This window comes from Aotus nancymaae, unplaced genomic scaffold, assembly GCF_030222135.1.
Source record: "Aotus nancymaae isolate 86718 unplaced genomic scaffold, 86718_ANA_hifiasm-v0.15.2.pri h1tg000008l, whole genome shotgun sequence".
In the NCBI taxonomy this organism is placed as follows: Eukaryota; Metazoa; Chordata; class Mammalia; order Primates; family Aotidae; genus Aotus; species Aotus nancymaae.
Window position 1 is genome coordinate 53280418 of NW_026988419.1, and position 288358 is coordinate 53568775.

General features: G+C 37.3%; 2 protein-coding genes and 1 non-coding gene across 8 annotated transcripts in view; all 3 read left to right on the plus strand.

The window, feature by feature from the left end:
- Positions 1-10333: 10333 nt before the first annotated feature.
- On the plus strand, positions 10334-161321 carry SESTD1 (SEC14 and spectrin domain containing 1). The gene is made up of 18 exons (XM_021668950.2): positions 10334-10349; positions 69170-69249; positions 74817-74925; positions 81518-81608; positions 85954-86067; positions 93140-93253; positions 94828-94922; positions 97180-97235; positions 99778-99989; positions 110767-110889; positions 125241-125435; positions 125972-126086; positions 127857-128016; positions 134023-134104; positions 134815-134937; positions 136353-136544; positions 145498-145619; positions 153999-161321. The coding sequence occupies exons 2-18, from the start codon at positions 69195-69197 to the stop codon at positions 154126-154128; spliced, it is 2088 nt and encodes a 695-aa protein (XP_021524625.2). The 5' UTR covers positions 10334-10349; positions 69170-69194; the 3' UTR covers positions 154129-161321.
- Positions 124086-124187, plus strand: LOC135273766 (small nucleolar RNA U13). The gene has a single exon (XR_010341573.1). It is a non-coding gene; the product is annotated as a small nucleolar RNA U13 (small nucleolar RNA).
- Positions 161322-191866: 30545 nt separating the features above from the next.
- CCDC141 (coiled-coil domain containing 141) overlaps positions 191867-288358 on the plus strand; it is a 216661-nt gene continuing 120169 nt past the window's right edge. For all 6 annotated transcript variants that reach the window (XR_010341447.1, XM_064373291.1, XM_064373289.1 and 3 more), the window contains exons 1-7: positions 191867-192210; positions 193925-194157; positions 196521-196643; positions 255967-256158; positions 259481-259589; positions 266594-266847; positions 281397-281513. Coding sequence is in view for 5 of the 6 variants with exons in the window: in XM_064373291.1 (XP_064229361.1) it covers positions 194056-194157; positions 196521-196643; positions 255967-256158; positions 259481-259589; positions 266594-266847; positions 281397-281513 (897 nt within the window). In the remaining variant the exon portion in view is untranslated. The remainder of the gene's footprint in view (positions 192211-193924; positions 194158-196520; positions 196644-255966; positions 256159-259480; positions 259590-266593; positions 266848-281396; positions 281514-288358) is intronic.

The following is a 288358-nucleotide window of genomic DNA, read 5'->3' on the forward strand; positions in this document are numbered from 1 at the left end:
ATTTTGTAACTAAAGCTGCATATCTTATATCATCAACATTACCTGCCTGGCCTTTGCAGCCTGTTGAGTATTCTACTCCTGGCCCACAGGTACTTCCCATTTTGATCCTTCCCTTAAATGATCCTCATGCAGCCACAGCAGGAATACTCAAATTTCTCCTCCAAACATCATGTTTTTTGGTGCTTCTCAGCCACTGTACACTTTTTCTTCTTCTTTTTCCCCCTTTTCTCTGCCTAGATAAAAATGACTTTCTTCTAGACTCAGTTCAAATGTCAAAGCCTCAGTGTACCCTTCACCAAACACCCTGGCAGAGACACTCCTTTGGGTCCTGGTAATATTTTGTGTAGAATTTAATTACAACTGTGTTATATATCATGTTACATTGACTGTTTGCTTGGGTTCCTGTCTCCCAATTATAATGAGAGCAAACACATGATTCCCTGTCTTTGTCTCCAGGTCTCTAACACAGTGCTAGCCTGACATTTTTGGTTACATGAACAATCATTGAATGTCTTTTCCTATGCTTCTTCATGCTTATCTTTTTTCCAAGTAAAATGTTTAACAGTTGGCCATGAAACATTAGAATGGTACATCTTCCCAGATACAACCAAGCTGATGCCGGCACACAGAATCTCTAAACACTTCCAGAGTTGGGTACTCTTGCTTGAAAGCATCAAGGCACAGTTTCTGTACAGAGGATTGCTAGTCACCCAAAGATACCCAGGATTGGCAGTCAGGAGAGGAAGCTGAGCAGCAACAATAGCTCCTGCCCCAAATTTGCTGCTGTACTTTAAGTGGAGAAATCTAGATGATCACTTTTTCCATCATTAGAAATGATGATAGAATATATTTATTGTGTTGTCTATCTTTTTTATACAAAAAAATTACAATTTCATTATAAAATGGTTAACTAGGTAAAATGGGTAACTTGGTGGCTCCCCTTCTTCAAGCCCCCAAAGAGAAACCTACTCTTTATTCCTTTCTTCCCCTTAAATCTAAGACAATATTAAGGAGGCATAAAGCTAGCTGATGTCAGTTGTTTTGAGCACACTGATCCACAGTGCCGGAATCAAGTAACTCCACACCCTAAGAAGTGGATTTAACCCAGGATGACACAATCTGTATTTGTCAAATCGCCAACTTAAGAAATAAAGAAATTGTTTAAAAGCCCTTTGTTACACAATAATGTTTTATTCAGAAGGAGAGGAAAAGTTAGGCTAATACAAAAGGCAATTCTTTCCATTTTCCACTTTATCCCACAGCCAAATCTACTCTTTGCTTCTGTGTTGCTAGTGCCTCCTCTGACTTTATGCAACAGGACTTCTCACGAACTGCCATTCAGCTGCTCATTACAGAAGAGTTGTACACACCTCTCCAGTGCAGCTGGAGAGAGTGACAGAGTGGAAGGAGCCTGGGGATGGGTGGAGATTATTTTTAAATGTGGTTTGTCCCTATTTTGTCCAAAAACACAGGATTTTAAAAAACACTGTAGATAAACAAAAGAACCATTTCTGATCACCAGAGAATTGAAGCAAGGAGGAAGACACTTCAGTTCCTGGCCCAGAGTTTTAAGAGTCCAGGGCAAAACACATTGCTTGATGGCTAAGATAAATATTGACCTTTATATTCAGTCTGATAACTGGCACACATTGAAAAAACAAAGGAGAACCTTATGACTTGGACCAAGCTTGTTTTTAACATTCTTTTCTGTCTTACTAATATCTAGGACCTAGCCCCATATTGAAATATCATGTAACAGAAACCAAAGAGCTTTCTCTATAACTTAATTAATACTTTTTTAATGAGATCTGAATATTTCTCTATGCAGATTGAATTTGACAATCAAGTATTTTTACCTCTTTAGCTCTGAATAACATATTTTTAGATTTAAATTTTCTAATGCAAGTAAAAGTAAAAATGTTCTGATCAAGCAAAATTGTGTTTTTCTGCCATCATCATGAATAAATTGAAGGATTTTTTTTTCTAGGCTAGGATTTTAAAGGAACATTCATAAACCAGAAAAAAGTCCTTGAGTATAGATTTTTGATATAAACTGATGAGGCTAGAAGTAATTTATATTATAATTTTAACATTTGAGTAGGTAATAAAATATTTCACAAAAATCACCTTTCCCATGTGAGGCTTTGAGAAGCACACATCTTGCAATGAATATCTTTTATTTTTATCTGCCTGGTATCCCTTTCTCTCCTTCTTCAATAGTGCCCCATCTTCTTTGGGGTAAACTTTCTCCCAAGATTAGAGCTGCCAGCTAGGATACCTAGCTCCCCATACGCCAGGCCAATCTTGTTTTACTGGCAATAGTGTTTGAAATTTCATGTGACATAAAATATCAGCCACTCCTGATGTTTTTCTACATGAGCTATTCAAGCTGGAGGATGGATATACAGCCAGTGCTATTTGGGGGCTCTGCTTCTTGAAGTCTAAAACAGACTGATTTCCTGTTGGACAGATTGAAGACACATCTGCGAGGAACAGATTTGCTAGAAGGGGCAAAAAGAAAGATGCTGACTTCGGTAGGGCCTCTGATGCTGGTCTCTGAGGTCCCCAGAAATGCAGTTCTTCCTTCAATGCTCTGAGTTACCTCAGTATTAATCCAGAAAAGCCATCATCCCTCCACCTCAATCTAGTTCAAATTGGCTTTGGCATTTGCAACCAAAGAGTTCTCACTCAGGAACGCTCATTTGAGCATATATTGTAGCATTTAATGGTTCTTACTGAAAAAATTGATTGAAGAGAACCATAAAAATTAGCATAGCCTATTTACTGTATTCTATTATGTAATATAGTGTATATTGCCAGCAGCATTTAAGACAATTGGCCTGAACAATTTGCTTTTCACTTGGCCTCCTTTGTTGACCTCTCTTGCAAAGTTTATATTAATTAAGAGTGACAGTAAATTGATCACTGAAATTTGGAGCTTTCCCCTTGTCTGAAATGCATTTTATTTTCTACAATTCACAATCCTTTTAAAGCATGTTTAATGCTTGAGACATAAACTTGTATTTTGCCTAAATTATGCACCACATCTATGTACCACAGACATGCAGATAATACTGCAAATATTCTAATACTTTCCATGGCTTTTATCAATAAGTAGTCAAGAGGCCTGAATTGTAGTGTTTGATATTTTGTTAACTAATTCTAGAGCTGGGTATGTTGCTTAACTTCCCTGAGTCTCAGGGAAAAGAGGATGAGATAGATGGGTGTCTTCCAGTTTTAAGATCCTAATTTTACAACTAGAAGAGAAAATCTGTTTTGTTAGAAAACAGTTTTGCTGATTTTAGAAAAAAATCAAACACTGCTCTTTATTTTTTCCTTTGGACAGTTTACCAAAAACATTTCATGAAAGTGTGATTAGGGGGAAGAAAACTACCTGACACAACTGAAAGCAAACTCTTAGTCTTAGAAAAGGTAGTATTGCCTAAAGCAAGTGTCCCCAACTCCTGGGCTGTGGAAGGGTACTGGTCTGTGGCCTGTTAGGAACCGTGCACACAGCAGGGGGTGAGTAGCTGGCCAGCAGGCATTACCACCTGAGTTCTAGGTGGTAATGTGAACCGCACATGCGAGGGATCTAGGTTGCACAATCCCAATGAGAATCTAATACCTGATGATTTGAGGTGGAATAGTTTCATCTAAAAACCATCCCCTTGGCCAGGCATGGTGGCTCATGCCTGTAATCCCAGCACTTTGGGAGGCTAAGGTGGGTGGATCACCAGGTCAGGGGTTCAAGACCAGACTGGCCAACATAGTGAAAACCCATCTCTCCTAAAAATACAAAAATTAGCCTGGTAGTCACAGCTACTTGGCAGGCTGAGGAAGGAGAATCACTTGAGCCTGGGAGGCAGAGGTTGTGGTGAGCCCATATCATGCCACTGCACTCCAGCCTGGGCAACAGAGCAAGACTCCGCCTCAAAACAATAACAACAACAAAATCCCCTGTCTCCTCATCCCTTGGAAAAAAAGTTGTCTTCCATGAATCTGGTCCCTGGAGTCAATAAGGTTGAGGACTGCTGACCTAAAGGACTCCAAATACATTGAACTAATAGGAGACTAAAACCAAAAAAAAAATAGGAGACTAAACTAAACAAACTAAAACTAAAACTAAAACACTTAAAAATGGCATTTGTAAAACTTCAGAATCTGAAAGTATTTTTTTAAAACACCAGATCTGGGCCGGGCATGGTGGCTTACACCTGTAATCCCAGCACTTTGGGAGGCCGAGGCAGGTGGATCACAAGGTCAAGAGATCAAGACCATCCTGGTCAACATGGTGAAATCCCGTCTCTACTAAAAATACAAAAAATTAGCTGGGCATGGTGGCGCGTGCCTGTAATTCCAGCTACTCAGGAGGCTGAGGCAGGAGAATTGCCTGAACCCAGGAGGCAGAGGTTGCGGTGAGCCAAGATTGCGCTATTGCACTCCAGCCTGGGTAACAAGAGCAAAACTCCGTCTCAAAAACAAAAACAAAAACAAAAAAACACCAGATCTTTTTAACTGTCTCAGTGAAAGAGAATTTTTGAGCTGGGAATTAAAATGTCAAATCAGTCAAAACTGATAAATTGGGTACTCAGATTAATTTGTTTATAATATTATTCAATATTTTTCTTAAAATTCAATAATGTACTACATGTACATTATTAAAATAAATGTTATATATCTTTATATAATATGTCAACAACTTTCAAAAATTGATTTTGAAATGTTAAAGAGATAAGCCCCAAATTTCCATTTTTTTTTTTTTGTCCCTAAAGATTCATTATGGGATGAACACCAACCCAGTGCTACAGTTTTGACATCACCATCTCACGGCTTTGTGACTTTGGTATGTTAGGTGATTGTGGTTGTGAGATATAGAAACTCAACCATGTTACTTTGGGAATTAGGGTGTTGAGGTTTGGTTTCTTTTCGTTTGGTTTATAGAGAATACCTATGAAATTTCAGCCACGAAATCAAGTGTTCCATGAACAACAGAAAAGTTGAACAATCAAGGACCCTGATATGGCTTGGCTCTGTGTCCCCACCCAAATCTCACCTTGAATTGTAATCCCCATGTGTTGAGGGAGGGAAGCGATTGGACTATAAGGTGGTTTCCCCTATGCTCTTCTGTGATAGTGAGTGAATGCACAAGATTTGATGGTTTTATAAATGTAGGCTTTCCTGTGCTCACACACGCTCACTCTTCTCTTGCCTGCTACCATGTAAGATGTGTCTGCTTCCCCTTGAGTATAAGTTTCCTGAGGCCTCCACAGCCATGTGAAACTGTGAATGAATTAAACCTCCTTTGTTTATAAATTACCCAGTCCTAGGTATTGTTGTATAGCAGTGTGAAAATGGACTAATATAGACCCTAAGAAGAGAGGAATGCAATTAATTTGTGCATTCTGGAAGATAGAATTTAAAGGGTGTTTAGAATCCAAGGCATCAGAGGAAGTTTATAGTCTTAAGAACAGGGGTTCTCATTCTGGTGGAATGTCCCAATCATCTCAGGAGTGCTTAAAAATGCAGACTTTTGAGGTCCAATCTACAAAGGTTCTGGTCTAGCTGACCTGGGGGAAAAGCTCTCAGCTTGATTGTGAATGTTCTGCTCTGTGTAGTTTGATGTGTGGTTCCATATTTTGGTGCCTGCTGCGTGATGACCCAGCTACTAGCTGACTCTCTCAGCTTCTCCCCTACCTTCTTTTCCACAACCTCATTGCCTTGGATCCTTCAAGCCTTACCTGCAACTTCACCTTCTTAGTGAGACCTTCCCTGATAGTAAAAATTGTACCCCACCCCCCCAGCACTTTCTATTCCCCTTTCCTGCATTATTTTTATTCAGCACTTATCACCTTCTAATATATGATTTGATTTACTTATTTGTGTTGTCAGTTCCATCCACCAGAATGTAAGATTCAAAGCAGAATTTTTATGTATTTTGTACAAACTGTCTCCCCAGTACCTAAAACACGGGAGATGCTTAATCAATACTTGCTGAATGAATAGGTAAGTGGATATCTGCTGTTTAGCCATTATTTGGTAGACATTAGCTTCTGCTCACTGGTGACCTGTCAGGGCCCTTCGTGCCCATGGACACCCTCTGTGACTCCTGGATTTTAGCTTCCCCAATTGATTGCCTGATTGGATCAGGGTATTTTTGGACTGATGTTTTCCCCCCAGGTCATTTTTTGAACGGGTATGACTTGTCTGTGTCTAGGTCAGTGTGCACTCGGGGGCAATCAACAGTGATTCAGGGATTACACACACAGCACAAAAGAGTACTGCCTAGGGCCACCATTCAGCAAGGGCTGGAGGAGGGGAAGTTTCTCCAAGCCAACTTTGGTGCAGGATGACATTTCAGCAAATTACCTAACCGAGCTGAGCTTCAGGAAATTTGCAGTAACAATACCAGTTTGTCTGAGACAGACTGGGAATTCTTCAGTGGTTCAAGTGAACAATATATGGAACATGCTCATAGAAGGCATTTTCACTATTAATTTATAATATGACTAAAACAAGATGAGTATGGGAAGTTACATAATTTTGGATACTTAAATGTGGCTTAAAAAAAAAAGCTTGCTGGTATGGTAGCTCACTCCTGTAGTCCCAGCTACTCGGGAGGGAGTGAGGATCGCTCGAGGCCACGACATTAAGAACTTGAGACCAGCCTTGTCAATACAGGAAGACCTCATCTCTTAAAAATAAATAAATTAAGCCAGGAGCGGTGGCTCATGCCTATAATCCCAGCACTTTGGGAGGCTGAGGCAGGTGGATCACAAGGTCAAGAGTTTGAGCCCAGCCTGGCCAACATGGTAAAACCCCATCTCTACTAAAAATACAAAAATTAGCTGGGCATGGTGGCATGTGCTTGTAGTACCAGCTACTTGGGAGGCTGAGGCAGGAGGATGGTTTGAATTTGGGAGGAGGAGGTTGCAGTGAGCTGAGATCATGCCACTGCACTTCAGCCTGGGTGACTCCATCTCAAAAAAAAAAAGAAATTAATTAATTAATTAATTAATCTAAGAGAAATAGTAGAGGAGAAATTAAAATTTAGAAACGTGTTGCTTGATGTGCCTTTGGATTTTTTTTTATTTTATTTTATTTTTTCTCCAAAATGAGCCTTTGGATTCTTTTTCCCCACCCTTTAATGTTTTTAAAACGTTACTCTCATTTCACATTGATTTCTAGTTGGCAGGGGCTTCTGTACATAACTTCCAAAGTGATATTTAAGAGGAATAAATGCAAAGATCTGCACTGTTTCCAAACTTAAATTGCAAAATACAGGTTGAAGAAGATATGGTTTTATAGCTGTCTATATGTTAAAGACTTAAAAAAGATTTGGGAGTAATTTTTGCTTGTTTTTAGTTGGCAATGACATGCTATTTATGAACACTATGGGATGGTAGAAAAACAATGTGATATCAAACTGAATTTTGAAATATCATCATTAGAATGCATAAAATTGTACTCCTCCACTCCTCTTTTTATAATTGGAATATTGGATTCAGTTCTAGGTGCCACATTTTCAGAGGCACCGGAGGATGTTTAGATAAGAGCATATGGAGATGAATTGGACATGAATAAAGAGTGGGTGGAGAAGGCACACACTGGGACTACTGACTTCAAATGTTTACAAGGCTGCAAAAGGGGAGAGAATCAGGCTGTTTTGTATTAAACAAATGTTAGTACCAGGTTCAGATTCACTGGACACATTAATACACGTTGCATTCATATTTCTAATAATGATTTAAGGCACTATTATTATCATTTTCCCCTTTTAGAATGGAGCAAACTCATACTTGGAGCAGAATCGTGCTTTTTCAAGGTCACACAGTTAGGAAGTCATAAACCCAGGATCTGACCACACTTCTTTGGAGTTTAAGCCCAGTGGTGTTTCTACCAATACTGGTAGCTACCCACCAAATGTATACAGACACACATTTCAGTTGAACATAGGAACTAGCAAGACTGTTTAAAAATGAACACTGTTATGAGGTCATGAATGGTTTCCTATCATTTGGAGTTTAAACATATGCTGGATAGCTACTTTGCAAGGATCTAGTCCCTTTATAGCAAAATATTAAAAACAAATGCTAATCATAGAGCCAAAGAAACTCCACAAGTGAAGCCTCATGACTATAAGTGATAGAGATAAGTTCATTCAGTAGTTATTGGAAAATGTAGCATCCAAATTTCTTTCTCTGAATTTACAGTCTAATGTTTTTTTCCATTGTAGCAGTTATCTCTCATCTAACATCTAGGTAAATACAATGTGGAACCAGAAGGTATGGAAAGAGGAAGGGCAGGGATATTTTGTGAATTCCTATAATGGATTGCTTGGCATGCTCTTGTTTTATTAGGTAAGCAAAGAATGTCAGTGGTAGTTGGAGAGAGTTTAAAATGATAAGCAGAGAATGCCACATAGTCGAGAAAGAAAAAACAGAATACCATGGAAGGCTAAAAAAGGCAGGGACTGTGGATTTCCCTGTATTTTCTTCTTGTTGAGTAGATGCTCAACATCTATTTGTTGGAATGGAAAATGATTTCAACACTTTAGCAAACAGTAAAAGAGAACCTTCTTTGTGCTAAGCACTGTGCTATGTTCTGGGGAGCAAAAAATGAACCAGACAAGATCCCTATCCTTTTAAGGACACACAGTCTAGGAAGAAAAGGCCACTAAGCAAAGCAAAGGGAAAAAAGCAAGTACTAAAGATTATCATAGGGAATACTGTAGACAAACGATTTTATGAAAGCAGAGAGAAAAAGAGTATTTAGTTCATTGTAAGTGTGTGGGGTAAGGATGCAGATGTGGTGAAAGGTGATGTCAGGGAAGATTCCAAGGAGGGAGTGATGCACTATCTTCATTATCTTGAAGGATAATAGGAGTTCAGCTGGTTAGATGAGGGATGGATTTCAGATGGGGAAAACTACAAGGGCACAGAGACAAACCCTGTTGAATTTGTGTGATATGTAGATATATTAGGAGTTGAAGCTGGAGCCAAGGAGGTCAAGAGATTAGATTTTAAATGGCTTTGTATACCATGGTAATGAGTTTGAACCTGATTTAACCAGGTGGAGCGACTGAATGATTTTTAAAGAGGGACGTTTCATGCTCAGCTCTGTCTTTTTGGAGCAATCTCTCTCTGGCAGTTATAAGTAACTGAAACAGAAGTGAAATTAAAGGCTTGACCTAAAGAGTGGCAAAGAAGCAAAGAGGTTGAAGTCATGGAGACAGACTGTTATTCACAGAATTAAGAGTAAGAATTTATCTATGGGATTTTAAGTCAGAAAACTTTAGTGGAGAGAAATTTGGTTGCTTAGTTGTTGGAATGGCAAGATTTTATCAACAGAATTAGGTGATACTGAAGTGAGTGAATACCATGGAAGTCTTGAGATTGGGACCACACAGCTGCTCTGATCTGGTGTGAATTTGCTGATGACTGTTTTGAACTGAATTCAGGAAATGACACAAAAATGATTTGCGCAATAAAATGAGAACGAGGACTCTGAATTCAGTATATTTAGAGAAAAATAACTAGGTTGGTAAAAATGGAGACGTAGCTATTATCAGGGAGTCCCATTTGTGGATTAATTTTGGACTGCCCAATGGAAAGATCCTCAAAGCAAAACAAATGCCCTGAATCCAGCCCTTTCTCACTGCAACCCTTTCCCCTTCATCTGCCTTCATCCTTCAGTCACAGCACCGCTTGGCAGTGGGTACTTGGGAGCAGCTCTCGGGGACCTTGTAATCGAACCTTCGAACTACAGGATGAGGTCAGAGGAAATAAATGACTTGCCAAGATTCCTCCCTTAAGCCCAGACTTCTGACTTCAGGTCTGGAGACCTTCCACTCCTGCAGACTGCCTCCCACCTGGGGAACCTGGGCCTCGGCGAGAGGTGGGGAAGGCAGGGTCCAGCTGGGAGCTCTAGAGTCCCCCTCGCGCCCAGCCCTCAACCCCGGGCCTGGTGGGACGCCCCGCCCCAACCCGCCCCCTTCTCCCTTCCCGCTTCCCCCTTCTGCCTTCCCGAGCCGGACTGGGTCGCTGTACCGCCGTCACCCGGGCGCGCGCGGAATCGCGCGGACGCGGCTCTGGCCGCGGGTGCCGAGAAGTCGCCAGGCCACCCGCACCGCCGCACCCCGCCTGACGCACAGAGGGGCCGGGACGCGATTTGCCACGAGTGACTGGAGTCTCCGCCGCCGCCGCCGCCGCCGCCGCCGCCGCCCGGACCCGCTCCGCCCCCAGCCCGCCTTCCTCCCGCCGCGCCCTCCGCCTCCGCCCGCACCTCGCTAGCGTTCCCCTGTCCTCCCCAACGCCCCGGAGTCGCCGGCCGCTAGCGCGAGCGCCAGCCAGGTGAGTGTGGCCGCCGCTCGGCCCCGACGACCCTGGCGGGAGGAGCGCGCAGGCCCCGCGGCTGGGTGGCCGGCGTGGGCCGGTGCTGGCGGCGGCGGTAGCGGGCCCGGCTTTCTTCCCCCGCGCGGGCCGCTGAGCCGCGGGGCTGCGCAGTGAAAGAGGGTCCCCCGCCCCGCCGCCCCCGCCTCTCCCAGCGCCCTGGCCGCCCCCGCCGCCTCAGACAAAGCGCCGGAGGTGGGAGCCCCGCGGGCCCCCTTTGCCTCCGCGCCGCCTGCCGGGTGCGGCCGCGGCCCGCACAGACCGGGCCGCGCGCTTTTCCGCTCCTGAGCGCCCTTGTTCATTTCTGGGTGAAAGGGACCCGAATTGTGCAACAGGTTTGGGCGTTAATCCTTATTTTCCGTCGGGTCTCTCCTGCCAGCTTGCAGGGACCAGATGTGGCGCCCGGCTGTGGGGCGAATCCCGCGTCCAGCACCCGCGGCTGGCTCCTTTGTGTGACCGGTGACCGGCCCTGTCGAGTAGGTGGGGGACACGGGCTCGAGGCCCCAGGGCTGTGCCGAGGCTCCTGGACGCCTACTCAGGGCGCGGGGCTTGGCTTCCACGGGCCTGCCGGGGGTTAACATCCCTCCAGCCTTTAGGAGAGTCACAAAGGAGAAGAGAGAGCGGGTTGGCCAAGGTCCGTGGTTGTGTGTTTATTTTTTTATTTTAGGTAGACTCATATTAGAAAAGAGCCGCAGTCTGACCAGCTCTTGAAGGTACGGGTGGGATTTCACCCTGGGATGCAGGGTTTGGACTTGTCTGTTGCTGTGACAGCCCCCGTGGTTTTCCTGGTGCTTTGACATCTTTCTCTCATACACAGACATCGCGGGAGAAGTTGGGAGTGTTGCCGAGGGAGTAACTAGATAGCAGCTGTTTGACAGGTCGTCTCTTGCTTCACGTTTTGCCTGTGTCAAGCATGCCCACCATGTATCCCCGCATAGGTTGGCAAGCCATCAAATTTAAACTGCTCCTCAAAATGCCCCCATGTTGGAAAATCCTAATCCTTATACATACATACATAGACACACACACATATTTTTGTTTTCTCTTTTTTGGCTAAATCTTATTTTCTTAGTGCGAGAATTTTCTCCCCACGAAAGAATGCATAATAAGGTACAGTTTATCTTTGTTTACATACTTTGGGTCATGCCAATACCTAGCTAGTTTCATTGGTATGCTATTTTAGTGTAACAATACTAAATAGAAGGAAGGTATCTTCCTTTAGCTTTGAGCAATAAAATACGTCTTTGTTCTAGAACCAGGAAGCTTTTATACATAATAACTTTTTCTGGGTAAAAGTTGGTCACTGTCGTTGCCCCATGAATAAATACGTGAAAAAATTCCCAAAGGACCCAGAAAGCATTTCGTAATTCTATAGGCTGTTTTTTTGTTCCAAATTCCAGGAAATCATTTTGTTGAATATTTATTCGAACATTCTTGACTAAATTTAACCTTAAAAATTGGGCCTACTCTAATTAAAGTTACCCAGCATTAGAAAAATGGATTGCATTTACCAAAAAGTTTTGTCCCTGTGAGTAAGAATCGAAGGGAATAATTTATGTAAGAGATTGGAGCTAATGATGGACTAGGAATCTGACAACAGAATGCAGAAAATAGGGAGTTGTAAGTAGAGGTCACGAAGTTGCACCTACTTGGGTTTTAGTTGATTGCTAGGCATTTAATGACATTTTAAACAGATAATCTTGCTAATGATGTATCTGAAAATGAAATGTCCACTAATTAAAAAAGCAAAATATAGCATTTTGACCTTTTTAAAAAACGTGCTTTATAAGGACTCCTTGAAGCTTTTCCACTCTTTAAAATTGAACTTGGCGTTAATGACATTTCTTTTAAAAAAATGAAGTTGTACCAAACTAATCTGATTTGTAGAAAGTTCTCTGTTAGAGTAGCTTTACTTTACTAAAAATACCATTCATCTGTATAGTAGCTAACATCAAAGATCTTTTAAAGCTATTACAAGCAACAGGACCAACCTCTTGAGGAAAGTAGAATATTTACTAATAAGTAGCAAGCAGAAAAGTGAGCTGTGATTGGGCCACTGCATTTCTGTCCTGGGTGACAGAGCAAGACCTTGTCTCAAAAAAAAAAAAAGAGAAAGAAAAGAAAAATAGAGATGCTTAAATTTTTATAATAGCTTTCTTTGAGATATAATTCATATGCCATGAAATTCACTTTTCTAAAGTATAATTCAGTGGTTTTAGTATATTCACAAAATTGTGCAAATGTCAACACTAATTCAGGAACTAAAAAGAAACTTGTACCTTTATTGCTATTCTCCCCATATTTGACAACCACTACTTTATGTGTCTATGTATTTGCCTATTCTGGACGTTTCATGTGAATAGAATCATGTGGCCTTTTGTATCTTTCACTTAGTATAATGCTTTCAGGGTTCATTCATATACCATATATCAATATTTCACTGCTTTTATGGCAGAATAATATTTCTTTATATGGCTATGCCATATTTGTTTATCCATTCTTCAATTTGTGGGCATTTAGGTTGTTTCTACTTTTTGGCTATAATAATGTTATGAATAATGAATAATGTTGTGGATACTCATTTACAAGTTTTACAATTTTTTTGTGTGTTATATATGCTTTCAGTTTTCTTGGGTATATACCTAGGTGTGGAATTGCTAGGTCATATGGTAATTCTATTTAAGTTATTGAGGAACTGCCAGACTGTTTTCCAGAGCTGCTGCACTGTTTTACATTTCTTCTAGCAATGTATGAGGGTTCAGTTTTCTCCACATCCTTGCCAACACTTGTTAATGTTTGTCTTTTTGGTGATAGCTATCCTAGTGACTGTGAAGTGATAACACATTGTGATTTTCATTTGTATTTCATCTTTTCATGTTTTTATTGGCCATTTGTATATCATCTTTGGAGAAATGTCTAATTCATAGTAGTTTCTGTGTTTTTTACATGTATTTTCTAATTTAATCTTTTAAATAATACTGTAAGGTAGGTTTAGTCCTATTTTACTGCCAGGAAACTAAAGTGCAAAGAAGTTTAATCATCTGCTTGTTTTTTTAACCTTACAGTTAAGAGACAAGGTCTGAATGTAAACTCGGGTTTTCTGACTCTACTTCCTGCACTTAATGAGGCATACAGAAATTAAATTGTGTTTGTGAATGTCTGGCTGATCATTGACAAAGTGAGAGAAAAATAAAAAATCAAACAATAACAGAGAATAAGGTATTGTGGCCATACTGCCACATATTCATCAGATTTTATTATGCTTTTTCAAATAAATTCCATTTCTTATAATACGGTAGGTCTGCTTTCCGCATTTCCAACAGGGAAACAGAGTCAGAGTGATTCAACCTTCTTAATGGCATAGCTGATCCTAGAAGCCACTATTTGAATAGTATATATGTATGTATATAGCGAGAGTAGAAGCTGAAAATCTCCCTTCACTTTTTGTCTTTTTCCTCTTCTTCACTCCTGAGACCACTTCCATCTTAGAGAAACCACTGTTAACAGTTTGAGGTTTATATTTCCAACCTGTATCTTTGCATTTATTGTGTGTATTTATGTATAAATTTTTATATTCCACCATACATATATACATGTTTCTATTCACAATGTTTTTTCTTTTACAGATGGGATTATACTACACATATTCCTTTGTTGTTCACAGAAATATGTTAAATTTTTCATCTGTAATTACAAAGGATAAATCTAATATTTACGTTTTCGTTTAAGTTTGCTATCCATGCGTGGCTTCGGTGTCAAAATGAAGCCAGGATTAAGAATGATTGGGAAACTTGCCACTTTTTTCTGTTCTCTGGAACAGTTTAAAATGTCTGCCCTTTAAACATTTACTAGAAATCATCTGACAACTGTGGGGGCAGAAAGAGATCTGAGATGACCTTTCTAATTTTTTTTTTTTTTGAGACAGGATCTCACTCTGGTGCCCAGGCTAGAGTGCAGTGGGGTGACCACTCCTCACTGCAGCCTCACCCTCCTGGGCTCAAGTGATCCGCCCACCTCAGCCTCCCAGGTAGCTGAGATTACAGACATGTGCCACCATGCCCAGCTAATTTTTGCATTTTTTGTAGAGATGAAGTTTCTCTGTGTTGCCCAGGCTGGTCTCGAACTCCTGAGCTCAAGTAATCCGCCCACCTTGGCCTCTTCAAATATTGGGATTACAGGCGTGAGACGCTGCACCTGGCTGGTTTTCTTAGTTGTAAAATGGCAATAATTCCTACCTCATAAAAGTCTTGAAAATATTAAATGAGATGTGAGCTGATATATGAAAAGTCTCAGTAGTTGCATCTAATATAAAGAAAAAAATATAAACTGTAACATGCTATAGAAATGTAAATTTGTTACTATAGTTATTGTAATTATGTTTTAACCTAATAGGAACAAATTTAAGTAGATAGGATGGGGAGCTAAGTACAGTTTCCACTAATAAATCAGAAGGATCTATAAAAATTCACAGGCCATTTGGGATTTGATTCTGGTAGACAATATCATCTAAATTCTCACACTCTTTAAGAAGGATAGTAGGGAAAATCATTGAGTAAACAGATCTAGATTAATCTTGTGTTATTACTTGTTAGCTTTGTGACTTTGTACAAAGTAATTTCTCAGTTAAATGAGATAACACCTACTTTATAGATCAGTTATGAAGGAAGAGATTAGTTTCTAGCATGTAATAGATGTTCGAAATAGTCATTTTTTTTTTCTTTGCATGTGGTGAATACACAGCAGTGACAAACCTGAGATGTTGAGGTCTGTTATTTTAAGGCTGCTTGATGTGGTGGAAAGAATATTAAGCCCTAAGGTAGACTTTTGGTCTGTCCTATGTTTATTAGCTATTGGCTATGGATGAATCACCTCAGTACTCAGATCCTTGTGTTTTCCTTGCCTATAAAAAAGCTAGAGAACTAACACTAGGCACTTTACAAACCTTATCTCATTTAATCTTTCCAATAATCGTATCAGATAGAGATGATTTTAATTTATCTTTCTAATAGATAAAGAAACAAAGGTGCAATAATTGGATTTTCCAAGGTCTACTTGGTGGACTACCCCAGTCCTGGCTGTATTCTTTGGCTCATTACAACTATTCACTCCTGGGATGATAGGGCATGCCCTTCTATACAGGGAATACCAAGGGGGGAACCTACTATAAACTGAAATACTAAGTGTATGAATAAACTAAGCCGGTGTTGGATGAGACTACTTATTTATTAATGATTTCCACTAATAAAATACAAATAGAGGATTGTTAATGTGTCCCAATGGCAATGCTTAAGAGTAGTAAATTTAAGATAATACTTCATCTTCTCATAATCACTTTATCTAAATAATTTATTACCTAGTCCTAATTGCATTTCCAGTTTGACCAGGTAAAGCAGAGAAGTGAATTAGTAAGTTAGTGGTCAGAGCTGGTTTGATAGCGGGGGGCGGGGTGTGTGTGTGTGTGTTAATGTATATATATGTGTGTAAGAGCTGAGAAGTACAGTTCTTCAGCAGCTTGGCATATGCAGAAATTGCAGATTCTTGGAAAGAAGTAATCTGGATTATAATTCATTGTCTTCCACAAGATTTGCCGAGTCATTTAGAAAATGAACCTGCCTTTGTCAGCTGGTTTGTAAAGACCTATTGATTATATTCTTGAAGGATAGTAGTATTGTCTTTCCTTTACTAGGTATGGCCAAAGCTTTTGCTTATGAGTTTCATTTTATTTGATCAGGTTCAGTGATATTGATTTGGTGTCCTTGCACGCTTTGTGCTAGGGATATATCAAACAAAACGATGCTATTGAGAGATCACAAATTGAATTGTGATTCAGTGATAGTTTAGAAAGTTTAGGAATTCTATCTGTTGGGGCTTCAGTTATCATATTTTTGAAGTAGAAATGGGAATTACTGTGTTTAGGTTAGATAATTTTTATCAGAAAAGGCTTGAATTGCACTGTGTAAATTCTCACTGATATTGCTGCTTTTCTGCAGAATACAAAGTACTTTGGAGCTTTATATAAGAATTAGAAAACATGGTTCTTGTTTTCAAAGAGTTTATAATCTAACTAGGAAGGCCATGAAGGAAGAAACTGAGTGAAAGGATAGAGGGCTCTTACAGCTTGTGCCTTGCCTTTGTAAAATCAATTTTGCCACATTGGGCTTTGGTAAGGTATCATAGGTCTCTCCTGAGGGACAATATGAGAAACATCTAATCCTTTGAAGACTGGTGATTATATGTCTTGTATGTTTTGATCATTCTAAGGGGGGTCTCTTTGCTTTATGAAATTACTGTTTGGTTTAACTACCAAGGGTATCTCCCCTTCTGAGTACTTCTTTGTGTATCTCTTAGATTGCCTGGGTTTTCCTGTTTCTTATGGCTACTAGAAAGCCAGAACTAGATTTGTGGCCCATTCCTGAACAGATAAATAGGTTTTCTATATATGTATTTTTAAGACAGAGTCTTGCTGTCACTAGGCTGTAGTATAATGGTGCGATCTTGGCACAATGCAGCCTCTGCCTCCTGGGATCAAGCGATGCTTCTGCCTCAGCCTCCCGAGTAGCTGGGACTATAGACTTGCACCACCACGCCCAGCTAATTTTTGTATTTTTAGTAGAGACAGGGTTTCACCATGTTGGCCAGGATGGTCTTGATTTCCCAACCTTGTGATCCGCCCACCTTGGCCTCCCAAGGTGCTGGGATTACAGAGCCACTGTGCCCTGCATATATTATACAATTTTTAACCTTTTTCTTGGCAGCATTTTTTTCTCTATTCTTTGCTTTTATCCTTAATTTGTTAAATTGTTATAGTTCATTTGTTGTGTCTTTAATCCTTTTCATAACAAAATGGAGTATATACAAATATAGGCATACCTCTAAGATATTGCCAGTTCAGTTTCAGACCGCCACAATAAAGCATATATCTCAATTAAGCAAGTCACACCATTTTTTTGGTTTCTCAGTGCATGTAAAAGTTATGTTCTCACTGTAGTTTACAAAGTTTGTAATAGAATTATGTCTAAGAAACTATGTATGTATATCTTCATTTAAAAATACTTTATTGCTAAACAATGCTACGTACGGATCCTCTAAGCCTAAGTAAGTTGTAATCTTTTTGCTGGTGGAAGGTCTTACCTCAGTATTTACAGCTACTGACTGATCAGGATGGTAATTGCTGAAGTTTGGGGTAGCTGAGGTAATTACTTTCTTGCCTTTTTTTTTTTTTTTTAATAAGGGCAGCCCCCTGAACCAGAATAGGTTCAAGATAGACTCCCTCATTCTATGACATAGAATGAGATGTGTCCTGATTTTAAATAAAATTGAAAAAAAAACAAAAATGAAGTATGCCACATTGATGGACTCTTTTTCTCATGAAAGATCTGTAGCATGAGATGCTGTTTGGTAGCATTTGAGCCACAGTAGAACTTTCACAATTTGAATTAGTCCTCTCAAACCCTGCCACTGCTTTATCAACTAAGTTTTTGTAACATTCTAAATCCTTTGTTGTCATTTGAACAATGTTTATCGCATGTTCACCAGGAGTAGATTCCATCTGAAGCCACTACTTTGCTTCTCCATAAGAAGCGACTCCTCATCTGTTCAAGTTTTATCATGAGATTGCAGCAATTGAGTCACATCTTCAGGCTCCTCTTCTAATTCTAGTTCTCTTGTTATTTCCACCACATCTGCAGTTACTACTTCTACTGAAATTTTGAGCCCCTTAATGTTATTCATGGAAGTTGGGATCAATTTCTTCCAAACTCCTGTTCATGTCAGTATTTTTACCTCTTTCCATGAATCACAAATGTTCTTAATGGAGTCTAGATTGGTGAATCTTTTCTAGAATGTTCTCAGTTTACTTTGCCCAAATCCGTTGGAGAAATCACTATCTATGGCAGCTATAGCTTTTGAAATGTATTTCTAAAATATTAAGACTTGAAAGTCAAAATTACTCCTGATTCATGGGCCACAGAATGACTTTTGGGTTAGTAGGCATGGAAACATTAATCTCCTTGTACATCTCCTTCAGAGTTCTTGGATGACCAGGTGCATTGTCAATGAGCAGCAATATTTTGAAAGGAATCTTTTTTTTTTTTTTCCTGAGCAGCAGGTCTTAATAGTAGGCTTAAAAGATTCAGTAGACCATGCTGTAAGCACATATGCTGTTATCCAGGCTTTGTTACTCCATTTATAAAGAACAGACTGAGTAGATTTCAGTCTGTTCATAATGGTTAATGAGAATCAGCTTTCACTTAAGGTCACTAGCTGCATTAGCTCCTAACAAGAGTCAGCCTTGCCTTTGAAATTTTGAAGCCATTTACTTCTCTTTCTCTGTGAAAGTCCTAGATGGCATCTTTGTCCAATAGAAGGCTGTTTTATTTACATTGAAAATCTGTTGTTTATTGTATCCACCTTCTTCAATTATCTTAGCTAGAGCTTTTTGATAACATCCTGCAGCTTCTGTATCAGCACTTGCTGCTTCAACTTTCACATTTATGTTATGGAGATGGCTTGTTTCCTTAAACCTCATGAACCAACCTCTGCTAGCTTCAAACTTTCCTTCTGGAGTGGCCTTACCTCTCAGCCTTCATATAATTGACAAGAACTAGTGCCTTGCCCTGGATTAGGTTTTGGCTTAAGGGAATGTTGTGGCTGGTTTGATCTTCTATCCAGACCACTGGACCTTTCTGCATATCAGCAATGTGGCTGTTTCACTTTCTTACCATTTGTTTGTTTTCTGGACTAGCACTTTCAATTTCCTTCAAGAACTTTTCCTTTGCATTTACAGCTTGACTGTCACAAGAGACCTAGCTCTTGATCTCTGTTGTCTTTTGACATACCCTCCTCAGTAAGCTTAATCATTTCTAGCTTTTGATGTAAAGTGAGAAATGTGACTCTTCCTTTCACTTTAACATTTAGAGGCCATTGAAGGATTATTGATTGGCCTAATTGAATATTATTGTGTCTCCTGGAATAGAGAGGCCTGAGGAGAAGGAGAAAGACAGGAGAACCCCCAGTCAGTGGACCAGTCAGAATGCACACAGTATGTATTGATTAAGTTCACCATCTTATATGGGTGTGGTTCGTGGTGCTCCCAAACAATTACAGTAGTAACATCAAAGATCACTGGTCACAGATCACCATAACAGATACAATAATAATGAAAAGTTTGAAATATTGTGAGAAAAAACAAAATGTGACACAGAAACACAAAATGAACACATGCTGTTGGAAAAATGAGCTGATAGACTTGTTCCACATAATGATTGCCCATGAAAAATACAGTATCAGCAAAGCACAGTAAAGCAAAGTGTTTTAAAGCGAGATGTGTATGTAAATATACATAAAATCCATGGCAAGTATATTGAGGCAAACAGATTAATATAGTAGGGACTAGATATGGCAAGTAGGCTTTATTTCATCGGCCAGCTTTGATCGATAGTGAAGATTGCATTGAGAAGTTAGTTGGACGCAGCTTCTGGATTTAGTGGGAAAAGATACTGTTATCATTGAGCAGTGTTTATTGTTATGAGTAGGAGTAGTGATGGCATGAGTGCCTGTATTTGCTGTCCTTGGTATAGATAGAATATTCAGAATGCTAAATAGCATGTAGGTGGGTGGCTTTTAAGTTTGGAGTTAGGTTTTGCAGGGAGAGATGTGGATTTGAGGAAAAATGCTGGTGACTCTTTTGAATTAGCAGTCAGATTGGTTCAGCTAGAATAAAAAGTCTGTAGTCCATTAAGGAGAAATGAGGTTAGTGGAAAAAGTGAGGAAGGGGATGTGGGAAGCCTTAATGGGTAGATGGAGTAGATTAGATTTTGTTGTTTAGCTCCTAAATTTGTTTTTCTCATTAATCTTCTACATGATTTTCCTTGTCTTTGTCTTGGTTCAGCTCCTGGTCATCCTTTTTATTTTAAAAGTTAATTATTGTTGGGCATGGTGGCACGTGCCTGTAGTCTCAGCTACTCGAGAGGCTGATGTAGGAGGATCACTTGAGCCCAGGAGTTCTGGGCTGTAGTGCCTTACGCCGATTGGGTGTCTGCACTAAGTTTGGCATCAATATGGTGACCTTCCGGGAGTGGGGGACCACCAGGTTGCCTAAGGAGGGGTGAACCAGCCGAGGTGGGAAACGGAGCAGGTCAGAACTCCCATGCTGATCAGTAGTGGGATTGCACCTGTGAATAGCCACTGCATTCCAGCCTGAGCAACATAGCAAGACCCTGTCTCTTAAAAAAAAAAAAAGTTAATTACTTTTTGAATAAGTAATACATTCATATGTTTCAAATTTTATTTATTATTATTATTTTTTGAGACAAGATATCACTCTGCCACCCGGGCTGAAGTGCAGTAGTACAATCAGGGTTCCCTGTAGCCTCAAACTTCTGGGTTCAGGTGATTCTCCTGCCTCAGCTTCCTGAGTAACTGGAACTACAGGTGCATGCCACCACATCTGGCTAATCTTTGTAAGTAGAGTCGGAGTTTTGCCGTGTTGCCCAGGCTGGTCTCAAACTCCTGTTCTCTAGCAGATCTGCTTGCCTCAGCCTCCCAAAGTGCTGGGATTATAGGTGTGAGCCACTGTGCCTGGCCTCAGAAATTTAAAAGGTATGAGAGGACACATTAAAAATTCTTCTTTTCATTCCTACTCAACTTCTGAGTTCTCTCCTCCACATAGTGAGTATCATCAGATGCTTATGTGGTCTTCCAGAAATATTTTATGTATACACATATGGTTTCTCATTCTTTTTATACAAATGACACTTCAGTACCTATTCACATATTGCTTCTATACCACATAGTGTTCTGTACCTTTTTTTACTTCTTGGAGAATTTTTTTTTCATATCAATAAATAAAATGCTTTCATCTCTTCTATTTTTTAAATACACTTTTTGTTTTAGAATAATTTTGGATTTGCAGAACAGTTGCAAAAATAGTACAACGTCCCCATATGCACCTCACCCAGTTTCAATTTCCACTAACAGTATCCTACTGTGGTTCATTTGTCAAAACTAAGAAACCAGCATTAGTTTCTTACTGTTAACTGGAGACTTTCTTTGGATATCACTAGTTTTTCCATTGAAGTCCTTTTTCTGTTTCAGGAACTCACCCAGAAAACAAGATTGCATTTAGTTGTCATTTCTCCTTAATCTCCTCTGACAGTTTCTCAGATTTTTTTTATGATACTCAGAGTTCTAAGAAGTACTGGTAATTTATTTTAAGACACACACTCTAAAAAACAAAAGCATTGAATCTTACTTTTTGTCAGCTGGATGGAGCTAGTAGTGGTGATGGTCCGTTGCTCTTTTCCTGTGTTTGAGTTTTATGTTCGGAAGTCTGTGAGGTCAGCCTAGCCACCTGTGTATTTTATGCCTCTCTTCTCCCCAGACTTTTATAGTTCATTTACTTCTTACAGGATGGAGTCTGTAAGAACTTTGGGATGTGAGAACAGATTCCTGGGGGTTGGAAGGGAGGAAGATATACAAAAATGGTCACCACACTGAAAGAAGGAAAGGGTATCAAACCAGTAGAGGGAAGTAGACAGTATGAAAATAAGATCTGAATCTTTGCAACTTGAGTCTTAGGTTCTGATAATTAAGTTTAAAAGAGTGACAGGGACCAAAGAGAGGTCAAGTCACCTATTAACTTTTGGACCAAATTCTCCCAGGTGGGGTATCTGTACTAAAACAATTTTTCTAGTGGACCCAGCAAAATAAAAAAAATAAAGTCCCTACTTCTTAATTTAACCAAGTCAACCCAAAAGGTAAAAATATCTCTTAGCTTCTTTGAAATGCAAGATAAGCTTTTAAAAAGACAGTTCAGTCCTTGTTTATATCTTTTTCAGATTTGATAGGGAAAGGTGAATGAAAGGCAGTGGACTCCTGGGGCAGGAGATATGAAGGATGCTCTAGAGAACTTAAAAGATAGGAGAAAGGGGATCTTAAAGGCAGCTCAGAAGACAGATTTTTACAGTTTTCTCTAGATCTTCGATTATCTTTACTCACAGCAGATGAAAGCTATATACCAGAGAGTTCTCCCAGTAGGAAAGGCAGCTAACCAGATACACATCTTGAGTTGTGGTGAGATGGAAGCAACTACTACTTTATAATTTAGGATTTGTATCCCATTTACTTTCACAATACCTAAGAACTCCAAGATTAGAAATAGAGCTAGCAGATGCGATAGGGCCCCTGAATTAAGCAGTTGACAGCACTTGGACTACAGTTTAATTCTGTTCTGAACATACAGTTTCTGTTAAAATGTCGTTTGAGCTAAACTGCTTTTGAGCCTGGAGAGAATATTTAAGCCTGTCAGTTACTCATACCTTAGTGTGAATCATTTAAGCCAATTATTGCTATTCTCCTTAATACTTTGCTGATCAGATACTGTGGAAATAAGAATATTGATACGTGAGAGAATTTTATAATTTACAGCTGGTCTTAGTCCATTCAGGCTGCTATAACAGAATACCATATTCTGGGTGGCTTATGAGCAACAAAAATATATTTCTTACGGTTTTGAAGGCTGAGAAATCCAGGATTCAAGCATGGCAGATTTTGTATCTAGTGAGGGCCAGCTTCTTGGTTTGTAGTTGGCCATCTTCTTGCTGTGTCTTCACATGGCAAAAGGGTCAAGGGAGCTCTCCAGATCTCTTTCATAAGGATGCTAATCTCATTCATTAGGTCTGTGTCCACATGAACTAATCACTTACCAAAGGCTTCAACTCCTAATACCCTCACATTAGGTGTTAGGATTTTAACATATGAATTTGTGGGGGAGGACACAAACATTCAGTCTGTAGCACATCTCTTGTGCAGAATCATGCTGGACACTGCAGTTGTTGCTTTGGCTAACATTTAAACATTGAGCATAGACTGGTGATTGGAAGCACTGGTGTTGGAGCCAGAATAGGATCTGGTTTAGCACAGAACCTGGCCCTCCTTAATCATTCCATATATGGCAACTAGTATATCTTCATCCACCCCTATATGACCATTGTTATTCTTGTGCTTTATTTTAGAACACATCATTCAAACGTTAGAAAGTACAAAACAGTTTTCAGTTAAGCTTCCCACTCATGTGTAGTAAGATATAAAGAGTTTATTTCTGTGGCCACACCCGTTTCCTTCTCACCTTCTCCTTCCTCCTTAATATCTGGCAGCCATTAATCTATTCTCCATTTCTACAGTTTTGTCATTTCAAAAGTGCTTTATAAATGGGATCTTATTGTATATATCCTTTTGGGATTGGTTTTTTTAAAATTCAGCATAATTCAGTGGAGATTCATACACAGGTTAATCCGTTTCCATAGTTCCTTTTTTATTGCTGAGTAGTATTCTGTGGTTTGGATGTGCCACAGTTTATTCACCCATTGAAGGATGTCTAGGCTGTTTCTAGCTGTACACTCTTATGAGTAAAGCTGCTGTAAATGTTCATGTATAGATTTTTGTGTGAACATGAGTCTTCATTTCCCCGGGGGTGAATGCCTAAGTGTGCAATTGCCAAGTTGTATGGTAGTTGCATGTTTAGGTTTTTAAAGTGATTATCAAACTGTCTTCCACAGTGTCTGTACTATTAATATTTTAAATTCCCACTAACTATATATGAATGTTAAAAATAGAATTATATCCTCACAAATTGTATATGTTGAAGCCCTAACCCCTAGTACCTTAGAATGTGATTGTATTTGGAAACAGGTCTTTCCAAAAAGTGATTTTAGTTGAAATTGGGTCTTTAGAGTGGACCCTAATCCATCTGACTAATGTCCTTAAAAGAAGAAATTTGGGCACACAAAGAGATGCCAGGGATATGTGCGCAGAAAGGAAAGACTATGAAAGGGCAAAGAGAAAAGGCAGTACCTGCAAGCCAAAGAAAGAGGCCTCTGAAGAAACCAAACCTGCTGACACCTTGATCGTGGACTTCTAACCTCCAGAACTCTAAGAAAAGACATTTTGCTGTTAAAGCTACCCAGTCTGTAGTATTTTGTTATGGTTGCCCTAGGAGAATAATACAATGAGTGATCCAGTTTGTTTTGCAGTTTGGTTCTTGACTTTTTATTTTAGCCATTGTGATAGGTTTGTAGTCATATCTCACTGTGGTTTTAATTTGCATTTTCCTGGTGGCTAATGATGTTGAACATCTCTTCATGTGTTTGTCGTCTGTATATCCTCCTTGATGAAATGTCTGTTCATGTCTTCTGCCCATTTTCTATTTGGATTTTTTTCTTTAACTGTTGGGTTTTAAGCATTCTCTATATATTCTAGAAACTAGTTCTATGTTGAATATGTGGTTTGTTTTTTCTCCCACTCTAGCTTGTCTTTTCATTCATAACATGGTTGTTCACAGAGCATACGATTTTAATTTTGATGAAATTTCAGCTGTAGATACTGAAAATTTACTCCTGAAGTTTTAGAAAACTTTTCTTCTAAAAGTTTTAGTTTTTCACTTCTCATTGAAGTCCGTGATTGATTTTGTATAAGATATGAGACTTAGGTCAAGGTTCTTTTTTTTTTTCCTGTGGATATCCAGTTGCTCCAGCACCATTTGTAGGAAAAGTGATCTTTCAATTGAGTTGTTTTTGTGCCTTTGTCAAAAAGCACTTGGGTGTATTCGTGTGTTTCTATTTCTGGGTTCTCTGTTTTGTTTTATTGATTTATTGGGTTAACTGATTCCTTCTACTTCATTCTTTTCCAAAATTGTTTTAGGTATTCTTTCTTTGCCTCTGTACATAAATTTTAGGATAATTATTTTTTCTGTATTTACAAAGAATTTTGATAGAATTATGCTAGGAATTGCATTTAACTCATATAAATTCAGAGAGAATTGACGTCTTTACTATAGTGATCCTGCAAATCCATGAACATGTTGTGCCTCTCACTGTTTTATAGATCTTCTTTGATTTCTCTCATCATTCAGTAGTTTGTAGTTTCCAGCATATAAGTATTATACATATTTTGATAGATTTATAACTAATTTTTTAGAGTGACTATAAATGATATTGTCTTTTTAATTTCATTGTTTATATGTTCATTGCTAGTATGTAGAAATACAGTACAGTTTTATATGTTTGTCTTATATCCTGCAGTCATACAGAACTCACTAGTTCTAGGAATTTTTGCTGGATTTTTTGAGATTTCCTACATAGGCAATTATATCATTTGCAAATAGGGGTAGTCTTACTTCTTTTCTTTTATCTGTATGCCTTTTATTTTCTTTCTTTGTTATTGCACTAACTAGAACTTCCAGCACAGTATTATTGAAAAAGATTGGTCAAAGTAGACATACCTGCCATGTTGTTTTTGAAAAAAAAAAAAAAAAGAAGAAGAAGGGATCTCATTCTACTCTATCACCCAGGCTAGAGTGCAGTGATGTGATCACAGCTCACTGCATCCTCGACCTCCTGGGCTCCAGTGATACTCCTGTCTCGGTCTCCTGAGTAGCTGGGACCGCAGGTGGACATCACCACACTCAGCTAATTTTTTTGCTTTTTTTTTTTTGTTGTTGTTTTTGAACAGGCAGGGTTTCCCTATGTTGACCAGGCTGGTCTTGAACTCTTGGGCTCAAGCAGTTTTCCCACCTTGGCCTCCCAAAGTGCTGAGATTACAAGTGTGAGCCACTGTGCCTGGATGCCGTATTCTTATCTTAGGAAAAAGTATTCAGTCTTTCACAATTGAGTATAATGTTAGCTTTAAGTTTTTAATGCAAAGTCTTTATCAAGTTGATGAAGTTTCCCTTTATTCATATTTTTCTAAGAGTTTTCTTTTTTAATTATGAATAGGTACTGAATTTTGCTTATTGCTTTTTTTTGCAAGAGTTCATGATTATGTGGTTGTTATCTCCTTTAACTTGTAAATACGGTAGATTACATTGATTGATTATCTATATTCAGTCAACTTGCCATCACTAGAATAAACCCAACTTGATTACTTTGTATAATCTTGCTGTATATTGTTGAATATTATTTGCTAGTATTTAATTTAGGATTCTTATATTTATATTCATGTCTTTGCCTAGTTTTGGCATCAAGGTAATACTAACTTAATAAAATGAAATGTAAAGTGTTTCCTCCTCTTCTGTTCCTGGAAGAGATTGTATAGAATTGATGTTAATTCCTTTTAAAGTATTTTGTAGACATCTCCACCTGGACTTCTTTTATTTTTGAGTTTTATAAGTTATGAATTTATTTTCCTTGATAACTAAAGAACTATTCAAATTATCTATTTTATATTAGATGGATTGTGATAGTTTGACGAAGTGACTCATTTAATCTAAAAGTTTGTAGAGGTGTTCATAGTACTCTCTTCTTTTGCTGTCTGCAGAGTCTGCCATGGTATCTCTGTTGCATTCCAGATATTGGTAATGTGTGTCATCTCTATTTTTCTTTTCTTTGCTGTTTTTATTTCCTTCTGCTTGCTTTGGGTTTATTTTGCTCTTGAGATGGGAGCTTAAATTATTGGTTTGGGATTTTGTCCCCTTTTCTAATGTATGCATTTAGTGCTATAAATTTCCTTCATCTTTGCTTTAGCTATGTTCCATATATTTGGATATATTGTAGTTTCATTTTTCATTCAGTTCAATATATTTTTTGATTTCCCTTGAGACTTCCTATTTGACTTTTAGGTAGTGTAAATTTCTCTGTTTATTCCTATATCTACTGTACATTTAAGTCACTGCTAATTATTTACCATCCTGAATAACACTGTCAGAAATAACATCTTTGAACCAGGCATGGTGGTTCATACCTGTAAACCCAGCACTTTGGGAGGCCAAGGCAGGAGGATCTCTTGAGCCCAGGAGTTCAAGACCTACCTGGGCAACATAACGAGATCTTGTCTCTACAAAAAATAAATAAATAAATAAAAAACAAATTAGGTAGGTGTGGTGGTACCTGCCTATAGTCCTAGTTACTTACGAGGATTGTGTGAGCCTAGGAGTTCTGGCTGCAGTGAGCTGAGAAGGTGACACTGCACTCCTGCCTGGGTAACAAAGCAAGAAAGACCCTGACTCTTAAAAACAAACAAACAAACAAACAAACAAAATCTTTGGGCAGCTTCCATCTTCTAAAGCTGAGTTTTCTAGACTTTTGTAAATGTTGTAAGAATTTATGCTTTATTTATTTATTTTAAATATGCCTCATGCCTCATGCAGCATCTAAACTTAGGCTTTTATTAGATGAAATGGTCTTATATAATGTAAACAAAGTTGGAATTAAATTTTTTGAAAATAATTACGCTGATCTGATCAGCATGCACTATATATCAAAACATTACTGTATACCCTATGAATATGTACAATTATTATTTATCAATTAGAAAAATAAGTAAAATAAATAATTAAAAAATATGTGCCCAGCCTTGACCACTATTATAGTTACAGATATTACCTAGGTAGATAAAACGAATACATGCCCAAGTAGAATCTGATAGTGGGAGACTATCCTCAACATGGACAAAGCAGAGAAAAAAATAAAAAATATATATAATGGGAGACTAATTCCTATTTCATATACTCTTCAAAGTTGGATTTCAGCAGACTGCTGAGTAAATCTTTCTGATGAGTTTTACCATTAACCTGCTTTCAGTCTGCCACCTTCTTATGGGATTTTTTAGAAATGTTACTTGGTTACTAAGTGGTTGAAGATTTTTCTTTTATCTTTCAGTTACTCATTTCTAGTTTGAGTCCGTTTTGGTCAGAGAGGAGATTCTGTATGATTTTGTTATTTTAAATTTGTTGAGGTTTGCTTTATTGCTGAGATCTGTGTTGGTATGAGCTATCTTAGTCTATGATCCATGAGCATTTGGGAAGAAATTTATATTCTGCTGTTTTGTGGTAGACCATTTTATAAATGTTGATTAGATCCAATTGGTTGATATAATGTTGAGTTCTGTATCCTTGTTGATTTTCTGTGTAGTTGTTCTATCACTTGTTGAGAGAGAGAGAAAGAGAGTGAGAGATACTGAAGAGATACCTGCAATTATACCTGCACATTTGTCTCTCTTTTCAATTCTTTAGTTTTTGCTTCATGTATTTTTCAACTTTGTTATTTGGTGCATACACATTTAGGATTGCTATGTCTTTTTGATGAATTGGCCCTTTTATCATTATAAAATGTACATCTCTGTCTCTGGTATGACCATTCTCGTTTTTCTTTGATTAATGTTTACATGATTTATTTTTTCCATCCTTTTAGTTTCAGCTTGCCTTTTGAGTATATTTGAAGTGAGTTTCTTATAGGGAGCAATTAGTTGGGTCATGTTTTTTAATCTACGCCGTTAACGTGTTTTTTAATAAATGTATTTAGACTATTATATTTACTGTAGTTGTTGCTATATTAGGGCTTAAGTCTGCCATTTTGTTTTCTATTCATCTCTGTTTCTCTTTTGTCTGTTTTCTTTTTCCTCCCTTTTTATGGGTTATTTGAGCATATTTTATTTTTTTGAGACAGGGTCTCACTCTGTTGCTCATATTGGAGTGCACTGATGCCATCACAGCTCACTGGAGCTGCTGGGCTTGAGTGATCCTCTCACTTCAGCCCCTAAGTAGCTAGGACTATAGGTGGTGTGTGCCACTGCATCTGGTTAATTTTTTTTTGAGACAGAATCTCTCTGTGTCATCCAGGTTGGAGTGTAGTGGCGCGATCTTGGCTCACTGCAACTCCACCTACCGGGTTCAAGGGATTCTTCTGTCTCAGCCTCCCAAGTAGCTAGGACTACAGGTGTGCTCCACCACACCCAGCTAATTTTTGTATTTTTAGTAGAAACAGGGTTTCACCATATTGGCCAGGCTGGTCTCAAACTCCTGAATTCGTGATCTGCCTGCCTTGGCCTCCCAAAGTGCTGGAATTATAGGTGTGAGCCACTGCGTCCAGCCCATCTGGCTAATTTTTAGAAATATTTTGTAGAGACAGGGTCTTGTCATGCTGCCAACATGCCATGTTGCCCAAGCTGGTCTCCAACTCCTGGGCTCAAGCAGGCCTCCTGCCTTAACCTCCCAAAATGCTGGATTGCAGGCATGAGCCACCACACCTAGCAAGCATATTTTAGAATTCTGTTTTGATTTATGTGTTTTGTTTTTAAGTGTATCTCTTTGTGTATCTTTTTTGTTGGTTGCTCTAGGTGTTAATTGTATATACATAAGCTATTACAGTCTACTGTTGTCATCATTTAACCAGTTTGAGTTAAGTATAGAAACCTTACCTCCTTTATGGCTCTTTACCCCATTTGTAATATAATTGTCTTACAGTATTTCCTGTATACACATTTATAATCATATCAGACAGCTATATCTTTGCTTCAGCTGTCAAACATAATCTAGACAACTTAAGACAAGGGAAGCCTATTGTATTTTCCCATATTTTTTGCTTACCACCTTTTTTTGTTCGTTTGTTCCCACTGTTCAGTGGTTTCCTTTTTTACCATTATCTTTCTATTTAGAGAAGTTCTTTTAGCCATTCTTTTATGGTAGGTACGTAGATAAAAATTTTGCTTAGTTTTTCTTCATTTGAGAATGTTTTAATTTCTCCCTTTAGCCTAAAAGATAGTTTTACTGAGTATAAGATTTTAGGTTGATAGTGTTCTTTCATCCCTTGAAAAATATTGTGCCACTCCCTTCTGGCCTCCATTTGTTGTTGTTGTTGTTGTTGTTGTTGTTGTTATTATTATTTATTTATTTCTTGAAATGGAGTCTTATTCTGTCTCCCAGGCTATAGTGCAGTGGTGCGATCTCGGCTTACTGCAACCTCTGCCTCCTGGGTTCAAGTGATTCTTCTGCCTCAGCCTTCCCAGTAGCTAGGACTACAGGCATGCACCACCACATCTCGCTATTTCTTTGTATTTTTAGTAGAGACAGGGTTTCACCATGTTGGCCAGGCTGGTCTTGAACTCCTGACCTCAAGCAATCCACCCATCTTGGCCTCAAAAAGTGCTGGGATTGCAAGCATGAGTCACCACACCCGGTTGGTTTTGTTTTCTTAAAAAATTCATTCATTACTTTTTTTTAAGAGTTGGGGTCTCACATTGTCTCCCAGGCTGGAGTGTAGTGGCAAGATCATAGCTCACTGTAGCCCCAAGGTCCTGGGCTTAGTGAGCATCCTGCTGGAGCCTCCTAACTAGCTAGGATACAAGTGTATACCACCTCACCTAATTTTTTTTTTTTTTAATAATTTCAGCTTTTATTTTAGATTCATGGGGTACATATGTAGGTTTGTTACATGAGTGTATTACATGATGCTGAAGTTTGGGGTATGAATGATCCTGTTACCCAGGTAATGAGTATAGTACCCAACAGGTAGTTTTTCAGCCCTTAGTCCCCACCCGCCCTCTACCCTCTAGTAGCCCTCAGGTCTCTTGTTACTATCTTTATGTCCATATGTACCTATAGTTTAGCTCCCATTTATAAGTGAGAACATGTGGTGTTTGATTTTCTGTTTCTGTGTTAATTGACTTAGGATGATTCTTCTGACTACATCTATATTGCTGCAAAGGACTTGATTTCCTTCTTTTTTTAAAAAATCATTTTTTCTCTCTTGTAGATAAAATTTCATTTATTTTCTGAATGCTTTCTTTGTCCTTAGTTTTCAAAGGTTTAATTAGGAAGTAACCTGGCACAGATTTGTGTATGTGTGTGTGTCTCTCCTCTTTCAGGTTCACTCACTTTCTGTAGCTTTGGGTTCTTTGCCAAATTGGGGAATTTTTTAGCCCTTATTTCTTCAAGTATTTTTTCAGTCCTCCCCTTCCTTTTTCCTTTGCTTTTGGGACTTTAATGGAACAGATGTTTGAGTTTTCTCATAGTCTTACTGGTCCTTGAGGATCTGTTCATTTGTCGTCCTTCTGTGTTCTTGTTAATTAATTATCATGCAATTTCTACTGTCTTCTATGTTATTGATTCCTTCTTTTGTGCCTTCATTCTGCTTTTGATCCCAATAACTGAACTTTTGTTTGGTTATTGTAATTTTTGTTCTAAAATTTCCATTTGGTTCTCTTTACATTTTCTGTTTGTTTGCCAAGATTGACTGTTTTCTTATTGAGGCTTTCTGGTTTTTAATTTGTTTTAAACATGTTCATAATTCCTTGTTGAAGCTTTTATCATGGCTGCTTTAAAATCATTGTCAGATCATTCTAACAGTGCCATGTGGGCTCCACTCACACCACAGGGATGGGGGATGTTTGAGGTGGGGAGATCATTATTACATGAACGTGTTGGATCCCTACTTGGCTTTCTCTGACTTCACACTCCTAGTGGGTGTTACATGCCTCCTTACAGACTCTTGAGGACGGAAGTCTAGGCCTTCCACTTAGCCATCTGGCATGGGTGAGGGTGAGCCCAGTGTTTTGTGTAGTGTTTGGGTAGTGTAGCACTATTTTTGTCTAAAAGTTTGCTTTCTTGCTGGAATGCTCTTTCCTGGTCTTTCGACTGAAGGCTTTTGTTGGGGCTTTACTTTTGTCTTCCCCTATTGATATTTCCAGGTTGTCAGCTCTACAGCTGCAAGTCTGAGATGTAATGAGGCAAAAAAAAAAAAAAGAAAAAAAAAACACCCTCAAGGGAAGCTTACCACTGAGTTGTTCTTGGGTCCTGAGGCCCCTAGTCAGTCTGTGTTCCTTTCTCTACCATTCACAGACTTCTTATTCTTGTTTTATATATAATGTGTAGCACTTTTAGTTGTACTTAGTGAGAGGAGTAGGAAAAATTATATTTACTCCATCTTCCAGGAAGTAGAACACCGAGTCACTCCTTTTCAGAAAACCTTCAGTGACTTTCTATTGCCTGTAGACCATCATCTGAGTTTCTTAGTCTGTTATTCAGAGAGCTTTTTAATCTATGCACAAACTTAGCTTTTCTCTCCTCTTCCAACTACCGCTGTGTGTCTTCATTATACCACATTTGATGTTCTATAGAATTCTGTTCTATAGGATTCTGCATTTCTACTGTCTGTATACCATGACCTTGATCAATTTGTTCTTCTGTTTGAAATGCCTCAGTCCTTCATCTCAAGGCTTTGTATCCCATCACCTTGTAATTTCAAGCTGTTAGATATTTGACTACATCATCAATTGTTTCAGAGGATGTGAAACTGGAACTATTGAAAAATGTCAAAATGATATGTTCTGCACTAGAATAGTTTGATTGTCTTTCTAAAGTAAGGTAATGATTGTAAATTTGGTTGTTAGTGTATCAGTATCACCAGCTACTGATTGTGGAGCATCTACTCTTTTTTGAGTATTGGACTTAAACATTGGAATACTAGATAATTTAAGGTTTATATTTAGTTAAGTGACATTTCTTTAAGAATAAAGTGTTAGGCCGAGCGTGTTGGCTCACACCTATAATCTCAGCACTTTGGAAGGCCAAGGCGGGCGGATCACAAGGAGTTCAAGACCAGATTGGCCAACATGGTGAAATCCCGTCTCTACTAAAAAAATACAAAAATTAGCTGGTCATGGTGGCTCGTGCCTGTAATCCCAGCTACTTGAGTGGCTGAGGTAGGAGAATTGCTTGAACTGGGAACTGGGAGGTAGAGGTTGCAGTGAGCCGAGATCATGCCACTTCACTCCAGCCTGGGTTACAAAGCGAGACTCCATCTAAAAAAAAAAGCAAGAATAAAGTGTTAGTGCTAAATGATGTCTTATTATTTTAGTCTATCTTAATAATTATAAAGACTTGGCCAGTGTTTTTGAATCCTAGCTGCATACAATGTTTAGCTGGGGAGCTCTGAAGTGATTCCTGTGCCTAGGTCTAAACCCAGAGATTGTCATTCAGTTGGTTTGAAGTGGGGCTCTCACATTGATAATTTTTTAAAAGATCCCCAAATGATTCTAATATGTAGCTGGGTTAAAATATAATTGAACACCAGTAGTTCCAGTCACTTGTACAGTGTTTTCCCAGAATGCTTCCAGCTATGCAGCTTTTAACTTTAATACTTCAAAGTTTTTAACTTAGCAGATTTAAAAAAACCCTCCTGTACTTCCTGCAGATGACTCATTCAGGTGAGTCATTATATGAACTATGAGCTGGTTTGCAAAGGGAAGAAAACATTTTGTGACAATAATTAAATTTCTATAGGCAATATGAAATAATAAAATCCAGGATTCTCTCAAAGATTAAAAAAAAGTCTCTATTGCTTTTTTAAAAAGGTGGTTGCAGGAACAGTGCAGAGGGTATAGCATCCTATATAGTCCATTGGCACTGTAGAACCTTTTGTTGAATCAATAGTTTTAATCTGACTTTGAGTGTTTTTTTGTCAAATACTAAGATATGAAGTTGGTACAAATATAGGTAACAAACGAATTTACTGCTACAGCATAGAAATCAAACATTAGTTATGATTAGTAAATGAGACACTCTTGAATGTCTTATGATAAAACTGGTGTAAACATTTGATATCTTAGTAGTTAATGTATTTAAGCGACTGACAGACTTAGTTTCTAATAATAAAAGCAGTTAGGAATAAGGAAACAAGGGAAAGGCAGAGGAAGAAAAGAAGGAGAAAAGAGGTCAGTTAATAAAGAACATAGAGAAAAAAATAGACTCAAGGATAAGAATTCAATTAACTTTGTGACAACAAAGCCTTTCCTCTGAGGAAGAAGAAATTAGGTGCTCTAGTTCATTATTTATTTTAGGGCCATATACTCAATTTGGTTCGTTATATATGACTCCAAAGCACAGAAAGAATTATAAAATGACACTGACCTTTTTCCCTACACATAGTAATTTATTAAGCGTAAGTTTCTAGTTTTTTATAGAAACTGGCATGACTGAGGGGACTACTTTATAGGGGCTGATGCTTCATGTTAGGCTAATCTCTAGGAATGATACTAAGAAAGTTATTAGATAATTATCAAAGTATTTGTCAAATTTTGTTTTTCTAAATGTATATGCTGTGAGTAAGTTTTATTTAATATATATTCATATGGAATCTAAGAATTCTGAATAAATTTGATTGATCATAACAGGATTTCTAAGGTCATGAGAAGGTGTCAATTTTTATTGTGCCAACAGTTTTCTGTGGATTTATTAGTATGATTATACGGTTGATCCTTGAACAACAGGTTTGAATTACATGGGTTCACATTATGTGGATTTTCTTCTACCTCTGTCACCCCTGAGAAAGCAAGGGCAACCCCTCCTCTTCCTCCACTTTCTCAACTGACTCACTGTAAAGACAAGGATGATGACATTTATGATGATCCACTTCCACTTAATGAATAGTAAATATATATTCTCTTTTTTTATGATTTTCTTAATAACATTTTCTTTTCTCTAACTTTATTATGAGAACATTGTATATAATACATATATGCAAAATATATGTTAATCAGTTTTATTTATTGGTAAGGCTCTAGTCAGCAGTAGGCTCTTAGTTGAGTTTTTGGGGAGTCAAAAGTTATGTGGATTTTTACTATGTGGAGGGTAGATGCCCATAACCCCTGCGTTTCTCAAAGGTCATCTTTTAAGTAATACTTATAGTTTCATTTCAAAATTTGTATGCCATGATTGCATCTCTGTCATTCTGGCAGGAGATAAAGATACCAACTCCCATGGACTCTTGTCTCTGATGAGCAGGAGTGGGGCAAGTCTCTGCACTCAAGCATTGAAGGCAGATTTTGAAGTTACCCTTTTTGCTTCTATATTTGGCATATGTGTCAAATTACAAGTTTGGAAAATGAGCTCACTGACAGAAGGGACCATGGAAAATAATCACTTTCCTTATTTCAAAAGAAAATAAATCCTTATGAAAATTAGCCCTTAAAAAATATCTCCAAACGTAGTCATTTGTCTTATATTCACTGACACTATGCTTGGACTGTAGGAAAGGGATACACACACAATGGTAAATAAAAACTGGCTCAGTGACTGACCTTGTGAAGCATATGTTTTTAATAGATGCTAAATTGTATGCTTGGAAATGCAGGCTATGATGGAAACGTGGGAAGGGCCAGGCATGCAAGGATCATATCATGCCAAGCTCCCAAAAATGTCTAAGACAAAGTGAACATCAGAAGGTCATCAGAAAAGCCAGGAGAATGAGGTATTAAAACACAAGAAGACAGCAAAAACAGTGCTAATTTCTGTAGGTATGATTGTGTGTATTTGTGTGTCATGGTATTTTTTTTTTTCCACAGAAGCTTTCATATGGATTAACATGTCATTAGTGATTTAAGGATCTCTGTTTTAGGATTAGAAAATAATTTCATTTGTTCCTGTAATATATTAAAAGGGAGGGCAAGTGTAACATTTGCAATGTTTTCTTTTAAACTTTTTTCTAATAGAAGATTATATAATCCGGTTGGTTTTAGATCAAGAAAGTAAGATTAAGACCTAGTTATATTTTTTATAGACTTGATTTTAAATCAGGAATTACTGCTTTTAAAACACTTTGACCAAAAAGATGATTCTTGTACTTAAATATTATCAATTAAAACTACTTTGGTTTTATATTATTCTATTTACATACATTTATTTTGGTCCCAACTCATGATTTTAAAGCCTGTGAACCAACAAAGTGTTCTGAATCATCAAACTATAGCAAATAAAAATGAAAAAAACTATATCAGATTATTTTTCAAAGATGAGTGTAAAATTATTAAGTCTAGGACTTGTTCTAACATATTAAATTACAAGTAAGAGCACCAGTCATATCCCCTATGTATGTATTTATCAGACTGAAAATTATTTTTTCATTTTCTTAGGTTTTACTTGTCAACATACAGATTGAGGCTTTCTTTAACATTTGCCCTTTATTATATGCTCAGGTAGTGTGTGCGTATATGTACATATAATTTTTAAAAATACAAGGTCTCTCTGTGTTGCCCAGGCTGGAGTGCGGTGGCATGATTGTATCTCACTGTAACCTCAAATTCCTGGTCTCAAGTGGTCCTCCCACCTCAGCCTCCCAAGTAGCTGGGACTATAGACATGCACTACCCTGCCCAGCATTTTTTTTTTTCAAAGATTTGGAGTCTCACTATGTTACCCAGGCTGGTCTTGAACTCCTGGCCTCAAGCAGTCCTCCTGCTGCAGCTTCCCAATGTGTTGGGATTACAGGTGTGAGCCACAACACCTGGCTACATATTATTACTCATTGTAACAAACACTGAGGATCTATTGTATTTTAAGTAATTCAACAAGTAAAAATGACATGGTCCCTTCTGTCAGTGAGCTCGTGTTAGAAGGGGAGATAGATGATGATGAATAATAATTGTAATAGAATAGAAGGTAAATAGTAGCACTGAGGACGGAGAGAATGGGTACTCATCCTCAACTTGAGTGTTGTGTTGTGTCAGGGAAGGTTTCACAGAGAAGGTGAATCTAGGATAGGGTTAAAGCATGAGTAGGAATTTCATGGACAAAGGATTGTAGTAGTGATATTTCAGCAAAGATGACAGCATAGGCCAGTGCTCAAACCTTGAAACAGTATTGCAAGTTAGAGAGCTGCACTTGGTTCCTTGCTAATGAGAAAAACATGAAGTGGAGAGAGAGGCAGGAGGAGGATCTGGAAAAGACTTAAGTCTTGTAAAAGAATTGGCTGTGGAGGACCATTCAGGATTTTCAAATAGAGTGAGAGAATTAATTTTGCAAGTGGGCAAAAGTGGGTGAGTCTGGAGTCAAGAAATGTTTCTGAGGTAATAATGATAATTTAGGCAGTAGTGCTGTTGAGAAGAGGGTGGAGTCAGTAGGTTACATGCCATTTGTATGTAGAGGGTACAGGGAGAGAGTAACTTGAGGGTTTTCTTAGGTTTTTGCCTTTGGTTTTTATAATATGTATATGAGTTTGAACATATGTTGAGGAATAATGTAGAAAAGCTTATCACATACAGCTGTAATTTTACCTAATTTTGTTTTATTTTGAAATAATTTCAGACTTGCAGAAAAGTTGCAAAGATAATTTGAAGAATTACCATATGGATTTCAGTCCACATTCTCCTAATGTTAACTTTTTACCGTATTTGGTTTCATATTTTCATGAAGTGGTATTTGTTTCTGAACCATTTGAGAGTAATTTGTAAACATTATGTCCCATAGCCCCTAAATACTTATGTCCCTTTATTCCTAAGTATGTCCCCCTAAACAAGGATTTATTTAAAATATATATCTACAGTATAATCAATATCAGGAAGTTAACATTGATGCAGTACTCTATAGACTATTTAAATTGTGCAATATTTCCTAATCTCCTTTTAAGCAAAAAAGAAACTGTTTCCCCGGTAAGGTTCCAGTTCGGGATTATATGTGTTACTTTTGGTTGTTATTCCTCTTTAGGTTCCTTAATATAAACCACTTCCCCACCAGTCTAACTTTGTGTTTCATTATATAACTTTTTTTTTTTTTTTTTTTTTAAAAAAAGAGATGAGATACCACTATGTTGCCCAGGCTGGCGTTGAACTCCTGGTCTCAAGTGATCTTCCCACCTCAGTCTTCCAAAGTGCTGGGATTACAGGCACACTGTGCCCAGCGGATAAGATATTTTTAAAGCATACCAGTCAGTTATTTTTTAGAAATGTTTTGCCATTTGAGTTTGTCTGCTATTTTCTCATGATTAGATTTAGGTTATGCATTTCTGGCTGGAATACTAAAGAACTTGTCCTCAGAATCTCATATCAGGAGACGCATACTATTGTTTTGTTCTTTACTGGTGGTGTACACTGTTATCACTTGGTTAAGGTGGTATCTGCCAGATGTCCTCATTGTAAAATTACTTTTTTTCTTTGTAACCAATATGACTTGTGAAGAGATACTTTGAGACAATAAATATCTTGTTTTTCCTAAAATTCTTGCCACTTAGTTTTAACATACAATAATAATTCTTACCTGAAAAATGGTCTGTCCTTTTGACATGTGCCCATAATCTTTGAGCATTTTCTTTTTTCTTTTTTTTGAGATGGAGTCTCACTCCGTCTCCCAGGCTGGAGTGCAATGGTGCCATCTCAGCTCACTGAAACCTTTTGCTTCCCAAGTTCAAGCCGTTCTCCTGTCAGCCTCCCCAGTAGCTGGGATTACAGGCCCCTGCCACCATGCCCAGCTAATTTTTGTATTTTTAGTAGAGACAGGGTTTCACCATATTGGCCAGGTTGGTTTCAAACTCCTGACCTCGGGTGATCTACCCACCTTGGCCTCCCAAAGTTCTGGGTTTACAGGTGTGAGCCACTGCATCCGGCCTGAGCATTTTCTTATATTCTGGCAACAAGTGTTTCAGAGTCTTCTTGTACTTTCCTTATCCAGCTTTGAAATCTGTCATGTTTTCAAGAAGCACTAATTCTTCTTAGTGGGAATATTATTTAGAAATCAATATCTGGTCATTCATTGCTACTGAGAGATAGATTCATTCATTCATTCATTCATTCATACAAGATCTGGTCACTCATTGCTATTGAGAGATTGATTGATTGAGTGATTGAGTGAGTGAGTGATTGATTTAAAGGGATTTCCTTACCTGATCATGGAGACTGTTGAGTCTAATCTTCAGAGTCAGCCAGCAGGCCAGAGACCCAGAGAGAGCAGATATTCTAGTTTGAAGGCCATCAGGCAGAAAGAACTGATGTTGTAAATGACGTCTGAAGGAATATGTCTCTTACTGAGAGTCGTTCTTTTTGTTCTACTCATGCTTTCAACTGATTTGATGAGGCCCATCTACATTATGGAGGACAGTCTGATTTACTCTACCAGTTTAAATGTAAATCTTATCCAAAACACCCTTACAGAAAACAAGAAAATATTTAACCAAGTATCTGGACACTCGGTGGCCCAGTCAAGTCAGCACTTGAAATTACTGAAATTAACCAACAGAGCCCTCCAAGTGGACAGAGCCAGGGGATACATACACACACGCATACACACCAGGGCATGAATACACATACACACATGCCAGGCCATGTGTATGCACGTGTGCGCTTGTGCACACACACACACACACACACACACACATGCATGTACCCCTGTATCTAACTCTGTATAAAAACTATGAATACACTGGATGTAGCAGCTCACACCTGTACTGCGAGCACTTTTGGATGCTGAGGCAGGTGGATTAACCTTGTTCATTTACTTAAAAAAATTCCAGAATTATGATTTATGAATTAGATATGATTTTTAAAATTCTCTACCCAGCTGATTTCTTTTGTCTTTATTATTTCTAGTCTCTGTTTTCTCTTGGTTTACTTTGTTCTTTTTGAATTATGAATTTATTTTTACTATTGATGTAAATATTCAAGGCTACAGATTTTCCTCTGTTTAGGGGAACATATATATATTAAATATATGTAATATGAAACGTATATGTAAATATATATATTTAATTTCTATAATATAATTTAACATAAATATAAATTAAATATAATTTAATATAAATATAAATTAAAATTTAATTTCATATATTAAATGCATAATTTTATATATTTTTTGGAAAATGTATAATTTGAGGTAGAACATCTTTTTTTTGATTTTTTAATATCTAGTTTTATTAGAATATGATCAGGGTTACTACTTCATGAAATATACTGTTGCTTTTTAAATTACCTAATATATAGGCACTTTTTTGGTCAATATTTACATCCATTTGAGAAAGAGGTACAGTTTTTATTATCAGGGTATATAGTTTTCAGTTAAGTTTGTGTTTTTCAGTCTTATGTGTTATCAAAGTTATATTCCTACATCTGTACATCCCTGTAGTTTCTGCTTTTTAAAGGTAGTTTATGTGTGATGATAGGCATACACAATTATTGTATCTTCATTGTGAATTGCAGCTTCTAATGTTAACAGTGTTTCTCTGTGTCATTTAATGCTTTTTTGTTTTTGTTTTTGTTTTTGAGATGGAGTTTTGCTCTTGTTGCCCAGGCTAGAGTGTAATGGCGTGATCTTGGCTCAATGTAACCTCTGCCTCCTGGGTTCAAGCGATTCTCCTTCCTCAGCCTCCTGAAAAGCTGGGATTACAGGCATGTGTCACCATGCCCGGCTAATTTTTGTATTTTTAGTAGAGATGAGGTTTCTCCATGTTGGTCAGGCTGGTCTCAAACTCCTGACCTCAGGTGATCCACCTGCCTCTGCCTCCCAAAGTGCTGGGATTACGGGTATGAGCTACCATGCCCGGCCTCAATATCCATCCTGAGTATTTAATGCTTTTTGACTTGAGCCTTCTTTAGTATCAGGATCACTACTCTTATTTCTTTATTGTTTCTGTTTGCTTGGTATGCCTTTGCTTATCCTTTTTTTTTTTTTTTGGCTTTTTGGTCTGTACTGTTTTAGGTTATCTCTTGAATAAGCATTTATTAGGTATTTTTAAAATAGCCAAATGAAAAAATTTTAATGACTTACATTTGATTTCAACTATTATGTTACAAATACTATGTACATTGTTATATTTTTCTTTATGTGTTATGTGCTTTCTTTGCCCTTTCATCTTTAAATTTTTTTTTTTGGAAATTTAGGCTTTGCTTTGCTGTTAGTTGTTATTGTTGTAGCTGCTACTTGTGTGTTTATGCCTTTTTTAAATGCCCTAATTTCCTTGTTTTCTTATTTGTTAATACTATCATGTTAGTTTTTAATGGTGTCCTACAATTCTTATTTATTATTGTTTCAACTGTCGAGTTTATTTTACATTTTTCTTTTTCTCTCTCTTTTCCATTTTTTTTCCAATAGCATTATATCTATTTCATCCTTAATTCTTAATTGCCACTTTGTTTTGCTATTAGATCTACAATTAAATATATTAAATCGTCACCACTAGTTTTTATGCTGAAGTTTACCTATATATAGCTCAGTTTTTAGTGGATTTCTTAAGAAAAACTCATGGTGGCCACAATTTTCCCTAAGTTCCTGCATATTAAAAATTGTTCTCTTATAGCTTTAATGTTGGTAGTACAGGTTGGGTGGAAGTAAGTCTTGGTTCACACTTTCCCCTTTTATAATGTGGCCTTGCTTTCTATATATTTTGTTGTTGTTTTGAGAAGTCTGATGCCAGTCTTAATTTTCTTGCCCATATAAGTTGCTTGAACCTTTTGTTTGGAATTCTTGGGTCTTTTCCTTCTCATATTTTTAAAGTCCAGTAGTTTTACTGTGATATATCTTAGAGTTGATTTTAACAGGTCAGTTTTCCTTGCTACATTAGTGGGTTCTCTTAATATGTAGAATCAGATCTTTTTTTGTTTCTGCAAAATTTTTTAGATTATAGTTTTAAATATTCTAATATTTTCTTTTTCTTCTTCAGGGACTTCAGTTACTCATATAATTATACCTTCTTTGTTTAGCTTCCATTTTACCAACTGTTCCTGTGATAATTTTTTTACTTCATTATCTCATTTTTATTCTCTTGGTTCTTTTCCTGTTTTCTTCAGTGCCTTTTATTAAGGTTTTAGTTGAGTCTATTTTTGAGCAGGAATGTAGTCCTCACCTTTTCTCTCATTTTTTTTTCTTTTGCCTGTTCTATTTTTAGGGTAATATGTCTGATTTACGATGGTTTTCATACTCTTAAATGCTTGTTTAAAGAGATACATTTCAGGCCAGGCACAGTGGTTTATGCCTGTAATCCTAGAACTTTGGGAGGCTGAGGTGGACAGATCACTTGAGCCCAGGAGTTTGAGACCAGCCTGGGCAACATGACAAAACTTATTCTCTATAAAAAGATGCAAAAATTAGCCAGATATGATGGCACATGCCTGTAGTCCCAGCTACTTGGGAGGCTGAAATGGGAGGATCACTTGAGCCTAGGAGGTGAAGGTTGTGGTGAGCTGAGATTGCACCACTGCACTCCAGCTCAGGTGACAGAGTGAGATCCTGCCCCCACCCCCCCGCCAAAAAAAAAGATACAATTCAGTTTGGAATGTTTATTAAAATCTTCTACTTTGTTGTTGGTGTTTTTGGAGGTGTTTTTCATTGACTCTATGTGTCTATGAGCAGGACTGTTGTTTTAGGTGGTTTTATGAGATTACTAATTCAAGAATGTCCTACTCTGTCAGTGTAACAAAGTGTGGTTTGTTTTTTGGATGGCTTTTTTTCCACCTTTTGGGAGAGAGGATTTTGTATCTCTCAAATAGGGGTGTGTGTGTGTGTGTGTGTGTGTATGTATTTAAGTATATGTAAGTTCTTACAAAATCTTAATTTTCTTTATGTATGTAAGAATCATACAGAATCTGAAATTTTCTTTTTAGTTTCTTTTATCATCATCTAATTTCCAAAAACACACATTCTTTTCCTTTTACCACCTTCTTTGTTGTATTAGTTAGGGCTCTCCAGAGAAATAGAAACAAAAGGATGGAGAGTTACATAGATATATATCTAAATGCATATGTATATCTATATCTAGAATGAGATTTTTTTGTAAGAAACTGGCTCATGTAATTATGGAGGCTGAGAAGTCCCACCATCTGCCATCTGCAAACTGGAGACCTGAGAAGTTCCAGTCAGTCTCAAGGCCTGAGGACTAGGAGCAACAATGGTGTAAGTTCCTGTCCAAGGATAGGAGAAAACTGATGTATTAGCTCTAGCCATAAGGCAGATAGAGAGAATTCAGCCTTTCTCCTTCCTTTTGTTCAGTTTGAGCCCTTAGGGTCCTTACCAAGCTGAGTGATGCTCATCTACATTGGGGAAAGTAATTGCTTTACCTGTTCCACAAATTGAGATGCTCATCTTTTTCAGAAACACTCTAATAGACATAACCATACATAATGTTTAACCAGATATTTGGGCATCTCATGGCTCAGTCAAGTTAACACATGAAATTTACCATCACGCCTTTGACTTATTACCTTATCAAGACTACCTCCTTGAATCCTCCCTGCACTTTTAAATACCTTCCCTATAATTTTCTCTCATCTACGAGTGTTGTTCTTCAAGATTTTTTCACTTAGGCTGGGCTTTCTTTTTCTGTGAATGATTTTAGTTTAATTTTAGGCTTTCTATTTGCTGCTGCCCTGCAGCCCCTTTTTTAAATTAATTATTTATTTTAAAAATTATTCTTCCCCTAGATCTATTTGTCCTCTCTGTAATGGGTTAGGGGAAGAGCTTGAGTAATATCTCTACTGGAATGGAGTTTATGTTTTCTACTTTACATATTTCGAAGTTAGTTTGTCTTATAGTTGTATTAAATTTGTGAAATTTGTATGGTTTTATTTGTTCTTGTTAGTCTTTTTAGCTTTTGAAGGTTATATTGGAGGATTTGGATTTACATGGCCACTAATACCTTGATTAACCCATGAGTTATGAAACTTCATTTCAGTTGATAATTTTTTCCCTACTGAAACCAGAGTAGGTTACTTCTTAGCCTGTTCGTATAATGCCAACAGACTCAGTTAGCATTCAAGATGAAACCTGTGTGCTTTCCTGATACAGGATGAGTCCCTGGGATTGCAGTATTTTCCTTCATTAACGACAGACCCTATTCCCACCACAGGCTTGCATCTTAAGGCAAAGTAATTGCAACATCTTTTCGGCCACTGTATTTGCAAACCCTAAGATGGAACTCCTCCTACCCTCCATTACACACATGTATATATTTGTTAAAAAGGAGATGTATAAACCCCCAAAATATAAAATGTGTAATCGTGGTAAGAGGTATAATATTCAGGCCAGGAGTAATGTGGATGAATGTCCTCATCTGTAGCACACACACATGCACGCATGTGTGCACAGACGCATGCGCACACTCACACCGGTGACATATTTGATATCTGTTATGTTATACAGGCTGCTTGGTAACACACTAAATTACCCTATACTTCCACAGTGTGAGGGTCTGGGGACTATACATAGATTATTGTCTCAGTGATTGATAGATGATAGATTCCTAGCGGGGAGGGATCATAAGGAGGCTGTTCAGAAAGGATGATTGTCTCACTTCCAGTTCTTTAAGCATTGAGGCCAATGTGAGTGAGCTTAAGCTAAAAGGGGGATTTAATGGAAGATTTTTGATATCACCCCACACCAAATGGCAGCCAGGTCCCCTTAAGGTACTGAAGCCAGGGTGAGTGGTTAAGTAACTTGCTTAAGGTCACACAGCTAATAAGCAGTAGAGTTCAGATTTGATCCCAGTTCAGCCTGGTGCTAGTCTTAATCATGACACCCTGTTGCCTCTGTTCATTTTCCCTAGAAAATTTCTAATACTGTCAAGAGCTCCACAGACAGCATAGAAGTCATTGGAAACCAGGAAGCGCTACTTTGGTACCTCCTACCTAAGCTTTTTACTAGAAGGAGTGACACTTTAAGAAAGCTCTTTTAACCTTAAATCATTTTTTGTAAAGGAAACAATTACCATAGTTTCTCATTTTTAAATATTAGATTTTGTGCCATGCTTTTTCTTACAAAAAATAGTATTCGAATAGCTGTTTTCAAGTATAGTAATAGTGGATGGCAAGAATGATTATTATTACCTCAATTCTTAGAAATACTTGCTAGCAAAAACTCTTATTTCTAACTGTCCAGAGGAGTCCCACAATTTTCCCTGTGGTTCTTTTGTGGATAGTATCAGATAATCTGCCAAGTGAGAGGTTATTGGCAGTCAGGAGCCATCTAAATATTTTGAGAATCTACTAGGAATTGAAAAGTTTCATAGATGTTCAAGTGAGAAAGTGAGGTGGGGGTGATAGTGAATATTGTAATAAAAGTTAAGATGTAATTTTATAAAATGGAAACATCTGCATGTTAAATAATGACTTTTTTCAAGTGTTGAAATATAGATAATGAAAACTCACTTAGGCTGCAAAAGTGGTAAAGTCAAATAAGCCATTTCTGAAGCCAAAAGTTGGAGTCGACTCAGCATAAAGAAGGCTTTATAAAAGTGCCTCTCTTCATGATCCTAATGGGCCAGATCTCAAAATGTTTCAGTAAATGTCCCTAAACTATGTAGTTTAATATTCTGCTCAAAGTAAATAATTCTCTATTCATAGTTCTTTGGCAAGTTTAAAATTATCTAAGCTTGTTTTTTCCTTACTTTTTCTCCTGCTTCCTAACTATTCTGCTAAGTGGCACCTAAGTGAGAAAGCTGGCAGGATTATAAGAAGGGAGTTTATTCAACAAATATTTACTGTGCATTGGCCATCTGCCAGGCATTGTCCTAGGCAAACAAATAGACCCCTTCAAGCAACATAGCCAACATCTATTTTAGATTTCAGAAATAACTATTTTGGTTTTATTGACTATATGGTAAAATAGATTGTTATTAAATTGAGTATGCTTTTATCTGTTAATATGCATCATGCTCAAAATCTTTGGAATGTGTTTCTTTTCTGGATCAAACAGTATGACATTTATTGATGGTTAACCTGGAGATCTGCCTGCGTTTTTGACCAACCACTTGTGTGCACAGATCACTGTGAGTGCATGTTGTGGACATAAATAGTTGTTTTTCATAATAGTTTAATCACTTAACAAAAAGTATAATAATGGTGATAGTGATAGTGAGGAGACTGCTGGGAAAATGACTGCGGTCACAAAAGTGAGAAAGGCCTAACAAGACAAGGAATAAGTGTCCCCATTGCCAACAGAGTGGCAGAAGTTGGGGTTCTGCCTGCATGCCTGCCTGCCTCTATCTTACAGATGTTGCAGTGATCAGAATTGGTCTCCTGTCTTCTTAGCAGTCTTGAATGGGGTCCAGATATCTCATATTTTTCTCCATACCAGGCTTTAGAATATGTTGGTGAATATGAGAATATTTTAAAAGCATGTGTAGCCTATTTTCTGCCTTCTCTTGAGATTTTGAAATGAAAATATTGTTAAAATGAAAAATTATTTTAAGAATTACATCTTCCTCTTATACATTATTGATATGTTTAAGGATTTAGTTTTCCTAAATTTTTATGAACCTTTTCAAAAATACAGAAATATAGCGAATAATAAATGGAACCACTGCTTACCCATCATTCATTTTTAACAGTTATTAATAAGTGGTCAATCCCGTTTTATGCATATTCTTCCTTCTCCATGATTGAAGCAAATCTTAATGGTATGATCTGAATGTCCCCTAAAGTTCACATTTGAAGCTTAGTTCCCACTGTGGTTGCATTAAGAGATGTAGCCTTTGGGAGGTGATTAAATCAGGAGGGCTATGCCCTCATGAATGGGACTAGCACCCTTATAAAGGGACTCAAGGATTGAAGGGAGTACTCTCTTGCTCTCACTTTTCTGTCACATGAAGACACAGCATTTGTACCCTTTTCCCCCTCCCATTTTTCTGCCATGTCAGGACACCTAGACAATACCATCTATGAGGAATAGGCTTTCACTAGGCATTGAACCTGCCGGTGCCTTGATCATGGACTTCTCAACCTCCAGAATTGTGAGAAGTAAATTTCTGTTATTTATAAATTACCCAGTCTCAGGGTTTTTTTGTTACAGTAGCATGAACAGATTAAAATACCCAGATATCTTTCATTAAAGTGTATGTCATTTAAAAGATAAAGGATTCTTTTTAAAAAATATAACCTTAACATCATCATATCTTTAAAAGAATGACTCTGTTTGAGGGATGTCAAGAATTTTATTATTTATATTACAATAAAGGTTACTACATTAATTACCACGAGCGTGAGAATTAATATAACTTAGAGCTTAAGAGTAGGGCTTTTGTAGGAGATACAGGAAAAAAACCCTAAGGTTGTTTTTTTTTTTTCTTCATCTCTTACAATAGTTAATATAGAACACTTCACTTTGTTCACCAAAATGTGTGGAAATTTTCCCCCACTAGCAACCAATAAATTTGCCAGCTGACACCAACTGGATATCCTATAATTTTCCTTAATTCTAACACTGTCTGCCTGGAGACAGCATCATATCCTGCAGGTTGACCGTGAGTCTCACAAGACTGCCCTCCTACTTCGGATACCGATTGCAAGCCCCAGGTTGTGACCTGTGTTACTGACTGGCTATAAATTGGGGTTCCTGTGATCCCCTCCTCAGGTTTCATTTGCTAGGAGGGCTCACAGAACTCAAGGAAACATGGACATTTACCCATTTATTACAGAGGATATTACAAAGCATACAAATAAATAGACACATGGAGGAGATACACGGGGCAAGGTGTCTGGGAAAGGGGCATAGAGCTTCCATGACCTCTAGTGGACATTTCACCCTCCAGAAACCTCCATGTGTTCAACAATCTGGAAGATCCCTGACTCCAGTCCTTTAGGGTTTTTGTGGAGGTTCCCATTATATAAGCATGATTGATTACATAATTGGCCATTGGTGATCAACACAACCTTTAGCTCCTCTTCCCTTCTCTGAGCTAGTTGGGGTAGGGGAAGGTAGGACTGAAAGTTCCAACTCTATTCACAGGGTTGATTTCCCTGGAAGCCAGCCCACATCCTCAGACTATATAAGAGACTCCAGCCATCAGTCATTTCATTCGCATACAAAAGATACTTATCACTTTAGAGATTTCAAGAGTTGTTCCAGCTTTGTGCCAAGAACCAGGAGCAGAGACAAAATACAGATTATATGTCTTATGTCACAATAGCATATCCTTGGACTTAGTCTTAGGTTTAAATGCAAGTTTTGCTGCATAACCTTGGGAAGGTTAAACTCTCTTCATCTCACTAAGCGCTGTTTCCTTAGCTGTTAAATAAAAGTAACTTAGCTTAGTGACAGTAACTAAATAGGATAGTTGTGAGTTATAAATGAAACAATGCAGAGAAAGTGATTAGGATAGTGTTTATATGTAAAACATACTCAGTGTTAGCATTATTGTTATTTTTATTTGGAGATGTGATGAAATACACATAATTAATTTGAGATCCCATTTTTTAGATTAGGTCATGTTTCAAAGTGATTTGTGTTTAATCATGCTTTTCACAGTTTATTTTTAGGGAATATAGAATAATACTGTTTTAATAGGCATATTTATCCTTTTCTCAAAAGCACATTTGATTTGTTTTAAAAGGTATAATATCGTTGAAAGGAATAAATTTAACCTTTAATCAAATCTTGGATGTCCAAAAGACATTGATGTATTGATGTGGAAACTCTGAGATGCCCTAAGAGATAGGACCTTTATAATTTTCCCTTGAGATTAAAAATAAAATGTAAATCTAAGTTTCCTTTGTAGTTCCAATATAAAGTAACAGAGAGGACAATCTATGAACATAAATGTTATCAATAATACTGCTTATACTCTCCTTTCTTCTCTTCATTTAATTCATTTAGTTTTTTATTCTCATTGTCTTATGCCATCCAGAATGTACAATGTTAGAAGAAATTTGTCTTTGCAAAACTGAAGTTTTTCAGAGCAGTATATTCTAATTATAGTACAACTTGGGGATAAATTGCTTAGCGTATGCAATTCATTTTACAGACTTTCTGGAGAATATTGCTTTTTTTTTTTTAGTTTTTATTTCTTAATACTTAAGTGCACATCATTTTAATCCATATTTTCCTGATTTACAAAATGGGTAATTGAGTTGTTTATTTTTTAAATTACTTTTGATGACTCTACTGAGGTGAAATTTACATATCATGAAATTCACCCATTTAAATTATACAAGTTGATCCAATTTTAGTAGATTTCAGAATTGTGCAGCCATTACTGCAATTTAATTTTACAGTATTTACATCATCCCAAAAAGAAATTTAATGTCTATTATCAATCACTCTCGATATCCACCTCAGCTCTAGGCAACCACTGACCTACTATGTTCTTTCTTTTTGGATTTGCCTGTTCTGAATATTTTTTTTATATAAAATGAATCATACAGCATATGTTTGTGTCTGGGTTTTTTTCACTTACCATGTTTTCTAAGTTTATCCTCATTATACCATATATCAGCATTTCATTTATTTGTATTGCCTAATGGTATTCTGCTATATGGATGTATCATGTTTTGCTTGGCTGTTATGAACAAGGCTGCTGTGAACATTCATGTAAAAATTTTTGTGTGGATATAGTTTTTGTTTAAAAAAATTAGCATATAAAATAATAGTTATCTGCTTTTTATGTATTTTTAATTTTGATTTTATTATGTGATAATGTAACATAGTAGAGAGAAGCACTGGACAGAGTTGCAGAAGCCTAGGTTTCATAGGTTACTTTCTTGTTATGTGGCCTTAGGATGAGAAATCTATGTCTCCAGATCTTAGTTTCCTTATCTGTGAAATGGAAAGGATAGACTAAATGATCTCTTATGATTTATAAATCTGTTAATTTCTATATTAACTTGAACAAATTACTTCTTTGTGTCTCAGTTTTTCAATCTGAAAACATTGGGTTATTAATAGAATCATATATAAATATTAATATGAGGATGAAATAATATTCTTGGAATATAAAAAAGTATCAGGATAAGGCTGGGACTGTTATTTTTCTGGATCAAGAATGCCTTAGTGGGAATGCTTTTACTGTGGCCTCAGTGAAGTTAATGGTAGTAAATGGGTAAACCAGTAATTAGTGGAGGAAGGAAGATTTAGCTGCTGGTAATAAATGCCATTTATTGAGTACTTATCATCCTGAGCATACTAAACTATATATACAAATTTGCCCACTTAAGCTGCAGTCCTGTGAGTTAGGTTCAGTGATTTGCTCATAAAAGAAATTAAAGGAATTGCCAAAACCACCTAGCTAGTAAGTGGCTGGCTGGGAGTCACACCCTGGCTTCACAGCCATGATTTTTACCACTGTACTAAACTGCATTTCAGGGAGAACAACTCTTCGGAACAGAATCCCATGGTAGAGAGATCTTTAGTGGGGGAAGTCTTTGTTTGGGAACGATAGCTAATACTGCTAACAGTCCTTATGAGAGAGAAAAGAGGTGGGCATTATAAATACTTGATTTTCCATGTGTCCTATGTTTGTTCCAAAATGACATTTTAATATTGAACAAGTTTAATAGTTGACCAAATTGAACATTTGCAGAATATTCTATGTTTTGGTAGTTTTACCACAGAAAATACAATATACATTGTTTTTATTTTTTTTTGAGACAGGGTCTCGCTTCATCACCCAGACTGGAGCATGCAATAGCACAATCATGGCTCACTGCAGCCTTGGCCTCCTGGGCTCAAGGGATTCTCTCATCTCAGCCTCCTGAGTAGCTGGGACCACAGGTGCACACCACTATGCATGGCTAATTTTTGTATTTTTTTTTATAGAGATGGGGTCACACTATTTTGGCCAGCTGGTCTCAAACTTCTAGGCTCAAACAGTCCTCTTACTTTGGTCTTCCAAAGTGCTGAGATTATAGGCATGAGCCACCATGCCTGGGCCATTGTGTTTTTTTATTTATTATTTTTTTTGCAACAGAGTCTCACTCTGTTGCCAAGGCTAGAGTGCAGTGGCACAATCTCCTCTCACGGCAACCTCTGCCTCTGCCTCTTAGAGTCAAGTAATTCTCCTGCCTCAACCTCCTGAGTAGCTGGAGTTACAGGCATGCACTGCCTGGCTAATTTTTGTATTTTTAGTAGAGATGGGGTTTCACTATGTTGACCAGGCTGGTCTTGAACTCCTGCTCTCAGGTGATTCACCTGCCTTGGCCTCCCAGGGTGCTAGGATTACAGGCATAAGCCCCACATCTGGCCCCATTGTTTTGTTTTGTTTTGTTTTTAAATGGGACTTTCACTTTGATGAAAGTAACTAACACATCTCACTGGCTTTTTTCTGCCTTGGTAACACTATACTAATTTCCATTTTAAGGCAATATTCCATTTTTCAAGTCAACTTAAAATTTATTAACCTTTTTAAAAACTATTTTTACATTTCCTCCCCTCCCCAACATAGTGTTTGGTACTTACCAAATGTTTACATTATACAAACAAAAAAATTTAGTGCCAAAATTTCAATGCATGATATAGGTACATTATTTCATTTGAACAAAAGTATTATTTTATGTATTTGTGGTATTGAACATATAAACATTTGGGCACTAAAAATTAATTTAGTATGCCAATTATGTGGAATTAGGGGCCCTGTAATACATCTGAACCTCTGTTCCAAATGTATTTAAATCTTGTGTATCTGGAGTATTGCATTTAGTCTTAACTCAATGGAATGCATGTGTGTTTTTACCAAGGATAGAGGAAGAACATGTCTTTGTAGGAGGAAGATTGGGAAAGAATGGGGTTTGGTGATGACCCAGAGAAATTCTGAGTTGAAGAGGAGAGGAAACACCTACAGCAAGTGAAGGGTGGTTGCAATCTGGAAATTAGATGCTGGAATTTGTAAAGTTATTGTGGCTGTATCCACTTCCTCCTCTGGTGGTGGAAGGAGACCTCACTCAGCTAGGTGAACTTAGTAGACACATGCATGCCTTGGAAAAGGAAAAGGAAATGGTTCATGTTTCTGGAGCTCAACACAAGCTTAGATGCAGAAAATGTATAGATAGAGAGCTCATCTAAAGGAACTCTGGCAGTGGATAATGAGGTCCTAGCCATAGGGGATACTCTATAGCTGGGGGGTTCCAGGAATATCTTTACCCTCCTGGAATTCCACAAGTGTGATTTGCTTCTCTAATGCAATATTCCTTTTTTCCTTTTGCTGCTGCTATTTTGGTGAAGAAGCAGTCAAGCTAAGGATTCATCTGTAAATTAAGAAGAACCAAAGGTTTTTGAAAATTTATTCATGTATTAAGATGAAAATTAGTTAAAGGATGTTAAATCTGGACATTCAAAAATGGAGGTTTGCAGTTGCTAAGGGTTTGGGAGAATTGCTAGAGGAATGGAGAAGGGACAGAGTGAGGAGGATGCTCTAGAGGTAGTGGCTTATATTGTAATTTTTGAAAAGGATTTTTAAGTGGTGGGCTGTCATTACCATTGCAGTAGACGTTTGAATTTTTGAAGTTTATATATAGTATAGGACTTTTAATGTTCCACTGGACTTCTTAATGTAGATTATTTTGTTTTTCAAGGTAGATTAGCAATATTTTTCTAGAAAACTTAAAATCTCAGAGTCTCTTTTCTTCTTTTCTCCATTTCTTACTCAATAAACTAGTTCTTGATTCATATGATAAAACTGTTATTATACAGTGATACTTTAGTTTTCAAATTTATTTAGAGGAGTTACACTTTTGGATAAATCTGTATTTTGATGAAAGCCCTTTTTAAAAATAATTTTCATTTTAAGTCTACTCAAAGGATTGTTGTTCTTTCCTCTAGAACTGTCAATATTGTTGTAAAACCAGATTAATAATCAGACACTGGCACCTGCAATAACACAAAAATTACATAAAATTTTCGTCGTTGATTTGCTTCACCAATTTATTATCCTAAAGTTGAATAATGTTTGTTTCTGTATAATTTTATATATGGATATGTGGAGTGATACAGCACGGAGTACCTATATGTTTTAATCTCTAAAATTGCTCTTACTTTGTAACAGCAGTTGAAAATATTTCTAATCTCAAGGATAGTTATAACTGTAGTATTTCTTCTGGAAATACAAGGCCAGGGAGCCTGCGTTCTGATTTTGTTCATTGCCATTATGTGTCTACATGATGTAGACTTATTAGAGACAATTTAATTACCCTTAGGCTATTCTAATGGGTTTTCACTGATTGTTAAGAAATGCTTCTTGGAGAATTTAACTGAATTTTCCAAATAAACTGGTTGGTTTATATTTATTGAGAGGGGAGTTCCAGTGTACCCACTCACATCATCAATTTCAGTCTCTCATGAAGTGCAATTTGCCCAGTCTTGATTAAAAGGCCTGTAATTCTGTTTTCTGCTGCTGAATACATCCTCTGCTGCCCTCTAATGGCAGCATTGATGGCACCCATCAACGTCCATCTTAACCACCAAGAATGCTTGGCATCCAGCAACTTATGTGGCTGCGGGGTCTTGGGTGGCTTTCCCAGTTGAAAGACAGCTGGTGGGAGCTCCTTTGAAGGAAAAGCATGCACATGTGAATCCTGTGATTGCTGCGCAAGGTGTTGGCATTCAGGTAGTTGTGACAATTTTAGGATTCTTAGGGTAAGTGTTTTGCTTTCTCGTTTGTCCGTTTTGTTCATTTATTCATTAATTCATCAGATGTTTTTGAATGCCAGAAATGTCCACCACGTAGACTTCTCTCAATCTATTAGGTTCTTAATATAGATTTGTTGAGTGAGTGAATAAATACAAAAATAAGTAAGATTTGGTCTCTGCTCTTGGGGAGACAAAATATAAACTTAAATACTCCTTGGTTGCCTTTGTTTTCCTCTTTTAAATCTTCACAGTCATAGGAAAGATAAACTAGGAAATGGCTGCAAATATGCATGGAAACCTAGTCTTCCTGTATTTCTAGTTCTCAGAATTCATCATCCCTAACTGTAGAAGGACTTTGTTTTAAGTAGTGCTTATTTTGCATCTAGAAATGATTACACTTTATTTTGGTGCTTCTTGTTTTTGGTTGAAGGTAATACACAATCATGGTTGCAGTTTCCTTTATATTTACCAGTCTCTAAGATACTTAATCTGTCATAAACTCTGGTTTTCTACCTCTTTTGTATTTAATGAATTATGACTTAAAACAGGTGCTGCTTTAAATGACTGTATATGAAATATGATAAGTGCAGTGGTGTGTATTTTTTTTCCTTGTTAAGAATGTTGTGAACTCCTTAATTCTTTTATTTCTTGGCCTGCTTTACAAGTTTTTTTTTTAATGTATTTTCTTTTCCATTCTTCATTATTTCATATTAGGTAAATGTCTGTTATTGGTGTCATTCCTTGAGAGTGTAATCCACAGATATATTGAGGTCAGATATCCCATTGGAGAAGAATGTGAACTAGTATGTTTATGTTATTTTTTAAATTTTTAATTATTTCAATAGTTTTTGGAGAACAAGAGGTGTTTGGTTGCATGGATAAGTTTTTTAGTGCTGATTTCTGAGATTTTGGTACATCTATAACTTAAGCAATGTACACTGAACCCAGTGTGTAGTCTTTTATCCCTCACCCCACTCCCACCCTTCCCCCTGAGTCCCCAGAGTCCATTATATCATTCTTATGCCTTCAAGTCTTCATATCTCAGTTCCCACTTCTAAGTGAGAACATACAATGTTTGGTTTTCCATTCCTGAGTTACATCACTAGGAATAATGGTGTCCAGCTCCATCCAGGTTGTTGTGAATGCCATTATTTGATTCCTTTTTATGCTGAGTAGTTGTATTCCATAATGGGTATGTGTGTGTGTGTGTATGTATGTATGTATGTATGTATATATATATCACATTTCTTTATCCCAATTATTCCAGCACCATTTGTTTAGTAGGGTAGTAGGGTGTCCTTTCTCCATTTTATGTTTTTATTGTGCTTTGTCAAAGTTGGTTGTATGTATTTGGCTTATTTCTGGGTTCTCTATTCTGTTCTGTTGATCTGTGTGCCTGTTTTTATACTACTACTCTGCTGTTTCGATGACTATAGCCTTGTAGTATAGTTTGTAGTTGGGTAAAGTGATGACTCTGGATTTGTTCTTTTTGCTTAGTCTTACTCTGGGTATTCAGGCTTTGTTGTTGTTCCATATGAATTTTAGAATTGTTTTTTCTAGTTTTGTGAAGAATGATGATGGTATTTTGATGGGAATTGCACTGAAATTTATAGATTGCTTTTGGCAGTATGATCATTTTCACAATATTCTATCCATCCATGAGCACGGGATGCATTTCCATTTTTTTTGTTGTTGTCCATGACGTTTTTAGCAGCGTTTTGTAGTTTTCCTTGTAGAGATCTTTCACCTCATTGGTTAGGTATATTCTTGTTTTGTTTTTTTTTTTCCAGCTGTTGTAAAAGTGGTTGAGTTCCTGATTTGATTCTCAGCTTGGTCACTATTGGTGTATAGCAGTGCTACTGATTTTTATACATTGATTTTGTATCCTGAAACTTTACTGAACTCATTTATCAGATCTAGGAGCTTTTTGGGGAGGAGTCTTTAGTGTTTTCTTGGTATACAATCATATCATCAGCAAACAGTGACGATTTGACTTCCTCTTTACCGATTTATACCTGTTATTTCTTTCTCTTGTCTGATTGCTCTGGCTAGGACTTTCAGTATTATGTTGAGTAGAAATGGTGAAACTAGGCATCTATATCTTGTTCCAGTTCTCGGGGAGAATGCTTTCAACTTTTCCCTGTTCAGTATAATGTTGGCTGTGGGTTTATCATAGAAGGATTTTATTACCTTAAGGTATGTCCCTTCTATGCCAATTTTACTGAGGATTTTAATCATTAAGTGATGCTGGATTTTGTCAAATGTTTTTTCTGTGTCTGTTGAGATGATTATATGATTTTTTTAAATTGTTTATGTGATTATCACATTTATTGACTAGGGTATGTTAAACCAACCCTGCATCCCAGGGAGAAACCCACTTGATCATGGTGTGTTATCTTTTTGATAAGGTATTGAATTCAGTTAGCTAGTATTTTGCTGAGGATGTTTGCATCTGTGTTCATCAGGGATATTGGTCTGTAGTTTTCTTTTTTTGTTATTTCATTTCCTGGTTTTGGTATTAGGGGAATACTGGCTTCATAGAATGATTTAGGGAAGATTCCCTGTTTCTCTATCTTGAAATAGTTTCAATAGTATTATACCAGTTCCTCTTTGAGTGTCTGACAGAGTTCAGCTGTGAATCCATCTGGTCCTGAACTTCTGTTGTTGGCAATTTTTTTATTACTGTTTTAATCTCACTTCTTGTTATTGGTCTTTTCAGAGTTTTTCTTTCTTTCTGGTTTAAACTAGGAAGGTTGTACATTTCCAGGAATTTTTACATCTCTGGGTTTTCTAGTTTGGGCACATAAAAGTATTCATAGTAGCCTTGAATGGTCTTTTGTATTTCTGTGGTGTCAGTTGTAATATCTCCCATTTCATTTCTAATTGAGCTTATTTGGATCTTCTCTCTACTTTTCTTGGTTAATTTCATTAATGGTCTGTTGATTTTGCTTATCTTTTCAAAGAACCAGCTTTTTGTTTTATTTATCTTTTGTTTTTTGTTTGTTTCAATTTCATTTAGTTCTGCTCTTTGTTATTTTTTTCTTCCGCTGGGTTTGAATTTGGTTTGTTCTTCTTTCTCTAGTTCTTTGATGTGTGAGCTTACATTGTCAATTTGTGTACTTTCAGACTTTTTTTTTGTAATAGGCATTTAATGCTCTGAATTTTCCTCTTAGCACCACTTTTGCTGTATCCCAGAGGTTTTGGTAGGTTGTGTTACTATTATCGTTAAGTTCAAAGAAGTTTTTAATTTCCATCTTGATTTCGTTATTGACCAAAAGATCATTCAGGAGCAGATTATTTAATTTTCATGTATTTGTATAGTTTTGAGCATTCCTTTTGGAATTAATTTCCAGTTTTATTCCACTGTAGTGTAAGAGAGTACTTGATATAATTTCAATTTGCTTAAATTTATTGGGACTTGTTTTGTGGCTTATCATATGATCTGTCTTGGAGAATGTTCCATATACTGATGAAAAGAATGTATATTTTGCAATTGTTGGGTAGAATGTTCTGTAAATAACTGTTAAGTCCATTTGTTCTAGGGTGTAGTTTAAGTCCATTGTTTCTTTGTTGCCTTTTATCTTGATCACCTGTCTGGTGCTGTCAGGAGAGTATTGAAATTCCCCAACATTATTGTGTTGCCATCTATCTCACTTCTTAGGTCTAGTAGTAATTGTTTTATAAATTTGGGAGCTCCAGTGTTAGGTTCATATATATTTAGGATTGTTATATTTTCCTGTTGAACTAGTCCTTTTATCATTATATAATGTCCTTCTTTGTCTTTTTAGAGTGCTGTTGCTTTGAAGTTTGTTTTGTCTAATATAAGAATAGCTATTCCTGCTCACTTTTGGCGTCCATTTGCATGGACTGTTTTTTTCCACCTCTTTACCTTAAGTTTATGTGAGTCCTTATGTGTCAGTGAGTCTCTTGAAGGCAGCAGATACTTGGTTGGTGAATTCTTATTCATTCTGCCATTCTGTGTCTTTTAAGTGGAGCATTTAGGCCATTTACATTCAAGGTAAGTATTTTTTTTTTTTTTTTTTTTTTTTATAATCACACTGGAACTACTCTTTTATTTTTTTATTTTTTTTTTTTATTTTTTTTTTTTATTGCATTTTAGGTTTTGGGGTACATGTGAAAAACATGCAAGGTTGTTGCTTAGGTGCATACGTGGCAGTGTGATTTGCTGCCTTCCTCCCCTTCACCCATATCTGGCATTTCTCCCCATGCTATCCCTCCCCAATTCCCCACCCCCCCGCTGTCCCCCCCACTCCCCCACAACAGACCCCCATGTATAGTGCTCCCCTCCCTGTGTCCATGTGTTCTCCTTGTTCAACACCCGCCTATGAGTGAGAACATGTGGTGTTTGATTTTGTGTTCTTGTGTCAGTTTGCTGAGAATGATGGTTTCCAGGTTCATCCATGTCCCTACAAAGGACGCGAACTCCTCGTTTTTAATGGCTGCATAATATTCCATGGTGTATATGTGCCACATTTTTCCTGTCCAGTCTATCATCGATGGGCATTTGGGTTGGTTCCAGGTCTTTGCTATTGTAAACTGTGCTGCTATGAACATTCGTGTGCATGTGTCCTTATAGTAGAACGATTTATAATCCTTTGGATATATGCCCAGTAATGGGATTGCTGGGTCAAATGGAATTTCTATTTCTAGGTCCTTGAGGAATCGCCACACTGTTTTCCACAATGGTTGAACTAATTTACACTCCCACCAACAGTGTAAAAGTGTTCCTATTTCTCCACATCCTCTCCAGCATCTGTTGTCTCCAGATTTTTTAATGATTGCCATTCTAACTGGTGTGAGGTGGTATCTCAATGTAGTTTTGATTTGCATTTCTCTAATGGCCAGTGATGATGAGCATTTTTTCATATGCTTGTTGGCCTCATGTATGTCTTCTTTTGTAAAGTATCTGTTCATGTCCTTCGCCCACTTTTGAATGGGCTTGTTTGTTTTTTTCTTGTAAATCTTTTTTAGCTCAAGGTAAGTATTAAGATGTGAGGTACTGTTCTATTCATCACGCTATTTGTTGCCTGAATACCTTGGGTTTGTTTTCATTATGTTATTGCTTTATAGGTCCTGTGAGATGTGTGCTTTAAGGAGATTCTATTTTGGTGTATTTTGAGGATTTGTTTCAAGATTTAGATCTCCTTTTAGCAGTTCTTGTAGTGCTTGCTTGGTAGTGGAAAATTCTTTCAGCATTTGTTTGTCTAAAAAATACTTATCTCTCCATTTTCGAAGCTTAATTTTTCTGGATACAGAATTATTGGCTGATAATTATTTTGATTAAGGAGCCTAAAGATAGGATCCTAGTCCCTTCTGGCTTGCAGGGTTTCTGCTGAGAGATCTGCTGCTAATCTGATAGGTTGTCCTTTATAGGTTACCTTATGCTTTTGCCTCACAGCTTTAATATTCTTTCCTTCATTCTTGACTTTAGATAATCTGATAACTGTGTGTCTAGGTGATGATCTTTTTGCAATGAATTTCCTGGGTATTCTTTGAGCTTCTTGTAGGTGGATGTCTAGGTCTCTAGACCTAGACAAGCAAGACCAGGGAAGTTTTCCTTGATTGTTCCTTCAAACAAGTTTTTCAAGCTTGTAGATATATCTTCTTCCTCAGGAACACCAATTATTTTTATGTTTGCTTATTTTAACATAATCCCAGATTCATTGATGGCTTGTTCATTTTTTAAAATTCTTTTTTTGTCTTTTTTGGATTGCATTAATTTGGAAGGGTTGTCTTTGAACTCTGAAGTTCTTTTGTCTATTCGAGTCGATGATGGAACTTTCCAGTGTATTTTGGATTTCTCTAAATGTGTCTTTTATTTCTAGTTGTTGCAATTGCCTTTTTTTTTATGATACCTATTTCTCTGGAGACTTTTTCATCAATATCCTGTATTTTTTTTTTTATTAGTTGGTTTTTACCTTTCTCTGGTGCCTCCTTGAATAGCTTAATGATCAACCTTCTGAATTCTTTATCTGGCAATTCAGAGATTTGTTGGTTTGGATCTGCTGCTAGAGAGGAGCTAGTGTGATCTTTTGGGGGTGTTATAGAACCTCATTTTGTCATATTACCAGAATTACTTTTCTGGTTCCTTCTCATTTTAGTAGACTGTTTCAGTGGAAAGTTCTGGAACTCAAGGGCTGCTCTTCAGATTATTTTGTCCCACAGGGTGATCCCCTGGTGTGGTGGTAGGAATGGGGCTTCCTGAGAGCCAAACTGCAGTGATTCTTACTGGCCTTCTAAGTCTAGCCACCCAGTGGTGGGGTGACCAGTTTCCAGGCTGGTGCTGGGGAATATCTGCAAAGAGTCTTGTGATGTGATCTGTCTCCAGGTCTCCCTGCTCTGGTTACCAACATCTGCTCTGATGGAGGTGGCAAGGGAGTGAAGTGGACCCTGGGAGTCCTTGATTTTAGTTTTGTTTGGTGCTTGTTTTCTCGAATATTGATTATGCTGGCAGTGAAGTCATCATGTCGACAGAATCAGGACTTCTATTTAGCCAGGTACAGCAGGTGGTAAAATTAGCTGTTTTCTTCTTCTTTGGAGCAGGGTTATTCTGTTGAGTTACTGTATTGGCTTGAATTGGTTGGCCTCCAGTCAGGAGGTGGCACTTTCAAGAGAGTGCCAGCTGCAGTAGTAGAAGGTAGATATAATCTTGCCCCACATTGACCAGATGAGTGCTATGGCTTCTCCGGTGTTGATTGCAGCCTTAGAGCTCCCAAGAGCTTTGTGTTTTGTCTTTGGCTACCACGGCAGATTGAGAAAAACCATCAGATCAGGCAGGGTTAGATGAGTCTGAGCTCTGACTCTCTTTGTGCAGGGGTTGCTGTGGTGGCTTTGGAGGATGGTGGGTGCTTCTCAGACCAATGGAGTTATGTTCCAGGGGGATTATGGCTGCCTCTGCTATGTCATATAGATCACCAGGGAAGTGGGGAAAAGCCAGCAGTGACAGGCCTCACCCAGCTCCCATAGAGCCAGCAAGGCCAGTCTCACTCCCAGCCTGCCCCTACCAACCATACTTTGTATCCAGACAGCCAAGAGCAGGGCTGAGATTTTGCCCCCAGGTACAAGCCTTCACGTTGTGAAAACAAGCAGGGCTCTCTGGTCTCTTGCCGCATGCCTGCCTGCTTGCCTACCTGCCTACCTGCATGGTCGGCTGTGGCTTTTGTGCTTGTATCTGCACTTCTTATTTGCCCCTGCTCCCTGGATTCTGCTCAGGAAAGTTCGTACTTAGTCAAAATTACTACTGAGTTCAGCTAGTAGTGTCCTTCACCCTGTGGCCCCTCCTCAATTTCATCAGCTGCCTTACCTTCCCTAAGGGACCTCTGTGAGATGAGGTCAGTAATGGCTTCCCTAGGCTTGTGCTGGGGACTAGGAGTACCTACAGGGCTCTTCCAGCTGCTTCTTTTTTTATATTTCACTCAGCTTCCTAAATCCATTTCAGCTCTAGGTAAGATTAAATTCTCCTCCCATGATCTCAATTTTTGGGTTCCCCAGTGGGGATGTGTGTTCAGAGGCTGACTTTCTTTCCCTTTCTCATACTTTGGTGAATGACAGTTTTTCAGCTGTCTTGAGGTGTTTGCAGCAGCAAGCCACTTCTTTCAAAGGGTCTGCAAATTCTTTGGTTTTCCTTGTACCTTCTTTTGGTGGTTCTTGGAACAAAGGTTCACAGTGTGAGTCTTCAGATGCTGTTCTATGTGTCCAAGCAGGAGCTGCACATTAGTCCTGTCTCCTGTCTGACATTTTTCACCTTTATGTTATTTAACATTTTACTGGGGAGATGGTGGTGGTGGTGGTTGTATTTTGCAAGATTTTTTCTTTATTTTGTATATTTTGTACATTATTTAAATTTTTTCCTTAGATATTAAAATAACCAGAAAGAAGAAAATTTTTGTTTTTTTTAATGACTGTGCTAAACACTTGAAAAACTGGAGCAAATAACTTTTGAAAAATTAAATTTAATTTGACCTAGTGGTATAGTAATAATTATTTTCATGACCCATCTCTTTTGTGACAACAGTGAAAGAAATTGATGGAAAGGAGACTCTAAGAGGGAGGAAGATACAGAGTAAATACAATTGTTTTTATCTCTTGACTGCTTTACTTTTTACCTATCAGTTCATTTGATCTCTTGGCTCATATACCCACAAAACTATATTTCTCTTTAGTATTACTTTAAACTACATTTTCATCACTTTCAAGATATTCTTAAAATAAAACGATATTAAAAAGCTGTTTAATTTTTTAAAACCCAGTATTTTACCATGCAGAAGTGGTTGTGTAAAATAAAGGAAAGTTTGGATAAAGCACTTATCTCTCAGGAGATAGTGATGAATGGAAGACTGTTTCTGGATATAATAGTTTGCCAAAGTAAATCTAGACCAAGAGACTAAAACCATTTTCCTTTTCCCTTTTAGGGATATGGCGAATGCGGTTGTGAAAAGCTAAATTTTAGCATTTGTTGGCATAAAATCAGTAATTTGATTGGGAAAGCTTCGATAATATTAATAGATTTCACTCCATGGGTCACCTGCATCATTTCTTATGCCTTGTGGGATCTTAGGTATTCTAGATATTCCTATTTCTTGGATGCTGTTTAATTAGATTTGACTATGGCAAGGGTTAAAATTGATGGACAGTTTTATTTAAAATAAATGGCAACAGAGTTAAAAAAAAAAGCTTTAAGTGATTGGAGACAGTTTATTAAACTCTGAATTTTAGTTTTGCTTCTCGTACCAACTTTCTCCACTAATTAAAAGAAGAGCCTATTTTAGCCAACTTAAGCAGAAAAGGGATTTATTTTGCAATTTACAGAATTGATAAGAAGAATGGAGAAATAAGTTCAAAAAATAAGGAGGAATTAAAGGCAGCTGAGAATTTCTCTGCTCATAAACCATAAGGAAAATCTGGTTAGGAAGCCAGTTCTGTCTGTGACTGTTGTCTCTGTATCTGCATTTCTCCCTCAAGTTTGGCATTTTTTTCTGTGGTAACATCGCATGGACAGCCCAGATCAGTAGTTCTCTTGTTTCTAGCTTTCAGGAGTCCCTGAGGTCAAAACTGCTTTTTATAATTCTTAGGTTTTATTTTTTCTGCTCTGTTTACTGTGTTGACATTTGTGCTGATGGTGTAAAAGCACTGATAAGAAAAAGTGCTGGTGCCTTAGCATGAATCAAGGCAGTGGCATGTCTGTATGTATGTTAACCTAAAAGGAACAAGCTGAGGCAAAATTAATATGAGAGTTTTTTTTTTTTTTTTTTTGGGCTATGCTCGAGGACTGCAACCTGGCAGCACAGATTCAAATTGTCCTGAACATGCACTTTAATTAGTAGCAGTTACAAGTGGATTTTTAAAGGCAAAAAAAAGTTGTTTGTCAAGAATTCTCTTCAGTTCACAGAAATAACATGGATTAGTGATTGGCTATACATTGTTAGGCTATAGGGTGTGGGTTATAATGTCCAGTTGGGCATTATTAGGTTTATTTATAGCTACTTTTGGCAATAGCAAGCAGTTTCAGGAGATGAATACACAGCTCAAAATGGGGAGTAGGGTTGATTGTGGTCTCATTTTAGTGTCTCTGTTGGTCTGGTAATTAAAGGACTTGCATTCCTCAGATAAAAGTTCTTTCTTTTTTCATCTACACACACACACACACACACACACACACACACACACACACACACACACACACACTTTTTACTGACAGTATTTCTCCTATCAAATATGTGGGTTTTTTCTTCGCACCAATCAATCCTCCAGCTCTCCAGACACCAACTGGGTGTCATACAATCCAATTCAATTATAGCAGTATGTATCTGGAGTTATCAAATCCAGAGTCTAAGGGATCAATCCCACAAGACTGTCCTCACTTTACTCATTTGTTTCTTTTAATTTTTTATAGACAAGGATCTTGCTATGTTGCCCAGCCTGGACTCAAACTCTGTGGCCCAAGTGATCCTCCCACCATAGCCTCCTGAGTAGCTGGGACTACAGGCTTAGGCTGTCTTCACTTTAGGTGCCATTTCTGGGCTGTCCTCATTTTAGATGCCAGGCACAAGTATTGGGTCCCCAGGTTACCCACACTTCTGTCTGACTTGGCTACAAATCAAGGTTCTCATCATACCCAATCCCTTCAGGTTTGATAATTCACTAAAACAGCTCTTCAGTAAGACAGTTTACTTATGATTACTGGATTGTTATAAAGGATACAACTCAGGAACAGCCAATATAAGAGATGTATAGAGCAAGGTATTGGGGGAGGAGGCGTGTGGACCTTTTGTGCCCTCTCTGGGTGTGCCACCCTTCCAGCATTTTGATGTGTTCACCCACCTGGAAGCTCTCTGAACTGTTCCCCTCCCCTGCCTTTTTAAAAAATAGAGTGGGGTCTTGCCATGTTGCCCAGGTTGGTCTTGAACTCCTGGGTGTTGTGGGTTCTACTGCCTGGGGCGTCTTTGCAGGTTTTAAAGGGATTTACCAAGGAACTTGTAGGTAAAGAAAGGCAAATTTATTACAGAAAGCATGAAAATATGCTGCAAGGTTGCAGTGGCAGCACAGCAGAGAAAGTGTTGTCTGCCAAGAGGGAGGGACTAGAAGGAAGTTGTATAGTCATGCTGCAAGGGGTCTATCTGCAGAACACGGTCATTGTGCCTGCAGGTTGTTTGTGATTAGCCATCTGTCAGAACAGTTGTTCATTATTCCCCATCTGGGATCACCCCTTCCTCATTGTTGCTGACTTATCAGGACTTTGCATCTCCCCCACCCCCTGTGACAGAACAGCAGTGACAAATCTTTGGCAGTGGGGTGGAGGTCTCATCTTCCAGCTACTTCCTGGCATGCCTAGGGCCCTGCCTATGGTCGTTGGTTTGTCAGGAGACCCTATGGGTTTCAGATTGTGGGACTTAGGATATTGGATCTTTCTGGAGGAAGGGACTCATCAGAGAGAGGGTAGTATATGAAAGTGAAACTGGTGTCCGACTGAATCCAGGGGAGATTTGTAAAGGTAGCAGGCATCATTGGGAAGAGACTGATCCAATTCACAGCATCATTTGAAAGTGAAACTTGAATTCTAGAAGATAGTATTTTGTTTTTTTAAGTCAACATTGGCCAAAAAGAGAGACACAAACCTTTTGCTTTTTGACTGTTTTTTTTTTTTTTTTTAAATTGGAAACCCATTTAGATAACCTGAAAGTTAAACTTGGTGAAAAAGTGTTTGAATTTAATTAGAAACAGAAAATGTGTGTTCAGCAGGGGAGTACATGACACAGGAACAGCATAAGTTGTTTCTTTGATTACATTGAGACTTTAGACATATCAAGAGAAGCCAGGGGTCCAGAATAAAGTTATGTTGGAGGAAAATATTGCTTAATATTTTTGACCTTAAAGTTGAAACAGTTTAGCATTAGGCCCTAGTAACAGTTAGAATTGGAGGAAAATGTGACAGGAGCTGACAAAAACTGGAGAGTGTTATCATATTAGGCCTTCTTTAGGGGAGAAAAAGCAGAAAGCAGCGAGACACAGCAAAAGTTAAACTGAGATGATTCTGAGAAGCTTTTAAAATAAACGTTATAAAATTAAAAGTAAAACTTCTTGCAGTTTTATTAAGAACAGATTAATACCTTAAGAAAACCTTGTTTTAACATGGGGGGAGCAATGTTACAAAAACTATCCTAAATAATTCCCTTTCAGTTATAACCAACTTAATCACATACAAAATTCCTTTCATAAATTCCCCTTCACAAACCTTCTTATGACCTATACGGACTTATTTTTGACATGCTTGGAATTTGTGACTTAAACATTCTTCTTTCTTAAACAACCAGTCATTTTACTTTAGGACAAGACTTTACCATACAAGACTTTTTTCTCATATAAAATCTTTTTTTAAATATAACCTTCCTTTCCCAAAATACCTTTTTACCTTTATAACTTTCTTTCATGTCTCTCTTATTCCCTGGTACCTTTTACCTTGTTTTTATATATAACCTTTAAGTAACCTTTGAATTAGACAAAAATTATTTTCCTTTTGTTAGAAAGTTAAGGTTTGTACTGCATGTTGGTGTGTGAGTTCTGTGGAGGGGGAGTACATGAGGAGGTAATCTACATACTGTAGAAGTTATCCCCACTTAAGAGATTGTTCAGTTAGGTTTCTTGCTAGGGCTTGTTTGAATGAGTGAGGGCTATATTTTAAAGCCCTGAAATAGGACTATCTAGGTTGAAGTTTCTATGTAGTCCATTTTCACACTGCTATAAAGAAATACCCAAGACTGGGTAATTTCTAAACAAAGGAGGTTTAATTGACTTGCAGTTCTGCATGGCTGGGGAGGCCTCAGGAAACTTACCATCATGGTGGAAGAGGAAGCAGTCACCTTCTGCACAGGGTGGCAGGAGAGAGAAATAAGGAGGGCAGGAGAAACTGCCGTTTATAAAACCATTAGATCTCGTGAGAACTCACTATCACAAGAACAGCATGGGGGAAACTGCCCCCTTGATCTAATAACTTTCGTCACTCTACGTGTGCAGATTACAATTCTCTTCCTGAAAACATGGAGGTTACAACTGGAGATGAGATTTGGGTGGGGACACAGAGCCAAACCATATCCAGTGGCCTGTTCTTCTGCACCGAGGACACTTACCTGGAGAGGTGACCTTAGGACAATCTCCAGTGGGCTGGAGGCTTCTAAAGCAGCCAACAGTTAAGCCTGTCTCTTGTCCTTGCACTTTTCTTTCTCTGTAGCTCTGTCCCCCTTATTCTGTTCCCAATTATTAAAGAACTTGAAGGCTGTGTTCAGCAATGTTGGGAAAGAAGTTTGTGGTCTCTAATCTAGCTTTTAGAGTTCATGTCTAATGTCTGGGAATGCCTGGCTGATAAACAGCAAAGATGATGAGGCCTTCTGGGCTCTTGGGGTTCATATTAGTATATTTTCTCATAGCCTCAGCCAGCCTGGAAGAAAATAGGTCTGAGTTTTCATTTGACCCCTGTCTTATTTCTCTTAGTATGGCATAATTTACAGGTTTTATATGGCCGTTTTTATGCCCTCAATCAGCCAAGTGATCATGTGATTATAATGTTCCCTGCTGTGGGCTCCCTCTTGATAACCCCACCTAGGATCAGTGGCAGGCGCTGCAGCTTTCCCTGGGCCAGACTCCTAGGGGCTTGGGGTATGCACCTCATCTGCCCACCTTTGAGCCAGAGACCAAATGTGGGATTTTTCCTCATGGGCGCAACAAGTGGTGAAAATAATATACGTGTCCTGCCAAGTGAGGTAGAAGGAAGCAGTAGTCCTTTACATTCCTTCATGAAGTGAGAAAGGCCCCAACTGAAAGAGCCAAGCTTAGTTTTTATTTAGGAAAGATCAAACACTGGAAAAGGGACATGGACTCTAATGGTTCCTGGATCCCCATTTGCCATGTCCTGGAGCAGCAAAACTTTTTCTGGGGCTGAAATGGGATCATAAGCGGCCTCTGACCTAGTATGAGAAGGGGAGAAGGGTCCTTGATAAAGAGGAGGCACTGGAAAACAACATTGAAGTTTGGCATGTTGAGGGGAAGGTGAAGGAGAGGGAGCAAATGGAGTAGGTGTGATTGAATGTGAAGGTAGTTTGTTAGGGGAAGAAGGTCTGGTCTCAACCCATCCAGCTAGCTGGAGAGAATGGAAGAGAGAAAAAGAAAGACCATCCATAATGTCAGAAGAGTCAGTGGGGCCAGATAATAAAGCCGTGCACATTCAAGAGGTTTGGTGGAGATCAGGATCCCGAGAGAGAGAGAGTCATGAAAGCCTGGACATAGGAACTTCAGACCATTTAGAAGAGTTGCAACAGAAAATGGCAAGCTGTAAAATAGTACTGGGAGCAAGGGTCCCACCTGGAGGCCCGGGGGATTCCTGATCTGAAAGTTTATAAGGTGGCCATGTTGTATTACACAAGAAAATTAAACTTTCTTTTTGAGAGTCTGAGGGTCAAATTTATCCCAGTATTTTAGGATGCAACCCAGAGATGAGTCTGAAGGAATAGATGGGGTTTGTCCCATGGTGGGACTGGAAAACAACAAGCTGCTTGGGGCTGATAAATAATAGTACCCACCTTGTAGAACTGTCGTGAAGACTAAATAAGATAATAAAAAGAGATTGTTTAGAACAGTGCATAGTTTGTAATAAATACCTAGTCAATTATAATAATTGCTATCATCCCTTATCAAACTTTCAAATCAGATCGTCAACAAGCTGGTCACAAGACAGAAGATCTAAGACGTGAATCCAGGCTGTCTGGGTTCTTGTATAACTGGGTAACAACTCATCAGAAAAAGCTATTGATCTGAAAACATGAAGTGCTACTAGTTTTAGATTAAAGATGTAAAATGTGAGCTTTTTTCCTCCTACTTCCTACTAGTCTGTTTTCTGGAGTAATACAGAACAAACTTAATAAATAAATTGCAGATATTCAAGGGAACTTGAATGTATCATCTAGATGGACAGTTTGTTTTCTTTGAAGACAGATAAAAATGGTCATGGTGTTTTTTTAAATTGTATACACAAAAGCTATAAAATTATGTACCGGTTTAATTAGTCTCACTTAATTAGCCATTATCTGATCAATGTTAAAACTCCATCTTTTTTTCTTTAACATCTATTTTTTTGTTTGTTTGTTTTTTAAAGACGGTTTTTTGTTGTTGTTGTTGTTTTTGCAGGGCAGGATTTTTTATTGAGTTTTTAGCTATAGCTGGTAGCACAGCCTGAAGAGCTTGAAGTGGGATAGGTTCATAGCAGGTGTTTGCCAAATAAGTAATATACTCATGCAAAGAGTCATATTTTCTGCTCTGCTAGAAACTGTCTTCAAGAGAATATGCTTTTACTAAATACGATAAAATTTCACAGTGCACTCCAAGGAACTGCTCTGTGTTGTGATGGCAGGTGGGTGTGAGATGGGACAGGGGAGGAAGGGATACAATGTGATGGAGAATACTCTCTCAGATACGAAACTAAGTATATGAGGATAATAGAATTGAATCCAGTTTTGTTAATTTTTGTTGTTGTTTTGTTTGAAAGGTCCTATTCTCCTCAAAATAAAAATTTGTTAGTATACTAGACTGGCCAAGTCTGAATGCCTGCCATGGCAAAACCTCCATTTAAGGGAAACTGTCTTGCCTTTAGCCTTTGCTATAAGGGTAGTTCCTTTTTGTATTTAGTTATAACCCCTGGCTATGGCTGAGTAGACCCTGGAAAACTGAACCAAAGAATAGAGAATTGTGGCCTGGTATAAAAAGATTAACTGGCCTAATCAAGTTTTCCCTGGAAAATTAAAAACTGTAAAATGTAGAGAGATAGAGGCAGTTAACAATGAGGGCAAAAAACTGGAACAATGCATTAGAAAATATAATGAGATAACAGGATAAGATATGTTATCATATGTTATAGGGGAGCAAAAATATGAGAAAGAAAGCCATTTAATAGTGAAATGGAAAGAATCAGATGTTTGATATTAAGCTGTGTAATTAATAAGGAAAGCAATGGAAGATTGACTGCGTGTTTGATTGATTCATTTGTTCAACAGATTATTTTTTTAGTTGCTACAATGTACCAGGCAGTGTTTTAGCCCAAGAGTATTGCTCTGAGAAAGAGTTAAGCCAGTGATCCTCAACCACTTGTAATTTTGCCTACCAGAGGATATTTGGCCATGTCTAGAGACATTTTGGTTGTCACAGCTGGGAAAGGGAGGTGTAGTATTGGCTTTTAGTGAGTAGAGGCCAGGGATGTTGCAAACTATTCTACAATGCACAGGATACCTCCCTACAAAAATAGAATTATCTTGCTCGGAATGTCAGTAGTTCTCAGGTTTAGAAACTCTGGGATAAACCATCATTAGGATGTAGTTCATGGAATAATTGTTACCTTGTAGTTGACATTTAACTTTCTGTGTTTTCAGAATTAAGGAAGTTCACTGGAGTAAAATGGAGGCCTCTGTAATATTACCCATTCTGAAGAAAAAACTAGCCTTCCTTTCAGGTATGTTTTCTTCTTAAAATTTGAAGTGTTTGATATGCAAACTTTTTAATAGTTTTTTCTTTGATAAGTATGACAAATGCATTTTATTTTTTTATGACAGTTTTGTTTAAAAGGTATTTTTAAGACATCTTTAAATCAGAGTGGAGAACTAGGAGAGCTAACTCTGTACTGTTTCTTGGCAGTCCAATTTATTTTTCTAATTTCAGTTTTTTTAGATTCGGGGGTACATGTGTCTGTCTGTTGCATGGGTCTATTACATGATACTAAGGTTTGTGGTACAATAGAGTCCCATCACCATCACCCAGGTGGTGACCATAGTACCCAGTAGGTAGTTTTTCAGCCCTTTTCCCCTTCTCTCCCTTTCCTGGAGTAGTCTTCAGTGTCTGTTGCTCCCATCTTTATGTCCATGTGTGCCCAATATTTCACTCCCACTTATAAATGAGAATGTGCAGTATTTGGTTTTCTGTTTCTGTGTCAATATTCAGTTAGGATGATGGCCTCTAGCTGCATCCACGTTGTGGCGAAGGACATGATTTCCTTGTTTTTTATGGCTGTGTAGTACTCTATGATGTACATGTACCGTGTTTTCTTTATCCATTCCACTGTTGATGGGCACCTAGGTTGATTCCATATCTTTGCAATTGTAAGTAGTGCTGTAGGGAATATTTGAATGCATGTGTGTTTTTGATAGAGCAATTTATTTTCCGTTGGATACATACCCAGTAATGGGATTGCTGGATTGAATGGTAGCAATCCCATTACTAGACCTACAGGAAAATACATTGTTTTATAAATTTCTCTGTTATAAGTTCTCTGAGATATCTCCAAACAGCTTTCTCCAGTCACTGAACCCTAATTTACATGACCACCAACAATGCATAAGCATTTCCTTTTCTCTGAAGCCTCACCAGCATCTGTTATTTTTTGACTTTTTAATAATAGACATTCTGACTGATATGAGATGATACTTTATTATCAATTTGATTTGGATTCCTGTAATTATTTGTGATATACATGCTTGTTGGCCACTTGTATGTCTTCTTTTGAGAAATGTCTGTTCATGTCCTTTGCCCACTTTTTAATGAGGTTATTTGTTTTTTCCTTGTTGAATTGATTAAGTTCCTTAGGGATTCTGGATATTAGGCCTTTGTTGGAAGCATAGTTTGTGACTATTTTCTCCTAATTTGTAGATTGTCTGTTTACTTTGTTGATAGTTTCTTTTGCTGTGCAGAAGCTCTTTAGTTTAATTATGTCCTACTTTTCAATTTCTGTTTCTGTTGCAGTTACTTTTGAGGATTTAGTCATACATTTTTTGCTAAGGCCGGTATCCAGACTTGTATTTCCTAGGTTTTCTTCTAGGATTTTTATAGTTTTAGGTTTTATGTTTAAGTCTTTAATTAATCTTGAGTTAATTTTTGTGTATGGTGAAAGGTATGGTCCAGTTTTATTCTTTTGCACATAGTTAGCAAGTTATCCCAGCTCCATTTATTGAATAGGGAGTTATTTCCCCGTTGCATGTTTTTTTGAAGATCAGATGGCTATAGGTGTGTGACTTTATTTCTGGATTCTCTCTATTCTGTTCCATTGGTCCATGTGTCTGTTTCTGTACCAGTGTCATGCTGTTTTGTTTACTGTAGCCTTATAGTTTAGTTTGAAGTCAGGCAATGTAATACCTCTGGGTTTGTTCTTTTTGCTTAGAATTGCTTTGGCTATTTAGGCTCTTTTTTGGCTCCATATGAACTTTTGAATAGTTTTTTCTATTCTGTGAAAATTGACATTGGTAGTTTGATAGGAAAAGCATTAAAATTGTAGATTGCTTTGAGTAGTGTGGCCATTTTAACAATGTTGACTCTTTTAATCCATGACAATGGAATGTTTTTTCATTACTTTATGTCTTCTATTATTTCTATCAGCAGTGTATTATAGCTTTCCTTGTAGATATACTTCATCTCCTTGCTTAGGTGTATTTTTTAGGTATTTTTTATGGCTGTTATAAATGGGGATATGTTTTTTATTTGGCTCTCAGCTTGAGTGTCATTGGTGTTTAGAAATGCAACTTATTTTTGCATATTGATTTTTTTTACCCTGAAATTTTACTACCGCCATTTATCAGTTCTAGAAGCCTTTTGGTGGAGGCTTTAGGGTTTTCTAGTTATGGAAACATAAAGTCAGCAAAGAGAGATAATTTGACTCCTTTGTTTTCTATTTTTTTGCCTTTTATTTCTTTTTCTTGCCTGATAGCTCTTGCTAGGACTTCTAGTACTATATTGAATACAAGTAGTGAGAGTAGGTATCCTTGTTTTGTTCCAGTTCTTAAGGGGAATACTTCTAGCATTTGCCTGTTCAGCATGATGTTGTCTGTGGGTTTGTCTATAGATAACTGTTATTATTTTGAGCTGTGTTTTTTCAGTGCATAGGTTCTTAAGGGTTTTTATCATGAAAGGATGTTGGATTTTATGGAAGGCTTTTTCTGCATCTATTGAGATGATCATATGGTTTTTGTTTTTAATTCTCTTTATGTGGTGAATCACTTATATTGATTTGTGCATGTTGAACCAGTCTTGCATCCCAGGAATAAATCTTACTTAAATGTGGTGAATTCACTTTTTGATGTGCTGCCAGATTCCATTTGCTAGTATTTCCTTGAGGATTTTTACATCTCTGTTCATCAGGGATATTAGCCTTTAGTTTTCTTTTTTGTTGTTGTGACTTCACCAGGTTTTGGTGTCAGGATGATGCTGGCTTCACACAAGAAGGGATCCCTCCTCTTTAATTTTTTGGAATAATTTCAATAGGGTTGGTACCATCTCTTCTCTGTGTGTCTGCTAGTATTTGGCTGTGAATCCATCTGGGTCAGGGCTTTTTTTGGTTGGTAGATTTTTTAAATGACCAGTTCAGTTTTATAACTCAATATTGGGCTGTTGAGGGCTTTAATTTCTTTATGATTCAATCTTGGGAGGGTCTGTGTTTCTAGGAATTTGTCCATTTCTCTAGGGTTTCTAGTTTCTGTGCACAGAAGTCTTTCGTATTTCTGTGGGATCACTTGTAATGTCACCTTGGTCATTTCTAATTGTCCTTATTTGGATCTCCTCTGTTTTTTTCCTTTGTTAATCTAGCTAGTAGTCTATTGAGTCTGTTGATCTTGTTTATCATTTTAAACTCTTGGTTTCGTTAGTCTGAGTGGGAGCAGTGGTATGGTACATTGGGTGTAGTGATCTTCTGGAGTTTGGATCTTTGAGTAAATTTCTACATACTTTAGCATAGATACCATAGCATTGCCAATTCATAGTCATTCGGACTGTATTATCTTGCTTTCTCTGTGTTATTCTCTTTTATGTCTCTTCCTAATTGCCTTGATAATACTAATGTCCTTTTTTCAAAGTATATCGTGTCTCTGTGTAAATTGACATGTTTTCCTAATATATATTATAAATGACAAAATAATTGAATTCCACTAATATTATTGTTTTCTTAGTTAATGTTTTCTTCTTTCTTAATACTTCTTCCCTCATTGTTTGATATATATGTGTTCTCCATTCTTTTCTGATATGAATGATGATGTTGTAAATATTCTTTTTTTATTTGTAGCTTTGTGCATTTTTTCTTTTTTTTTTATTTTATACCTAGAAAGCTTTGTGTATTTTGTACTAGTTTAGCAGTATACCTTTTTATAAGTAGAAGTGGTATAAAAAGAATACGCATTTAAATTTGTGTTAGATTTTGTAGATTGAAACTCCAAGAAGATTGTTTCAATTTCTGTTTTTCCCAATGGTGTATGAAAATGCCTGTGTTCTCACACTCTTTTAATAGTGAACATTATTATTCTCTTATAATCTTTACCATGACATTTTTGCATCTTGTGACACTTGTCTCCATGTAGCATTTCACTCTTTTGACCATAACTGTCTTGAAAGTCTTTTTCCTGTTGGCTTTCACCCTCTTGTACTTTTACACTGGTGATTGTTTTATTGTCCCTGAATGAAAGCTGAGGGAATAGAGTTAAATTTATCTCTAAAAACAATTCTTCAGTGAGTCATGGTGCCATGGTCCAGGTGTGAGCCTCTTTTTGGGCTTGGGTTAATGCGTGGATAAAGCTTAGCAATTTTGAGGAATAAATGAAAGACTTCTTAGCCTATTCCTATTAACTTCCTCTCGTGACCATCGATTATTTAAGCCAGTGATTTTCAAGCGTTTTTAGTAGTAGAGAAAATCTTTCCAAACCAACAGTCATTCAGGGGATGCAGTTTGAAAACCACTTGTGTTAATCCATTTCTTTTTTTTTTTAAAAAATGAAACATATTCTGAACAAAAAATATGCAATTGAAGTCATTGATTGATTAGTAAGTTGAATCATCTCCAATGAATATTTGTTGACATTAAACAAAATGGTTGGATAGCAGTAATGGTTGACCTAATGGAGGACAGAAGTTCATAGGTTATGAATTGCATTTGTGTCACTAATATGAGTCTTTTTCTTCACACCTTTCAGTTTTTAGTGATAGATGTCTATTGATCATATGGAATTGTTTCTTTCAGTATTTGCTGCTTTTTAAGATTCTAAAATGACCTCAAATGTCAGTTTGGTCAGAAGATGGGCTTCAACATGAAAATAAAACATGTAGGAAACTTTCAAAGACACAATGGGGGAATAAAAGTATTTAAAAGTTACATTATTAACACGGCACACTGAAGGGGACTTGAATGTACATGAAGTGTAACTGTACTCTACTGTCTTGATTTGAGGCTTCAATATCCAGGTCCCATGCATTCTTCTCAGCTGGGCAAGGATTTATCTTTATTGTCTTATGAACAGTATATGCCTGTCTGACCTTTGTGAGTTAACTCAGATCATTCCCCATCACAGAATACTCCTTTTACTTGGCTTACAAATTCTGCCCATTTTTCTTTCTTTCTTTTCTTTTTCTTTTCTTTCTTTTCTTTTTCTTCCTTCCCTTTTCCCTTTTCCCTTTCCTTCTTCCCTCCCCCTAACCCCTCCCCTCCCCTCCCCTCCCCCTGAGTCTTGGGCCTATAGGCACGCCAGTATGCCCAACTCCATTTTTATGAAGTCTTAACTTTTTAATGAAAATTTTCACATTTACTGCAGCTCTTAATCATTTTCTAAATCCCTTTTTATAATATTTTATAATATATCTTATACAACATAACAAACTGTCACATTTCTTATGACTTAAATCTTTTCTTCCTAGGTTGATTGGAAATTTATTTTATTTTACTTGCAAATACTTATTGTGCTGGGCACACAAGAGGTGTTTAATGAATTGATTACATTAAGAAGCACACTAAATGGAAGAAATTTAAATAAAGTGATATTTACTGTGTTTGGGTGAAGATTTCATGGGTGAATTTTTTTCCTTTTATTTTTTTCTAAATTTTCTATAATTCTCCTATATTATCATAAACATTTACAGTCTATAAGTAGCCATTAGATATTTTCCAAATTATGTATTAAACTTATCATTGTTTTAGTAAGATTGGATTCAAATATATATTATTCAGATTATGCCTTAATATGTATTACATGTTAAATTGAAATCTTTTTTTAATAGGAGGAAAGGACAGACGGAGTGGCCTCATTTTGACAATTCCATTATGCCTTGAGCAGACAAATATGGATGAGCTGAGTGTCACCTTAGACTACCTACTCAGCATTCCAAGGTGACTCTAAAGGTGTCTTTTCTTAAACCTCAGTATGTTTTCACTTAGTTGCTCATGATTCCTTCTATTGTTGAAGTATACTTTGCTATCTTATCTGCTTTTATTCATAGTGAAATTATAATTATAGATTCTAAACTCAATGACTTATAACATCATTGCAGATAAAATGCTTATTTATGCTCTCGATAAATTTAATGATATACAGATTTCCAAAATGTATGTATTGTCAACTTTTTAGGAACACAGTAACTAAGCATCTATATCATGTAACTTTAGAAAAATTAGAGAATTTAATCAGTAGAAGGCATCTTTATTCAGGTAAGTTATTTCATTATATTGATATAAATATGTCTGCAGGTTTTAATGTATTGAGGGAATAAAGACTATTAGGAGTTAATTTTTGTTTTAAAAATGTAAAAAATGTTTGTTTATATTTTAATCCAAGACTATTAGGAGTTAATTTTTGTTTTAAAAAATGTAAAAAATGTTTGTTTATATTTTAATCCAAGGTCCTTGAATTTTAATTTTCACATTTCTTCAGAGGAGACAAAACTTAAACCTCTTTATTTTCCTGAGCCTACCCATCATTTCGACAACAGAAATAAAACTTCCTCCCCATCTGCTTCTCTCATAATTGGTACTGGGTACAACTGTGACTGCATGTTAGTCATCTGAAAATTATTTTCAAAATTCTAATGTCGGGGGATTCACTTCCAGAGACTCTGATCCATTTGTTCTTGGGAAGCCTGCTTATAAGAATTTGTAAGAAGTCTTTTAAGCTTCCTGTGTATTTCTAATGTACAAGCAGATTTGTAAACCGCAGCAATTAAGCATGTGAATGAGGGCAGGTATCTGTGTGTGTGTGTTTGTACAGTGTAGAGGTAGAAAAAGGAAGAAGACTATCTCATATACTGCTCTTAAGTTCTTGCTAGTGAATTTTAAACATTTTAGAGTAAACAGTTCTTCATAGGTTTTTTTTATATTTGCATTTTATTGACATACTAGCTTTTTTCCATTTAAACCACCTCTCAGAGTATGGGGTTAAAACAACTGATTTTAATCACACCTGCATCCAATAGTGTTCTATAATTTAATGTTTCTGTTGCTGTTTATTTTTTTAATATTGTGGAAATAGAGGTCTTCATGTGAACATTTTCAATTTTTTCATTTTCTGGGGGTGAAAATTATCAGAACCTGTAGTCAGTGCATTAGTATTGAATAATCTTGCTAATCCCCTGAGCTGTGGATTGCTAACCTGTTCACCATTAAGATACCAAACTGCTTTTTAGGTAACCATGACTAGCCAGACTTATAGCTTACAAATTATGAAAAGATTATTCATAGATGGATTCATAGAAGGTTAAATATGTAAAGTACCAACTGAACCAACTGCCTTATTTTGTAGTTGAGGAAATTGAAACTCAGAGGTAATGGTTACTTGCCCAAGATCACACAACCAGTGAGTCACAGAGCTGGAATGAGCATCTACAATTCCTGACACCAATTCAGAGCCTTTTTGTACTTCAAATGAATAGAGTTCAGTGTAGTTGCATCTCATGTGAAGTCCAGATCTGAGGTTCAGATGAAAAGCAAAAATTACTAATTGTCAGAGTTACTCTTGAAAAATGCCTGAGGGTGGATCAGAGACTGTGTTATCTTTCCATGAACATGTTAGGTTTTCCTTCAACATTGGAGCGTGTTATTCATACTGAATTCCATAAGTCATAGTTGGCTTGTGATTAGGTTTGTTTTAAGAAAATGCATGTTTGTGTATACTGGGATCACATTCAATTCAACAGGGCGCTCTCCCTGTCAGAGGCACTGGGTAACTGAGGCAGGCTAAAGGACCAGCAGATTCATTCACAACTCCAGGCTCATGTTCACCCTGGCATAGACGAGCAGGAAGTACAGTGGCAGGCAAAATAGTCTATATTATTTAAATTTTCTCTCTCTTTGTCATACAAATATATGTATGATGTTCCTTCAGTATAAATGATGAATCAGTTTCTGCATATCTGCACGTACCTGCCAACTAGCAGAGAAGGTATAAGTTGAAGCAAGATGAAAGAACTTATTCTAGCAAAGCAAAATAGATACCTGGATACTTCGTTTTCTTGATTGTTTTGCCAAAGTTTGGGCTTCTCAAATATTCATGAAAACTCTATCCTTCTGCTTTCTTGGATCAGCCTCCCATAATTTTGGCATTAACAAACGTGGCTGTCAGCTTTTTATCAGTACTTGCCATTTTCTTAGAGAGCTAAGGTGTTTTTGATCTTTCCATTGTGGTGCTAGAGAGCAGCTAACTAGATGTGTGATCTTAAAACCAATGTTTTTCATTCAGAATTTCCATCACTCAGAAGTGTTTTTAAAATGTAACCCTCCCAACATTTTATTAAAATGCTCATATATACAAAATAGATTAAGGAATTATACAGTTAACACCCATATGTCCACCACTTAGAAAATCTAAAACTAACATTATTTTTTATCACGTTATCTCCCATGTTTCACCTCTCTTTTTGTCCTAGGAATGTTTTTAAATTACCCTGCCAGATCAGGCCCAGCATGTGTCTAGAAAGGTTTTTTTCATTTCTAGTATGTCTACATTCTTGTGTGTCCTGCTTTTGTCTCCCAGTATCCAGCTGTTAATATTTAACTCCTTCCAGCTGTGAACTGCAGACATCTCCAGCAGTATAGCTAGCTAATGTAGCCTCTTCCTAATAGGAGATGTCCGAAATTGATTTTTTTGTGTAATGACTATCTTAACGTTTTAAATATAACTTTTAAAAATGTATGCAAAAATAAAAAGAAATAGCTCCATTTCTTAGACTTTGTGCTTATTTTTAATGGTCACAGGGTCAAGGTGTGATATATAGCTGTTTTAAATGGGTAACCTAGCTCAGTTGAGAATGGAGGCATTTCTTGACTCTTCTACACAGGTTGGCCCTAAGTTTGTTCTGTGTTTCAGACACTGAGTATACAGTATTTTGGATATTCATGAGTGCTATGAAAACAAAGCGTGAAAAGAGTCAGCAGAGTGATAGAGTGGTGATACTTTACAAAATAAGATGATATCTTACCAGAGATGATTAAAAGCAGGGACAGACCCTGCAGAATCTAATCAAAGATCATTGAAGACAGTGAGCATTAAGTGCAAAGGCCCTGAGGCAGGAGCAGGCTTAACGTGTTTTGAGAACATCAAGGAGGCTAGTGTGGCTGGAGCAGTTTGAGAGAGGAACACAGTGCTGGGAGGGCAGTCAGAGTCAGCAGTCAGGTCATGGAAGACCACGTAGGCCGTTGTAAGGGCTTCAGTTCTGAATGAGATGGAAAGCCATTGTCATGTCTGACTGAGGAGTGATGTGATGTGATGTGAGTTATCTAACATTATTAAAGGCCCTCCATATTTACAGTATAGTGCTAGAAGCTGCCAAGACATTTGTAAGATAACATTCTTGCTTTTTGGAAGCATATTGTCTAATGAAGATGAATTATAAACAAGTAATTATAAAAAAAGCATAAATAAAATTAGTGCCATTATGTGAGTATCAGCAGAGCTCTATGAGTGGAAGAGAAGAAGCCTTTAGTTGTAATCGAAGAAATGAGTCAAGAGCTGCAGGATGTTGGTCCCAGGAAATTCACTAACATTCTCTTCTATGTCAAAAGTTAGTGGACTGTTTAGACAGCCTCATCTCTGTATAGCTATTTTAACTCAGTTACATCACCGTTGAAAGGCTTAGCCGGACGAGGAACTAGGAGACTAGGTCTTAGATTTTTTTTTTATTACTGTTCTTAAAATATAGTTATAAACCTGCTAACAGTGGGTATAGGAATTTATTATTAATGGCACTTCAGGTCCTACAACAGGCCCTATATAAAGTGTATAACATGCTTCTAAATTAACTATGTTGTTAAAAGCAGTTTAAGCCATCATTCCACTTACAGGGATGAAGTAAAAAACAAAACTATTTCCTTTCAAGTACTTGAAAAGCCACTTGGTCTGGCAACTTTGAAATAGTTATCTTTGGATTCTGTGTATTTTCATTATCTATCTTAGTAAAATGTGAGAAAATGACAGGGTTAAGCGTGTTTCTAAGTACTCTGAAAGATAAATTTAGAGTATTTTATTCCTTTAAGATCACTACAGATGGTATTTGCAAGCTTCATTACTTTCTTAGTATTAATGTACAGCTTAATTTATAGTATACTTTGAAATATAAATATACTGCTTGTATAAAATATATTTAATAAAATGGCTGTGTAACCTTTAACTCAGGGATACAGGTGCCAATGTTGAGAAAGTACCACGTTATGAGAATGGCACACTTCTCTTGATGGGCCCTCTCCTGGATAGCTGTGTCTTAGCTCTCCTTCCTGCAAACTTGCAAAAGGCGTTGGTAGAATCTCTGCATTGTTGCCGCTTCTCCAGACCACTCAACAGCCAGCTACCCTGCCTAGCTGATCTCTTTTGGGCTTATATCCTCTCCTAAGTCATTGCAGTCTTCTTAGATGTCTTGTTGGTGGAGAATTCCAGGAATCTCCTCGTTACTTGACCCCACAGATAGTAATTAGATGAAAGGTTTGCTTTTTTTCCACAAGTCTTTTATTTTTAAAAAGATGGAGATGGAGTCAGCCAGATGTGGTGGCTCATGCCTGTAATCCCAACACTTTGGGAGGCCGAGGCAGGCAGATCATGAGGTCAAGAGATTGAGACCATCCTGGCCAACATGGTGAAACCCCGTGTCTACTAAAAATACAAAAATTAGCTGGACGTGGTGGCATGCGCTTGTAGTCACAGCTACTTGGGAGGCTGAGGCAGGAGAATTGCTTGAACCCAGGAGGCGGAGGTTGCAGTGAGCCGAGATTGCGCCACTGCACTCCAGCCTGGCACCTGGCAACAGAGAGAGACTCTGTCTCAAAAAAAAAAAAAAATAGAGTACTTAAAATGTTTTATTGAGCTATAATCTACATATCATAAAAATCATCCTTTTAAAGTATACAATCTGGTGATTTTTAGTATTCACAGGTTGTGCATCCATTATGCTATCTAATACCAGAGCATTTTTATCAGCCCAAAATAAACCTTGTTCCCGTTGGCAGTCACTCTCCATTCTCCCCTCCTAACGCTTGTCAACCACGAATCTGCTTTCTGTCTCTGGATTTGCCTATTCTGGACGTTTCAGGTAAATGGAATAATACAAAGTATGTCCTTTTGTGTCTGGCTTCCTTTACTTACCGTAATGTTTTCAAGGTTTAGCCATGTTGTAGCATCTGTCAGTACTTCATTCTTTTTTTATGGCTGAATAATGTCTCATGGTTTGGTTATACTATGTTATGTTTTTCTGTTCTTCAGTTCATGGACATTTGGATTGTTTTTACTCTTTAGCTATTATGAATTATTCTGCTATGAATATTTACATGCAGGTTTTTGTGTGAACATATGTGTCACTTTGCCTTACCTTTTGAATACTTGTTTGTTTACTTTGGAAGCTCAGCTTCTGTCCTTGCCTGTTCCCATTCTAAACTTTTAGCAATATCATCATTGGAACAGGACATGACTTCTCCAGGAACCTTCTTGGAACTAGTGTGCATGCTTGGAGGGAGAAGAGAAGGACTAGTAAAGTCCCCTGAACTACTGGTAGATTTAAATCCCAGGAAAAGGTCTACTGTTTATTTTTCCTATAAAGTATATAATTGGGAAAAGTTTGGATGGGGACAGGTTTCACTACCAAAATCTTGCTCTGATAAGCAAAGTTGTAGTTCCATTTTCTGTATTGGAAGGAGGGCATTTGAGATCCTTACATTAAGTTGGTAAATAAAACACAGTCATAATAACAATAACAATGCGTACGTAGTTTTGGCCTTGAGAATGGAATTTTTTCCTCCAGAAGCAGTTGTGTTTTATTAGGTTAGTCTTCTGGGAAGTGTTTTGTTAATGCTTGAATCACTCAATATAATATAGGAGCAACACATTTTCCTACACTGAAGATAATATTCTGCTGGTCAAGTGACTGAGAATGCAAAAGTGAGAGCAGAAGTGGGTTAGACATGGTCTGTTCAGGCTTTTTAATCAGCAAGTTCTACCTCATCTCGTTAAGTTTCTCCAGAAGAGTACTAAGAAGCCCATTATTGTGGTTTATTAATAACTTTATTTTTTATCTATTTTGAACTATCTCTTCACAAATCTTAAACTTCTGGCAGGAAGGCGAGACAAGAAATATATAACACCCTTGGCAATTAATGACTTACTTTACTGTGATCCCATTTTACCGATGAAGAAATTGAGAGGCTAGTAGTATTGTTTGAATGTTGCTTTGATTTCCTCACTTTTAAGACGTTGGCTTTTATGCTTTTAGAATAGTTTTCTTGCCACCGTAGTTTGTAAATTGTGAACACTTCCTAAAATGAGAAAAATAAATTGCTTGAGAAAAGGAAAGGATACTCTGAAGAATTTTATTTATTGACAATTTAAACTAAACCAAATGAGATTAATTCTACTCCATATGCAATTAACTTTTAAACTTTCTTTATTTAGAATTATGAAGAACAAAATCTGGAGCTTGTTTTAATGCTTTGTAATTTTGTTTTGTTTCAGTGAGAAGTGTAAGGCTAGAGGATTTACCGTCATTGTGGATGGCAGAAAATCACAGTGGAATGTGGTGAAAACAGTAGTTGTAATGCTACAGGTAATTTTGGTTTTGTCTATCAGGAAGTGGTTTTTATTTTACAGCAACAGATCCTGGTTAAAATGGCAAATGTATTTAATTTACTGAAGTATGCCTGGCTTCCTAGCAGTGACTGAGTTCTGAAAATGCACTTGCCACTATTGGATTGTTCAAATTCAACTCCTTAGGTTTGAATTTAAGCAGTTAAATAAATCTCAACTCTATTCTAATAGGCTTGTAAATGAAAATAATATGTCATGTTTAAGTAATTTAAAAAAGGAGGCCAGTGATTTTAAAAGTGTGAGCACTGAAATTATGAGACTTACCTGGGAGCTTTTACATGCTCCAGTGTCTGTTACATTCTCCCTCCTGCACCCCAATCTGAAACTATAGGTAAGTGGTAGGATTGGGTAGGTCTAGTTCGAAGAAACTTCTCAGGTGATTCTGGCATGTTTTTCTCTTCTAGTCCCTTATTTCCTACATAAAGCATCAGGATTCATGATGATCTTATTATTTATTTATAGCCCAGAAGAAACTTACTTAACAGCTGTGTCCTCAGGGACTTCATCCCCTCACAAATGAACATTTAATAGACATCTATGATTACAAACTTATTGAGATCCGATGCCAGTCTTGTGTTTTATATTTCCTCATGTTTCTCACAGAATGTTTCTGTTATCCCTGGCATGTAGTAGGCACCCAGTAGACATTTGTTGATTTATTTTAAGGGTGTTGAAGATATGATTTGAAAAGGAAAAATAAAACATTTGAGTGATGTAGGGGGCAGGTTGCTCTCATGTACCTGGCCTTCCATGGCAACAGACATTGTGGCCTGCAAAGCTTAAAATACTTATTATCTGGACCTTTCGGAAAGAATGTATTGACCCCAGGTTCAGAGTATATGAAACAGTGTAGTAGAACTTTAGAGTCAGACAGAGGTGGTTTCTCTTCAGCTCAATGACTTTTGAGAGCTTCTAGCGAGGTAAAATTTGAATTATCCAATTTAAATTAAAGAAAGTAAAGAGGGCCTTCCTCACAGAGACTCTTGACTTACATATAGCTCAAAAATGAAGTGAGTACAATGAGAGTAGTTGATGGCAGGCCAGTTTAGGGAAACCGTAAGTTGGCACTAACATGGGATCATTCACTTAAGTGGGTATTAGTGATAGTGAAAGAAAGATCAAGAATTTTAAATGAATTTGACAAATAATTTGTAGCTGCTTTAGGGTTCTGTGGAAAGGAATATAATTTTAAAATTTAAGTTATAGCGAAGGAGAATGGTTCTTAATGTTTTATCGTTTATTTAGGTTAATTGGGAAAAAGGGATTCAAGGGATAGGAACAAAGTGATAATTTTAGGTTGTAGTTCTAGTTTTAGTGCTTATTATGGTTCTGGTACTGTGCTAAGCTTGGTATATAAATGATCTCATTTAATTTTGGCCTTACAACCTTACAGAGAAGGTCAGGAGGCTCAAGGATTTTAAATAACTTAAAATTGGAGCTTAGCATAGACGTTAAGTAAGCCCCAGGCCTTGACTTTATCCATTTTAAAGTGTATATTTACCAGTGGCATGCATCTGAGGTGGTCTCTGAATTTTCTACCCAATTGCCTCATTCTTCTTAAATGTTTAGCTTAAACTTTTCATCATTAGAACCCCTACCCAACCCCCTTTTTTTTAGTTGGGAACTGACTTTGTCACTCAGCCTGGAGTGCAGTAGCATGGCTCGCTGCAGCCTCCAATTCCTTGGCTCAGGCAGTCCTCCTCCCTCAGCCTCCTGAGTAGTTGAGACTGGAGGTGAGCACCACCACACCTGGCTAAGTTTTTTTTATTTTGTAGAGACTGTATTGCTCCAGCTGGTCTCAAACTCCTGATCTCAGGTGATCCTTCTCCTTCAGCCTTCCAAATCACTGAGATTACAGGCTAGAATCACTCTTTGTGTTAGAAAGGACATATCCTCTGGAGAATTAGTTTTTAAGGGAACACAAATTGGTGTCCTAAAATAACTTTTTCTTTGAAAACAAAAATAGTGTTTCCAGCACTTTTATATTTCAAACCTTGAGAATTAACTCTTCTCTGTGAAAGTTGTTAAAATAACTATTAGGTAAGAAATCCATTAATTATGACCTTGTGTTCTTCCTTTCATCCTGTCATTCAACTGTGTCACAGATGAGCTGTTTGGGACTTGCTGTTTGAACTGGACTTTGATCAATGGCAGTTTTGAAGAACAATCAATGGATGATTTAATCCCCTCTTGCGATTTCTTTTCTGATAGGTATTTTAACAACTTTTGGATTTATTAATAGTTAACATTTTCAGAAGTTGCAATGGCCTCTTTACTTCTAGTCAGACAGTTTCTACATATGAAGTCATTCATTGCTTTCATCTCGGAAGATACTGGGATCAGTTGTTTGGGACCCCACAGTAACTAGTATTCTCTAAAATAAGGGGCTTGGTTTCTCTTGTTTCTCATAGCTTTCATATTCAATGATTTTGAAATAATTATCTTCTACAAGGTAATATATGAATAAAGCTCAATTCTGTCTTATATTTCCCAGCCCCTCTGATAAAAGTTTTGATACCATTGAATTATTTTACTTACCTTAGTCATAATTCAGTTGTTTCAGTAGATGCTAGATTTATGATGTGTGCATGTTTACCTCTAAAGGTTTTCTATTTTTCTCTGAATAGTAGTAATAGTAATTATCATAATTATTCAGTGCTGCCATTTATGGTTAGAACAGAGGTTGGGCTCTTGAGTTTATAAAGTTTTATTGGAACTCAGCTATGCCTATTCATTTGTATATTGTGTGTGGCTGCTTTCCTGCTATCCTGATAGAACTGAGTAGTGGCAACAGAGACATTATGGCCTGCAAAGCTTAAAATACTTAATAATCTGGACCTTTCGGAAAGAACGTGTTGACCCAGGTTCAGAGCATATGAAATAGTGTAGTAGAACTTTAGAGTTAGATAGAGGTAGTTTCTGTTCAGCTCAGTGACTTTTCAACTCTTGTTATCTTAGACAAGTGACTTTATTTCTTTGAAGCTCAAATTAGTCTTCTGTAAAATTAAGAGAATGAGATCCACTTGTTAATGAGGATTCACTTATTCAACAAATATTTATAGCATGTATTCTATTATATATTTCAGATATTTTGTCATAAACACTGGAAATAGAGGGATGACAGTATAGATAAGGTACCTGCCTTTGGGAAGCTTATAATCTACTTGAAGAGTTAAAACAATAAGCAGTTAAGCAAATTAAAGTAAGTAATGTAACAGCCCATGCTGGTAAATGCTATGAAGAAAAATACAGCAGTAAAAGAGACTGAATCAGATGATGCCACTATAGATAGGGTGGACAGGGAAGGCCTCTCTGAAGAGAGAGTATTTGAACAGAATCTTAAATAAACTGAGGGAGCACTCCTAGGTATAGGGCAATGGACATTCCCGTTAGAGAAAGTAGCATTGACAAAGACCTGAAGTGGAACAGACTTTTCATATTGCAGGAACAGTGAGGTTAGCATGGCTGTTGTGGAGGAGTGAGCTAGGAGGGGAAGGTGTTAAAATGAGATCTGAAAGGCCAACAGGGGCCTGAGCTTGGAGGGCCTTGTAGGTCTTAGTAAGAGGTTTGAATTTCATTCAGAGTGCAAGAAAAAGTCCAGCAAGGAGGCCTGTTACAATGATATTTCAGAAAGCTGGATAGTTCGGGATGTTAACAATGCAGGCAGTAGAACTTGTTGGATTTAAGATACATTTTAAAGTTAGACTCTGTGGGACTTGATAAAATATATGTGAAATATATTAATTCAATAAGTGTTCATTTCAATTCATTAGGTAGTATAAATAACCATATCTAGTAAATGTGAAATTGTATTTGTCAAAGATTAGCTCTTTGTCCTCCTCTTCAAGTTAATAATCATGTAAAATATTGGCCTCATTGTATAATGACTGATAAAAAACTTACTTTGGTGAGAAATTTGATTTTACATCTTTTGAAGAAATTCTCCAAGATGATTGTGTTAGAAAAAATTTTTTATATCGTAGAAAAAACAAATTTAATAATTTCTCAACTAAAAGTTAACACTTACAGTTTAGTATAAACTGTAAGAGATACAATAAAACAAAAAGTGATTCACGTGTACAGTTATGCTGCATTGTTCATTTGAAGTGTTTTCTAAATCAGCTTGTCTTTCAAATACTTCTTTATTGACATGTATGTTTTGAAGTTTAGAGAATTTCTTTTCTATTATTTTAATTCTTTTCCAAAAGTCTCTTGTGTAGCTTAATCTTGACTGGTAATTTATAAGTTTAGTAAATTATTCATTTTACATGTGTAATTTATAATTATTTTTCTGTATTTTATAGAATGTTGTTCCAGCTGAGGTGTCCCTTGTTTGTGTGGTAAAGCCAGATGAATTCTGGGATAAGAAAGTAACACATTTTTGTTTTTGGAAAGAAAAGGATAGACTTGGCTTTGAGGTAAATGTAATCTCTTTTTCTAAAGTGTGTTATGTCTTTAAAAATAGTATTTTTCTTGAGTGAGAAAAATATTCAACAAACAGATACAAGCAGACATACATATCAAAATAGCATGTGTATGAACATATAGACACATGCAAACCTTCACTAAGTGCAGAAATACATACAAAGGCAGATTTTCATTCTGGATCTTGCACACACATTCTTAGCAAAAGTGAAATAACAATAAAACATCTCAGTCAGTGCCTACAAAGTGAAAGTTTCAGTGGTAAGTTCTTGGGGAATGTTTTATTAGGAAAGGATAAGTATTATAGTCACAGAAGGAAGAATGAGAGTAAAGGAGAAACAAATTTTTAGTCTTTTTATGAGTTAAATTTGAGACTAAAGAAAACCTGCACAAATGTTTTATTAAAGACCATATGGTAAATACCTTTCTCTTCAAACTTGTTGAACCGTGGTATGTGCTAGTTAATACAGTATTGTGGTTTAGTTATTTAATTTGTCTTGTCTTGACTTCTCTAACATATATAAAATGAATGGGGGAAGTAATATTTATGTAAGGCTTTATTATTTTAAAGAATTCTTGTTTTTTATTGCCTTTCAACAGACTTGGCAAAAGTTTGAAATGCTTGTGCAGGGTAATAATCCTTTTTTTTTCCTTCTTTTTTGTATTTCTTTTTAATTCTTGTTCCCTTTATGCTGATTATTAGATTTCAGATTTCTTTGATAGTGTGAGGATACATTTGAAATTTAGATTTCTACTTAGTAAAATGTCAGCTACTTTGAACGCAACCAGTAACCTTTTTCTTCATAAATTTAATGGTATGCATACATATTAGAATGTTTATGGAGATGGCTATTTGAAAATAATTAATGAAAGTCAGAATTCGATCCACTTCATATTCTTAAATTGATTAAGCATTTGTTAAAGTGTCATTTTCCTTGAGGTGAAATCATGACTCTCATGCAAATATAAAATGAGCATAAGTCAAATACATTATTCAATTAATTGATAATAAGGTTACCAATAATTTGTAAGCTGTAGTTCAAAGAGCATTTGAGAAATTCATGGTTTTTATAGGAAGATAAGATTGCCAGCCAGATTAGATACAAAACTAATTATTGTTCTATAGATCCATAAGTTGTAAACTTTGAGGTTATCTCTTATTCCACTGGACAGAAATGTACCAATCTCGTTAGACAATTACTTACCTTTCTTCTAGACAGAATCTGCAAGTTAACTTCTACTCCTACAGAGGTTAATACCTATTGATCAGTCTATAGAGAGTCAGCTGAAGATACAATCCCACCACTGCATGAAAGAACACCCAGTAATAATTTTTGCCTGTTTCCGAGATTTAGGTAGTTTTTCTGATAAATGAATTGTATTTTCTATAGAAGGATATTTTGTGAAACTTGATTTTGGACATCAGTGACATATTGCATTGATCACTGTAAGATAATATAAGCTACTTCTTGAAGTTTGATATTTTAGTATCAAACTAACTATCAATCTCTCTTTAAACTTTGTATTCCCAGCAAGAACAACATTATTTAGCATTTTCCTACATCATTTTCTAAATTGTTCTAGAGGATTTATATCCTTAATGGAGGAATCATATTTTCAATACCGTCTTTTTAAAAATACAAGTATTTTTTACTTAAAATGTATTAATTTGAAAACTTTCATATATTTATTAGTTGACTGGTTTGAGAGATTTGTCGTTGCTCAGATTTATCACTCAGCTGGAAATCATAATCAATTTGGTGGTTTCCTCTATTAAACAATTTCAAATAAACCAATGGTGAATAACGAACTGTAAGAGTCACTGCTAATTGATATACAACAACTTAAGAAGAATAAGGATGATAATCCTATAAATTTGCCTCAAGACAATTATTACCAAATGTATAAATTGTACCAATTTCATCAAATTTGTTATGTAGCATATCAAGATGTCATTAGTACGGTACAATAGATAGTATACAATATGATGAAATCAAATTTGGTTCTTCATTTTTGGAGAATAAAAGACTTTACACATTCAAAGAGTTAGGTCCAGGACTGCAAACCTTTTCTCACATATAGTTGTTTAAAAAGAAATGAAGGGGCCGGGCGCGGTGGCTCATGGCTGTAATCCCAGCACTTTGGGAGGCTGAGGCGGATGGATCATGAGGTCAAGAGATCGAGACCATCCTGGTCAACATGGTGAAACCCCGTCTCTACTAAAAATACAAAAAATTAGCTGGGCATGGTGGCGCATGCCTGTAATCCCAGCTACTCAGGAGGCTGAGGCAGGAGAATTGCCTGAACCCAGGAGGCGGAGGTTGCAGTGAGCCGAGATCACGCCTTTGCACTCCAGCCTGGGTAACAAGAGTGAAACTCTGTCTCAAAAAAAAAAAAAAAAATGAAAACTACAGAAACAAGCCAGCTAGTTTTTTTAAAAGTATAAAAGTTAAAATTTCAAATATCAGGTCATGAAAATAGCTTTTCCTCTCTATTTTTGAAAGCATAATACCATTTTGATTGTGATATATATGTAATCTTAAAATTCAACATGAAAGGTAACTTTATAAATGATTTATGATAATTCATTGTATTTTACATAACTATTTCTAAATTAACTGAAGATCCTTAATGTCATTTGTTAGGTGGGAAAAATTAAAATTGGTCTTACATTTTTATCTTGGTATAATATGTTATTTAAGGCCAGGCGCAATGGCTCACACCTGTAACCCCAACTCTTTGGGAGGCTGAGATGGCAGTATTGCTTGAGCCTAGGACAAAAAATAGAAAAATTATCTAGGCATGGTGGTGCACACCTATAGTGCGAGTTACTCGATAAGTTGCAGTGGGAGGATCGCTTCAATCCAAGAGTAAAGGTGCAGTGGCACTCCAGTATTTAAGTAGAATATTATGTTAAATAAGATTCAATTGAGAAGCAAAAAGACCATCTTTATGTTTTGTATTTTCTTTTTCTTTTCTTTGAGACAGAGTTTCACTCTGTTCCCCAGACTTGAGTGCAGTGGCACGGTCGTAGCTCACTGCAGTCTTGAAATCCTGGGCTCAAGCAATCCTCTTACGTTGGTTGCCCAAAGTGTTGGGATTACAAACATGAGCCATCATGTCTGGCCTGCATTTTCGGGGGAGGGTGCTCTGGGATTTTATCTTTTCAGATGTGAATTCATGCTCAGCTTAACAAGTAATTTATTTCCTCATAGAATATATATATGTTACTTGGTTTCATTCTTAGTATATATAGTTATATATCTAGTTAATATATTGCTTGACATTTTTGGAGAAAAGAAAAGTTCTTCTCTGGGATCTGATTGTGTTTAATCTCCCTAGTGCAAACGCCTCTTTGTGGATCCCAAAAAGGAGTTGTGGCTTGGGCACGGTGGCTCACGCTTGTAATCCTAGCACTTTAGGAGGCCAAGGCGGGAGAATCACTTGAGGTCAGGAATTTGAGACCAGCCTGACCAACATAGTAAAACCCCATCTCTACTAAAAATACAAAAAAGAAAAAAAAATGAGCTTAGCATGGTGGCATGCACCTATAGTCCCAGGAGACAGGACAGGAGAATCGCTTGAACCTGGGAGGCAGAGGCTGCAGTGAGCTAGAAATCAGTAATACGAATTGCTGATTTTGTGTAAGTTTTTTTTTTCTTTGAAGAGACCAGACTGTTAGCCCTATACAGTTTCCAGTAGTCTGTATAGTTCAGCAGGTATCCCTGTGGTATAATTTACGTGTTCTTCCGTCTTCTTGAACCTCTATGTTTTTATAAATTGATAGTTGGATTTAGACAATGATTAGATTTAGAGTTAATTTTTCTTTTTCTAAGGCTCTTCATGGGTAGTGATGTGTTCCTTGATCATGAGACTTGTAATTGTTGTCTTTTTTGTGATGTTCAGTGTCTAGATCTCTTAGTTCATTAAAATCTGTAAAATGGTGATCTAGTTATATTATTCCTTCTTCATTTACTAGCTGGAATAATTTTATAATGATAAACTTATTATTTCTCTATCCAGTAATACAGTTTGTATATGAAAGGTAAAATAAAAGCTTGTTTCTCTTTATTTGCTGGTTTCCCCTCCCTCCCTCCCTTTGTCCCTTCCTCCCTTTGTCCCTTCCTCCCTTCCTTTCCACCCGTTCCTTCCTTTCTTTCGTGGGGTTCTCTGTCGCCCAAGCTGGAGTGCAGTGATGCAATGATAGCTCCCTGTAGCCTAACTCCTGGAATCAAGAGGTCCTCCTGCTTCAGCTTCCTGAGTGTCTGGGATTACAAGTACACAGCTGTTTGGGTTTTCTTTGTTTGTTTGTTTTTTGTTGGCACCGGGGCGGGGAGGTGGTAGAGATTGGGTTTTCTTACATTGCACAGGCTGGTGTTAAACTCCCAGTTTCAAGTAATCCTCTTGCCTCTGTCTCCCAAAGTGCTGGGATTACAGGCATGAGCCACCGTGCCCAGTCTGATTTTCATTATAGTGTGTTCTCTAGCTTAGTTCAATGGTGATTATTTCTTTTATATCAGTATGCACTCATTGATTTAAACATATTTAATGTTTCACTTTGTAGCATTTATTGTTATTATTGATGTATAACTTCACATCTTTGGCCAGTGGAAACCTTTTCAGGTCCTTTTGTCACAACCATAGCAGTCTTTGATAGCTTTTTCAATCTCTGGGTAAGATGGTCCAAGCTCACTCATCATGTGTATTTCTCCATTTCTCCAAGAAGCCCTGATTCCTTTTATTTTATTTTAAAATTATTATTGTTATTATTTTAACTAATGCTATTTTAACAAAACCTGATTCTTTTTTATGAAAAATGGTACTCGCAGATCACAATCTGGATGCTAGGAGTATACATTTCTACGAAATTGGTCATTATTTCCAAACCTCCCAAAACTAGAAAATACACATACATGTGAGTGTGTGTGTGTGTGTGTGTGTGAGAGAGAGAGAGAGAGTGTGTCTGTGTGTTCATTTAAGATGAAATACATTGTGGACTTTAAACTGATACTTCCAATTTAAAATGAGCACCATAAGGATGCTTTCTCCCTCCCACATCTTCCTTTCTCCCTTGCCGAAAATCCCATTTCCTTAAGGATGTTAGGGATGGCAGAATTATAATATCCCAGTTTGCTCATTGGCTTTGTTCCTCATCAAGTTATCGCAGGATGGCAGTACTAAAACTGTCACTATCAGCACAGTTACTGAAAATGTAAAGAATCTAACGTTCCACTACATTGGTTGTAGGTGTTCTGTTTTTTTTTTTTTCTTATGTCAGTTTTGATAAATCAGGCTTTTTAGTATGAATATGTCTGTTCTTCTAAGTTTGTAGTTATTGGCACAAAATTGTTCTGTATCCTTAATATCTTTTAGACCATTGCTATCAGTGGAATTGTATTCTCCTTTACATTGTTACCATTATTTATTTGTACTTTGTTTTTCTTGCTTCATCATATCAGAAGTTTGTTGATTTCATTAGTCTTTTCTAATGAAAGAAATAAGTTTTGGCTTTTTTGAGCCCCTGTAATATCTTAATTTGTATTTATTTCTGATTTTTCACCTCTTCTTCTATTTTCTTTGGACTTATTCTTTTCCTTCTAACTTCTTAGATGGATCGCTTACCTCATTATTCACTAGGCTTTGTTTCCTCATATAAATATTTAAGACTACTAATTTCCATTTAATGTGTTGTTAAAAATAGCAATTTGTTGGACACTCAAATTTGATAGAGTTCATAGTTCTATGAGTTTTTCATGCAGTGTTTTTGGTATCTTCCTGAGAATGAAATTTTCCATCTTTCAGCAAAGCAGTCTTGGTAATTTCTCCTTATTTTTTGTTTATGTTATAACTTCATATACAGTATGGGTGTACCTTGTTTTACATATTGTGTCTGTTTCTAAATGTTTTCTTTGTCTCTTTCTTTTTCTAAGTTCTTCCACAAGTCCTCTTAAGTTTAAAAAAAAATTTAAGTTAGTTTTATGAGGTATAATTTACATGAAGTAAAATTCATACCTTGAAATATATATAGTTTTATGAGATTCGACATACACATATAGTCACATAATCTTTGCCATAATCAAGATACATAAGAGTTCCAAAAAATTTCACACATGCGCTCAGTAGTTTCCCCTTTCACCATTCTCTCTGTGGTGCCTGCCTTCTCTTCAACTTCAAACTAGTTGGTTTCCCTGTAACCTCAACTTTCTTAAGAGTTCCAAAAAAAAGTTATACTCTTGGAGATTGTCTGGCTTTTATTATTGTTAGGGTGGGAATGATGCTCTTTCCAGCCAGACACATTATTTTTCTTATCAAGTTACTTTTGATAAATTCACATTTCCATATATCATTTAGTATTAACACTACTGTTTGAGTATCTTTCTTCCATAGATGTATTTTCTTTCATATTCATGTGTATCTTCACTGAAATTTTATTTAATTCTGCAGTGGTCTCTTAGGTACTTAATTTGTATTTGAAATCTTGTTAAGTTTAAAGTTAAAAGATTAGCATTTTAATATTTACATTTCAAGTTTATAAATACTCAGATCTCCTGATTTTTACTAAAAATTAAATATTGGCATAAATTAGTGTGAATTATACTCTACAACTGGAGGACTTGTTTTGTTCATATGTAATCAAAGAAACATTAGAAAAACATTAAAATGGATAACTTTTTAATTGCTAGATTTACTCTTCCTTGGGCTTATCATTTTAGTGTCCTTTGCTAATTTTAAGATGATGTGAAAATTCTTTATTACATAATTGTATTAAGGAATTGATTTTTTTTTCAACGAAATATTGATAAAATATTTTTGAAAATATTTCATCTGAGCTAATGGTACCTGTTGTATTAAAAATGTGGTATTAGAAAAAGGTTTTGATGAATTATTTTTTATCAGGCATCTATAACTTACTGAATTGATTTTAAATATTGTATTAAGTAAATGATAATGTGTCATCATGTTGGAAACAGTATTGCATATTTTAACCTAATTTTACCTACTCATTACTTTCATGGACTTTAATAGTGGGTTACTAAATTTTTTTTTCTTTTTCCCTTTTTACAGGTTATTTTAGTGTCTGCCAACAAATTGACTCGTTATATAGAACCATGCCAATTAACAGAAGATTTTGGTGGGAGTCTTACCTATGATCACATGGACTGGTTAAATAAGAGGCTGGTTGGTATATTCAATGAGATAAAATGTTACTGCATATAAATAAGATATATTTTGATAACTTTATCAATTTATTCTATTAAAATATATTTTTCTTTTTACAAAAATGGAGAATTTATGTGCATACCACATTATAGCATAATAGACAAATACTATGAAGTCAGAATTACTTGATTGGAATCCTGATGCCAGTTGCTAGGTGTATTCAGCAATGTGTTTAATCTTGCCTTGGCTAGATTTCCACATTTGTAATATAGTGAAAATCATAGTACCTACCTTTGTGTGATTATGGGTAAAGTGAAATGAATATACATATAAAGCATTTAGAACAGCACCAAGCATGATATAGTAGCACTATATAAGTATTAGCTATTACTGTTCTGTCATTAGTAGCATTAGTAGAAGTTGTAACTATTTTAAGTAGAATAACAGTAGCATAATTTTTTGAGGGGATCTAGTTGCTATACCATTTTCACAGGGTATTTAAACCTTTATTTGAGTTATCAACTTGAAGAGCAGTTTGACAGATTAAGCATTTTCATTTGTGAAAATATACCATCTTCGGCAGTCTAGACTTCTGATATCTGCTACTCTGTAATTTGATTTTTTTTATTGAACTACTGAAAGAACAAATGTCGTATTAACTCATTTTACATTAAATGCTAATTTTATTGGAGAGTAGTGAACTTTTGTTTATCTCTGAATGGATCACTAATTCTGTTTCCACCCAATTTATTTATTTAGAGACAGGTTCTTGCTGTCTCACCCAGGCTGAAATGCAGTGGCGTGATCACAGTGCACTGCAACCTTGAACTCCTGGGCTCAAGCAATCCTTCCACCTCAGCCTCTCAAGTAGTTGGGACTGCAAGTGCATGTCACCATGCCTGACTGACAAAGGCTTTATTTTTTGTAGAGATGGAGTCTCTATGTTGCCCAGACTGGTCATGAACTCCTGGGCTCAAGCAACCCCTCTACCTCGGCCTTGCAAAATACTGGGATTACAGACCTGAGCCAACGCACCCAGCCTATTTCCACCATATTTAAAAAGTGATATCAGACAAGTGATTGTCCACTTTATTACTTATGTTTAAACAGACTTCCCAAATTCCTTTTCAGAAATATTTGAAGAAATCATAAAAATTTTAACTAATTTTTAATTCTATATGCATGTATATAACAACTATTTTATGAAACCAACATGTGTCGGTGATAGAATAATGTAAAGAAATGTTCTGTAACTGTTACAGAGACTTAGAAAGTTCTGAATTACATTTATGTAGTTACAACTGTTATCATACAAATGTTTCTCAAACATTTATCTGAATGGAGAATGAAGATAATTTATTGATGTATTTAAATTTTAAAAATTCTTTATCCATGAAACTATTCATTGCTTTAGGAAACAGTTTTGTCTTCTCTTGCATACATTGTTGTGCTCTGGTTGTAGAATTGCACTGACTACTGGGGAAGGAAAACAAATCCTAGCTGGCCAATTCCATTGCTCTTAACTGACAGTCCTTATTACATAATTAATTTTTAAGACTGTTCTTAGTATGTTAATAAAACTCATATTGTAGGTTTTTGAGAAGTTTACAAAGGAATCTACATCATTGTTAGATGAACTTGCTTTGATTAACAATGGAAGTGATAAAGGAAATCAAGAGAAAGAAAGGTAGGTGACTACTGGTATACAATTATATCCTTGCAAAACTATAATTAATCTGGTACAAGATACCTCTGTAGTTAATGCTACACTGCTTCTTCAGAACCTGAAATCTGCAATATTCACAGTCATTCTCAAAGAAGGAAATATGTAAGCTAAAAGAACTACAATAAACAAGTCTTCATTCAATCAAAATTGACATACAATATTCATGAGAATTTGCTTTACATGTAAAACATGCTGGTGTGAACCAAAGTTTTTTCACAAAAGCAATTTTTAAATTTATAATGTATTTTTTATTTTCAAATGAAACAATTTTCTACCTTTTTAGAGTTATCTTCTTTGCTGGTTAAGAATATGAAAAAAGTTGCAGTTTGAAATACAATTATTATAACCTTATTTGACTACATTAGCACTTAAATGTCTAGCTTGTAGAACTTTTTCTGTCCTTGTAAAATATGTGATATTCATGAATTAGACTTGGGGAATTTAGTGCTTTATGACATGAGATGAAGTAATAGTTGAGTTGTATTATCTGAATGTAACTACCTAGATTTATCATGTTAACAGATTTCCCTTGAACTTGACAACCTTGTCAGCTTTCACTTTTCTGTCAGTAGGCCAAGTCCTTCTCCTCAGGTAAAAAGCACTTTAGCAAGCAAATTAGCTATACATGCCACTTGATTATTACTGGTCACTAGAACAGTAATTTTTCATTAGGCAATGTGAAAGAATCCTTCTTCCCTGTCATCCTATCTCTCTCCTTGGAATCCGACCTTGAAGATACAGTGGAACCTTGATTAAATGCTTATTGTTATTCCATGATTCCAAATATAGTCACATAATAAAGTTTTCAAGTGTAAGATCATAGTTTTTACACAAAGTCTTGATTAAAACAAAGTCAAAATGTGAACACAAATGGTTTGAATGTAAATCTGATTAAAGTCGCCACAAGCAGTTAGGAATGTCCCTATCCTATGGATGCCATATAAAAAATTATAAAATTTGGCATATGTAAATAAATACGTGATTGTATGTTTGTAGATATCACACACATACGTGCTTTGGCTTAGGAATTGAAAATATCACAAGCTACTTGATGAAAATTAGCTGGACTTCCTTGCTTTCTGAATAGTCCATCCGAGTAAGTTTGATGTTTCTTAGTTATATTCCTCAGGAAAGACATCCCATGTTGGTGCCTATAGAAAATGAGTCCGTGGTCAAAGAGTTTAATGCTGTTGACTATATTTCCTTCTTTGAGAATGACTGTGAATATTGCAGATTTCAGGTTCTGAAGAAGCAGTGCAGCAAAGAAACCTGTTTAATTGCTTCTTTAAAACATATCTTGTTCAGTGTTTTGGGAAATACTTTGGGAAGTGCTGGTTTGCACAACTACATGAAATATCAATATCTTGTATTTGCCAGTTCCTCCTCAAGGAACTCATTATTGCTTAGTTTCTTTTAAACCCCAGATCCCAGTTAATAGAGTCTCTCCTCTTGCAAATTTTTATCAACCTTCTTTATTTTCTTCAACCTTCTTTATGTCAGTTCTCAGGAAGCATCTAGCTACACAAGACCTGAAGGCCTAGATCAATTGATAAAAACTGAAAAATTTGGTACAAGACTGGTCAGTTACAGCAGCAAGGTCCTTTTCCCCTTTCTTTCCTTTATCTTCTCTTTCCTGTATGTGTTTAGAAAGATAAAGGCAGATGTCCAGCTGCACAAGAAGTATGATTAAAATAGGGAAGAGAGTACAACTGCTAGGACAGACGGACGGACGGACGGACACACACACACACACACACACACACACACACACCCCTGGAATGTAAGACAGAGTATTCGCAGCTATCAAAGATTGTTGTAGGTAAATAAAGTTTTGACTGGAGGATGGCTGCATGCATTTTTTAATGTTACATTTCTGGATTACTATATGACAAACTTCATTTTGAAACATATATTCATTGGATAAATACTAAATGGACTTCTTTGATATATTTGAAATCATATTATGATTAACAACAATAAACTATTTTTCCAAGTAGTATATTTTATTATTTATTACTTTGGCATTTCTCTGGCTACTAGTATTTACTTTTCCCTAATGGGCTTCCTTATGCTTGAGAGAAGTTAGCATGGTAGAATGGTTATGATTCAGATTTTCATATCTTTGTGCCCTGTTTTGATTTTATATATTTAAAGGAATTTTTAAAGTTACACTGATAGAAATATACCTTTTGAAAATTACTCCTTTGGTGTTTTCCAGGTCTGTGGATTTAAACTTTCTTCCATCGGTTGATCCTGAAACAGTTCTTCAGACAGGTAAGATTTAGAAAATATTTGTGATAATAATCCAGTAAACCAATTGGATTGATTGGTTGATTAAATAAACGTTAATTCAGCATGAATGTGATACATGTGGAAGGAACTCAAGGGGAAGTTTTTCAGGACCATGGACTGGTTTCATGGAAGTCAGTTTTTCTGTGGACTTGGTGAGGGATGGTTTCGGGATAAAACTGTTCCACCTCAGATCATCAGGCATTAGATTCCTATAAGGAGCATGCAACCTAAATCCCTTGCGTGCGTACTTTACTATAGGGTTTGTGCTGCTATGAGAATCTGATGCTGCCACTGATCTGACAGGTGGCAGAGCTCAGGTAGTAATGTTTGCTAGCCTGCCACTCACTTCCTGCTGTGTAGCCCAGGGTGGGAGTAGGGGGAACCCCAGCCTTAAAATATTTTTAAAAGTTAATAATAATGATCTCTCCCTTAAAATATTTGGATTTATTTTATTATCTGTAAAATGAACCTAAAAATTTTTATTTCACTGAGTTGCTATGAGAATTATTGAACACTCCTTATGTGCCAGACATTGTATTTACATATTTTCATTTTTCACTCTTCTAACAAGCCTTTGAGATAATTAGTATTATTTTCTCTATTTTGTACTGGAGGAAGCTAAGGCTTAGAGATAGAAAATAACTTGCTGAGATCAAGTAACTATTAAGCTCTGTCTCCATTGCTAAATTCAAAGCCACTAGCTCTACTGTTTTACAATCATCGATGTAAAAACACTTACCACCTTGCAAAGCCCTACATATATTGAGTACTCACTGCTGCCTGATATGTATATTCCAACCCAGATATCTCCAGTAGCGGTTTCACAAACTCTAGAAGAACCAAATTGTCATTTTTTCCAGTGGAAATACCCCAATTTTATTTCCAATCAGTTTTTTTTTAAATAATAGCTCATAATTCTAATCCTACTGTGTGCCACGTACTGTCTGAGCACTTTACGTATGTTAACTCATTTCGGTCCTGTGAAATAGGTACTGTTGTCATCCCAAATTTAAGATGGGAAAGCTGAAGCATAAAACGGTTAAGTAACTCATGCAGGTTACACAGCTAGTAAATGCTGGAGTTGGGATTTGGACTTAGGCAGTTTGATCTCAAACATTATGCTGTCCTGCTTCTCTAACGGAAATGATATCCACAAGGAAAATATTAAGGGTGACAGTTGTCAAAATAAATGTATTCTGATATTCATAACTTTTATGAATATATGTAAAAAGACTGCACAAACCTCTAAAACAGTTATTTTCCAATTTTAAAATGTAATTAAGAAGTAAATTCTGAATACATTTGTTGTATTGATTCAGGTGTCCTAAGTTCTTCCAGTATGATATACATCTTATTTTGTTAGAGAATAAAGAAATACTTGTAATCTCTGAATTATTTTATATATAGAAAGTACAGTGACTGTCAGTAAAAATACTGCTCTAGATTTAAAACTTAATTCCATATATGTATATATTTAACATTTTGAAAGCTTTTAATTTTAATTCATTGAATTAAGAAGCTTTTACAATTTGTATTTTAAATTTAATTTTATATGCTACTAGATCCAATTTTATATGCTATTAACTTTTAAAGCAAGGATTGAAAGAGTATAAAATGAAGAGGTGTAGACCAATTATGGGAACTTTAGAAATTAGAAATACCTCCAAACCATAATAAAAGTTCAGTTGCTATATATTGAAAGCCATTTAAATTTAGGATATTGTTCTAAATAAGGAAGAGAATTTAAATATATGTATTATTTTGATGCCTAAATATTAGATAATTTTTACCTTATTTACTTTTAAAATTGTTTAATACCTATAGCTTTAGTTGTTACACATTCTACAATTGTAGTTTCTCATGCGTGAGTGGATTTTCTCCCTGAGTTTGCTAAACTGAGTCACATTCACTGCATTTCTAACACTAGTATGGCCCATTATGATTCACAGTTAATATATTGTGAAGATTTTTATAAATAGAGATTATATAAATATTATTTTTTACTTGCAATAAATACTTTCTCCCTTTAATCATTCATTATACTGTCACCTTTAAGTGCTATGATTGAGAATATGGATTAATACTGAAATCCTACAACATATTACTTGGATTAGTACCATCAGAGAGAAATCCCACAGTATAATTTTGCTTGACAGGGAAACAAGATTGTTTGGCACAGTATCCTGAGTAATGAATTCACCAATAACAAAAATGCGATTGATAGAAAAAATATATATGCCATATTTAAATATGCAGTATAGTATTTCTAATGGTATGTATAGTTATGATATATAGCATTTTAATATACTATCTAGTTTACATAGTATATATGTACACACCCACACACACATACATATTAATACATGCAGTTTTCATATTTACTGTGATACATAAATTTTTAAATTGCATTTATAACCTGGTAGATATATAGGTAGACAGATAGGTTTTGAGAATTGAGAATATTGAGAAGTGAGAATTGGATTTCTTTACAGATATTAATTTCAACTATCTTTTATTTGTAAAGGGCATGAATTGTTATCTGAATTACAGCAGCGTCGATTTAATGGCTCAGATGGAGGGGTGTCATGGTCTCCTATGGATGATGAACTGCTTGCACAGCCACAGGTTATGAAATTATTAGATTCACTCCGAGAGCAATATACCCGCTACCAGGAAGTTTGTAGGCAACGTAGCAAGCGCACACAGTTAGAAGAGATTCAACAGAAAGTGATGCAGGTAGGTGTCTGATTTGCATATATTTAACTCTTTTTAATTCCTTATAGTTTCTACTATGTGACTGACTACTAAGTCTTATATATACTAGATAGAGAGCCTTAAAACATATCAAACTGGATTCTAAAACTGTTTTAAACTGTGTATTGTTTTACAAATAGTATTTGGATATATTTCTACAGTGATGATATTGAGCATTCAGCTTAGTGTAACAGAATGAACTTCAAAAATAACTGGTCATTGGAAACATCAGTGGTATCAATGTATTCTTGCAATAAATAACATTTGATTATTGATATTTGTGTCATTCTTAATTTCTAATAACTTAGTTTTTTGGTGAATTTAAGAATTATGAAGAGTATTTCTATCCTAGCAAAGTAACGCATGTAATTCAAATGATCCTAATATTGAAATTTTTATGATACTGATAGAAAATATTAAATGTATTTATTAGGAATTTTAATTTCTTCTAAAATTGATTTTTATAAGTAGGCTAAAATCAATACTAAAGGAAGACATTTCTGTTATTTAGATTACACTCTGGATTTTTATGTTGAATAAGAAAATAAATCTTCGAATATTTTATTTAAAAATACAAACTGGAAACATCCTAATTTTTAAATCTAGATTCATTCACTCATTAGATAAATGTTTATTAAGTGTTTGCTTTGTCGAAGGCATTGTGGTAGGTTTTTTACAGGCTGTAAAGGTAGATTTGGTTTTTACTATCAATAAGTTTAAATAGAGAAAGTGTTAAGGGTCACAAGGACATGACTGAGGAGTTATGGGCGCTTAAAGGAAGGATTATTTCTCTAGCTGCAGGTAATCTGGGAAGACTTCGTGGGGGAAGTAGCATTTGAGATTGTTCTCCTAGAATGTATCTGATTCACCAGGCAGTGATAGATTTTGAAAGAATTGGAATTTTGTGGTGGATGAAGAGTAGCGTGAGTAAACCATAGCAGCGTGGAATCCCAATTTCTGTTGAGGCAAAAGGAAGCAGTAGGCCCAGTGGGAAGTGGATGGCCTTTCTGAGTCACAGAGTGTAATCTCAATCCCAGTTCTTTCACTTAGCTGTGTGGCCATTCACGATACTTCACCTACCTGAGCCTCGCTTGATGTGTCTTCTTTCTTTCCTCTTTTCGTCTCTTTCCTTCTCTGCCTTCTTTGCTTAATTGAAACAGGAATAATAGTACCTCTTTTCAAAGGCTGGTGTTTGGAAAGAACCCAGCTCTCAATCAATGGTAATTATATGTCTTTCTTTTGAACTAGACTCTACTTTAGAGGTCTAGTGTAGTTGCCGGCAAACTTCTGTAAAATTCCAGACATTTAGACTTTGTGGACCATACAGTCTTTCTTGCAGCTGTAGCTGCTTAACTTTGGCATTATAGTGCAAGAGCAGATACAGACATTGTCTAAACCAACGTGTGTGGCCATTCGCCAATAAACTTTTGTTTATTATACAAAAACAAGTGGTGGGCCAGAATTGGCCTCGACAATTGATCTAGTTCATGACTCCTCAAACTAGAGTATCAGAATGTCATGGGAAATAAGATTTGAAAGGAAGGAAGGAGTTGGATCATGGAAGATGTTGAATTTCAGGCAAAAGGATTTAGAATTTATTACATGATAACCACATATAAACTGGAGATTTCTGAGCATACGTTAATTATATGTGACTTTTTCCATGGACTCCATAAGTTAAAGAGTTGGTTTTAAATTCAGGAAGTTTTAACCAGTTAACTTGAGGTTATCTTTGAAAACCACAAAGATAGAATAGCAGAGCAGTACAAAAATCAGATTCTGAACCCAAGTAATCCGAATCTACCCTCTTCTGCCACTTCCAAGCTACTTGACCTTGGGGAGAAAGAAAGTCCTAGTTTCTGTGTCATAGTCTCCCCTTCAGTAAGCAGAGGACAACAACAGTAACCACAACAACAGCAACAACAATAATACCTACTTAATAGGACCGTTACAAGAATTAAGATAATCTTTATAAAATGTTTAGTGCCTGGCACATGATGAGTCTTCTGTTAATAACATCTGTTAGTTCATTCATTCAAAAAAACCCAAATATCTTCAATAGTGTGACATTTTCCTAGGCTCAGCAATGTGATGGCAAGTAAAAATAAGGTTCCTGCTTCATGGTACATAATTACATGATGACACAAACAGTTGTGAAATTGCAACTATGCCAAGTGCCAAGAAGGAAAGTGATGGGAGTAGGATTAGGATGAGTGAGAAGATACTAGAGATGAATCATGTTTCTTACTTGCAAGACTTGGTGTCTTGGCTTGCAAGATAATGGTGTTGCCCACCTAGGGAACATTGGGCCAGATTTGAGTATTACTGTGGTTGCAAAGTAGTGTGGAGAATCATGAGTTTAGTTTTAGACTTGTTAAATTTGAGGTGACTTTGCGACTTCCAAGAGAAGATGTAGAAGGGTAGTCCGGAACAAGTTTAGATGTCGAAGTGTGTGAATGGTAATTAAAAGCATTCATATGAATAAAAATTGCTCAAAGAGAAAGTTGAGAGCGGTAAGAAGAGTGCTTTAACCTGAGCTTTGAGAAGCTCTCACATTTAACGGCAAGGTAGAGGAGTATACACCTGAGAAGGCGGCAGTGAAGGACTGGCCAGAGATGAAAAAGTGTGACAAGTTCTTTGTCATGGAAACCAAGGGAAGAAAGCATTTCAGGGAAGGGGTTACAGCCCTGTCAAATGCTGCTGAAAGGTTGAATAAAGGACTTAAAATGTCTATTAGAAAGCACAAGATTGAGGTCATTGGTGACCACAGGGCATGGAGTGGCAGAGCCAGGAGCAACAGTGGAGTGAATCCAGGAATGAAAAGGAGGTGTGTGGTGAAGGAAGCAATGAGTATAGAGAAGTGGTTGATAAATCTGTCTCTGAAGAAAAGATGAGAAATAGAGTAATGGCTGTAAATAGTGGAAGAGGGTTTGTATTCATTTGCGAGGGCTGCCGTAGCAAACAGACTAGGTGGTTTAACAACAGAAATATATTTTCTTGCAATTCTGAGATCAGGGTGTCAGCAGGTTGGTTCCTTTGAGGGCCATGAGGGATGGCTCTGTTCCAGCCTCTCTCCTTGACTTGGCGATGGCCATCTTCTCCTTGTCTTCACATTTTCTTCTCTCTGTATGTGTCTGTGTTCAGATTTTCTCTCCTTATAAGGATACCAGTCATATTGGATTAGGGTCTACCCTAAATGCCTTATTTTAGGTTAATTACCTCTTTAAAGACCCTGTCTCCTAATAAATATGGTTACAATCTGAGGTATTTGGGGTCAGGACTTCAACAGATGTATTTTTGAGGGGAGAAGCACAATTCAGCCTATAGGAGGGGTCAAGTATAGTTGTTCTTTCTTTTCATTATATGAAAAACCTACAGAGGTTTAAAGATTGCTAGAATGTATCTATTTAGAGGGAGAGGTTGAATACACAAGAGAGAAAGAATAATTAATATTATCTAGTTCTCAAAAAGGTGGAAGTAAACAGAATCAAAGCACAATAGAAGGGATTCACTTTAGAATGAAAGAGGGAGAGCTCCTCCTGTGTGGCAGGAAGAAGGACCGCCAGGATTGCCATAGGACTGTGAGATTCCTATGACTGCTGCCTAGTAACGGACCAGTTACACAGACAGCAGGGATACTGCGGAGAAAGAGTTAATTCCTTCAGGGCACTGAGCAGGGAAATGGGAGGAGACCCTCAAACCTATCTCTTTGAGGAGTTCTGAGTTTGGAGTTCTTAAAGGGATCATGGAGGGTAGGAGGCTGGAAAACTAGGATTGTTGATTGGTTGAGGCAAGGGGGATGAAATCAGCAGGATGTGGAAACTGCATTCTTTGGTGAGTTGGCGTCTTGTGGGGCCCCTCAGACCAGCTGAGTCAGTGAGGTCCTTCAAATCAGTTGGCATAGTAGTTTCGTCAGTATGCAGGACCTGAAGGAATGTCTCAAAGCGAAAACTTAATGTTTCATAATGTTTAGGTTGCTATCTATAGAGCAGGTAAGGGGAATTATAATTTTGTAGCAGGGTCCATGATTCTAGGTCAGTATGCACCAAACAACTATGAGGAAGCAGGTGAGACTGAGCTGACCTAATGATTAATGTTTAACATGACAAAAGCTTAGTATCTTTTCATTTCTCCCCTTCTTTTTTCCCTGATTAATTTTATAAAGTTTATAGGGGCAGTTTTAGGATGAGTCCAGAGGTACTCTGTATATAAATCAGGAACAAGAAGTTTGAAGGACTTACTGTGTGGTGTGTCTTTTTTTCATAAAGAGCAAAAGGCCATCTGCTTGATAGTACAAATTGCAGGAGTAGTGGTTAAAGAGGATCAGTGATTTGAATAGAGTGGAGGTGATTAAAAATTTTCTTTGTGGGGAATAGAAGAGTAAAATTATCACTGTCAACCTAAATAACAAACAGAGAGGCTCTCTAAAAGAAAGAGATTGTTTGCTTTAGAGAGTAGAACATTACAATGGGAATATGCATGCCATAGTAAGCTGTGTGCATATTCAGGGAGTAAAGAAGACAAACATTTTTAAAGGAAAAAAATAAGGAGGATTACGTAATTGTTTTTGAAATCATTATCCTTGGCTGTAAAGATTAATAACAAGGGTAATGCCAGTCTGAGGTTGGACAGGTAGTTGCTGGACAGATGTCCTTGCAAAAGGATTTTTTTTTTTCAGACAAGGTTTCAGTCTGTCACCCAGGCTGTAGTGCAGATCATGACTCATTGCAGCCTTGACCTCCCAGGCTCAGGTGATCCTCCCACCTCAGCCTCCTGAGTAGCTGGGACTACAGATACGTGCCACCATGCCCAGCTTTGTGTGTGTGTGTGTGTGTGTGTATGTGTGTGTGCGTGTGTGTGTGCTGCCCAGGCTGTAGAAGTATTTTTTTGTGTAAAGTTGCAATGCCTTTGTGTATAGTTGTGATTTTTGTAGTCCTTTGTGATAGTTTTTCTTAGAAGGCATACAAGCATGGAAACCTCTCCCCATGGCTTTCTCTGGCACTATTCATCAGGGTTGTTTATTTTTCCTCTAAAGTTAGTGATTCCATTTTGATTTGGACAACTTTCTATCACAAAAATGTAGAGGTATTTTGGAGTAGTGTTGATCTTAAATTTATGGCAGAGCCTTTTTGGCTTTTTATGTAATCCTATCTGACAATTTATAGCTGCCTGTTGAGGTTCAGGCACCAAAAACATGGGTGATAGGATTTATCCAGCATTTGTGCTTTGCCAAATGGGATAAGTGAGTATGACAGAAAGACAGAGGGGCAAAGGAGTTAATTGGCAAACACATTTTTAATCATGGACCAGCTCAATTGGGTAAGGAAGAAACTGGAGAAAGGAGATGATGATTATATTTATAATGATGGTGATGATGGTAATGAGATTACTGTTAAAAACCAGTAAACTTCATGTTCAGTTTTCTTTAACAGGATAACAAGTAAATTGGTTAGAACAATAATATTTGGCATATAATATTTCCTGCACTCTGTTTTTCACAGTTCACATTTTAAGGAAATAATCTATGTCCCTTGCCAAAATGACTATATGAGAATATATATTGAACTATATAGTAGCATATTGATCATATGTTGGTCACACATAGCATGAATCATACTATTTTCAGTCTTACAAATTTGAGGAAAATGTGAATTTTTTTTTTGCTTGTATAAAGATAATTATAAATTGAATATTTCTGTGTTAAATTAGTAAAAATTGAATTGTTTCAAATTTCTTTTGTTTTTACTGACATCACTGAAAATGTAATACAGAGCAATCAATAGCTTTGATAGATAAATTAATAAGTGTGATATTATCACTTATTCCCCACAGTTCGAATCGGTAGCACAAGACTTCATGTGGTATGCAGAGATTCTCCATACTGCTGCTGCTGTTACAGTTAAAAATTAGATTTCACATGCTTCTGGGTAGCAGACAGTGCCACTTCACTGAAATGTGCTATTGTTATGCACATTATTTATTGTGGCAGTAATTATGCCAGCAATGCAAATGTTATTTCTGGAATCATCCATGTGCTTTTCTTCCTTTGTGGAGAGGAATCATAGATGCCAAGCAGAATACAGTGTGTTACATAAGCATACAGCTGGAGGCTGTGTTCTCAGTTCCCCATACCCTTTCTCCAGGTTAGATGATTGACATTTGCTTGACATGCCCTTCTGCCTGGTTTGACTTTGCATACTTCTACATGTTTTGTCATGCAGTTGTAAAAAATGAGCCAGCCATGAAAGAAGCATGGATAGTCACAAGCATTTTTGACCAGTGTAGATATTTTTCCTGGTTGATTATAAAAGCATAGCTCCAAGGTTATATTTTGCATATAAATGTAACCACTTGAAGGGTGACCTTGATATGGATTGGGCATAAAACTGTTTTTCCAATAAGTTAATATTCAGATTGATTGAGCAAGATATCCTGATTGAAATTAAGTTTTATAACCTAATTTGGCAAATTGCCATTATTATTGCATTTAAATAGACTTGTGTACTGGGGCACCAACCTCAGCTTGCATCGTTTTTATTAGAAATAGTCATATATTTACTCTGTCTACATTACTGATGTTCTATACTAAGGGAAATTACTTTCAGCATATATTAAAGCCATATATATATATATATGCCCATTACATACATATATGTATATATGTATATATGTGTGTGTGTGTGTGTATGTGTGTGTGTGTATATATATATATGCCTATTACTATGTAACTGGTTTTTTAAGGCAAGGAGACGTCCTTGTTTTATTTAAGATTTATTTTTCAACTTATGACGTTACAAAAGTTCCATGTTAATGAATTATTTATCCCCAGCTATCACGATTTATATTAACCTGCTTCTTTTGTTTCTAGATTATTCTAAAATCAAAGTCAAAATGTTTGATGTCTTAAGTTTCTAAAAACTATTCATTGTTAATAAGTTAAATGTTTTAGATGTGTTTCACTTTTATTTTTAGAACTTAGATATTTCTAGTAAAATAATTACATTAATTATTTAAAATAATTAAAAGTCATTTTATCACTATGTTTCTATATCTGTATTTTTAACACGTAGTCATAAATGAGAAGCAATCGATTCCCAAAAAGGATATGGAAAGTTGTTTTAAAATGTGTGTTTATGTTTCCTTAAAACTTGTTCTATTTATTTCCATTTTTAAAAGTGTTAGATATAGTAGTTCAGGGGCTTTCTCAAGAAACTCAGGGTTCTTTTTGTAAAACACAGATGTAAAATATACTTCATAAAGAGTTAGTGGACAGAAGGAACTAGGCTACAGAAAAAGTAAGAAAAGCATAGATGCTAACAATTATTAGTATTATTATTGTGCTGTCTTACATATAATGACTGGCATAATCCTGACAACTTGTATGGTGGTATCATTAACATCCTTTAAAAGATGAGGAACCAAAGTCTTTTAGCTAGAAGAAGCAGATCCAGAATTCAGACCCACTAGTAGTGGCAGAAACAGAATTCAGAATCATGCCTAGGGCTTTCTTTATATCGCACTGCTTATCGGTCTCTTTTGTGAAAAAGTGATACTTTCCTTAAGCTAGCAGAGAGAAACAGATCCTAGTACCCTGACCCTCCAAAGAGAACTCATACAGAAGAGTAAAGCAGAAAAAAATGGATGTGTTGAGGAAAAAAACATTGCATTCTGAAGAGCATCTGATAATAGTTTTGCAGATGAACTTAGCACTCTGAAAACAGAGGTTAGCCAGTGGAAAGTTACAGCACTTAGGCTGTTACACTGAGTCAACAATATTATTTTGACGTTTTCGTTTTGGAGTTTTTTGCTGTCTAGTTTTTTGTTTTTCTTGAGACAGGGTCTTGCTCTGTCACCAAGGCTGGAGTGCAGTGGTGCAATCTCTCAGTTCACCACAACCTCTGCCTCCTGGGCTGAAATGATTGTCCAATCTCAGCCTCCTCAGTAGCTGGGACTATAGGTGTGCAGCAGCACACCTGGCTAATTTTTGTATTTTTTGTAGAAATGGGGTCTCACTGTATTGCCCAGGCTGGTCTTGAACTCCTGAGCTCAAGCCATCTGCCCACCTCAGCCTCCCAAAGTGCTGGGATTACAGGTATGAGCCACTGTGCTTAGCCTTCTGTCTAGTATTAAGCCCTACAAGTAGAAAAGGGACAAGTTTATATATTAATGTTAATACTTTAAGACTCGAGGACATAAACATAAACGAACAAAGAACATGAAGAGGTGAATTACAAAAGATCATATACCTTGAATAAACAAACATTTGCAATATATTTAATCATAATCTTTAAAAAACACATGGAGAGATTTCTGTTTTTTCAGTTGGCAGAAGTATTTTAAAAACAATAGTCAGTTTGTATACCTTGTAGAGGTTATTGTACAGTTCAAACTATCATTAATTGTGTGTTTCAGATAGAAATGAGTTTTAGAAGGCAATTTAATAAAGTATATTAACAAGCATTAGGATTACATCATCATTGGACCCAAGAAGATCTCTACTGGAAACCTTTCCTGGGAAAATAAAACAGAGAAAAAACATTATTTATAACTGCTATATATGTGTTAGTCTTAGAATTACTTAGAATTGATGGAAATTGGAAACATTGTACATCTTTGACAATAGAGAATTGAAGTGTTGATAGCAGGTACAATAGTTATTTGAGGCAGTACATTACTTAGCTCTTAATAAAGGTGGGTTGATTGGTTGGTTGACTGGACAGTTGGGAGATATGGAGGCAGGTAGGCAACAGGATTGGCTTTCTGAAAAAAAGGATTGCAAAGTCATTGAAAATTATGTTATAATAACAATAGCCAAATGGAAAATCATTAAAGTATTATAGTTTAATGTTAAGTGAAAAACAGGATGAAAACTACTTGTATTCTGTGAGAATAGACTATAACACTTAAATCCAGAGTAGCATATGAAAACCCTTATGCATGTGAAAAATTAATGGAAGGAAACAGAATACAGTTGTCCCTTGGTATCTGTGGTAGATTGGTTCCAGGACACCCTGCAGACTGTGGATACCAAGATCCAAAGATGTTCAAGTCTCATGTAAAATGGCATAATATTTGCATTTAACCTATGGATACCCTCTTATATACATTAAATCATCTCTAGATTACTTATAATATCTACTGAAATGCAAATGCTATGAAAATAGCTGTTATACTATATTGGCTTTTTATTTGTATCTTAAATAAGATTGTTGTACTGTGTGTGTGTGTGTGTGTGTGTGTGTGTGTGTGTTCGTTCTCAAATATATTCAATCTGTGATTGGTTGAATTCAAGCATACAAATCTGTGGATACCCAGACAAGACTGAGTGCATATGTGAATTTTCTTTAGGATGTGGTACTTTTATATAATTATAAAAAGATACATGAACTATTAGATTTAGAAATATATTTTTTCAACCTGCTAATAGCCCCCCGCCCCCAGCTTTATACGTCTGCACTGCTCTTTTATAAAGTTCTATGTTAAGCCTACCCACTGGGTCTATATAATATTATGCTGCAGAGATACCCTCATTCACTTCTTGGGAGCTATTCTAAGTTTAGATTTAGGACATAACTATATATCTTTTACATCTATTCATAAATTCCTTTTTCTAATTTGGCAACAGGTAAAGCTTGGCAATACCATTTTTTCCACTAAAATTACTCTGAAATGCGTTTGTAGTTTCAGAGAATATATGATTGTGGGTAGAGTGTCAACATAATACTCTTGTTCTGCATGAGAATTTGATCTTTGCTTAACCTTCTAGCTCTGTTCCCCTGAATACTTGATTAAAAATTGGAATGTCAACTATGTTACTAGGCAGTATTGTTTATTGTAAACATTATTCCAGATCTGGACTGGGAGATTATTAATATATAATAGAAGGCGTAACTGAGGTGGAGGGGGGTGGTTCTTGAGTTTAGTGACTCAAAATGGGCATAGCCCTGTTGGGTATGATGTTTTGATGCCAGAGCATCTCCCATATCTGCCCCATACTGATCTCATCTCCTTATACCTGCTTGAGGGACTCAGTCCCGATGCTGTTATCCTGGCAAACTATAGTTCGTTCCCTATATCCTGACTAGCAGACTGGTGCCAGTGAGGCCCTTTGTGGGTCTGAATGTTAATCCTAAGAAGACTCAAAGGTGTTATTTATTACATTAGTATAATTCTTCTAAATAGTTCTTAATTTTATTTTTGAAGTGAGAAAGTAGTATATTAACTTTATAGTAGTTAATTCATTTAGTTTTTTTTAATACTTGAGAACATTAGACTGTGAGTTAGAACATATGGCTGTTAGTCCAGTTTTTCAGTAATAGATTATATGACCTTTTGGGCAACTCAGTTAATCTCTTTGGAACTCAGTTTTCTTCAATGTTAGATAGGAACTTTGACTGATATCATTTCTGATGTTTATTCCAACCCTCTAAATCTTACGGCTCTCTGATTCTTTTATTATCATAAGTTAATTTTTATCCTCTTTTATAGAAGTATTCCAGATTACTTTTAGCCTGGCAGACAATCAGGTAGCTGAAAGCTTGTGATGCTACAGTGTATATTCTTCTACATTTAGGTTTTAAAAATGTTGGCACATTATAGCTGTGTAGTTCCAAAAGAAACATTTACTGCCTATGGGATAGAATGTAAATAATTTACACTAAAAATTCTTGGGGAATTTGGGGAGGGGAAAAATCAATTAGAATGAAAGGTTGAAAAGCTTTTGATTCTTTAAAAATTTTGTCTCAACTTTTGGTTATAGGTTGTGAACTGGCTTGAAGGACCTGGATCAGAACAACTAAGAGCGCAGTGGGGCATTGGAGACTCCATTAGGGCTTCCCAGGCCCTACAGCAGAAGCACGAAGAGATTGAGAGCCAGCACAGTGTGAGAGACTTTTTCCTCTGCAAGTTACAATGCTATTATGAACGTGGATAATTAGTAGCATATGTGGTACTGAGTGATAAGTTGCTGCAAACTTTGGTATGGGGCATGAAGTACAGTTTGTTAAATGCCTACAGGTCATAAAGTACATTGTGACTACTTAGTACGTGTTAATTAGAAGGTGGTTTTTGGTTTTGTCTCCTAATGCAGTTTAATTATATTTTTATAGAAGCACAATTTGCATGAAATTTTAAAAGCTACAGTGACAGACAAAAAGAGTGATAGTACAAAAATAGAGAGCTTTCATCTAGTCTGTGACAGAAACTTCTGTTTTTAGGTCCTCAAAGAGAGGCCCCCTCCCCTGCTTTACTGGGAGTATATAGTACAATTAAATACCTCAGAGTGATAGAAGAATTGCTGTATTAAATACAGCTGATGGAGAGTAAGTGCAAAAGGGCAGAATATTTTTCCATTCTCTGAGCATTTAGGGGTCCCTTTTATATTTGTGAAAGGGATAATCAGACAAATCACAGGTATAAAATTTTGGGAAATAAATAGATTCTTAAGCAGATTATAGATAACAATTGTTTAAGAGAATTTAAAATTTAACAACTTCTTATGTGAAAGAAGCTAATGCTTGTTAAGCTCCTGCTCTGTTACCGTTAATTCCTCATTACTGAGAAAGAGATCATCCAGTTTGTGAACTGGGTAGCTCACCCCTTCTCCCCAAGGTCATATTACTTCTTATGGTAATTAAAAATAGATTAAATACAAAATTGGAAAGATTAAATTTGAATCCATTAGTTCCTTTCTCCTTAGATTATTTGTCTTAAAAAAAAATTGGTCAAAATATTAAACTCTGGACCCAAGTCAGCATTAAGCATTATCTGAACATTAATTTCTGCAGTGTTTCTTCTTTCCTCACCAACTTCCCTAGTTGAAATGGTAATTATAAGCTGGCTAGTATTAGGAAATATCTGTTTTTAACTAAACAAGATTAAAGAATAAGTAATATGTTTTGCTTGGGAATCAATTCGAATGAGTAAATCTCAACTAGATTGTATTTTAATGATATCTGATACTTATTTTTCTTCTAAATATATTCCATTTTGCTTGATTTCCTCATATTGCTTTTTTATAATATTCTGTAAATCAGGTATAACAATTACTGGTATTGGCAGAAAATCTCCATACTATACCCTAAAGCAGTTGTTATCTGGCTGAGGGAATAATAAGTAAGAAAGAGATATCACAAGATTTGGAATTATCTAAAGGCACTACACATGCAGTCCTTGCAATTTTTCTAATTAGTACTTGTAAAAAACTTGAAAATGGCCGGGCGCGGTGGCTCATGCCTATAATCCCAGCACTTTGGGGGGCCGAGGCGGGTGGATCATGAGGTCAAGAGATCGAGACCATCCTGGTCAACAAGGTGAAACCCCGTCTCTACTAAAAATACAAAAATTAGCTGGGCAGGGTGGCGCGCGCCTGTAGTCTCAGCTACTCAGGAGGCTGAGGCAGGAGAATTGCTTGAATCCAGAAGGCGGAGGTTGCAGTGAGCCGAGATTGCGCCATTGCACTCCAACCTGGGTAATAGGAGCGAAACTCCGTCTCAAAAAAAAAAAAAAACTTGAAAATGAAATCTGATATTTGAAAATCTATTTTGTGCATTTCACAAGTGCCGACATAGTGGTTCTTCCTTTTATACTAAAATAATCATATTACAAACCCTGTTCCTGAGGATATAATCTTTTAATTTTGTTGGTACTTTCAAAATAACTTAATGTTTTGATTTTTTTTAACATGGATTGTGATTTATTTGAACCTGATAGAGTGTTCTAGAACATGTTACTATAGTTAGACTCTACTATTTCTTGCTCTCTTTAGTTCCTAAAAAATGTATTTACTCTGGAACATTCTAGACTTCACCTAAGGGGATTTAGTTATGAAAGTGTTCCAAAAGTTCTTTTTAGGAAGGGGACATGACAGATGAGGATCCTAAAGACAGGATTTATCTATATTTTGTCATTTTTTTTAAATGCCAAGAGAAATAATTATAGTTAGAAATTGGATTATATAATACTGTACTCTATGAAGTTTACAAAAAGAATTCAAAAGCACATTTTATATTGCACATAATATGGATGACATTGCAGATGGTACTCATAGAAATTGCTATGTTCAGATATTTGTTTTGTATTTTTAATATATTTATAAGGTTTTTAAAATCAGCTTAAAGAAACATCGCTTAAGGGTGGCCTTTCCCATGTACTTAAGCTTACTTACAATGTGGAACCAATATATGAAACTTTTCGGGGGGCGGGGCGGGATGCCAAGATGGCCAAGCGAAGCCAGCACTGGAATACAGCTCCCAGCGAATGAGACTCGGAGGGCTAGAGGACTTCACGATTCCAAACGAGGTGCTGGGTTCGTTTCTGTCGGACTGATAGGGCAGTGAATTTAGCCCAGGGAAGGAGCCGCAGGGCGAGAGCCGCCTGGGGTTGGGGGACAAATCAAGATGGGGGGTGGGGCGCATCCCCACCTGAAATGTGCACCCAGCTTGGAGGGTCGGGGGACTTAACCCACTTGGTGCTCCATTTTGGATCCTGTGCTTGTCTCATCCCTCCTGCAACCCACAGTCCACGAGAGCCCTGCCAGATGGTGGGACACCGTGGGTGGTTGATGCAAATCTGAGCAGTGGCTACCACCGGATGTGGCAAGTTGTCGCAGGGACCTGGGTGGGAGTTTGAACTAACGCCAGTGGGATGGACCATCCCACAGAGGGAAGCAGAGTTGAAAGCAGGGAAACAGACCATAAGGCCTGGCAGGCCCCACGTCTGCAGAACTCAAATTGAAGCCCTTGCTAGAGAGCTTGGCAAATACACCAGCCTGACCCCAACCGGGAAGATCAAGCTCTGGGAGAGACGCCATAGGGAAGGCAGAGCCAATCTCACGTGCAAACAGACTCCAGGGAAGGACCACACCCCCAACAACCTGACTGGACCTGAGAGAGCCCAGCAATGCCCTCTACAGGCCAAAAAAGATACAGCTCCAACTTCAAGAGAAAAAAACATCCACTCAGAGACTCCTCCTGAAATCACCAACTTCAGAGATCAAAGGGAGATAAATCCATGAAGATGGGAAAAAAACAGTGCAAAAAGGATGAAACCATCAAAGAACAGAACACCTCTCCTCCTCCCAGGAATCACAACTACTCACCATCAAGGGCACAAAAAAAGAGAATGAATCTGATGAAATGACAGAAACAGGCTTCAGAAGGTGGATAATAACAAACTTCTCCGAGTTAAAAGACCATGTTCTAACCCAATGCAAAGAAACTAAAAACCTTGAAAAAAGTTTAGACAAAATGCTAACTAAAATAACCAGCTTAGAGAAGAACATAAACGACTTGATGGAGCTGAAAAACACAGCACAAGAACTTCCTGAGGTATACATGAGTTGCAACAGCCAAATCGATCAAGCAGAAGAAAGGATATCAGAGATAGAAGATCCAATCAATGAAATAAAATAAGAAGGCAAGGTTAGAGAAAAAAGAGTGAAAAGAAATGAACAAACCCTCCAAGAACTATGAGATTATGTGAAAAAACCTAATTTACGCTTGATTGGCATACCTGAATGTGACGGGGAGAATGAATCCAAGTTGGAAAACACTCTTCGAGATATTACCCAAGAGAACTTTCCCAACCTGACAAGGCAGGCCAATATTCAAATCCAGGAAATACAGAGAACTCCACGAAGATATTCCTCAAGAAGAGCAACCCCAAGGCACATAGTTGTCAGATTCACCAGGGTTGAAATGAAGAAAAAAATCCTAAGGGCAGCCAGAGAGAACAGTCGAGTCACCCACGAAGAAAAGACCATCAGACTCATGGCAGCTCTCTCAGCAGAAACCCTGCAAGCTACAAGGGAGTGAGGGCTAATATTCAATATCCTTAAATAAAAGAACTTTCAACCCAGAATTTCATATCCGGCCAAACTAAGCTTCATAAGTGAAGGAGAAATAAAATATTTTACAGACAAGCAATTGCTGAGAGATTTCATCGCTACAAGGCCTGCCTTACAGGAGCTGCTGAAGGAAGTACTAAACAGGGAAATGAACAACCAGTACTAGCCCCTGCAAAAACATACCAAATGGTAAAGAATAATAATGCAATGAAGGAGCCATGTCAATTAATGGGCAAAACAGCCAGCCAGTAACAAAATGGCAGGATCAAATTCAAACATAACAATATTAACCTTGAATGTAAATGGCCTAAATACCCCAATCAAAAGACACAGACTGGCAAACTGGATAAAAAGTCAAGACCCATTGGTGTGCTGTATTCAGGTGACGCATCTCACATGCAAAGACTCGCATAGACTCAAAGGGATGGAAGAAGATTTACCAAACAAATGGAGAGCAAAAAAAAGCAGAGGTAGCAATCTTAGTCTCTGATAAAACGGACTTTAAACCAACAAAGATCAAAAAAAACAAAGAAGGGCACTATATAATGGTAAAAGGATCAATGCAACAAGAACGGCTAACTTTCCTAAATATTTATACACCCAATGCAGGAGCACCCAGTTACATAAAGCAAGTTCTTAAAGTCCTACAAAGAGACTTAGACTCCCGCACAATAATAGTGGGAGACTTTAACACTCCACTGACAATATTGGACAGATCAACGAGACAGAAAGTCAACAAGGATATCCAAGACTTGAACGCAGATTTGGACCAAGCAAACCTAATAGACATTAACAGGACACTCCACCCCAAATCCACAGAATACACATTCTTCTCAGCACCACATTGCACTTACTTTAAAATTGACCACATAATTGGAAGCAAATCACTCCTCAGCAAATGCAGAAGAACGGAAATCATAACAAACACTCTCTCAGACCACAGCACAATCAAATTCGAACTCAGGATTAAGAAAAGCACTCAAAACCGCACAATCACATGGAAACTGAACAATTTGCTCCTGAATGACAAATGGATAAACAATGAAATGAAGGCAGAAATAAAAATGTTCTTTGAAACCAACGAGAATGAAGACACAATGCACCAGAATCTCTGGGACACATTTAAAGCAGTGTCTAGAGGAAAATTTATAGCAATAAATGCCCACATGAGAAACAAGGAAAGATCTAAAATTGAGATGCTATTGTCAAAATTGAAAGAGCTAGAGGAGCAAGATCAAAAAAACTCAAAAGCTAGCAGAAGACAAGAAATAACTAAGATCAGAGCAGAACTGAAGGAGATAGAGACACAAAAAACCCTTAAAAAAATCAATAAATCCAGGAGCTGATTTTTTGAAAAGATCAACCAAATAGACTACTAGCTACACTCATAAAAAAGAAAAGAGAGAATGATCGAATAGTTGCAATAAAAATAAAGGGGAGATCACCACCGATTCCTCAGAAATACAAACTAATCAGAGATTACTACAAACAACTCTAGGCACATAAACCAGTAAATCTGGAAGAAATGGATAAATTTTGGGACACTTGCACACTCCTAAGACTAAGCCAAGAAGAAGTTGAAACCCTGAATAGACCAATAACAAGGCCTGAAGTTGAGGCAGCAATTAATAGCCTACCGACCACAAAAAGTCCAGGTCCAGACAGGTTCACAGCTGAATTCTACCAGATGTACAAAGAGGAGCTGGTACCATTCCTGTTGAAACTATTCCAAACAATACAAAAAGGAGGGTATCCTCCCAATTCTTTCTGTGAGACCAACATCATCCTGATACCAAAACCTGGCAGAGACACAACTGAAAAAGAAAACTACGGGCCAATATCCATGATGAACATCAATGCAAAAATCTTCAATAAAATACTGGCAAACTGATTGCAACAGCACATCAAAAAGCTTATCCACCACGATACCGGGGATGCAAGGCTGGTTCAACATACGCAATTCTATAAATGTAATTCACCACATAAACAGAACCAAAGACAAAAACCACATGTTTATTTCAATAGATGCAGAGAAGGCCTTTGACAAAATTCAACTGCCCTTTATGCTAAAAACTCCCCATAAACTAGGTATCGATGGAAAATATCTCAAAACAATAAAAGCTATTTACAAGAAACCCACAGCCAATATTATACTGAATGGGCAAAAATTAGAAGCATTCTCTTTAAAAACTGGCACTAGACAAGCATGCCCTCTCTCACCACTCCTATTCAATTTAGTATTGGAAGTTCTAGCCAGAGCAATTAGGAAAGAAAAAGAAATAAAGGGCATTCAATTAAGAAAAGAAGAAGTCAAATTGTCCCTATTTGCAGATGACATGATCGTATATTTAGAAGACCTTATCATCTCAGCCCAAAACCTCCTTAAGCTGATAAGCAACTTCAGCAAAGTCTCAAGATACAAAATTAGTGTGCAGAAATCACAAGCATTCCTATACACCAATAACAAACAGAGAGCCAAATCATGAGCGAACTCCCATTTACGATTGCTACAAAGAGAATAAAATACTTAGGAATAGAACTAACAAAGGAGGTAAAACATCTCTTCAAGCAGAAGTACAAACCACTGATCAAGGAAATAAAAGAGGATGCAAACAGATGGAAAAACATTCCATGTTCATGGTTAGGAAGAATCAATATGGTGAAAATGGCCATACTGCCCAAAGTAATTTATAGATTCAATGCTGTCGCCATCAATCTACCTATGACCTTCTTCACAGAACTGGCAAAAACCACTTTAAACTTCATATGGAACCAAAAGAGAGCCCGCATAGCCAAGACAATCCTAAGGAAAAAGAACAAAGCTGGAGGCATCATGCTACCTGACTTCAAACTATACTACAAGGCTACGGTAATCAAAACAGGATGGTACTGGTACCAAAACAGAGATATAGATTAATGGAACAGAACAGAGGCCTCGGAAGCAACACCACACATCTATAACCATCTGATCTTTGACAAACCAGACAAAAACAAACAATGGGGAAAGGATTCCCTGTTTAATAAATGGTGTCTGGAAAACTAGCTAGCCACATGCAGGAAACTGAAACTGGACCCCTTCCTTACACCTTATGCAAAAATTAACTCCAGATGGATTAAAGATTTAAACATAAGAACTAACACCATAAAAACCCTAGAAGAAAACCTAGGCAAAACCATTCAGGACATAGGCACAGGCAAGGACTTCATGACTAAAACACCAAAAGCAAGGGCAACAAGAGCCAAAATAGACAAATGGGACCTAATTAAATTCCAGAGCTTCTGCACAGCGAAAGAAACTATCATTAGAGTAAACTGGCAATCAACAGAATGGGAAAAAATTTTTGCAATCTGCGTATCAGACAAAAGGCTAATACCCAGAATCTACAAAGAACTAAAGCAGATTTACAGGAAAAAAACAAACAAACCCATTCAAAAGTGGGAGAAGGGTATGAACAGACACTTTTCAAAAGAAGACAAATATATGGCCAACAAACTTATGAAAAAATGCTTATCATCATTGGCCATTATAGAAATGCAAATCAAAACCATATTGAGATACCATCTCACGCCAGTTAGAATGGCGATCATTAAAAAATCTGGAGACAACAGATGCTGGAGAGGATGTGGAGAAAAAGGAACACTTTTACACTGTTGGTGGGAGTGTAAATTAGTTCAACCATTGTGGAAGACAGTGTGGCAATTCCTCAAGGACTGTCTTGAAATAGAAATTCCATTTGACCCAGCAATCCCATTACTGGGATTTATATATATATAAATATATATAAATATATACCCAAAGGATTATAAATATATACCCAAAGGTTTATAAATCGTTCTGTCATAAAGACACATGCACATGTATGTTCATTGCGGCGCTGTTTATGATAGCAAAGACCTGGAACCAACCTAAATGCCCATCAATGATAGACTGTACAAAAAAAATGTGGCACATATACACCATGGACTACTATGCAGCCATAAAAAACGATGAGTTTGTGTCCTTTGTAGAGATACGGATGAACCTAGAAACCATCATTCTCAGCAAACTGACACAAGAACAGAAAACCAAACACCGCATGTTTTCACTCATAGGCAGGTGATGAACAATGAGAACACATGGACACAGGGAAGGGAACAACACTCACAGGGCTAGGTGAGTTGGGGGGAAGGGAGGGGAGGGGGGACAGCTGAGGGGAGGAGGGGAAGGGATAATACCGGGAGAAATGCCTGATGTAGGCAAGGGGGGCGGGGTGGATGGAGACAGCAAACCACCATGGCATGTATGTACTTATACAACAATCCTGCAGGATGCAGGAAGTGCACATGTACCCCAGAGCCCAAATACAATTAAAAAAAAAAACAAAACTTTTGAATTGCAAAATGCCTTATAGATTATTCTAATATTCTCTTCTTCTTTTATAGATGAAGAAACTGGCAAGCTACATTTATTGATCAATGAATAGCTGGACTATGGTTAAAACACAGATCTCTTGATACCCAGGGGGGAATCCTTTCTCTGGCTCCCTCTTAGAGAAAGCTACTAAATTTCACACATACGCCTAAGCTACAGTAGTTTTTCATTCTTGTACTTTTAATACTTGAGGAATGTACATACACATTGACATCTGCATTTAGAGACACGACCTAAAAAAAGAAACATTGATGGCTATCATAGATATTATTTCCTTAAATCATGGGTGATATTTGGGATTTGTTTCAGAATTGGGAGGTAGGGACAGATTGAATGGATGAGAGTGTATGTGAAACAGAATTAGCCATAAATTGATCATTGTTGAAGCTGGATGTGAAAGAATTCATTATACCATTCTTTCCACTTCTGAAATATTTTTAAAAAGCAGATTGTACTGTTTTAGTCAATAGGTGGCACTGCATTGTTACCTTGAGAATAGGTTGGTTGATACTGGATGAATATTTTTACTTATGATGTTTAAGATACTCTAATATTTTATTAAAAGCTTTCTTTTTTTTTTGTAACTAAGAGTTAACAGGTTAAATTATAATCTTGTGAAATTATAACTAATTTCTGACGTTGACAGCTAATAAAGAGAATTTGAGAAAACTTTTTAACATGCGATTTTGTATTACCAGCTTAATGTCATGTATTAAGATTTAGAGTACATATAAAAGCACAATGCAGAAATAAAGCTAAAAACCTCAAATTTGTTAGGATGTTGAATTTTAATACATAGAAAAATGAAATTTCTGCCAACATGTAGTTCTAATTCAAAGATTGGGAATTAGAAGTTAGCTTAATTTTTTAATACAATACAATAAAAACAAGTTACACAAAAATGGTTATAGTAGCTGACAATAAATTTAAAAGTAGTTTAGTTTAATAATCTATTTTTATGTTTTGGGTTGAAGGAAATGTGTGGTAGGAAAAGTGTGTGTGATAGGAACATGCAGGAGCATAAATATGTGAAACTACTTCAGAGTTTTGTCAGTATCCCATCATCTCATAGTGCTGACTTCTGGTCTACAAAGAAACTACTTTCTCTGGTGCATTATGCATAAAGTACGCAGCAGAATAGGTCTTCATCGTGAATCAAGACCCATTTCTCCTAATGTATAGTCTGAGTATAATCACCTTTTTAACCCGAGTGGACAAGATTTGTTTCCTCCTACGTATGGATTCCCATTTCATGGTATAAAGTATAAACGCCCACCATTTCACCAAGTATGTATCACTGCTAATATGATTGCAGTGTCAGTCCTGACTACTTGTGTCCTAAATGTGAACCTTCAAGCTCTCTTCTTACCGTCTCATTCCAAATCCCAAATATTGGTGTTGGTTTTTTATTTTGGTATAAAATAATTATTTTCTACACAGTTAAATATACATAAAAGACCAGAGAATGGCTATAAGTGAACAAAATACACCCTCTTTACCTAAGGTTCTAGGCAGTCTGCATTCCCTTGTTTTGGTTTTTGAGACAGGCTAGCTCTGTTGCCAGGCTGGAGTGCAATGGCTCAGTCTTGGCTCACTGCAACCTCTGCCTCTCAGGTTCAAGCAGTTCTCCTGCCTCAGCCTCGTGAGTAACTGGAAGTACAAGGCACGCCTGCCATGCCCACCTAATTTTTGTATTTTTAGTAGAGATGGGGCTTCATTCACCATGTTGGCCAAGATGGTCTCAATCTCCTGGCCATGTGATCTGAACCACCTCGGCTTCCCAAAGTGCTGGATATACAGGCATGAGTCACTGCACCCAGTATACATTCCCGTTTTTTGTTGTTTCTTTTTGAGATGGAGTCTTACTCTGTCACCCAGGCTGGCGTACAGTGGCGTGATCGCAGCTCACTGCAACCTCTACCACCCAGGTTCAAGCGATTCTACTGCCTCAGCCTCCTGAGTAGCTGGAATTACAGGGGTCTGCCATCACGCCTTGCTAATTTTTGTATTTTGGTTAGAGACAGGGTTTCACCATGTTGACCAGGCTGGTCTCAAACTCCTAACCTCAAGTGATCTGCCTGCCTCAGCCTCCCAAAGTGCTGGGATTACAGGCATGAGCCACTATGCCCGACCTACATTCCCCTGTTTTTTTAGCAAGAAACATTTGAATGAATTTTAAATATATTTATATGTATAAGCCAGATTTTTTGCTCTCCATATCCCAGAGAGATTATTTCTTTATGGCAACCTCAATCAATAATATCAGTGTCTCTAATTTCAGGTGTTAATTTCTTGAGACATACCAGTCTTTAACAATGTATTTACATCCCTGGTCAGGTTGCTGGAGGCTGTATTTTACAAATTCAAACCAGGAAATAATTACCTTCACAATGATGGTTCTTAAACCTTAGTGGGCATAAGAGTCATCAGAGATGCTTGTTAAAATGTATATTCCAGGGCCCAACTCCCAGAGACTGATTTAGTAAGTCAGGGGTGAAGCTTAGGCATTTTTAATAAACACCCCAAGTGGTCTAATGCTGGTAGTTCCGAGAAGTGCTATTCTAGGACCCTAATCCTTTACTACATTTCTTAGAATCATTGCTATTACTTCTTCAAAGAATTAAGCCTATTTATTTAGAGCATTTAATGATATGTAAATGCTATAAATAAGGTGTTGAAATCCTTTTATATTTTAGAGCATGACAGTGATAATTTTCTCAGGTAATATTTCTACTTTAAAATAGTCTCCATTAACCATTATAAACTATGTAGTTGTAAAATATTCTACATATATTATCGAGTTAAATCCAAACACTAACGGATAAACTAGGTAAGAAAGATATTGTCATCACCGTTGGATAGAGAAGGATTCCTCATCCTCAGCACACTCTTGACACTTTGGGCCTGGTAAATCCCTGTCGTAAGGGCTCCCCTGCACATTGTAGGGTATTTCATAGCATCGCTGGCCTCTACTTACTAGGTGTAGTAGCATCCCCCTCCTCAGTTGTGATAACCCAAAATGTTTCCAGACACTGCCACATGTTCCCTGGGTGACAAAATCACCCTCTGTTAACTAATGTAATGTCAGTAAATCTACAATGTTTAATATGTTTTATACATTCAATCAGTGCATGTTAATTGAGCACATATTATATGTCATGTGTTGTTCTAGGCTTTTGCAATATAGTACTGTCTTACTATATGGGATTTACATTCAAGTTGGGGAGTGGAAAGCAGTATAGGTATAGATTTTAGGAAAGGCCTCTCTGAGGAAATGACATTTAATCACATACCTTGAAATGATGTCAAGAAGTAATCCAAGCAAAGGGCAATTCCGATAGAGGACATAGCAGTAGGAACATGATTGAGGAACAGCGAGAATGTTGGTATGGTTGGAGTACAGGGAGCAAAGGAGAGTCACAGAAAATAAAGTTTTAGAGGGAGTCAGGGGCCAAAACATGTAATGTCTTTTTAGCCCATGAAAAGAAACTTGAAATTTATTTTAAATGTTACGTGAAATTATTTGAGACGTTTGGACAGATAATTTATATTTTAAGCAAATCACTGGCTATTTTGTGGAAAATAGGGAACAGCGACTAGCAATGAAAATGGAAGGCAGGAAGCTGATAGATGGAGGCAGTTGAAGTAGTGACAATTGATAGAAGTTGATGAGGTTGAGCCAGCAAGACTTGCTGATGAGAGAATCAGCCTTTTGGCCTTAGCAGCTACTAAGGCAGGGAAGACTGCAAGAGGAACAGGTTGGGAGAATAGAGAATCAGTGTCTTTGGCAGCAGGTTAGATGTTAGATATCTAATAGTCATCAAGTGAAGTGGCTAGTGGGCAGCTGGGTATCAGTATCTGGGGTTCATGGAAGGGGTCAAGGCTGATGATTAATTTGGTAATTCTTAGCCTATAGATCTATTTAAAGGCATGGGACTAGGTGAAGTCATCCAAACCCAGTGGGAAGAAAAGAGAGCCTCTGGAAAACTGAGCCTTGGGTTAACCTAAATTTAAAAGTGCAAAAAAGAGGGAGGAGAGCCAGCAAAGAAGGCAAAAAGGAGCTGTGTGTCTCCGAAAACAATATAAAAGGCCATTTCAAGGAGGAGGAAGTGCTTACTTGTGCCAAATGCAGCTGTTTGTTGAGAGGCTCAATAAAATAAAGATTGAGAATTGACCATTGGATTTGGCAAGATGGAAATTTTTGATGAATTTGACAAAATTGGTTTCAGAAGGGTGGGAAGAACAAAATACTGATTGGAATGGATTAAAAAAGAATGAAAAATGAGAAGAGTGAGTACAGTGAACTCCTTTAAGGCAGGGTATTTTGTTTTGACTGAGGTTTAATTTCAGCATAGTAAAATGCACAAATCCTAAGTGTGTCTTTTATTGTTTACTATATTACAGCTTATTTTTATGCTGGTGGAAATAATCCAGTTGAGACAGAAGAACTGAGAGAGAGAAGATAACTGTGAGAGCAAAGCTTTGTGTAGGCAACAGAGATAGGCTGTCATGCACAAGTGGAGTGGTTGGCCTTAGAAGAAGAGAGAGGCTGCTCATTATTACAGCACTGAGGGCAGAGCTAGTGCTGCAGAAGAATGGAGGGTCGGGGATTTGTTGGTGGGAAGATGAGTTTTCCTATAACTTTCCAGTGAATTAAGATCTTTGGCTGAGAATGAAGAGGTGAGAAGGGAATTAGAGATTGATAATGAAAAAAATGTAAATGATCATGAGAATGAGAAAGTGAATTTACTAGAGAAACATAAAAGCATTGCAAAAGACTATTTGAGATTATTTAGTCATAACTTTAAAAAGAGACCTGTCAATCCTTTTGTAGGTTCTTAAGTATGATGATGGGTGTTTACGCTCCTGTGAGATGTGTCTCCCTCTAAACCTTGTAACAACATAGCACATTACCCTTCTGATGTGAGGGGAAAAAAGAGAGAGCTATCCACTTAGTTGTTTCTAATCTACCCATATTCAGCTACTCTGGTACAGGCACGCATTAGGCAGAGAAAACAGATTTGAGGCTTCAACAGGTGGTTCTGATGGAAGGAAAGAAATCCAGGCATGGGCATGGGTTATATGGTAGGAGGTGGTTATATCCTTCAATCAAGGATGGAAGTGAAGACAGAGGTTATAATGTGCTGGATGTAGAAAGGTCAATAGATTGGTGGACTCCATGGGGTTGTAGGTATGAGGCTATGAACAGAGGTGAATGGCAGAGTCAGTACCTGGTGGTCACAAAATGGGTTTGATGAAATTGAGACTTTTGGAGCTGCATAGTAGTATATGATGACAAGTTTTTATGGCCAGTGGAGGAAGTAGCTGAGTTGAGGTGAGGACAAGATAGTTGGAGGTGAGGGAAGGATTCAAGGAACTGAGGGTTCAGGATGGTGGTGGGTGCCTGTGTGGTAGAAGTCACTAGGAAGGCTGGTGCTGAGAGGAAGGCAGTGACTTTTGCTAAATCCTTCTGTGGATGAGGAGATGCAACAGAGAAAGCTGAAAGGATGTAATCTAACAGCATGCACTTCAAAGGGGATGTGGTCTTTTTTAAAGAGGGAGAAGAAATGGTCTGCAAGTAGTGAGGAGTGAGGCAGCCATCAAACCCACCTTCAGGCTTGAAGTATGTCAGATGTGGAAACAAAAGCAGTACTCAGTTGAGAAGACTGCAGGGGTAACTTTCTCTGAGGGCAGACATGTTTCACTTAGAGCAAGGAAGAGAAGGGAGAGAAAGGAAGAGAAGGGAACATTTAGAGGCCAGGATGAGGATTTAAATTTTGCTAGTGTCAGGGATTGAGTTCCAGGAATTACAGTGAAAGGATTTGAGGATTAGGAACTTTCCACCCTCAATTTTTAATAATTTTTCCTTAGGAAAAATGTTCATGTATTACTTAGTTTATGTGGAGAAATTATAAAATGTAATCTTTTCCAGGAACTAATTTGAGCCTTAATTTACTTTGTAACATGTTGATTACAGGAATGGTTTGCAGTGTATGTGGAACTTAATCAGCAAATTGCAGCACTCTTGAATGCTGGCGATGAGGAAGATCTTGTGGAACTGAAGTCACTGCAGCAACAACTTAGTGATGTTTGTTATCGACAGGCCAGTCAGCTGGAATTTAGGCAAAACCTCTTACAGGCAGCTCTTGAATTTCATGGTGTTGCCCAAGATGTAAGTGTCTACTCTGATTATTTTTTTCCTTCAGATTATCTGAACGCTTATCTATGCATAATTTTTTTCAGGTTTGCATGCCTCCTAATTATTTTTCTGAACCAATGGAATGATTTACTGGTGGGGATAATGAGATAAAATTCTTCGATTTTTTTTTTTTTTTAAACAAGTATTATTTTTAAGTCATTCTGCATGCAATTCAACCTTTTATTGTCTAAGAGTGTTCCAATCTAGTAGAATATTTTCTTTTGACTGCTTCTTAATGTTTATGCTTTATAACATAGATAGAAATGGAAATCTCCATACTTTTTTGCATTCTGCTGACCCAGATGTACTTCTTTGTCTTCCTGGTGCATGCATCCGTGTGTTCTATCTTCCAGATAACTCGTATTCTAATGATTTGTCCTTGTCTTGTAACAGTGTAGTCTTTTCAAGTGTAATTGTGATAACCTCATTAGATATAAACCTCATTAATCATTAAACACTTTAGATGCTGATTACATCAGGGTTATCTCTTTGGTGTCCCTCTGCTTTAGTTGTCTCAGCAGTTGGATGGCTTATTAGGGATGTTGTGCGTAGATGTAGCACCAGCTGATGGAGCATCGATTCAGCAAACTTTAAAACTGCTTGAAGAGAAGCTGAAAAGTGTTGGTAAGCAGATTTTAAAAATGCTGAAACATAAGGTGTTTTTTTTTTTTAATTATCATTACCATGGTTAGACAATTAAGTCGACTTATACTGAACTAATCATTACTATTTTCAGGAAAAACAGAAAAATCGTATAAAAAGGTTCTATTCCCTTGAGGGGTTATAATTTATGCTGAAAATTTTATTTTTTATTGTTAGTCACTCCTCCCTTCACTGGGCCTTTACACTGGCCTGTTTACCCAGCTATATCTCCAGGTGCTGTGTCTTGCATATACTATGAACAGTTATTTGTAGTGCATGCATAAAGTGTAATTAGCTGTGAAGTGTTGTGGTAAACCCTGTATGCCCAAAATTGTGTTTATGCAATGATTTTTGTTGTTGCTTTATCCTAACCTTGTGAAAACAATAGTTGGTTTGGTTTTTTGGTTCTTGTCTCTCTAAACTGAGAATATTGCCAGATTTCCCACTCTCCAAGAAGTGGGGGTCCAGTTTCATTAAGGGGTCTAGTTATATTAAGCTAGTTCTGTCATTTGACATCAAGGCCTTTAAAATTTTTCTACAGCAGGAAACACAGTGAGCTTTCCTAAAAGGTCAGGATGTGAAAATGGAAAGGTGGGGAGTCGTATCAAGGGGGACAAAAGGGGAACAAAAGGGAAAATGGAGATGGAAGAGAGGAAACAGGAACTTAAGGCAGAGAACTAGTAGAAAGTGGTTACACAAGACTAAACCAAATTAATTAATTATTGAAAATTGCTTTAGGGAATTGGTTTGAAAAATCATGCTTGTACTGACATTCTACTTGCTTATAGACTTTGTTATTTTTATTTTATTTTATTTTTTGAGACGGAGTCTTGTTCTGTTGCCCAGGCTGGAGTGTAATGGTGCAATCTTGGCTCACTGCAACTTCCACCTCCTTGGTTCAAGTGATTCTCCGCCTCAGCTTCCTAAGTAACTGGGATCACGGGTGTCTGCTACCACACCCCTACTAATTTTTGCATTGGTAGTTTTAGTAGAGATAGGGTTTCACTATGTTGGCCAGGCTGGTCTTGAGCTCCTGATCTCAGGTGATCTGCCCACCTCGGCCTCCCAAAGTGCTGAGATTACAGGCATGAGCCACCATACCCGGCCAGCCTTTGTTATTTTAACAGATGATATGCATAATGTATATTTAGTATTTGATATGACAAATGAATTTTATTTTAAAATATTAGAAATTTTCTTCAGCCACAATCTTAAACAAAAAGTTCCTTTACACATCTAATTTAGAGAATTTTAAATATGCCCTAATTGTTGCTTCCTATGGTATAAAAGCTAGTCATAATGTTCAACATCCTTTGACACTGATAATACATTGCTGGAATGTCTTAAAATCTTGCAAGGGTTATGCGCTTTTTTAAACAACATATTTGCCTTGTTCTTCTAAAAGTTAGCATAAAAGCAGGAAGAAAAAATAAATAGAAATTTTCATACTTTTTCTTCTGCTTTCATTTTTTTAAAGTAATTATTATCTATGGAAACCCATGTTTTCAAAATTCCCTTTAGGGAGAATTTAACATGAGAGAGAGCACCTCCGTTCGAGTCACATTTAAAGGGTCTTATTATTGCTTGAGATGTTCATAGGATGGAGTCTTTGGATTCCATCCCAAGATGGCTTGATGTACAAAGCTCTCCTGTACTTCAGATCCAAATACAATATCTGATGAGACGATTTGTTTGAGGGAGGGAAAGCACCTTAGTTGTGTAAGAGATTAAATCTAGTAACTTTTGTTTTAGATGTGGGATTGCAAGGTTTGCGTGAAAAAGGTCAAGGTCTCCTGGATCAGATCTCCAATCAGGCATCCTGGGCCTATGGAAAGGATGTAACCATTGAAAATAAAGAAAATGTGGACCACATACAAGGAGTGATGGAAGATATGCAGCTTAGAAAACAAAGGCAAAGTTTGACTATTAATTTTTACTAAAATAACATAATAATTAAAATGAAAAGTTATATAAATTATTTATTTTGTATACAGACAGAAAGTTCTTAACTGTCCTATAGTAGACATACAGTAGGTTTTTGGTGAATGTAATTATTGTTATAATTTTACTAACAAATAGTAATAATTTATTCAATTATTAGGTACCTTTTCCCTTTTTTACTGGGTTGTAAAAATTTCAGTTATACTCAAGTACTTCATATTCTATATCCTCAATGTAGTCTGTGACTCTGTTCTCCTTTAAAAAAAACTTTCTGAAGAATTTTGCTTTTTAAATTTCATTTAGTTTAGAGTTGCTGTTAAACTTGTCTTATACATTGATCTATTCATCTAAGCTTACAAAATGTCACACATTCATTGTTCTCATATCTGCTGTAGGAGGATTTAACAGTGGACTAGTGATGTTTAGTTTCATTTGCTATAAAACTAGGAATTTAAAAGATTCTTTGAAAACTCACTTTGCAATAGCAACTATAAAGTAATACAAAGTAAAGGATTAAAATTATGCAGTATACACACTCTAGCACAGTTATATGACATTTTTCACACTTGAAAATTTTGAGACCATCAACAAAACTTTACAGAAAGCTGCTTCTATATCACTGAGAAAACAGTCATGAGGCAGAAATTTCTTCCCTTATATCGACAAACTTCTCATTATTCCCTCTCCACAGAGGATGATAGAGCTCTCCTGTTACCAAAGCTGATCTTCCATTTAGGCTCTGATTCTAATCACCCTCCTGACTCCTAACTCCATCAACTCCTATTCTCTACTCTGATTCCTGCCCTTCACTTAAATGCTTAAATTCTCCTATTTTAAAAATAATCATCACACACATGGATATGTCTTCCTCTTCAGCTCTTTGTCTTTCAGCATTAGAGCTCTTCTTCCTCCCAGCTAAGTCATTTGGATAGGTTTACTTGTACATTCATACTACTTCCCCACTCCCTCTTATTTTCAACCCTCCTACCCTCACTATTTCACTCAGTGTTGCTCTTACTGGCATTATCAGTTTAATAAATGCTGGATCTTACTTGAAATCTCGGGAATACTTTTAGTCCTGACTTGCTCAACTGTGATTAGTGTTAGGCACAACTGACTTTTCTTTCGTTTTGAAACTTCCTGATGATAACCTTGTCTTTCTTGAAAACACACTAATGATCCTTCTCTGTTTCTTCTTGGTTTTTGTCACTAGTTTCTTGGCCACTAGCTAAAGTTACTGCTTCCAGGATTTGTTCTGAGGCCAGATTCCCACCTTTATGTGGTCTCCCTGGACATTCGGACTACTTGAATGACTTTTCTTTAATAGATCATGGTTTAGTAGTTACAGCTCTTACCAAGACCCTCTTGCATGCTATAGACCCAAAAATCCAGTTGCCTCCATAGTGTTGCTTGCTGGATGCCCTCATGTACTGCTGAAACCTAGTGTATTAGTCCATTCTTGCATTGCTATAAAGAACTACCTGAGACTGGGTAATTTTTAAAGAAAAGAGGCTTAATGGGCTTACATTTCCACAGGCTGTACAGGAAGCATGACTGAAGAGACTTCAGGAAACTTCCAATCATAGCGGAAGGCAAAGGGGAAGAAGCAGACACATCTTACTTGGCTGGAGAAAGACAGCGAAGGGGGAGGTGCTGCACACTTTAAAACAACCAGATCTCATGAGAACTCACTGACATGAAAATAGCAACAGGGAAATACACCCCCATGATCCAGTCACCTTCTACAAGGCCCCTAGTATTAGTCCGTTTTCACACTGCCGTAAGGATATGCCCAAGACTGGGTAATTTATAAGAGAAAGAAGTTTAACTGACTCACCTCACAGCTTTGCAGGGCTGGGGAGCCTCAAGAAACAGAATCATGGTGGAAGGGAAAACAAACACATCCTTTTTCATATGGCAGCAGCAAGAAGTGCAGAGGGAAAAGGGGGAAAACACCTTATAAAACAAGTCGATCTTATAAGAACTCGCCATCATGAGAATAGCGTGGAGGTAACTGCTGCTATGATTCAGTTAACCCTGCTGGGTCCCTCCCATGACATATGGAGATTATGGGAACTACAATTCAAGATAAGATTTGGGTAGGGGCACAGACAAACCATGTCATCTCTCTTTCAACATTGAGGATTACAGTTCAACATGAGATTTGACTGGGGACACAAATCCAAACCATATTATTCCACCCCTGGTCTCTCCCAAATCTGATGTTATTCTCACATTGCAAAATGTAATCATTCCTTCTCAACCAGTCCCCCAAGTCTTAATGCATTTCAACATTAACTTGAAAGTCTACAGTTCGTAGTCTCATCTGAAAAAAGGCAAGTCCTGTCCACCTATGAACCTGCAAAATCAAACACAAGTTAGTTACTTCCAAGATACAATAGAGGTATAGACATTGAGTAAACACACCCATTCCAAAAGGGAGAATTTGGCCAAAACAAAGGGGCTACAGGCCCCATGCAAGTCTGAAACCCAGGAGGGCAGTCATTAAATCTTAAAGCCCTAGAATAATCTCCATTGACTCCATGTCTCACATTCAGACCACACTGATGCAAGAGGTGAGCTCCCAAGGCCTTGAGCATCTCCATCCCTGTGTCTCTGCAGGGTACAGCCCTCTTGTCTACTTTCACAGGCTGACACAGAGTGCCTACAGTTTTTCCAGGTCCATGGTGCAAGCTGTCAGTGGATTTGCCATTCTGGGGTCTGAAGGATGTTGGCCACCTTCTCACAACTCCACTCAACAGTGCCCCAGGAGAACTCTATTTGGGGGTTCCAACCCCACATTTCCCCTCCACACTGCCCTAGTAGAGGTTCTCCATGAGGCAGCAGACTTCTGCCCAGATATCCAGGCATTTCTATACATTCTGTGAAATCTAGGCAGAAGCTCCCAAGCCTCAACTCTTGCCCTCTGTGCACCCATAGGCTTAACACCACGTGGAAGCTGGTGTTAAGGCTTATGGCTTGCACCCTCTCTGGAGCAGTGGCCCGAGCTGTATCTGGGGTCCTTTTAGCCATGCTGGAGCTGGAACAGCTGGGATACAAGGAACAGTGTCCGAAGGTTGTGCAGGTCAGCGGGGCCCTGGGCCTGGCTGCAAAAGGATTCTTCCCTCTTAGGCATCCAGGCTTGTGATGGGAGGGGCTACCACAAAGTCTTCTGAAATGCCTTCCAGGCATTTTCTCCATTGTGTTGGCTATGAACATTCAGCTCTTCTTTACTTATGCAAATTTCTGCAGCCAGCTTGAATTTCTCCCCCAGAAATGGGTTTTTCTTTTCTACCATGTGACTAGGCTGCAAATTTTCCAAACTTTTATGCTCTGCTTCCCTTTTAAATAGAAGTTCCAGTCTCAGATCATCTTTTTGCTCACAAATATACGCATAGGCTGCTTGGTGAAGTCTTGAGTGTTTTGCTGCTTAGAAATTTCTCCCACTAGATACTGTAAATCACCTCTCTCAAGTTCAAAGTTCCACATATCCCTAGAGCAGGGGTACAATGCTACCATTCTCTCTGCTGCTGCATACCAAGAGTGACCTTTGCCCCAGGTCCCAATAAGTTCCTCATCTCTTTCTGAGACCCTCTCAGCCTGGACTTCACTGTCCATATCACTATTAGCATTTTGGTCACAACAATTTAACAAATCTATAGTAAGTTCCAAACTTTCCCTCATCTTCCTGTCTTCTTGTGAACCCTCCAAACTGTGGTAACCTCTGCCCATTGCCCAGTTCCACATTTTCAAGTATCTTTATAACAGTGCCCCACTCCCAGTACCAGTTTTCTGTATTAGTCTGCTCTCACGTTGCTATAAAACACTAACTGAGACTGGGTAATTTATGAAGAAAATAGATGTAATTGACCCGAGGTTCTGTGAGCTGTACAGGAAGCATGACTGGGGAGGCCTCAGGAAACTTTCAATCATGGCGAGAGACAGAGGGGAAGAAGGCATGTCTTACATGGCTGGAGGAGGAAGAGAGTGAAGGGGGCAGTGTCACATACTTTTAACCAACCAGATCTCACTCACTTTCACAAGAACAGCAAGGGGGAAATCTGCCCCCATGATCTAATCATGTCCCACCAGGCCCCTCCTCCAATATTGGGGTTACACTTTGGTGTTATTTTGGGTGGGGACACAAGTCCAAAACCCAAATCCAAACCATATCACCTAGTATGTTCAGACTGGAATTGTTTTCCCCTAAAACTTGCTCTCCTTTTTAAACTTCCTACCTATGTTAAAGTTACCATCAGCTACCAAACTTGAGATTTATCCTAAAATCCGTTTCTCATCCCTTATAGCTTATTCAGATGTCCAAGTTCTGCTGACTCTGAATCTCAAACGTTTCTGTTCAATATCTTAAATTCTTACCTGCCTCTGGCCTGGCTACTCTCCAGCTTTTTGTATGCAAGAGTAATCTTCATAAAGTACAATAATTGTATAAAACTTCCTTCAGTGACTTCCTGTTTTCTCAGATGGAGTTTGTCATCTTGGAATAATGTAGGAGACCCTTCATAATCCAGTCTTGAATAATTTTATCTTCTGTAACATTCCCATAAAATCATACAGTTGTTTTTATCTTCCTGAAAGCATCATGCTGTTTCATGTATCCATGACTAAGAATACTTCTTTCCTCATTTTCTGCTCAGTGAATTTCTACATATTCTTCAAGACTCAGGGATACTTACTTTAGGAAGCCTTTTCGGACTTCTAAGGCATGTTAGTCACTTGCTCCTCCCTAATCCCATAAAACATTTTAAATAGCTTTATAATAGTACTTATTAAATCTCTGCAAATGGGAGTATCTTGATGGTAGAGACCATAGCTTATATTTTCCCCAGCACACATTATCTATTACCTGAATACAGTATGTGTATAATACCATCTTCATCATTAAAGTGGTTTACATTGTTTTTTTGTTTCAGATTTAAAAAATAATTATCATCATCACTCCCCTTCAGTCCATTATGGAATTACGCTAAGTTGAATTTTAACGTTATAACTTTTATTGAGAGCATCTTTATTTTTTTAAAAAAGCCTTGTGATACTTACTTCTGTATTATTATTAAGGTTTTTTTTTAAGGACATCAAGTATAGTAGAGCCCAGTGTCTGTTGGATAACTTGTTATTGATACTTGAGACAGCAGTGGGAGTCTCCCATCCCACCTGTAGTACACAGAATTGCATGGAAATGAAGGAAATGGACCAGAGTTAAGTTAGGTTAAGTTGCCTTAAAACTTTAACTGGTGTGTTATCCAAGCAGACCACAGTGAGATTAAAAAATAATCTGAGTTGTGTTTCTCTACACCCAGAGGTCAGTAGAGATTTTTGTTTCTTTAAGCCCTCCATCTAGTTTTTAAGAGTGTAGATGAAGGATTTTTAAAAAATCAGAATTGAATATTATTTTAGGTACTATAATATAATGAAAAGCATTAATTTTTCAAAATGTCTTTAACTGGGCATAGTGGTGCACACCTATAGTCTCAGCTACTTGGGAGGCTGAGGTGTAAGGATCATTTAAGCCCAGGAGTTTGAGGTTATACTGAGCTATGATGGTGCCACTGCACTCCAGCCTAGGTGATTGAGTGAGACCTTGCCTCAAAAAAAATCTTCCTGTATTTGAGAAACATTATACTTTTATCCTTGAAGCTTGTTTAATGCTAAACAGCAATACAGATTTTTGGAGGGGGTTAGTATACTACTGTAATTACATTTTGCTTTAACGTTTTGCAGAATCCATGCTGTCCTTAAGAGGGTTTTTTATTGAGTATCATTCGGGTATTTTGAGGTTCTGATGTAACATTTATAGAGATATCCCTAACATTCTTACAAACCATACAGAATACTTGCATTCTCCATTGCGTAGGACTAAGTATTTTAGTGTACTATAAAACACATGTGCCAAATGATGATGTTATAGTAGTAATCAACAAAACAAATGATGAGTTAAATTTATGTTTGGGTTCATTAGATGTGAAGACATGGTAGATGTGCGAAGGTTAAAGATGCTTCAGATGGTGCAGTTGTTTAAATGTGAAGAAGATGCTGCCCAGGTAAAGACCAGTCAGCTACATTATGTAGTTAACATTTCTTAGAAGATTGATTTCATTTAACTACAAACAAAAGTGTACTTTTCATGGTTCTAAAAAAGTAAATTCTTGAAGTCAGATTCTAGTTTATCCTATTGAAGAATAAACTTTGGTATTCCCAGCTAGTTTATTGATATCATTTAACTCAATCTTCTCAATGAAATCCTCTATTGAGCTAGAGATTGGGATCATTTATTATTTATTATTGCTGATTAGGTGTCAGTTACATCCAGGATAAAATCTGGTGGAGCTCATTGCATTTTAGCCTGCAAGAGAATTTTCAATACCATATAAACAATTTGATATCTTTTGTCATTATCATCAGAGAACGTCATTTCAGTTTGATTTAGAGAAAATTTATGATTTTATGTAGTGACACAAATCTGTAACGCAATCCTGATGGATCTATATACAGAAATACATGATTTTATTATGTGCTATTAATTTTAAAAGAATGCTTTTCTTTAGTATGTCTTGCCTTCAGATTTAAAGAATTTTGAGGATGAGAGGTCATTAATTCATGTAGTTTATCATTGAATGAAATAAGCTTTTAAGACTAGGTTATAATTAACGGATTCATTAATCACAATAGTAATCTCTATATAAATGTGACATTTTGGTACAATAAGTGAAGAGTTCTGAATCCAGCTTCATTGTTATGTCTTTTTGTTTAGGCAGTAGAATGGCTAAGTGAACTCCTGGATGCTCTGCTTAAGACCCACATCAGATTGGGCGATGATGCTCAAGAAACGAAAGTTTTGCTGGAAAAGCATAGAAAATTTGTTGATGTTGCACAGGTGCAAAACTGGTTATCTTCCTTTTCCACAAGCTCAGTGTTTGAATAGCTTTCTGCATGATTATAATGTAACTTTACCCTCCAAGTTCAAGAAGGTTAGTTTTGTTATTCCAGAAGTATCACAGAATTAAGAAAATGTCAGCTGGTGCATCAAAACTAGCCTGCATAAACTTGAGAGGGTTTATGTTTTCCTGAATACAGGTTCTGCATGGTCCCTCTGAATTATGTTATATATTATGGCATTTTTAAGGCAATCCAACTGTTCATTCATATTAACAGAATGAACTTATTTACTGATATTGATAGAAGTTAATATAAAATGGATGTTAATATCAGTAAATAAGAAACCTCACTTACTGCATCTTACTAGTGTTAGCATAATAATACAGAACTTTTTTGTGATGAAAAGTAAAAGTATTTTTTTTTTTTTTTGAGACAGAGTCTCACTCTGTTGCCCAGGCTGGAGTGCAGTGGTGTGATCTCGGCTCACTGCAACCTCCGCCTTCCAGATTCAAGCAATTCTCATACTTCAGCCTCCCCTCTGAGTAGCTAGGATTACAGGCATCTGCTATCATACCTGGCTAATTTTTGTATTTTTGGTAGAGATGGGGTTTCACCATGTTGGTCAGGCTGGTCTCAAACTCCTGACCTCAAGTGGTCCACCCACCTTGGCCTCCTTAAGTGCTAGTATTACAGAGATGAGCCACCGCACCTGGCTGAAAAGTATCTTAATTTATTTTTCCTAAGAATGAGTTCATTTTGTAACAGGTGTAGTTTGCTATATGGAATATGAAGTGCCTAATTTCACCTACTTTTGAAAGTAGTTTAATTCATAAGCAGACATTCTTTCTAGCAAGTGAAGTTTAGCAGACTGAGATGGGGGAAACAGAATAAAGTGGGGAAACCTAACAGAAGGAAACTTTTTTTTTCAAGATAAGGCCTTGCTCTGTCACCCAGGATATAATGTGGTAGCACAGTCGTAGCTCACTGCATCCTCAAACCTGGGCTCAAGTGATCCTCCTGCCTCAGCCTCCAAAGTAGCTGGGACTACAGGCAAGTGTGGCCACACTCAACTAATTTTTTTCATTTTTTTAGAGACAGGATCTTGCTATGTTGGCTAGGCTGGTATTGAACTCCTAGCTTCAAGAGATCCTCCTGCCTCAGCCTCCCAAAGTGCTGGGATTATAGGCATGAGCCATTGTGCCTGGCCAGGAAACTTACTATAAACTAACTAAAAATATTGCTTCCCCTTTATTGTTTATACACAGCTAATTTGTAGTAATAAGTACCACTAGATTTATTCAGTATTGATTTCTAGTAGTGTCACTTAATTGCAACGACAGTCTTCCTGCACACTCCCTGTCCTTCACTTAAGAATTCTTTTATTATAATTTCACGTTTACCTTTCTTTTTTAGAGCACTTATGACTACGGCAGGCAGTTGCTACAGGCTACAGTTGTGTTATGCCAATCTTTGCGCTGCACTTCTCGATCATCTGGGGATACACTTCCTCGGTTGAACAGAGTATGGAAACAATTTACAGTAGCATCTGAAGAGAGAGTACATAGGTTGGAAATGGCTATTGCATTTCACTCAAATGCTGAAAAGGTTTGCTTTTTTTTTTTAGTGTATTCTCAGTGGTATTTATTATATATGTTTAAAAATGTTAATTTTAGCAATGTAATTATATAATCTATTTTTCAATATTTATATTAGTTCCATTGTTACAGTTTGTTTGGTTATAATATATTGCCTTAGAGAGTTCAAATGAAATTTTCTTAATCCTTACCAGTGCTGGAGAGCCGTGATTGGAGAAATCCAGAACCTTGTGGTAGTCTTCTCTTTACACTGCTTCTCTCCTGACCAAGCCTGGTGTCCAGAATATGCCCTCTGTTACTTGAAGTATCATGAGTTCAATCTCTTCCATTATGCCAGGAAGGGAAAATTTTTGCTTTGGCAACTGCTGTTAATTGTCACATATTTTTAAAAAGGCACCTTGTGATTTTATAATTTAAGTAGAGACATTAAAAAAATAAGAATAAGGACAAAAGTAAAATGCTTTTTTATATATGTTGTTTAAAGATTTATTCTAGAATTTATTATAATGAATTAAGGTCATTAATTCCAAAAACAAAAAATAAAATATGCAGTGTTATTTGGACAAATTTTCAATAGAACCTTTTTCTTACTCTTCTTAGTAAAAATTTATTGTACCCAACTCTTACATACCCAAAAGGAACTAATTTTGTTTTGATCTCTTACAATAGAAGATTATATATAGGGAATGTTCAATACACTTTGAGATATTAGCAAACCTAACTTGATGTGTAGAACAGATGCTGCAAAGAACCTCAGGAATTAAACAGTTTCTTTCTGAATTATGAAGTACATCTGTTGGGAAGTGTCATAGTTAACTCATTGTCAGCTGGTCATTGAACTACATAGATGAATGTTTGATTAATATAGGCCTAATTAAGATAAATGAAAGTATACAAAATACTATAATTTGTTTATCCATTGATTGTTACAATGATAATTTTTTATTATGAAGTATACTATTAACATAGAAAACATAAGACCACAAGTATTCTGTGCAGCGAGATTTCACAAAGTGAACATACTTGTGTAATCAGTGTACTGTTCAAAAAAACCAGAACATTACGATGACCCAGAAGGTCCCCCCTCCATCTTGTAGTCACAGTGCTGCTTCCCCCACTATCTCACTGTCAAACGGTGACCACTGGCCCAATGTCTAGCACAACTGATAACTTTTTAGAATATTACATTTTTTTTAATTGCATTTTAGGTTTTGGGTTACATATGAAGAACATGAAAGACTGTTGCATAGGTACACACATGGCAGCATGATTTGCTGCCTTCCTCCCCATCACCTATATCTGGCATTTCTCCCCATGCTATCTCTCCCCAACTCCCCACCCCCTGCTGTCCCTCCACTGTTTGCCCCGACAGACCCCAGTGTGTGATGCTTCCCTCCCTGTGTCCATGTGTTCTCATTGTTCAACACCTACCTATGAGTGAGAACATGCGGTGTTTGATTTTTCTGTTCTTCTGTCAGTTTGCTGAGAATGATGGTTTCCAGGTTCATCCATGTCCCTACAAAGGACACGAACTCATCATTTTTTATGGCTGCATAGTATTCCATGGTGTATATGTGCCACATTTTCCCTGTCCAGTCTATCATCGATGGGCATTTGGGTTGCTTCCAGGTCTTTGCTATTGTAAACAGTGCTGCAATGAATATTCGTGTGCATGTATCCTTATAGTAGAATGATTTATAATCCTTTGGATATATAACCAGTAGTGGCATTGCTGGGTCAAAAGGAATTTCTATTTCTAGGTCCTTGAGGAATCGCCACACTGTCTTCCACAATGGTTGAACTAATTTACACTCCCACCAACAGTGTAAAAGTGTTCCTATTTCTCCACATTCTCTCCAGCAACTGTTGTCTCCAGATTTTTTAATGATCACCGTTCTAACTGGTGTGAGATGGTATCTCAATGTAGTTTTGATTTGCATTTCTCTAATGACCAGTGATGATGAGCATCTTTTCATATGTTTGTTGGCCTCATGTATGTCTTCTTTTGTAAAGTGTCTGTTAATATCCTTCACCCACTTTTGAATGGGCTTTTTTCTTGTAAATATGTTTTAGTTCTTTGTAGTTTCTGGATATTAGCCCTTTGTCAGATGGGTAGATTGCAAAATTTTTTTCCCCATTGTGTTGGTTGCTGATTCACTCTAATGATTGTTTCTTTTTCTGTGGAGAGGCTGTAGAGGTTGATTAGGTCCCATTTGTCTATTTTGGCTTTTGTTGCCAATGCTTTTGGTGTTTTGGTCATGAAGTCCTTGCCTATGCCTATGTCCTGAATGGTTTTGCCTAGATTTTCTTCTAGGGTTTTTATGGTGTTAGGTCTTATGTTTAAGTCTTTAGTCCATCTGGAGTTAATTTTAGTGTAAGGTGTCAGGAAGGGGTCCAGTTTCTGCTTTCTGCACATGCTAGCCAGTTTTCCCAACACCATTTATTAAACAGGGAATCCTTTCCCCATTGCTTGTTTTTGTCAGGTTTGTCAAAGATCAGATGGTTGTAGATGTGTGGTGTTGCCTCTGAGGCCTCTGTTATGTTCCATGGATCTATATCTCTGTTTTGGTACCAGTACCATGCTGTTTTGATTACTGTAGCCTCGTAGTATAGTTTGAAGTCTGGTAGTATGATGCCTCCAGCTTTGTTCTTTTTGCTTAGAATTGACTTGGCTATGTGGGCTCTGTTTTGGTTCCATATGAAGTTGAAGGTGGTTTTTTCCAGTTCTGTGAAGAAGGTCATTGGTAGCTTGATGGGGATAGCATTGAATCTATAAATTACTTTGAGCAGTATGGCCATTTTCACAATATTGATTCTTCCTAACCACGAGCATGGAATGTTTCTCCATCTGTTTGTGTCCTCTCTTATTTCATTGAGCAGTGGTTTGTAGTTCTCCTTGAAGAGGTCCTTTACATTCCCTGTTTGTTGTATTCCTAGGTATTTTATTCTCTTTGTAGCAATTGTGAATTGAAGTTCATTCTTCATTTGGCTCTCTTTAAATCTGTTATTGGTGTATAGGAATGTTTGTGATTTTGCACATTGATTTTGTATCTTGAGACTTTACTGAAGTTGCTTATCGTATCAGGAGATTTGGGGCTGAGACGATGGGGTCTTCTAAATATACAATCATGTCATCTGCAAATAGAGACAATTTGACTTCCTCCTTTACTATTTGAATACCCTTTATTTCTTTTTCTTGCCTGATTGTTCTGGCTAGAACTTCCAATACTATATTGAATAGGAGTGGTGAGAGAGGGCATCCTTGTCTAGTGCCAGATTTCAGAGGGAATGCTTCCAGTTTTTGCCCATTCAGTATGATACTGGCTGTTGGTTTGTCGTAAATGGTGTTTATTATTTTGAGATACGTTCCATCAATACCTAGTTTATTGAGGGTTTTTAGCATAAAGGGCTGTTGAATTTTATCAAAGGCCTTTTCTGCGTCAATTGAGATAATCGTGGTTTTTGTCTTTGGTTCTGTTTATGTGGTGAATTACATTTATAGACTTGCGTATGTTGAACCAGTCTTGCATCCCCAGAATGAAGCCTACTACTTGATCATGGTGGATAAACTTTTGATGTACTTTTGCAATCGGTTTGCCAGTATTCTGTTGAAGATTTTTGCATCTGTGTTCATCATGGATATTGGCCTGAAGTTTTTTTTTTGTTTTGTTTTTGTTTTTTTTTTTTGGAGATGGAGTTTTGCTCTTGTTACCCAGGCTGGAGTGCAATGGTGCAATCTCGGCTCACCGCAACCTCCGCCTCTTGGGTTCAGGCAATTCTCCTGTCTCAGCCTCCTGAGTAGCTGTGATTACAGGCACGTGCCACCATGCCCAGCTAATTTTTTGTATTTTTAGTAGAGACGGGGTTTCACCATGTTGACCAGGATGGTCTTGATCTCTTGACCTTGTGATCCACCCGCCTTGGTGAAGTTTTCTTTTCTTGCTGAATCTCTGCCGGGTTTTGGTGTCAGGATGATGTTGGTCTCATAAAATGATTTGTGAAGGATTCCCTCTTTTTGGATTATTTGGAATAGTTTCAGAAGGAATGGTACCAGCTCCTCTTTGTATGTCTGGTAGAATTCAGCTGTGAACCTGTCTGGACCTGGGCTTTTTTGGGTGGCAAGCTCTTAATTGCTGCCTCAACTTCTCCCCTTGTTATTGGTCTATTCACAGTTTCGACTTACTCCTGGTTTAGGCTTGGGAGGATGCAAGTATCCAGGAATTTATACATTTCTTCCAGGTTTACTAGTTTATGTGCTTAGAGTTGTTTGTAATAATCTTTGATGATGGTTTGAATTTCTGTGGAATCTGTGGTGATATCCCCTTTATCATATTTTATTGCATCTATTCGATTATTCTCTCTTTTCTTTTTTATTACTCTTGCTAGTGGTCTATTTTGTTGATCTTTTCGAAAAACCAGCTCCTGGATTTATTGATTTTTTTAAGGGTTTTTTGTGTCTCTATCTCCTTCAGCTCTGCTCTGATCTTAGTTATTTCTTGTCTTCTGCTACGTTTTGAGTTTTTTTGATCTTCCTCCTCTAGCTCTTTCAATTTTGACTATAGGGTGTCAATTTTAGATCTTTCCTTGCTTCTCACGTGGGCATTTATTGCTATATATTTTCCTCTAGACACTGCTTTAAATGTGTCCCAGAGATTTTGGTATGTTGTGTCTTCATTCTCGTTGGTTTCAAAGGACAACTTTATTTCTGCCTTCATTTCATTGTTTATCCAGTCAACATTCAAGAGTCAGTTGTTCAGTTTCCATGAAGCTGTGCGGTTCTGAGTTAGTTTCTGAATTCTGAGTTCTAACTTGATTGCACTGTTGTCTGAGAGAATGTTTGTTATGATTTCTGTTCTTTTGCATTTGCTGAGGAGTGATTTACTTCCAATTCAATTTTAGAATAGGTGTGATGTGGTGCTGAGAAGAATGTATATTCTGTTGATTTAAGGTGGAGAGTTCTGTAAATGTCTATTAGGTTTGCTTGGTCCAGATCTGAGTTCAGGTCCTGGATATCCTTGTTAATTTTCTGTCTTGTTGATCTGTCTAATATTGACAATGGGGTGTTAAAGTCTCCCAGTATTATTGTGTGGTAGTCTAAGTCTCTTTTAAGTCATTAAGAACTTGCTTTATGTATCTGGGTGCTCCTGTATTGGGTGCGTATATAGTTAGGATCATTAGCTCTTCTTGTAGCATGGATCCTTTTACCATTATGTAATGTCCTTCTTTGTCTCTTTTGATCTTTGTTAGTTTAAAGTCTTATTTTATCAGAGACTAGGATTGCAACTCCTACTTTTTTTTTTCTCTCCATTTGCTTGGTAGATCTTCCTCCATCCCTTTATTTTGAGCCTTTATGTATCCTTGCATGTGAGATGGGTTTCCTGGAAACAGCACAGCGATGGGTTTTGACTTTTTATCCAGTTTGCCAATCTGTGTCTTTTGATTGGGGCGTTTGGCCCATTTACATTTAGGGTTAATATTATTATATGTGAATTTCATCCTGCCATTTTGATGCTACCTGGCTGTTTTGCCCATTAGTTGATGCAGTTTCTTCATTGTGTCGATGCTGATTACCATTTGGTATGTTTTTGGAGTGGCTGGTACTGGTTGTTCATTTCTATGTTTAGTGCTTCTTTCAAGAGCTCTTGTAAAGCAGGCCTGGTGGTGATGAAATCTCTGAGTATTTGCTTGTTCATAAAGGATTTTATTTCTCCTTCACTTATGAAGCTTAGTTTGGCTGGTTATGAAATTCTAGGGTGAAAGTTCTTTTCTTTAAGGATGTTGAATATTGGCCCCCACTCTCTTCTGGCTTGTAGGGTTTCTGCTGAGAGATCTGCTGTGAGTCTGATGGGCTTCCCTTTGTGGGTAACCCGACCTTTCTCTCTGGCTGCCCTTAGCATTTTCTCCTTCATTTCAACCCTGGTGAATCTGACGATTATGTGCCTTGGGGTTGCTCTTCTTGAGGAATATCTTTGTGGTGTTCTCTGTATTTCTTGAACTTGAATATTGGCCTGCCTTGCTAGGTTGAGGAAATTTTCCTGGATAATATCCTGAAGAGTATTTTCCAGCCTGGATTCATTCTCTCGGTCACATTCAGGTACACCTATCAAACGTAAATTAGGTCTTTTCACACAGTCCCATATTTCTTGAAGACTTTATTCATTCCTTTTTACCCTTTTTTCTCTAATCTTGCCTTTTCGTTTTACTTCTTTGAGTTGATCTTCAACCTCAGATATCCTTTCTTCTGCTTGGTCAATTCAGCTGTTGAAACTTGTGTATGCTTCACGAAGTTCTCGTTTACTGTTTTTCAGCTCCATCAATTCACTTACATTCCTCTCTAAACTGTTTATTCTTGTTAGCATTTTGTCAAATCTTAATTTTCAGGGTTCTTAGTTCTTTGCATTAAGTTAGAACATGTTCTTTTAGCTCAGAGAAGTTTCTTATTACCTACTTTTTGAAGCCTGTTTCTGTCAATTCATCACACTCATTCTCCATCCAGCCTTGTTCCCTTGCTGGTGAGGAGTTGTGATCCCTTGGAGGAGGAGAGGCGTTCTGGTTTTGTGTGTTTTCATCCTTTTTGTGCTGGTTTCTTCCCATCTTTGTGGATTTATCCACCTGTCATCTTTGTAGTTGTTGACTTTCAGATTGGGTTTCAGAGTGGACGTCCTTTTTGTTGATGATGAAGTTATTTCTTTCTAGATTTTTAGTTTTCCTTCTAATAGGCCCCTCTGCTGTAGGACTGCTGAGGTCCACTCCAGGCCCTGCTTGCCTGGGGATCACCTGCAGTGGCTGCAGAACAGTAAGGGGTGCTGCCAGTTTCTTCTTCTGCTATCTTTGTCCCATAAGAATACCTGCCAGATGTCAGTCTGAGCTCTGCTTTATGAGGTGACTGTTTGGATATACAGGGGTCAGGGAGCTGCTTGAGGAGATGGTCTGTCCTTTATAGGAGCTCAAGTGCTGAGCTGTGAGCTCCGTTGTTGATTCAGAGCTGCTGGGCAGGTACGTTTAATAGTCTGCTGCTGCAGAACTCATAAATGCCTTTTTTTGTTCCCCAGGTGCTCTGTCCCGGGGAGTTAGGGCTTTATTTATAAGTTTCTGTCATACTGCTGCCTTTTTTCAGGGGTGCCCTGCCCAGTGAGGAGGCAGCCTAGTTACTGACTGCCTGCAGAGGTTTTGCTGAGCTGCCATGGGCTCCACCCAGCTGCCATGTGAACTTCCCCTGCAGTCCTGTTTATACAGGTACAGTTAGAACTGCCTCAGCAGTGGTGGCCCACCTTTGTAAAGGCGGACTCTCTCTGTAATGGTGGGCTGCCTTGGCAATGGTGGGCTGCCTCAGCAATGGCAGACTACCTCGGTAGTTGGGGACGGCCTTGGTAATGGCGGACGCCCCTTCCCCACAGAGCTGGACCATCCCAGGTTCAGCTGTGCTTGCTGTGAAACTCTCAATCCAGAGTGTTTCAGAGTGCTGTTTTTTTGTGGTGTGGAACTGCCTGAGCCTGATCACCTGGCTCCCTGCCTCAGACCCCCCCCTTTTTTTTTTTTTTTTTTTCAGTTGAACGAACAGGCGTCTCCCAGGTGTTCCAGTTGCCTGTTGAAAAGGCGCCAGGATCTGTGTGATTTCTCGTGTGGTGACCCACTGCGCCAGCTGAAACAGCTGCTCCGGCTGAAACAGCTGCTCCGGCTGAAACAACTGCACTGATATTCGTGGTGCTTTTTTGCCCGGGAATCTCCTGGCCTGGCTCCCTGTTTCAGTCCCCCTTTTTATCAGTTGAATGAGTGACTCTGTTTCCCAGGAGCTCCAATCGCCAGCTAAAATGGCGCCTCGACCCGTGTATTTTGTGCAGAGACCAGCCGTGGTGGCAACCCATGGGGCTCCTCTGCCTGGGAATCTCCTGGTTTGTGGGCAATAAAAATCCATCTGGAAATGTGGCATCCACTCACCTTGCACTCTTTCCCTGGGAGCTCCAATCCTGAGCTGCTCCTAATCAGCCATCTTGGATCCATCTCCTAGAATACTACTTTTAACTACCTTTTTATGAGTCATATAAGAACGAATAGAGTTGAGAAGGTTTTTAAATAGAAATTCATTCATTTCCATTTTTTTCTGTTACCTAGACATTGGTTATAATAAATTTGATTTAAATTTGATTTACTTAGGTTGTGCAAACAAAAGTAAATCAAGCATAAATAAATTAAGCATAAATATAAATAACCACAACTGTAAGCAAATTGTATAATGATTACAAAAATATCTAAATCTTGAGTTTTAAAATACAAAATTGTCTGTTCATGAGTAATGCTAAAGTAAACATGATTGGATGACAAAGTGTAATGTAAAAAAAAAGTTGTGATAATGAATACTTCTTTTTCTTCTCTCTCAAATTTAGCAGTTCTTTCTTGTAGTTTAATTTAAGTGATAATGGTTAAGGTGAAAATAATAAACAGTATCTCATCAAGGTTTATAGAGATTCTCATATTTGAATTATAACCTAATCATTTACATCAGTTAACTCAAGCCAGTAGATCAGTTGTTAAATATTATCATCTAGCTAGGTCGTCACATTAGTTACATGTGTGTACTCTGTTGTTTTTTATTTATAATATTTTTTCATTTGTAATGTCTTTATGTTCTTTGAGAACGGAGTCTATACCTCCTTCACCTTCCAGGCTGCTAAATAAACATAAAGTGAACTTATTTTTCAAATAGTAGTCTAGCATTTTCTTTCTTGGAAATCAGCATATTATTAGTAGGAATTATGTTATTATTTCATTTTGTTGTTTGAATTTCTTGAGCATTTAGCAATAATCAATCAATCTTATATCATGTACCTGAAGATGTTAAAAACAAAAAATGCCTTTATGTGAGCTTGATTCCATTTCTGTGTCTTTTTTTTTCCCTTCGGATTCTCTGAAACTGCAGATCTTTCTATATCTCTTGATTGATATTGCTCTTTTATTTGTTGCAGATTTTGCAGGACTGTCCAGAAGAGCCTGAAGCTATTAATGATGAGGAGCAATTTGATGAAATTGAAGCAGTTGGGAAATCACTTTTGGATAGATTAACTGTTCCTGTAGTTTATCCTGATGGGTATGGAGCATGTTCTTATAATTTTATTTTTTATTGATGTGGTCTTAAATTGAAATCATTAAAAGAGGAAATCTGTTCTTTAAAAAACTAAGTAAATTAGGTTTGGTCCACATCTTTAACTCCTACAATAAATTAGTTTAAAATGAAAAGAAATCCACACAACTCTTAGCCACAGTGATGGTACTTGCTGACATTGGATGTGTTGCTTCTTGACAACTTGTTGTAGAATGATCATTGACTAGATTAAGACACTGGGTTCTAGCCTTGGCTATAATAATAGGGAGTAGTGTGACTTGGGGCTTCATTCAGGAAAAGGAAGAGGGGACAAGGGACTAATGTTTATTGAGTTCATAATATATGCCAAGTACCAAGTGAAACACTTCACCTTCATTACTTTTGACCAAACAGGACCAGAACAGTATGATTATTCCTGATTTACAAATGAAGAAACTGATGCCCAGAGAGATTAAGTAAGGCTTTCAGGATTTCACAGCTTCTAAGTGATAGAGTAAGGATACAATCTCAGGTCTCTCTAGCTCCAAACCCATTCCCTTTGCACTGAGCTATATGGCATTCTAACTTCTTTATGTGTGAAGGGATGGGGTCCTGATTTTCTTACGTCTTTCCATTTCAAATAATAGTCAATTCTAAAAACATGAAATAATCTGATGCAAAATAAATGGACCAGGAAAAAAATCAGGAGGAGCTTTATCCTAGGTGATTTAGACCTGATTCTTAGTGAAAATAATTTAGAGATAATCCAGAGGATATTTAATTCAAATGATAAGAGTAACCAAACCATTAAATAAAAATGTAAGTATCCTTAACATTGTGGTATAGTGGGATGAGTGCATCTGTGGACTCTGGAGCCAGCGCTCTCAGTTCCACCACTTACTCACTACAGCACCTTGGGCAAGCCACTTAACCTCTTTGTGCCTCAACTCCCTCATCTAAAAACAGCAATGTAACACTCATACCTCCTCAGGTTATGCGGGTGGGGAAATTACCTGAGCTAAATAAATATACAGTACTTAAAACAGATCTGACTCATAATAAGCACTGCTACTACTGTGCCATGATCTTGCAGTGATTATTTGGGATTGATATTGAAAAGATGGCATTTTTTTCCCTTGAAAGAATATTCATAGTCTATATTTATGTAATCTCAAGCCATGCCTAAACTTGAACAATCAAAAAGTAGCCTACAGTCACCTAAAGTCGTATTATACATCTCCAATAAAAGAGACAAAATTCAACTAGTAACAAAATTATAGGCGTGCTTCTTATAGTTACATTTCAGGACCCCTTACCCTCCCTGATTCTGACATTTCACAGCCAGTTGTCACACAGTCTCCTCTTCTACCCATGTCAGCCTAGGAGCACCTCTCCCTGGTCTGCTTGCTTCAGCTTCTCATCTGTGTTTCACAAACAGCCCATGGGTCATTTCCTCATCTTTTTAAGATAAAAGAATGATAGTACTGTATATTCAAATTTCACAAATACCCACCTTTAATATTTTGGAATTGCCATTTTATTCCATTTTATATTCATATTAAAATTTATGTATATCTCTTTTAGATATTTTGCTAAATTAATTAAATATTATGCAAAGTTGTGTATAATGTTCTCCATAATTGCTAATATGATGGTAATCTGTGTCATGTAAAGTTTGTTTGGCAGGTTATACAGATTTGTCTTTTATACCATCTCCTGGTAAAATAAAAGAGATTAATGATCTCTCTGGATTCACTGCACGAAGACTTAGTGTCAAATTCTGGTTTTTCCCTGTGTGACGTTGCTTACATCATTTAACTTCCTAGGCTCTACATTTCTGATCTAAAAAATAAAGAGATTAACCTGGAATTTCTAAAGTTCACACAGTAGCTGGGCAGAGCCCATGGCAGCTCAGCAACACCTCTGCTGGCAAACTGTGACTAGGCTTCCTCTTTGCTAGGCAGGGCATCTCTGAAAAAGGCAGCAGCATGTCAGGAACTAATAAAGCCCCACCTTCCCAGCGCAGAGCACCTGGGAAAAAAAGGTGGTTATGAGTTCCGCTGCAACAGACTTAAACGTACCTGCCCAGCAGCTCTGAACAGAGCTCACAGCTAAGGGACAGACTGTCTTCTCAAGCAGCTTCTCAACCCCGTATATCCAGAGACACGTCATAAAGGAGAGCTCAGGCTGCCATCTGGCAGGTATCCTTCTGGGACAAAGATGATAACAGAAGAAGAAGCTGGCAGCAACCCTTACTGCTCTTCAGCTGCTGCAGGTGATCCCCAGGCAAGCAGGGGCTGGAGTAGACCTCAGCAGTCCTACAGCAGAGGGGCCTGTTAGAAGGAAAACTAAAAAAAACAGAAAGAAATAACTTCATCATCAACAAAAAGGACGTCCACACAGAGACTCCATCCGAAAGTCACCAACTACAAAGACCACAGGTAGATAAATCCACAAAGATGGGAAGAAACCAGCGCAAAAAGGATGAAAACACACAAAACCAGAACACCTCTCCTCCTCCAAGGGATCACAACTCCTCACCAGCAAGGGAACAAGGCTGGATGGAGAATGAGTGTGATGAATTGACACAGGCTTCAGAAAGTGGGGAGTAACAAACTTCTCTGAGCTAAAAGAACATGTTCTAGCCCAATGCAAAGAAACTAAGAACCTTGAAAAAAGGTTTGATGAAATGCTAACAAGAATAAACAGCTTAGAGAAAAATATAAGTGAATTGATGGAGCTGAAAAACACAACATGAGAACTTCGCGAAGCATATACAAGTTTCAATAGTCGAATCAACCAAGCAGAAGAAAGGATATCAGAGATTGAAGATCAATGAAATAAAACGAGAAGGCAAGATCAGAGAAAAAAGAGTGAAAAGAAATGAACAAAGACTCCATGAAATACAGGATTATGTGAAAAGAACTATCTACATTTGATAGGTGTACCTGAATGTGACGGAGAGAATGAATCCAAGCTGGAAAACACTCTTCAGGATACTATCCAGGAGAACTTCCCCAAACTAGGAAGTCACGCCAATATTCAAGTCCAGGAAATACAGAGAACAACATAAAGGTATTCCTCAAGAAGAGCAACCCCAAGGCACAAAATCGTCAGATTGACCAGGGTTGAAATGAAGGAGAAAATGCTAAGGGCAGCCGGAGAGAAAGGTCGGGTTACCCACAAAGGGAAGCCCATCAGACTCACAGCAGATCTCTCAGCAAAAATCCTGCAAGCCAGAATAGAATGGGGGCCAATATTCAACATCCTTAAAGAAAAGAACTTTCAACCTAGAATGTCATATCCAGCCAAACTAAGCTTCATAAGTGAAGGAGAAATAAAATCCTTTATGAACAAGCAATTGCTCAGAGATTTCATCACCACTAGGCCTGCCTTACAAGAGCTCCTGAAAGAAGCACTAAACATAGAAAGGAACAACCAATACCAGCCACTCCAAAAACGTACCAAATGGTAATGAGCATCGACACAATGAAGAAAGTGCATCAACTAACAGACAAAACAACCAGCTAGCATCAAAATGGCAGGATCAAATTCACACATAACAGTATTAACCTTAAATGTAAATGAGCTAAATGCCCCAATCAAAAGACACAGACTGGCAAATTGGATAAAAAGTCAAAACCTATCGGTGTGCTGTATCTAGGAAACCCAACTCACATGCAAGGATACACATAGGCTCAAAATAAAGGGATGGAGGAAGATTTACCAATTAATTGGAAAGTAAAAAAAAGTAGCAGTTGCAATCCTAGTCTCTGATAAAATAGACTTTAAACCAACAAAGATCAAAAGAGATAAAGAAGGGCATTACATAATGGTAAAAGGATCATTGCAACAAGAAGAGCTAACGATCCTAAATGTATACGCACACAATATAGGAGCGCCTAGATAAAAAAAAAAAAAAAAAAAAGGAACTTGCTTTATATAAGACAGAGTCTTCCTCTGTCACCAGGCACCAGGGTGGAGTGCAGTGGCATGCTCCTGGCTCACTGCAACCTCTGCTTCCCAGGTTCAAGCAATTCTCCTACCTCAGCCTCCTTAGTAGCTGGGACTACAGGCGCACGCCAGCACGCCCAGCTAATTTTTGTATTTTTAGTAGAGACGGGATTTCACCATGTTGGCCAGGATGGTCTCGATCTCTTGACCTTGTGATCCACCCACCTCAGCCTCACAAAGTGCTGGGATTACAGGTGTGAGCCACCACGCCCAGCCTATAAAGCAAGTTCTTAATGACCAACAAAGAGACTTAGACTCCCACACAATAATTGTGGGAGACTTTAACACTCCACTGTCAATACTAGACAGATCAACGAGACAGAAAATTAACAAGGATATCCAGGACGTGAACACAGATATGGACCAAGCAAACCTAATAGACATTTACAGAACTCACCACCCCAAATCCACAGAATATACATTCTTCTTAGCACCACATCACACCTACTCTAAAATGACCACATAATTGGCAGTAAATCACTCCTCAGCAAATTCAAGAGAATCGAAGTAATAACAAACAGTCTCTCAGACCACAGTGTAATCAAATTTGAACTCAGGATTCAGAATCTAACTCAGAACCACACAACTTCATGGAAACTGAACAACTGGCTCTTGAATGTTGATTAGATAAATGATGAAATGAAGGCAGATATAAAGATGTTCCTCAAAACCAACAAGAACGAAGACACAGTGTACCAGAATATCTGGGAGACATTTAAAGCGCAGTGTCTAGAGGGAAATTTATAGCAATAAATGCCCACATGAGAAGAAAGAAAAGATCTAAAACTGACACCCTATCATCAAAAGAGCTAGAGGAGCAAGATCAAAAAACTCAAAAGCTAGCAGAAGACAAGAAATAAGTAAGATCAGAGCAGAATTCAAGGAGATAGAGACACAAAAAACCCTTCAAAAAAATCAGTACATCCAGGAGATGGTTTTTTGAAAAGACCAACAAAATAGAACACAGCCAGATTAAAAAAAAAAAGAAAAGAGAGAAGAAGCAAATAGATGCAATGAAAAATGATAAAGGGATATCACTGCCATTTCCACAGAAATACAAACTACCATCAGAGGTCACTACAAACAACTCTATGCACATAAACCAGTAAACCCGAAAGAAATGGATAAATTCCTGGACACTTGCACCCTCGCAAGCCTAAACCAGGAAGACGTCAAAACCCTGAATAGACCAATAACAAGGGCTGAAGTTGAGGTAGCAGTTAATAGCCTACCAACCAAAAACAGCCCAGGTCCAGATGGGTTCACAGCCAAATTCTACCAGCCATACAAACAGGAGCTAGTACCACTCCTTCTGAAACTATTCCAAACAATCCAAAAAGAAGGAATCCTTCCCAGATCATTTTATGAGACCAACATCATCCTAATACCAAAATCCGGCAGAGACTCAACAAGAAAAGAAAGAAAACTTCAGGCCAATATCCATGATGAACACAGATGCAAAAATCTTCAATAAAATACTGGCAAACTGACTGCAACAGCACATCAAAAAGCTTATCCATCATGATCAGGCAGGCTTCATCCCAGGGATGCAAGGCTGGTTCAACATATGCAAGTCTATAAACATAATCCACCACACAAACAGAACCAAAGACAAAAACCACATGATTATTTCAATAGATGCAGAGAAGGCCTTCAACAGAATTCAACAGCCCTTTATGCTAAAAATTCTCAATAAACTAGGTATCGATAGAACGTATCTCAAAATAATAAAAGCTATTTACAACAAACCAACAGCCAATATCATAGTGAATGGGCAAAAACTGGAAGCATTCCCTCTGAAATCTGGCACTAGACAAGGATGCCCTCTCTCACCACTCCTATTCAATATAGTATTGGAAGTTCTAGCCAGAGCAATCAGGCAAGAAAAAGAAATAAATGGTATTCAGTTAGGATAGGAGGAAGTCAAATTGTCTCTATTTGCAGACGACATGATTGTATATTTAGAAGACCCTATCGTCTCAGCCCAAAATCTCCGGAAACTCTTAGCAACTTCAGCAGAGTCTCAGGATACAAAATCAATGTGCAGAAATCACAAGCATTCCTATACACCAATAACAGACTTAAAGAAAGCCAAATCAAGAACAAACTGCCATTCACAATTGCTACAAAGAGAATAAAGTACCTAGGAATACAACAGGATATAAAGAACCTCTTCACGGAGAACTACAAACCACTGCTCGAGGAAGTAAGACCAGACACAAATGGAAAAATACTCCATGCTCATGGTTAGGAAGAATCAATATTGTGAAAATGGCCATACTGCTCAAAGTAATTTACAGATTTGTTATCCCAATCAAGCTACCTATGTCCCTCTTCACAGAACTGGAAAAAACCACCTTCAACTTCATATGGAACCAAAGAGAGTCCACATAGCCAAGACAATTTTAAGCAAAAAGAACAAAGCTGAAGACATCACGCTACCTGACTTCAAACTATACTACAAGGCTACAGTAATCAAAACAGCATGGTACCAATACCAAAAAGATATAGACCAATGGAACAGAACAGAGACCTCAGAGGCAACACCACACATCTACAAATATCTGCTCTTTGACAAACCTGACAAAATCAAGCAATGGGGAAAGCATTCCCTGTTTAATAAATGGTGTTGGGAAAACTGGCTAGCCATGTGCAGAAAGCAGAAACTGGACCCCTTCCTGACACCTTACACTAAAATTAACTCCAGATATATTAAAGACATAAACCTAAGACCTAATACCATAAAATCCCTAGAAGAAAACCTAGGCAAAACCATTCAGGGCATAGGTATAGGCAAGGACTTCATGACTAAAACACCAAAAGCATTGGCAACAAAAACCAACATAGACAAATGGGATCTAATTAACCTCCAGAGTTTCTGCACAGCATAAGAAACAATCATTAGAGAGAACTGGAAACCAACAGAATGGGAAAAAATTTTTGCAATCTACCCATCCGACAAATGGCTAATATCCAGAATCTACAAAGAACTAAAACAGATTTACAAGAACAAAAACAAGCCCATTCAAAAGTGGGTGAAGGATATGAACAGACTCTTTTCAAAAGAAGATATAGATGAGGCCAACAAACATATGAAAAAATGCTCATCATCACTGGTCATTAGAGAAATGCAAATCAAAACCACATTGAGATACCATCTCATGCATTTAGAATGGTGATCATTAAAATATCTGTAGACAACAGATGCTGGAGAAGATGTGTTACACTATTGGTGGGAGTGTAAATTAGTTCAACCATTGTGGAAGACAGTGTGGCAATTCCTCAAGGACCTAGAAATAGAAATTCCATTTGACCCAGCAATCCCATTACTGGATATATATCCAAAGGATTATAAATCGTTCTATCATAAAGACACATACACATGTATGTTCATTGCGGCACTGTTTACAATAGCAAAGACCTGGAACCAACCCAAATGCTCATCGATGATAGACTGGACAGGGAAATTGTGGCACATATACATCATAGAATACTATGCAGCCATAAAAAACAATGAGTTTGTGTCCTTTGTAGGGACATGGATGAACCTGGAAACTATCATTCTCAGCAAACTGACACAAGAACAGAAAAATCAAACACTGCATGTTCTCACTCAGGCAGGGTCCATGAGAACACATGGACACAGGGAGGGGAGCATCATACACTGAGGTCTGTTGGTGGGGAATAGGGGAGGGACAGTAGGGGTAGGGAGGTCGGGGAGGGATAACATGGGTTGAAATGCCAGATATAGGTGATGACGATGGAGGCAGTAAACCACATTGCCATGTATGTACCTATGCAACAATCCTGCATGTTCTTCACATGTACCCCAGAACCTAAAGTGCAATAAAATGTATATATATGTAAATGAAGAAATCTTCCAGCTCTAAAAATACTCTGTGAATCTGAATACAGTATTTGTGATTAGAATAAAATTAATGATTTTATCTGTTAATGTACCAAACAATGTCATAACATTAAGAAGAATATTTATTTTCCTTGCCAGCTGTATAGAAAAGTGGTGTCCTCAGCCAGTAGCACTTAAGTACACGTACAAATTTTATGTTTGTATATGCTTCAGAACCCACATATTTAAAATGTTTCATGGTTCAGTTTGTTGCTGTTATCATAAGTACACATGATACAACTTTTATACCTCTAATATATGTATTTTATGCGATTTAAAAAAAATGTTTTTTTTCCTGCTGAATTTCCTGCTCAAAGATAAACTATGATCACAGATGAACTGATATTTACACATAGGCGATCTCTTGTGGATTTTTTTATGGTAAATTTTTGCTTCTGTTTGTATTCACTGCAGTTAATGGATTTGTATTAATCTGAGGTTTCTCTGTGTGTTTTGATTTTTAGAACTGAACAATATTTTGGGAGTCCAAGTGACATGGCTTCTACTGCAGAACACATCAGAGACAGGATGAAACTAGTTAGTCTCAAAAGGCAGCAGCTGAGACATCCTGAAATGGTGACCACAGAGAGCTAATAGACGCCAGCTACCTACAGATTTGCAGTTCGTAATCCCGCATGTTGTCAATATAATATATAGCATTAGCCACAACACATTAAGATGCATTTCACAGCCAGAATAAGCCTCATCTTTTCATGACATTTCTCTCTACATGTTAACACCTTGCTACTACTAAGGCATAATTATTTAACATGCTTCGAGGCTATAAACTCCAAGTATCTTAAAAGAAGGAACTATAAACATTGCACTGAAAACTTGCTTTAAAGCTTTATCTGACCTGTCAGTTTGTAGATGAACAACTGATAATAAGCTTTGAATGGTGCTAATAAGAGTAGGAGTTATCTCTATTTAAAAAAAAAAAAAAAAAGTTTGCCCTTCCTCCACAGGTGATTTAGTAAATTTAGACAGTAGTTAAACTCTTATTAGTAGACAGTGGTGTCCTCAAAATTTTACTTTGTAATTCTTCAGAATTGATTATTTTTATTGTGTCAATATGGAGAAAACCTTTCAGATCTTTGATATATCATAGTCATTAAAAGACCTTTTCTTATTTGTATTGATAATGTATTAAAAGTTGTTTGTGCTTAATAAAAGACTTCTTTAAGCATCTTATTTAATTTAGTAGTTACATCCTATTTCCAAATATGAGTGCCTTATTTAAAAGGGCATTCTTAGGACTGTGAGGATGGTTTAGTATTTGTTTTTTCATGGTGGTTGCATGTATTTTAGATAAGAAATTCATATGTAAGCATGTATATATAATAAATAAGCATGTTTTATCATGAAAAATTATTGTGAAGAACAATTTAGATCTTTAAGAACTTATTAATAATGGAATACTATTTCTAATTTTTCTCTTCTTCAACTTGAAAAATATTCTCAAAATTATTAACTACCCTGAAGATACTTTGTCTTTAGGGGAGGAGGGCTGAGGAAGAAGGCATACATAATTACTTCAGTGTAATCCTTTATAGCAAAGTAATCTTTCTAGAACTAAAATAGCAATTGTTAGTAAAATTTAGTTTCTCATTATAGTCTAAAAGCAAAATAAATTCTGAAGTAGTCCAATAACAGAACTGTATGACTCCTTTAGAAATAAAATTTATCATGAAATGCTAGTGCTTTTAAGTTTGTATTAAGTTTAAATGGTAAAATGCAAATATAATTTAAATTTTGTGTATTTTTATTTCAGAAAATGCTTTTTAAAAGATTAAAAATTATTTTTTAGGCTTGTAGTCATTACAAAAGTATAAACGAGTTGTATACTGGTTCCTTTTGTGGTCTAAAAACATGTTGAAGTAACCTTCAATGCAAAAAAAACACCTCCTTCTTAACCTGTTAGTTTTTCCAGCCTTCTTCACTGATATACTTCTTGGAGAATCCACATCCAGTGCCCCTACATCTTCACCACTCGCTACGCAGCACCTTGCAGTCTGGTTTTACACAGCACTCTAATGAAACCTTTCTTTTGAAAGTCAACAATGGGCTCCCAGTTACCAAACTGAATGGTTTCCTCTGTCTGAATCCCTTACCCTTTTCTCTCTGCAACATTTATACCATTGAGCAACCTTCCTAGACAGTGTCTCCTTCCTTGAAGATGCTATCCTCTGAAATAACTGTCAGTGCAGTCGCATAACCCTTAATAAGATGTGCCTGCTGAACATGTGCTGTCTCAGATCCTGTCCTTAGAATGCTTTTGGCTCTTTTCTAGGTATCTCATCCTTATGGTTGTTATTTTATACCAATGTTCTGGATTACATATCTGGTCCAGAAATCTAGACTTGTACTTCTTTTTAATTGCCTACTTGACATTTCAACCTGGATTAAAGATTTACCATATTTATGACCTTTCCCTCCCAATACAGTTTGGGTTAATGGTGCAGCCTTTTTTCTAGTCAAATGTGCCAGGAAATCTAGGGCAAAGTTCAACTGCTCCCTCTTGTCTTATGTGGCTGCTGCTTCTGAGAACATCCAGGAAGTTCTTTCTATACTTAATAATCCTCTCACTCCTTTGGGGCTTTACTGCTATGAATATGAACTTTTGTGACTATTCATTTCAGTCTTCATGATGGTGCTAGTCACATTCTACAGTTTATGTCTGTACCCACTAAACTCTTTTAAGGAAAGGAATCTTGCCTTCTCCTATTCCCAGTCTTGCTCATGCATAACAGATGCCCAGTCCTCCTAAATATGAATGCTGTATTATAGGCATTAGTAATAATCCCTGTTATATTGCAGTCTGAAGTATGTTTTAAACATACTTATTTTTTAAAGTTAGAACTGACTTACAAGTGAATCTATTCACAAGGAAGTCATTTGGTATTTTAGATACTTAGACACTAACTACTCTAGATATTTAGTTATATTCAGTAACTAAATATCAATACTCCATATCTGTTTCTTCTACTGAATTTCAGAGTAGTTAGAATATTTTTATTAAGATTTTGCTAGAAAGGAACTGGTTTGTTAGTAATTCTACCATCAACTCATGGAGTTATAATTGCCAAATGAGTTAATTTTTATATACCTTAAGCTATCCTGCCTACAAAAAGAGTAAAATAAGGCAGGATCCATAAATATTATTTGTAAATTGAGTGTTTCACGTGAGGCCACATAGGATTTTAACATAATGAATATTGTTGCTCTTCATCTGTACATTTGCTGCTACTTTCATATGTGTATCTGTACATACACAGAGTTATGAATGAAAATCTAGTAATGCCCTAATGGGACTTTTTTCCATAGGGAGTTCACTTAAAGTGAACATGTGAAAGAAGTGACTGCAGTGTTTGAAATCACAAGCTGTTTCTATGTCATAAATTAACATTGGCCTGCAAATAAAACTTTGAAAGAACCACTCATTTCTAATTGGCTTATGTCACAACCTCCCACATTCCTTTAGCCCATCTCAGGGAATTATTGAAGTGTTGGCAGGGCTAGTTTTATTTCATTTTTTTGTTTGTTTTTTGGTGGTGGTTTTTTTTTTGGTTTGAGGGATTTGTTTTTGTTATTTTTCTTTTGTCTTCTTGTTTGCTCCTGTGTAAGCTTAATATATAATGGCACTTTTGGCATCTGTTCTTCACACATACCTAACTCAGCAGAGTTATGATGCAAAAATGGTAACTTCATTTTAGGTCAAATTGGCTTTGTTCCCAGTCCTCATTGTTGGTGACTTTTTAGAGTGACTCATTGGTGATGATGAAACTGTTCAGCCTGCCAGCTGGGATACTGATGGCAGGTGTAGGCTTCATTGCTAGGTAGAATATTGGATACTTCTCACTTTATAGAAATTTACATTGGCTGCTGCTCCCAGTGTTAGCTAGTCTTAACGTGTTTGTTATTTCATTATCTTATTAGTTGACATATGGAGTGGTATTATTACTGGTATCATACTCCGTAGTATGAGCATGACAATTAAGTTACCTTACTGATAGTGATGAGTAAACCGTATTCTCTGATCTAAACACATTATTACCAATGTGATTATAAAGTTAGCTGAATCTATCTCACTATGTGGTCTACATTCGAAGAAATAATTTAGAATTCTCATTACAGTGTAAGGTACTTGCCAGTAGAGATTGGGCATTATTATATACTCCCCTCTTTCTCACATCCTACCCAAAGTACACAAGGCCATAGTAAATTACTGTTACTACTAAAAACTAAACATACTGTGGCTGCTGATGTCCTTTACATCTTCAGCCTATAGGGAATGGTACAGGCAGAAACAAACACCAGTAAGTATATTATCATCAGTAGTGAGATCTGTATGATTAGGACATCTTTGCTTAAGCCCCCAAAGAAAAATTCTCTAGCATTAAAAACATGGCTGAACATAGCTTAACAGTTAACCTAATTAGTAGACTTATTTTTAACTTTCAATCCTAAAAATGAAAAGCTTTAGTTGGGAGTAGAAAATACACTTTGCTGGTATACACAGCAACAAAAACCCTGATGAGGTAAAATGAAGTCAAAACTTAACATTTGACATTATTTGACTTCCCTGCATGCTACTGAAAAGTCTAGGTTTAGCTAAGAAGCATAAATAATGCAAGACTGATAGAGAAAAGAACATACAAAACAAGAACTGGAATGAATATAATGGAAAGTGTTTGGAGCTTAAATACTTGGCTTCAAAAATCTGGCTTTGCCATTTACTGTGATCTTAGTTAAAAAGAAATCTGAATTTATCTGGGGCTGTAAAATAGTGAAATACCAATTTCAAGAATAAAATATGATAGAAAGAAGTGTCGAAACCAAAATATCAAGAAATAGAATGGAAGGTATCATTGCTATAACTATTTTTTCCAGATAGAAAATAGAGTATTCTTTATTCTTTCTGTTGTCCCACATGACAAGCATGGCATGGTGAGGAAATGGCACATTGCTTATGTTCACCCCACCTTACCTCCACCACCCCTTCACCCTCACCTCCAGTTTACTGGTGTATCAGAATGTATGTTCAGAATTACACACTGAAGATACAAAAGATATAATTGGTAAGCTTATCAGTAAATAACAAGACTTTGACATCTGATAAATTAGCTGTTTTTATGGGAAGATAATAGACCAGCAAGATGGAAAACAAGTGATGAGTATCATCTGTTTTGAGATTGATAGACACAAGTAAAAGGAAGTCATACTAGGAATGGGTATTATTAGTGAGTGAGCACCAACCAGTAGATACAAGAGCATAAATCTGTTATTTATGAAGTATCCCAATATTGAGGTAAAAAGAACAAAGCATGACAAGACCACAATTAGTGCTGTTATGGTAAGAGAGGAGCAGTCTCTAGGTAAACGCAGGCAGTGATGACTGATCCTGTAATAGGGGCATAGAACTGAGGACACTCTGTGAGCTGGCATAAATACAGGGGAGTCTTTAAGACTGAAAGAGGTCTATGGCACTTAATATGACTCAACGTCACTGCAGAATTTTCAAGCAAACATGAAAGCTTGAGAATAAACACTAGTCCCTGTACTTCAGGAAAAATCAGAACCTGTACTAGGAACATGAAGAACTTAGAGATCAAAAGACAGCCAGAACTGTGACGAAAGATTATTTTTGTTAGAGAACTTTATGAGGCTATATATGTAATTCCTATATGTAATTTTATAGGAATTCTTAACTGAAAATAGTTACCAACTGCTAGTTATCAGGAGCAGTGGTATTAGGGATTTTAACTTAGGCATGTAGAAAACTCTGACAAAAGGGCTATTGAACTCAAGCCAGTTCCCAGTGAATCTCCAGGAGGCACCTTAGAAGTCTTTCCAAGCTGAATACCATGTCTTTAGGGTGTCCAAATGTGTCTGTCTTTGGGGAGAAATGAGAGATGATTGAATGCCATTCCACTCAGAACACAGCGGCCCATTCACTGTGACCAAGCCTCTAATCTTTTCTATTACAGTTTCAGATTCTTTTTTATCTGGAAGTTAGGGTAAATAAAAAATCTATGTTTGATTTTTTCTCTTAGGAATGTTTTCTTATCTTAACTCTATGTTATCTGTATGGCCAAAAATTTGCTCAGAATATATCATCAACATATATATATAATATTTGTAAAGGTGTGAGAGGATCAAAATATCACTTTGACAATTATAAACCAGAGTAGGTTTGAGAACGATTGCTCACATCATACTTAGGAATATTCTTTCAGAAGCCTTTAAGAGAAATTTATTTCTCAATGGACACTTAGAGGAATTTGATGATTATACTGTCATAAGATCAATAATGAAATTTTCAGCAACATTATTTGGTAAACATTACACCCTATATTTTTACCCAAAATTTTGCTAATGAAAATTTTCAAATATGTAAAAAAGTTAAAATAATTTGATAGTGTACTCACTAGATGCTAATTAGCATTACCTGTACTTGCTTTGTCACATACTCATTCATCAGTTCATATTATCTTGGATGCATTTTAAATTGCATATCATTAGCTAGAGTTTATTGTTGGCTTAATTTTTTACTTCATATTAGCATACAATGAAGTGCATAGGACTTATGTGTTCACTGAGGCTTGGCAAATGCATATATTGCTATGGAAATATGAAACATCACCACCCTAAAACTATATAGATTCACACAACATGTAAGTTTTTCTACAGGCTTCACTTTTTTAAATTTCTGTTTGTTTTTTATTGCTGAGTAGTATTCCACTGTATGACAATATTATAGTTTGCTTATCTAATTTCCTATTGATAGATACCTGGGCTGTTTCCAGGATTGGCAATTATAAATAAAGCTGCTATGATCATTCTTATGTAAGTCTATGTGAACATAGGTTTTCATTTCTTTGCAGTAAATTCTTTGGATTACAATTGCTGGGTCACAGGGTAGTTTTAAAAGAAACTGCCATACCTTTTTCCAGTGCAGCTTTGTTATGCCCTCTATTTTATATTTTGATGTGCATAATGGTGTAAACTATTTTTATGATCCACATTAAAATATTAGAAAAAGTGAGTTTGGGATAACAAAGGCATTGTTCATGGTGGAGGATGACAATTGGTGTTATTTGAGGAAAGCAAAGGCCTGTCTGCCCCAAACGGCTCCTCAAGGGCTTCCTATGCCTGAAACTTTAGCAATATTTCACTCCTTGTGTTATGTTAACTAGAAGAAACAGCACTGGTTTGTTTATGTTACTAACTTTCGCCACCCGTTTTCAGTAAGTAAAGTAAGACTTATCATTGAACAGAAAGGGCTATTTTGTGATGTGGTTGAGGGGGTAGTGGAAAGCATGTGTTGCTAAGAAGTCCCAGGTTCAGCAATGTGAAAGAGCCACCTGGGCAGGGAAGTCCCCCACATGGTGGTCAGAAAAGCAGAAAACGGGGTGGGAAGAATTCTACCTCACAGTTTTGCATAGGGGATAGCTATGCTTTTACAGGACATTTTAGCCTTTAAAAATAATATTTTCAATATTGTCTCTTTATTCAGTATCACCCAGCTGTAGTTCTTTCACACTCTGATGACTTTCTTATCCACTGTTTTACCTCTCCCAGCTATTCTATTACATGCAGCAGTCACCTGTATTAGTCTATAAAATTATAATCATATGTATGTTTCTAATGCTCTTTTTCAAAAATATTTATGTATGGTTTATTCAATTTTTCCTATTAAAATTTTAAGGGCTGGGAAATTTGGCTTCTACTGTAAATCCTTATAATGTTCCACAGATTGTAAATATGCAATAAAAATGTTAAAAACTGTAATGGCAGCAAGTTTGGATATGTATTTCTTTGATATATTGTCACTTTGGACAATAAGTTTGATTTGTATTAATAAAAATTGTTCACAAAATCTAGGGAGAATTAAGTCACACTGGTATCTATAAAATAATCTGATGAATTCTGCATCTTTGAATCAATTCGAATTATTTTTTGCAAAGTTTACGTTTCTTCTAACAATATTATGTAAAACCTTTGATTAAATCAAAAATGTAATTTGTATATTCTGAAATAACCTGGAGTCTTAGAAGACGGAGGCTTCTCCTTCCCTCGCCTGTGACCCCAACGCCCCTTCCCACAGGCGTAGCACAGAAGTTCAGTGCTTCCTCTAGGTCTTGTGGTGGTGTCAGAAATAGGTTCTCACCATAATAGATAGTGGTTAAATTTCCTTTGTTCCTGCCGAGAAGTCCATTTTTAAGGCATAAAAGATGAAGGTGTATTTGGGGATGGTGGAAGCCTATTAGAACAAAGCTATGTTTAAAATAACAAAATCATATTATCCTATGAACAATAGCAGTTCCAGAATGGCTACCAGGGATTTTGGATTGCCAGAGTTTGGAAATTGGCAAGGCTTATACCTTGTCCAATGAAGTTAATTTGAGTGACAGCTAAACATACAAGCAAAATATATATATAAAAGACAATGTACAATTGTTATTAATAGATATTTTTACTTTACAAGTTAGGGTATCCACCCCATCTCTAGATTTTCCATTAGATGCTTCATGTATCCACAAACCTGTTTCAAACCATTGAAGTAATCTTACCATTGTGCTTGGTCAAAATAAAATTGGGAGAAAATGTGAATGAGTCAGTAGCAGCACTTAACATTCCTGTCTTTTTAATACATTTTATTCTTGTATTTAGAACATTTTCAGAATAGGAGTATCAGCTCTACTAATTGTCTACAAATACATCAATATTAATAGCTCCTTCCATGGGAGAGTCCTGTATTGATGGCAGTGTGAGGCTTTCCTAGAATCTTCTGTTAGAACTGGGAACATATTTTCCCATTAAAAAATGATTAAAATGCCATTAGTCCTCTTCTTCAACTATGTTATGGATTAAGCAAGCTACTGTAAGATGACCTAGAAATCTAGATAGCATTAATAATATTACTATATAAGTTAACAACTGACCTACCAACATATTTTTAGAATGTATCCCATTCATTAGTTGGAAGCTGCTATTGTTCTAAGAAAATGTTAAGAGCTCATAGACCATAAAGATTGTACTGTTACTTAGGACATGAACATAGATTAACTTTCAAAGGAGGACTATAGTTGTGTTGTAGACATATAGTTAGAACTAGAATGTGTGTTCTATACCAGTGGTTATCAAACATGAGGTGCCTATGAATCAACTGAAGATGTCATTAAAATGCAGATTCTGATTCATTAAATCTGGGGTAGGACCTGAGATTTTGCATTTTCAAAAAGTTTCTAGTTTCTGCCGATGCTGCCAGTCTGCAGACCACACTTCTGACTGCAAGATTCAAGAAAACCTTTTATAAAAACTTCAATATATAAACTTTTCAGAGACAATATCTGATCATCCTACAAATTACCTAATCTCTCTAATTTGAACAGAAGAATACAGAGATGGCATTTTTGGAATTACATACTTATAGGGACCAGAAAAAAACAAATTTATGAAATTATCAAATTCTGAAAGATTAGCACATCCAATCTATGGTAAATTTTAGTCAATTCAAAACAGTAAAGACTGAACTGTCATTTTTCAGTATCTCATGACTGACGGAAGGATGTTGGCAACTGGAAATAACTAATTCCTTTATGCTTTATTCTTTGAAATTCTGTTTAAGAGCAATGTGTAGTTATTACTTTTTAAAGTACTCTAGTAAATAGAGAAAAATACAAAAAGTAAAAACTGCCCATAATTTATCAATGCTGAGAACATACAGTTAATATTTGATGCATTCCCTTGTATTTAACATAACAATATTATGCTAGCATTCAACTTTATTTCCTGCTTTTTATAGCTATTATAAAAAATTATTAAACTTTTTATAGCTATCATAAAAAATTTAACTTTTTTTCCAGTTCAAGTCAATAGCTGTGTAATAGTCAATAATATGTAAATACTGTGATTAGGTGAAACATTTTGTTTCTTTTTCTTTCTTAATAGTACTATAAGCAATGCTGTAATGAATATCTTTGCTCTTAACTTTCTGACAGCATCTCTTCTTTGGATTGGTTTCTGAAAGTAAAAATATTGGATTGGAATATATCCATATTTTGAGGCTTTTAATAGATATGGCCAAATTGCTTTCTAGAAGATTAGGTAGATTTATGTGTCTGTTAACAGTTAGGGTGCCTGTCTCATGGCACTATTTCCAGCATGAAGTGTTATTCTTTTTAAAGTCTTTACAAATCTTTGAGAAAACCAGTTCATTGTACATTTCTTTAACTACCAGTGAGGCCGAAACAAATTTAGTGATTTATTATTATCCACTGCGTTTCCCTTCTGGTGGCTTGTCTGTTACTATTTTTGCACACTTTTCCTTTGGAGTTAGCATTTTTTCTTATTTGTTTGAAGAGGTTTTTTTTCTTTTTTAAAAAAGGCTAATAATCCATCATACTTGAGCAACTATTTTTCCTATTCTGTCTTTATGAAGTTTGGTGATGATAGCATGCTCATATTTATAGTGAAATTTATTAACAGACCTTCTTCTTGACTTTTTTTAATATCTCCTTAATGACTAGAAAATCTTTCCTCAGCTTAAATTTTTTCCTTCTGTGCAGTTTGTTTGTTTACTATAAATGCCTACATTCAGAAAACATTTTGGTGCCCTGTGTGAGGTGGTGATATAATATGATAGATTTTTCCACATGTCAAATGCTCTCAACATAACTTATTGGATAATGTATCCCTCCCATTGATTTCTGATACTCATTTGAAAATATATTGAGTTGAGTTCTTAAGTCTTCTAGGCCTACTTCTGGGCTAGCTATTCTGTTCTGTTGATCAGTGTGTTTATAATTTTGCCTATACCACACTGCTTTTAGTATTACTTAAAAAAATAAAAATAAAAATAAAAGTTCTTTTTTGTAGCGTTGCAGATAAACAGCTTTTCCTACTGAAAGAATTTCTTTGGTGGCATAAGTAAGCAAAGAAAAACTCCATGGGTGAATATAGATACCAGTGATTTTATGTGAGTAAAGAAAAAAAAAAGGTTACATGCTTAGAGGTCTTTTATTCAAAACAAGAAGGGAAGTGAGAAGTAGTAGCTGTAGAGCAGAGAGAGAACAAGCTTGTGCAACAGCAAAGAGCAAACAGCAAGAGAACAGCACAAAAAGGAAGGGAAGGAAAAAACAGAAACTACTGAAGACTTGTGAAAAGAATGGAATAGCAATGATTACAGTATTACATTTACTGAGTATATTTACGAACATAAAGCATATTTACGGTAGTATATTTGAATATAATATGCAAAACACACATTGAATAAGGCCTGACCCATGAGATCAGCAAAGACATACAAAACCAGAATGATGTATCAACATTAATAACAGAAGGAATAGACCTAGACAGAAACCCAGATCCTCACACTAACAAAGCACAACAGATTCTGTTGTAGTTGGATCGATGGTCGAAAGGATTCACAAGTACAAGGCTTACCTGACCTATCCTGAAATCAGTAATACATGTTGACATTTGTAGCTTGATAAATCGTTTATCACTGTTCCGGTAGTTATTCAAAATCAGATTTACTTTAGACAGCATGACACAGAAAACAGAACACAGGCTTTGGAGTTTCATGATTTAGAGTAAGTGGTTGAGAATTCTGTTTTTGGTGTTAGGTTGGCATGGGTTAAACCATATTAACCTTGTGATTTTGGATAAGTTATTTAACATTTGTAGGTCAATGTCCTCAGTAAAATGACATTAATATAGAAAATATTTCAGTGTTTCTCTAGTAATTAAATGACATTATGTAAAATAAATCTTCAGCAGGGTAGCTGGTACATGATTGGTGCCGCATATTGATTTTTTTTGAGCTTCCTAGACAGCAAGCTCCTGAGGGCAGGGACCCCATTTGTCTTCTTCCCTGCTGTTCTCCTGGTGTTTAAGTCAATGTCTGGCCCATCAAAAGTGCTCAGTAAGTTTTTGTTGAAAAAGAAAATGATCATTTGCATTGCATTTAAAATCTGAGGCAGGTGGAGTGGGTGGAGCAGGATGGTGAAATAGAAGGCTTCACCAATTGTTCCCCCTCAAGTCCCCTGCAAGGACATCAATTTAACAACTATCTACACACACAAAAACACGTTCATAAGAACCAAAAATCAGGTGAGCACTCACAGTAAGTACCTGGTTTTACCTTCATATTGCTAAAAGAGGCAATGAAGAGGTAGAATAAACTCTACCACCCCCTTACTGATGCCACCTCCTCCCCCATCCCCTAGAAGTGGCAGCAAGGAGAAGAGAGCCTGTGCCTTCTGTGCCCTGGGGAGAGGGAAAGCACAGCCATTGTGAGGTATTGAACTCAACGCTCCTTTGTTATAGCAGAAAGAAAAACCAGACCCAACTCAGCTGATGCCCACCCATGGAGGGTGCATTTAAACCAGTCCTAGCCAGAGGGGAATCACAGATCCCAGTGAAACTTGAGTGTCTGCAAACCTCATCACTGTAGACTAAAGGGCTTTGGGGTCCCAAATATACTTGAAAGGCAGTCTAGGCCACAAGGACTGCAACACATATATGAGCCCTAGGTCTGAACTGGGCCCGGAGCCAATGGACTTGGGGGAGGAGACATGCGACATACTGAGATATCAATCAGGGTGACTAAGGGAGTGCTAGCATCACCCCTCCCCTAACTCCAGGCAACTCCAAAAAAGACCCCTTTCTTCCACTTGAAGAGAGAAGATGGAAGAGTTAGGAGGACTTTGTATTGCATCTTAGATACCAGCTCAGCCACAGCAGGATAGAGCACCAGTCAAAGTTAAGACCCCTATTCCAGGCCCTACTTCCTGGACATTTCTAGACACATCCTGGCCAGAAGGGAACCACTGCCTTGAAGGGAAGGACCCAGTACTGGCAGGGTTTATTACCTGCTAACTGAATAGCCCTTGAGCCATGAATAACCAGCAGCAATACCCAGGTTCTATGTCAAGAGCCTTGGGTGAGACAGAGACTTACCAGCCACAAATGAGTCTCAGCATATTCCCAGCTGTGGTGTCTACAGGTTGAGACTCCTGCTTTAGAAAAGCAGAGGGAAAAGTAAAGGAAACTTTCATCTTACAGCTTGGGTACCAGCCCAGCCACAGCAGGCTAGAGCACCAAGCAGGCTCTTGGGCCCCCGATTCTAGGACTCGGGTCTTAGATGGCATTTCTGGACCTGTCTTCTCCAGAGGAGAGGTGTCCCAGGCCAGGCAGCACTCACCACAAGCTGACTGAAGAGCCTTTGGGCCTTAAGGGAACATCAGTGGTAGTTTGGCAGTACTCCCCATAGGCCTTAGGTGGCAATGGCCACCGGGTGAGGCTCCTCTGCCTTTGGAAAAGGGAGGGAAGAATGAGAAGGACAGCCTCTTGTAGTCTGAGTGTTGGCTCAGCTATAGTACAACAAAATACCATGTGGACTTGTAAGGTTTTTGACTCTAGACCTTGGGTCCTGGATGGCAAATCTGGACCCACCTGGGAGTCTGGTGTAACTCGCCACCCTAAATGAAAGAACATAGGTGTGGCTTGCCTTGGCACCTGCTGACTATAGAGCCCAAGGGCTTTGAGTGAACATAGGCAGTAGCCAGGGAGTGGTTACAGCATACTTTGCGTAATACCCAGTGCTATGCTGGCTTTGGATCTGACCTAGCAGAATTCTAGGGATGGTGCCCACCAGGGTGCTTATGTCACTTCACTCCCAGCTTCAGGTGGTTCAGAGCAGAGAGAGACTCTATTTGTTTGGGAGAAAGTCAGGGAAGAGAACAAGTGTCTGCCTGGTACTCCAGAGAATTCTGGATCTTGGCCAAGACCATCAAGGTGGTACCTCCATGAGTCTGCAAGGGGGTCTTCTGTAAAGCAGATACAGCTTAGATCATAATGCCCAAGCCTTTTAAAATATCTGGAAAGCCTTCCCAAAAACGATGGATGTAAACAAGCCCAGACTGAGAAGACTACAAAATAAAACTAACTCTTCAATACACACAGATGTACATCTATAAGTATCAAGAGGACCCAGGAAAACATGACCTTACCAAATGAATTAAATAATGCACCGGGGCCAATCCTTCAGAAACAGAGATATGTGCCCTTTTAGATATTGAAGTCAAAATAGCTATTTTGAAGAAACTCACATAAATTAAAGATAACACAGAGAATTCAGAATTCTATCAGACTAATTAACAGAGACAGAAATAATTTAAAAGAATCAAGGAGAAATGCTGGAGCTGGCAAATGCAAATGGCATAGTGAAGAATGCATCATAGTCTTAACAGCAGAATTGATCAAGCAGAAGAAAGAATGAGTGAGTTTGAACACAGGCAATTTGAAAATACATAGTCAGAGGAGACAAAATAGAAAAGAATACAAACGAATGAAATACATGTCCAGGTTCTAGAGAATAGCTTTTAAAGGGCAAATCTAAGAGTTGTTGATCTTAAGAGTTAGAATGTTCTTTCAAAGGGATAACAACAGAGAACTTCACAAACCTAGAGAAAGACATCAGTATCCAAGTACAAGAAAGTTATAGAAAACTAAACAGATGTAACACAAAGAAGACTACCTCAAGGCATTTAATAAACAAACTCCCAAAGATTGAGGATAAAGAAAGGATCCTAAAAGCCACAAGATAAAAGAAACCAATCACATACAGTGGAGCTCCAATACATCTGGCAGCAGACTTTTAAATAGCCAGGAGAGAGTGGCATGACATATTTAAAATGCTAAAGGAAAATATCTTTTAACTTAGAATAGTAAATCAGGTGAAATTATCTTTCAAGCAAGGAGAAATGAAGACTTTCCCAGACAAAAAAAGGAGAGGGATTTTTATCAACACTAGAGCTGTCCTACAAGAAATCCTAAAGGGAGTTTTTTAATCAGACAGAAAAGGACAATAAGGAGCAAGAAGAAATCATCTGAAGGTACAAAACTCAGTGGTAATAGTAAGTACAAAGAAAAGCAAAGAATTTTACATCACTGCAACTGTGGTGTGTAAACTCTTATTAAGTAGAAAGACTAAACAATGAACCAATGAAAAATAATAACTTTTTAAGATATAGACAGTACAATAAGATATAAATAGAAACAACAAAAAGTTAAAAAGCTAGGGGATTATTAAGGTATACAGCCTTTCTTAGTTTTCTTTTTGCTTGCTTGCATGTTTGTTTGTTTATGCAAACACTGTTGTTATCAGCTAATCTCAAACCAAAATCATATAATGGATACAGAAAAAATAAGAAGCAAGAAACTAAATCATATGACCAGAGAAAATACCTTCACTAAAAGGAAGATAGGAAGGGAAGAAAGAAGACAAGACCACAAAACAACCAGAAAACAAACAAAATAGTAGAAGTAAGGTGTAAGTTATTTATCAACAATAACATTGAATGTAAATGGACTGAACTCTCCAATAAAAAGACAGAGTTTTGGATACAAAGAAAACACACAATTTATTCATTTGTTTTCTACAAGAAACACCTTTCAACATAAAGACACACATACACTGAAGATAAAGTGATGGAAAACGATATTCCATTCCAGTGGAAACTAAAAAAGAGCAGCAGTAGCTATAATTGTATCAGACAACATAGATTTCAAAACAAAAACTATAAGAAAAGACAAAGAAGGTCACTATATAATGATAAAGGGGTCAATTCAGCAAGAAGATATAACAATTTTAAATATACACGCCACCCAACCCTGGAACACTCAGATATATAATGCAAATATTATTAGAGCTAAAGAGAGACTCCAATACAATAATAGCTGGAGACTTCAACACCCCACTTTCAACATTGGACAGATATTCCAAACAGAAAATCAATAAAGAAACATCAGATTTAAAATGCACTATAGACCAAATGGATCTAATAGATATTTATAAAACATTTGTTTTAATGACTATAGAGTACATATTATTTTCCTCAACACATGAATCATTCTCAAGGATAGACCATACGTTAGGTCACACAAGCGTTAAAATATTCCCCCAAAATTAAAATAATATCAAGATATTTTCTGACCTCAATGGAATAAAACTACAAATAAATAAGAATAGGAATTTTAGAAACTATACAAATACATGGAAATTAATATGCTCCAGAATGACCAGGGGGGTCAAAGAAGAAATTGAAAAGAAAAACTGAAACAATTGATAATGAAAGCACAATACGCCAAAACTTATGGGATACCACAGAAGCACTTCTAAGAGGGGAGTTTATAGCTATAAATGCCTACATCTAAAAATAAGAAGTTCAAATGAAAAGCCTAAGGATGCATCTTAAAGAACTAAAAAGGCAAGAGCAAACCAAACCCAAAATTAGTAGAAGAAAAGAAATAATAAAGGTCAGAGCAGAAATAAATGAATTTGAAATTAAGAAAATAACAAAAGATGAAGGAAACATAAAGTTGATTTTTTGAAAAGTTAAAAAAAATTGACAAACCTTTAGCCAGACTAAGAGAAAAAGAGAAGATCCAAGGGAATAAAATTACAGATGAAAAAGAAGACATTACAACTTATACTGCAGAAATTCAAAGAATCATTAGTGGCTACAAGGAGCAACTATATGCCAATAAATGGGAAAATTTACAAGAAATGGACAAACTCCTAGACAGATACAAACTACCATGATTGAACCATAAGGAAATATGCAAAACCTGAACAGACCTCTTACAAGTAATGAGATTGAAGCCATAATAAAAATCTCCCAGTAAAGAAAACTCTGGGTCCTGATGGCTTCACCACTAAATTTTACTGAATGTTTAAAAAATAACTAATACCAATAGGAGGATCCAAGATGGGTGATTAGGAGCAGCTCAGGATTGCAGCTCCAAGTGAAAGCATGGAGGGTGAGTGGATGCCCAATTTCCAGACGGATTTTTATTGCCTACAGACCAGGAGATTCCCAGGTGGAGAAGCCCTATGGGTCACCAGCACAATGGGTCTCCTCACAAAATACATGGGTCCAGGCACCATGTTATCTGGCGATTGGAGCTCCTGGGAGACAGAGTTGCCCATTCAACTGTTAAAAAGGGGACTGAAACAGGGAGCCAGGCCAGGAGATTCCCAGGAAAAAAGTGCCACAAATCTCTGCGTGGCTGTTTCAGCTGGCGCAGTCAGTCTACGCACAAGAAATCACACAAATCTGGGTGCCTTTTGAACTGGTGACTGGGACACCTGAGAGAGAGAGTCGCTCATTCAACAGAAAAAAGAAAGGATCTGAGGCAGGGAGCCAGGTGATCAGGCTCGGCCGGTCCCACCCCCACAAAAAACAGCAATCTGAAATGCTCTGGATTGAGAGTTTCACAACAAGCACAGCTAAACCCGGGACCATCCAGCTCTGTGGGGGAGGGGGGTCCACCATTACTGAGGCATTCCACCGATGCCAAGGTAGTCCACCATTGCTGAGGCAGCCAGCCATTGCCAAGGCAATCTGCCATTACAGAGAGAGTCCACCATTACAGAGGTGGGCAGCCATTGCCAAGGCAGTTCTAACTATACCCCTATAAACAGGATGGCAGGAAAGTTCACATGGCAGCTGGGTGGAGCCCACAGCAGCTCAGCAAAGCCTCTGCAGGCAGACTGTGACTAGGCTGCCTCCTCACTGGGCAGGGCAGCCCTGAAAAATGGCAGCAGCGTGACAGAAACTTATAAATAAAGCCCTAAATCCCCAGGACAGAGCACCTGGGGGAAAAAAAAGGCATTTATGAGTTCTGCTGCAGCAGACTTAAACATACCTGTCCAGCAGCTCTGAATGAACAATGGAGCTCACAGCTCAGCATTTGAGCTCCTATAAAGGACAGACCGTCTCCTCAAGCAGCTCCCTGACCCTCGTATATCCAAACAGTCACCTCATAAAGGAGAGCTCAGACTGACATCTGGCAGGTATCCTTATGGGACAAAGATAGCAGAAGAAGAAACTGGCAGCACCCCTTACTGTTCTGCAGCCACTGCAGGTGATCCCCAGGCAAGCAGGGCCTGGAGTGGACCTCAGCAGTTCTACAGCAGAGGAGCCTGACTGTTAGAAGGAAAACTAAGAAACAGAAAGAAATAACTTCATCATCAACAAACTGGACATCCACTCAGAGACCCCATCTGAAAGTCAACAACTACAAAGATGACAGGTAGATACATCTACAAAGATAGGAAGAAACCAGCACAAAAAGGATGAAAACACACAAAACCAGAATGCCTCTCCTCCTCCAAGGGATCACAACTCCTAATCAGCAAGGGAACAATGCTGGATGGAGAATAAGTCTGATGAATTGACAGAAACAGGCTTCAGAAGGTGGGTAATAAGAAATTTCTGTGAGCTAAAAGAACAATTTCTAACACAATGCAAAAAAACCAAGAACCTTGAAAAAAGGTTTGACGAAATGCTAACGAGAATAAACAGCTTAGAGAGGAATATAAGTGAATTGATGGAGCTGAAAAACACAACAATAGAACTTTGTGAAGCATGCACAAGTTTCAACAGCCGAAATGACCAAGCAGAAGAAAGGATATCAGAGGTCGAAGATCAACTCAATGAAATAAAACAAGAAGGCAAGATTCGAGAAAAAAGGGTAAAAAGGAATGAACAAAGCCTCCAAGATATATGGAATTATGTGAAAAGACCTAATCTATGTTTGATAGGTGTACCAGGATGTGACAGAGAGAATGAATCCAAGCTGGAAAATACTCTTCAGAATATTATCCAGGAAAATTTCCTCAACCTAGCAAGGCAGGCCAATATTCAAGTCCAGGAAATACGGAGAACACCACAAATATATTCCTCAAGAAGAGCAACCCCAAGGCACATAATTGTCAGATTCACCAGGGTTGAAATGAAAGAGAAATTGCTAAGAGCAGCCAGTGAGAAAGGTCAGGTTACCCACAAAGGGAAGCCAATCAGACTCACAGCAGATCTCTCAGCAGAAACCCTACAAGCCAGAAGAGAGTGGGAGCCAATATTCAACATCCTTAAAGAAAAGAACTTTCAACCCAGAATTTCATATCCAGCCAAACAGATTTCATCACCACCAGACCTGCTTTACAAGAGCTCCTGAAAGAAGAACAAACATAGAAAGGAACAACCAGAACCAGCCACTCCAAAAACATACCAAATGGTAAAGAGCATCAACACAATAAAGAAACTGCATCAACTAATGGGCAAAACGGCCAGCTAGCATCAAAATGTCAGGATCAAATTCACACATAACACTATTATCCCTCAATGTAAATGGGCCAAAGGCCACCAGTCAAAAGACACAGACTGGCAAATTGGATAAAAAGTCAAAACCCATTGGTATGCTGTAACCAGGAAACCCATCTCACATGCAAGGATACACATAGGCTCAAAATAAAGGGATGAAGGAAGATTTACCAAGCAAATGGAAAGCACAAAAAAGCAGGAGTTGCAATCCTAGTCTCTGATAAAATAGACTTTAAACCAACAAAGATCAAAAGAGACAAACAAGGGCATTAGATAATGGTAAAAGGATCCATGCTACAAGAAGAGCTAACGATCCTAAATATATACGCACCAAATACAGGAACACCCAGATACATAAAGCACGTTTTTAATGACCTACAAAGAGATTTAGACTCCCACACAATAATAGTGGGAGACTTTAACACTCCACTGTCAATACTAGACAGATCAACAAGACAGAAAATTAACAAGGATATCCAGGACTTGAACTCAGATCTGGACCAAGCAAACCTAAAAGACATTTACAGAACTCTCCACCCCAAATCCACAGAATATACATTCTTCTCAGCACCACATCATACCTATTCTAAAATTGACCATATAATTGGAAGTAAATCACTCCTCAGCAAATGCAAAAGAACAGAAATCATAACAAACATTCTCTCAGACAACAGTGCAATCAAGTTAGAACTCAGAATTCAGAAACTAACTCAGAACCGCACAGCTTCATGGAAACTGAACAACTGGTTCTTGAATGTTGACTGGATAAACAATGAAATGAAGACAGAAATAAAGTTATTCTTTGAAACCAACGAGAATGAAGACACAACGTACCAGAATCTCTGGGACACATTTAAAGCAGTGTCTAGAGGAAAATATTTAGCAATAAGTGCCCATATGAGAAGGAAAGATCTAAAATCAACACCCTATAGTCAAAATTGAAAGAGTTAGAGGAGCAAGATCAAAAAAACTCAAAAACCTAGCAGAAGACAAGAAATAACTAAGATCAGAGCAGAACTGAAGGAGATAGAGACACAAAAAACCCCTCAAAAAATCAATAAATCCAGGAGCTGGATTTTTGAAAAGATCAACAAAATAGACCACTAGACAGAATAATAAAAAGGAAAAGAGAGAATAAGCAAATAGATGCAATAAAAAATGATAAAGGGGATATCACCACAGATTCCACAGAAATTCAAACTACCATCAGAGATCACTACAAACAATGCTGTGCACATAAACCAATAAACCTGGAAGAAATGGATAAATTCCTGGACACCTGCACCCTCCCAAGCCTAAACCAGAAAGAAGCTGAAACACTGAATAGACCAATAACAAGGGCTGAGATTGAGGCAACAATTAATGGCCTACCAACCAAAAACAGCCCAGATCCAGATGGGTTCACAGCTGAATTCTACCAGCTGTACAAAGAGGAGCTGGTACCACTCCTTCCGAAACTATTCCCAACACTCTGAAAAGAGGGAATCCTTCCCAAATCATTTTATGAGACCAACATCATCTTGATACCAAAATCTGGCAGAGATTCAACAAGAAAAGAAAACTTGAGGCCAATATCCATGAGGAACAAAGATGCAAAAATCTTCAATAAAATACTAGCAATTCTTTTTTTTTTTTTTGGAGATGGAGTTTTGCTCTTGTTACCCAGGCTGGAGTGCAATGGCACAATCTCGGCTCACCGCAACCTCCGTCTCCTGGGTTCAAGCAATTCTCCTGCCTCAGCCTCCCTAGTAGCTGGGACTACAGGTGTGCGACACCATGCCCAGCTAATTTTTGTATTTTTAGTAGAGACAGGGTTTCACCATGTTGACCAGGATGGTCTCAATCTCTTGACCTCGTGATCCACCCGTCTCGGCCTCCCAAAGTGCTGGGATTATAGGCTTGAGCCACCGTGCCTGGAAAAATACTAGCAATTCGATTGTAATAGTACATCAAAAAGCTTATCCATCACGATCAGGTAGGCTTCATCCCAGGGATGCAAGGCTGGTTCAACATATGCAAGTCTACAAATGTAATGCACCACACAAACAGAACTAAAGACAAAAACCACATGATTATCTCAATTGAGGCAGAGAAGGTCTTCAACAAAATTCATCAGCCCTTTATGCTAAAAACTCTCAATAAACTAGGTATCAACGGAACGTATCTTAAAATAATAAAAGCTATTTATGACAAACCCACAGCCAATATCATACTGAATGGGCAAAAACTGGAAGCATTCCCTTCAAAATCTAGCACTAGACTAGGGTGCCCTCTCTCACCACTCCTACTCAATATACTATTGGAAGTTCTAGCCAGAGCAATCAGGCAAGAAAAAGAAATAAACAATATTTGATTAGGAAAGGAGGATGTCAAATTGTCTCTATTTGCAGATGACATAATTGTATATTTAGAAGACCCCATTATTTCAGTCCGAAATCTCCTAAAACTGATAATCAACTTCAGCAAAGGCTCAGTATACAAAATCAATGTGCAAAAATCACAAGCATTCCTTTACACCAATAACAGACTTAAAGAGAATCAAATCAAGAACAAACTGCCATTCACAATCACTACAAAAAGAATAAAATATCTAGGAATACAACTAACGAAGGATAAAAAGAATCTCTTCAAGGAGAACTTCAAACCACTGCTCAACAAAATAAGAGAGGACATGAATAGATGGAGAAACATTCCATGCTCATGGTTAGGAAGAATCAGTATCATGAATATGGCCATACTGCCCAAAGTAATTTACAGATTCAACACTATCCCCATCAAGCTACCAGTGATCTTCTTCCCAGAACTGGAAAAAAACACCTTAAACTACATATGGAACCAAAATGGAGCCTGCATAGCCAAGTCAATTCTAAGCAAAAAGAACAAAGCTGGAGGCTCACGCTACCTCACTTAAAACTATACTACAAGGCTACAGTAATCAAAACAGCATTGTACTGGTACCAAAACAGTGATATAGACCAATGGAACAGAATAGAGGCCTCGCAGGCAATGCGACACATCTACAAATATCTGATCTTTGACAAACCTGACAAAAACAAGCAATGGGGAAAGGATTCCTTGTTTAATAAATGGTCTTGGGAAAACTGGCTAACCATGTGCAGAAAGCAGAAACTGGACCGCTTCCTGACACCTTACACTAAAATTAACTCCAGATGGATGAAAGACTTAAATATAAGACCTAATGCCATAAAAACCATAGAAGAAAGCCTAGGCACAACCATTCAGGACATAGGCATAGGCAAGGACTTCATGACTAAAACACCAAAAGCATTGGCAACAAAAGTCAAAATAGACAAATGGGATCTAATTAACCTCCAGAGTTTCTGCACAGCATAAGAAACGATCATTAGAGTGAACTGGCAACCAACAGAATGGGAAAAAATTTTTGCAATCTACCCATCTGACAAAGGACTTATATCCAGAATCTACAAATAACTAAAACACATTTACAAGAAAGAAACACACAAGTCCATTCAAAAGTGGGTGATGGAAAGGAACACTTTTCAAAAGAAGACATATATGAGGCCAAGAAATATATGAAAAAATGCTCATTATCACTGGTCATTAGAGAAATGCAAATCAAAACCACATTGAGACACCATCTCATGCCAGTTAGAATGGCAATCATTAAAAAATCTGGAGACAAATGCTGGAGAGGATGTGGAGAAACAGGGACACTTTTACACTGTTGATGGTAGTGTAAATTAGTTCAACCATTGTGGAAGACAGTGTGGCGATTCCTCAAGGACCTAGAAATAGAAATTCCATTTGACCCAGCAACCCCACTACTGGTTATATATCCAAAGGATTATAAATCATTTTATTATAAGGACATATGAACATGTATGTTCACTGCAGCACTATTTACAATAGCAAAGACTTGGAACCAACCCAAATGCCCATCAATGATAGACTGGACAGGGAAAATGTGGCACATATACACCATGGAATATTATGCAGCCATAAAAATCAATGAATTCATATCCTTTGTAGGGACATGGATGAACCTGGAAACCATCATTCTCAGCAAACTGATACAAGAACAGAAAATCAAGCACCGCATATTCTCCCTCATAGGCAGGTGTTGAACAATGAGAACACATGGACACAGGGAGGGGAGCATCACACACTGGGGTCTGTGGTGGAGGGGACTAGGGGAGGGACAGTGTGGGGTAGGGAGTTAGGGAGGGATGCCAGATATAGGTGTTGGGGATGGAGACAGCAAACCACATTGCCATGTATGCACCTATGCAACAATCCTGTATGTTCTTCACATGTACCCCAGAACCTAAAGTACAATTAAAAAATATATATATATATTTTAAAAATATATACAAAAACAGCACAGCAATGGCATAAACACAGACATATAAACCAATGAAAGAGGATAGAGAACTCAGAAATAAATCCACACACCTACAGTGAACTCATTTTTGACAAAGGTGCCAATAACATACATTGAGAAGAAGAGATTCTTCAATAAATGGTGTTGTGAAAACTCGACATCCATATGCAGAAGAAGGAAACTAGTCCCCATTCACTTGTAGTATACAAAAAAACAAATCAAATGCAATAAAAACTTAAACCTAAGACCTCAAATTTTAAAACTACCACAAGAAAACTTTGGGGAAACTCTCCATCCCATCAGTTTGGGCAAATATCTCTTGAGTAATATCCAACATATATAGGCAACCAAAGCAAAAAGAAACAAAAACAAAAACAAACAAACAAAAGAAATTGCATCAAGTTAGAAAGCTTCTGCACAGCAAAAGAAACAATCAACAAGGTGAATGGACAATCCACAATATGGGAGAAAGTATTAGCAAACTACTCATCTGGCAAGGGATTAATAAGCAGAATATATAAGGAACTCAAACAACTCTACAGGAAAAAATCTAAAAGTCTGATTAAAAATGGGGAAAATATTTGAATAGACATTTCTCCAAAGAAGACTTACAAATGGCAAACAGGCATATGAAAAGGTGTTCAACATCATTGATCATCAGAGAAATGCAAGTTAAAATTACAGTGAGCTATCATTTCACCTTAGATAAAATGGCTTATATCAAAATAACAGTCAATAAGTCAATAATAAATGCTGGCATGGATGTGGAGAAAAAAGAACCCTCATACACTGTTGGTGGGATTGTAAATTAGTATCACCGCTATGGAAACCAGTTTGGAGGTTCCCGCAAAAAGTAGAAGTAGAGCTACCATATAATTCAGCAATCGCACTATCAGTCATATACCCATAAGAAAGGAAATCAGTATATCAAAAAGATATATGCACTCCCATATTTGTTGCAGCTCTGTTCACAATAGCCAAGATTTGGAAGCAACACAAGTGTCCATCAACAGATGAATGGGTAAGAAAATGTGGTACTTACACATAATGGAGTACTATTTAGCCATACAAAGGAATGAGATCCAGTCATTTACAACAACATGGACAGAACTGGAGGTCACTATGTTAAGTGCAGTAAGCAAGGCACAGACAGAAAAACATCACATGTTGTCACTTATTTATGGGGTCTAAAAATCAAATCAATTGAACCCATGGAACTAGAGAGTAGAAGGATGGTGATATGGTTTAGCTCTGTCCCCACCCAAACCTCATTTTGAATTGTAGTTCCCATCATCCACATGTGTCATGTAAGAGACCCAGTGGGAGGTAATTGAATCATGGGGGCAGTTACCCTCATGCTCTTCTCATTAATAGTGAGTGAGCTCTTAGGAGAGCTGATGGTTTTATAAGGGGCTTTTCCCCCTTTTGCTCAGAATTTCTCCTTGCTGCCGCCATGTGAAGAAGGATGTTTGTTTCCCTTTCCACCATGATTCTAAGTTTCTTGAGGCCTTCCAGCCATGTTGAACTGTGAGTCAATTAAATCTCTTTTCTTTATACATTATCCAGTCTTGGGTATGTCTTTATTAGTAGCATAAGAATGGACTAATACAGTAAATTGTTACCAGGTAGTGGGGTGCTGCTGTAAATGTATCTGAAAATGTGGAAGTGACTTTGAAACTGGGTAATAGGCATAGGTTGGAAGTTTGGAGGGCTCAGAAGAAGATAGGAAAATGCGGGAAAGTTTGGAACTTTCTAGGGACTTGTTGAATGGCTTTGACCAAAATGCTGATAGTGATATGAACAATAAAGTCCAGGCTGAGGTGGTCTCAGATGGAGATGAGGAACCTGTTAGGAACTGGAGAAAAGGTCATTCTTGCTATGCAAAGAGACTGGGGTGATATTTTGCCTCTGCCCTAGAGATCTGTGGAACTTTAAACTTGAGAGAGATGATTTAGGATATTTGGTGGAAGAAATTTTTAAGCAGCAAAAATTTCAATAGGTGACAGAGTATAAAGCTCAGAAAATTTGCAGCCTGACAATGCAGTAAAAAAGAAAAACCCATTTTCTGGGGAGAAATTCAAGCCTGCTGCAAAAATTTGCATAAGTAGCCAGGAGCCATATGCTAATCACCAAATGGGCAAAATGTTTCCAGGGCATGTTGGAGACCTTCTCAGCAGCTCTTCCTATCACAGGCATGGAGGCCTAGGAGGAAAAAATGGTTTTGTGGGCCAGGTCCAGGGTCCCTCTGCTGTATGCAGCCTCAGGAAATGATGTTCTGTGTCCCAGCCATGGCTAAAGGGGCCAAGGTACAGTTTAGGCCATGAATTCAGTGGATGCAAGCCCCAAGCCTTGGCAGCTTCCACATGGTATTGGGACCAACTTGAGGAGACAGTCTGTCCATTAGCAGAGCTCAAGTCCTGTGCTGGGAGATCTGCTGCCCTCTTCAGAGCCAGCAGGCAGAAATGTTTAAGTCTGCTGAAGCTGTGCCCACAGCTATCCCCACTTCCAGGTGCTCTGGGAGATGGGAGTTTGACCTGTAAGCCCCTGACTGGGGCTGCTGCCTTTCAGAGATTCCCTGTCCAGAGAGGAGGAATCTAGAGAGGCAGACTGGCTACAGTGACTTTGTGGCACTGTGGTGGGCTCTGCCAGTTCCAACTTCCTGGAGGCTTTGTTTACACTGTGGGGAAAAACTGCCTACTCAAGCCTCAGTGATGGTGAATGCCCCTCCCCCCACCAAGGTTGAGCATTCCAAGTCGACTTCAGACTTCTGTGCTGGTAGCAAGAATTTCAAGTCAGTGGATCTTAGCTTGCTGGGCTCCATGGGGGTGGGATGTGCTGAGCTGGACCACTTGGCTCCCTGGCTTCAGTCCCCTTTCCAGAGGAGTAAACAATCCCTGAGGTATAAAAAACAAACAAACAAACAAACAAACAAACAAAGCTCCTGCAGCTAGCTCAGTGTCTGCCCAAAAAGCTGCCGAGTTTTGTGCTCCAAACCCAGGGCCCTGGTGGTGTAGGCATCCAAGGGAATCTCCTGGTCTGAAGTTACGAAGACCATGGGAAAAGTATGGTATATGGGCTAGAATGCACCGTCTCTCAAGGCACAATCCCTCATGGCTTTCCTTGGCTAGGGGAGGGAGTTCCTGGACCCCTTGTGCTTCCTGGGTGATGTAATGTCCCATCCTGCTTCAGCTTGCCTTCCATGGGCTGCACCCACTGTCTAACTAGTCCCAATGAGATGAGCTGGGTACCTCAGTTGGAAATGCAGAAATCACCTGCCTTCTGCATTGATCTTACTGGGAGCTGCAGACCGGAGCCGTTCCTACTCGGTCATCTTGACAGCCACTCAATTGGATTATGACACAAAAGATAAATGCTGAAAAGGATGTGTACCCCATCTTCTATTATGTGACTGTTACACATTACATGCCTGTATCAAAACATGTACCTTGAAAATATATATGCCTATTGTGTACCCACAAAAATTAAAAATTAAAAAAACCTCATATATCCCATAAATATATATACCTACTATGTACCCATAAGAATTAAAAATTAAAAATGAAACAGGAATAAAATAAATGACTAAAATAAAATACCATGCAAATTTTTGCTGTTTTTTTTTTAATTTTTAGCTACTTTGACCCTTTTAGGGGGCTTTTGTTAAGGGATATAAGTATGATGATAGGAAAGGAGAGAGTGGACCAGGCTTCCAAGTTTGCTTATTGAGGCTCTACTCTCCCCTTGTAAAAACTCTTTCTTGTTACTAATTGCCTTTAAATGCAACTTCACGTAGAAGAGGCCAAACTTTAAATCAACATTAACTAACACATTAGATCATGTACCAGCCCCTCAATGGGCTCTGGCCCATGACCACATAAGGGCAGGAGTGATGAGACAGAGAGCAGAGGCCATGGCAGGTGGTAAGTACCCTGGAAGAGGAGACCAAGAGGGCACAAGAACTGACCTCCTCTACCATGAAATTCTCCTTGAGCTGAAGTTTTTGTTTTTTTCTGTTTATTTTATTCTGTAAAATTTATGCATCCAAAGTAGTTGTGAGATGGAATTCTGTGGAGAAGTTCATAAAATACAGATTATTCAATATTTTGGTGGGTACATTCTGAACTAAAGAGCTTTCTTTCAGTCCTGTGATCTCAAGATTTTTTCTTTAAAGAATTGAGTTTGAATTCCTTATTGGGTTTGAGTGAAATATGCCTTGGTCTTAGCCATTGCACCTTCCCAGCCCTCTTAACAACCATGAAGTAAAAAAATGTAGAAAACTGTATAAAGAGTGCTATACCCCAGATGTCCTCAAGACTATCCTATGGATGCCAGTGGGGAGAGGGGTCCCCCGTTACAGCAATAACTCAAATTTCCTGTTTAACTGTATTATTTGTTCACATGTTCTACTGGCATGTTTGATCTGCTCAGCCAAATCCACCTGTGACTTTTGAATGACTGAGAACAGCCAAATCTCTCACTCCTGGTACCAAAATCTGTATTAGTCAGGGCTCTCCAGAGGGACAAAACTATAATCGAATATATATATATGAGAGGGAGTTTATTAAGGAGAATTGACCCACACAATCACAGGATAAAGTCCCATTGAAATACCCTAGCTTGGCTGTAATGAATACATTTTAAACAATCCTGCTAACTCCATTTTGCCCACCCTGAGCTATGTTGCCCACTCTGAGCTATGTAGGGCATTCTGTTTTGAGAGCTTGTGGTCTGAGATGCCTGGCATCTTTGTAACCAATTTTCTGAGAAACAGGGCCCACTGGCCTATACATCCTGTACTTGCAACTGTGCAACTGCTTACCCCACATCCTGAGTAAAAAATAATTTTAAGTAGAACTTTTTTTGTTAGGTACCACCCCCCTTCCCCTAACCTCCTCCTTCTGCTTCTGTAATAATCTGCTTACCACCCCCGACCCAAACCTGGTATAAAAATGTTGACTGCCCTTTGTTCTGGGCCAAGAGGTTTGAGCTCTAGCTGACTCTCGGATGCCGGCCATTAAAAGTGGACTCAAACAAACTCCGAGCATGGTGCTTCTGTTTAAACTCATTTAGGTGTAACACCATGATAGGCTGTCTGCAAGCTGAGGAGCAAAGAAGACAGTAGTGGTTCAATATGAGCCCTAAAAGCCTCAAAAGTAGGGATGCTGACAGTGCAGCCTTCAGTCTGGGGCTGAAGGCCTGAGAGCCCCTGGCAAATCACTGGTGTAAGTTGAAGAATCCAGAGGCCAAAGAACCTGGAGTGTGATGATCGAGGGCAGAAAGCATCTAGTACAGGAGAAAGATAGAAGCTGGGAAGATTTGGCAAGCCAGCTTCGTCAGTGTTCTCCCACATATCCAAGTTGCAGGGTTCCATTCTTTTCCAATCAATGCCCTCACTTTAACAGTAGACACTTGGCAAAGTTGAGTGTGCAACTTTCATTGTATGTCAGCCACTTGCATCATAAGATCTTGTGTTTGATTTTCTGCAGTATCACCTCTTGTCTACAGGAGAGAAGACTCTCACTCAGGGCAATCTTAGAAGATTTGAGCCTGAATTTGTGCTTCTAGAGGCAGGAGTTGGAATCTCTGAGCTTATCCTTTTCTTTAATCATTTCGTTATGTAAACTTAGGAGCAACCAACTTCATTACATTCCTTGGTTCTCCACATACAGTCAAAGGTGTTACATATAGGGTCACTAAACTCCTTGCTTCTCAAGAGGAGTGAATCAGGAGAGTATGCATTTATTTTGCATAACTCTCTAAACAGCTAACGCCAAGGACTATTAGTGTTCTTTATACTATTAGAAGTAGAGTCCTTAGCATTTTTGTGTCTAAGCAGATTAGGTAGCCAACTCCAGAAAACCCAAAACCAACTAAAGAGATCCATCCTTAAAATTCTGTTCCTCTAGTATCAATTTTCTGTATTAGTCTGAGAACTGCCTGATGCTGGGTAGTTTATAAAGGAAAGAGGCTTAATTGACTCACAGTTCTGCATGGCCGAGTGGGCCTCAGGAAACTTAAAATCATGGTGGAAGGGGAAGCAGTCACCTTCTTCACAAGGTGGCAGGAAAGAGAAAGAGCATGAAGGAGGAACTGTCAAAAACTTACAAAACCATCAGATATCATCATCATCAGATAGTGAGTGAAAATTCACTATCATGAGAACAGCATGGGAGAAATTGCCCCCATGATCTAGTCACCTCCCACCAGCTGCCTCCCTCGACACATGGGGATTAGAATTTGAGATGAGATTTGAGTGGGGACACAGAGCCAAACCATATTACCCTCACATCCTGGCCATGTCCTTATCAACCCATGTAGCAAAAGTAAAGGAAAGAAGAACTAGGACACAAACCCAGGGCAGTTTTATTATAAAGATTAATTTACATCCATATATAAAACTTATTCTTGAATTAAGATTGCTCACATTGATTTGGGAAATTATTTAAGACGGTTCTTATTTCCAAGGCATTTCAGTTTGGTATATTTCCTAGATACTGTCATCACATCCTCTTATCAAAGTGCTTCATGTGTATATTTTGTCTTCCTCATTGCGGTAGTAGGGTACAGGGGCTGCTGAAAACAGAAACAGTTTTCTACTTCTTTTGTTGCCCTTTAAGGGATCTTGGTGCACTCCTCTGAGTCAGAGGACTCTGTTGAAGGTGTTCAACTATGTAGATTAGCTGAGTGATGGGTATGTGTGGACATCTGTTCAATTTTGGATCTAACATTAGAATAGAATAGTAGAACTTATTCCCTGTGAGACTGGAGCAAAAGACTAAGAGGAGAGTGGCTGTGGTCTCGACTTACTGGCTTCATGATCTTGGATAAGCCACTTTATTTCTCTTGCCTCAGCTTTCCAACTCATGGCAGAGCTAACAGTCTAAAATACAAGCCCAGAGTTTAGCCTTATTGAGAGGCCCAACTAGATTAAATGGCTACATGTTTTACAAACCTAAAAGGACTGGATGAACCCAGACCTTGTGTACAGTGGGCACTCAGCAAACATTGGTAGCGAGGCCATTGGCTCTCCCTGCTAGCAGGGGCTCAAAGCAGGGATATGCCAGAAGCAGAATCCAAACCTTCCATAATACAGACTGACTTTGCTTTTGAAGTCCTTCCTTTGAGGGTAGAATTTGTGATAGGAAACCATTTGCTTGGAGTGGTGAGGGTTGTGTGGGGTGGGGTGCAGATGATCTGCTATTTTTGTTTCCATTTTGGATTTCCAGGTTTCTGTGAGTTTCTCTCATCTTGTTTCCTGTTTTTCCTAACAGCCTGAGTATATGAATATCTTTTTTCCTGCAGGTGTTTCTAACTTCTTTTTCCTTCCGGACAGTCTCAGTAATTACTGCCTTTCATGTGGGTTCTATGACCGAGGTGAATGACATAATAACAGAAAAGAAGATTTCTATAGCAGGGGATAGCTATGTGAATGCTGGTGTGAGGTGTTTTTGCTTGGAATGAAGATGCAGATATATGAGAGACAGAGTCTCACTCTGTTACCCAGGCTGGAGTGCAGTGGAGAGATCTCAGCTCATTGCAGTCTCCAACTCCCAGGTTCAAGAGCCTCTCATGTCTGAGCCTCCTGAGTAGCTGGGATTACAGGCATGTGCCACCATACCCAGCTAATTTTTGTATTTTGTAGACACAGGGTTTCATCATGTTGGCCAAGCTGTTCTCAAACTCCTGACCTCAAGTGATCCACCTGCCTCAGCCTCCCAAGGTGCTAGGATTACAGGCATGAGACACTGTGCTCAGTCAGATTTTTAAAAACTCAGTTAAATTGTATAAAATTAATTTACTAAAGCATATTAAAATGTGTTTTTCACTAAACTGTTGCCAATAAACTATCAGTGAATCATCAAACATCACAACTGTACAACAGAGACAGCTCATTATAACATTACTTAAAATAGTCTCACATATAACTTACATATCTGTATACACATATACACACTGATTTCTTCAATCAAATTTTAGTGTTTCTTAATAAAATCTTATATTTTAAAAACTCTCTTTTTAACTTTGTATATGTTTCCTGCTTCTAATCCATCCATAGATAATAACCATGCCATTTAGGCTATCTTATTGTTATGTCCATGGGTTTTATATTAGATCATTATTTCTTCCTTAGCAAGAATTATTGCTGCTTGAGGAAGTGGCGGCTTAGCCTCAGTGTCACTGCTGTCTTCCCAAGCCACTGGAATGACCGCTGCTCTCTAGGCTTCCCTGGGGACTACTCGAGATGGAAAATTCTCAGCCCCAACTGGAGTTTAGCCACAGTGAGGAAAGACAAAAGAAATGCAGTTTTCCAAAATCAAGTTGACTAAGACTCCTTCTATAGTTACATATAATCTCCCTGTCTTCTGAAGACTAACTCTTGGGACACTTCTTTATGTAAAGAGGAATTATAACAGTGAACCCTGCTATAATGGAGCTTAAGTACACAGCTCAACACAGGTAGGACAGCCCGTGACTTGAACTTTAAAAAAAATAAATTTTGCACATGAAAGCTTTTCAGTGATTTAAAAAATATGTTTCCTGACTTATTGTATACATCTTTCCCATTTAGAAAGGAGTTTGCCCAAATCAATAATAGCCATGTTTACTATTTAACTTTAGTCTATACATGTATTTGACAGTTTTCTAGATAATGCATAGCTCTAACTAGAGACTATTAAAAGAAAATATCCATAGTAATTTAACAAGTACTGATATTACCTAGCCTATCATTTTTGGCAAACCACTGGTTAAAACTAGAGTAAATACAGCCATCTTGGTCTTTTGACCAAGTTAAATATTCTTTAAATTTGGCCAAGTTTTGTTTTATTTTCTTTGCTACTTATAGAAGGGAAACTTGCTAGATATAGGAGTTGCTTGTTTATAATTATTCTTCCAGAACTTATGGAGAAGCTGATGATTTATATGTCATTTAATTATAAGGAAATCTATGAAATTCAACTGCCAGTAGGAGTCAAGATATTTTGGACATGTCATTCTTCTTAAGGAAAACCTAAATGTCCATAAAGAAACATCCCAAAGCAGCAATGTGTTGGCATTTGTGGATTAGGTCCTGTGGAATTCATCCTACTTCCTGATCCAGTCTTTTCTTCACAAATAGTTTTTAACAATGTTAAGCCAATGATGTCATTTCTTGGGTGAAAAGTCTGCAGTACTTTTCTATCTCAGAATTAAATCCAAAGTCCCTCCCTAGGCTTAACAGTAAGATTATCACATACAAATGTGATCATCATCATGCAAATGGGATTCCTCTGCAAATGAAGAGAACCTTAGGAGCAATTATTCCAGTGCAACAGGTGTAAAACACAGTTGTCCCCAAGGAAACCAGGACCTAGAGGTACCTACCTAGATGGCCTTAGATGAACTGTCATCCCTCCCTCTCATATCTCATGTTCTATCACTGTCTCCTCTCTGTCCTCAATTAGCTCCAGCCACAACAACCTACGGAATGCTTTTCAAATATAACAAGCATGCCTGAAATGTTCTTCCCCGAGGTATCTATGCAGGTCTTGCTCTTTTCATTTACCCCAGGTGTCTACTCAAATCTCATTTATTGAAGAGACCTTTTCTGGTGCCCCCTAAAATGCATCCCTTTTCCTCTGTTCACTCTCTCTACCTTACCCTGCCTGATTTTTCTTCATAGTACTTATTACATCCTGGTATATAATATATGTACTTTTTTATTGTTTATTTTCTTCCCTTTTTTTGTGAGACAAGGTCTCATTCTGTCACCTAGCCTAGAGTGCAGTGCCATGATCCTGACTCACCACAGCCTTGACCTTCTGGGCTCAAACAATCCTCCCTCCCCAGCCTCCAGAGTAGCTGGAACTACAGGTGTGCATCACCATGCTCCGCTAATTTTTAATTTTTTTGGTAGAAATGGGGATCTCATTATGTAGCCCAGGATGTTCTCAAACTCCTGGCCTCAAGTAACTGTCCCATCTTGGCCTCCCAAGGTGTTGTGCTTACAAGTGTGAGCCACTGTACCTGGTTTTTATTTTCTAACTGGGTATGTCTCCCTAACCAGAAGGCGAGCTCCATCCATGGATGAACTTTGTTTTCTTTATTACTGTGTTCCTGCCATTTAGAACAGTGCCTAGCACCGACTACATGTTTAATCATATTTGATAAATAAACAAATGAGTGCATGCATGGAAGAATAAGTTGCTATTTAGAATTGGAGGCATCTTTAAGGGGAAAGAGCAACTTCCATTTACTTTTGGATGGCAGTTAAGTAAGAATGCTTGTATTCCAAGAAATAAGTGAGAAGTATCAGAAGGAGACTGATCAAGGTGGCTCACACCTGTAATCCCAGCACTTTGGAAGGCCAAGGCAGGTGGATCACTTGAGGTCAGGAGTTCCAGACCAGCCTGGCCAATATGGTGAAACCCTGTCTCTACTAAAAATACAAAAAAAATAGCCAGGCATGGTGGCATACGCCTGTAGTCCCAGCTACTCGGGGGGCTGAGGCAGGAGAATTGCTTGAACCCGGGAAGCAGAGGTCTGCAGTGATCCGAGATCACGCCATTGCACTCCAGCCTGGGTGACAGAGCGAGATGCCATCTAAAAAAAAAAAAAGTACCAGGAGGAGCATTACATTATATGAAGAATGAGTTGGGAAAAATTTTGGCCAATGTGAACGATGAAGGTAGTCTAGAAATGATGACTCACTGAAATATTTTTACATCTGATTGCGGTGAAGTAACTTATACCCTGATAATGCATATTTTATGCCTTTTCAACATGTTAAATCCATTCAGATTGCCTACCTCGTGTTTTAATTCAACTTAATTTTAAAAACTCCTTTCAGATTTTGTGCTAGCCACTAGATTTAAGAAATCCCTTAACAGATGATGTCATTTTTTGAACAATAATATATACCTATCAGACCATCACCTATGTGCCAGGCATTATCTTTAGTGTTTTTAAGTATTATTTCATTTAATCTTCCCAACGTATTATATGGTGTAGGCATTCCCATTATCCCCAGTTCACAACGAGGAAACTGAAACATAGATTGAGACGGTCTGATTTCAGAGCCCATCAACTTTGTCATATTATGCAACTTGTTTGTTTTTATTGTTGTAATCACTACTCATTTATTATTCCCACAAATTTCTGTATTCCAATAGAAATATTTTAATAGAATTCCCTGATTTCCCTGGCAGATTATAAATTAACCTTCTGTTATTCAGTCTACTTAAACCACTACCAGTTGTTTTTCTCTTAGCTTTTATGACAGTGTGTTTTTATCTTGGTTATTTATTTCACTGCTAATGGTTTATCTTTTCTCACTGAAATATCAGCTTTTTGAGGGTAGGAACTTCTTTGTTTTGCTCACTGCTGTATTATCAATGCAAAAATGCCTGGTATATAGCAAATGCTCAGTGACTACTGGCTGCATAAATACTGAATAAATGAGTTATGTTAATTAGATGTATCCTTTTTCTATATGACTCATGTGAGTCAGTCAACCAATGTTTATAAGCACCAATTCTGTGCCTAGCACCATGCTCCATAGATGGACTTAACAAATGCCAAGTTTTCTTCCAAGCACTTTATGTAAAGCAGCTCTTAATCTCTACAGTAACTCTATGAGATGATTGGCAAAGGTCCAAAAAATGTTAGGACATGGCTCCTTTCCAGAAGGAGCTTCAAATAAAGTTGAGAAATAATAACAGTGAGAGTAAAACAATTAGAAAATGATAGAAGCTTATAATACAAGTGTATTAGGCCATTCTCTCTTTGCTATAAAGAAATACCTGAGACTGGGTAATTTATGAGAAAAGAGGTTTAATTGGCTCACGTTCTGTAGGCCGTACAGAAAGCATAAGCAGCATCTGCTTCTGAGAGGCCTCACAAAGCATCCAATCATGGCGGAAGGCAGGGGGAGCAGGCAGGTCACATGGCGAAAGCAGGAACAAGAGAGCGAAGGAGGAGGTGCCACACACATTTAAATGATCAGATCTCGCAAGAACTCACTATCATGAGAACTTTACCAAGGCAGATGATGCTAAACCATTCCTGAGAAAGCCATCCCTATGATCTAATCACCTCCCACAAGACCCCACCTCCAACATTGGAGATTACCTTTCAATATGAGATTTGGGTGAGGACAAACATCCAAATTATATCAACAAGCATTTAATTATTACATTTTGAGTTACAATTATGTTTTTAAGAAAGAAGAATATAGGTAGATATTTTAAATTTTAAAAGAAGTTGATACTTCATCTTGGCCTCAAAGATGGGAGGAATTTGAACACATGAAAGGAAGAAGGGAATGATATTCCTGGATAGAACAACTGAATTAAGGTAGAGAACAAGAATGACCTTTGGGGTCTGAGAATAATGGTATACCAGGCCAGTCGGCCTGGTAAGGAGAGGCCAGCCATAGATAGGTTTGAAACCTAGGCAGAAAAAGGTGGACCAGAGGAGACTGGAATTGATGAATCACTGTGTGTGAATATATGTGTGCGTGTGTGTGTATCATTTGTAAAATTAAAGAAATTTTTTTTTCTAGCCTTATTATGTAGATTAAATGGGATAAAGAGTGTAAAGCACTTATCCCATTTCCTGGCCTGTATTAAGCAGTCACTAATTAGTAACCATTATTACTATATTAATCATAACAGCAGAGAAGATCTGCCTTGAATTAAAAAAAAATTATTTTTATATGTATAAATTTATGGGCCACAAGTGTAATTTTGTTAAATGCATAGAGTGTATAGTGGTAAAGTCAGGACTTTTAGGTTATCCATCACCCAAATAAAATACATTGTGCCCAATAGATGATTTCCCATCATCTATCCACTCCTGCCCCCTCGCCTGGACAAGTTTTTGTTGTCTATCATTTCACTCCCTATGCCCATGTGTACATATTATTTGGCTCCTACTTATAAGTGGTTTTCTGGTCTGACTTGCTTCACTTAAAGTAATTTGCCTTGAATTTTTAATTTGGATAAATAGACTTATTCTGGGTTATCTATACCAGGTCTACCTAATTTGTCTTTACACAGCTGAATATAGTTTAACCAATAATACTATTGATGAAGATAAATACCTATGATCTTACATAAAAATGATCAGACCCCACATATACTCCAGCAAAGAAAATGTGTTATTTTAATGGCATCACCATTGACAGAGTTAAAAATAATCACATGAAAAACTTTTCAGACTAAAATGTGCTATTTGCAACTCTACAGAATCCAGTTACAGTGTTATGATTCCCTATGGAAGATATTTCACTAAAACTCAGTTGTTATAAAAACAGGCATTTCCCAGAGGGCTAAACAGAGAAGGCATAATAACCTCTGCAAGCTCTTCTATAAACTTCAAAGGTATGAGAATGCCAGAAGGTTTTTGTTTTACTTTGTTTCGGGGTTTTTGGTGATGACAGAGGAGGCAGAGTATAAATAAAATGTAACTCAAGAAACTTTCAGTTCTTTAACATTAAAAAATCCATCTTAGTGTACTGATATCGTTAGTACAATGTATTCCACGCTAACTGTTCTTCAAGCTGTTTGTACAAGTTAATGGTGCAACCTATAATTAAATATTATTCTAGATGAAGAAAATGAAGTCAAAGTTTTAAATAAGCTAGATGTGGATGGAGAAGTCTGAGCTGCAGGGCTTCTGTAGAAGGACTAAAACATTTAGGAGGAAAGAAAAGAGGAACAGAAAGCAAAAACAGAGGAGAAAAACGTGATTCGAGTCCTTTGAAGATTTTAGAGTCAAGAGTTTGAATTTTAAAATAAAATAGAAGCCAGTTAAATTCATGTACGCATTTTGCATTATTGCTTATGTTCACCAACTCAGAAAACATTTCCTTTGTGCAACAGCCTGGACCTGCTCCGTCTAATTAACAGAAAGAAAGGTCATACACACACACAGAAAGGCACTACTTTTGTTGCTTCATAGCTGGGTTAATCTTTTAACAGAGTCTTATATTTTTCTAATTCCCTTTGCCCTTAAACCTTGGCATTAACCAGACTTCTAGCCATGTGTTCTCTCTTCTTCATCTCCCTTCTCCTTTTCCCTCTGTTTGGGCCTGCAATTCCAGACATTCCATGCTACCTTCCACACCCCTTACACAATCATCCATCTTAACTCGGGCTTTGTGGCCAGAACCACTCTTACTTACCCCGTGGTCTTTGCAGCCTGCTGCCAAAAACACTTTCCCACCTTTGATGGACTTCATGCAACTTGTGACACACAGAGTTTCTAGCAATAGAATTAACTTTGGGTGAAAGTGCATTGAGGTTTTTTGTTTGCTTTTTGGCTTTTTTGAGACAGGCCTCACTCTGTCACTCATGCTGGAGTTCAGTAGCGCTATCATAGCTCACTGCAGCCTCCAACTTCTGGGCTCAAGGTGAGGGAGGAGAATACAGACTGGAGAGTTCGTGCTGACTTTTTAAAGCTAAATTAAGGAAAAACACCAAGGTTGAGGGGCAGGGAATCTGAGGTCAATTTGTGCTAACTTCCCAAAGCTGGATCAAAAGGAAAACACCTAGGTCTGGGGGCAAGGCACCTAAGGCCAATTAACAGCAACTTCCAGAAGTTAAACCAAAAGGAAAAACCCCTTCTACCCACACAGGGTAGCAAAGATCAAAGGCTACTCTCGTGCAACCCTCCCCCTTCGATGGAAAAGGAGCGTGCCCTGGATTGGCTGCAGGCCAGGTGTGGGCCATTCCTTCATCTGCATTGGGCGTCAATTCACAGCAGCCTTTAATTAGCCATTCAGATAAGGTGTAGCCACTAGAGGCCTCAAAAGGAGTACTTAAAACCCAGAAAACTTTGTAACTGGGGTAAGGTTTGTTCTTGGGTTCTTGCCGCTTTTAAAATGAAGAAACTGAGGCCAGCACGAAAAAAATCCAATGCGAAGGAATGTATTTAGGCTCCCGGGTGAGGTGCTGCGGTCCGGACAGGAGGGGCCGGAGAAGTCGCACGGACTCCTCTCAGGCAGGGGACTAAAGGAGCACGGAGCACGTCACCAGGCATGGTTGATTTTTAAATTATCTAGACTCAGGCTCAAGCGACCCTCCTGCCTTGGCCTCCCAAAGTGCTGAAATTACAGGTGTGAGCCACCATTCCCGGCCTGCACTGAGTATTTTGAGGGTAAGTCACTATTTGCCGTTCCAGTTGGCAAAGTACACAATGACAAGCTATGCTCCTTGGGCATTTTAGTTTACAGTTTAGATATTGTGAGACACAAGTGTCAACTCTTGCTTTTTCTTGAGGACAATTAGCTAAAAACTAGTTGTGAACAGTTCGTTTTGGTTTGTTTGGATCATTTGCTCAAGTGGAAAAAGGAGCCTGCCTTCAACCTTCCAGGTCAGTTACCTCTCTGCAAGCTCTCCAGCCCTCCCATAAAATGAAACCGTTTGCAGTAGTTGCTACCTCATAGCTTGCTTGGCACCTGCTTTCCTGAGCTTGCTCCAATTGATGCCTTCAGGGGTCAGGTGAAGTTCGCGTTGCATAGGGACTGGGATCTAGGCATGGTCTCCATCTCACTGGGGCAGCAGACAGATACTGAGCACAGAGAACCTGGGTGGTGGCTGCACAGCAGCAAAGCAGCCATGACATGCTCTTGGAAACAGAAATAATTGTTGAACACTGAAGTATATGTAAAAGTACTTTTTCCCTTTGAATCAAGAATATGATCATGAACCTTAGCAAAACAAAGCAATGGTGCTAACTCAGTCTTCTAAACATTGGCCTGAACCTGAACCTACTATTAAATTGGGCTAAAATGTTTGCACAGCAAGCCGATTCATTAAAACTGTTCATTGCTATATTCTCTGTTCTGGCTTTGTCCCAGAGATTTCCAATGATTCCAGCAGCTTTGGAGTTAGTAACTCTGATAGTTTGCATCTGACTTCTGACCTAAACTTTAGTGTTATTTTCAGCTGTTCTTTGATAGGGAATCCAACAGCTGCTGTTTAATACCACAGACAACTTGTGACACAGGCTGAGTTTCTAGCAATAGGATTAATCTACCAATGTGGGGCTCTGATTTGAAGCTGGTCATAATTTTCCTGCACAGGAGGTGGGGTTAGGGAATGAAAATCAAGCCTGAAATATAGTGTTTTCCTTTTTGTTTTTTTTAATTGCAGCAATATATATATATCGTAATAACCTTTAACCAAACAAAAAACATTTTCTTGCTGCAACCAAATTAAGGCAAAAGCAAAGTATTTCGCTTTCTCATGGTATTGATAACTGAGCTTGAAAACCCTGCTTCATGGAGTAGAATAGTCACAAAGAAAATCTGAAATGATAGCTATCTATTCATAAATGCTGGTTGAAATATTTAAAAAAATATCCCTAAGAAATCTGAGGCTCTGAGATAATGTGGCTATTCCATGTAAACTTCATTTGGCAAAAAGCAGTTCTAGAAAAGCAGATTAATCTAAAAATGGGTTTTAAGCAATTTGAGAGTTAATCCCAAAACAAATACCCAAACCTTCTTAAAGTACACTTGTGGTAGTTTTCTTTGCATGAGAGAGATTTCAAAACTCTTCAAAAGATTGATATCCAGGTCAATGACTTACTAGTTTCAAAGTCCATGTTTATAATTGCATAGTTTCGGTGGCAAAACTAATTTGGGTTGTCAGGATGTAATTTTTTTTTCCATTTCTTATCAAACATCAGCTGATAGGGAAAGAGCTTGAAACTGTCCTCCACATTTAAGATAACAGCAAAAATAACAGGCACTTAGTGTTACCATACTAGGGGTGTGGCAATTTGCTTTCGTTCGCTCCTCTCTTTCTCTCACGATAAACTCAATGGGGTTGTCTATTTTTAACCTCCTGTTCTTTCCTTTTGGCAGGGTGATCAGTGTGAGCTGAGCTCTTTCCCTGAATGAATCTAAGTAACCCTGGTGGTTGCCTTCTGAAATGACCAGCAGACACGCAACTGTCCAGAGGCTGCCCAAAGTATAAACTCTGGTTCTAAAGTACCATGTCCAGCCAAGGAAGTCCTGGTGTGGAGTTTTCTACGACAACAGTCAGTTCAGTCGCTGTGCAGGCTGGGGACTCCAAAATCGTTATAGCTGTCATAAAGGTAAGCTAACAACTTCCTTTTTTTCTGTGTGGCTGTGGGCTTCTAGCTGTGTGCTGAAAACCCTAAAGAACATTCCATGCAGTCAGCAGGACAAAGCATAGAGAAGATAATGCAGCCAGCACTCTTACTGCTTTCTTATATCGGCTACTAAGAGAAACCTCTAAGTTTCAGCAATTACCAGAGAATCTCTTTCCTTTCAGTCAGCAAGAAAGCATCTATAGCAGCTTGATTTAAGAAAGAAAGGAAGAGAGAGAGAAAGAAAGAACCTCTAGCATATACTATCAATTTGGTCTTTAAAAGTAAGGCATTGGTGATTGGAAGTTCGTGATTGCCTGAGTAAAAAGTCCAATGGACCCGTGAACTGCTTGTGATTTTTGAGAGTGGATGTGATGGAGGTGGGAGGAGGCAGGTCCTGACCGACAGTGGGAGGGCACTGTTTTAAGCGTGAGAGAACTCAGAAAACACCTAGTAAAGGGCTCTGACATGTGCCCTTTGCAAGACTGGTTTTGTCATGGTAAAAACACTACTAAATCCTTGTCCAGTAATGAAGACCCTGCAAGGAAAGGTACAAAAGGTTTGTGCCAAATTTGCTCTTAACAGCAGGAAGTAGAGGCCACTTAGGGTTTATGATTACTGCATGTTTATGATGAGCCATTTGCCCATTTGCAAAGATGGCCACACATCTTCAGGTTGAAGAAGACATCCATGATTTTATTCTCCATGGAAATGCCCTGCAAAAACCTCTCAAGCACTAGGCTTGGGCATTAGATGATGTTCCACCTAAATAATTCAGTGTTTAATGAAGGGAAACCTGGCAAACAAGCTGGTGGCCGCAAACCGGTTACTTTCAGGTCCCCACCAGGCTTAACTGAATGACTTTTCTGGCCTTTTGTTAGAGCATGGACAATAAGCCATGTTTAATTTAACTTAATTGCTGTGAATTTTATGGTAATGTGAAAATTCACCTGACGTTGAGCAAAAGGATTCACTATAGAAGGACAGAATGGAAAGTGTTCCTACCCAGGTGGATTTTCTGGTTTTGTGAGACTTATCTCCCACGTGAACCAGACCTCTGCTGACTTCCTCATCCTCCCATCTTGTCATAGTCCTGGAGTGCGGATGAAAAGAAGCCTGATGCAGAAGTCGTGCAAACAGATCACTTGCATGGGATTAATGATACTTTGAGTAACTGCAGATTTCAGCAATGAGGGAAAGGAGGCAAACTCACTATTTCTCAAAAAGTTAACTTTTCATTTCCTCAAATACGAAACATTCTTGGAGCAGAAGGAGGAGTAATATTAGAAGATAAATTACAGAAAAATCAGAGGTAGATTGAACACAAAAAATTACACTGGAAAATTACACTGGAAGCTCTTATTTTAATTGAATTATATTTCTAAGAATGTTCCGTCAGTACCCCCTCCTCAGCTCTCTTACTCTTCTGCCATATCCATACAAAATACACCCCAAGCAATTCAGAGTAGAGAGTCCATTTTAATGGAATAGAAGTGCCTGTGTCTGATCTATAGTGACTTTCCAAACGTCTCAGGGGACTGATTATATTCTAAAATAGAAACACATTTTTCTAATTTCTCTTTGGTAATTCATCTATCTAGATGCACAGGCCTGTTAGTGGTTCCTTTTGCTTAATGAGTTGTTGCTTCTTAGAAAAGCAATTCCTCAGGAAATGCAATGACAAATTATGTCTTAGAGCAGTGTAAATCTTGTGTGGAAAGCAAGTTGAGTGTGCTCAAATGGCAGTTGTCACAGGCATCTAATTTTGTGAATATTGTCCTACATACTTTAATGAATATTCAGCAACTAAGGTTGGAAAACAGTATATTTTACCTTTGAAATAAGATGAAAATCTATTCCTTCACCTGATATTTATTATTTTCAGCTAAACCAGCAAGGCCGATGTAAAGACATTAATTAACCTAAATTGCATATACAAAAACTTTCCCCTGTGGTGAAATTTGCATCCTACTTTCCCAAGTGGAATTTCACTGTTTTCATGCAGTTCAGTTTTGTGAGTGAGAGAGGATACAGTTGTGTAAATTCTTCTGTAACTTTGTAATATTCAGTAATACATAATCCATTGTATGTTTTCCTCATTTGGGAATTTTTAACTTAAATCCAATATGCCAAGAGAGAATAATTTATCCTAAGAATAAAAAAGAAAAGGCAGGGCATGGATTTATACTAGATCTGCTATGTTTCAAATTAAGTAAGCCCATCCCTATGGAAATAATAAAGTGTTTACAGTATAACTGGAAATTTGGAAGATATATTAAAAATGAGAAGGGTGAAGAGGAAGAAACAAGAGGAACTAAAAGTGCATTTTATTTCATTTTTATTTTTAGTGCGGCAAATGGGTACAACTTCAACTGGCTGAATCACAGCCCAATCTTCTAGAAATTGGCAGCAGTCAGGATGAAACCAAAAAACTTCTTCGTGATCATGAACTTCTTTTGGCCAAGCTCAAGGTAAGATACTAAGATGTGAAGCAGAAACAAAACTAAAGAGAAATAAAATACTGTTTCTTACACTTCTTGATTCCTCTGCTGTTACTGGCCTAGGGCCACTTTAATATGGTATCAGGCAGATAATGGGAAAATCAGTAGTTATTTATGAACAAACAGTGTCAGAGAGAAGGAACAAGATTTTTAAAAAATTTTCCCTAATGTGATAGAAAATATGGAGTGATAATATTTTCCCCGTGGAGAAATAAGTAATTTTTTTTTCCTGGCTGGCTCAATGGAAAAAACTCCATCATTTTTTCATTTCATGCATTACACCATCAAGTCACAAAAACAGATCCACAATTTCTATTGTTAATAATACCTGCCGGTAAAAATAATTTAGAAGACTTTTTCCCTCTGTTGGACTATTAAAAATATCTGAGTCTGTGCTTAGTATTAAAAGTTCTTGAAACCAAATAATACTTTTAGTAAAACCAGACATATTGTTCCACATATGTTGAGAGTATTTAGTTAGAAATCTAAAAGTAGCATTGGTTTGAGATTGTCAGATAAAGACCAGGTAAGATCAGGGCCAGCTATATAATTTGTAAGACCCAGGGCAAATAAAAATGTGGGGCCTCTTGTTCAAAAAGCAGGGAAAAGCTTTCTCTTGATGTGTCATGGTGTTTTTTATTCACTACTTAATGTCTGGCTCCTTCATGTTTAAGGAAAGTACAGACCCTCACAGGTGCATGGCTTCACCCATGACTCAGTGCAAAGGACATGAGCCTGACCCCACCCTTCTCCAGCTGCACATTGGCCACAGCTCCAACTATAGGAGGTGGCAAGTTACTGAATGGGGACTGTCCTGAGGAGCAGCCAACTGTCCTGTCTGCTCCTCAGCCCCATTCCGTAACTGTTGCCACCTCCTATACCCAGGAGATAGGACCACATGTCTGATGAGGTGCCAAGCTTTCAGCACTTGCTCTGTTGTCCCATTGGACTTTATTTGCAAAACAAATTTAAAGAATTTCAACATAGGAACAGATACAACATTAAGCCCTAAATCGTGTTCCATTCTGAGGAACCTCTGAGGGAGCCAGCCCTGTGAATGATAACCTCATAGACAAATGAAATGTCTTCACTAAGATCAAAGAGATTTAATGAGGATTCAGAGGACTGCAAAGACAGGATGCTCTGCATTTTTAGTACTTTAATGTTACTGTCTTCTTTGTACACCTAGGCTGAAATTCATACTTGCTTTCTAGAGTTAGAAGCAGATTTGATCTGCATCTGATATATAGACAGTGGTTTTCTGCTTGGGCAGTGGTAAAAGTAATTGAGTAAATGAAACCAAGAAGTTGAAGAAAGAATTAGTATTAACAAGAAGGCCCTTACAATGCAGAATTTATTCTCGTTTTGACAGCTCCTTACTCTGGGATCTAGATTGTCTTGCAAAGCAGAAAATCCTAGTTATTGCTAAGTCTTTTGTAGGTAGAAAAACCCCATTACGATGTGAAAGAGTATTGAACCAGGAATCAAAACACCCATTGTTTAGCTCAAATTACATCACAAACTAGTGTGATTTGGTCAACAACTCAAGGTCTTCCTGCTACACAAAAAGCTATGTAAACTTGTCACGAATCCCCAATTCGATGAACTGTAGAAACACAATACTTCATTGAAGTTTCTGTGTATTCCCAGAAGTTTGCTTTCTTATGATGTCTTGTGTCCCCAGCTCCTTTGTATGCACCTGCCAACTATTTTTGCTGAAGCTAACCTGATCTTGAAACTACATTTTTCCCCCAATTTCCACTAATAATTCATGCTCAGCCACCATTTCCCAGTCCACTGATAAATTGTGGGTAGTGTTGGTTGAGCTCACATCAGTTTGCAACTCTTGGAAAAACCTCACTTCTCCCTTCATCCCTTTTCCATCCAGGACTACAAAAGGGAAATGCCTTCTAAGATGCAGCAGTTCAGCTCCTGCCTCCTACCCTGTGCTCAGATTTGCATACCTGAATCCATCTAGTTTTCCTGTAGTATAGTTTAAAGTTGGATAGAGTGATGCCTCCACAATCATTGTTTTGCTTAAGATTGCCTTGGTAATTCAGGCTCTTTTTTGGTTCCATATGAATTTTAAAATAGTTTTTTCTAATACCGTGAGGAATGTCAATGGTAGTTTAATGAGAACAGTATTGAATCTATAAATTGCTTTGGTCAATATGGCCATTTTTACGATATTGATTCTTCCTATCAACGAGCATGAAGTGTTCTTCCATTTGTTTGTGTCATCTCTGATTTCTTTGAGCAGTGGTTTTTAGTTTCCCTTAAAGAGGTCCTTCACTTTTCTTGTTAGTTGTATTTCTAGATATTTTATTCTTTTTGTGGCAGTTGTGAATGGGAGGTTATTTGTAATTTGGCTCTTGACTTGCCCGTTGTTGGTGTGTAGGAATGCTAGTGATTTTTGCACATTGATTTTTGTATCCTGAGACTTTGCTGAAGATGCTTATTAGCTTCAGAAGCTTTTTGGCTGAGACGATGGGGATTTTCCTGTATTCTTAGGTATAGGATCATGTCATCTGCAAAGATAGTTGTACTTCCTCTCTTCCTATTTGAGTGTCCTTCATTTTTTTCTCTTGCCTGATTGCCCTGGCTGCAACTTCCAATACTATGTTGAATAGGAGTGGTGAGAGAGGGCATCCTTGTCTTGTGCTGGTGTGCAAGAGGAATGCTTCCAGCTTTTGCACATTCAGTATAATATTGGCTGTGGGTTTGCCATATATGGCTCTTGTTATTTTGAGGTATGTTCCCTCAATACCTAGTATATTCAGAGTTTTTAACATGAAGCGATATTGAATTTTATCAAAGGCCTTTTGTGTGTCTATTGAGATAATCATGTGGTTTTTGTCTTTAGTTCTGTTTATGTGATGAATCACATTAATTGATTTGCATATGGTTGAACTTGCATCTGGGGAATGAAGCCTGCTTCATTGTGGTGGATGAGCTTTTTGATGTGCTGCTAGATTTGATTTGCTAGTATTTGGTTGAAGATTTTTGCATCCATGTTCATCAAGGCCTGAAGTTTTCTTTTTTTGTTGTATCTCTGCCAGGTTTTGGCATCAGGATGATGCTGGCTTCATAGAATAAGTTAGGTAGGAGTCCCTCCTTTTCAATTTTTTGGAAATAGTTTCAGTAGGAATGGTATCAGCTCTTCTTTATGCCTCTGATAGAATTCGACTGTGAATCCATCTGGTCCTGGGCTTTTTTTGGTTGGCAGGCTATTTATTACTGCCTCAATTTCAGAACTCATTATTGGTCTATTCAGGGATTTAGTTGCTTCCTGGTTCAGTCTTGGGAGGGTGCATGTATCCAGGAATTCTTTTTTCTAGATTTTCTAGCTTATGTGCATAGAGGTGTCTATAATATTCTCTGATGCTTGTTTTTATTTCTGTTGGGTCAGTGGTAATATCCCTCTTATCATTTTGGATTGTGTTTATTTAATTCTTCTGTCTTTTCTTCTTGTTGAACTGAACTTTTTACCTTTATGCAATGCTCTTGTCTTTTTCAGTCTTTGTTGGTTTAAGTTTGTTTTGTCAGAAACTAGGAATGCAACTCTTGCTTTTTCTGTTTTCCTATTGCTTGGTAAATTTTCCTCCATTCCATTATTTTGAGCCTATGTGTATCTTTGCATGTGAGATGGTCTCTTGAACACAGCATACCAATGGGTCTTGGGTCTTTATCCAGCTTGCCATTCTGTGTCTTTTAATTGGAGCATTTCCATTTCTATTTAAGCTTAGTATTGTTATATGTGGATTTAATCTTGTCATCATGATGCTAGCTGGTTATTTGGCAAAACAAAAAACCCCATTAAATAATGGGCAAAGGACATGAACAGTCACGTCTCAAAAGACATACATGTAGCCAACAAACATATGAAAAAAAGCTCACCATCACTGATCATTAGAAAAATGTAAATCAAAACCACAATGAGATACCATCTCACACCAATAGGAATGGCTATTAGGAAGAAGTCAAAAAAAAAAAAAAAACCCAACAGATGCTGGCAAGGTTGTGGGGGAAACAGGAATGCTTCAGGAATGCTTTTACCATGCTGGTATGGGTGTAAATTAGTTGAATCATTGTGAAATTATGGAAGACAGTGTGGCATTTCCTCAAAGACCTAGAGGCGGAAATACCATTCAACCCATCAATCCCATTACTAGGTATATACCCAAAGGAATGTAAATCATCCTGTTATAAAGTTATCTGCATAAGTATGTTGATTGCAGCACTATTCACAATAGCTTAGACATGGAATCAACCTAAATGCCTATCAATGATAGACTGGATAAAGAAAATGTGGCACATGCATACCGTGGAATATGATACAGCCATAAAAAAGAATGAAATCATGTCCTTTGCAGGGACATAGAAGGAGCTGGAGGTCATTATCCTTAGCAAATTAACTCACACAGAAAACCAAATATCACATGTTCTCACTTATAAGTGGGAGCTTAATGATGAGACCACATGGACACAGTGGGGAGAACAACACACATTGGTGCCTGTCAGAGGGTGGGGGGGTGGAGGAGGGAAAGCATCAGGAAGAATGGCTAATAGATGCTGGGCTTAATACCTGGGTAATGGGATGATTTGTGCAGCAAACCACCATGGCACATGTAACTAACCTGCATATCCTGCACATATAGCCCTGAACTTAAAATAAATGTTGGAAATAAAAAAAAAGAGAGATTTTCATTTCTATCCTCTTTAGAAGGCACTTTTTCTAGACTTAAACATCTTGTTCTTTGATGATCTTAAGGCTGTGTATGGACTAGCCGCTTAAATTCTCTAGACTTCAGGCTTTTTATCTTCAAAATGAAGGAATAGGACAAATCAAAGCTTTGTATCTATTGCAGATTTTACCACAATGTACTATTCTCCTTCCCTGTACATGAGTTTGAGAAAATGAAGTCTCAAACCAAAAGATCATTTAGCTTCATCTGGACCTGTAGCTATAACCTCTTAAGGTCCATTTCTCATATTCTCTCCCACCCCCTCACCACTCTCAATCTGGCCACTCAGCCCTAACAAACTTTAACTACTAGTTTTATCATCTAGATATACCTGATTCTAATATTATGAGTATAAAAAAGAAAAAATTATGAAGGAGTCTGAAGTCTATTTCAGATTTGCTGACAAAAGACTTTTAAAAATAATGAAAATGTAAATTTCATTTCATAAGTGGATAGATCATATATTGAATCAATTTACTAGTTAATATGCTGTCAAGATAGGCACAAACAACCTGTAGCAGAAAATTGTTGGATCTAAATTGGTTTGAATATGAGCTTTTGAAGGATGGGGACATTAGTAGTTCAATAAGCCGATAATTCTTAATATTTAATGTTTATTCCAGTCCTTTTCCTATGTACAGGTTCTTGCAATTTGTTCTAATTAGGAAGAATGCTGTGAAAATGGCATTGGAAGGGTGTAGGATTCAGTGTTGAGTTCACTCTGATTTGGGCACAACGGTTAGTCTCTCTGGTCTCAGGGTCTTTATTTGAGAAATTAGGCCAATAATAATGGTTACCTTTACACACCTAAAAAGAAATTTGGGAAAGAAATACAGTAACATATGGAAGTACATGCTGTTCTTCAAAGAAAAAGTGGCATAATTATTATGTTAATAATGAATGTATCAAGGTAATTTGATATATTAAATGTTTAATAGAAAATCTGTTTTCTGCTTTCCACTGAAAATTATCTCAAACCCTAGTAATTTAGACTAAAGAAAAAAATTCTGAAAACCCAGAATTTTTTTGAGTGCCTCTAAGGTTGGTAATATCTATACCCTAGAGATCTTATTTTCCCTTCTGCAATGTACTTAATCTCAGTGGAGTGTCCAGAGAAAAAATATTTTCCTGTTTTCAGTGATGAAAATATAATCAAGTGGAAAAAAGTTTAACTCCCAAAAGGCATCTAGATTTCCAAACCATGTTCAAATCATTTCTAATGAAAAAGAAGGCATTCCAGAAAAGGTAGACTTAAGCCAGGTAAAGAAGCTCTGCCTGTACCTACTGTTGACGTTGCATCCTGAGGTGAGGTGCAGAGTGTTAAAGGAAGAAAAAGAAGTTGGAAATTCCTTAGGGAAGTTGCCAAGAATGTTCTTCTCAACATCTGATTTTCTATTACATTGCTATTGTCTAGGGGAATTATGACTGTAAGAATCAAGAAAATCTCCTGGGCACTGGCAACTGTATTTGCAGTTAGCATTCAGTGAAGAATGTCCCTTTAGAGTGGTAAAACACTGGAAATTTTCACCTCTAATTTGACTCCCATAAATTTACTGGTTTCCTGTTCTGACTAAATCTCCAACTCAAGGAATGCTTATTTTTGCCCTATTTCTATTTTTTAGCTAGAAATGAATATAAATAGAATATATTAGTAGTAAAACTCAAAGTCTTATAAAAACTTACCTTAAATAAGAGGTAGTGAGGTTTTCTGGTGTTCGTTTGAAGTGTTTGCTAAGAATGCTTTTAGAAAATATTTTTATCATGGTAAAATATACATAACATATAATTTGCCATTTTAATCATTTTATAAGTACAATTCATTGGCATTATGCAACCATCACCACTATCTATTTCCAAAACTTTCTCATCAGCCCACATAGAAACTCAGTACTCAGTAAAAAAATAACTCTAATTATTACTTCCATTGGTAACCTCTAATCTACTTTCTGTCTGTACAAATTTGTCTATTCTAGATACCTCATATAAATGGAATTCACACAATATTTGTCCTTTTGTGTCTGACTTATTTCACTTAGCATATGATGTTTTCAAGGTTCACCCATATTGCAGCATGTATCAGACCGTCATTCCTTTCTGAATAATGAGTAATAATCCATTGTAATGACATGCTACATTTTGTTTATTTATTCATCTGTCATTAGACACTTGAGTTGTTTCCACTTTTTGGCCCTTATGAATGCTGCTACAGTGAACATTGGTGTACAAGTATCTGTTTGAATATCTGTTTTCAGTTCTATTGAATGTATGTGTAGGAGTGAAGTTGCTGGGTCCCATGCTGGGTATTTCTGTTTTTAGCCGTTTGAGGAAACATCAAAATATTTCCCACAGCAACTGCATCAACTTTTGTTCTCACCAACATTATATGTGCTCTGATTGGTCCACATCCTGTCCATAACCTGTCATTTCTTGTTTGTTTCTTTTTCAAAACAGTTATAGCCGTCCTATTAGGTGTGAAGTGATATGTCATTATGGTTTTAACTTGTATTTCCCTAAAGTGGATGATGTTGAGCATCTTTTCATGTGCTTATTGGCCAATGTATATCTTCTTTGGTGAAATATCTATTCAAATCCTTTGACCACTTTTAAAGCAAGTCGTTTGGTTTTTTTTTGTTGTTGTTGAGTTGTAGAGGATTTTTATATTTTAGATATTAATGCCTTATCAGATATATAATTTACAAATATCTTCTGCCATTCTGTAGGTTGCTTCTCATTTTCTTGATATTCTTTAAGAATGTATTCCAGGCCGGGCGCGGTGGCTCAAGCCTGTAATCCCAGCACTTTGGGAGGCCGAGGCGGGTGGATCACGAGGTCAAGGGATCGAGACCATCCTGGTCAACATGGTGAAACCCCGTCTCTACTAATACAAAAAAAATTAGCTGGGCATGGTGGCTCGTGCCTGTAATCCCAGCTACCCAGGAGGCTGAGGCAGGAGAATTGCCTGAACCCAGGAGGTGGAGGTTGCAGTGAGCCGAGATCACGCCATTGCACTCCAGCCTGGGTATCAAGAGCGAAACTCCGTCTCAAAAAAAAAAAAAGAATGTATTCCAAAGCTCTGTGACTTGAATTATTTGTATTTACATATTAGAGGAAACTTCATAGCATGTGTGTTGTGACTGTGATGGAACCCTTTCGCACAGTGTTAGAAGAGGACTAACCTACTTTACATTATCAGTGTCATAGCAGTGTTTTACCCTAAATGGTTACTTTATATAGGAGATCCACTTTATCTCTTTCCCTGTGCTCCTGTTGACCCACACCTTCGAGAATTTCAGAAGTGTTGGGGAAGATGTTTCCGCTTATATCTCCTCACTGTCTCTTTCTTACACCAGTAGGGAGACCTGTGTCACTTGATTGGGGAGACTGGGGAAGCCTCAAGGGCTCTTTCCACAGATCCACTAAGCTGTGGACTGTGGGTTTTCTTCTCTTTCTGCTTCTGCTCACTTGGCCAGCTGTCCCTTCCTGGCAGACACAGCCCACAGTCCCACCTAGGGCAGCCAGTTACGCGTCTGTGCCTCAGATCCACCTCTCTCCACAGGGAGCTTCCATGGGATAGATTATAGGGAGAAAATGCAGAAATGCAAATCACCACATCCTCCAGTCCAGCTTTACCAGTAACAACAACATATGTTCTTATCCCTCCCTCACCCTGATTTCTATTTCTCAGTTGATTCAGAATCTTGAAGGGAAAGGAGTGAAATCAATTGGCACCTTCCAAATTCCAACAGGTATTGATCTGTGTTTGAAATAGATGGTGTTCTAGTCTTCTATGTATGTAAAGTTCCTGCCTTATTTTTCATGGATCATTTTGAGGAAGGTGACTGGAACAAGGTAGGAACAATTCTGGAATTCTGGGCAAGACAGAATTAGTCAGTGGTTTAATTTCTCTTTTAGGCTTTTGAAAATGGAGAACTTTTTCCACTAAAAAATGAAAATAGTGTTCTCGTAACTGTGAGGCAGCACAACTTCCTTCCTAGTGACTTTCCCTGCCTCACTTGGCACTTTCCTTGTTTATAGATTGTTTTCTTTCCCTGATGTTCAGTTCCAGTGACTAGAAGGGAGCTGTGCAGTGGTCCAAGGGGTTTATGTTTGAATAGCATTCTCTACATATGACAAGTGCCTTGGACAATCCCGTAAAATATAGTTTTCACAAGTGGAAGTGAGACATGTTGATTTAATTTAATTCAATTAATAAAATTAATTTAATTTAATTAATCTTTTCACATTTTTTTAAACTTTTAAGTTCACAGGTACATGTGCAGGCTTGTTATTTAGGTAAGCTTTTGTCGTGGGGGGTTTGTTGTTGTTTGTGATTTAAGAGAGTCTATGGTGTCCATTAAGATAGGGTTCTTTAACATGGAGTTAGGGCACATAATATTCTGGATATCACAAATAATTTGTTACCAGTTCAGGTTGAGCAGGAGTTTAGATTATGACCATAACCAATAGAGTGTTGATGGGAGTTGACTTACCAAAGGGGCAAGAATTCTAGAAGGAGAAAATTTTATAGGTAGAGACCGAAGAGTGAGAAAATATAGAAAAGACATTCCTGATCTCGGCCCTGTCCTGGCCAAGTAATCAAGGTTGGACTTCTTAGTGGAGGCTGAAGGGCCTGTGAAAAAGATGAGGCACGTGTCATACTCCTTTGTTGCTGGGACACCAAGTGACACAGAGTGGGCAAAAAAGAGGTGCCCTCCATATTTCTAAAAGGAACAGAACCTGGCTTGGTTATAGTGAATGCTGTCAACTCTTTTGGCAACTTTTAAAAGACCCAGTACTCAAGAAGATTATGGTAGATGAAAGATGGCTATTAATTCTTCAAAGTGTCTCCTAACAAGAAGTGGGATCTATGTCCCTTCCCTTAAAATTGGAGACTCTGTGACTGTTTAGAGTAATATGATGATGCTGTGCCATGTTCTGGGCCCAGGCCCCAAGAGACTGACTACTTTTACTTCCTGAAATTTGGAATTATAACTCTGGAAACCCACCCACCTTGTGAGGAAGTGAAGCAAAACTGTAGAGACACCCATATAGAAGAGAACTGAGGCTCCCAGGCAACAGCTCTGGCTGAAACCCGACAGTCAGTCAACTTGCCAGTCATGTGAGTGAGCCACCTTGAAAGTGGATTCTCCAGCCCCATTTGAGCCTCCCAGCTGACCTGCATGGAGCAGAGACAAGCCCTCTCCACTGAGCCCTGCCCAAACTTAGAATCAAAGTAAGTGGTTGCTGTTTCAGGCTACTAGAAATTGGGGTGGCGGGTTACACAGCCACAAATGGAACACAGTGCAAATGCAGTAGGAGCATCCACTAGGGATTTTGAAAGTAGTGCTCATACATGAAAAGGCATAGGCAGAAGAAAATAAGAGTTTTTATGGGAAGACAGTGGATAAGTGGAACTGAGTTTCTCTAAAATGAAAGATGGGGTGATAATCCTAATGATAAGTAAAAAGAAAATTCTGAATTTGTGAGAGATTTGCTTTATGAAGAATGAATGAAGACAGATTCAAAGATATGTCTATCATAGTATTGGACTGTTTGATTTGCATTCTGATATAGTTTCTTGATAGAAAAATGTAGTTATAATTCAGCACACAGAGATATACACAAACTATTATGGGTATATTGTGGAAAACAGGGTACATAGTTCTTCTGGGAAAACCTCAATAGAAAAAAGTGATATTTGAGCTGTCCTGGAGATCAATATGAGTTTTACAAACCCCACAGACTAATTTAATGGACAAACAATAGATAAGGAGAAAAATATTTGTAATTTACATGAAAGTCTAATGGTTATAATCCTTCATATTGATAAGAAATACAAATAAAATCAATAAAAAATTGACAATTCACAAAAGAGAAATACATCTCCAGTAAATATTTAAAAAGGAGATCAACATCAGAATTGCCTGAGAAATGAAACAATAATTAAAATTAAAAGAATTAAAAGAATTAAAAGAATTAGTAACCATCACCATTATTTGTCTAATATACAATTCTGAGTTCAAAATATCAATAACATCCAATGATGATAAGTATACAAGGAAAGACTGATTGAGACTTTGGATAGACACAACCTTTTGGAAACTGGAAAGTATTAAAATGTAAAATGCATGCAACCTGTGATCTAGTAACCTCACATCGAGGAAACTATGCTTGGAAATGAAAGCATCAGTAGGGATATTGATATAAAGATGCTTTTGCTTTGACAGTGACCATCTTTTCACATTTTTTAAAACTTTTAAGTTCAGAGGTACATGTGCAGGTTTGTTATTTAGGTAAGCTTGTGCCATGGGGGTTTGTTGTACAGATTATTTCATCACCCAGGTATTAAGTCTAACACTCTACTAGTTATTTTTCCTGATCCTCTCCCTCCCCCCACCCTCTACCCTTCATTAGGACCCAATGCCTGTTGTTCTCTATATGTCCGTGTCTGTATGTCCTCATCTTTAGCTCCTACTTAGAAGTGAGAACATGCAAAATTTGGTTTTCTGTTCCTGCTTTAGTTTGCTAAGGATAACGACCTCCAGCTCCATCTTTGTCCCTGCAAAGGACATTATCTCAGTCTTTTTTATTGCTATAGTATTCCATGGTGTATACATACCACATTTTCTTTATTCAGTGTACCACTGATGGGCATTTAGGTTGATTCCATGTCTTTGCTATTGTGAATAGTGCTGCAGTGAACATACGTGTTTTTAATAGAACAACCTAACTAGAAACAACAATATACAATAATAGGGAAAATAACATTTTAAATTGATAATTTATGCTTTTATCATACTGCGAAATATTATACTGAGGCCCAGGCTTCTTGCTTGTGAAATAGATATATTCAGGTATTTAAGCCAGTGTTGCTTGGTCTTTGTTATTTATCACTAAAAACATTTATATTTGAAAGACCAGAATCATAGCTAGCATTTTTGAAATCATAGGCCTGTAGTCTCCAGCTATTTTCTATTTAGAAGGTAATCCTTTTTAAAAATATAAACCTACAACCAACATTTTTTCATGGAAAATAGAACCCATAGTCCTTATTAGTATGACAAAAAGTCTCTAGGTCTGAGATTTAGACAAACAGGACAAAACTCTGACAGTTCAAGAAATGTAAATGAAAATGACAGCGATAAGGTAGGCACAGAATCCACCCATCCGCTACACCCAATCTTCAATACTGCTGAGTAAGATTAAATGTTAAGATAAAAATATACTTTTGTATTCTGTCCAGAAGGTAACAGATCTTTCTGCTCTAGAAAAGATATACAGTTGTCCCTCAGTACTCATGTGGGATTGGTTCCAGGACCTCTGCAGATATCAAAATTCACTGATGCTCACGTCCCTTATATAAAATGGGATAGTATTTACATATAACCTACACACATACCCCCTTATACTTTAAATCATCTCTAGATGACTTATAATATATAAAATAATGTAAACATGCAAATATTGCACCATAGTACTTTTGTATTTGTATTAATTTTAATTGTTGTTTTTTTCTGAGTATTTTCATACATGGTTTATTGAATCTGTGGATGTGGATGAGAAGAGCCAACTGTCCATATGTATTGTACTTAGCCTAGAATGAGAGGATTTTCTTTTCTTTCGTTTTGGTTTGTCTGTGTGTTTTAAGTCCACTATGACTCCTGCCTGATTAGCCTTAGCCAGAATGCATCTTTTCTAAACTACAGACTTTGTCTGAGATATATAATAATGTATAAAGGTGTAAAACACTAGAGATTTCATGTGGCATGGCTATATCATTCCTATGACAAGTTCACCTACCTATTTATTACTCCCTGGAGAATAAAGCAAACTTCTGATTCTGTGATTAACCCTGTTGTCCAGATTGTCTGTGTACCCTATCTTCTTCCTACCACATATTTGAAGCTTAGGCCCTTGAGTGAAATGAGAATTTTTGTCTTTTTTACTGGTTCTAGTACCAGGAAAGATGAAATAAACATCCTCCACCCCATCTCTGCTAACCGCAACTATAAACCCAGGTGGAATGCATGCATGACGAGGATGATGAAGAGTAAATGCCAGCAGATAGATTAGGAGAAAGGAATAGAATTTCAAATACCACCAAACCAGTAGTGTTTTCATATGTCCTTGCTCCAGTATTTCCCAGATTGAATTCAAAGGCAAATTGACACCCTGATATATGTACCAGATGTGGACAGAAAAAGCTCCAGAAAAGCCTCTTGTTTCAGTTCTGAGCAGAGGAAAGAGGATCCAAGGGTCAGAGAGGGAAAGGGAAAATCCCTTGCTTTTTGTGTTTCTATTGTCTCTGCCTCGGTCCAGGCCACCGCCCCAACATCCCCAAATGGCAGTGGCGATAGTGAACATGGAAGCAACCAGGCAGGTAACTAAACCTCCAAGAAAGGGGAAAACTCTCTGGCCAGAAGATCAATAGTCCCTAAGCTTGGGATGAATTCACATTGCTTTTTTCTCTCCCCATCCTTTCTGCTACTTGGTCCTACAGGTGCCATGAGGGGATGTGCACAGCAAAGTGAGGAAGCTAAAGCCCTTGCTTTAAGACCAGAGAACCGGTAAGGGAGGGTTTCCATGGTACAAATTTCTGGCACTGAGTCAAACCAGTGAAGTGGGAGGATAGAGAAGGTGAGAGAGCAGTCTCATCCTTCAGCTCCATAACTCATATTATATAGATGGCTCTCCGATTTTTTTTTTAAAGTAAGCCTAATTACTCTGTCATTAGACAGAAAACTCTGAAGAACCACAAGCTGTCAAATCCAGTTTCATAAAACATATTTTTCACTTTAACAGTCAACTCAAAACCCATCCCAAGTATTTCCGTAGTTGAAACTGGAGAAACCCAAACCACCCAAGGCTATTGCCGACTGCTTTGAGTGCCTGAGATTCTTAGGTTCAGTGACCCAATAGACTATTGAACTTTTATTAACGTGTTGAAAAGAAAACACTAGTGTGTCACACTTCTTGGAGCAGCAATAAATAGAAATCCGTAAGGCAAACCACAAATGCAGGTTGTGTATGTAATTTAAAGTTTTTGGTAGTCCACATATGAATTCTGAGCATTAAATGTTTACATTAGAAAAGAATAAATGTCTCAAATTGATGATCTAAGCCTTTCACTTAAGAAACTAGAAAAATAAGAGTAAATTAAAACCAAAGCAAGCAGTATGAAGGGAAAAATAAAGATAAAAGCAGAAATCAATAACATTGAAAACAGTAAAACAATAGGGAAAATCAGTAAAACCGAAAGCTGGGTTTTTGAAAGGCTTTCTCAGCCAGACCAAGAAAGGAAAGAAAGAGAACAAAAATTACTAATATTAGGCATGAAAGATGGGTATCACTATAAATTCCACAGATATTATAAGTACAATAAAGGAATGCTATGAACAACTCTGCGCACATAAATTCAACACTTAGATGAAAGAAACCAAATCCTTAAGCTACCAAAACTACTCAAGAAGAAAAGTAAAAAAAAAAAAAAAAAAAAGTGAAAATAATTTAGTAATGTTTGACTTACCCATAATATGTAATCACTTAGCATCTGATCTTTATAGAAATTATTGAGAGAGTTTAATCTTTTTTATATTAAAACTTCAAAGTCCAGTATACACTTTTATACTTATAGAACATCACAATTTGAACAAGTTACGTTTCAGGTGGCTAGTGGCCTTTCATATGGTAGTGCAGATTTAGAAGATAAAGAAGACAAAATCTTCTGGGAATGCAAATAATTCCTTTTTTTTCACCCAGGAAAAAGCCTGCTTACCAAACTAATGCATACAGAGCCTGAAAAGGAAAATTATGAGATGAGATTTATTTCAAGGGTAAGAAAGGAAAGAAAACTAGGCCAAATTATTTCTAATAGCAAATGTTTGAAGGCAAGTAATAAAGCAGTATTATTAGACATTGTCATAGGATGAGTAGGAGTATTTTTCCTAGTGCCATATTTTCAAAAATACGTATGTGTATAAATTTCTTTGTATATGTTTGTAGTAACTATTCCAATTATTTTACTTAGAAAAGTAATTTCTTTAAAATGAATGAATTACATAAGCATTTTCCAACAATGAAAAGAAAACATATTAATTCAGTTTGAAAGGTTAGTGGTAAAAGACAGTAATTAAATGGTGAATTGTCTGTTTACAAATTCTGGAAGCATTAATGCACGTTCCACTAATATTATATATAATTAATTTGTTGTTCATTGCTCAACTATTGCTCAGTGGATTTTTATGATTATGTTTCTTAATAATGATAACAATATGGGAAGCCAAATGCAATTCACATTCTAAAAATAGCTGAAAGGATTTTGTTAATATGCCTTGGTTAGTTTTGCTTAATGTTGGTTAGCAAGTCATTAAAGACTGTATATTTTGTTACTTGAGTGACAAATGCATAATTCAAAGCAAGAATTTGCTTTCTGTTAGCATATTTGGAAAATGAACTAACTTAAAAATTGTTTTTGATATTGCTTAATTTATTTATAAATGTTTCACATACGACTAGTTTTCACTTATGGTTGTACATGATGGCCTAAGTTCTGAATAATAAGCAAAGGGGGAGATATATATGTTATTTAAGAATATGATCTCTAATAACTTGAGTGTTTGATCAATGTTTATAGCCATTTAATGTATTGTGCTTGGAGAAGAGAGAATTATGCTCTGGATATTACATATACAAATGGGATAAAGATTTAAATGTTTAGTAAAGCCTATTCTCCAGGACTAAGCAAGACACCTGGAAAAAGTATTGGATAATGAATCAAGATTAGGAAGACAAGAAATTATAAATTTTGGATTTTCTTTTTCTTCCAGGGACAGAAAAGCTTTCTATATCACCCAAGACTTAGAACTAGCTTGCAAAAAGGATTAAACACAGGGATATCAAACGACATTTTCAATCCTGAAATTTCCATCATAACAATTCATTAGTCATCATAAGTGATTCCTTTTAATATATCGTGTTTATACTTCTAACCAAAAAACCCAACTAAGCTTGCAAATATAATTTTGCTATAATTCCTAGAATTTTCATGATTAGCTTATGAACCCAACTTAGGGATTTTGCTATAATTCCTAGAATTTTCATGATTAAATTATGGACCCAATGTGTAACTATGGGACACACCTCAGATTAAATTATGGACCCAATGTGTAACTATGGGACACACCTCTGTATACACATCTCAGAGTTGGTACACAAAGGATTGTGGATATGAAATATTACAAAATAAAGTTTTTAGCCCCTTAAAAAGCTTATAGAAACAATAATGGTGACTACCTATGAATCATCTACTATAAGCCAGATGTATTAGATACTTAATCTTCAAATTAACTTTGTAAGATAGAAAATATTTTCATTTCACAGATGATTAAGCAAATTCAGAAGTGGCTACACCCAAGTCCTGCAATGGCTTATGATACTATTAGTCATTGCCATTCTAACTTATTTAAGGAGGTATTATTAATATTCAAAATACAGCCATGACAAAATAATATATGGAAGACTATATATAAAATGCTGACAGATGGCTCATAAAAGAGTCATCAGCCCCAGAGAGGGAAGTATTTATTTGGATATCAAAAGAAGTGATGGGTAAAGATTGAGAATCAGACTGACATTCCGTATTAGAATACAAGCTTAGCAAACCTGCTGAGACAAATATAAGCATAATACACATGGGGCACATGAAGAACTCTGTCAGGAAATATGAGATGAGGCTAAACTGTGGTGGAGAATAGGGGCTGGGACTAAAAGGCAGTATACACTGGGCTACACAGTTAGATTTGATTGTGGCCAAGAGTGGGGAAAAAACAGAAAAGATTTAATAAAATAGAGTTTTATGAAGGTTGCCTTTATAGCTATATGCAGGATGGACTTGAATGGGAAATTTGGGGAGTTAAAAGAAATATTTGACAGGACAAAGAAAATCTGGCGAGGGTGGTAAAAATTTCTAGGGAAACACGTAGGAGATATACGGGGAGTGGGGTATAAAACAGGTGGAAGATAAGGGTTACTTTGCAAGAATGTTTACTCCAGTCCAATGCCACCTCCAGTTCCAAATCTCTGGCGATAAAGGCCATTTTTCTCGCCCTGGCATGGAGAGTGTACCTCTCCTAGAGGAATCTTTATTGCTAGCTGCATGCAGGAAGAGACAGTTCAGCTCCTGTTAGGGAACCAGGCTCATTTGCCTTCACACAATATACCAATCACTAGGCCCATGAATTTTGCACTAGAGAAATGGTGTATTCACCAGGCAGCCCAGCTAGGAGACTGGAGAACAGTCCTCAAATCTGCCTTTCCAAAGATGGAATTTTGGAACCTGAATCATGAACTGTGAATGGTTTCTATTTTGCTTATGTTTTCTAACATTTCTTTATACACATAATATACAAAAATTCTTATTGCAAAAATTAGGTTTCCCTTTACCTCTCTTCCTATTCCTTGACAACTCTCCCATCCCCCTCCTCAGAGATAACTGTAATTATTAACAATTGATGTATATCCTCCTAGCCATTTTACACACACATCTGTGCATTTGCGCATGCACACACACACAGCTTTTTTCATGAACATAAATAAGGCCATATATATTCATCTTTTTAAATCTTTTTAATTTTTTGTTTGCTTGCTTGTTTGTTTTGAGATGGAGTCTTGCTCTCTACCCACTCTGGAGTGCAGTGGTGCAATCTCGGCCTCCAGGGTTCAAGCGATTCTCCTGCCTCAGCTTCCTAAGTAACTGGGACTACAGGCCTGTGCCATCAAGCCTGGCTAATTTTTGTATTTTTAACAGAGACGGGTTTTGCCATTTTGGCCAGGCTGGTCTTGAACTTCTGACCTCAGGTGATCCACCCACCTTGGCCTCACAATATGCTGAGATTACAGGCATGAGTCACCGCACCTAGCCTAAATTTTTTTTTTTTTTCAGTGAAGTGTCTCTAAGCTCTTCCCATGTGAGCATGTCTATGTCTACCTCATGGTTTTAAGCAGCTCCATAGTTTTTCCATAAATAGTTATGTCACAATTTAGGGGAAGGAAACGAATACTCCTCTGTAGATGGATATTGAGGATATTTCCAATTTTCAGCCATTGGGAACACTTTTATGCAGAACATCCAGAAACATTTATATTCGTACATGTGTGGGAATTTCTTTTAGGAGAAATTCCTAATAACTTTCCCAACATTTTGACAATTACACATTACTTTTATCATAAAAAAGTGACTATACTTATCTTCAAACTCATCAAGTTGTATGCACTAAATATGTACAGCTTTTTGTATGATGTCAGTCATGTCTCAATAAAGTGATTTAAGAAAATAAAAAAGTATTTGAAGACTATTAATAGGTATTGGAATTTAGACTGGGGTTTTGAGTGAGAATAAATAGGATTAAAGTTAAAATATTTGTTATAGCAGCACAGTATATTTGTATAATATATTTTGATGAAGTAATGAATTATAAAGAATATATTTTAGAATCAATTTATTTTACATAGACAGTGAGGGAAAAGTCAAAGTCAAAAGCCAAACCTTAAAGCCTGTAGGATAAGAAAAACGGATATCCCACTGGTATTATTACATAATTGCCAAAGGGTACCATTTTGAATCAGAATGTCCTTTCTGTTTGGCAGATTGGAGGTCACTGACATCATTTGCTAAAATAGTTTCAGGGGAGCAGTGATGCTAGATACAAAGTTGCAGTTGTTTAATGAACAAACATAAAGGGAAAAATCTGCAGTAGTAAGAGTAAGGTATTGCTCCAAAAATATGACTCAAGCAAAAGGACAAGACTGACTGAGAAACTTGTTAGTATAGGAGAGATGAGGGTTCAGGAAATGAGCACCCTGCACTTTAAAAGTATAGTGTGAATGTTAGTGAAGAGTGCATTTGCTATGAATCTGAATTTCATAGATACAGTTGTGAAGTTTGGAAGGAAGAGAAGCAGTGATAGGAAGATTTAAAGTGGACAGATGACCAGAAGGTCTTAGGTGAACAAGGACAGGAGGAATGTAAGGCAAGGTGGAGTTGCCAGCCTTGCAATACCCAATGCTCATAGTGGAATTGATCTCATGGTATCCTGGGTGGAAAGTCTGGGATGGTGACTTCTTGCTCCAGTGTTCTCAGTCTGATGACTGTTTCTAGGCAGTTCAGGAAACGATGAGAGGGAATGAGACGAAAATGAACAGTCTCATCTCGCATGTACTCACCTGTAATGGGAGCTAAACATTGAGTACACATAGACACAAAGAAGGAAACAATAAACACTAGGGCCTACTTTGGGAGGAGGATGTATTAGCCCATTTTGATAAAGATAAAGACTTACTGAGACTGGGCAATTTACAAAAGAAAGAGATTTAATGGACTTACAGATCCACATGGCCAGGGAGGCCTCACAATCATGGTAGAAGGCAAGGAAGAGTAAGTCACATCTTACATGGATGGCAACAGACAGAGAGAGAGCTTCTGCAGGGAAATTCTCATTTTTAAAAGCATCAAATCTCATGGAACTCATTCATTATCACGAGAACAGTGCAGGAAATATCTGCCTTCATAATTCAATCACCTCCCACTGGGTTCCTCCCACGACATGTGGGAATTATGGGAGTTACAATTGAAGATAAGATTTGGGTTGGGGACACAGCCAAATCATATCATTCCACCCCTGGCCCCTCCCAAGTCTCATGTACTCATATTTCAAAACCAATCATGTTTTTACAACAGTTCCCCAAAGTTGTAACTCATGTCAGCATTAACTCAAAACTCCACAGTCCAAGGTCTCATCTGAGACAAGGCAAGACCCTTCACACCTATGAGCCTGTAAAATCAAAAGCAAGTTATTTACTTCCTGGATAGAAAGGGGTTATAGGCATTGGGTAAATACAGCCATTCCAAATGGGAGAAATTGACCAAAACACAGAGGCAACAGGCCCTGTGCAAGTCCAAAATCCAACAAGGCAGTCAAATCTTAAAGCTCCAAAATGATCTCCTTTGACTTCATGTCTCACATCCAGGTCATTCTGATACAATAGGTGTGTTCCCATGGTCTTGGGCAGCTCTACCCCTGTGGCTTTTTAGGGTACAGCCTCCCTCCTGGCTGCTTTCATGGGCTGGCATTGAGTGTTTGTGGCTTTTCCAGGTACACAGTATAAGCTGTCAGTGGATCTGCCTTTCTGGGTCCTGGAGGATGGTGGCCCTCTTCTCACCACTTCACTAGGCACCGCCTAGTGGAGGACTCTGTGTGGAGGCTCTGACCCCACATTTCCCTTCTGCACTGCCCTAGCAGAATTTCTCTATAAGAGCCCTCCCCCTTGCAGCAAACTTCTGCCTGGACATCGTGTGTTTCAATATATCCTCTGAAATCTAGGCAGAGGTTTCCAAGCCTCAATTCTTGACTCTGTGCACTTGCAGGCCCAATACCACATGGAAGATGCCAAGGTTTGAGGCTTGCACTTTCTGAAGCCCTGAACTGAGCTCTATGTTTGGACCCTTTCAGCGATGGCTAAAGTGCTTGAGACAAAGGGCACCAAGTCTTTAGGTTGCACACAACACAGGGACCCTGGGCCCAGTCCACGACACCACTTTTTTCTCCTAAACCTCTAGGCTTGTGATGGAAGAGGCTGCCATGAAGACCTCTGATATGCCCTGGAGACATCTGCCCCATTGTGTGGGAATTAACATTTGACTCCACATTACTTAGGCAAATTTCTGCAGCTGGCTTGAATTTCTCCTCAGAAAATGGGATTTTATTTTCTATCACATTGTCAGTGACACTGCAAATTTTCTGAACTTTTTATAAAACTTTTCACTTATAAAACTAAATGCCTTGAACAGCATCCAAGTCACTTCTTGAATGCTTTGTTGCTTAGAAATTTCTTTCTGTAGACACCCTAAATCATCTCTCTCAAGTTCAGATTTCCACAGATCTCTAGGGCAAGGACGAAATATGGCCAGTCTCTTTGCTAAAACACAACAAGTTCTCATTTACATCTGAGACCACCTCAGCCTGGACTTTATTGACCATATTGCTATCAGCATTTTGGACAAAGCCATTCAATAAGTCTCTAGGAAGTTCCAAACTGTGCCACATTTTCCTGTCTTCTTCTGAGCCCTCCAAACTGTTCCAACCCCTGCCTGTTACTTAGTTCCAAAGTTGCTTCCACATTTTCAGGTATATTTTCAGCAGTGCCCCACTCCACTTGTGCTAATTTACTGAATTAGTCCATTTTCACAGTGCTGATAAAGATGAACCCAAGACTAGGCAATTTACAAAAGAAAGAGGTTTAATGGATTCAGAGTTACATGTGGCTGGGGAGACCTCGCAATCATGACAGAAGGCAAGGAGGAGCAAATCATGCCTTACATGGATGGCAGCAGACAGAGAGTGAGCTTGTGCAGGGAAGCTCCCATTTTTAAAACCATCAGATCTCATGAGACTCATTCACTATCATGAGAACAGCACAGGGAAGACCCACCCCCATAATTCAGTCACTTCCCACTGAGTTCCTCCTACAACACATGGGAGTTGTGAGAGTTACAATTCAAGATGAGATTTGGGTGGGGACACAGCCAAACCATATCTGAGGATAAGGATAAAAAACTACCTATCAGGCACTATGCTAATTACCTGGGTGATAAAATAATCTGTGTACCAAACCCCTATGATACACAGTTTATCTATATAACAAACCTGCACATGTACCCCTGAACTTAAAGTGGAAGTTAAAAAGAAAAAGAAAATGAACAATCTCCATAAGGAGGAGTAGAGAAGATGAAGGAAGTCCTAAGTAGGTGATTCTCAACTAGGCTGGCATCAGAATCAACGGAGGAGCTTAAAAAATAAACCACAGGACTCATATATTCAGCCCTAAACCCAAAGAACAAAGGAAAGGCTGGAGTGCCTGTATGTTTTTAAAAAGTTTTTGAAGTAATTCTAAAACACAATGAGCAGTAAGGAGCTTTGACTGTAACCTAAAGAAACATTTTTTCATTAAACAACATTAAAATGTCACCAGTAAAACTGAAAAAGAGACTAATGAAAAGTTAGAGGCAAAACTATTCAGGGTCCCATCACAAATGTTTGGAGAAAAGGAAATTCTAAGACAGAGTATTGAATAGTGTTGAAAACGGCAGTGTATTTGAGGTGCTGTGAGCTCTGACAGTGAGGAAATTATTATTGCTCTCTGAAATCTTCTTGGAGTGCTTCCCACTTACATTATTGGCCGTGACCTTCTCTGAGTACGTTCTATAACTTGCAGCCTATCTACCTCTACTATAGTATGTGTTCCATGACAGACCCATGCATGTTTCATTTTCATCTTTGTGAGATTGTGGACATATTTCTATCCCTAGAGCCTAGCACTGTGCTTGGATCACATATTCAACAAATGTTTGTGGAAGAAATGAATGAATACACATATTCATGACATAACCCCAGGAACAGTTAATCTCTGTGTAATAACAAAAGAAACATGCAAAAAATGAATGTGAGTAAAGAAACAAAATAACGGCGATTTCAATGGTATTCACATACCTTGTTCTTCTTGCTTGCAACAGTTTTGAGGGTTTGAAGAAGACTCAATTATTAATGTATAGAACATTCGGGCTCCTAAGAGAATATGGTGGAACGGATAAATTATTAATGCTGTTAGTTTTTCTGATTTGTCATTATTCTTCTTTTAACTGAGCCAGAGGAAGAGTTTTCCTGTAAATTATTCATGTCCTCATTTTAGAATGCCAACATGGCCTCCTGAGCTTTGCCCTCACCTGTGTTGGGGCTGTCTTTCTCTACTGTGCTTCGTCTGAGTTTCTCAACCAATGTCTCATTATGCACAGTACCATGTCACATTAATGTAGTACTTACACAGGCTTGGCCTGTATAATGTGTTTCAAGCATGGTTTATGGAGTATTTACATTCATATCATCTTGGGCACCTGTTAAATAAAGAGTAGCTCTCCAGACCCCTATAAGACTCTCTGTGGGTAGAGCAAGGCCATCTGCACTTGGCACCTGCAGCTCTAAGACTCTTCCTCATCATTTAGCATTGCTTTTAATGTTAGCTTGCTTATATTTTTACAAATGTATATATTTCTCATAAGAGTGTAAGTTTTCCTCAGGACAGAGATTGTGTTGGTGCACCTTGTTATTTTCTAGATAATTTTTGTCTTAATTAGTTGTAAGAGTTTTAGAGCTGAAGTTGTGATATATGTACAAATATAACACAGTAGACTTTTATTGAGTGTTTGCTAGGTGTGAACCACTTTAAAAAATTTAATATTTAATTTCAAACATTACATATATTTAAATATTTTAAGCGTATTAATCCATTTAATCCTTAAAATAATCATATGAGTTAAATTTTATAACAGGCAATGTACCTTAACAGTTGAGTATGCATGCTCTGCCTGCATGGATGTGTGTTCCAGTGTTGCTGCTTGGCTTTGTAACTCTGGGAAAGTTACTTATCCTCTCTCTGCCTCAGTTTGCTCATCTGTAAAATGGAGGTGGTAATACCTATCTCAGGAGGTGGATGTGAAGATCCAATAAATTGAAACCTTTAAAGAATTTAGAACAAGGCTTCACGCATAGGAAGTGCTGAATGATTACTTCTTATTATTTTTAATCTCCATTTTACAATTGAGGAAACTAATACATACATCATCTGTATACGCAAGTGTGTATACAGTCATTTGCCCTTGTCATACAGCTAGGAAGCCGTGGAGCTGGGCCTCCCACTCCAGTACCCAGCATGCTGTGTGCCCTTCAATCATTAGCAGTACTATGAGATCCCACTCATTCAGGGGAGTCATAGGGATGCTATGTCCCACTTCTCAGTTGACTGAAAAGGACCACTCAGTAATTTCTTAGCAATACTGAGGCTGTGGATCTCATAGCATTTGCAGGAACCACATTGCATAGTATCAAGATGGCTCTGCTCCACCTGGCTGGCTTCCCTATATCCTGTGTGCCTGCTCTGTGCTTGGCATTGAAAGGGACACACACATAAAATGTAAAAGGCATTCTTGGCCTCCAGAAATAAATAATGTATAATATATAGAGAACAAAATGACCCTCGTAGACTCACAAAGCAGTTAAATTACAGTGAAGTCACAACATCAAGTCACTAGCTGATTAATTAAGTCCCCAGATGAAAGACACTGATAGTGAAAGTAACATAGACATATTCAGGGAGAAAGAGAAATTAATTTAGCTGGAGTGGTGTCATGGGGAAGGCAGAATTTAAGGTCAACTTTGATATACAGAGTTGTGGGAGTAAGTGGCATGAGAAAGAAAAGTGTTTGTGGCAGGGAAGAGAGCTAGCTCTTCCAGTCAGAAAAGCTGCCTCTTTCCTCTGCTTTGGCTTCATCCTGTGAACAGATGTTAGCTTAGTACTTGTATTTATTTATCTTTCTGTTTGGTACAAAAACTTCCTGTTGTTCTAGCTTTCATCGATTCTTAGGGAATGTGTTATTCTCTTTGTTGTTATTTTTGTATTTTATTCAAGCATGGTAGAGTTCAGGTTCCCCAGTAAAACACACAATGGTATTCTTGATAAACCTCCAGGACTCTGTTTTTTCAGTCACTTCAAAGACCATAGAACTCTGCAAAAAAGGTAGTGAAATTCAAACAAATCCAAGCATACAGACAACTCCGTTAAACAGCAGGAACTACTATTAATCATTTAGTCCATACACCTGTAGATTATTTCTAATTACATTATTCATTTAACAGAACAGATATGGAAGTCATTTGTATGCAAATATCCAAAAAAAAGAAAATGCATTGATGAGAAGTAATGTTGTAGAGCCTTTTAGATGCATTTGAAATCTGTTTTAAAATACCATCATTTATTGGGCCTGAACAAAAGAAGTATTTTTGGAGCAACAATTACTTTGCAGTAAACGGAGAAGAAAATATCTGATCTGGTTCTATATACATTACACTTAGTCCCATTTAATTATAAAGCGACTAAGTTGTAGCTGGCATTTCCATTATAAACAGATTTTGTGGTCCTTTAATAAATGGTTCTAGTTTGAAAAGTGACCAAGAAAACATAATTATTTTTTTAATCCAAATTGACCGATTCAATACAATGTCAGAATTTTCCAAGTTGCTTTTCATAATTTTGTCTCTTTTTGTTACTTTGTATGTTACTGACATTTCCTAGTGAGAGCAGAAGCATTTGATCTTTTTACTAATTTGGTTTTAGCACAGGAACCCCTGGAAATTAAAGAGTTGACACAAGAATTCTCAATTCAGTGAGGGCTGGGGTCTAGCTTTCAGTTAGAGGCAATTTCCACTCAGGACAGCCATGACCCTCAGGTTTTCAGCAGCCCATTAGCTGCAGCTTCTATTTCAAACTGGAAGCCAGTCAGAATACTAGTTCTGTAATTTGTGTGCCGGTTTGGATTAGGGGCAGCTCATACAAATAGGACAGGGTAATGCCTCCTTAAGATAGGCGTGGGCAATTAGGTTTGCATAGTTAGAATTAAGTGGCAATATGTTCGTTTCTCTTTCACCAGAAAAAATAGTTGAAGCCAGAAATTCACTGTGCCTGTAAACAGTTTGTGTAAACTCAAAATCAAATTCAGGATGGTTTACAAAGGAAGGTATAACCTACTTGATTGTGAAATAAAGGTATAAAATATGTATAAAAGGAAATGTGTAATTGCCAAAGTATTATCTTATAATTATCTTACATTTGGTTACTATTAATGATGATGATTATGCTAAGTTACTAACTTTTATGGAAGACTGAACAGTAGCCAAGTGATGTGCTAACAATCACATGCTAATTAGCCAGCAAGTGTAGAAGGATTTATTATCAACATCAAGGTTTTTCTTACATCCCTGAAATAACACCACATATTTGCTTATTTATTCCATCAACATTTATGGCTAACCCTAATTGCCATCAGGAAATGTTGAAGCCTATAGAAATATAAGCATTGCATGTAACTAAGCTGTAACCACTGATATCTTCGTAGAATCCAAGTACAACTAGATTAGAATAATTAACATTACATAAATGCATACATATTTACTTTAGAGACTGCTTTCATATCATTGTCTCATTTTAGCATATATAATAAGGACCAGTGTGGTATGGACTCACTTATAGGTGAGAAAGCTGAGACTCAGAGAGATTAAGGGACTTGCTCTGGTTTAGTAACTGGCTGAGCTGGGAATCACGCTTTGATCAAAATCTCGTTTTCATGATCTTTCCATGATGTAGGATCCTGTGGCTTCCTGGCACAAGCTGAGCATAGAAGCCTGCTGCTATCTAGAAATATACACCTGATCCCGTGAGAAGTGCTGTCATATCACAGCCAACAGTGGTCTCATGTTTCTAGGTAGGCCTAAGACTGGCCCAGTTCCAACTTGGAGGTTTCTGACATGCAGATCCTTAGTTCCTCTGCCTGGGGCAGTGTTGATCAGCCCAGAGTAGCACTGTGGCACACTGGATAAGAGTGTGGGGGCCGCATAACTGATATACAGAGTAGGAACATATTTAGGTAAAATTATGCTTTTGAATTTTAGCTCTACAGCTCCTTACATTGAGTGAGAGAAAAAAAACACACACCTATATTTGAAATGCGCAAGCCCTTTCTATGGAACTTTTTAGATTCTACATGATGGTTATAATAGTCTTTATTGCTAAAAATGTGAAACTATTTTCTCATATCTTATCTATCAAATGATCTTCCTAGCTGGGCAGAGTAGCTCATGCCTGTAATCCTAGCATTTTAGTAGGCTGAGGTGGTCGGATTGCTTGAGCTCAGGAGTTTGAGACCCACCTGGGCAACATAGTGAAACCCCATCTCAAAAAATTAGCTAGGCATGGTGGTGCATGCCTGTAGTCCCAGCTACCTGGGAGGCTAAGGTGGGAGGATTGCTTGAGCCCAGAAGGTTGAGGCTGCAGTGAACCATGATCATGCCACTGTGCTCTAATATGCCGGGTGAAAGAGTGAGATACCGTCTTAATAAAATCAATAGAATAAAATAAAAATAAATATTTATAAAAATTATCTTAACCATCACTGCAAAATAGACTAAGAGCTATACTGATGTGTTGGAACTATATTGTTTCAGCTTTAAAGTCAGTATTAATTATTAAAGTGTAGTTTCCTACTATAGAATAATAATTTTACTGTTGATATGAAGCCAAGTGTGAAGATGATAGAGAAAGAATGATAGAAAGATGATAGAAAGAGAAAGATTAATGGTTTGTGAGTAGATTTTTCTTCCTGAACACTGCTAAAAGCTTTCTTATGTGAAATAAATATTATGTCATTAAACTGGAATTACTGACACAAGAATAACTGTTGTGCAGTAAGTATTGAGCAATCAAAGGGTTCGGTAGTGAGGCCTTGGTGTTGATAGGTCTTCACATGAATGTTTCTCTCTCATCATTGATGTTCTATATAGATGAAGTAATGATTACGGGAGTCTTTTTTTTTTTTTTTAATAAATATGATGGTGCTTTACTTAGCAGTGTAGACCACGAATATATTTTGTTGATTACTGGAGTCTCCAGGGAGATCCATCAAGATGATAGAAATATTTGGGGAGTATATTAAATATTTGGATTTGTATAAGTGTTGGGAACCAAAGAGACTTTTGTCTTCTAATATAACACTTGTTGTTTTTTATTATTTGCTTTTAAAGAATTATCTGAAACATATTTTAATGAGTTATCCTTTCAGAATATGAATTTTAGAACATTGATTTGTATTTTTTTTTTTTTTTTGCTATTTACCTCTTTTTCAGTAACTTTATCTTGTATTTAAAAGGAAATGTTATACTATCCAATAAGAAATATAAAAATGAGTGAGACTGTTCTTGCTCTCACCTAGTTTATAATCTACAGAATTTAAAACTAGCTCACTCACAATTGTACTAAACAGTGAAACATAACAACCACATTAGGAGGGTGGAAAGAAAGTGACAAAGGAGTCCACAGGAAGGAGTTACTTTTTGCTGGTGTGTAGAGAAGGGTTTTATGGAGGGGGCAGCATTGTAATTGGGACTTGAAGGCTAACAGGTTTTGGATAGACAGATGCTAAAGTGTAGAACATTCTAGCTAAAATCCTTCAACAAAACAACAGCAAAAGCTAAAAAAAAAAAAATCCTTGATGTTATTTGAAAGAGACTGACAAAAATAATAGAACTTAACCATTTACTGTTCGGCAAGTTTTCAAAAATTTGTGTTCTTTAAAGTATCTTAAATTAATTACTTCCAGTTTAGTGGTAAAACTAAGTGCGTTTCTATAAACGAGACTCTACCTGTATCCCACAGTTTATGTTACAGATAGACTCCAGTGTCAGGAAAACATATGCAGGGTATGCCACGTATGCTTGCTCTTTTAGAAAATTGCTATTCAGGGGACTGTTTAACGCTCTACTGAAGAGAACGTCCATAATCCTTTTTGTGGTCCACATAACAGTTGAGGTGGTGCAATGTCTACAAAATATGCTGCCCTTAAAAGCAGCAATTTCAAAGCCACACTTAAAAAGACAGAGTGTATTTTTCAAGTATTGCAGCACAGCCTTGGTTTCCTATCCTTTTGGAACCTAAAGGGAAGTAGTGCCTTTTAGCATTTCTTTAAATAACCAGCTTTATGATGTTGGCCAGAACATCTTTTTCTCAGATCCAATTCCAAAATACTTTCCTTAGTTTAATGACTAAGGAAGTAGGAGAGGAAAATGTAAATTGAACTGGCCTTGACTGAGTCTTGAGGCAAGCCATTTTTCATGGGCTGCTCTTCTTAAAAGTGCCATATCTCATTGTCAACACAGAGTCTGCTTACACTGTAAACTGGGCGTTCCATTTTGTTCCTTAAACAACTAGTTTTAAAAAACATTATTATTGCTACCGTCAGTTTATCTAAGGGTTTTTATTTGGTGACTGCCCTGCTTTTTAAAAAATATCTGAGAATATGTGGTTTTTTTTCAAGGTAAGGACAAAAATTGATTTGTTTAGACTTTGCAAATAGATTGAAGTGTTTTTTTTTCACCTCAGACAGTGTCTAATCTTCCTTTAGGAAGTTTGTGTAACCTAGCTACCGCTTTCTTCAAGTTTAAAGATGGTATGAACAAGAAGAGAGGGCTTAATTACGCTCTAAAGCAGGGAAATGAGGATCTAAGGAAGGGCACGGAAACAACCTGAAAGGTGGGAACCCAGTGTGCTTAACTCCCAAGGAATAGAAAAGAAGGGCTATCACCCACCCTAGACACACCTCTATAAAGCAACTTTCTCCAAAAATCAGATATAAGAAAGAAGTGGAAGCTCATTTGTAAAATGGGCTTCTTTAGTTTACAGTTGAATGATGTGGTTCCTTAACAGGTGCTGCTATCAAAAGATAGAACTAGAAGTATTATTACTATTTTTTTTTTTTTTCAAAAGTCAACTATTATTCAGAAACAAACAAAAAAAGATGTGGAGAACACTGAATAAATAGGCCACTGGTATGCACTTACTTTTGTTGTAAATAATCATTTAAGTTTGGCCAGGTGCGGTGGCTCACACCTGTAATCCCAGCACTTTGGGAGGCTGAGGTGGGTGGATCACAAGGTCAGGAGTTCAAGACCAGCCTGGCCAAGATGGTGAAACCTTGTCTCTACTAAAAATACAAAAGGATTAGCTGGACTTGGCGGCAGTTTCCTGTAATCTAAGCTACTCGGGAAGCTGAGGCAGAGAATTGCTTGAACTGGGGAGGTGGAGGTTACAGTGAGCTGAGATCGTGCCACTGCACTCCAGCCTAGGCAACAGAGCGAGGCTCTGCCTTAAAAAAAAGTTCAAAATATCTGGATAAAGTAGAAAATTTGAGAATTATAATGTACAAATATGCTGTATGAAAATAAAATCTGTCAAATGAATAGATTAATACATTTGTGGGTGTGGGAAATCTCTCTCCCCTATTAAAAAACAAAAACAAAAAAAGAACACTTCTTGAAGCATGGTGACCCACACAGGGAATATACTTTGTATCAAATGTTCGCCTGGGGACCAGTTCACCCAAACTTCACCATATGTAGCACCTTTTACCCTTCAGAAACGTGAAGTGTCAGCAGTTTATATATAGCGCAGCCTACTCTGCTCCTCACCCTCCAACCTGATGCCAACCCTCACCTTCCAGCCTCAACCAGCATTCCACTTGTTTCCCTAGGTAAAATTAACCAGGGAAATAAGAAATAAGCACATTTTTTAAAAAGTAAAGAAGTTTATTCTTGCTCATGCATCAAAAGATATTAAGATATCAATGTGTTATTCCTACCACTTATCAATTCGCTTAATAGTTAATGAAAGCATACTCTGTGCCAAGTACTGGATTAGATTTGGGCAATACAAGCATGAGTATGGGATGACCCTTGTACTCTAGAGGCTTATATGAAGATGGACCATTCCTAGCAACATTTTATTCTGAAAAATTTCAGACCTGCAGAAATCCTTCACTTAGATTTACTAACTGTTAATGTTGTTCTATATTTTCTTTCTCTTTCTCATCTTGCCTCTAAATATGTGTTTATGGGTATACATTTTTTATGGTGGGGGAGGACTATTTATTATTTTTTTTCCTACAAATTATTGGGGTACAGGTGTTATTTGGTTACATGAGTAATTTCTTTAGTGGTGATTTGTGAGATTTTGGTGCACCCCTCACCTGAGCAGTATACACTGCACCATATTTGTAGTTCTTTTATCCCTCTCCTCCCTTGCACTCTTCCTCCCATTTCCCAAAGTCCATTGTATCATTCTTATGCCTTTGTGTCCTCACAGCTTAGCTCCCACATATCAGTGAGAACATAGGACATTTGGTTTTCCATTCCTGAGTTACTTCACTTAGAATAATAGTTTCCAATCTCATCCAGGTCATTGCAAATGCTGTTAATTCATTCATTTTCATGGCTGAGTAGTATTTCATTGTATGTATATATATATACCACAGTTTCTTTATCCACTCCTTAATTGATGGGCATTTGGGTTGGTTCCATGATTTTGCAATTGTGAATTTTGCTGCTATAAACATGAATGTATAAGTATCTTTTTCGAATAATGACTTCTTTTCCTCTGTGTAGATACCCAGTAGTGGGATTGCTGGATCAAATGGTAGTTCTACTTTTAGCTCTTTAAGGACTCTCCACACTGTTTTCCATAGTGGTTGTACATTCCCACCAGTTTACATTCCCACCAGCAGTGTAGAAGTGTTCCTTGATTGCCACATCCACGCCAACTTCTACTGTTTTTTGATTTTTTTGATTATGGCCATTCTTGCAGGAGTGAGGTGGTATTACATTGTGGTTTTAATTTGTGTTTTCATGATCATTAATGATGTTGAGCATTTTTTTTCTTACGTTGGTTGGCCATTTCTCTATCTTCTTTTGAGAATTGTCTATGCATGTCCTTAGCCTACTTTTTGATGGAGTTGTTTATTTTTTTCTTACTGATTTATTTCAATTGATTGTAGATTCTGGATATTAGTCCTTTGTCAGATGTATAGACTGTGAAGATTTTCTCCCACTCTGTGGGTTGTCTGTTTACTCTGCTGACTGTTCCTTTTGTCGTGCGAAAGCTCTTAAGTTTCATTAGATCCCAGCTATTTATGTTTGTTTTTATTGCATTTGCTTTTGGGTTCTTGGTCATGAAATCCTTGCCTAAGCCAATGTCTAGAAGGGTTTTTCCAATGTTATCGTCTATAATTTTTATAGTTTCACGTCTTAGATTTAAGTCCTTAATCCATCTTGAGTTGGTTTTTGTATAAGGTGAGAGATGAGGATCCAGTTTCATTTTCCTACATGTGGCTAGCCAATTATCCCAGCACCATTTGTTGAAAAGGGTGTCCTTTTCCCACTTTATGTTTTTGTTTGCTTTGTCAAAGATAAGCTGGCTATGAGTATTTGGGCTCATTTCTGGGTTCTCTATTCTGTTCAATTGGTCTATGTGTCTATTTTTATGCCATTATCATGCCGTTTTGGTGACTGTGCCTTATAGTATAGTTTGAAGTCAGGTAGTGTGATGCCTCTAGATTTGTTCTTTTTGCTTAATCTTGCTTTGGCTGTGTGGTCTCCTTTTTGGTTCCTTGTGAATTTTAGAATTGTTTTTTCTAATTCTTTAAAGAATGATGGTATTTTGATGGAAATTGCATTAAATCTATAGATTGCTTTTGGCAGTATGGTCATTTTCACAATTGATGCTACCCATCCATGAGGATGGGATGTGTTTCCATTTGTTCATGTCATCTGTGATTCTTTCAGCAGTGTTTTGTAGTTTTCCTTGTAGAGGTCTTTTGATTTTTTGGTTAGGTATATTCCTAAGTATTTTATTTTATGTTTTTTGTAGCTATTGTAAAAGGGGTTGAGTTCTTGATTTGAGTCTCCACTTGGTTGCTGTTGATGTATAGAAGAGCTACTGATTTGTGTATATTAATACATTAATCTTGTATCTAGAAACTTTGCTGAAATCTTTTATTAGCTCTAGGAGCTTTCTGGAGGAGTCCCTAGGGTTTTCAAGGTAAATGATCATATCATCAGCAAACAGGGACACTTTAACTTCCACTTTACTGAATTGGATGCCCTGTATTTCTTTTTCTTGTCTGATTGCCCTGGCTAGGACTTCCAGTACTATGTTGAGAGAAGGAGTGGTGAGAGTGGGCATTCTTGTCTTGTTCCAGTTCTCAGAGGGCATGTTTTAAATTTTTCTCCATTCAGTATTATTTTGGCTGTGGGTTTGTCATAGATGGCTTTTAATACGTTAAGGTATGTCCCTTGTATGCCGATTTTGCTGAGTTTTCATCATAAAGTGATGCTGGATTTTTGTCGAGTACTTTTTCTGCATCTATTGAGATGATCATTTGATTTTTGTTTTTAATTCTGTTTATGGGGTATATCACATTTATTGACTTGCATATATTAACCCATCCCTGCATCCCTGGTATGAAACCCACTTGATCATGGTGGATTATCTTTTTCATATGTTGTCAGATTTGGTTAGCTAGTATTTTGTTAAGGATTTTAGCATCTATGTTCATCAAGGATATCAGTCTGTAGTTTTCTTTTTTGGTTATGTCCTTTCCTGGTTTTGGTATTAGGATGATGCTAGCTTCATAGAATGAATTAGAGAGGGTTCCTTCTTTCTCTATGTTGTGGAATAGTGTCAAAAGGATTGATACCAATTCTTCTTTGAATATGTGATAGACTTCTGCTATGAATCCATCTGGCCCTGCACTTTTTTTTGTTGGTAATTTTATAATTACCATTTCAATCTCATTGCTTGTTATTGGTCTGTTCAGGGTATCTAATTCTTCCTGACTTAAGGTAGGAGTGTTGTATTTTTCCAGTAATTTATCCATCTTTTCTAAGTTTTCTATATGGGTAAAGGTGTTCATAGTGGCCTTGAATGATCGTTTGTATTTCATTGGTGTCGATTGGACCATCTCCTGTCTTGTTTCTTAGTGAGGATATTTGGATTTTCTCCCTACTTTACTTGGTTAATCTTGCTAATGGTCTATCAAATTTGCTTATCTTTTCAAAGACACAGCTTTTTGTTTCATTTATCTTTTGTATTTTGTTGTTGTTGTTGTTTCAATTTCATTTAGTTCTGCTCTTATCTTGGTGACTTCCTTTCTTCTGCTGGGTTTGGTTTTTTCTTGTTTCTCTGGTTCCTTAAGGTGTGACTTTAGAATGTCAGTTTGTGCTCTTTCAGTCTTTTTGATGTAAATTAGTAGGTGTTTAGGGCTATGAACTTTCCTCTTTGCTATGTCTCAGAGGTTTGATATGTTGTGTCATTTTTGTCATTCAGTTTGGAGAACTTCTTAATTTCCATCTGGATTTTGTTTTTGACCCAATGCTCATTCAGGAGAAGGTTATTTAATTTCCATGTATTTGCATAGTTTTGTAAGGTTCCTTTTGGAGTTGATTTCCAGTTTTATTCATTGTGGTCTGAGAGAGTGCTTGATATAATTTCAATTTTCTTAAATTTATTAAGGCTCATTTTATGGTCTATCATATGGTCTATCTTGGAGAAAGTTCCATGCACTGTTGAATAGAATGTGTATTCCCTGGTTGTTGGATGAAATGTTCTGTATATATCTGTTAAGTCTATTTATTCCAAGATATAGTTTAAATCCATTTTTTTGTTGTTGAGTTTCTGTCTTGATGACCTGGCTAGTGTTGTCAGTGGAGCATTGAAATTCCCCACTATTGTGTTTCTGCCTAGCTTATTTCTTAGGTCTATTAGTAATTGTTTTATAAATTTTGGAGTGCCAGTGTTAGGTGCATAAATGTTTAGATTCGTCATATTTCCCTGTTGGACAAGCCCTTTTACCATTATATAATGTCTTTCTATGTCTCTTTTAACTTCTGTTGCTTTAAAGTTTGTTTTATCTAAGAATAGCTACCCTTGATCATTTTTGGTGTCCATTTGCATGAAATGCCTTTTTCTACCCCTTTACTTTATGTGAGTCCTTATGTGTTAGTCAAGTCTCCTGAAGGCAGCAGATAGTTGGTTTGTAAGTTCTTATCCTATCCATTCTGTGGTCCTGTATTTATTGATTGATTGATTGATTGATTGATTGATGGAGTCTTGTCCTGTTACCCAGTGTTACCCAGGTTGGAGTGCAATGGCATGATCTCAGCTTACTGCAAATTTCACCTCCTAGGTTCAAGCAATTCTCCTGCCTCAGCCTCCCAAGTAGATGGAATTACAGGCGTGTGGCACCACACTCAGCTAGTTTTTTGTATATTTAGTAGAGATAGGTTTTTGCCATGTTGGCCAGCTGATCTTAAACTCCTGACCTTGTGATCCACCTGGCCCAGCCTCCCAAAGTGCTGTGATTACAGGCATGAGAAAATGCTGGCTGGTTCTGTTATCTTTTAAGTGGAACACTTAGGCCATTTACATTCAATGTTAGTATTGAAATGTGAGGTACTGTTGCATTCATCATGCTTTTGTTGCCTGTATACTTTGGTTTGTTTGTTTTTGCTTTTTAACTTGTATTTTGTTTTATAGGTCCTGTGTGATTTATGCTTTATGGATGTTCTGTTTTGTTGTTCATCATTCGTTTCAAGATTTAGAGCTCCTTTTAGCAGTTCTTGTAGTGGTTGCTTGGTAATGGTGAATTTTCTCAGCATTTGTTTGTCTGAAAAAGACTGTATCTTTCCTTCATATATGAGGGTTAGGTTTGCCAGATAGAAAATTCTTGGCTGATAATTGTTTTGTTTGAGGAGGCTAAAGATAGGACTCCAGCCCCTTCTAGCTTGTAGGGTTTCTGCTGAGAAATCTGCTATTGGTATGATGGGTTTTCCTTTGCAGATTACCTGATGCTTCTGTCTCACAGCTCTTAAGATTCTTTCCTTCATCTGAACTTTGAATAACCTGATGACAATGTGCCTAGGTGAAGGTCTTTTTGCGATGAATTTCCCAGGTGTTCTTTGTGCTTCTTGTATTTGGAAATCTAGGTTTCTAGCAAGGCCAGGGAAGTTTTCCTCAATTATTCCCTCAAATATGTTTTCCAAGCTTTTAAAATTCTCTTCTTCCTCAGGAACACTGATTACTCTTAGGGTTGGTTGCTTAACATAATCCCAGACTTCTTGGAGGCTTTGTTCATATTTTCTTATTCTTTTTTCTTTGTGTTTGTTGGATTGGGTTTCTCTTTATCTTATGGCTGACAAATAGTCATTGACAAGAGATAGGCTGAGGAGTGACCTGATTTGTGCTCTATATTCAGAACTTTATATATAGAGAATATCTAAAGTTAAAAGAACAACTGTGAAGGTGGAAATTTTCAGGCACCCTGATAGTCCTGTGGGTAGAATATTTAGGGAACTTAAGGGTTTTCAAATGCCCTAATATCTTACCCATGAATTGGTGCCCTGATTTTTCCACCCCAGAATGTATATGTGGAGTGGTGCTTCCAAAACATAGTTGTACGTTACAGTTGACTGAAGAGTGCTAAAGGAAGCAGAGATTTGCAACTTTTACTCCAAACCTATTGAGTCAGAATCCTCTGAAGTGACACCTGGGAATCTGTATTTTCCAGAATTTCCCCCAGGTAGCACTGGTGCAACCAGTTCACTGCTTGGGGTTTGAGAACATCAAGTTGTAGAGGCAGGATAGGAAGAATTGGCTGTAGAGCTCTTTGCAAAGGGCTCAACTGGTCAGTGCCCATGACACCTACCAAATGCTGTGGGAGCACATTGATTATATTAGCCTGCATTGCTCAAGCTGCCATGTCATATGTCTCTTTGTGTCCTTGGAAAGTCTTACAAAGTCAGGCACATGGTAGATGCTCCTCAACTATTTGATAAATGAATGGACACGGCTGAACTCTAACGTTAGCAGAGACTAGCAGTACGGCTAACAGTGTGGTTGTATATTCTTATTTGACCAAAATACTCTAAAATACCAATTTATTAAAACAAGAGATACATATCGCCTAAAGCCCAGCTATTTATTCAGACTTTTCAGCAGTTCTGTTCATTTTAATTTTAAAATTAAGGATCTGTCATTTTGATAAAATATCTGCTCTGAAGAAGATAATAGATCTTAGAACACAGAAGATGACATCGGTCATCTTGTGAATACTGTTACACTGAGACTTTATGAGCTAAACTAAGAAAATGTAGTCTCTGGTACTACTTCCGAATCAGTTATCATCACTGTGTGATTGTGATAGATAATCTAAGTGATGATAAGTGGACATATAATGGTAGTTAATCCAGACATATATTAAACAGTGGAGACAGGAAAAATCATTTGAAGCTAAACTTGACAGTCATAGCATGAAGTTTATTTCAAACATGTTTTGAGAAAAATGTTTTGAAACATTTATTCTTGCTTGGTAAAAGAAGAGACAGTATTATTGCATTCATTAGTTGAGGCTTTATTATAGATGTCAAAACCAAGACTCTTATTAGACATTAAATTTTTTAAAAAAATTCTTTGTTTCTGACGCTCACCCATTTAAAATAAAAATCTCATTTAGACATTTTACGTCTACAGACGTGCTGAATGGGCAGTCAGAAGGTGGATGTTGGGGCAACAGAGCTGATCTTCAGGAATCGACAGCTGACTCTGTTCAAAATCCATATTCCAGAGTAACATGCATTTTAAAGCAGACAAATAATGATGTTTATCAGATGCAGTTATTTTGATAAACAGAGGTGATTTCAAGATTTCAATTTACTTCACATGTTTATTAAGTTCAGTTTGGAGAAGCCATGAAAAATGTAGATTAGATCTCTGTGTTTATTTGCATAAGTAGGAGACTAAGTTAGAAGAACAGTAAATCCAGGAATACTGTAACATTGTCAAGGCTCTGTCTCTCCAGCTCTTGGACAGTCTCTCTACACATAGCCGGTGGTATGGCCGGTCAGCTACACCAAGCTCACATCTTACCAACTTTGTAACGGATGAATAGAATCTTTTCAGATACCCTCAGCAGAAAAGATTCTGTGGAATCTGATTTTCCAGACTTTGATCATTTTCCATCCTTGAATCAATCACAGTTTCATCTTTGGGCCAATCAACTCATCAATAAGGGGAGCTGGCCCTATGTCATTACTTTCACTTGTCAGTGGGTGAAGGAGTAGGTTGATCCTTCCCAAAATCCTGTGTCATGGGTTTCTGACATGGAAGGGGGGTTCTACTGAGAGAGAAGAAAAGGATTATTCTATTGGCAAAAAGAAAAGAAAAGAAAAATCAACAAGTCCACCATAGTGGCTTAATTTTCCTACTAGTGTTTAATATGTCTAAGGTAGAAAGAAAAATCGGTCTTTAATGGCAAAAACAAATTATATGCAACCAAGTGAGGAAACATTACATCTCTTCAACAGTGAAAACAATGGTTCTTTTCTTGTATTTCAGTAATGTCTTGAATATTATATGCCTCTTACCAACCCCAGATCTAATTTTAAACCCTTGAATGAAATGTGTTAGACAAAAAAGTTAAACATTTCACATGCAAAGTTTCCAGATTTCAGCTACTCCTTGTACCTTGCAAATGGCAAATACCCAATACCTATTGTGTAAATTAATTAATTATTATATCACTGAACCATGGAAATAGATGGGTCTTTAGAAGCCATCCAGTTACTCTCTTGGATGGATGCAGACATTTCCTACAATATTTTGTAGAGTGATCATTGAACCACTATTGGAACACTTTTATGTGAAAACTCCCACTGTTTTTTCCCCAGGGAGTTTTTTTGCCATCTACCATCATCTTATATAGTTATCAGAAATGGATAACACTGAACAAAGGGACATTTACAGTTTGCTTAATTTCTTTTTCTCCTCCCACCCCCATGTATGTTAAGATAAAAATAATAAATTGAATGATATCTCAAGTAATATTATCTGCCAATGAAATGCAAATAAACAAGCTGGTCTTTGTTCAAGGAAAGTGGGGAAGAATTCCAGCTAGGGAATTGACTGAGGGGAGACAGAAGTCATGGGTCATTGTTTCAGCCTTGAAGCTGTCTGAGAGGAAGTAATGATTCTCCTGGATAGTTGGTACCTGGACTAAGAGCTAGGCTGCCTTCTTTGTGGCTACTGGAGGTATATCTTGACTGGGATGACAGAGAAGAGGAAAATAATGTTCTAAATGATCTAGAAGGTAGAGAAGTATGGAGTATCCCAGAGAGGTAGCTTGTATTAAGAAACACAAATATCACCAGGCGTGGTGGCTCACTCCTGCAATCCCAGCACTTTGGGAGGCCGAGGTGGGTAGATCACTTGAGGTCAGGAGTTCAAGACCAGCCTGGCCAACATGGTGAAATCCCGTCTCTACAAACTACAAAAATTAGCCAGGCATAGTGGCACATACCTGTAGTCCCAGCTGCGAGGGTTGGGGGAAATAGAGGTTGCATTGAGCTGAGATCACACCACTGCACTTCAGCCTGGGCAACAGAATGAGATTGTCTCAAAAAGAAAAAATAAAAGAGAAAAACACACTATTGAAGCAGGGATAGGATGGTGAAACATAGGTCCCACATGTCTTGTAGTGTTATTTGTCACTTCTGGTAACAAGATTTTTTTATAATGTAATATGCTTGTTCATTACAATGTTACTTTTTAGTTGTTATTTTTTAATAGATGAATAATATATGTAAATAATCTCTAAATGCATCTCATCTTTGAATTAATTTCTCTGTCTCTTCCTCTTATATACATTATCACACATTTTAAAACTATTTAAGTAATGCCAGTCTGTTACATTGTTTAACCATTTCCTAAGCCTCTTTTTTTTTTTTTTAAAAAAGAAAATCTTCTCTAAATCATGTTCAGAAGTGTAAGAAAATCTATGAATATGTTCTTGTGGAATAGTTTAGATCCATTTATCTGAAAACAAGTGAAGTGAATATTTTTCATTACAGACAGTCTAATTGGAGGGAAATCACTGTCAATTAATCAAGTGTAGTTGAACATATTTAAAGAAATTTGTTCGTATTAGGTTTGAATAGAGCATTCCTAAAATCTTCTCTAAATTGTAAGTTTGATGATTTAAAAGCTGTCCAGAAGCCAAAAAAACTTTTGTGGCTTTTAAGAATTTAGTCTTTAGGTTGGGCGTGGTGGCTCACGTCTGTAATCCCAGCACTTTGGGAGGCCAAGGCTGGTGGATCACCTGAGGTCAGGAGTTCGAGACCAGCCTGGCCAATGTGGCAAGACCTCGCCTCTACTAAAAATACAAAAATTAGCCAAGCACGATGGTGTGTGCCTGTAATTTCAGCTGCTAGAGGGACTGAGGCAGGAGGATTGCTTGAACCTGGGAGGCAGAGGTTGCAGTGAACTGAGATCTTGCCACTGCACTCCAGCTTTGGCAACAGAGCAAGACTCTGTCTAAAAAAAAAAAAAAAAAGTAAAAATTTAGTTTTTAATATTCTTTATTTAGAAACCGTTTTAGATACTTAATAGAGAGGATAAGATGTAGTTTCAAGAAAACTTCAGGAAATTAATATCCAGATGTCATTCATAGAATAGATATTTCAGACGGCATCTTCATCTTGACCCTGAAATGGTTAATTACAGAAATGCTTGGCAGTAGAAATTAGAATCAAATTGACAATAAACTAAAGTATTAATTCAAATACCATTCTATCTATAGATAAAAGTTCCATGGACAATTTTTACATACAATTTATCTATCAACAAATGACTATTATTCTTAAAAATTGGTCATTTGTATGCATAGTATGACTCTTTGAAAACAAATGTATTAGAACAATTATTAGCATTAGAAGAAGTAGCAAAAGATGATTATAAGATTGGCAATATGGTAGCAATAATGACAGCATATGTTTGTTTTCACATATGTTCATTTTGTTTAGTGAGGGATGCCCTGAGGATGCATAGAGATGAATATATCACTAGCTCCCTAATCATTAATACAGTCTTCAGCCCAAGGGAACTACAAATCCCAGAATGCAACATTTCATTCTTATTTTAACATGGATTTCAGAAACCACTGGACCAAATTTGATAAAGTAATTGGATTTACCATGAAGCTCCAAATGCTAAGACTTGAACTTTATACAACATAAACTTTTGCAGTTTACTACGTTTCTACATTCAATTTTAAGTAGTAGGTGTTTGTACTCTCCATCTCATCAGCATGTGAGAAAAATAAATATACAAAAAAAATCATTTTACCATAGAGAATTAGTATAAAGTTTAAGAACAAAATGAATGATTGCATTTTTTTCTGAAAAAAGCAGTTCTTTTAAGAACATATTCCTACATACATTTTTCTTGAAAGTAAATCATTGTTATTTGGATTCAGATTAAAATATCTTATGTTTTGAACTTTCATCATCATTGCTGAAATTGTCATTGCAGGCTATCGTGATTGGCATTCCACGTAGACACTTCAAATCAAAAATATGTTTTTGTTTCCTCTTATGGGTATGGTGTCACTTAGTTTATTCCTACTGTGACCTCTATATGTTCTCTACCAGTGGTTTGATAAATACACAAAATAATAGTAGTAAGAAGGTACACATAAACATAATTAAAATAATAGCTAATATTTATTGCATACTATGTTTGAAGCACTTTACTAAGAACTTCATGGATTACTTCATTTATTCTTCACAAAATCTTATAAGATAGATATTATTATTTTTGGCATTTTATAACAGGCTAAGACCTAGTCGGAAAAATAATTTATAAAATATGCAGAGTTACTACCTAGTGCAGCCAGAATGTGGACTCCAGGATCTGGTTCTTAATCTCTATGTTACACTTCCTACCATGCTTCGAAAGGAGGTTTATTTTACAATGTGGCCACTCAAGGCAAATTCATTTCCACTACTGGAGAAACAACTCAATGTGCATGATTTTTTTTTGTTGGAAAACATAATCTTTATACATGAAAAATAATATTACGTCAAAATTTTCTTCATGAGCAAATAGATTTTCAATTTTATTTTAAAAAAGATAACATAAGTGAAAATATAAGGTTAATTCCACCCAAAAACAATCCCTGGGCAAAATAGATCTTTATCCCATTTTCCAGATTGACTCAATACATCAATCAAATTATGTGAGTAATTTCTCAACTGTTTACTTTTGTTTCTGGCAGAATATCTTTTATAACTAATTGTGAGTTCACAAAAAGAATATCAGTCCTACTCTATTTATGAGAGGTATTATTTTGATGTGTTTGTGATGTTTCCTGGGAGCTTTACCCCATTCATTACACTGTTACTTCTGGTCTCAACCTTATTTTTGGGGAGAGTAGTCTGATTTTATTTACTTATTACTCAAAAATATTATTGTTGACTGGACTAGAAGTAGATGCTCTCAGAGAGGACAGACTGCATTTCTTGGTAATGTGTTTCTGGAATATTTCTTTGGCCTCCTTCATTTTGACCAAAAGTTTAACATATTCTATAGTATACTGTGTCTGCAGAGCAACACAGTAGCATTTGTGTTATGAGACATTTGGAGTAACAAGACGCTGAATCTTGGGTGTGTTGGTCCTAGGCTTACCTGCTTTGTTTAAGGGGTTTCTTACCACATATTGTTGGACATCATCTTTTTTTAGAGGGATTGAAAAGTTTGTGGATTCTGCTAGCTCTTTTGGGTCCCAAGCAATGAGGCATCATAGTGTCACTCAGTTCAGGAATATCCTTCTCTCCCTTTTTCACAATAATCCAGTTGAGAACATTTAGATTGGCATCCACAAAGCAACTGTGAACAGCTTTCCTTCTCCAGTTCTTCTAGTTGTATAATGGGAATACCCTGTACTCAGTAGTAGGTGGACATGGTCATGGGTCAAGACATCTTGCTTCATGGGAAAACTTTGTTTTTCATTCCTACCACTGATTTGGACCATATAACCTTTCCATTCTTCATGCAGAGCATCAGCAGCCACTTCTGTTGGCCACATGCTTCTCATGAAAAGTATGAACTTTGGCTGGGAACAGTGGCTTATGCTTGTAATCCCAACCCTTTGGGAAGCTGAGTAGGTGGATCACTTGAGTTCAAGAGTTAGAGACCAGACTGGCCAACATGCTGAAATCCCATCTCTACTAAAAATTCAAAAATTAGTCAGGGTGATGGAGTAAGACTCTGTCTCAGGAAAAAAAAAAAAAAAAAGAACTTTGCATTGATCAGTCATTTTAGTGAATTTCTGGCAGCCAGTGGCTGAGAAGGAGATATTCAGCTGCTTCAATAAGTAGCTGATTGTCTACGAGGTGCCACAAAAAAGAGCTAGTCTCCACTTTCTTACATCAGACTCTGTAATGTCCTGTGTCTTCCTGGCTCTGTTAATCCTGCCATACCTGCCTGTGTTCCCCAAGGTTCTCTGATTTCCAGATGCTTTGCTATCCAGCACTGCCCTCCATCTCTTTTTACCTCCTCCTCTGATCTTTTTGGTTCAACTTTATGATTTTTTTTTTCCACCTCAAGCTGCTATTCTCTTCATACCTTCCACAAATGTTGCAACCATAAGCCTGGAAAGTTTCTGGCCAGTTGGAAGATACTAACTCTACAGTTAGTTGGCGTAGATTATCTCTGGTGTTAGTTGCTGACATGGCAGCTGCACATCAGCACATTTAGATGTTACTCCCAAGTCTCCATTCCTTTCTTTATTTCCTTTATTGAGCTGTTTTATAAACTGTGCTTCTCACATCACTAACAGTTCACAAATACAGTCTCAGAGATGCATAAGTACCTAAAATAATTTCAAATTTTGATTATTTATAAATATTTAATATAAGCTACCAAATTTCAGTGCTTATACTTGTGCTTGTATTTTCATTTTATTGGTGTCAAAGGAATGGCAATGTTTGAATTTTTTGGCGTTTTCTTAAACTGGGGATCCATAGCTTATTCTCTGAGTTCCTTTGTTCTCAAGATTGAGAAACACTGCTCTGCAGTGGTTGAAATGGACCTGGGCAAATGAGCATCTCCCAGGCCTGACTAGTCACTCCTCATGTATCTATTGTGTACTTCCTGTGTTACACACTGCGTCATACACAAGGAATGAAAAACAATTCCTATCAAGGGTTAGTGGGAAAGTACACAATTTTAATCTATTATGATATTGCTAGTCAATTGATACAAACTTTCTGGAGAACAGTGTAGCAACGGCATAAAGCCTTGTGGATAATCCTTAACCCAATCATTCCACTTTTAGAAACTTATTTTATGAACACGAGAGGTCCACAAAGATTTGTATGAAAGAATCAAGAAATCAAATTAAATGAGGATTGTTGGAATTGACTCAGCTCGACATTACTTATAATAGTTATAAATGGAAAGCAGATTTAAAATTAACAACAGGGGAATAATTAAATAAATTATGGCAAACTATGTCATGGGAATTTAGATGGCCATTAAAAATAGTATTTCTACAAAACATTGAAAAGAAAGGTCTTATACTACTATTTTAAGCTGAACAGCAATATACAGTTCTCTATACAAGAAGTCAACAAACTTTTTCTGTAAAAGGGTCAGATGGTAAATATTTTAGGATATTTTATCTAAAATTTGAATTATTTTAGGTAAATATTTTAGAATCATACTACTTTGTGAGTTGCGACTATTTAGACTAGGCTGTTGTATTGTGATAGTAGCTGTAGACAGTACATTCACAAGTAGATATAGTTGTGTTCCAATAAAACTTTATTATGGACATTGAAATTTGAGTTTCATATAATTACTATGTGTCATGAAATATCCTTTTTTAAGTTTTGTTTTAAACCACTTAAAAATGCAAAAGCCGTTCTTACATTACAGGCCATACAAAAACAGATGGCAGGATAGATTTGGACCATAGGCCATTGTTTGTTGATCTGTGATCTATCCCTTGTGATTCTGATTGTGTGTGTGTGTGTGTGTGTGAATGTGAATGGTGATGAATCTCTGAGCAGTGGGATTATGGGCAATTTTTAATTTTTATTATTTTCTTGTTTTTCTCCATTTTATAATATGAACTTACATTACTTTTATAATCAGAAAAGCAAAAAAATAAGTGCACTATAATAATGGTTATAATGATGGGAAGTGCTTTAAAGGGACAAGTACCCTTGATCCAAGTAGGAGAGAAGGGTGAGGGTCAGGGAAGATTTGCTGAGACAACTTCTGAACAGTGTTGTGAAAGATGATGAACAGTCGTTCAAGGATAGGTGAGTCACGAGAGAAAAAGGGGAGACTGAGAGGCCAAAAGGAAGAGTATTCTAGGCTGAAAAATAGATGATAGACCATAGGAGAGTCAGGGAACCACAAGAATTTCAGAAGACTAGAGAACAGTGTAAGGGAGTGAGCCAAGAGGGTTAAGACTAGAAAAAGAATCAAGCATTGAGGATCTTATTTGCTATGCTTGGACTTTTATTTTTATTTTAAAATCAATTGGAAGCATGGAAAGATTTATGAGCTACTGAGTGACATGCTCATACTTCTGATTTAGAAAGATCTATATGGCATAAGGGTAGAGAATGGATTGGGTGAAGCCTAGAGGCAGAAGAACAAGTTGAAAGGCTGTTGTAGGAATTTGGGTGAGAAATGTTGAAAGATGAAACTGAGGTAAGGGAATGGAAATAGAGAAAGTAGAGGGTTCAAATGATATGTAGGAGTTGACTTAATGGGTCTTGATGACTGATTAGGTCTTGGAGTTGGAGGAGATGTGCAGGAGAGAATAAAGGTACCCTTCTGTGTTTTTGCTCCTGACAGCCAGGTGAGTTTCAGTGGAAATAAAGAAGGCATGATCTATTTGTAGATGTTTTGAGTTTGACGTAGTTGTTGGATCTTTGAGGGGAGATTTTCAATATGGTTCAAAAATCAGGAGAAATAAGTTATGTAGATGGTGGTTGCAGATATAAGCGTTGATGTGTCCACTTGAAAAGAGGGTGTTGAATAATGACTGCTGCACTTTCTCCTCCATCCCCATTGGACTGTACAGAGATGCAATCCAATCAGTGTTCATGACTTGCTGTGATAGTCTATTCAAACTTTGGGATCACTTGTCCTCAGCCCCCAGAGCCACGTTAATGTTTCTGGAGTAAATTAAGTGTAGTTTGAAAAAGTTGCCCAAATGATTTTGATAAAGGCTCCTCAGACCCACCCTGATACCTGCCTGTTTGAGAAGAAAACATCAAAGACCATGATATCCTGGAACACCTGGATGTTTAAAAATAAGAAACGAAAGCGAACCTGTAAAAGCAGAAACACAGATGAAAAATCAGAGTACACTGGTAGCCAGAGGAAGAAAAAATTTTTTTAATGGAGCATGTAACAGTGTTAATTACAAAAAGATAATTAAAGATTGCTAGTGTTGACCAAAATGAGGTCATACAGACCTATACAAGAATATTTCAGTGAGATGATGGGGACAGAAACCATTCAGGAGTGAGTAGAGAAGTAGATGGGTATTAAGGAAAAAAAACTGAAGCATGGAGGAAAGAAAAACAATACAATAACTAGATTCCTCCACAATCTTTTATATCTGTTACGACAATCTGTACTATTATACTGAAGAGGGGTTTGAAAAATGCTTGCTGGGTAAGTGAGACAATGAATGAGTGAATATATTCATGAATGACATCAGGTTCCGTTAGATATATTATCTTCCTTGAACTATAAGGGTCATTGAGAGTATTATTTTATTTGAACAAGGGACAGTTTGGTTTTAGCATTAATAAAGGATAAAGAGCACTCTTTCCATTCTAGTGAAGTACATTCTACAGCTTCCTGTTGATTGAGAATGTTGTGAGTCCTGTAGAATATGATACAAATTTTTAAACTAGAAATTAATATACAATTATTCTTATTTATATTGCAATATTATTAACTGAATTTATAAATAAGACATACAAAAATGAGATTTCTCCTGCTTTTAAGTGTGTTTTCAGATATGAAGTAGTCTTTCCATACCTCATGGTTTTTGATTGCCATCCTTGGGGAAGAGCTGCTTCTCTCCATTTAGACAATAACAGTTGACAGCAATGGAGAGAGGCCACTTGAGGGGACAGGTTAAAGGCAGGAGCACCAGGCTCACTTTAAGTGTTCAAAATCCTATCCTCAGGTTTGCCTGGTTTACATTTCCATAGTACACAAATCTTACGAATTTTCTAAAAGAACCCTACAGGCCTGAATAGGAAGTGAGAGAGAGAGACGACTTTAAGGGTGTTATCAAGGATTTTCCCACCATTGGAAAACTGGGAGTCATGGCATTCTGGAGAAAGAGGAGGCAAATTTTGATCTGGTCTAAAAAGACTTCTAATAACTGTGGAAAGCTCTGTTCCAAACGTAAGGAAGTTCCATTACTCTAGAATCAGTGCTGTGTGGCAGTTTTGTTAGAACTTTCTAAAGTTGATGTCAGATTGAAACGACTTTTCTAACAGCTTGTGAAATAAAATAAAATAATTTTCAAGAGAAAGTGAATGAACCCTCTTAGACCTTTCCCACACTTCTACCACAAACATTTATTGAGCCTCTGCTATGTGCTGGGCATTCTATGTTTCTCGGTAGGGGTGATATTTGGTGGGACAATCCTTCAAGCTTCACACGTGACAACTAAAACTATCTGAGAACGAGTGACAGGTGCTGGAGCTGTACATGTGAGACAACTTAGGTCTCTGTGTCTCCGTCACAGACCTGAAATCATTATCATTGCCATGTTGGGGTATGATGCCCTCCAACCTTCTCCATTAGTACCTCACTTGTGTTTGTGTTTCAGGCTGCCTGACTAATACACTCTGCTCCTTAGGGGAAGAGAAAAGAAAGAAGTAGCCTCCATGGAGGCTCAGCAATGGACAATAAAATAAAATAGTATTTCCTGAGTGCTGACAGCATATGAGCATTACCAGATTTAAAAGGGAGGGCCTGGCCCATAGGATGATGTGGCACGTGGGCAAACAGAAAGCTGGACCACTAAAAGAACCACAAGGCCTTCCTAACACCTTTACCAAGGCTGAAGAAGTGTCACAGAGACCCAAGTACTCCATATCAAAAACCTGCCAGGGTGGATTCTGCCTTTGGGTTCAAGATCATGTTATATTTCCAGAATCTCATAGGAGACAAACTTTAACTGGTCACTGTCCTGAGATTTTGGATTTGGTAGAAATATCCCTGTTCTGTAAATCCTGTCTAGTTCTCTCTGTTTGAGTCCCTGTCTCCTCCAGTATTTCAGCTGGTGTTTGATAGGTCTTGGGAAGCATTGGGCCATTCCTGGCCTCCAATCCCAGTAGCCCAAGAGCGATCTAAAATTCCAAGGAAACTTGAATCGGAAAGTTTTCTACAGACTTCCAAAGCAGAATATCTACTTACGTTCTTGGAGAAAATCCCAAGTATAACTTGTACCAAATTAAATCCAGAGGGTTCTGTAAAAATGTTCTGGCCTTGGGTCTGCAATGATTAGAACATTTTGTGGTTCATAGTGTAGGTCATGGGAGAGTCCCAAAGCAATATTGGAAGCCAGAATCATAGTTCTTTTAAGTTGCTCTCCCTAAAACCTTTTTATCCTGATTTATAAAGTGTCATTTGAGTGGGAAAATGACAATATTAAGAGGAGCTTATTTTATGTGTTTAACAAGGCTAAGAGGATTCTTTGTAAAAATACTTCCAAAGGCAATTCTATTAGATATAGAAATGTTCATTTTTTAATTTATTTTAGCCCCTTTTTGCCAAATCTGAGAAATATTACTGGAAAGTTACATGTTTACCTGGTTTTCCCTAGAATGAATTCATAGTCTGTTATTTCTTATTCTTCCCTGTATCACTGCCATAGAATTTTCAAATTTCAACCTGGCACAGTGGCTCACACCTGTAATCACAGCACTTTGGGAGGCCAAGGCAGATGACTCACCTGAGGTCAGAAGTTTGAGACAAGCCTGGCCAACATGGCAAAACTCTGTCTCTACTAAAAATACAAAAATAAGCCAGACATGGTGGCACATGCCTGTAATCCCAGCTACTCGAAAGGCTGAGGCAGGAAAATAACTTGAACCCTGGAAGCAGAGGTTGCAGTGTGTCAAGATTGAGCCACTACACTCCAGCCTGGGCAACAGAGTGAGACTCTGTCTCATACACAAGAAAAAAGAAAAAAAAAAAAGAATTTTTAGATTTCATGGAATTTGTAGTTTCAGTTCTTACCATACTCTTTGCATTTGAAAAAGTTAGAATTTAAAACTTTTAATATAATATTTTCATCTTATATACTCTTGACCTAACAACATAAGTGGAGATTGAGGCCAGGTTAACCTATTTTAATGTTAAAAAGTATAAAATGAAAAATATGCACAATACAAAAGTAACCAGCCCTTACAATGGTCTAAAACTTGTCACACAAGAAGGAAACGTCCAGTTACTAGGCTCTCTTTTTATTTATTTATTTATTTTTTCTAAGATGGGGTTTCACCATGATGGCCAGGCTGGTCTTGAACTGCTGACCTCAGGTGATCCACCCACCTTGGCCTCCCAAAGTGCTAGGATTACAGGCGTTAGCCACCGCGCCTGGCCTAGGCTCTCAAATAGCTAGGTAAGAAAATATACATTTTTGGTCAAACTCTCCTGGCAATTTAGACACTCAGTTGTCTGTTTATTCCTTTTTTTTTTTCTTTTTTCAGACAGTCTCTTGCTCTGTGGCCGGGATGGAGTGCAGTGGCGCGATCTCGGCTCACTGCAACTTCTGCCTCCCAGGTTCAAGCAATTTTCCTGCCTTAGCCTCCTGAGTAGCTGGGACTACAGGCACCTGCCACCACCCTTAGCTAATTTTTGTATTTTTAGTAAAGACGAGGTTTCACCACATTAGCTAGGGTCATCTCAGTCTCTTGACCTCATGATCCACCCACCTTGGCCTCCCAAAGTACTGAGATTACAGGCATGAGCCACTGTGCCCGGCTGTCTGTTTATTCTAAATAGCAAAGAGAACAGAGCTGGCACATACTCATCTATCTGTTAGTGGATGTTCATTGCCATTTCCATCCAGTCTGCCTGAGACTTTTTTTGAGTTAGCTATGAAATTATCAGTCTGTGATCTAGAATTTTTACTTTGTTGCATTATAAATTTTGTTTTTTTCTCTATTAAGTATAAGAGAACCTTGGTGACATAATGTGCCAATAAAGGAATTTACATTTGTAAATGTATCTGTCAGCTTGATATGGTTTGGCTGTGTCCCCACCCAGATCCCATCTTGAATTCCCATGTGTTATGGGAGGGACCTGGTGGAAGGTAATTGAATCATGGGAGCAGGTCTTTCTTGTGCTGTTCTCATAATAATGAATAAGTCTCATGAGATCTGATGGTTTTAAAAATGGGAGTTTTCCTACAACAAGCTTTCTCTTTGCCTGCTGCCATCCGTGTAAGATGTGACTTGATCTTTCTTGACTTCTGCCTTGATTGTGAGTCTTCCTCAAACATGTGGAACTGTGAGTTCTCTGTTAAACCTCTTTCCTTTGTAAATTTCCCAGTCTTGGGTATGTCTTAATCAGCAGCATGAAAATGAACTAATACAGTAAATTGGTACCAGTAGAGTGGGATGCTGCTGAAAAGATACCTGAAAATGTGGGAGTGATTTTGAAACTGGGTAACAGACAGGGATTGAACAGTTTGGAGGGCTCAGAAGATGACAGGAAAATGTGGGACAGTTTGGAACTTCCTAGAGACTTATTGAATGGCTTTGTCCAAAATGCCGATAGTGATATGAACAATAAAGTCCAGGCTGAGATGGTCTCAGATAGAAATGAGGAACTTGTTGGGAACTGGAGCAAAGGTGACTCTTGTTATGTTTGAGTGAAGAGATTGGTGACATTTTGCCCTGCCCTAGAGATTTGTGGAACTTTGAACTTGAGAGAGACGATTTAGGGCATACGGCAGAAGAAATTTCTAAGCAGCAAAGCATTCAAGAGATGACTTAGGTGCTGTTAAAGGCATTCAGTTTCATAAGGGAAGCAAAGAATAAACATTTGGAAAATTTGCAGCTTGACAATGCAATAGAAAAGAAAATCCCATTTTCTGAGAAGAAATTCAAGTCAGCAGAAATTTATATAAGTAACAAGGAGCTAATCCCCAAGAAATGGGGAAAATGTCTCCAGGGCATGTCAGAGGTCTTAATGGCAGCCCCTCCCATCACAGGCCTGGAGGCCTAGGAGGAAAAGTGGTTTTGGGGGCCGGGCCCAGGGTCTCTGTCCTGTGTGCAGCCTAGGAACTTGGTGTCCTGTGACCTAGCCACTACAGCCATGGCTGAAAGGGGCCAACACAGTGCTTGGCCATGGCTTCAGAGGGTGCAAACCTCAAGCCTTGGCAGCTTCCATGTGGTTTCTAGCCTGTGGGTACAGAGAAGTCAAGAACTAGAGTTTGGGACCCTCCACCTAGATTTCAGTGAATGTATGGAAATGCCTGGATGCCCAGGCAGAAGTTTGCTTCAGGGGCAGGGCCTTCATGCAGGGCACTGCTAGGGCAGTGTGGAAGGGAAATATGGGGTTGGAGTTCCCAAACAGAATACCTTCTGGGGCATTGCCCCTGGAGTTCTGAGAAGAGGGCCACTGTCCTCCAGACCCCAGAATGGTAGATCCACTGATAGCTTGCAGTAGAAGCTGGAAAAGCTATAGACACTCAATGCCAGCCCATGAAAGCAACCAGGAGGAAGGCTGTACCCTGCGAAGCCAGAGGGGCAGAGCTGCCCAAGTTCATGGGAAGCCACCTCTTGCATCAATGTGACCTGGATGTGAGACATAGAGTGAAAAAAGATCATTATGGAGCTTTAAGATTTGACTACTCTGCTAGATTTTGGACTAGCATGGGGCCTGTAGCTCCTTTGTGTTGGCCAATTTCTCCCATTTGGAATGGCTGTATTTGCCCAACACCTGTACCTCCATTGTATCTAGGAAGTAAGTAACTTGCTTTTGATTTTATGGGCTCATAGGTGTGAAGGGACTTGACTTGTCTCAGATGAGACTTTGGACTATGGACTTTTAACTTAATGCTGAAATGAGTTAAGATTTTGGGGACTGTTGGGAAGGCATGACTGGTTTTCAATATAAGGACATGAGACTTGGGAGGGGCCAGAGGTGGAATGATATGGTTTGGCTGTGTCCCCACCCAAATCTCATCTTGAATTCCCACATGCTGTAGAAGAGACATGTAGGAGGTAATTGAATCATGGGGTCAGGTCTTCCCCATGCTGTTCTCGTGATAGTGAATGAGTCTCATGAGATCTGATGGTTTTTTAAATGGAAGTTTCCCTACACAAGCTCTCTCTTTGCTGTCACCAGCCCCTTAAGATGTGACCTGCTCCTCCTTGCCTTCTGCTATGATTGTGAGACTTCCCCAGCCACATGTAACTGTGAGATCTCCATTAAACATCTTTCCTTTGTAAATTCCCCAGTCTTGGGTATGTCTTTGCCAGCAATGTAAAAACGGACTAATACATAACTTTTATTAGGTAATTCTAAGGTAATAGATAACTCCAAAAGAGTAATGGCTTACAAATAACAGACTTTATCTTACCATGTTGGCTGCATGGTAATTGCAGTTCAGGTTTGTGTGTCTTCTTTATTTTAGAATCCAGGCTGAAGGAGTGTATTAGTCTGTTCCATGCTCCTAATAAAGACATACTTGAAACTGGGTAATTTATAACGGAAAGAGGTTTAATTGACTCACAGTTCACCATGGTTGGGGAAGCCTCAGGAAACTTCCAATCATGGTGGAAGGGGATGCAAACACGTCCTTCTTCACATGGCAGCAGGAAGGAGAAGTGCCAAGAAAAAGGAGGAAAAGTCCCTTATAAAACAATCTGCTCTTGTGAGAACTCTCTCACTATCACAAGAACAGCAACATGGGGGTAACTGTCTCCATAATTCAATCATCTTCCACCAGATCCCTCCCATGACACATGGGAATTATGGGAACTACAGTTCAAGATGAGATTTGGGTGGGGATACACCAAAACCTTATCAAGGAGCAACCCCTATTCATGGAAAGAGCAGTGATAGACTCACTCATTGGCTCTTAATACTTCTACTCAGAAATGGCACACAAAACTTCTGTTCACATTTTTTTAGTCTAACCCAGTTGCATGGACAAGTCTGGTTTTAGGAGGCATAGAAGTACAATCCTCTTATAAAGAGAAACAGTAAATAACTGGGAAAAATAATATAATTAAAGTGTGTAATGTGTCTTAGAATATAATTTGGAAGAATAAGGAAGGAAAGGACTGTTCAAGAATATTAATTGGAGACAACTTAGGTCCATGATTCCCATACAGCAATGACATGTGTTTTTTTCTTTTAAGAATAAGTCTATTTTACATAATTGCAAAAATAAAAATATTTCCTCCAATAATAAAAATAACATATTTTTATTATAAAAAATTAAAAACATACAGAAAGATATAAATAAGAATGTGAAATTAACTGGAAAACACCTGGGTAAATACTTAGAGAAATTAAAATACATGTCCATCTAAAAACTTATGCATAAATATTTATAGCAGATTTATATATGGTAGTCAAAAATTGGAAACATCCAAATTTCCACAGGCAACTAAATAAATTGGCATATTCATCTATTCATTTGGGGACATACTTGAGAAATTATTCAATATTTTCGATGCTGGTGGCAGTCATAGTGATGATGAGGCAGATGATGATAAGATCTTCTTGGGACAATTTTGGTAACATTTTAAAGAAAATTTTCCATTTTATCCCCATTTTTGTTTTTATTTCCAGAAAATCCAAAACTTGCTCTATGCATTTAGAGCCCTCAATCTTAATATTATATAATTATGTTAAAAAAATTGTAATGATACATAATAATTGCACATATTTACAGGATAAATGTGATACTTTGGTACATTCCTACACTGTATAATGATCAAGTCAGGGAATTGGGATATCCATTACCTCAAACAGTTATGATTTCTTTGTGTTGATGATACTAAAAATCTTCACTTTTAGTTATTTTGAAATATATAATAATTAAATATAGTCACTCTACTATCAAACACTACTATCAAACATTTATTTCTTCTATCTAACCGTATTTTTGTACCCATTAACCAACCTCTCTTTATCTCCTTCCTCCTTTCCACCCCGCAGCCTCTGGTAACCATCATTCTATTTCCACCTCCATGAGATCTGCTTATGTTTTTTGTGTATCACTTTTTTCCTTTTAAAATGTCAAAAGTTAAAAAACATTTTGAAGAGACAAAATTCTTATAACATAAAATTAACCATTTTGAAGTATAAAATGCAGTGGCATTTAGTATATTCACAGTGCTGTGTGTGAAATGTTCAATATAGAAATAAACTTCTGAAATTCAAATGTTTTATTTGGGAGGAAAGTACTGCAATTCAGGGCATAAATGCAGACTGGCTGGTCTCCAGTATGTCTGAAAAACAAAGAGAAAGCTACAGGTTTTATAAAATGGAGAACATTATTGCTCTTTGAGAAATGTCATTGCCACTAGTAAGGTTTTGAGGACCGGTAAGCTCTGATTGGCAAGTGACAGCAGTGGACAAAACTAGTCTCAGAGTTGCAACAGATTGTTTCAGTAGCCAATAGATAAAACTGGTTTCAGGTTATAGTAGGCAGTTTCAGCTTCCAGACTTGCAGGGAATTACATTTTTGGGGCAATGTTTTGTGCCCTGAGTGCTTTTCTCCCTGGCCTCTCAACTCTTTTAGTTGCATATCACCAGAATGACCCAATTCATATGATCAACTTTCTCATGTGCAACTATCACCTCTATTGAGATCCAGAACCTTCCCATCAGCCCAAAAGAAAACTCTGTACCCATTAAGTAGTGATTCCTTAGTCACCCTTTCCCCAGCCCCTGGTAAGCACCATTCTGCTCTTTATTACTAAGATTTTACCTATTCTAGATATTTCATATAAGTGGGATCATGATCATGCATTGTATGACCTTTGGTGTTTGACTTTCACTTAGCATAATGTCTTAGAGGTTCACCAGTGTTGTAGCATGTATTGGTCTTTCTTTCCTTCTCCCCTCCCCTCCCCTCCCCTCCCCTCCCCTGCCCTCCCCTCCTCTCCCCTGCCCTCCCAATGGATATACCTAGGAATGTAATTGCTAGGTCATATGGTAATTCTGTGTTTAACTTTTTGAGTAAATGCCAACATGTTTTTTTAAAGCAGCTGTACCATTTTATATTATCATCAGCTACGTACATGGATTCCAGTTTCTCCATGTTCTTGCCAACACTTGTTATTTTCAATTTTTTAAAGGTTATAGCTATCCTAGTGAGTGTGAAGTGACATCTCATTGTGCTTTTGATTTGCATTTTTTCTAAGACTAATCATTTGAGCATCTTTCTGTGCACTTGTTTGCCATTTATTTCTTTTTTTGAGAAATGTCTTTTCAAATCCTTTGCCCACTTTATGATTGTATTGTTGTCCTTTCTATTGTTTTATTTATTTATTTAGAGACAGAGTCTTGTTCTGTCACCCAGGTTGGAGTGCAGTGGTGTGATTTCAGCTTATTGCAACCTCCCCCTCCTGGACTCAAGCAATTCTCCTGCCTCAGCCTCAAATTAATTAATTAAATTAAAGTAAATTAATTTAAAGCCCGAGTAACTAGGATTACAGGCACCCACCACCATGCCCGACTAATTTTTGTATTTTTAGCAGAGACTGAGTTTCACTATGTTGGTCAGGCTGGTCTCAAACTCTTGACCTCAGGTGATCTGCCTGCCTCAGCCTCCCAAAGTGCTGGGATTACAGGTGTGAGCTACCACGCCCAGCCCCTTTCTATTGTTAAGTTGGAAGAGTTCTTTATATATTCTGAATGCTAGATGCTTATCGGTTTTATAATTTGCCAATATTTTCTCCCATTCTAAGGATTTTCTTTTTACTTCTTTGCTAATGTCCTTTGTACATAAAAGTCTTAATTTTGATGATGTCCAATTTATCTGTTTCTTGTTGTTGTTGCTTATGCTACTGGTGTCATATCTAAAAAACTATTGCCAAATTCAAGGTGATGAAAATTTGGTTATAAAATTCTTCTAAAAATTTCATAAATTTTAGCTTTTACATTATATCACTGATACATTTTGAATTAAATTTTTATATGACATGAGAGGTAAATATTCAACTTTATTCTTTTACTGTGAATATCTAATTGTTCTAGCACCACTAGTTGAAGAGATTATTCTTTCCTCATTGAATGGTCCTGCCACCATTGTTGAAAGTCAATTGCTCATAGGCATATAGGTATATTTCTAAACTCTCATTTCTAGGCCATTGCCCTATATATCTATCCTTATGCCAATGCACCATTTTGATTACTGCTGCTTTGTAGTAAGTTTTGAAATTTTTAGAAGTGTGAGGCTTTGAATTTGTCCTTTTTCAAGATTGTTTTGACTATAGTCCCGTTACAAGTCCATATAAATATGAGGATTATCTCTGCAATTTCTGTCAAAAAGCCTGTGAAATTTTTATATTGATTACATTGAATCTGTGGATTACTTTAGATAGTACTGCTTTTCAGCAACATTAAGTCTTCCAACTTATGAACATAGGATCTATTTCCATTTATTTACGTCGTCTTCAATTTCTTTCAGCAATGATTTTTAGTTTTCAATGTACAAGTCTTTTACCTCCTTGGTTAAACTTATTCCTAGGTATTTTATTCTTTCTGATGCTCTTGTAAGTGGAATTCTTGATTTCCTTTTTAGATTGTTCATTTCTGTATAAAGAAACACAACTGATGTTTCTGTGTGTTGATCTCATACTCTGTAACTTTGCTGTATTTTTTAAATTAGCTTTAGCATCATTTCTTCTTTAAACGTTTGGTAGAATTCACCAGTGTAGTCACCTCTGCCTAGTGCTTTCTTATTTGGAAGGTTATTATTGATTTAATTTTTTAATAGTTATAGCCTTGTTCAGATTATCTTTTTTTTTCTTGTGTGAATTTTGGTAGCTTGTATCTTTCAAGGAATTTGTCCATTTCATCTCAGTTATCAAATTTGTGGATATGGAGCCATTTTTGGTATTCCTTTTTATCCTTTCAATGTCCATGGATCAGTAGTTGTGGCCCCTCATTCATTTCCAATATTAGTAGTTTGTTTCTTTTCTCCTTTCCTTTTCTTTCCTTTCCTTTCTTTTTCTTTCCTTTCCTTTTCCTCCCTCCATCCCTCCCTTCCTTCCTTCCTGATTAGCTTGACTAGAGATTTATCAATTTTACTGATCTTTTCTTAGAATCATTTTTGCTTTCATTGATTTTCTCTATTGTTTTCATTTCATTGATTCCTCCTCTAATTTTTATTATTTTCTTCTGTTTACTTAAAATTTAATTTACTCTCTTTCTCTAGTTTCCTATGGTAAAAATTAAAAAAAAAACCTCAGTCTTTTTTCTTTTCATATATATATATATAGAATGCTATAAATTTTTCTTTAAGCACTGCTATTGTGGCATCTTGCAAATTTCGATACATCATATTTTCATTTTCTCATTTAGTTCAAAATATTTTCATTTCCCTTGAGACTTCTTTGACCCGTGTGTTACTTAAAAGTGTGTTGTTTAATATCCAAATATCATGGTATTTTTCAGCTATATTTCTGTTACTGACATTTAGTTTAATTATTTTGTGGTCTAAGAATATATTTGTATGATTTCTGTTTTTAAAAATTTGTTAAGGTATGTTTTATGGTCCAGGATATGGCCTATCTTATGAATGTTCCATGTAAGCTTGAGAGGAAGGTGTGTTCTGCATTGTTGGAGGAATTATTTTATAAATGCCAATTAGATCAAGTTAACTGATGGTGCTGCTCAGTTCATCTATATCCTTAATAATTTTCAGCCTGCTGGATATATTGATTATTGATAGAGGGATGTTGACATCTGTATTATAACATATTTATCTATTTCTCCATGTAGTTCTATAAGTTTTGCCTCATGTATTTTGACTCTCTGCTGTTAGGCTCATACACATTTAGAATTCTTATGCCTTCTTGTAGACTGACTCCTTTATAATTTCATAATACCTATCTTAATCTCAAATTATATTTCTTGCTCTAAAATATTCTCTGTCTAGAATTAACATAGCTACTCCAGCTTTCTTTAGATTAGTGTTAGCATGGTACATCTTTTTCCATCCATTATTTTTTTTTCATCCAGCTTTATTGAGGTATAATTGACAATTAAAAATTGTGTACACCTAAGTTGTACAATATGATGTTTTGAGGTATGTATGCATTTTAAAATAATTAACACATGTTAAATTAATTGAGCTAATTAACATATCAATCACCTCACATTGCTACTCCAATTCATTTACTTTTAATGCATCTCTGCCTTTGTATTTGGAACAGGTTTTTTTGTAGACAATATATAGTTGAGTCTTATTATTCCTATCTACTCTGATAGTCTCTGTTGAACGCAGGAGTGGTTTAGCAAGGGCATATAAAACTATCTCAAAGCTTTTCTAACATTTTTAAGTCATACTTTTCTTGCTTCAGCCTTTTTTTTTGGTTGCTTTACATCTTTGACTACTTTCCAGAGTTCTAACAAAATTAAGACAGTTTTTGCTTGCTGTTTTTGATGTTTCTCTACAGGAATGGTCACTGGAGCTACCTACTCTGCGATTTTATTTGACATCTGTCAGCTATTTTAATATTTTATTGGCTTTTCAATTAATCTCCTTAAAAAATTCAATTCTAGTATTTTAATCTAATCTGCTATTTTCTGATTTTGTATTTAATCAGTTTATCCCCCTTATTTTGTTGTTTTATTTATTTATTTTTAATAATTTAGGCCTGGATGTTGAGATAATTTATTTTCTTTATTTAAAAACAAAGTTGTCTAATACTATGTATTTTATCTGAGCATAAGGTTAGCTGTATATTCAAGGTTTTTAAATGTAGTAGCCTTATTATTATTTTTAAAGACAGTCTATAGTTGTAGTTTTTATTCTCTATTTGTTTGATGTAAGACTGGTTATATCTACTTGAAATATTTCAGTGCCACAGATATGAAGGTTCATGAGTGCCTTTACTGTGGCTTGCACTATTTACCATTATAAATGCCATTTTTAAGCACCAGTGATTTTTGTTTTGATTCTAATTTGTTCAATATTATAGTCCTGCTTTCTCTTGTCTGTCTTGTCTTGATATATCTCAATTTCTTTATTTCCAAAAAATATTTCTTTTTAGGGACACTCTAGCAAGCACAAATTGGTTGAGTTTTGTTGCCTTTTTTTCTCACTCTGTCAGTGTTTGTCTTTTTGTTTAAAAGGTTAACTCATCCACATTTTTTGTGTTAATTGATTTTTAATTATTTTGTTGTCACTACGTGTGTATATATGTGTGTGTATCCTTATGAACCTGCTCTTATTTCTTTTATTTTCTTTGTTGTATTTTTATTTATCGTATTTTAAGTTTATTTTTATGTTGATATTTCAGAATTTATTCATAATATTTTAGTCTACTATATTCTTTAAAAATTATGCCTTTATTTTGGTGCCAACTTCAAGAATTATGTGGAACTTATTGAATCCTCCTATCCCTGAATGAGACAATTATGTAAGCACATGTTCCTTTTTATTTTTCATATTTTGTCCAAATAGTACATAATGTTGGTTATGCATATCTAAATTTTTAAATTATGACTATTCTGTTTTAAAAATCTACTCATAATGTTTACATTAAGCATCACAGTCATGTTAACAACTAATGACAATTATTTACAATAAACAGTAAGCTTTACTGGGCTTGTCACAACCTTTATTCTTGATCACACTTCTAGGTGTGTTCTTACCACTTTTCTTATTTTTTTGGAAATGTGAGGTTAACATAATATTCTGTACCTCGTGAGAATATAGACATGTATCTTTGCTAAATGTCAGCAGTGTTTGGACAATGTTTAAATGTGAATGCTTTTGGCCTGGCCATGCTCCCTGGTTCACCTCAATCCTGATCGCTCCTTCCTTCCTGTTTGATATACTTTCTTGCATAACAGTTTGTGTTTATAAATTCTCTTTCCTAGACCCCATACAATTTCTAATATCCAAGTGTTTAAAATGTGATTCTGTGTTCTTACAATGAGTTAACACCCTGGCTTATGCCTTTTTCTCTTGGACTTAGGCTTTGGAAGATCGGGTGTGGGAACTCTTGAAGGAGGCAGACAAGACAGCTGAAGAGAACAAGGATCAGAGTCAGGTCTATGACGCCATGGCCGAGACTCTGGGTGAAGCATGGGCAGCCCTGGTCTCCATGCTTGAAAGAAGAACGGATCTCCTTAGGTTGACTTCTGAATTTTTTGAAAATGCCTTAGAGGTTTGTGCTTTAAAAAACTTCTCCCTTCCCCAAGTCAGAGCAACTGAATAGCACTCCTGAAAATGTTTGTTTTTCCACAAGTAGACATTGTCATCAGTTAAAAAAAATTGGCAGAATAACCAAGACATACATACACAATGTATTTAATTTTTGATTGTCAAAAGTAAATTTATTACTATTTTAAGAGTAGGTCTTCAAACAAAAACAAAGTACAGTTAACTAATTAAAATGTGGTAAAATATTAAGTAATAATAGGAACTCTCATAAGTTATTATGATTTATTTCCCTCTATATAAAAGGTAGTAATATAGTTCCTAAATCAAACAATTACCCTGATTGTAGGATTACTAAGGAATGCTGGTCTAGAGTGTTATTCTCGGCTTAAAGTTGGACAATAAAATTTACTTTTGCTGCCTATGTTTTAAAAAAGCAATTGTAGAATATTCCATAGGTTATTTGACTCATAAATGTAGCATTTTATGAGTACTTTCCTAAGGCATATAGTTGATTTTCCATAGTTCGAACACCTTAAAATACAAGAGAAGGAAATAGTCCTTCTGGCCCTAAGAAGGCCATATCTCCTTGTGATTTTTCTTGAATTCTATAGTTTTTTGAGGTTTCTAATTTCGAAATGTGAGTTTCAAAGAACATTATCAAAAGAGGTGTTATATTTGGTATAAGACAGTTATTGGAAATTTCACTTTTAACTTCTCTGTCAAGTGGCAGCCCATTCATTTTGATGTGAGAGTGCTGCTTCCTTATGATAAAGCACTAGATTTGAAAAATATGACGTTTTTTAAACTAAAATTTCAGGACTTAAATCCAAAATAATGAAGGAAAGAAGATTAGTAATAGAACCTAAAAATTGGAGTAGGCAATCTCATGCATTATGAACTTGTTTAAAAGCAAAAGGGAGGAATAAAAACCTTATTATAATTTTCAAGGCTTGTTTTTCATTTTGAACACTGAAGTTCAACTAATTTCAGAGACCATCTTGGAAGAAGTTTCATACACAAACTTGCTTTCCTGAAAAGAAATAAGACAGCTGAAATACACCTACAGAGGCCAAATTATAGATACATCTGATTCATTCTATCTCAGTAAGTAGGGCATAGGTTTCAGCTGTCCTTGAAACTCAGCTCTTTTGAGCCCAGGAAATTTTTTTTTTCTAGCATTAGAGCAATATTTGTTTCTCACTGTGTTTTAGAGTTAATACTAGCTTATTTTCTCCATAACAAATTACTTTCAGATGTAGCATGAAATAAAAAGAAATAGTAGGCCAAGCCATAATTCAACCCAACACTCTTATTCTTACACTTGTGTGAGCTTTTATTGGATCTAGTGAAAAGACTAATTATTTCTTTTATTATCCTGTTTCCAATTTTGTGGATCACTTCATACTAAACTGAAGACAAACTCCTATATAATCCTTATGCCCTCTTTGTATGCCAAAGCCATTTTTATTAGCGACGGAAGTGGAGAAAAGAAAATACTGATAAAAGTAAACAGAACTTTAGGGAAGCTTTTTCTGAGTAAAGCGTTGTTTGCTTATTGGTTTGTTTGTTTATTTTTAATTTTATAACAAGCTGAAATATAAATATAAGTTAAACAGCCACTTTTTGTAATGTTCTGCAGAGAACAAACAAACCACCTACTAGGAATGTTTTTTTTTCCTTTTGAAATTCTCTTTAAATAATATTTTAAAAATCAGTTATTAGAAATTGCGTGAATTAGAGATGTAAATGATGTGGATTTGACCCCCTTTTATTGAATTATGTGCATGCAGGAGTTTTTGAGAAATGCAAAATTACTAATGATTGCATGGCTGATCATTAGTACAAGATTATTTCAGGCTTACGACATAACTGTCGGTTGGGTTATTCTCACCTTGAACACTGCTGTAATTTAGGAACACTGCCCCTGAGTGGCAGCAGCAGATGTCCATCAGGTTGTTCTAATAGGATGTCAGAGGCCTTCCTTGCATTTCCAAAACATGTTCCATGCTCTTCAGTCTCTCTCTCATCAATCTGTTTCATTTATAATTGGATTTCATATGGCTGTTGTAACAATCAAACTACAGTAGATTATGTTAATCAAATAGTTACATTAAAATATTAAGAATCCTCAAATTCAAAGATGGTAGTTTGGAGAAGACTTTAAAAAGAAGATAAATACCATAGTAATCCTCTGTGTCTTTCACACTGATACTTTTCCTTAATTAGTTTATTCTAAACCCAATCCAAAGGTGAATATATTAGGATGCTCATATAAACTGTAATAATTACTGTTGAAACTTAGTGCTAAAACAAACCAGCTATTTGTCTACCATTACAGATATACTGTGATAGGATAACCAAATATATTTTGCCATCTTCTAAAATTTGTTTCGAAGATTATTTCCCTGAGCATTTTAACATCAAGTTAATCATCTCTCTTAACCTCTCACTTTCTCTATGGAGAAAAAGAAAAAGAGAGACCAGTCATATTCCTCATCATTTAGAGTGTGAAATTACTATGCGTTTTCCTTGAAACAGAGAAGAAATTTCTCACTTGTCATTCTTGGTCCATCTAATCTCATTTTATTTATAGATGTAATGCATACAAATTATTGATGAAAACGCAAACAGAATTACAAATTATAGATTCAAATATTAAAATTTTACCTCCTTTCACTCATCCTTAATTTCATTTCTTCTCATTAAGTCACCATTTGGTATGTATTTTTTTGAGATCACTTTCTATACAAATATATATATTTTGCTTTGTATAAAATACAGGATTAGACTACGTATTATTTGGAAACTTGCATATTTCACTGCTAAGTTCAGTTATAGAGGGAAAAAATAACTACAACCTTCTCTCTAAGTGAGTTCTTAAGCTACATTTACTTGTAAATGTGTAGGTTACTTTTTAGTTAACCTTTTCTTGGTTTCCCTTAGCTAACTTTCTGCTTATTCTTAACAAAGTGTCTTCGAATGTTGAAAGGGACTAGATACATAGGACACTATAATTTTGGTGGAAAAATTTAATAGGCATTTGGACAGTAAACAGGTTGGTTTATTTCAGCATACATAATTAGGTATGAAAGGAGAAGAAAGTTCTTACCAATAGCACTTTGTAAATTGACTACATGTAAACACACACACACACAAACACTCTAAGCCAATACACACTCACACAAACACATGCATACAAACATACACACTTGCACAAACACATACATCCTCAGTTGGGCTACAGATTTATGAAAAATATCTACAGGTAACTAACAATGGTACATTAATTCTTATACAAATGCCTTTCCTCTGTATTTCTATTGTAGTTTGCTATTAAAATAGACCAAACTGAAGATTTCCTCCAGAATACTCATGAGTTTGAGAATGCTGAGTCCTTAAAATCACTTCTTCAGCTTCATGAACATCATACTAAAGGCAAGAAATACATTTATTTCTCACAGAAGTGTTTAGAGATTTTAAAAGATGTTAATATAAGAATGCTTATGTATGACAGTGTAACTTTAATTTATTTGTGTAGACCTCAACTTGTTCTAAGAAAAGTTAAATAAAGCTTCATTTTTAGTCATCTTGTGAAAGAAAGAACTAGTTGTAAATATTCTGAGGGGATGGTAGAAGACGTGCCTCCAGGAGATTCTGTTGTTTGGTCTGCTAGAGTTTAGCTCCGAGTACAGAGGCCATTTCTACCTTGTTCATCCCTTTACCCTCAGCATCTAGCAAGGTGCCTCGTCACATGGTAGAGCCTCAAGAAATATCTCTTAGTTGAATTATTGAATTCAGTGAATGTTCCTTTTAAGGGTCAATAAATAAGGGTCATTCTTTAAAAAGTAGGTCTGGATAAACAAAATTCCTCTTTCACTATTGCAGTTAAAAAAAATAGTGAATTTTTCCAGATGAAAATCTAACAAAACACTCTACAAAAAAGATTTTCAATTCCCTCTGAACAACTAAAAAGATAGTCTAGTTGTTAACCAACAATTTGTATGCCAAGCCTTTCTACAAGAATTTGGTGTGGGCCAGGAGCGAAGTAGGGAAGGCATTTGTGGAAGAGTAGTAGTTATCTGTCATCTTTTGCTATGGAAGGAGGTTAGATGTATAGATAGAAACAATCATTACTTTTCTTCCTAATATGTCTTCTAATTTTACTGCCAAATAGAACTGGGTCTGGATAGAAAGACTTCCTGAATTCATTTGTCACAGTTCTAACTTGACTTCTAGCTACACCAGCCTGTCATTCTGGACAGGACCAAAAGATGTTTTAAAGTCAGAAATAGATTTAGTGTTTATATTACCCTTCAAAAGACTCTAGATAATAGATCATTATGATAAATTACTTATCACAACTTTCTAAAACTCAAAGATTAAAGGACTCAATCTTTCCTATGTAAATTCTTATGAGAGCCTACCAAATACATATATATAATTTCCACTGATTGTTGTCCTGTAGGACCTATCACTAACAGGGATTATAAACAGCATCAAAAATTTGTACTCTTAAGCAGCAGTTGCCCATTATTATACAGCAGTAGTAATCTATCTAGGTCCAAAGGAAATGAGTAGAATCACATGAAATTCCTGATAGGAGACTGGAAGGTAACATAGGTTCTGTGGTCTCAATTCAATCTTCTTCCGACCAACATGATCATCACACAGCAGTTTTAACTCCAGAAACCTGACAGGGACAGATGCTATTGTTGAAGAATTTCAGTACTGAGGCAATCAAATGAAAGCATTCTCCAGAGGAACTGGGGGCTTGTAGAAGCAGGGGCTTTTCCATACATATTTGGGAATGGAGCTGGCAGGGGGAATGTAGCCTTAATGCTGTTTTGTTTGTTTGCTGTTGACTCCTTCAAAGTTCCCAGGATCTGTGGTGCTGTGGGCCAGTTTACATGAGGCCCGTGCTGCTTTCCTTGAACTTCTCTGACATCCAGCTGACAGTGAGACTGATGTCTTGCTTTTCAGGGGTACAGCCTTCGAGAGTCCAGTGGGTCTCCTTAGTCCGAAGAGATGGATAAAAATGCCAGTGGAAGACAGGAAACATAGTTTATTTTTGCAATGAAAAAATATTCTTACATTCTCACATCTTGATAGCATATTTATTGTGAGAGTTTGTGCCCTTTTGTAATACTTGAAGCACAGAGATGACAGAACTGTGGTCAGGACACCTTGTTCCCAGTTCATGTGCCCAGTGGTGGCTTCAAAAGTTTTTGTTTTCATAAAACAACAAAAAAAAAGTGAGTTGATGCCATTTATTAACCAACTAATTCAGTGGGATATGGTTAAGATTAGCTGATTTGAAATGCATAGTCGAGGGTGAAATTCTGATTTTTTAGTTAAGGGCTTCATATCTATTATCTTTAAATTTAAGGAAATAAAATATGTCTATAAGTGCAGCTAGCCATTCCAGTAAGTTTCTGAGATGTTGATCAGTTGAGTAGTACAAAACATGAGTGTTAGGATGACAAAAGTTGGAAAAACTATAGTCACACTTACCCCTAATAGTCACTTTATTTCAATTAGCTTCACCTATGCTTTTTCCTCATTCAGCAATGCTAAGGTTCTCTTACATGTAAGAAACTTACTCTAACACCGTGGAAGTCAGAACCAGGATTAACGGGTTGATGTTTCTGCCCCCCAGCATGTTTCAGAACAAGTTGGTTCCCTCCACATAACAATCCTTGCTTGAAACAGAAAGAATAATATACCCTCTCCAGGCTTCTCTCTTTTGAGTTAAACTTACCTAGTTAGTTAAAGTCTTTTCCGGCAAATATGGTTTCCAGATAACTTACTGGCCTAGTTGCCCTCAATCCAAGAACACATAATTAAACACTGTTTTCTGAACCCATAACCTGGTGAGAAACCCAGGGCCGTGTGTCATGGTAGTACATGGCTCTTTTCCTCAGGAAGCCTGCAGTTTAGCAGGACATGTACACACTTGTTGGTGACTCCCTCTGTACTTTCTGTGGATACTTCAATACATCACCTCACACCTGTGTGGTAATCATTTATTTTCTTATTAGTCTTCATCATCAGGTTGTGAGACCCTAGATCTCCAAAGCTGAGAATAGTATCCAACCCAAAGTATATTTATTGGGTGTTATTTGCACATAATTCCATTGTAGAACACGGCAGCATGATACAAAAGTGAGCAACAAACAAGGTTCTAAAGGGAGATTAAGGAGAAGAAAAAGCTCTGAAGAATGACAGCTGTACTGTCTGGTTTTCTAAGGGTCTTCTTAAAATGAATGCAAGAACTGAGAAGCTACATCACAGAAGGATCATATATTATATGAATAATATCATAAGATATTACTTCTTCTTTCTTCTTAGATGTCGTATATATCTTAAACCTAGCTGGGGGCCCATTATACTATTATCTCTCCTTTTGTCTATATTCAAAAAATACCCATTAATTATGTTCAAGAGAAACCATCCCACTGAGAAACATTTAGAATATTTTTAAAGTATTAGGAAGCAATATCATACATGATCTCAGGACCAAGATGATGACCTTGATGCATTTTAGAAAGTCCTCATTTGGAAAATTTGTTTAACAAACTATAAACCTATCTACCGGCCGGGCGTGCTAGCTCACGCCTGTAATCCCAGCACTTTGGGAGGCCGAGGTGGGTGGATCACAAGATCAAGAGATTGAGACCATCCTGGTCAACATGGTGAAACCCGTCTCTACTTTTTGTAAAAATACAAAAAATTAGCTGGGCATGGTGGCGCGTGCCTGTAATCCCAGCTACTCAGGAGGCTGAGGCAGGAGAATTGCCTGAACCCAGGAGGCGGAGGTTGCGGTGAGCCGAGATCGCGCCATTGCACTCCAGCCTGGGTAACAAGAGCGAAACTCCCGTCTCAAAAAACAAAACCAAAAAAAAACTATCTACCTTGTGTATACCTATTATACCATCTTTAATTGGTTATTTATGCTTAATAACTATGGCAAACTATAGAGATATTAATATAAAATATGTATTTTATAAACTTTAGTAACTTTTTAGATAGATCGAAAATTAATCAAAACAATGAAAATTTCTCTACTAAGTTCACATCACAAGGTATTGTGTCAGTAACTAGGATTTTGTATGTGCTCTGTTATACAATCTTTAAAATAAATTGACTGTAAAGATGTTCTTGAAGGTCGCAATGTATCTAGACAGTTTACCCTTGAGGAAAAATGCATCACTTTGTAAGATCAATTGATGGAATAAATAGCTAGGAAAATGTAAACTGTGAAAAAGTAAGATATAAGAAACTGACAGAAAGATTGAGGGAACTAGCAGAGGAAACTGAGGGAAGAATCCATCCAACTCAGCAGCCATCGTGGTAGCAGGTAACAGACTGACAGCCTCGGTACCTTTTACAAGTTAGCGCTGGCTCAGGAGGCTGTATACCTGCTAATACTTTGGTAGTGGTTATACTATTTTGGCAGAAGGTGAAACAGAAAACCAGAAAAAAAAATGTGAATTGTGATTTTGGCTAATTGTACATATTCTCATGAGAACTAGAACAGCTTGACCATTAGTCTGCAATATAATGAGGGCCTAAAGTTGTGCCTCCCTCTCTCATTTGCAAAATCTAATGTGTAAGAGTGAGTTATAGGAAGGAAGGAATCCATGTGGAGACCCTGCTCCCTTCCCAAACTTCTCGTGTGTGTGTGTGTGTGTGTGTATAGCTGTTCACAATATCATAACAAGCTCTTCGAACACAAAGGAAAAAGACTATTTCTATATATAAAAGGAGAATCTACCATACTTCTTACTTGGTTAAGGCTATAGAGATTAAACTCTTCAGTCTGATGGGCAAGGCCTGCTGTAAGCTGCCTTTACCTCGTTTCTCTAGTTGTGTCTTGAACCTCCCTGTAAGAATTTGTTTTAAACAGATAGGTCTTTTCCTGAGCACCACCCCTAGCCCCATCTTGTTCATGTTTGCTTTCATTACTTTTGTTTTTTTTCCAAGAAATTGACTTCAATTATAATGTTCTCCCTGACTTTTCTTATGTTATGTACATTCTCCTGTCCTGACCTGGTTGAAGTCTGTGGCTATTTTTGTCATTTGTTTCTTTGCATTGTTGACTCACAATCAAATTGTCCAGGGCGCATAATCACATTCTCCTCATTCTGAACAGACACTACTAGCTAATGTTTTACAGGACAGATCTAGGTCATGTGGAATAAACTACTTTGAATTATTTCGTTTTCATCTCAAAATGTCTTTTTATGGTGTATTCACTTATCTCATTCTCTCCTCCTGCTTTCCAAAAAAAGGTGTCAATTGAAAGAGAAACTGGCCCAACTACCTCGGCCTACATCATTGCTGTGTAATAAACTGCCAAAAGTTAGAGTGTTGAATCTGAGCATGTCCCTATAGTGGAAAGGACACTGAGCTATACTAATCACAAGTCTTGGCATTTCACCACTGCTTCAGCCCATTTTTATTAGCGTTAGCCTTGGTAAGGTGCTTGCTCTCTGAGTGTTCACCACAGTTCCCCCAACCTGAAAATAAAATTAAAAAAAAAAAAACAAAACAGAATATTTGACCCTATTATTCTCTCAAGATACAATCCTAGCATTTTCTTTTCTTCTAACAGCAAGTGTTTCAAAGATTGTCCTGCTTGTTGCCTTCCCACTGCTCAGCTCACTTTCTTCTCACTTCTCAACCTGGTAACTCGCCTTCTGTTTCCATCACAAAATCCAAATCTTCTTCTCAATTTCTCTTTTTTATATCTTTGGAGAACTTCTGATCTCTAATATTTGTAGCTCCCTCAGTTTTTCCCCTTCTTTCAAAACATTTGTTCTCACTCAAGCATTCTACAAAAATGATTGCAAGTCTCCTGTGCCAGTCACCGTGCTAAGTGCTGGGGATGCAGTCACGGTCTCTATCCTCATGTTGCAATGGAGCCTAGTGGCAAAGATGGACATTAAATGTAAGAGTATTTAATCCTGTCTGATTTGTCCTTTGAGGAAGTGACAGTTGACATGGAGTATAAGTATAGTAAAGGTAAAGAAGGAGGGGTTTGAGGAGAATGGTGTCCTTGTGAGTGGGCATAGTGAAAAGTTCAGGGTTGGGAGGGAGTATAGCATGTGTGAGGAATTTAAAGAAGATAAGAATGAAAAGTTGAGAGACTGAGACAATTTGAAAAGGCAGGAAGAGACTAGACCATGCCAGCCTAGTCATCTACATTAAGGGGTCTGTCTTTAATTTTAAGGCAAAGGGCCCTTGTTGTAAGTGTGTTTGTATGTGTGTGTGTACATATGCATGCATGTGTGTGTGTGAGAAAGAGAGAGGAAAGAACAAAGAGAAAGAAGGTGAAAGAAGAAAGAAAGAAAGCGAGAGATGTTATGTTTAGAAAAGATCTCTGTGGCTAAAGTCTGGAGAATTGATGGATGGACTGGAGAGAGGATGCAATTAAGAGAAGACTGCACATCCAGGCAACAGATGACACATTCCATGGTGAGGATGGAGAGAAGTAGACAGATGCCCGAGATAGCACATAAAATCAACAGTTCTTGATGATGGCGGGATGTTGGGGAGGGATGTCATGTACAACTCCTTCATTTCTGCATGATGGAGAGTGGACAGTTTCCCAACTGCTCCTTCAGTTGATCCCCACGTGTAGATGCTCCTCAATGTGCTATTCTCAACTCTTTCTCCCTTGGCAGTTCTTCAATGTTTAGGCTTAACATCCCTGTTCTACAAGATGTTACTCAAAACTACAATGCTATTTACTCCAGAGATGACATACTGGTGGCCCATTTAGCAGATATATATGCTTCTTTATCTTGTATTTTTTTAAAATAAAAATATGAATTATGAAAGATTCAAAAGTCAGAACTTTCACATAAAATCTGCATTTGAAACTCTTTCAACAATTGGAAACTCCATCAACACTGGACCCATATTCCTCATGTCAGCAGTTGGTCAGTACTGAGTGACAGCTGACCCTTTTAGGCTGAGAAGCATTTTCCACTTTGCCGTAGTCCCTGACATCTGGGTTCCTGGCCACCACACTCATTCAGTTTTTGTTTGGTTACCCCAGGCACTAACCTTTAACCTCAGCTTTAGTCCAGTTCCCTCAGAATGTAGAACACTTAAGCAGTATTATATCACTGAAAACTGCAACAGTGTCAAAATCCCACACTTATTCTACTCTTCGTCCTGAATCACATAATTGCTGAACAAAGCATCCCATCAGTTGGCCGTTAGCACTGTCAACAATTGTTAGGCCAAGGTGTTTGACCATTTTTTTCTTTGAAGTACTGTAGGCAGTTTCTGTTCACACATTTTAATTCTTTGAGCACAACTTGTTTTTTATTAACATAAAAGTTACATATATTTTAAATTATGAAGAGTCCGAAGATTGGTGTATAAAAGCTTGCTAATATCATTCTTCTTTCTTTCTGAATTTCTTCTAGAACTCTTAGAACGGTCTTTAGCACTTTTAAACAAAAGTCAACAACTCACTGACTTCATAGAAAAATTCAAGTGCGAAGGACCTAATGTGAATCCCGAGTTGATTCAGGCAGCTCATAGCAGCTGTCTGAAGATTGACAGCCTTCTTGAACTTCTACAAGACAGGAGAAGGCAACTAGACAAGTACTTGAAGCAACAGTGGCAAGAATTGAATCAGGTTCTGAAGATATGTCAGTGGGACCAACAAGAAAACCAGGTAACCCAAAGGGGCGTTGGATGATGTTCCAGCCTCAGCTAATTAGTTGTTACATGGATTACCCATTCCCTGGGGCAGTTTTTCAGTCTTCATGGTCAAATCCTTTGGTCTTTGGTCCAAAAGCCTTTCATCCAAACTACCATGTTGTTTTTCCCTGTAAGTAATATAAAAACAAATACATGCATTTTTTTCATTATACTGTTGATTTTGTAAATGAGAGAGAACACCTGTGGGTAGTTTTGAAAATGAATGTATTCTATTGTTGAATTCTTCCTTCCAGGTCACTACTTTTTAGACATGTGTCTTTAACATTTTGAAATGTTAATTGCAGCTTTCTTAAAAGTTGAAGAGGAATGATGCTGCTGAATTGTGCTAGATTGCTGCTTACATCAGTAAAAAGTCTGTCAGCTCAAAATAGAGATAATGTTCTTACAAAAGTGGTCTGATGCCAATCAAGAAATATGACCTTGGCCCATAGCTGCAGGATCAGTGGTCAGAGGGCGTTGGGGTTGATGAGTTTGCAGGCTCATTAGAGCTCATTACCCAGGCTGCAGGCATAGCTCTGATGGGTTTCAATGTGCTTGACATGCATTCCTTCTGCTATAATCACTTGATGGGAAAATTGGGCAGAACTCTCTTTGCAAACCCCCAACTCAAATAAGTGAGATGTTTATCACAACATTTCTGATTGTCTTAATTCCATGTTTAAATCTGTACAGATTAAGTGGAAGGAATTTTTAGGGAGAAATCATGTGGAGGGCAGTCTCTCAGCCTAGATAAACAGGAAAGAAGACTTTTCATATGTTTAATAATATCGCTCCATCCAAACTGAAGAGATATTCATATAGTTGGAAGCATATATGAGTCCAGAAGAAACTGGTTCTTATTTCATGCTAGAAAAATGAGAGTTTAAATGATGATCAGCTTTTCAACTAATACTTAATGAGTACCTACTATGTACCAGTTCCTATCATAAGTGCTGGGGATATACTAGACCACAAGACAGCATCTTTTTTCCTCTAGGAATGTTTCTTCTAATGCAGTGTTTCTCAACTTTGGCACTATTGACATTTGGTACCAGGCAATTCCTGGTTGTGGGAGGCTGTCCTGTCCAGCACATTCTAGGATGCTGAGTAGCATCGCTGGCCTCTACCAACGAGATACCGATACAACATCCCAGTTGTGACAAATCAAAACTGTCTCTAGACACTGTTCTAATGTGAGGAGAAGGACTTATAATAAACAAATGATGAGGACGATGATAAACCTGATGAGGAAATTCAATAAGGTAATGAATTTTGACATGTGTTGGTCAACTTTTTATCAAAGAAAGAATCAAAGAAGCCTCTCCGAGGAAGTGGCATAGAGCAGACACCCAAACGCAGATGCCAGTCATATATTTTCCTGCCTGCACTTTGTTGCCATTCTCCTCTAAGTCACCATACACTTTCTAAGCTACCTTGTTTTTATCAGTTTTACCCTGACTGCTGCCCGCTCCTCCTGTCCTGATTCTGCTGTGTTTTACCTGCTGACCCTGCTCTAGCCGTTACACGCTCCCACATGCACTTTCACATCCTTATTACCCAAAGTGCTATCATCCAATGTAAAGATCTTTTCATGATGACTCTGGCACAACAAGATGGAAATTAATGCTCGGGACAGAAAAAACTGAAACTTGTAAGACAACTGTTTCCAAAATTCTTTGTCCTTCTGAGGATGAGTAGGTCTATTGTAGCTCACCTGCTCCTCTCTGTCTCTCTCTACCCTAATCCTGACCAGCCACCGTGTTCCCAGAGCTGCTATCCCCTTAAAGAAACCTTCCTCTTATCTCACCGTTCTTGTGTTTACAGCCCTAAGCCCCTGCCCCTAGTGCTTCCGAGAATACATTACAAACTCCTCTTGCTTTATCGTACAGAGAAGTATTTGTCTTTTAAACCTCAACGTCTTTTATCCAGATTAACACAGAGGCCTTCTCTCTCTCTCAAAAAGAAGGGTTCATCAAAGAGGCTTTCTAAACATAGAACAATTTCCCCAAGAATCAGAAAATAGCTATAGTAAGTTTTATTTATTTATTTTTAAGATAGTAATTTTGCCTTTCTGCCCCACGACTATGGCAATAATCATCCACTTGAATTCTCTGCAGTTTACAAAAAAAAAAAAAAAAAAAGAATATCACCTGAAAATTCAGAAGATTCAAAATGAACATTCTAACCCAGCCACATACTCAAAGGAAATCTAAATATCTTGCTAAACCTGGAAAACAGAAATATATTTGCTAATAAGTAAAGTAAGGTATAGCAGAAGGTTTCTGACTTGGTAAATTCTTTAACTTATGGGGTCTATTTTTTTTAAAGGTGAGTGCTTTTGGGAGGGGTGCTTTTTAAAAAATAAAGTTTATTTTTTAGAGCTCTTTTAGGTTCACAGAAAAAATTGAGAGAAAGGTACAGAGATTTCCTATATGTTCCCTGTCCCCACACCTGCAGTTTCCATCTTTATCAGCATCCCCCATCAGGATAGCTTGTGAGGCGGGCAGATCGCTTGAGCCCAGGAGTTCGAGACCAGCCTGGATAACATGGCAAAACCCTGTATCTATAATAAATATATACACAAAAATTAGCCAGGCATGGTGATATGCTCCTGTAGTCCCAGTTACTTGGGAGCCTGAGATGAGATGGGTGGCTTGAGCCCAGGAGGTCAAAGCTGCAGTGAGCCAGTATTACACCACAGCATTCCAGCCTGGTTGACAGAGTGAGACCCTCTGCCTCAAAAAAAAAAAATAAAAATAAAGTTTAGGCTCTGAGTCTTAAAACACTCATGTTACATTTTCTCTTGTTAACAGCAGTGACAGTGTTTGGAGTAGTTAGTTAATAAAGCTAAGTATTGTCTCTTTGTGCTTGTTAAGAATACAGATCCTAGGGCCAGACTGTTGGCTGGGTTCAAATCCTGGCTTCACCACTTACTGGCTGAATAACAGCAATTATTTTACCTACCTAAAGCTCAGTTTTCTGTAAAAATGTGAAAAATAATACCTACTACTGTCTTAGTGTTAGCAGTTGTTACCGTCATATCTGAAAAAGATAGTGAAGGCCCAACATATTACATACTCTCCCACTCCTCGCCCTTCCAATGTCATGCTCAGATGACGACTGGTCTCAGATTGAAGACCAGTTTTATGATTTGAGTTCACAGGGTGTGATAAAAGTCACTGTAATAATGTTAACAGCTACCCTTGTTTAATGGGTGCTGAATTGATAGCTTAAAACAAAAAGTAGTATCTTTTTTCTGCTTGTGATTTAATAATGCTTCTTTGTTAAAATGTAGAGATCACCCTCCATGCAGATGATTGCTAGTAGAAATTTGGCATACTGCCGCCTTCTAGACTTGTATCCGAGTGTGAGCATAGTCACAGGCACACACGCATTTATTAAACAACTAAACAAATGAATGAAAATAAACTGAATTAGCCTATATATACTGTATTATAACCTTTTTTTGGTTAAATTGAAAAAGACAAACATATTCTGTGTCAAAAGTAGAGCAATTAATTTTAATGAGTATGTAGTATTCTATTTGAATATAAACAATTTAAACAGTATTAATGAAGAAATAGAGTTGCTTTGATTTCTTAATATTATAAACAATAATTAATGCTTACTGTGTTGATAATTATGTGAAGAAGGAATTACTTTAAAGTTTAGGTATATAAAAGCACAAATTATCTTACCTGAGTTTTGCAGTTTTTCTGAACTTCTGTTTATTATTATTATTATTGTTATTATTTTTTAGAGACAGTCTCACTCTGTCATCCAGACTGGAGTGCAGTGGTGCAATCTTGGCTCACTGCAACCTCAACCTCCTGGGTTCAAGCAATTCTTGTGCCTCAGCCTCCTGAGTAGCTGAATCTACAGATGGACACTACCACACTGGCTGTTTTTTTTGTATCTGAGTAGAGACAGGGTTTCACCATGTTGCCCAGGCTGGTTTCGAGCTCCTGGGCTCAAGTGATCTGCCGGTCTCGGCCTCCCAAAGCGCTGGGATTACAGGCATGAGCTACTCACTGTGCTCAGCCTGAATGTTCTATTTTAAAGTGTTATTGATGGTACAGTGGTGAAGAATTGCAGCAGAGACACTAAGCTGAGTGTCACTCAGTTAGTAATTTGAGTTTTATAGTTATCATGTTTCTGAATGATCTACCTGATAATTCTAGAACACATGGAACCACGTTTTATTGGAGGGCAAAGTTTTTCTTTTCTTTTTCTTTTTTGTCAGTTCTGTCTTATTTTAAGGGAATACAGGAGCTATCATACTTTATATTAATGAAATATCAGCTTCGTCAATCATTTTAACCACTTAAGAGAAAGGGAAATTAAATAGAGAATTAGAACAAAGATTACTGATGAATAATAATGTGGACGTCTGAATATGTGATGTGTCTTCTCCCATAAGGGCCATTTAAAAGATACATTTAGTGCTTCTCTGTTTCTAAGTGCTGTGGCCTAATGCTTTTGAACGATAATAGTTCAGCCAATTCTCCTTTGGAAAAGAAATTAAGTGACCAGCATGATGGGGACTTAGGATTTACATCAATTGCAGGAAAACAGTAAATGAAAACCACATACTTTCCTATCTTAACTGGGATGTGATAGCCTCATAAAGACAATTATAGCATGTTCTTTCATCATTGTTTTTCAGATGTAAAAATGCACGCTTGTCCTACATTTAAAGATAAGCAGCTGACCTTTCTTTTCAGCTCCAGCAGCATCTTATTTTGCAGATAATCTGCTTCATTAATGAAAATCAGAAGCAGCTTGAAGTATTTCGTGCATAATTAATTATCTTGGCAAGAAGATTTATGAATGTAATTTTTCTCAATTGCTCCAATCAGGCATAAGTGAGACAAACAAATATATTAAAACTAAGTTATTCATGGTCTCTGTGTACAAGACAGTGTCAAGGGCGTCTAGGAGAATTAAGACATAAGGGTGGACAATCTCTTTTTACTACCCAGATCACATATAAGGTATACATCTTTAGGGGCAGGAAGGATAATAGAATTCACATCAGAAGGTTTTGTGGTTTTATAATTTGAGTAAAATGTGTATCATAATCATGCAGTATATCCTTTGTCAGTGGGCAATTAAAATATCAGAGATGACATATATGATCATAGCCTCTGGGCACCAATCTTGTGTCTGGGGGGCATTTGTAAAACTCTGCACCCATACAAGAACATGTGAGCATATTCTCTTGTATAACTAGGGTTTAGAACTTGAATGATTAAACAGCTTAAATGCATAATTTTAAAAGTCCTTCTCTGGAAGTTCCTTGACTTACCTAAGTTTCTTATCTATTGCTTGGGAAATTTTGAAATGGGCTTACTAAATCTATCATCAAGAGATTTTTGTGAGAATTAAATGAGAAAGTTGAGTGAAAATAATGTGAAACATTTATATCAACAAAATGTCAGTCCTGGTCCCATGATTATGATGACACATGATAAGCCTCTTCAGTTGCATTCTTGAGTGTATCTTTCATATTCCAAGAGGTGGTATTCCTGGATAAATAGTGTCATTCTCAAAAGTGGAATTTGGGGGTTGATGGAGTGTGAACATGTTTTAAGGCTCATGATGCATCTTGTCAAATTACCCTCACAAAAGTTGTTCAAATTTGACTCCAAGTAGCATTATATATGAGTACTAGTTCCCATCACACTGGTCAATGTTAAACATTACCTTTATTTTCATGTTTGCAAATCTGGTCTTGTTATTTAAGTTAGTATTTCTTAAATCTCAAGTGATCGCATTAAAAATACATCTATTTATAATGCATTTGCACGCTCAGTAAATGTGAGCTGCTGCCTCAAAAAAAAAAAAAAAGTAATAATGTCCTTCTCTGAAGGCAGCTTTCGTGCATTGGCTGGGATGAGGCCAAAATAAGGGTTGCATTATTTTGGTGACAGTGGGATCAAACAGTTGGGTCAGTAACAGGTATAAATGACTGTCCAACTGTCATCACAGAATTTTGTTTTGGTATATAGGTTGTCTCTAGAATTCTCTCTACGGCACACCAGCAGTAAATGCAAAGGATCTGATAGTATTTGTAGAAGAAGCATGTAATTTTGAAAGAAAAAGAAACCTCTTCTAACTGGAATGTTTGCTAATGACTGTTGCTTCCAATGACACTGCAGTTCAAAGGTAGAAACAGAGGGACTCTGGTGCAGATGGTATGGATAGAAACCCTAGCTTTTACATTTACTAGGTATGTGGTTTTGGACCAGTTACTTGGCCTCTGTACCTCAGTGTCCTTTTCTGTAAAATGGATATAATAACAGTATCTACCTATAGATTTATTGTAAAAATAAAAAATATGTGTTTTAAAATGCTTTGAGCACAGCTTGGTATATTGTAAGTGCTCAATAATTTTCAAATGTTTATCATGTCACTACATACTTTGGTGGTCACTTTCTGAGCTTTACTGGATAATCACTAGCATACAAAATCAGGCATATTGGCCACATCCCGCACCAATTCCATAAACCACTGGATGTTCTCATATGAACAGGGCGTAAATGCCGTTTCATGGCTTTATATCCAGTCTAGTTTACTCAAAAGGTCAGCTTTAGCTGCAAGATAGAGTTAAAAGCCAATTTTCCCCTCCTTAACTTTCTCCATCCTCTAGCTATTTCTTTAGGTCACTTATACTTACTGTAGTTGATTACATTTTCATTAAATTGGGTCACTCCTGTATACTGTTTCATGGAGCTGATGGCTTAGCAACATTTTGATTATTGAAGCCTCCAAGTTGGTTGATATGGGGGATGGGGACATATACTGTGACCACATTCTCCCTCAGAAGTGATGTGTGCGCTCCCTGGGAAAGGCTCTATGGTTGCTTCTAACCCTCATGCCCCTTGTATGACAAAATCAGCTGCTGCTGCCTGAGTTACCTGCTAAGCCCTGGGGCTGCCTCTGTGTCTCCTTTTACCTCTCTGAGCTCTTTTTCTTCCCTACCCCTGGTGTTTGACCCTAGAGATTGTGGCTTTCCTTTTTTCCTGCCACCATCCCAAAATAGCCAGAGAGTAGAAATCATTTTCTCCTCTTCCTTCATTCTTACAATCCAATCCCCAAAGACAAGCCAAATGTATGAATTAATTTTAATGAAATTTGTAGGGAGACTCTTAAGCAAACAATGAACGGCACACTTTAAAAAGATTAAGACTTCCTTTGAAATTTACCAGTTGTTTATCCTGTTTATATAACAGTTTCTGATTCATGGTTTTTCCCAACGACCAGAAGTTCAGGCCAAAACTTTGGTAGGAACTCCATTAAGCTGCATGACCTAGGAACTGGGAAGGTAAAATGAAAATGTCAATCTTTGGTCCCACTCCTAAGTAGCTTTGTACTGTCTGTCTGTTGGTCTGTCTCTCATTCTCTTTATCTCACACCACGAATATAATTGGCTGCAGATCACTTAGAGTGGAACTTGAAGTGATATTGAGAAAATCATGCCTTTGATATCTTTGGCAGGGATACACATTGCCAAGACACTGGGTGGGGCTCTGTTTCCTCTCCTGAAAAACAATTTCTTTCCACGACTGTGGCAGTTCTTTTCAACGAGTCGGAGGTAATACTAGAAATAAAATTTGTCCAGAGACTTCCACTGTGCTGATTTTGTCCATTGGACTAAATAACTTTCCATCCATTAAGCAGTTGGAAGTAAAGAGCCTACCTAAACACAAATAATTGTTGTGGGCAATGTTAAGAAGGGAAGTCCTTTGTGCCATTCTTTTCTTGCAATATAGATGTGAGAAGAGAAATCTGTTAGTACAAGTCAGAATAGTTAAATACATAAAATTATAATTCTAGGTAGTAAAAAGTATTCTATGTAAAGCTGTTCATAAAGTAACAAGTTTTGCCTTAAAATAATAGATTTTAGCTTTCCTACTGCCCATCAACAGAGAATACTGGGATCTGATACTGGAATTTGTTGAGGAGACACTAATGCCTTCCAGTTGATTTCAGTAATTCACAAAGGGCTCCCAAATTCTACAAAAGATAATTGTGAGCACTGTCCTCCTGGAATCTCTAAGTCCAAATAGTAACAGGCCAATAACTAGATCAGTTCCAGAATACATCTAAAAATAGAAACCTGATCCATGTTGTTGACAGTAATTACTTCTTCCTCCCCTGCTCCCAAGTCTGCAGGTACAAACATCAGCAACACAGCCTCAGCATCTCTTCTAATGTGCATTAGAATCACCTAGTGGAGCAAATGGATATTTCAAGTCTGGTAATTGCTAGTTCGGTCCAGAGCTTGTTTGACTGTATTGTCTAATACCAAACAAAGACAACTGGTTCCCTTATTGTAAAAAAAGACAGAAAACAAAAGCCCTATGGAAACATGCCTTCAAAATCAAAGAAGGCATTAGAACTGTCACCTGTGACCATCAACTACCATTGAAAACATTTCTGTATATGTGTGTATTTTTGGTAATTGCAAGAGAGACTGTCAAAAAGTCTTGGGTTAAAGAAGATAAATAACTGATGCCTTTTTCCTTTATCAGTTTTTTGTCCTTAATAGAACCTGGTTATTCAGCAAGTTGTGCACATGAAAAAGAAAATGAAAGTAATTTGATGAGATTTTCATCTCCCCTGAAGCATTTCTGTTAAGGTGGTTTGAATTGCTTATTGCTAGCTCACCTCCTCCAGCATATTTGAAATAAAGATAAAAAAGATCTGATTTCAGATTGTAGAACAAATTGCAGAAAAATAAACTGCAGTGGTTTATGGCATTCTGATGCATTGCTTTGGGCTGTGGCAGAAGTTCACCTTCTTGCCACCTGAGTTGTTTATCCTTGACCATCAGAGAGCATTTTCTACAGTTTGCACGCCCCATCTTTCAGTCCTGTCTTGGGAACTGAAGTTCTCAGTCTACTCTTGCTGTCACCACTGCCCACAGCTGTCTTCTTCCTCTCAGGGACTCCTTTTGACAGCCCTAACCCACATATCCATTCTCCTCTCTAATGAAATATTTTCACTGAGTCCCTATGATTGTACACAGGACCTATTTCTGTGTTAAAACTGGGTTCTACAACCACAGCTTTGCTGTTTGGTTTTTATTTTAAGGACATTCACAAATGTAGCTTAGTAAGAACTACTTCTCTTCTCCAGAATCCTTTATCCTTGCATGTATATATATATATATATATATATATATACATAATATATATATGTATAATAAATATATTATACAATATTTTCCCTGCTCATTATAGCAGGGAAAATATTGCATAATATATATTCTGACACTGCATTTCTACCCCTACCTACAAGAATTTCCCCATATCGGTTGTGTGACCTTAGGTAAGTTATTAAACTGTCTATAGAACTGTTACCTCATCTGTTGAAAAGGCAAATGTCTCTGTCATAGGAGGGGTGCAAAGATTGGTTGAGGTTGTATTGTAACCTGCCTAAAGTGGTACCTAATACTTTCTTAGAAGACTGGTTCACCTCTTTTACTTTCTTCATGCCTATCTATCAGCAGGTGTCCAAAGTGGGACTTCCAACAAGCAAAAAGGAGTCTTTCTTTGCTTAAGGCTAAGTACCTTCAGTAGGTATTTAGCCCAACCTTCCTGCTCTTCCAACCTTCCCATTCTTCTGGTACATCCCTGTATCAACTTTCCTCATGCATCTTCAGTGATGAACAAGACAGGCAAAGAAATCCATTTCTCACATAAAGAAAAAAAAAAAAAAACGTGGGGAGGAGCCCCTTTGTTACTTCTGCTTTCCCAAAAGGTATTATCTTTTACTTAGCCAATGAATGTAGCCAGTGTCTCAGTTCATTTTGCACTGCTACAAAGGAACACCTGAAACTGGGTAATTTATAAATATGAAAGGGTTATTTGGCTCATGATTCTGCTGGCTGAAAGATTGGGCATCTGTTGAAAGCTTCAGGCTGCTTCCACCCGTGGTGGAAGGTAAAGGGGAGCTTGCATGTACAGAGATCTCATGGCAAGAGAAAGTGTGGAGACCACAGGTTCTTTTTAACAACCAGGTCTGCTGGGAACTAATAAAGGGAGAACTTACCCCCAGCCCCTACCCAGGGAGGGCATTAATCTATTATTCATGAGGGGTCCACCCCCATGACCCAAACACCTTCCATTAGATCCCATCTCCAACACTGGGGATCAAATTTCAACATAGGGTTTAGAGGGGACAAACGTCAAAACTGTAGCAGCCAATAAAAGTTTTTGAAAGTATCTCTGCTTTTTACTTCCTCATCCCCTACTTAGATGTTTATAAATGCTTACCAACTGATATCTTACACCACTCTTCTGACTCCACTTTTTAAAATATCCTTAATTAAAGCTCAGTCCTTAAGTCTACATTTAACAAATAAAGACAGGCCAAATATATTTTAATTGGAGAACCATCCAATAATAATATAATGCAAACAAACTACTGATGTGTTTTTAAATTTTCTAGTAGCCACATTTTAGAAGTAAAAAAGAAATTAAAAAGTAAAAAGCCACATAAAAGGGTGAAGAGCGATACTATTTTTAAATTAACCCAACATATCTGAAATGTTTTTTCAATAAGTAATCAATACTAACTTTTTTTTTTATTGAGACAGGGTCTCACTCCTGTTTCCCAGGCTGGAGTGCAGTGGCATGATCTTGGCTCACTGCAGCCTCGACTTTGCAGGCTCAGATGATCCTCCTGCCTCAGCCTCTCTGGATAGCTGGGATTACAGGTGTGTGCCACCAGACCCAGCTAATTTTTTAGTAGAGACTGAGTTTTGCCATGTTGTCCAGAGTGGTCTCAAACTCTTGAGTTCAAGTGATCCACCCACCTCAGCTTCCTAAAGTGCTAGGTTTACAGGCATGAGCCACTATACTCACACTCATACTAACGTTTCTTAGTGAAATATTTTTATTGCATTTTATGCTAAGTCTGAAATCTGCTGTGTGCTTTACACATGGAGCATGTCTCAATTGGGACTAGTCACTTTCCAAGTACTAGATAGTTATGTATAATTAGTGGCTACTGTATTGGACAGTACAGGTTTTCCTGCCACCCCACTTTAACTTTCAAGTCAGCTCTTGGTTTTCATTGAACATTCCTAATTGCTTCCTCTCTGCATCTTTGCTGACCTTCCTTTTTCTCCATCTTTTGTCACTCTGTGATAGATGCCACCCTATCACTCTACACTCACACACACACAAAAAATCTGCCTCCTTCTCTGCTGAGTTCTACCTCCTCTGGGCATCAAGTACCTAGAATGCCCTATCAAATTGATGGGATGACCACGATCATGTTGCTCAGATGAAACTGAAACGTAGGAACTGGGAAGAAAGGAAAAATGTTCTAATTTACCCTTTTAATCCATCAGTGCCCAGAACCAATTTCCAGTGCATACTTTGAACATTTTTTGTTTTCTTTCCCCACAAGCTGCACATCTCCTCAGCTTGTGGCTCATGTTTTCATTGCTTTGCAGGGATCATGTTCTACAGAAATGTCCTGGTGCATCATTTACTGTACTTATCACTCAGGCTTCTGGACAGCAGCTGATATAATTTAAAAGCTTATAAAAAGTGAACTTAGAATATCTATGCAGCTGTCTGCAGTAGCTACTCTCTGGCACAATGACTGATTTACTGGGTGGCAGAATATTATGGTTGACATGCTCCTGGTTATTTAGGGTGTCTTATTTTATCACCAGAAGGACTCTGAGAGCCTATTTTGTGTGCATCCCACAGCATACATGGTAAATCTGATCTAGGAGTCTGCTCCTGTGTGTGAATACCTCATAATGAGATGTAACACCCTCATGATGATCTACTTACTTCTGAATTTTATGCCAACTTGTTTTTATGTTTCTTTCCAGAGTGCATCTGGTAGTAAAAGTCTGTAGATCTAGAGAGTCAGCATGATTTAACAGGCAGGAACGTGAACAACATACACTGAACATTATTGTAGTTCTTTAACTACATTCTCCTAAAGGGAATAGTATTGTCTTACAAGAATGGTATCTTCGGGGAGTTGAAATAGTATGTGCCAAATCTAGGAGATGAGGTCAGTAGATACCATTTAAAAATCAAAACAACTCACTCTTTCACAGCTTTCATCATGCTGGCAGGTGTTAGATGATAAGTCTTTGACTCATAAAGTTTAATAAGATTATCTGAGGGTTCAGGCTTCTCACCTGTTTTTAGAGATTAGCAAACACCTGTTTGTATCCATTTTTCATCCACTGTGATTCTATATTAATTGTCCCTGTTAAATCATTCTTGAGATGTCGAGTCCCTCCCACTTTAGCTAAGAATAAATAAAACTCACTTTCATTTAATAAAATAAATGATCTCTGGAAGTTAGTTATATTTGTGATCCACTTTTCTTCTAGGAAACAAATCATTGCTCTAGTTGTGTTTTTATAGGGGATCACTGAATTTTTGGGAGAAAATTATTTTGCTTTTCAAAATAAGATAATAAATGTTAAGCTGTTGATAAGATACTCTCTCTGTGTTTTAATAGGCACATTGTAAGTGTCATCTAGCTCTAATTGGATACCAGAAAAACAGACTGTCTTCAAATAATTGTAAATAAATAAACACAATACTTATATATCCTGAGGACTAACTAGATAATGTATGTATTGTATTGTGCATAGATTACCAAATATTCGAAAGAAAATGAGATATATGTCACATGAAAGCTGCTACAAGGCCACCAGCATTCTTTTCTTTGCACTAATGATGGACTAAAATGCTGGTTAGTAAAGACATTTCCAGTTAGCAGAAAGCTGGAGAAATGCTTCCACCTTGTATTTTAACTGCCTAATTCCATGCTGGAAAATACTGAGTTGGTGCAGACCTTTTGATCCCATAGCCAGCTTTGTGATATCAGCCCTATAAATGATGTGTCCTATTCTAGGCAAGCCCTTAACTCTGATGTGTGTGTGTGTGTGTGTGTGTGTGTGTGTATGCCATGTGTCATGTGCATCTATTTTGTGGAACTTCCAGTCTAATCTAGAGTTCTCCTTGGCCACTTGTTTCACACATTTCTCCATGTTACAGGATTTCAGAGAAATCCTGAGACGCTGCAGGCACAACAGCAATGTGCCTTTCCCCAACCTAGGCTGGGGAAAGACACAGTATCAGGCTTGGGATATAGATGCCCATTGTTTTGAATGGGCTGCCAGTGTTCATTTTCCAGATCTGAAGTCATTACCCCTGATGGCAGGGCTGTAAGACTTTAAATGCCTCAAGCATGGCAGCAGGGTACAATGGAAAGAGCATGGACTTTGAATCCTGCAGACTGAAGGACAAATTCTGTCTCTGCTGCTTACTTTGTGGCTGTGGATAAGCTGCTTAACCGCTTCAAAACTCCATTATCTCATTTCAAAAATGATGATATCATGACTCTTACACAGTTGTTGAGAGAAATAGAGATGATGCCCAAAAAGCAACTAGCAAACTGTCTAGTTTGTAGCAGTCTCTTAAGAATCAGTCATTACACCAGGCGCTGGTGGTTCACACCTGTAATTCCAGCACTTTTGGAGGCTGAGGTGGGTGGATCACAAGGTCAGGAGTTCAAGACCAGCTTGGTCAACATGATGAAACCCCGTCTCTACTAAAAATACAAAAATTAGCCGGCGTGGCAGCGGGTACCTATAATGCCAGCTACTCAGGAGGCTGAGGCAGAGAATTACTTGAACCCAGGAGGAGGAGGTTGCAGTGAGCTGAGATCGCACCACTGAACTCCAGCCTGGGTGACAGAGCAAGACTCCATCTCAAAAAAAAAAAAAAGAATCAGTCATTATGACGTGATGGTAAGAATAATGCTATACAGGATTCGAGAGTAAAATTTAAGTCTCCTTTAATTGGGTTAAGGAATCTGCATCCAGGGCCCCCATGTCAAGTTATGGAATCATTTAAAAACGTATAGATTGTTTCAAGTCCTTTGCTATTTGTAGTTTAAGCGCTGTGTATGGCATGTATTATAAATCAAGTCAATGTGAATGTGAGTCATGCCCTTACCATTTATAATGTTAATGGATTTTAATAACCTCTGTTTTCTGGATATAGCTTTCCAACACTTGCAGCAAACTAAATGTTTTTGTATTGTCTTTCTTATGGCAGAAAATATAATTCTACATATACTGTTTAACATCTTCATATGGGTTTATATAACTATACTTAGATTCATATTTATTTCTAGGAAAGAAGACATATTTTAAAAGAATTCGTGATTTATAGACTACTTGGGAATCTATTTTGATTCTTTGTTAGGAAATTTTGATTTTCTTTATGCCATGTAATCTGACCTGATTAGTCATTTTCATACTTTATCGGGGATTTTTTTTCTCTTATGCATATAGAGGTTAAAATGAAGAAAAAATTCAAAACTTGTTCATATGATGTAAATACATGATATAGTTTATATAAAGATAAAGTAGCTTAAGTTTTGGAAGTTTGAGGGACTATTTCTGAATTTTTTACTCACTTATTCTGATCATTTGAATTTTGATCTTTCTTTGCTGCTTCTTAGGTTACTTGTTGGTTTCAGAAAACTATAAGAGATTTACAGGAACAAAGTCTAGGTTCATCACTTTCAGACAATGAGGACCTAATTCATAAGCACGAGGAACTGATAATAAAAGCAAAGGTAAGAGATATATTAGACACGTTAAAAATAATTGAAAAATGCATTAACTTTTCTTGAATATGCTTCTGTGGGTAATTTATAGGAAAACTGAAAATTCTCTTTGATAAATCTATTCATGTAAAAAAAAATCCCAATAACATTAGCATATACCACTGTGCATTGAAAGGGCTTCCAGAAAATGATAAACAAATTAACAGCTTCTACAACAATAACTATATTTTTCTGAATAGTTACTGTGTGCCAGGCACTATGCTATGTATATGAGATGGATTATCAAAATTATAACAAGACCCCTAAGGGGGAGGTATTATTTTCCCCATTTTATGCATCAAAACAAATAAAACACAGAGACTTAGAAATGCAAAGTCGCTTGACCAATGTAATATATCTTGTCAGTGGCAGATTTGAAATTCATTTGTAGGTTTTGTCTGATACAAAGGCCCAAGCTCTTAAATATTTCATTTTTTAGCTTTCTAAAAACTTTTTGTCTACACTGAGATATCACTACTGTGAGTTATTTTTATGACTGCCAGATATAGTTTGATTGCTGTTCCCGTTTATACTTCTTTGGTTCCTTAACTTGCTTCAGATTTCTCAGTTTTACAAGAAGTAATGGCTACCAGCCAGGCAGCCACTTGTAGGTGTATAGAATGCACTAAAATGTAAGCATGAAGTACTGAAAGCAAGATGGGTAAAGCACCCGTGTTGCAGTTGACCTTCTCTCCATTGTGTCTTGTTATTTGGAAATCAATATATTTATACATCTGGGGTCTATAAATACTTTCCAAAATTCTTTACAGAGCCTCCATGTTAATGTCCAAGAAAACAAAAGTCCATCATAGTACATGGAATGGAAACAGTGAATATTCACTATCAAGATTTAGAGAACTTTGTATTATTAATATTTTAGATGATTGATAGTTGTAGGTAGAGCTAAGTCGTAAAGCTCTAGAAAACAGTGGGCCAACACTGCTAGACAATAGTTGAATACAGGTTAGACAAGTCAAATATTCACATGTCTGGGAAGATAGGAGTCAGCAGGGTGAGTACAGAATCAGTTATTTAGACTGCATTTGTTTAGACTTAAATCTTCTCATAGGGATCATGACACATTTGTTTCAGTGTCTTGCTTCTGTTTGAACACTCCAGTGTCTTGTAGGCATTCAGTGTTTTGTTTGAATATTTGACTGATTGATAAAAGGTACACTTAAACAGAGGACTATTGACTGGTAATGACTGCTTATTTTTTAAGTTCTTCAAACTTTTCAGCATTTGGTTTATCTGTTTAGGAGGTTAACTTTCTTCGTTGAATTATATAGCAATTTATTCTGTTTGTATCAAACTTTTTTCATTGAATTATATAGCAATTTATTCTGTTTATATCAAACTCAAGTTTTATCAGTGAAAATTCTATCAAAAGCCCCAAATGCTAAGCACCAGATCACCAGAATTGCATGACACTACTTCCTTTAATACAAAAAAAACAGTATATAATATACACATAAATTTAGACATACCTTGGGGTTATATTCACTGTAAATGTGGAGTTACAGTTTCCTCTAGCCCTGAAGACAGTCTGGAGTAGAATATTTGTTAATGTTTGACCTTAGTAGGGCACAGTTTTTGTCATAGTTTATAGCTCATATTTCAACTACTGATGTGCATAAACAAAAAAAATATAGATATTCTTTCCATCAATATTAAGTGGCAGGTATAAGGGATGTTAACAATAATTTTTTTTAAAACGTTTTTTAGAACAGTTTTAAGTTCACAGCAAAATTAAGAGGAAGGTATAGAGATTTCCGTATACACCCTGCCCCCACACATCCATAGCCTCCCCCATTATCAACATCCCCACCAGAGTGGTGCATTTGTGACAATGGATGGCCCTACATTGACACATCATTATCACCCAAAGTTCATAGCTTTCATGAGGGTTCACTCTTGGTATTGTACATTCTATGTGTTTGGACAAATGTATGATGACGTGTATTGAATGGTTGAACATCATTAAATTATACAGATTATTTTTGCTGCCCTAAAACTCCTCTGTGCTCTGCCTATTCATTATTTTCCACACCTCCAACTCCTGACAACTGCTGATCTTTTTACTGTCTTCACAGTTTTGTCTTTTCCAGAATGTCATGTAGTTAGAATCGTACAGTATGTAGTCTTTTCAGATTGGCATTTTTCACTTAGTAGTATGTATTTAAGTTTTCTTTATGTCTTTTCATGGCTTGATAGCTCATTCCTGTTTAGAAATAAATAATATTCTAGACAAGCCTGGACAACATAGGGAGACTCCATCTTTACAAAAAATTTAAATGATTAGCCAGGTGTGGTGGTACATGTCTGTGGTCCCAGTTACAAAGGAGGCTGAGGTGGGAGGATCATTTGAGCTTTGGAGGTTCCACACAAGTATATCCACTTCCTTTAGGGTCCTGAACTACTCTGCATCCTGTGCAGAAGCTGAGTACTGCCCCATGTACTCAAGTAGTTTTCAAGTCAAACTGTTTTTGAAAAGTGAGGCGGAGAAACCTATTTTTCTACAGCATCCCTGAGAGTAAATTTCTTTTCCTTTCCTTTTTCTTTCTTTCCTTTTTTTTTTTTTTGAGATGGGATCTCTCTCTGTTGCTCAGGCTGGAGTACAGTGGTGCAATTATGGTCCACTACAGCTTTGAAATCCTGGGCTCAAGTGATTCTCCTACCTCAGCCTCCCAAGCAACTGGGACTACAGGTGCACACCACCACATCTGGCTAATTTTTTATTTATTTATTTTCCTATTTATTTGTAGAGATGAGGTCTTGCTATGTTTCTCAGGCTGATCATGAACTCCTGGCCTCAAGTGATCCTCCCACCTCAGCCTCCTAAATTGCTGGGATTACAGGCATGAACCATCATAACTGGCAAATTTATTTTCTAAAAAAAAAAAAGGATTAGTTTATTTATTGGGATTTCTTGTTTTATTTATTTCTGTGAAACCTTTCCAATGTAAGATTTTTCTTCCAAACTATGGGTCGGGCTATGGAGTCATCAATCTTAAATCCATCTTTGATTACAAATTACAAAAATGTTGAATAATTATTTAGATTGATTTAGTCAAGTGAAGATGAATGCTCAAATATAACTTGTAGATACAAAAAGGTTCTTAAGATATTTGCCATGAATTTCAGACACTAGAGAATTCATTGGCAATATAACTGGTTATTAAGACTTCAGGAGTCTCCGAATCATTTGTGTTGAGTGATACCCCATCATTGTATATGCACAAGAGGGAGTGGTGCTCTATTCTGGGATGATCCAGGACAGCTTTCTGGAAGGATGGGGTTTGAACAGATGGATGGGATATGAGCTGTTGGTTAGGAGGGGGTGGTCAAACCAGAATAAGGCAAACAGCAATCAGACCGGGATGTCTACGATGATAGTTAAAGTCCTCGTAATGTGTAAGCCAGAGAAAAGAGGCTAAGGAGAGCTGTCTTAGAGGCAATAGACTTATCCACAGCCATTCTGCAGGAAAGAAATAATAAAAAGTCATAGTCGTGACAGAAAAGTAGACTTCCAAAGGTTGGGAAATAGAAGGGATTCCTAAAGCAACAAGAGGTAGGCAGAGATGACCTCAAACTTTCTTTAATTTTCAAATCCTGTAAAGGAGATAGGATTTACATTTCAATATCAGTTATGCTTGTTATATTGAAAGTAAGATGAGTGTAAAAAACACTTTTCCAGAGCTGTCTGGGTGGGGGAAATAGCAGTCATTTTGCAAGTGAGTAAGACAGTATCTTACTCACCTTGGTATTCCCAGCACATAGGACAGTGCCTTCTAGAAAAAGGACACTGAAAGTCTTTTTTGTTGTGAAGAAGAAACATCCTTTTAGTTTTTCTTTGTGATTCCCTGGTGACTTTAGATAATCACTTAGCCTCCTTTTATCTATCTATCCACCCATTATCTTTAAAAAAACTTTTTTGGTCCCCAGAGTAGAGTTACACCTCCCTTTTGGTTTACCTTATTGTTTTCCCCTTTATTCTCTATCTCCCTCACATTCTTATTCTCAGAGGCACCTACTCTAATGGGCTCAACATGTGTCTTTAGACAGTCCTATTTCTAAAATACAGAGTTACATGTTTCAATTTGCATAAATAGCATGAAGCATAGATCTCATATTGCTTTTTGCTGTAACAATGTTTGCATCTAGTTATGCAGTTCTTTGTGTTCTTCAGAATGCTAACTTCTAGTTGCAATGTAAATTTGAGAAGTTGTATTACACAGATGTTAATGTTCTACTTCTTCCTTCCTAACTTGTCACTGCCTCCCTCCATTTCTTTATTCCTTCCTAATCTCTGATCTTCTAGAGCACTCATTCTTTCTTCTGCTGTACTCCTTCTGCCATTCAGCCCTCCTGCCAGGTTCTTCACTTCAGCTATTATATTTTTCATGCCCAATTGCTGACATTGATTTTTCTTCATAAATGGTTTTCTGTTTTACCTATCTAATGTCTTTCCTCGTGTATTGAGATATGCTTTATTAACATATTAAATTTTTGGTCTGTCTAGTGCATTAATTCTGCTTCCTCTGTATTTTAGTGTTGCTTGTGGTCAACAGTTGTTGTTTATACCTGTGAGTTAATATTCCCTTGGGATATCAGTAACTTTGATTGATATGTTGGGGATAGGAAAGCCAGTGCTCTAACTTCCCCCTTCTGTGTGAGTTGGGGAGTGTACCCCTAAGTACGGAGGACTTCTTTTGCTACAATTAGGATCAACGATTTTCATTTGCCTTCCACCCCCTCTCCCTGCATCACACACACAAAAAAGTATACCCTTGGATGACCTTCCAGTGATTGGATTCTGAACCTTGCTTTTATCCGTGACCTATTTCACTGGGTGGTATTCTACCTAGCTCACATGGTGGAAAGTTGGTGTGGGCACAGGAAGAAACAGATCAGTTTGCTTAACTCTCTAATATCAACTATTCATCTAATTAGATTCCTGTGGAATCCTGTTTTTTCTGTCTTACTGGTACTGGACTGAAAGTACTATTTTCTATCCTAAAAAGGTACAAAGATGAGCAATGACCAGGGAGATGAGAAGAGAAAGCATCACACTTAAAAAGTTCTCCCCTGGCATATCTCCTGTCTATGACATCCAACCTTTCTGTATCTAGATAGCCATGTGCCCTGAGACTCAACCACCTTTTGGCTCCGACAGAAAGGTTCTGTGATCTACAAAACCTCACTTTCACTTTACAGAAAGAAACAGCTATATAATTTGGGGGGCCCTGTGCAAACTAAAATTATGGAAAATTTTCTTAAAATATTATTGCGAATTTTAGTATACTGACAGCAGAGCATTAAACCAGGCATGGGGCGTTTTAAACATATGCTCTATGTGATTGCACAGGTCAGTTGACCATGAAGCCAGTCCTATATACCGTGTTAGGATTTCCAGAAAGACCTAGCATCCTTTGCTGGATAGACATTTTCCTTAGCCACTTTATTAACATCTTCCCACCTGAATTAGCAGGCTTTCTAAAACAAACCAAACCAAAAGACACACACACACACACACACACACACACAGAGAGAGAGAGAGAGAGAGAGAGAGAGAAAGAGAGAGATTACAGAAAAGGGAATTATAATGACAAAATGTTTATAGTTCTATATTCTTTGTCTTCCCCATACCCCAAAACAGAATATGTTCTGGGAGCAATGCAATACCTAGAAGTTGACTATAATGCTCTACTTGGTTGCATCTGCATGGAGAAAAACAGGTTGAAATCCTTGCTATGTGACTCACTATGTAACCTTGGGTACATTACATCTCTGTGAGCCTCACTTTCCTCACCTGTAAGATGGAGCCTTGAACATTCAATTAGAAAAGGTTTGTGACAATAATAGTGGGAGACTTCAGTACTCTATTAGAGAGATTAGAGACATAATATCTCTCTAATACTTCAGACAGTATTAGAGAGATAATCAAGGCAGAAAATTAACAAAGATGTTCAAAACCTCAACTCAACATTGGACCAAATGGATATGTTAAACATCTATAGAACTCTTCATCCCAAAACTACAGAATATACATTATTCTCATCACCACATGGCACATACTATAAAATTGACCACATAATTGGAAATAAAACAATTCTCAGCAAATGCAAAAGAACTGAAATCATGCCAAACACACTCTCAGACCACAACCCAATGAAAATAGAAGTCAAGACAAGGAGAATCACTTAAGACCATGCAATTACATGAAAATTAAACAGCAGGCTCCTGAGTAACTTTTGAGTAAACAGTGAAATTAAGGTAAAAATCAAAAAGTTCTTTGAAACTAAAGAGAACAAAGATACAACATACTAGAATCTCTGGGACCCAGCTAGGGCAGTGTTAAGAGAGAAATTCATTGCCCTAAATGCCCAACATTTAGTGTTCTCCCCTAAATATCTTTCTAACATCAAAAAGTCAGAAAGATCTCAAACTAACAACCTAACATCACAACAGAAATAATTAGGGAAGCAAGAACAAATCAATCCGAAAGCTAGCAGAAGACAAGAAGTAACCAAATACAGAGCTGAACTGAAAGAAATGAAGACAGGAAAAAACATTCAAAAGATCAATGAATCCAGAAGTTTTTTAGTTTTTTTTTTTTAAGAACTTAGTAAGACAGATAGGCTGCTAGCTAGTGTAATAAAGGAGAAAAGAAAGAAGATCCAAATAAACATCATTAGAAACAATGGAGGGAATGTTACCACTGATCCCTCAGAAATAAAAGTAACCATCAGAAACTACAACAAACACCTCTACACAGACCTAAAAGAGATGGATAAATTCCTAGACACATATAC

Bases quoted from the DNA above. Each gene is read 5' to 3' on its own strand.
- SESTD1 (XM_021668950.2), top strand. From the start codon at position 69,195: ATGGAGGCCTCTGTAATATTACCCATTCTGAAGAAAAAACTAGCCTTC. The intron at 97,236-99,777 runs GTAAGATTTAGA...TTATTTGTAAAG, and splicing joins TGAAACAGTTCTTCAGACAG to GGCATGAATTGTTATCTGAA. The intron at 99,990-110,766 runs GTAGGTGTCTGA...TTTTGGTTATAG, and splicing joins TTCAACAGAAAGTGATGCAG to GTTGTGAACTGGCTTGAAGG.